At 39.1% G+C, this 263,663-nt stretch overlaps 2 protein-coding genes, 1 long non-coding RNA gene and 2 pseudogenes across 12 annotated transcripts; 2 read left to right on the forward strand and 3 right to left on the reverse strand.

The window, feature by feature from the left end:
• The first annotated feature begins 20,021 nt into the window (after positions 1 to 20,021).
• On the forward strand, positions 20,022 to 20,518 carry LOC129644527 (trafficking protein particle complex subunit 1-like; annotated as a pseudogene).
• A 524-nt stretch (positions 20,519 to 21,042) lies between these two features.
• Positions 21,043 to 27,202, reverse strand: LOC129645005 (uncharacterized). The gene is made up of 2 exons (XR_008711112.1): positions 26,260 to 27,202; positions 21,043 to 21,502 (listed from the first exon to the last, which is right to left on the reverse strand). It is a non-coding gene; the product is annotated as an uncharacterized LOC129645005 (long non-coding RNA).
• Positions 27,203 to 44,236: 17,034 nt separating this feature from the next.
• On the forward strand, positions 44,237 to 224,912 carry PIK3CB (phosphatidylinositol-4,5-bisphosphate 3-kinase catalytic subunit beta). Of its 4 annotated transcripts, XM_055569540.1 has the most exons (25): positions 44,237 to 44,473; positions 63,669 to 63,961; positions 93,672 to 93,777; positions 124,116 to 124,302; positions 127,407 to 127,632; positions 136,107 to 136,330; positions 138,559 to 138,738; positions 140,552 to 140,722; positions 141,647 to 141,724; positions 153,768 to 154,019; positions 155,665 to 155,761; positions 158,551 to 158,681; positions 161,307 to 161,357; positions 179,167 to 179,355; positions 185,769 to 185,890; positions 188,750 to 188,893; positions 191,045 to 191,144; positions 198,281 to 198,459; positions 199,266 to 199,375; positions 200,124 to 200,202; positions 213,138 to 213,305; positions 214,476 to 214,599; positions 221,840 to 221,985; positions 222,940 to 223,072; positions 223,426 to 224,912. In XM_055569540.1, exons 4-25 carry the CDS (start codon positions 124,132 to 124,134, stop codon positions 223,561 to 223,563), a joined length of 3,213 nt encoding a protein of 1,070 aa, XP_055425515.1. In that variant the 5' UTR covers positions 44,237 to 44,473; positions 63,669 to 63,961; positions 93,672 to 93,777; positions 124,116 to 124,131; the 3' UTR covers positions 223,564 to 224,912. The 4 variants fall into 4 exon arrangements, with proteins under 4 accessions (XP_055425515.1, XP_055425514.1, XP_055425517.1 ...); XM_055569539.1 differs by lacking the exon at positions 63,669 to 63,961; XM_055569542.1 differs by lacking the exon at positions 63,669 to 63,961 and having other exon boundaries at positions 153,768 to 154,016.
• LOC129644528 (FAU ubiquitin-like and ribosomal protein S30) lies at positions 71,406 to 72,424 on the reverse strand (annotated as a pseudogene).
• A 16,653-nt stretch (positions 224,913 to 241,565) lies between the features above and the next one.
• On the reverse strand, positions 241,566 to 257,656 carry FAIM (Fas apoptotic inhibitory molecule). Of its 7 annotated transcripts, none has more exons than XM_055569544.1 (6): positions 257,508 to 257,656; positions 253,613 to 253,671; positions 252,161 to 252,293; positions 251,580 to 251,808; positions 246,723 to 246,772; positions 241,566 to 242,003 (listed from the first exon to the last, which is right to left on the reverse strand). In XM_055569544.1, exons 2-6 carry the CDS (start codon positions 253,654 to 253,656, stop codon positions 241,854 to 241,856), a joined length of 606 nt encoding a protein of 201 aa, XP_055425519.1. In that variant the 5' UTR covers positions 253,657 to 253,671; positions 257,508 to 257,656; the 3' UTR covers positions 241,566 to 241,853. The 7 variants fall into 7 exon arrangements, with proteins under 7 accessions (XP_055425519.1, XP_055425520.1, XP_055425521.1 ...); XM_055569545.1 differs by lacking the exon at positions 257,508 to 257,656 and adding an exon at positions 256,314 to 256,839; XM_055569550.1 differs by lacking the exon at positions 241,566 to 242,003 and adding an exon at positions 242,010 to 246,626 and having other exon boundaries at positions 257,508 to 257,641.
• Between the last annotated feature and the right edge of the window lie 6,007 nt (positions 257,657 to 263,663).

Genomic DNA, 263,663 nt, shown 5'->3' on the forward strand with positions numbered 1-263,663 from the left:
AGGCCCCTGGGAAGTAAAGGCATTCCAAGGTGCAGGACGGCTTGGGGATCAGAATACAGAACTGAGGACACCATGGGTGTGGCTAACTTTGATTACCGAAAAGAACTACTCAAAAGACAACAACTGGTGAAAGAAATATCCCCAAGAGAGACTGGGCACCGCTTCTGCCAGGATCAGGACCCCACACAAACTGAACTTTGCTTCCTCTATTCAGGTTGCAAGACGATGAGAACCAGGATAAAGGTGTTGACTGCATCACATGCTCTGGCAGTCTGTGATTCCTTAACACTGAGCCTAATTCGGGGGGGAAAGTGTTTATTTAGACCACAAGGGCAAATCTATATTTCTGATTTAAAAAAGACCCTTGGAAAACACCCTGTTAGACTTAACTACAGGAAGCAGACCAAGCATGGCCAGTCTTAGCCAGAAGGTTAGTCCTTCAGGGTCCCAGCTGCACCTGCCCAGGATTGCATCAGCTGCTGCTGCTACTGCTAAGTCACTTCAGTCGTGTCCCACTCTGTGTGACCCCATAGACGGCAGCCCACCAGGCTCCCCTGTCCCTGGGATTCTCCAGGCAAGAATACTGGAGTGGGTTGCCATTTCCTTCTCCAATGCATGAAAGTGAAAAGTGAGAGTGAAGTTGCTTAGTTGTGTCCGACTCTAGCGACCCCATGGACTGCAGCCTACCAGGCTCCTCCGTCCATGGGATTTTCTAGGCAAAAGTACTGGAGTAGGGTGCCATTGCCTTCTCCGTCGCATCAGCTAGGGATGAGCAAAATCTATGTCCGTGTGAGCCTGTCCCGGCGTCCAGGGAAGGAGTTATGTTAGTATCTGAACTTTATCTAATTGTGATCCTGTACACTGTGGGATAAGAATCCACAGACAGGCCATCCCTCATGGTCCACTGGGTAGGACTTTGTGCTTCTATGCAGCGTGCCCGGGTTTCAACTCTGGTCAGGGAACTAGATGCCACATGCCAAAACGAAGATCGAAGATCCCTCCTGCCTCGACTAAGACCTGGCATAGCCAAATAAATAAATATTAAAATAGAAAAAAAAAAGAAAAGACAGAGTTTGGAGCTCTTAAAAAGAAATCCATGGATAAAGTTATAATCAGAGAAAATTTAGTGTACAAGAGTCAATAAGGAGATGAAAATTACAGATCCAAAAATGAAGGTTATCCAGATTAGGTGTTTCAAATTCACTTAACAGTAATCATTTTGCAATAGCTACATATATCAAATCACTATGTTGTACACCTTAATGTAATATAATGTCAGTTATAGCACAACAAGACTAGGGGAAAAGTAAAAAATAAAATCCTCTTTAGGAATTCCCTGATGGTTCACTGGTTAGGACTCAGCACTTTCACTGCTGAGGGTGCAGGTCCAATCTCTGGTCAGCCTGCAAGCTGCCTGGTGTGGCCAAAAAAAAAAAAAAAAAAAAAATCTAATCTTCTGCTATCCCAATCTAGACCCTAGAAGATTTTAGATGTTCCTTTAGCAAACATACTTCCTGATTTACAAATGAACACTACTGCAGAAATATTGTCTTTGAAATGGGCAAGGTCTTTATGATTAAACTTTGGACCTGCCACCTCTTTACATCCCCTGCTCTTCTACCACAGTGAGAAGCTTCATATTAATAAATGTTTTTGGCTGATGGCAAAGCTGTTGACTTTCTGTATTCAAATCTGATTATTCTCTTAGAGGAGTGGGGAAAAGGCACAAATAATTGACTCTGTGAATATATTTGATTTGGTAGTGTGATAATTTTATGGTAAGTTCACCCTGGTATTCTGAGCACAAATTAATTAGCAGGAAGTGGCAAGTGTCTGGAGAAGATACTTTCAATAGGAAATTCCCCTTACTGTCCCCTTGGGGCATGTGACAGAAGCTCTGCCAATCAAATGCTGTCTCACAGGGCATTGCTATTTGAACAAACAGGAGAGAAGGGGTATAACCTTTGGTCTCAGTGAACTAAGAGAGGGGTAGAGCACTAAAGACCAAAAGGAATTTACTGTCCATATAGTAAACTCAAAAGGGGACACTAGGATTCAATTCCCTCATTAAATTATTCATTTCACAAACATTTACTGAGCATGTGATTGCCACCATGCAGGGACCTGTGAGGTTCCTGGGCACAAGGCTTTTCTGTGCTCCCACCTCCAGTTTTACTACCTTCCCCAAGTTGAGACACGTGGTTTAAAGGTGATAAGCCTGCTGTCTCCCTCTTTGCCTGGCAAAGCATGGTAAAGCGTCTGCCTGCAGTATGGGGGACCCGGGTTCAATCCCTGGGTCGGGGAGATCCCCTGGAGAAGGGAATGGCAACCCACTCCAGTACCCTTGCTTGGAAAATCCCATGGATGGAGGAGCCTGGTATGCTACAGTCCATGGGGCCCCAAAGAGTCGAACACGACTGAGCGACTTCACTTGCCTTTCTTTCCTCTTCCTACAGAGAAGCTGAACTTTTGAGCATCACAGTGTGCACCAGGCACTGTACTAGATGTTTGCACATATTCATTTCATTTAACAGATGGGGACAGATTCAAAAACTTTTAAGACAGTTGTTCAAGATCACATAGGGGGACTTCCCTGGTGGTCCAGTGGCTAAGACTCCAGCCGCCCAATGCAGGGGGCCTGGGTTTGATCCCCGTTCAGGGAACTAGATCCCCTGTGCTGCAACTAAAGATCCCATATGCTTCAACTAACACCTGGCACAACCAAAGAAATAAATAAATATTAAAATATATATATATATCACATAGGGTTCTGGCCCCGAGTTCTGACTCTAGTGCTTTATCTACTATACCACACAGTTTAAGCCAAGGCTTGCCCACACCCAGTTGTAGGGATAAAATGAAAGAAAAACACCAACAGATTATTTTTAAATAAATGAGGGTGACTCAAAAAGTAGAATCAATTTTATTTCAAGTAAATGAGTATTAAAGCTTATGTATAGTCCCTGAAAACACATTGCTGGAAGGGGAAGAGCCTAGAAGGGAGATTTCCCAGGAGAGAACAGTAGGGCCTCATGAACACACACACAGAACAGAATTCTCCCCCATCAGAGAGGATGCACCTCAAACAGTCAATAGAAAGCTGATGGCTGAGGTGTTTGGAATGAGAAAGTAAACAGTCAGCCTCTTGGCTGCAAGTGAAAGAAACCCAGTTCTACTAGCTTAGATAACCACAGAAAGAGCCTCAAGGGCAATGACAACTAAGACTGGCTCTCTCTTTCTCCCCTTCCTTTTCTTGTCTGTGCATCTCTCTGTCTGTCAACCATTCTCTCGCAGACAAGTTACTGCAAGTGAATGTATAATAGCTGTTGGCAGTTTTCAGACTACACCTTCCAGCTACCCCACCCAAGAACATTACTCCTTCCCCTAGTGCCAATTCAAACATCCTGGTGTAGAATTAGAGTGAGTGGGGCAGGTGAGGTTGGCGGTGGGGGGAGCTAGTTCAGTTCAGTTCATATCAGTCACTCAGTTGTTTCCGACCCTTTGCGACTCCATGGACTGTAGCACGCCAGGCCCCCCTGTCCATCACCAAATCCCCGAGTTTACTCAAACTCATGTCCATTGAATCGGTGATGCCATCCAACCATTTTATCCCTTGTTGTCCTCTTCCCTCCCGCCTTCAATCTCTCCCAGAATCAGGGTCTTTTCAAATAGGGGGTGAGTTAGCAGAGGGGAACAGGAGGCAACCAGTGGCAATGATAATACAAAAGAAATGGGGACATATGATTCTGTGATGAAAACATTTAGTGTCCTCAGCATGGAGTTATAATTCTAATCTGCCTCATTTCTTTCTGGTTATAAATGCCTCATTGACTCCACAAATTCAGAAAAGATTTGGCTGAAACAAGAGGTAAATGGGCTCAACTGTTATCCCTCATCTACATTAGCAGCATCATTATTTTTATTTATGGGTATATTCTTTTGATTGCTTTTATGGCTATTGGCTTTGATGGACTGTGACATTTGGAAATTTGAGTGTGTTGATCATCTTTAATAACTATTCTAGACTTTTCTGTAGGTTTTCTTGACTCTTAACTTCTATTTTAGTATTTGGCCCATTAACAAGAATAATTCCAAAGACTTAAATATACATTTCAGAATTAATTAAGCATTTTTAAGTAGGTAGATTCAAACCAATATTTACTTGCAAAAGAATTCATTAGACTGTATAGCACAGGGTACTATATCCAATCTCCTGGGATGAACCATAATGGAAAAGAATATTTTAAGATATATATGTGTGTGTATGGGCTTCCCTTGTGGCTCAGCTGGTAAATAATCCACCTGCAATGCAGGAGACCTGGGTTGGGAAGATCCCCTGGAGAAGGGAAAGGCTAGTCAGTCCAGTATTCTGGCCTAGAGAATTCCATGAACTGTATATATATATATATATATATATATATATATATATATATATAGTCCATGGGGTTGGAAAGACTCAGATACAACTGAGCAACTTTCACTTTCACTTTGATGGATTCCCAGGTGGCGCTAATGGTAAAGAACCCGCCTACTAATACTGGAGGAGACACTGGTTTGATCCCTGGTTTGGGAAGATCCCCCGGAGGAGGGCATGGCAACCCATTCCAGTATTCTTGCCTGGAGAATCCCATGGATAGAGAAGCCTGGTGGACTGCAATCCATAAGGTCACAAAGAGTTAGACACAAGTGAAGCAACTCAGCCGCAGCAGGTGTGTGTATAACTGAGTCTATATGGCAGATATTAGCATGACATTGTAAATCAACCATACTTTAATTTTAAAAAAATACATTAGAGGACTTCCCTGGTAGTTCACTGGTTAAAACTCCACACTTCCTCTGCAGGGGGTGTGGGTAAGATCCCTGGTCAGGGAACTAATATCCCACATACTGCACATTGCTGCCAGAAAGAAAAAAAAAAAAATTAGAGCCCTATGTTTGCATTTCCCACCTCATTTAATATAGAAAAAAATGGGGGGGAGCAAATTGGAGTGGGGGTGTGGGCTGGATTCCCTCCCTGCCTTTTCATGCACCCAGTGACCTAGTTAGGTCCTTTAGTCATTTAAAATTCTATTTCATTCTCTCTGAAATGGTTAACATCACCTACTTAAGGATTAGAAGCAGAAGTAGAGATAACAGATGCTTAATACAGGGTATGGGAAGCTTAATAAGTGGTGCTTATCAATTTTAACTGAAGCCATTCCCCCTCAACACCCTGAGAGATCTTTATCCCAGGTTGGGAGGACTCAGCAGTGCTCCACTACATACTCACCTGCCCAAGGTACAGAGAAAGTCATCAATCACCAGTTTACTGGGATCTTCTCTCTCTGAGCCCAAATTGCCCTGCATGGCTTACAGTCTTATTTGATCTTTCTATTGCTCTGCTGTGCGTCTCTTGCATTGTTAACTCAGACTATTAGCTCTCACATTGTTCAGTGTTTCACTACCAGTTGCCAAACTGACCTCATTTCCTGCCAAGTTAACCTCATTTCCGTTTTTGATAAGGTTACTAAATGAATAGATTCTAAGAATACTGCCGGCATAGTATTATCTGGGTTCTGCAAGGGGGACGATAAGGTCCTGTGGTGTCTCTGTGGCCAAGATGGCCAAAAAATGAAACAGAGTGTAGATAGCAGGAATCATAAATAACTAGACAAATACCTCCAACAGCCCTTTGATCAAACCAAGGAGAGGTTGGTTGTGGGAAGTAGATGGATACAGAGGGGTCAACCTGGGAATAAGAACTGATGTGGTCATAAAAAATATCCTCCAAGATCTAGAGTAGGAAGCCCACTCCCTCATTCCCATACCAAATATTTATTGAGTGCATGGGCAGGGCACTGAGTATGACCCTGGTGATAAAAGAGGGCAAAACAGATCTGACTTCTGCCTTTTTGGAACTTACATTCTAGTGGTAGGGAGAAAGACAACAAACACACATACCATCTGAGAGTTTCTAAAACAGATGTGATACCAAGAAAGCAGCATGACTTGGGGCAGGAGAGGGTTGGTCCTTTAGGCAAGATCATCAAGTGAGCTAGAGAATGAGTAGCCAGCTGTGTGAACTTCTGGGGCCACAGCTAGCTAGGCAGAGGGAAGAGCAAATGCAAAGGTCCTAAAAAGAGAATATGGGACCTCCCTGGTGGTCCAATGATTAAAAATCTGCCTGCTAATGCAGGCGACAAGTGTTTGATCCCTGGTCAGGGAAGATCCCACATGGCGAGGGGCAACTAAGCCTGTGGGCCACAGCTCCTGAGCCCACAAGCCCTAGAGCTGGTGCACTGAAACCAGAGAGTAGACCCCACTTGCTGCAATAAGAGAAAGCGGCTCACAGCAACAAAGACCCAGCTCAGCCACACGCAAAAAAGAAAGAAAGAAAGAAAGAGAATGTGCTTGGTATATTTAGGTCTAGAAACAAAAGCAAATCTGGGGAGCAGAAATGAAGTGAGAAGTGGAGAGAGAAAAGGAGTAGACCTTCTAGTGAGGAGCTTCCCAGATAATGTGCCCCAGTGGGGGTTCACCGTGTCCCAGCTGTGGCTCCCTCAGCCCCCACATCAGAAGTAGGGCCTGGAGTAGCCTGATTTGCTCCCTACCACCGTCATCACCTTGGACTGAAAAAGCTTCATCTACTTACCCAGTGTTCCATCCACATATTATGAATTCCTTTTGATGCTGAAAGCTTAGCTTCTCTGTTGGAGTTCAGTGGGCCAGTTGTGTCCGACTCTTAGTGACCTCATGGCCTGCAGCATGCCAGGACTCCCTGTCCCTCCCATCTCCGTGTTCACTATATTGGTGATACCATCTAGCCATCTCTTCCTCTGATGCCCTCTTCTCCTTCTACCCTCACTATCTTTCCCAGCATCAGGGACTTTTCCAATGAGTTCGCTGTTCTCATCAGGTGACCAAAATACTGGAGCTTCAACTTCATCATCAGTCCTTCCAATGAGTATTCAGGGTTGATTTCCTTTAAGATTGACTGGTTTGGTCTCTAAGGAGTCTCAGGAGTCTTCTCTGACACCACAGTTAGAAGACACCAATACTTTGGCGCTCTGTCTTCTTTAAGGTCCAGCTCTCACAACCATCTGTGACCACTTGGAAGACCATAGCCTTGACTAGCTGGACCTTTGCCAGCAGAGTGATGCCTCTGCTTTTCAACACACCGTCTAGGTTTGTCATAACTTTCCTGCCAAGAAGCAATCGTTTTCTGGTTTTGTGGCTGCAGTCACCATTCACAGTGATTTTAGAGCCCAAGAAGAGGAAATCTGTCACCGCTTCCACCTTTCTCCTTCTATTTGCCATAAAGTAATGGGGCCGGATGCCATGATCTTAGTGTTCTTAATATTTAGTTTTATGCTGACTTTTCCACTCTCCTCCTTCACCCTCATCAAGAGATTCTTCAGTTCCTCTTTGCTTTCTCCCATTAGAGTGGTATCATCCACATATCTGAGGTTGATGTTTCTCCCACCTATCTTGATTCCAACTTATAACTCATCCAGCCCGGCATTTCTCATGATGTGCTTGGCGTATAAATTACATCTATGTCAAATAAAATCTTGGAGACAGACTTTTGGGGAGAGTAGAAAAAGATAGCTTCGTTGCTATGCCAGGCAAAGGGGGACACAGCAGGCTAATGCCTTTAAAACCATGTGTCCCAACTTGGGGAAGATAGTGACAAGTTTTATAGTGAAAGAGGGTGTGATCAGCTCGTGGACATTCTTCTGATGGGTTGGTGGTGAGGTTAGTAGGAATCAACATCGTCAACCTTCAGGTTTAACTGGTCTAGGGTCTACATGCTTGTGGGCAGCATGCCATAACTTCTCCCACCTGGAGGCAGTTTCAGTATCCACAAAATAGCTCAAAACTATTGTGCTAAAAAATAGCTCAAAGCTATTGTGCTAAAAAAAATAGCACAAAATCCACAAAATTGCTGGGTAAAAAAGATGACCATATCTTCTCAGAATTAAACATGTTAAGTGTAGAATAACAAAAACAGTATGGTAAGTGACATGAGGAAAGTTAAAAGAAAAATTGTAGTCCTAAAAATGGCATCACTGCTCTTAAAAGTCCATGATACAAAGCCTAGATTTAATACCTGATTTGATGTCCTTGCCTGTCAGGGCCTGACAAAATGTGGTCCAATAGAGAAGGGAATGGCAAATCACTTCAATATTCTTGCCTTAAGAACCCTATGAACACAATGAAAAGAAAAAGATATGACACTGGAAGATGAGCCGACCATGTTGGTAGGTGTCCAAAATGCTACTGAGGAAGAATGGAGAAACAGCTCCATGAAGAATGAAGGGGCTAGGCTAAAGAGGAAACCTTGCTGAGCTCTGGATGTATCTGGTGCCCAGGTGGCAACAGTGGTAAAGAACCCGCCTGCCAGTGCAGGAGACTGTGAGAGATGTCGGTTCAATCCCTAGGTTGGGAAGATACCTGGAGGAGGGCATGACAACCCAATCCAGTATTCTTACCTAGAGAGCCTGGCAGGCTGCAGTCCATGGGGTCACAAAGAGTCAGACACCACTGAAGCGACTTAGCACGCATGCTGATGGTGAAAGTAGAGTCCGGTGCTGTACAATATTGCATAGGAACCTGGAATGTTAGGTCTATGAGTCCAGGTAAATTAGATATGGTCAAGCAGGAGGTGGCAAGAGTGAACACGGACAGTTTAGGAATCAGTGAACTAAAATGAACAGGAATGGGCAAATTTAATTCAAATGACCAATTATATCCACTACTGTGGGCAAGAATTAGGAATGGAGTAGCCCTCATAGTCAACAAAAGAGTCCAAAATGCGGTATTTGCATGCAATCTCAAAAACGATATAATGATCTTGGTTCATTTCCAAGGCGAACCATTCAGCATCACAGTAATGCAAATCTATCCTCCAACCATTAATGCCAAAGAAGCTGAAGGCGAACAGTTCTATGAAGACCTACAAGACTTGGAACTAAAACCAAAATCAGATGTCATTTTCATCATAGGGTATTAGAATGAAAAAATAGGATGCAAAGAGATACATGGAGTAACAGGCAAATTTGGCTTTGGACTACAAAATGAAACAGGGCAAAGGCTAACAGTTTTGTCAAGAGAACACGCTGGTCATAGCAAACAGCCTCTTCCAACAACACATGAGAGAACTCTACACATGGACATCATCCGATGGTCAATACTGAAATCAGCTTGATTATATTCTTTGTAGCTGAAGATCGAGAAGCACTAAACATTCGGCAAAAAGAAGACCAGGAGCTGATTGTGGCTCAGATGATGAGCTCCTTATTGCCTAATTCAGCCTTAAATTGAAGAAAGTAGGGAAAACCACTAAACCATTCAGGAAGTGAAGTCACTCAGTTATGTCCGACCCTCAGCGATCCCGTGGACTGCAGCCCACCAGGCTCCTCTGTCCATGGGATTCTCCAGGCAAGAGTACTGGAGTGGGGTGCCATGGCCTTCTCCAAATGAAACCAGGAGGGGACTAAACCAAATCCTTTGTGATTATACAGTGGAAGTGACAAATAGATTCAAAGGATTAGATCTGTTAGACAGGCTGCCTGAAGAACTATGGACAGAGGTTCATGACATTGTATAGGAGGTGGTGACCAAAACCATCCCAAAGGAAAAAAAAAATGCAAGAAGGCAAAGTGGTTGTCTGAGGAAGCCTTACAAATAGCTGAGAAAAGTCAAAGGAGAAAGGGAAAGATATACCCAACTGAATGCAGAGTTCCAGAGAATAGCAAGAAGAGATTAAAAAAAAAAAAACCTTCTTAAGTGAACAATGCAAAGAAACAGAGGAAAACAATAGAATAAAAAACACTAGAGATCTCTTTAAGAAAACTAGAGATACCAAGGGAACATTTTGTGCAAAGATAGGCATAGTAAAGGACAGAAACAGCAAGGACCTAACAGAAGCAGAAGAGATTAAGAAGAGGTGGCAAGAATACACAGAAGAACTATACAAAAAAACGATCTTAATGACCTGGATAATCACTGTGGTGTGGTCACTCGCCTAGAGCCAGATATCCTCCAGTGTGAAGTCAAGTGGACCTTAGGAAGTATTACTAGAAACAAAGCTAGTGGAGGTGATGGAATTCCAGCTGAGCTATTTCAAATCCTAAAAGATGATGCTGTGAAAGTGCTGCACTCAATATGCCAGCAAATTTGAAAGACTCTGCAGTGGCCACAGGACTGGAAATGGTCAGTTTTCATTCCAATCCCAAAGAAAGGCAATACCAAAGAATGTTAAAATTACCATACAATTGGACTTATTTCAAATGCTAGAAAGATTATACTCAAAATCCTTCAACTTAGGCTTCAACAGTATGTGAACTGAGAACTTCCAGATATACAAGCTGGGTTTAGAAAAGGCAGAGAAACCAGAGATCAAATTGCCAACATCCATTGGATCATAGAGAAAGCAAGGGAATTCCAGAAAAGCATCTACTTTTGCTTCATTAACTACACTAAAGCCTTTGACTGTGTTGATGACAACAAACTGTGGAAAATTCTTAAAAAGAGATGGAAATACCAGACTACCTTACTTGTCTCCTGAGAAACCTGTATGCAGGACAAGAATTAACAGTTATAACCTTATATGGAACAACAGATTGGTTCAAAATTGGTAAAGGAGTACATCAAGTCTATATATTATCACCCCGTTTATTTAACTTTTATGAAGAGCACATCATGTGAAATGTTGGGCTGAATGACTCACAAGCTGGAATCAAGATTGTCAGGAGAAATATCAATAACCACAGATAAGCAGATAATATACCACTTTAATGGCAGAAAGGGAAGAGGAACTAGAGAGCCTTTTGATGAGGGTGAAAGAAGAGAGTGAAAAAGATGGCTTAAAACTCAGAACACTAAGGTCATGGCATCTGGTCTCGTCACTTCATGCAAATAGCTGGGGGAAAAGTGAAAACAGTGACAGACTCGATTTTCTTGGGCTCCAAAATCACTGCAGATGGTGACTGCAGTCATGAAATTAAAAGACGCTTGCTCCTTGGAAGAAAAGCTATGACAAACCTAGACAGTGTATTAAAAGCAGAGACATCACTTTGCCTACAAAGTTCTGTCTACTTAAAGCTGTGGATTTTTCAGTAGTCATGTGAGGATGTGAGAGTTAGACCATAAAGAAGGCTGTGCGCCAAAGATTTGATGCTTTCAAATTGTGGTGCTGGAAACTCTTGAGAGTCCCTTGGACAGCAAGGAAATCAAACCAGTCAATCCTAAAGGAAATTAATTCTGAATATTCTTTGGAAGGACTGATGATGCTGAAGCTGAAGCTCCAATGCTTTGGCATCTGATGTGAAGAGCCGACTCACTGGATAAAGATCCCAACACTGGCAATGACTGAGAGCAAAAGGAGAAGAGGTCAACAGAGGATGAGATGGTTGTATAGCATCACTGACTCAGTGGACATGAATTTGAGCAAACTCTAGGTGATAGTGAAGGACAGGGAAGCCTGGCTTGATGCAGTTCATTGGGTTGCAAAGAGTTGGATATGTCTTAGTGACTGGACAACAAAAACAAAACTGAAGTTTCACCCTCTTCCAGAAATGTAATCTGAACCAACCAGCCTGGAATTTTCAGATCCAGCACCAGTAAAGTAATCCGTCACATTGGCCCTCTCCCTTTCCACCCCTCTTCCTCCATTCAAGAAGTGCCAGTCTACATGATAAAACCTTTGCCATTCCTTTTCTTCTAAAATAGATGCCCTAGCCTAAAAATAATCCTTTCTTTTCTTTTGCTAATAGCTCTTTCCCCAACATGAGGCTTCCAGGTGGTGCTAGAGGTAGAGAACCTGCCTACCAAAGCAGGAGACTTAAGAGCACAGGGTCTAATCCCTGGGTTGAGAAGTACCCCTGGAGTAGGAAATGGCAACCCACTCCAGTATTCTTGCCTTGAGAATCCATCCCATGGACAGAGGAGTCTGGTGGACTACAGTCCATGGGGTCTCAAAGAGTCGGACAGCACTGAAGTGACTTAGCACTTAACCCTTTCCCCACCCTTCTTTCTATAAAAACCTTCCATTTTGTACAAATCCTTGGAGGTTCTTCTAGTTGCTAGATGAGGTTCTACCAAAATCATGAAGTGCCCAATGAAGCCAATTGTAATTCTTCAAATTTACTTGGTTGAATTTTGCTTTTAAACACTAGGCAGATAGAGTAACGAAACAAAATTAGGAGCCCAGAAACTTATATATGTGAAAATTTGTATATAATATATATATATTTATAGTTTATTATTGAGATGGTATTCTAAAAATGGATTATTCAGGGAATTCCCTGTAGGTCCAGTGATTACCACTTGGCACTTCTAAAACAGGAGGGAAGGGGGCAGGGCACAACCTTAAAAAGAATAACATAGCCTGAGGACATGACATAAACTGATTAGAACAAAGCAAGTCCTGTTGAGGTCCTTTAATGGACCGGAACCTGGTGGTCCGGAGTCGATGATAAGAAAGTAAAGGAGAGAGAAAGAGGCTGATATTCCTTGGTTAACGCAGAAAACCAGTAAAGTCCCTGACATGGGGCTTGCTCTGTTCACGAAGGCCTCAGGCGCCCTCTCGATGGGGTGAAGGCACAGAGCACCTTCTCGAGAGGGTCTTAGAAGCCCGGGCAGGAAAGTGAACCCAGAGGGCCTCTGCGCTCCAAAGAAATAGCCTGAGAGAGAGAGAGAGAAAGCAAGACAAGGGGACCAAAGCTCTGATGGAGCAAAGGTGTTTTAATCAACATGGTGTGGGCATATATACTGTAGTTATTCTCAGCAAAGATAAAGATTAAAATTCCAGACTTACAAAACATAGGCGATCCATATTAAAGACAAAGAGTTGTAAACAATCACTTTTACCATATGGTTCACAAAAAGGAAGAGGGTACTTATCACCGTATTGAAAAACTAAGGAAGCAAATGCCTGAATCCCTCAGCCCCAGGAGAGGCTTGCCTCTCCTCTTAATTCCTGAATATTTAGGAATTAATAAGGAAAAGAGGATTCCTGACAGATCTAAAACAGCACACAGGAAGCCTCCTGTTACATGCTTCCTGACAAAGTCCGAGATGCCAGATAAGTGGACTTCCACTAGACCTTGAGCCTCAGCTTATCCTTATTGTAACACATCAACAAGCTAAATGACACACCTGCATGTGTCAAGACAATTCAAAGGCCAATCAAAAAGTTCAATAAGTAGGCAGTGGTCCAATTCCTGAGCACCTCCCCCAATTAGCTGGAATACTTTCCCCACTCATTAGCCTATGAAATTACCCACTCCAGGAGGAGAAGGGGAAGACAGAGGATGAGATGGCTGGATGGCATCACTGACTCGATGGACGTGAGTCTCAGTGAACTCCGGGAGTTGGTGATGGACAGGGAGGCCTGGCGTGCTGCGATTCATGGGGTCACAAAGAGTTGGACACAACTGAGCGACTGATCTGATCTGATCTGATGAAAACTGACAGGCTTCCCAGGTGGCGAAGTGGTAAAGATTCTGCCTGCCAATGTAGGACACACAAGAGATGTGGGCTTGATCCCGGAGTCAGGAAGATCCTCTGGAGAAGGAAATGGCAATCCACTCCAGTATTTTTGCCTAGAGAATCCCATGGACAGATTCTGGGGGCTACAGTTCATGGGGTTGCCAATAGTCAAACATGACTGAGCACGTCCACACACATAAAAAAGACAACCTCATACCTTGGTGCTGTTCTCACATTCTGACATGGCCCACACTTTGAAGTGTGTTTTTCTATAAATAAATCTACCTATTGCTTTGTCTCTCACTGAATGCCTTTGGTGATGAGACATCAAGAACCTAAGCCTTGGGCTTCCCTGATGGCTCAGTGGTAAAGAATCTCCTGCCAATGCTGGAGATACAGGTTCGAGCCCTGGTCTGGGAAGATCCCACATGCTACAGGGCAACTAAGCCTGTGTGCCACAGCTACTGAGCCTGTGCTCTAGAGCTCACGCTCTGTAACAAGAAAAGTCATAGCAATGAGAAGCCCAAGAACCTCAACTAGAGAGTAGCTTCTGCTCAAAGCAATAAAGGACCAGCACACCCAAAAATAAATAAATAAAATTATTTTTTAAAAAAGAGAGAACCTGAGCTTTTTTTTTTTTCACTTTATTTTTTTTAATTGAAGGATAATTGCTTTACAGAATTTTGTGGTTTTCTGTCATATATCAAGAATCAGTCATAGGTACACTGATGTCCCCACCCTCCTAAGCCTCTCTCCCATCTCCTGCCCTATCCCACCCTTCTAGATTGTCACAGAGCCCTTGTTTGAGTTCCCTAAGTCATATAGCAAATTCCCATTGGCTATCTACTTTATATAGGGGACTGGAATGCAAAAGTAGGAGGTCAAGAGAAACCTGGAGTAACAGGCAAGTTTGGCCTTGGAGTACAAAATGAAGCAGGGCAAAGGCTAACAGAGTTTTGCCAAGAAAACACACTGGTCAGGGCAAATATTCTCTTCCAACAACATATGAGAGAACTCTACACATGGACATCACCAGATGGTCAATACCACAATCGGATTCTTTGCAGCTAGTGATGGAAAAGCTCTATATAGTTAGCAAAAATAAGACCAGGAGCTGACTGTAGCTCAGATCATGAACTCATTATTGCAAAATTCAGACTTAAATTGAAGAAAGTAGGGAAAACCACTAGACCATTCAGGTATGACCTAAATCAAATCCCTTATGATTATACAGTTAAAGTGACAAATAGATTCAAGGGATTAGATCTGATAGAGTACCTGAAGAACTATGGATGGACGTTTGTGACATTGTACAGGAGGCAGTGATCAAGACCACCCCAAGAAAAAGAAATGCAAAAAGGCAAAATGGTTGTCTGAGGAGGCCTTACGAATAGCTGAGAAAAGAAGAGAAGCAAAAGGCAAAGGAGAAAAGGAAAGACGTACCCATCTGAATGCAGAGTTCCAAAGAACACCAAGGAGAGATAAGAATGCCTTCCTAAGAGATTAATGAAAAAAAAATAGAGAAAAATAACAGAATGGGAAAAACTAGAGATTTCTTCAAGAAAATTAGAGATACCAAGGAAACACTTCATGCAAAGATGGGCTCAATAAAGGGCAGAAAGAGTAAGGACCTAACAGAAGCAGATGTTAAGAAGAGGTGGCAGGAATACACAAAAGAACTATACAAAAAAGATCTTAATGACCCAAATAACCATGATGGTGTGATCACTCATGTAGAGCTACACATCCTGGAATGTGAAGTCAAGGGGGCCTTAGGAAGCATGACTACGAACAAAGCGAGTGGAGGTGATGGCATTCCAGCTGAGCTATTTCAAACACTGTGAAAGGGCTGCACTCAATATGCCAGCAAATATGGAAAACTCAGCAGTGGCCACAGGACTGGAAAAGGTCAGTTTTCATTCCAGTCCTAAAGAAAGGCAATGCCTAAGAATGTTCAAACTACCGTACAATTGTACTCATCTCACAGTCTAGCAAAGTAATGATTAAAATTCTCCAAGCCAGGCTTCAACAGTACATGAATTGAGAACAACTTCCAGATGTTCAAGCTGGATTTAGAAAAGGCAGAGGAACCAGAGATCAAATTGCCAACATCTGTTGGATCATAGAAAGAGCAAGAGGGTTTCCAAAAAACATCTACTTCTGCTTTATTGACTATGCCAAAGCCTTTGACTATGTGGATCATGACAAACTGTGGAAAATTCTGAAAGAGATGGGAATACCAGACCACCTGACCTACCTCCTGAGAAGTCTGTATGCAGGTCAAGAAGCAATAGTTAGAACTGGACATGGAACAATGGACTGGTTTCAAAATGGAAAAAGAGTATGTCAAGGCTGTATATTGTCATCCCGTTCATTTAACTTACATGCAGAGTACACCATGCAAAATGCTGGGCTGGATGATATACAAACTGGAATCAAGATTGCCAGGAGAAATATCAATAACCTCTTTTGTGCAGATGATACCCTTATGATACCACCCTTATGGCAGAAAGCGAAAAAGAACTAAAGAGCCTCTTGATGAAAGTGAAAGAGGAGAGTGAAACTCAACATTCAAAAGACTAAGATCATGGCATCCAGTCCCATCACTTCATGGCAAATAGATGGGGGGAAAGTGAAAACAGTGACATACTTTATTTTCTTGGGCTCCAAAATCACTGCAGATGGTGATTGCAGCCATGAAATTAAAAGATGCTTGCTCCTTGGAAGAAAAGCTATGACCAACCTGCTGCTGCTGCTAAGTCACTTCAGTCGTGTCCGACTCTGTGCGACCCCATAGACGGCAGCCTACCAGGCTCCCCCATCCCTAGGATTCTCCAGGCAAGAACACTGGAGTGGGTTGCCATTTCCTTCTCCAATGCATGAAAGTGAAGTCGCTCAGTCATGTCCGACTTTTAGCGACCCCATGGACTGCACCCCACCAGGCTCCTCCGCCCATGGGATTTTCCAGACCAACCTAGACAGTATATTAAAAAAACAGAGACATTACTTTGATGACGAAGATCAGTCTAGTCAAAGCTATGGTTTTTCCAGTAGTCATATATGGATGCGAGAGTTGGAGCATAAAGAAAGCTGAGCGCCAAAGAATTTATGCTTTTGAACTGTGGTGTTGGAGAAGACTCTTGAGAGTCCCTTGGTTGCAAGGAGATCAAACCAGTCAATCTGAAAGGAAATCAGTCCTGAATATTCATTGGAAAGACTGATACTGAAGCCGAAGCTCCAATACTTTGGCCACCTGATTGGAAGAACTGACTCATTGGAAAGGACCCTGAGGCAAGGAAAGATTGAAGGCAGGAGGAGAAGGGAACCACAGAGGATGAGATGGTTAGATGGCATCACTGACTCGATGGACATGAGTTTGAGCAAGCTTTGGGAGTTGGTGATGGACTGGGAGGCCTAGTGTGCTGTAGTCCATGGGGTCACAAAGAGTCGGACACGACTGAGGAACTGAACTAAATGACCCCCTTCCTACTCAGTACTAGAAGAGAATATGGTAGGATTTTTGTATTTTGCTGTGGACAAGCCTTACTCAATATGGTGAAACAAATGCAAAAATAAATAGATAAAAGCAAAACACTATAAAAAATGATAAGAAATTCCAAAGGAGCCTGGCAGGCTACAGTCCATAGGGTCGCAAGGAACCCGACACGATTGAGGGCAAGAGGAACGGGGCAAAAGAGGATTAGATAGTTGGATGGCATTACTGACTCAATGGACATGAGTTTGAGCAAACTCTAAGAGATAATGAAAGACAGGAAGGTACGGCATGCTGCAGTCCATGGGGTGGCAAAGAGTTGGACACAACTTAGCACCTAAAAAACAATACAAAACAGTACATCTATTGAGAGGAACTGGCAATGTCTATCAAAACAACAAGTACATCTGCCCTTTGATCCAGGAATTCTGCTTTTAAATATTTATACAGCAACCTTGCATGAAAAAAAAAAATGTAATGTAGCCAAAGTTGTTCATTGCAGCCTTGTTTCTAATAGCAAAAGGGCAGGAACACCAAAATATTCATAATAAATTGATTTGTTAAATTATGACTTATCTTTAAAATGAAATGCTATGTACCTGTTAGAAGGAATGAAGGAGCTGACTCCAAGTTATAATATGGAATTATTTCTAAGATATGTCATTAAGGGGAAAATAATGTATTTAAGCTGCTAACACTTGTGCCTTTTTTAAAAAAAAAAGAATAACATATATGTTTGGAAAGTACACAGACTATTTCTGGAAGGATGTATGTAAAGATAGTAAGAGTGGCTGCCTCTGTGGATCAGAACTGAGGTGCTAGAGGGAAAGGGATAGAAGAGATTTTGTTTTCACTGTATATTCTTTTTCTGTTTGATTGTTTTTGTCTTTTTCTTTATCAGTTTTTCTTGTTTTTTTTTCTTTTCCTGTTTTCCTTTTTCTAAAATTTTTTTTCATTTTTTTCCTTTGAAAATTTTTTCTTTTTTTTCTTTTTACTGTATTCTTTTATACTCTTTTGGTTTTTATATTGTACATGTTATTTTAAAAATAGATTATAATTGAAAGTATGGGATGGAGTTTTTATATATATGCTTGTGCAAGTATAGAAAATAGCCATTCTCACCATCTGGTAACAAATAGTGGGGGAGGGGATTTGAGCTGAGGCTTTACTTTTTACTGTGATACTCTGCCATATTGTTTCAATGTGCTACATTAAGCATATACAGTTTTTCTAATTAAAAAAATTAATAATAGTTTCCTCACAGAAAAATGTTGGTACAAAGCTGAAAAGACTATCTGCAGAGTCCAGAGTAATTTGTCAGGGGAGTTCCACCTTGGTAGGGAATTTCAGACCAGATGGGTCTTTAGACAGCTTTCAACATAACGCATTCCTTAGATCTATGATCTGTAACTCTTGGTCAGATCAGATCAGATCAGTCGCTCAGTCGTGTCCGACTCTTTGCGACCCCATGAATCGCAGCATGCCAGGCCTCCTTGTCCATCATCAACTCCCAGAGTTCACCCAGACTCACGTCCATCGAGTCAGTGATACCATCCAGCCATCTCATCCTCTGTCATCCCCTTCTCCTCCTGCCCCCAATCCCTCCCAGCATCAGAGTCTTTTCCAATGAGTCAACTCTTCGCATGAGGTGGCCAAAGGACTGGAGTTTCAGCTTTAGCATCATTCCTTCCAAAGAAATCCCAGGGCTGATCTCCTTCAGAATGGACTGGTTGGATCTCCTTGCAGTCCAAGGGACTCTCAAGAGTCTTCTCCAACACCATAGTTCAAAAGCATCAATTCTTCGGTGCTCAGACTGGCCTTAATTTCTCACCTGGATTATAAGCTCCTTAAGGTCAGAGAGTCTTAGTTTTGCTTTAAAACAAACAAACATTTTCCTCATCTTTTAATACAAAGTTACATAAACTTGCCAAATAGTCTCACTTGAATGCTGGGATGTCTATTTTTTCACAGCTGACACAGTGCAGATTCAGTGCCGGGAGCTGTTAAGGTCACATATTGTTGTTCTAACCTTTGCTATTACGAAGAGAAGTATAATACAATTATCCTGGTAAAGAAGGCTTAGTCAGCACATCTTGCTTTGGGTTTGGTAAAACAAGAATTTATTTGTTCAAAGTCAGTGGACCAAGAAGGGTTGGCCAGCACATTGTCATGATCTCAATTTACACAACACCAACAATGGGACTGTAGGTCTGGAGCCTGGGGCTTTTCCCTGGGCACCATTTGGGTCCCTAATTATCATTGATTCTTCTGGTACCAAAGTAAAAAGTTGTAACTTTTTTGGGGCTGTGCTACGTGGCACTCAGGATCTTAGTTCCCAGTTATTATTGTTGGTCAGTCACTAAGTCGTGTCCAACTCTTTGTCACTCCATGGACTGCAGCATGCCAGGCTTCCCTGTCCTCCACTATCTTCTGAAGTTTGTTCAAACTCATGTCCATTGAGTCAGTGATGCGGTCTAACCTCTGCCAACCCCTTCTCGTTTTGCCTTCAATCATTACCCAGCATCAGGCTCTTTTCCAATGAGTTGGCTCTTCACATCAGGTGGCCAAAGTATTGGAGCTTCAGCTTCAGCATCAGTCCTTCCAATGAATATTCAAGGTTGATTTCCTTTAGGATTGACTGGTTTGATCTCCTTGCTGTCCAAGAGACTCTCAAGAATCTTTTCTAGTACCGCAGTTTGAAGGCATCAGTTCTTCAGCACTCAACCTTTTTTATGGTCCAACTCTCACATCGGTAGTTCCCAGACTAAGGATCAAACCCACACTAACTGCAGTGGAAGTGCAGAATTAACCACTGGCCTGCCAGGGAATTCCCACAGAACTTACACTTAATATGTACTGAATGAATGACTGCAGTAGTGTATGAATACATGCTTAAATGAATAGATGGGTAAATAAATGCATAAATACATGCATTAATTAATGAAACACCTTCTCATGGGGGCAGACAGACATACTATGTATGGGTCATGGACACGGACAGACTGAGAAAGTAGAGAGAGGATGTATCAAATGACAGGCATTCAGAACAGTTCTAATGATGGTCCACAACCTGCACCTATTTGACCAGAATGGAGTGTGTCTGCATTACAGCAAGTGGACTGAAGAAACAAGCGGGGATCCCCAAGGAGGCGGCCTACAAGCTGACGTGTGGGATGCTCTTCTTTATCCACTCCTTTGTTTGCAAGATGTCCCCGCTAGACATGAAGGACAGCTTTCTGGACTTCCAAACTAGCCGTTACAAGTTCCACTATTACGAGACACTCACTGTGATCAAGGGTGGTCATGAATACTGATTGGGTGTGGGGCCCAGCTGAGAGGTGCCTCACCACACCCGCAGTGTGCTGTACATTCAGCTGGTGGTGAAGAATCCCCTGTGCCCTCTGGGCCAAACTGTGCCAGCTGATCGCTTCCTCTTCTGACTGGTCTCCCACGTCCATCTGTTCTGTGCCCTTCTTCTCTGCCTGGTTGGGTGAAGGCAGCACTCTATATCACCCTTCAGAAGAATTCCTGTCCATTCCCAGCCCTTTCTAACCTGTTTTGTCTAGGGCCCCCTACTGAAAGCCTGCCCCACCTCAGACCCCTCTAGCCGTCCAGGAAAATAGCCTTAGGCCCTCCCTGGTACCCTCCGGCACAGAAAGGAAGCCTACTGGGGTCCCTACACCTCCAAACCAGGCTCTCTCTCCAGATTTATCCCCTACCTGATGCTGCGCAAAGCACCAAATAAACTTTTCATCACCCTAAAAAAAAATGCAGAGGTAGACACAATGAACACAATGAGCCCAAAACTGGGGCACGTCCTGTTAGGACCAAAAATGGCCCCACTTCCTGGTCAATGCCCAAGACTGTCCCCACATAGCACAGGGTCACAGCCTTAAGTGGGTGCTTACCATGTATGGGTCCCTACAAAGGAAACTTTTATCCTTCCTAAGGGCCAAGGTTCAGCTACTACTTCAAAAAATACCTACCTAAGCCTCCTGATTCCCAAAGAGATAAAATTGATGCTGAAAGTTCAGCTTCTCTGTACACCAGTACCAAATCAAATCTCAGAGACAGAGTTTGGGGGGAAGTAGAAAAGAGTCGCTTTATTGCTTTGCCAGGCAAAAGTGGAGATAGCAGCCTAACACCCTCAAAACCATGTGTCTTAACTTGGGGAAGATAGTGACAGGTTTTATAGTAAAAGAGGGAGTAATCGGCTTGTGGACATTCTTCTGATGGATTTGTGGTGAGGTAAGTAGGAGTCAACAAGGTCAGCCTTCAGGTTTAAATGACCTGGGGTCTTCCTGCTTGCCGGCAGCATACCGTAACTTTTCCCACCTGGAGGGGGTTTCAGTATCCACAAAATAGCTCAAAGATGTTGTGGGTTTCGTTGATGGGGAAATGGCACCTTGTCCCAAGGCTGCTCGTGACTGTTTCTTTCTCCCAGGTCTCCATCCCCTCCAGTCTCTAAATGACAACTGCTTGAATCTGCCCATTGAAACTCACGGAAGGTCCTGGAAGCTGAATGAAGGTTGTTTCCTATAATCAAAAATAGGGTGAAATGAAAGGGCTTTGTGCTCAGGAGCCCCACAGGGCCCTGCAGGGTATGAAATATATTTGCATAACAGTGCAAACAAGTAAAACATTGCATTGAACAGTTGCTTCATTTGTTCAACCAATATTAACTGTGAAACTCTTAGGAACTCCAGGGAAACCAAAATAAATTACACATTCTTTGCCATCTAGGAACTCTACATTTCATTTTCTGGACAGTTTCCCAATTTTAGCATAAAATGATATATTTTAGACCTGTGGTAATCTTTTTATTTTATCTTCATATATTTCCCTTTACCAAATGTATGTAAATATGGGGATGTTAAGGAATTATTTCAGGGCTTTCCTGGATACTCACACAGGAAAGAACTTGCCTGCAATGCGGGAGACCAGGGTTCGATTCCTGGGTTGGGAAAATCCCCTGGAAAAGGGAATGGCTACCCATTGCAGTATTTTTGCTGGAAAATCCCATGGACAGAGGAGCCTGGTGGGCTACAGTCCATGGGGTCACAAAGAGTAGGACACGACTGAGTGACTGACACTTTCTTTAAGGAATTATTTAATTCCAAGGTCTGAATTGACAATAAATTGCCTAATTCTACAGAAAAAAAAATGGTTTTCTCCATATTTGACTCTTTATGATTCAATATTCTATCCCCAATTTTTTTTTTCTCCGCAGCAGGAAACATGTATATATCCAAGTGTCATCATATCCAAAAAGAATGTTAATCTGTTTCATTCTCGCCCTCTCTTTCTCTTCCTCTCCTACAAATGTATACACTCACACACACACACACCATACCAACAGCAAATGGCAATTACAGTCCAAAAGCTTACAAAGTTCAAAATGTGGTCAAGATAAATAATTACATGAAATGCTACTTTGGGCTTCGCTGGTGGTCCCGTGTTAAGAATCCCCCTTGCAATGCAGGGGACACTGGTTTGATCCCTGGTCTGGGAGATCCCTCATGCCATGGAGCAACTACGCCTGTGTGCCACTTCTACCGAGCCCAGGAACTGCAACCACTGAAGTCCCTGTGGCTAGAGCCCAGGCTCCACAACAAGAGAAGCCACCACAATGAGAAGCTTGTGCACCACAAGGAAGAGTAGTCTCCACTCATGGCAACCAGGGAAAGCCCGAGTGCAGCAGCAAAGACCCACGACAGCCAAAAAATAAAAACTAAAATCTTTTTTAAAAAAGAAAAGTTAAACTAAAAAACAAAAAAATGCCTCTTTGACGAAAGGTATCCAAAATCACCTATTAAATTGGCAAAGTTTTCTTTTTTTAATACGAATGCTCAGTGTTACTGTTGTCCAAGATGCTCATTTGGCAAATTCCTACTGATGGCAATATAAATTAGGAAAACTCAGAGTACTGGGCCATCAATCTTGAAACCCTTAACAATATTCCCGCCCTATGTCCTTGTGATCTCACTTCTCACAACAAGGAGGTGATACTAAAGAAATTATCCTTTATTCTTAGAATATAATCCCAAAACATTTTAAAAAATATTTTAAAATAGCAAACCCGTCCCTTCTCCCCATCCTGTAGGCTTTAATCTCTTTTCTTGCTTTTCTCCATATTACATATTATATATTCATGTGTTTGTCTGTGTTTCTTCCCCACTGCTCACAAAGAATCAAAGCAAATGGTGTCCTTAATGCCCTTGAATAATTCCTTACACATACTAGGTACTCATATATATCCATTTAACTAATACATTATTTATAATAGTGAAAATTAAAACAAATGCAAAAACTAGGGTAATAATGATTAAGTACATTTTGGCAGTCCTTTGGTTATTTTACAGTTATTACAAATGTAATTATAAAAACTATATCCTTCCTATCCCCTCAACCTCTTCAGAGCAGTTCCCCAGAGCTGTCTAAAACACTGTCTCCCAGGCTATAGTCCTTGTTTTGCCCCAAATAAAACCTGACTCATAGTACTAAAAAAAAAAAAAAAGAAAGAAAGAAAGAAAGAATTGTATAACTTGGAAAATAGATATATTACTTTTTTTTTTTTTAAAGTTTTTTACTGGAGTATAGTTGATTTACAATATTGTGTTAGTTTCAGGTATACAGCAAAGTGATTCTATTATACATATATCTACTCTTTTTTAGATTGTTTTCCTATATAGGCCTTTATAGAGTATTGAGTTCTTTGTGCTATACAGCAGGTCCTTATCAGTTATCTATTTTATATATAGTAATGTGTATATGTCAAACCCAATCTTCCAATTTATCCCTGCCTCCTTACACCCTGGTAACCATAAGTTTGTTTTCCACATCTGTAACTCTTGAAAATAGATATACTGTTAAGGAGGAAATGAAAATGCATAATAGTATGTAGGTGTGGTAGATTGTTACAGTAATGATCCCAATGAGCCATACCTGCCTATATCTGGATTTTCATTAAATCCCCTCTCACACTGACTCTGGGTTTTCCCATATAACTTGTTTTGGATGATGGGACATCAGCAAAGATGATCCAACAGCAGCTTAAAACCTGTTTGTACACTGGGTCTTGACCTCTCTCTCTTGTTGCTTCTGGAACCCTGCTACCTAGGTAGCATGCTGGAAATAAACTACCCAGCCCATAGCCAGTGCCAGACACTGAATGTCTTATTCATAAAATAAGGTCATATTATATAACATCCAGCTCCAGTTGGGCCACCAGAAGACTTCAGTGGCGTGAATGATCCTAGTTGATAATACCAGAAGAAATGCCCAGTTGAGCTCTGCTCAAACTGATGACTCACACTATTGTATCAGCCAGTGAAAGGGTTGCAGTATTAAGCACTAAGTTTTGAGGTAGTGTAATCAAATACCTGCTTTGTGAAATAGGTATGCATATGTAGGACAAAAGTATCAGTACTGTTTACACAGAAAGAACTCATGGCAACCCTGTGATGAAAGAAACTCAGGTGAGGAGAACTTGACTAGGTGTGACTGACCAGGCAAGACTCTGCCAGTACAGGGATCACCATATTCTAGAGAAAAAAACAGCCACAGAAGCAAGCACACAAAGGAATACAAAGGTTCTGTTTAGAGTGGTGAAAAAGTTTTGGAGGGACTTTTGGTAGTCCAGTGGTTAAGTATTCACCTTGCATTGCAGGGGACATGGATATAAGGTCCAACAGGCCCTGTTGCAACCGAGTCCTTGGCTGCAACTACTGAACCCTTGAATTTTGGAGCCTGCACACCACAACTAGAGAACTAGAGAGTTCACAACTAAAGAGTCTGTGTGCCACAGAGAAATATCTCTCATGCTGCAACTTCCACCTAACACAGCCAAATTTAAAAAAAAGTTTTGGAGTTAGTTAGTAGTGACAGTTCTACAGCATTGTGAATATAATTAATTATTGTATAATTTAAAAATGGTTAGTTAAAATGGCACATTTAGAGGAGTTCCCTGGCAGTCCAGTGGTTAGGATCCCATGATCCCACTGAAGGGGGCACTGGTTCAATCCCTGGTCATTAAACTAAGATCCCACAAGACCCCAGGTTCGGTCAGAAAACCCCACAAAATAGCAAAATAAAAAAAAGTGAAGTGAAAGTCACTCAGTTGTGCCCAACTGTTTGCAGCCCCATGGAATTCTCCAAACCAGAATACTGGAGTGGGTAGTCTTTCCGTTTTCCAGGAGATCTCCCCAACCCAGAGATCAAACCCAGGTCTCCTGCACTGCAGGCAGATTCTTTACCAGGTGAGGCACTAGGGAAGCCCAAGAATACTGGAGTGGATCCCCCTCTCCAGGGGATCGTCCCAACTGTAACAGGAGGGAAAGGGGCAGGGCACAACTTTTGAAAGAATGACATAGCCCAAGGACACAGCATAAAGCAATTAGACCTAGATTCTCAATCAGCAAATGAAATGACACACCCAAAGGTGCCAAGACAATTTCAAGGCACTGTTAAAAGACGAAGGAGTGGGCAATGGCCCAAATCCTGGAAATCTCTGCCCCTTCCCAAAAATAGTTGGAATAATCCTTCCACTCATTAGCATATGAAATTACCCAGCCTATAAAAACTAACCACACCAAATTTCGGGGTTGCACTTCCCTCTGCAACAGCGCACACTCTGTCTGTGGAGTGTGCTTCTCTCTGACTCTGAAGGAATCCATTTACCTATCACTTTGTCTCTCACTGAATTCTTTCTGCAATGAAACATCAAGAACCTGAGCTTCATTAGGTCCTGAAACCAGGTACCATGGGTTTGACTGGGTTTGAGTCCCAGCCACATGGTTCAAGTCCCAAGCAGAGTTTTGGCTGGGTTCGAGTCCCTGCACATAGGTTCAAGTCCCAATATGTGGTAAATGGTTTCACAACCCAGGGATTGAACCCAGGTCTCCCACATTGCAGGCAGATTCTTTACCAGCTGAACTATCAGGGAAGCCCAAGAATACTGGAGTGGGTAGCCTATTCCTTCTCCAATGGATCTTCCCAACCCAGGAATTGAACCAGGTCTCCTGCATTGCAGGTGGATTCTTTGCCAGCTGAGTTACCAGGGAAGTTCCTTAAAAAAAAAAAAAAATCCCACAAAACCATATAAGCAAAGTCACCTATCTCAAACTTCCGCCAAAGATGGCAATCTTTCCTTTACATACAATATAATCATTGGTTCCTTAGCCACTGTGAACCGCTCTCACAGGCTAAGTGCTGAGCTCTCAGGCTGAGTGATGCAACCGGTCCTGCCATCCTTTCAACAATCCTGAATGCTGTGATGGGGTGGTGGAACTTACCTTCTTCAAAGGAACCACATGCCAGTTGGCCAGATCCCCACACCATTAATCAGTCTTCTCCGTGAGGCACCCAGGCACTCTGTGCACTTACAGCCACGCCCGAGGCCAAGAATATTCTTTAGTTTCCAGGTTTCCTTGCCTCCTGCAGCAAGGTGTGATGGTCACAGCCATCAGCTAGTACTCACCCCTTTGCCCTTTGTGCTATGCCAACCTTGGCTTTAGATAGCTTTATGAAACCAATGGGCAACATGTCTGGCTGAAACCTTCTGCAGAGGAAAGAAGGTAATTACCCAGGCACTTCACTCTCATTCTCTTAAAGAAGGAGCTCTTCTGCAGGGTCCAGGGACCCCCTAGTTTCCTGCATAGGGCCAGGGTTTGGGTGATAAGAGAGCCCTCTCACAGGAAATGCGTTTGCCCAGTGCCTTCCAGTGGCTTTTATCCTAAAGTCGGATCTGCTGGCACTGACTCATCCTCCCCTTGAGGCACCGATACTGAGTGTTAGGCCAAGGCAGCCGCCGAGAAATCCTGGCGGGGCTTGGAGCTTTCTCTCTTCCTCTGGGGATCCTGCCCCAGCCCAGACCTGCCTGCCAATCTCAGCTTTCCTCAGTGCCTGTGCAGCTCAGCTCTGGGTTTTTGACCTTTTTGCTTCTGGACACAAATGAATATCTTACTGATTTCCCCATTCCTCATCTTTGTGTGCTGTCTTCAGCCCTTCTTTCTGGGAGCTGCTTCACCTCTGCTCCAGGGTCTGGGTAATTCCCCTTCTAATTCAATTAGATGACCTGATTCTTTCCCACTTCCTCTTTCCTTCCATTGTTATGCAGGCGTGGAGAGCTGGATTAGGTAGCAGGGTGACTCCACAGCTCTCTTCCGGGTTCTGCCTCTGCCCTTGAGGTCTCACTTCCAACAAGCCCCACACCCCCTCCACACTAACTTCCCACCTGCAAAATCTGGAACAAAGGAGCTGGGAGTGTGGGAGGACATGAACAAGGGGGCTTTGGCTGAGGCAGGGGAGAGGAGGAAAAAGTTGCCCTCTTAGGACCCCTGGCTGGGTATGAAAATGAAACTGGCAAAGACAGGTTAACAAGAAAACTGCATACAACTTTTAATACATTTTTATTTAGTTCATCAAGTGAAAGAAGACGTGATCAGAGCAGGAAGCTTTTCCATCTTTTAGGCAAATAATGAATGTGTGAAGAATTGACAAGACAGAGGGTTTGGGCTAGGAGTAGTAAATGGCCAAGAAGTAACTAGGAAGATATGGGTTAGCTTAACACAGTTTGTTTTTATAGCCTCTGCCCCAAATTCACTGTTCATGGCAACAAGAAAGTTCTCCTTCCTCCTGGTTTAGGGAGGGTACTTTCACAAGGGAGTTTTATGACCTGTTTCAGGGAAGAAGGGCAGGGAGGTTAGAATGACCATCCTGCTTCTGCCACTTTTTAGTATTATTTTATTTTAAAAAATTTTATTGTCTTTTAAAATTATTATTATTATTTTTTTAACTTTTGGCTGCATCAAGGAGTATGAGGGCTTTTAGTTCTCTAACCAGGGATCAAACCCAAGCCCCCTACAGTGGAAGCACAGAGTCTTAACCACTGGACGGTCAGGGAAGTTCCACTGCTGCTTTTTAAAATTCCTTCTGATTAAGGTATTTAATATGCCAAGGTGTCATATTTTGGGGTAGCATGTCTTGAACATCATTGGCATCTCATTATCATTTCCTCAGATGAACGGGAGATTCTGACATTACAAAGTAACACACCCCAAGAGATTATATATAGGAAGAAAATAGTAGTGTTGGGAAGAAAAAATAATTCGGTTCAGGAAAATGAATTGGAAGACAATTTATATAAAACATCCATCTTGGACTATGGTCTTAAGTGATTATCCTTCTGGGAGACACACACCCTTTTGAAAATCCAATGAATGATTCAGAATCCTATCTCTAGGAAAACACATATAAACACGGAAACCAAACCTTAGGGGCTCATTGCCTTCTTGAATCCTGGAGGCACAGGATAAGTGGGTTATCAGGCCTTTCCTTTGTAAATCCCATCCAGAGTTCAGTGTAGTTTGGAGAAAGCATTCATTTGTTCATTCATTCAACAAGTAACTCTTTGAGAAACTTCCAAGTGTCAGGCCCCATGCTGGGCCACATTGTGAGGCAGAAAGAGGTGAATCGGACACAGTGCCTGCTCCTGGGACGTTCATGGTCTGGCGGGGGAGACCTACAGAGAGCAGACAATGAGGGTACAGTGATGGAAGAGGCAGCCCAGTTTACGGTGGGAGCAGAGAGGGAGGGGGCAGAACTGCTTCCCACACTTCCCTCTTTCCACAGCAGTCAGTTTCTACACCTCTGACTACAAAGCAAAGCGGTTTTAGAAAGCCCAAGTGTAGCCTGAGGGGTTAACTGAGCTTTTACCCCCACCCCCACCCCTCACCCCAGCCAGCATTCACACCTCCACTGCAATGGACCCCTTTTCCTCTCTCCTCACAGACCCCCTGGGTGCTGTCCATTCACAGCCACCCCACCCCCACCTACCCCATCTGGGGATGTTCTCAGCTCCCCAGGCCAGTTTTTAAGTAAGTAGCCAGCCCCCCATTGCACTTCCTCCTTTCTTTGCTTAAAGCCTATTCATTTTACTAGTTGAACTGCAGGGAAACGAGGAATAACAAAAATAACCTACTTTAAGGAAGTTACAGATTTGCAAGAAACCTGGGGAGTCCTGGTATGAGCTGGTCTTTATTCATATGACTGAGGGCTGGGCAGGGCTGGGCTGGACCTAGCCCAGCTTCCTCTCACGTCTTCCCTTAAGTCTCCATTCTTGGAATCCTAGGGAAAAGCCACTTGCTACAACTTTGGGTGTCAACCATCCTACCTGTCTCGGTTGGATGCTAGGCTGCTCTGCTTATTCCGGTTGCTTCCCTATCACACCTCTGGCTACTGTCCCCCAAGCACCCCTTGGAAGGCTCTGGCTGACCCTCTTCCCTTCCTGCTTTCAGCTCTTGACTCCTGAAGGAGAAGGTCCCCTTCCTCTTTGGTATCTGAAGAGCCTTTGCCAGGGCTTCAGGCCCTCTTGGCTGGAGTAGTTTTTACCACTTGGGGAAGCTCCTCCAACTTGGAGACCTGGAAGTCTTACTGTATTGTGCATTTGTTTCTAGACTATTTGAGTCTATTTTAGAAAAAGAACAAGTTTATAGTTTTGTAAGATGAAGGCAAAACGCTACATAGATTTGTGAAGTAAAGATAGTAAGTTCAGGGACTTCCCTGGTAGTCCAGTAGTTAAGCCTCTGTACCTCCAATGCAGGGGGACACAGGTTTGATACCTAGTGGGGAACAAAGATCCCACATGCTGAGTGGCACGACCTAAAAAACAAAACAAACCGCATGACAAGCCTACACCAATTTTTAAAAAATGATAGCAAGTACAAGATGTGTGAGTTTAAACACAGAGAGGAAAGATGGAGGGACCAAGCGATACTTAGTATTCTATACATGTGTGCTAAGTTGTTTCCGTCGTGTCTGACTCTCTGCAACCCCTATGGACTGTAGCCTGCCAGGCTCCTCTGACCATGGGATTCTCCAGGCAAGAATACTGGAGTAGGTTGCCATGTCCTCCTCCAGAGGATTTTCTTGATTCAGGGATCGAACCTGCGTCTCTTATGTCTCCTGCATTGGCAGGGGGATTCTTTACCACTAGCCTACCTAATAGGAAAGCCTATCTAATATTTTTGAGGTACTAAATATATGTGAGGTACTGGAATTCTAAGTATTCATGATACCCTAAACACACTAAATATTCATGCATGAAATCTTAATGAAGAAGATAGCAACCACTGTGGCTCCATTCTCTCCAAAATATATAAATAAAACTCATAACTGCTCAGCTGACCAATTGGTGAGCAAAATCCATGGCCAAGCGTATTGTTGTGGGCATTTCTTTGGCATTTGTTTATTGATGAGGAAATTTCCATCCATAGGCATAACTTTGCTCAAACCTCAAAACTCTGGTCTGTAACTCACCATTAGCAGGGAAGGCTGACGCAACCAAGGGACAATATACAAGCCCTGTGTTCCCCCAAGATTCAAATTCTCCCATGTTTCTACCTCTTTGCTTCCTATCTTAAATGTGACAACTGACTCTAACTCTTTACCCTTGCCTTTCCCTATGTATTTTTCCTTGGTTCAATAAAGCATGCAATCCAAGCATTTGGTCACATGGCCTCTGAGATAACTGGCCTGATACTGTCCCTTAGAGGTTCCCGTTCAATCATCATGAAGCAGCTACCCTCATACCCCTTGTTTCTCCAAATCCTATGTAGCTAGAAACTCGGCAATTCCACCCTGCACACAGTTTTGCCCCCTCTCTTTTTTCCTTCCCCTCAAACACTGTCCTCTCAATGCCATTCCAAGTCCTTCCGCTGACCCCTACAACAGCCTGGGGAATCTGTAGACTAGGTTACACATCAACACCAGTCCTGTCTTCCAAAGGCAAGGCTAAGGCCCCACATCTGGGACTACAAAGCTCATTCTCTCAACTCCAGGTGAGCCCTTCACTACTCCTGGTTTGGTTTGTTGTTTTTGTTCATTTTTTGTTTCTTTTCTGAATGTTAAGGGCTCCTCTTTTGTAAAATCCTTGAAGGCAAGGACTGCTTTCGTCTCTGCTGTCCTAGCTCTACTACAGGGTCTAAGACATTTCAGCTACTCTGCGACTGTTTAACTTAGCATTTGTTAATTAGCCATTTTATCCATTCATCTGGACAGTTCAGTCCCTTGTATCTAATCCATGACCAAGTCCGAGCAACTCAACCAAAATTGCTCTTAAATTTGCTTCTCTTGATCTCTATTGTTGGCACCACACCTTCATTTAAGCCACATTATCTAGTTATTTTTTTCTAGCTGGGAATATATTGTAGCTTCCCAGCTTTCTCTAAAAACTCCCCTAACATTTCTCCACTCAGCTGATATAATAATGAGAGAGAAAGAAGGAAGGAAGGAAGGAAGGAAGGAAGGGAGAAAATGACCAATCTCATAAATCTGGAAATCTTGAAACTTGGCATATTCCAAGCAAATTTCCCATTCATGGAAGAAGTGTGACTGTGACCCCACAAACATATATCTTCTTTTAAAAAAGACATTAATTGGCTTTCTACCCTTCCTTTCATGCTTGCAGTCGTTTGCAAATAGCTGAGGGCCAACTAAAACCAGTAATAGGGAAAAATAGAGCTATTTAGCTCAAACAATTATGGAGTATTGCTGGTCCTGGCTTGAGGTCAATCTGGACCCACAGGGATTTTGTTGTTTTTGTTTCTGTTTTTTTCTCTTTTGTTGGCCTCATGGCATGTAGAACCTTTGTTCCTAGACCAGGGATTGAACCCATGCCCCCTGCAGTGCACGTGTGGTGTCTTAACCACTGGACCACCAGGCAAGTCCTGGATGCAGAGTTTCAACTGATGTTCTTTCTCCTTCTATTCCTCCTGCTCTTAGCACTCTTTTCCTCTGCATTTGGTTGCATTTTCTAACCTACTCCTTCACACAATGGAAGAGAGCTCTGGCTTTACTTATTTTATAGAGCTCCAGAGGAAAAAAGACCCTTTCCACATACAAATTATAAAGGTGACGTCGGTCCAGTTAAAGTCACCTGCTCTTCCCTGAATGAATCACATTTATCACTGTGGTCAGGGAGGTGCAGAGCTCTGATTGGCTGGGCCCCAACTCGTGCCTGTGAGATAAGAGCAAAGCTCCCCCAAAGCAGTCCCACAAGGCCCTTGTAGAGTAAGGGGCCGGGGTTTCTAAAAGAAAAGTGGGGACAGATCCAGTAGAGGTTCAGGCTTCTTTCTGCAGACTCTGTGTGGGGAGAGATTTCATGTGTGCCAATCTCCTTCTTGCCTCTGTTTGCTGAAACGGGCGCTCTTTCCTCTGCCTTGAATGCTTTCCCACCTCTTTGCCACTCACATCCTACGTGACTAACTTTTTTTTTTTTTTACTTGAAGTATAGTTGATTTACAATGTTGTGCCAATCTCTGCTGTATAGCAAAGGGACTCAATTATACACATGTAGACATTCTTTTTTAAATATTCTTTTTCATAATGGTCTATCACAGGGTATTGAATATAGTTCCCTGTGCTATACATTAGGACCTTTTGTTTATTTGTTTTGTTTTCTGCACTGAAAGGTATGTGGAACTTCCCCAAGCAGGGATCAAACTCCTGCCCCTGCAGTGGAAGCAGGGAGTCTCAACCATTGAACCACCAGGGAAGTCCCAGGACCTTGTTGTTTATCTGTTCTAAAGGTGATAGTTTGCATCTACCAGCTCTAAACTGGAAGGCCATTGCTCCCTCTGCCTCCACCCTTGGCAACCTCAAGTATGTTCTGTATGTCTATGAGTCCGTTTTGTGGATAGGTTCATTTGCTAGACTATACATGTAAGTGATATCATATGGTATTTGTCTTTCTCTTTCTGACTTGCTTCACTTAGTATGATAATCTCTAGCTGCATCTCATGAGGTTAACTTCTATTTGGATGTTAGGTCTCAGCTTAAACGTCTCTCTGAGAGATGCCACCCCTGACCCCATACGTTGTTACATATATCTGCTGACATTCTCATAGCAATTTTGTAATTCAAAAATAGTTTTTTATTTAATTTCATATTGGTTGAAAGTCTGTCTCCCTCAGTAGGCTGTAAACTCCACCAGGGCAAGGATTCCCTCAGCTTTAGCTCTTAGTTTTGCTCCTGGTTGCATACTTAGCTCCTAGTTTGGTTGCCTATGGTAGGTATTCACTCCCTTATTTATCCAGAAGAATAAATAAATAAAAGAAGGTGATAGGTGCTAAAGATTCAGGTAAATAAGATATGTATCCCTGGATTCAGGGCTTCCCAGATGGCTCAGTGGTAAAGAATCTGCCTGACAATGCAGGAGGCACAGGAAACTTGGATTCGATCCATGGTTTGGGAAGATTCCCTGGAGGAGGAAATGGCAACCTACTCCAGTACTCTTGCCTGGGAAATCCTGTGCACAGAGGAGCCTGTCTGGCAGTCCACGGGGTCACAAACAGTGAGATACAACTTAGCGACTGAACACACACATATTCCTGCATTCAAGGAGTGTTGATTGTTGTTTAGTCACCCAGTCATGTTTGACTCTTTGCAACCCCATGGACTGCAGCACACCAGGCCTCCCTGTTCCTCATCATCACTTCTATATTTGCATTAGACCAGTAATTTTCAAACTGCAAGACTCAATGGATAGTAAAATTAACTTGGTGGGTTGCAACTACAATTCTTAAAACATGAACTAGTATAACATAGAAAATAGAAACAGCCTAGAAAACATCAAACATGATGTTGCCTCTCACATGATGTGTGTTATTCCATCACGTTCTTAGTTCATTATATAATATTACAAATACACATATACACACATCCCTCTTTATGTACTTACTGGGTTGGAGTAAAATGCATCTTTTACTGTAGGTTGGGTCAAAAAGTTTTGGAAGTTCTGCATGAAGCTGCTTGGACTAAAGTATGATAAGATACTATTTTTCCAGTTCAGAGCAATCCAGACCTCCAGATATTAAGTTATGTCATCTTTGGAAAATAACACCTGGGAAGCTCATTCTCATTCAAAAATCCAGAGTGGAAGTAGAGACACAATTTCAGGATGCTCTTGCAGGGTGAACTCTGGGTTTCTGTGCTTTGATTGGCTTGTGTTACATCCTCAAGCCATTTAATCATATGTACAATTAAGTGTGTTTTATCTATTCTTTATTTTTCAAATAACAGATGACTTAATGTTTTTCAAAGCTGAATACAAAATTAAAAAAAAACCTTTTTCCCATTGCCATGTATGGTTGAGTCATAAATTGCATATTCCTAGAATTCACCGAATTAATTAAGAACCTGGAGGAATAGAACTCAGGTAGGCTAGAGTGGTGTGAGTATGGTGTGGAAGGAACCGGGGCTATTGTCCTGAACAGATGGGGTTTGAATCCCTGTTTCATGACTTGCTATGTGGATTCAGGTGAAGGGATCTAATACATATTTGCTGAAGACTCACTGAGAGGGAGGCCCTGTGTCAACTGTGGGAAGTATAGAAGTAAACACCTCAGGCTTCCTAGGTGGCTCAGTGGTAAAGAATCCACCTGCCAATGCAGGAGACACAGGTTTGATCCCTGATCTGGGAAGATCCCACGTACCACAGGGCAAGTAAGCCCATGGGCCACAATTATTGAGCCTGTGCTCTGTAGCCCGGGAGCCACAGCTACTGAGCCCATGTACCACAGTTACTGAAACACGTGTGACCTAGAGCCAGTGCTCCACAACAAGAGAAGCCACTGCAAGAAGAAGCCTGCACACGGCAACGAAGGGTAGCTCCCATTCACCGCAACTAGAGAAAGCCTGCATGCATCAACAAAGATCCAGTGCAACCAAAAATAAATAACTCTTAAATAAAACAAAACACTTATACTGAAGCTGAAGCTCCAATACTTTGGCCACCTGATATGAAGAGCTGACTCACTGGAAGACTCTGATTCTGGGAAAGATTGAGGGTAGGAGAAGAAGGGGGCAACAGAGGATGAGATGGTTGGATGGCATCACTGACTCAGTGGACGTGAGTTTGAGCAAACTCCAGGAGATAGTGAAAGACAGGGAAGCCTGGTGTGCTGCAGTCCATGGGATCACAAAGAGTCAGACATGACTTAGTGACTGAACAATAATACCATATCCTGCCTCCAAGGAATTTTATTTTTTTATTTTTTTTTATTTTTAGCCTCCAAGGAATTTACAATCTGGTAGGAGATACAAGTACACTTGAACCTCAGTTTCCTCATCTGGAAAATGAATATAATAATAGGCCTTCATTTCCTCTGTTAGGAACATTAAATGAGTGAATTCAGATACTTAGTTTGGTGCTAATAGTAGAGTGGCACTTGATAAATGTTTTCTATTCAATTTTATAAAATGAAAAAAAAAGACACTCTTCTTCAGTGTTTAAGACTGAAAGTCAGAAGCTGCAAGTCAGATGCAGTTCTGAAAAGCTAGATATGGAAATTTATAACTGAATAAAGGTCTGTGAATGTGGATGAGATGTAGATATAGTTGTAGATGAAAGAAAGTCTGTGTAAATTCTGAATTATTTTAGTGTTTTTCCTTTGGGTTATGTGTTTCCTCTGAGGAGTTTTTCAAATTTGGGATTGTATCAGTAAGGTATAGGTTTGCTAGGTTTACTGCAATTACAAACAACTTCTAAATCACAGTGTCGAACATGGCGAAGGTTCACACCCAGTCTGCTCCTGTCAGCTTTGCAGGGTAGCCATCCTTCAAGTGTTAGCTCCAAGATCCACAGCACTAATCCTTTCTTGTGGTACCTTTACATCTGCATGTGGAAAGGAGAGGATCTGGAGAAAAACACACTCTGTGTCTTAAATGCTTCTACTGATAGGCAGCAGATGCCACTTCTCATATTTCATTGGCCAAAGCAAGCCTCATGTCTCCATTCAGCTGTAAGGATTCCATCTAACTTCAAGGGAGAGAGGAAATATAGTCCTCTCAAGGGCTCTGCAGGAGAAGAGAAATGGAAATATTAGCAAGTGGTGGTAATCTCTACCAAGGGTCTCATATTGTTACCAAGGCTGTTGCCCCAGAATCATACACTTGCCCCTCTCTCAAATGGAAACCAATTGCTCTTATTAAGCTTCAGGGAAAGAAAAAAACAAAACAGCCAAGGCAAGGGTCTTGTGGGAGGAGGGAGCATGGCTATTTGAAAAATCAAAAGGATTGGCAGGAGTGCAGGAAGCATGATATTGTTACCAAATTGGTGGACTAGACCAGTGCCAAGTTCCTAGCCCCTGCTGAGACCCCTTGTCTCAGATAGGGAAGTTCTTTTTCTGATCAGATTCACACATCCAACAAGGAAACCTATGTTGAGAAAGGATAGGTGCTGTGGATCTTGGAGACCAGCATCCAGGCCTCCTCCTTCAGAATCTGGGGATGATAAGTAACTTGTTTTAGGGCTTTGTGTAAGGCTTTTCACCTTTAAGGGCTCAGATTTCTTCCTGTGTAAGATGAGTTGGGTACATAATGTAAGTCTCCAGGCTCCAAGCTCTAATAAAATTCTAAGAGCCACAGAGAGAAAAAAGTAACTGTTTAAGCCTAATATGGTGGAAGAATTGACTTGCAATATATCTTGAGGCTCATTATATGCTCACTAGAATGCATTAGCATGCTCAGTGAAATAGCCATCATGCCTTGACAGTTGACAATCACCATGACAACAACCAGAAAAGCCTCTAGCAGGACTGAAAATGAGGGTTGCATCAATGCTAGGTCCCAACCACACCCCTGTTCTCCAATAACTCATGAATATTCCTCCCACTCTTCCCAAATCCCTCCCTTTTACTTTGACTGTTCAGTATGTATGGTGTCTCCATCAGAATTGGGTTGAGAAGTTGATTTGCCAACTAGAATCCTGCTTCTCCACTCTCCATTGAGAGTAAAGATCCTGCTGTTCTAGTCTCACCATAGGTTTCCTCATTGGATGAATGAATCTGATTGGAAAAAGAACTGCCCTAAGACATGGGGTCTTGGCTGGGGCTAGAACCCCGGAACTCATCTAGTCAACCAATTCAATAACAATATCAGGCTTCCAGCACTCCAGCCCATCTTTTTGGTTTTTTAAATAGCCATGCTCCCTCCTGCCACAGGACCCTTGCCTTGGCTGTTTTTTTCCTCTCCCTAATTGTGACCCTTTGACTTTGCCAGGTCTTAGTTGTGGCACTCAGGATCTTCAGCTGCGGCATCTGGGTATCTAGTTCCCTGACCAGGGATTGAACCCAGCCCCTGACATCGGGAACATGAAGTTTTAGCCACTGGACCACCAGGGAAGTCCCTGATTATGACAATTTTTACTCCCACTCTTTGCTTAGTCTAATTTTCCTTCAGACTGAAGCAAGTTTGCCTTTCCTTAGGGAAAGTTTTGCTTTCTCTTCTCAGTCAATTCCTCTGGTATTGCTTTCAAAGCGTCAGGTGCCCCTACCTTACGGCATTTTGCTGTAATGTGCAGTTAATCATGTGATGATTTCATTAAACACTGTTTCTTTCTCTGCTGCAGATGCTATAAGAATCATGTTGTTTTGTCCACCCCCATATCTCCATCATTTATCCAGTGCCTGGGGCTATTGCTGGTGAATGAAGAAATGAATATTCTCAAGAATCAGAGATTTTATTTACTATTTTCCCCTCCAAAGAGTTGTGTATTATTGGAATTTGACATGACAAATACTTGCTGATCTCATTCTGGAAGTTCTATCCAGATGGAACATCCCTGAACCCTCTGAATGTGTAAGTCTTGATTCTTGTACATTTATCCACCTCTTGACCAATCTGGGGGATTGAGGACTTGAGGAGCCATTTCACATTTTGCTTTGGTCCCCACCCTTTCAGATTGAGCAATCCAGGTTTGTGTTTTCCAGACCCATCCTGTACCTGCTAGCTTCCCCATTCATTTGCATAAGTATTTCCAGACTACTCTAGACCTGTGAGCTGGGCTTGACTGAAGTATCGAAAGTTGCTGCAAAAAGTCAAACCATCTCCTCTACCTACATTTTGAAATAAAGACTTGATTAAGAAGCAGAAAGTAAAGTCAACTCTTTGGTTTGGAGTTTACTTGAAAAAAAGTCTCTGATGAAGCTCATCTTTTTAGCTAAAGTAATTCCCTTTGAAATTTGGGCTTTGTTGTGCAGATACTAGGCCCTGAGTGCTGTTAATGGACCTTAATATAGGTTCTCCAATAAAATTTCAGTAATGGATTTATCAGGGTGAAAATGTAAGCAGGCCCCTAGCCTGTTTGAGGCATTTCTGCTTCTGACTCCTCTTTAATGGGCCAGAAAATTCTGGATTCCAGTTGTTTAAGTTAGCAGATTATTTAAAACATTAATTACATTACATCCTTATTTATAAAAACAGGTTAAACTGCAGTTTCAAGTGGCTTGTCCACAACAAAAAACAGGGTAGAGCCTTTGTTGATAAATAACTCACATTCCACAAGGCAGAGTCACACCCAAACCTCTTGGGAATCAGGGCTACAATCTTTGATCTAGTTAACTCTGCATACCAGAGCTAATTGGTTTTAGAAGTACCTGATTTATTTTTTTTTCAACATTCAACTTATGCTTCTTTAGTGAATGGCACCATTCTAGATTTGCAAGTTAATAGATGATGAAAGTCCCTCTGTCCGACTCTTTGCGACACCCTGGGTTATACAGTCCATGGAATTCTCCAGGCCACAATATTGGAGTGGATAGCCTTTTCCTCCTCCAGGGGATCTTTCCAACCCAGGGATTGAACCCAAGTCTCCTGCATTGCAGGCAGATTCTGTACCAGCTGAGCACAAGGGAAGCAAGTTAATAGAGTTGAAGACAAATTGCACTTAAAATACACTGTGATCAGACTTCTCGATTTGTGAGGCTGGACCCTGAGTCTACTTCCTGTCCTTCTAGTACCCTCATTGCCTCACAGGCTCCCTTGCTAGGGCCCACCCCTTCCTTTCTTGTTTTTTGTCTGTCCTTCCTCAGTGATAATCATATCCCTGGCTAAATTATATCCCTTTTACATTATTTCTTTATCTATATATTTATATGTCTATTTCTAACTATATAATAGGTTATATATGAGCATGATAAAAATTTCAAAGAGCATAAAAGACAATAACCATAAAAACTAATTCTCCCTTCCACTCTGGTTTCCCAATCTCTAGTTCTCCTTTTCCAAGGCAACCACTGTTAGTTTCTTGTGTCTTTCTGATAATAATCTATGCATATACAAATAGTTCAGACTTTACTGTTCTGCATCTTGCCTACTTGATAAAATAGTATTTTAGAGATTGTTCTTGATCAGTTCATATAGAAATGCTCCATTATTTTTGCAGTTGTATACTATCACATAATTCAGTTATGACCTGTGTATGTGTATAAGTGTGCTCACAGGTGTAACTGTTTTATTGAATTTCTGTTCAAAGGCTTATTTAACTCTTACTTTGCTTTCTGGAAGCATGTGGGGTCTGGTTCCCCCTGAGTCCTCTCTGTCTTCCACTGTCACTTTCTGTCCCCTTCCTCCCATGGCTGGTGGCCCTGGTGAGTGTGTGTGTATTTGTGGGGGGGAGATTAGGTCTTTTTGAAGTGGTCTTTGAAGGCAGTTGGGGAAGAGGAGGGGAGAGAGAGGCAGCATGCCAGGCGCTGTGGGCAGGACAGGATGCTTGCGGCTTTGCCGGCTCTCTCTGATATGCGAGACCAGCATCCATGCCTCCTCCTTCAGAATTTGGGGATGATAAGTAACTTATTATAGGGCTTTGTGTAAGTCTTTTCACCTCTAAGGGCTTAGATTTCTCTCTGTGTAAGATGAGTATGGTATACAATGTAATTTCTGAGTCTCCCAAGCTCCAAGCTCTAAAATTCTAAGAAAATTAACTCTCAGATATTCTGCTGGTGGGAGTGTTAAGGGGACATTTCACAGAGAGGGTAATTTAGCAATATCCTTCAAAATTACAAATACCGATACCTATGGACCCAATATTTCTATTTCTAGGGATTTATTCTGTAGTTACACTTGCTTGCGTATGCTCAAAATGATATAGATTCAAGGTTGTTCATTACAGCATTATTTGTACATCAAAAGACTGGAAGTAGTCTAAAAATATCTATCAATAAGGGGCCAGATAAATATAGAGTATATCCTTACAATGGAACATTATATAACAAGAAAATAGAATGCAGATACAATGAAATATTGTATCACAACGAGAATGAGCGAAATACAGTTACATGCAGTAGTGTATGAATATCAAAACAATGTAGAGGAAATGTAGAGCAAAAGAAGCCAAATTTAAAAGAAGTACACACTGTGTGAATCTATTTAATTAAAGTTCAAAAACAGGAAATAGGAATCTCTAGTGATAGAAGCTGGGACTGTAGTTAGCCCGGGAGAAGCGCAGTGACTGAAAAGGATCACAAGTGTGTTCTGAGATATTTTGTCATGTTCTCTATTGATTTGAGAAGTTGTCACACAGGTCTGTTCTTTTTTTTTTTTTTTTCCAGATGTGTTCTCTTTGTGAAAATTTTATGATGTGGGCAGTTTGTTTTGTATTTTATATAGCAGTAAAATTGTAAAAGAATACATAAACTCTATAAGCACTGATAGGAAACAACCTGCTAGATATTACATGAAAAAAAAAAAAAAAAACCAAGCATGAATCAAACACTTCCATAGGTGTGAAAAAATGGGGAATTATACCTGTACTTGGTTATATATTCATACAATATTTTCAGAAAGATGCTCAAGAAACCGACAACTTTGGTTGTGTGTGAAGAGAGATTCATAGCCGAAAGAGACTTCTGTGTGTTCTGTTGTACATTATAAAATGTATAAAGTTCCGTTGTATTATAAAATGAAAAGCACTCAAATTCTAAAAAGAAAAATAAATTTTTGTGAGCCTAAGAAATACTCAGAAGAAAGGCAGTACTCATAAGCAAGAAGAAGGAAAATATGGGTGAAACACCTCCCAAAACACCAAAAGATCATATACTGAACATATAACTCAATACTCAGAAGTGGGGGAGTGGGGGGTCATGTAGAACATTTGAATCTTCTAAAATCTGGAGAGAACCTTTTCTTTAGATTCACAACTTTAATCATGATTTAAAAACTAGTCACAAGTTGCTTTTTTCCTTTAAAGCTCTACTTATTAAAGGAATAAGATAAAACATACAATGGTTTTAACAGTAAGATATCAAATATCTTTAAAGGAAAAGATAACTCCCTCCCACCTAACCCCTCTTCTTCAGTCCTCTGAACTATCCAGTGATCAGCTTAGTCTAAAGTTTTCTACCCCTTTCTCTATGGCCACAGGAATATATCTATAAATGGTCAGCAATATACTAATAGGATCATAGCATTCTTTATCACTCTTCAGTTTGCATTTTCCACTTTAGCAATGTATCATGGGCATCCCTCTGGGTCAATACAGATAGGTGTAACTCATTTTCAATGCTGTAAAATATTGCATAGAAGGGAGACAGTACAATTGGTACTGTGCATTCCACTACCTATGGACAATCACATTGTTCCTAGTTTGTGTTTCTTTTGCACTTCAAGTAACACAATAAGCATCTGTATTAATTTCCTTTGGCAACTTTAACAATTATCACAAACTGGGTGGCTTAAAACAACAGAAATTTATTCTCTCCAGTTTCTGGAGTTCCAAAGTCTGAAGTCAAGGTGTTAGCTCTGAGGATCTGTTCTGTGGTCTTCGCCTAGCTTATGGAAACTGCCAGCAATCCTTGGCATTCTTTAGCTTCTATGTGCATTACTCCAATTCTGCCTCATTCTTTACATCCCCTTTATCTCCCTGTCTCTATCTCAAATCTTTCTCTTTCTCTTGAAAGGATGACTGTCATTGAATTTAGGACCCACCCCCAAATGTGGATGATCTCATTTCGAGATCCTTAACTCCTTAATTGGAGAAGGCAGTGGCACCCCACTCCAGTACTCTTGCCTGGAAAATCCCATGGACAGAGAAGCCTGGTAGGCTGCAGTCCATGGGGTTGCTAAGAGTCGGACACGACTGAGCGACCTCACTTTCACTTTTCACTTTCATGCATTGGAGAAGGAAATGGCAACCCACTCCAGTGTTCTTGCCTGGAGAATCCCAGGACGGGGGAGCCTGGTGGGCTGCCGTCTATGGGGTCGCACAGAGTCAGACACGACTGAAGTGACTTAGCAGCAGCAGCAGCAACTCCTTAATTACATCTGTAAAGATCCTTTCTCCAGAAAGGCTATGTTTCCAGGTTCCTGCAGACAAATCTTTTAGAGGGCCAACATTTAACCTGCCACAGCATCCTTGGATCCATCCTTGCAACTAGTATTTTCTTTAATTTTTCAATAGTGAAGTGAAGTTGCTCAGTTGTGTCTGACTCTTTGCGACCCCACGGACTGTAGCCTACCAGGCTCCTCGGTCCACGGGATTTTCCAGGCCATAGTACTGGAGTGGATTGCCATTTCCTTCTCCAGGGGATTGTCCCAACCAATAGGGCGGAGTTAATGTATTTCTTGGTCCTTGAATAAGTATATGTATTTAAATTTCAATAGATTACTCCTAGAAAGTTTGTGGCAATTTACACTCCCATCAGAGCTTGTTTCCCCAAGTAGTATTGATTGGTCTTGTTAATGTTGGCCAATCTAATGAGTGAAAAATGGATTACTGTTTTGCTTTACCATGAATATTAGTGAAATAAGCATCTTTTTAATGAATCACTTGGATCTTCTCATCCATTAATTGCCTGCTTATACCTGTTGCCTGTATTATAAAAACATTTCCCTGATAGTTCAGTTGGTAAAGAATCTGCCTAAGATGCAGGAGACCCTGGTTTGATCCCTGGGTTGGGAAGATCCCCTGGAGAAGTGAAAGGCTACCCACTCCAGTATTCTGGCCTAGAGAATTCCATGGGCTGTATAGTCCATGGGGTCGCAAAGAGTCGCAAAGACAGGACTGAGCAACTTTCACTTCAAGTGGACTTTTAAAAAGCCAAATTTTCTTTTATTAAAGTCACTCAGTCGTGTCCAACTCTTTGTGACTCCATGGACTATACAGCCCATGGAATTCTCTAGGCCAGAATACTGGAGTGGGTAGCTTTTCCCTTCTCCAGGGGATCTTCCCAATTAAGGGATCGAATCCAGGTCTCCCGCATTGCAGGCAGATTCTTGACCAGCAGAGCCACAAAAGAAGTCCAAGAACACTGAAATGGGTAGCCTATCCACTTAGAGTGACTCACCTATGTTAGAGATAAAGTGTGTTTGCCATGTTTGGTGCAGTTCTATTCCATCTATTTATTTCTTTTATAAAGAACTTGTCTTAGTGTGATGTCATGCAAAACTTGCAAAGTATTTAGGTATTTTTTTGGGGGGGGGATGAGTCTGGGCTTCCTGTCTTAACGTTTCAACTAATTAAAGTTATATTAGTATTCTTTAAAAAAATTTCTTGTCTGTTTTGTATATTTTTATGTCTGTCTCTTCTGGAACCTAATTTTTGAATATGGCATGGCTCTAGATTTGACTACTTATGAAGGAATTAAATCAGGATCACTAATCAAATAAACTATTCTTTTATCACTGGCTTGTATGTCACCTTTGCTTTAATATTAAATTTACTAGAGATTTCATTCCAGACTACTGGACTGTTTACCTGAGCTATTACACAACTTTACAACAGAGTACCTTTACAGTAAGTTAAAATTTTGGTTTTCAGTAAGAGAAATTCAAGTGAACCACTAAGAAAGAGAACCATGAAATTTCCCAGTTGAGGTCAAAAGATAACAGGAGATAAGGTATGCGAACAGAGCTGGGTAAACTGTAAGGCTTTGCAGATAAATGCTGGTTGTTATCGCAAAAAATGAGCACACAGAAAAAGAATCTTGGGCTTTAAAGGCTGAACTTTTGCTTTGATGGCCAATGCAGGGATTGAAGGGTCAGCGGCTGGGAGGCCGACCTAACTAACATCCCCACCCGTAGAACAGGAGTGACAAAGCCGGAGAGGGAAAAGCAAAGTGCGTACCCAGGAACCTAGCAATCGGTTCAAAGTCGCAGAACTGGGGCCAGCGATTGACAAGAGAAAGCCGGCAAGTAAACGTAGGAACAGAGGAATCTCTCGGAGGTAGCTTCGAAGGTCGAGGCAGGTGCTGGGTCTCTCCTGAAAGTAGCTTGCTGGGAATTCCCGATCCCAAGTCCTCCCAGAGCCGCAAAGAGAACTGCCACAGAGCACCACCGCCACAGGGCAGGCAGCCGTGGAGAAAGAGGCGCGGGTTCCGCCTAACTCTCCTCCCAGCTGGGACCGGCGCGGCCCGGCCCGGACCGCAGATCGGGGATTGGCCGGAGCGGCGCACGGGGCGGGGCGAGGGCTGCTGGGAGGTGGGGAGGGAAGGCGAGCGCGCGCGCGCGCGGGCACGGCGGCGGCGCGCGCGTGCTCCGTCGGTCGGTACGGCGGCGGCGGAGCTTGCCATGGCAGTGGGCGGCGGGCTGGTGTAGCGCCGCGCGGGGCAGGCGGTCGGCGATTGAGAGAGACGGGGATGGGGACGCCGTAGCTGGAAGGTTGCGGCGGCCTGGTCTGCTGAACGCGCACCAGGAGCTGAGAGCGGGCGGCGGCGGCGGCGGAGCGCTGAGCAGGTGAGTGCAGCGGCGCGGGACCCGGATGCGGCACGGCTGAGGCGCGGCGCGGTCGCGGCGGGCCTCTGAGGTGCCCCGGCGCGGGCCGCGGGCGCGCTCTTGCCCGCCACAGCCTGCGGCGCCGGCGACTGGGGTGCCCGCGCCACGCTTCCTGCTGGCGCCGAGGACACCCGCCCGCCGGCCCGTGGGGGCGCCTGGTTCGCCTGCGGCCTCCCGGACTTTCCAAGGTGAGCGGCGCTCCCCGGCCTCCAGGCGGCAGGGATGGGGCCGGGCGCCCCGGTCTGCCGGCGGTTTGAGTCGCTTTGATGAGGGGCGTCTGCGGAGAGGCGGCGTCCTCTTTCCCTGCGTCTCTGCGGACACCAGCGAGCTGCCGACTCTCAGATACCTTTTTGCGCAGTGTATTTTAGGGCCGGGGATCCTGGACTGTTGGGATAGGGTCGTGTTTTCAGATCCCAGAGCCTCTGGTGACCAGTCCTCGGGCCCTGAATCTGAGTATCCGGATTTGTTAGTGGGAATAATTACACGTACTTCACCCGGGTTGTTGTGAAGCTAGCACAGGGTGATGTGCGTGGCCGAACAGCGAGTGCTGGATCAGGTGGCTATCAGGAGTAACTCTGCTGAAGCATCTTACCTTGTTAACTGTTCCTGATACCTGGTTGCTGGCGTACTTTTGGGGGGCACGCTTATTTCCGAAGTGCTTTGATGTTGTAGTAACCTCTACTGAAGTTGCTTAATATTAGAGCCTGTTATCTTAACAGTATCCAAGATCGTGGAGTCGCTCTCTTTTATTTTTTTGCGAAGGCTTTCTTGGAATACCTGTCTCGGGTACTGAATGGGAATTGCTGCTGAAATAAAACTGAGCGAATTTACCATTCTCTTCGGATGCAAGACGGTGGGACGCATTAAACTTGAAGTGCTTTGCTGTTTAAAATCTTAAGTGCCACTTAAACTCTGTCACTTGTTACAGAGTATAAACAGAAGAATATGGAAACAGACTCCTTTTTCTGCATTGCTACATGCACGAAGGGAGTGACAAGTGGTTTTGTAAACATCATTGTGGGCAGTGTTACTGTCTGGTGAAGTCATCATAATTAAATTAGATGAGTACTTATTTTGAAGCCCTGAATGGATGTTTGAAAATATGAGTCCTAATAAAATCATCGCCAACGAGTCAGAATTCTCAGCAGTTCATTAATCATTTGGGGATTTTTAGGTTACACTGTTAAGATTTTTATGGTAAAAGCAGAACTGCTTAAGTCATGATAATGTAGAATCGGAGAGGGTGGTCAGGATAAAGATCTTAACTTAGTTTCAGAAGGCAAGTGTGGAACAAAGTTAAAATCTTAAACTTTAGAACTGTATTCACCAAAGCAAAAACGGTTGAAACCGAAAACTTTGTTGTACAATCTCTGATTCCCATTCTGAGGGTCTTCTGCCTTCAGAGAGTTTTTTAGAGGTGGGGAAAATTGAGTTGGGTTTTGATTTATTTCCATTTTGCCCCTCTTGTCTGTATTTCCTACTTTTCTTAGAGACTGTCTGGAATGTTTTTTGATCCAACTTGCTTTGTGACTGTAAACAAAATATATAGAAAAAATTAAAATTAACCTTGTAATCTAAATTATGTACTTCCTTGTAGTCTAATTGTTGTTCTTCCTAAATTAAGACCTTCCCTATTTCACTGGTGAAACGAACAGTAAAAGCACTACTAGTCACTGCGAAAAGGTCGAAAGTCACATCTTGGTTCTTAGAGCTGATTATTGTTTAGTCGCTAAGTTGACTTTTTGTGACCCCTTGGACTGTAGCCGGCCAGACTCCTCTATCCCTGGGATTTTCCAGGTAAAAATACTAGAGTAGGTTGCCATTTCTTTCTCCAGGGTATCTTCCCAACCCAGGGATTGAACCGGTGTCTCCTGCATTGGCAGAGGTTGACAGGTGAATTCTTTATCACTGAGCTACCAGGGAAGACTGGTTTTGGGTTCCAAATAGCTGGGACTTTGGGATGCCACCTGTCTTCTTGGGCCTCAGTTTTTGTTTACAGAATTTGAGAGTCTCTGTGGCCAAAAGTTGGGAGGTTGTGGTTCATTAGAGAATCGTTATATAAAGGAACCTTCCAGGACACTACATTTTTATGGTTTTCTTTCTCTTTATCTCTTCTGTTGACTTTTTCTTCTCTTACTGAATTCTGAACATCCTAATGCCTCAGGGCATCAAAGCCCGTCTCTCTCCTTTTTTCCACCTGTATTCTTTCTGGGTGATCTCATCCTGTCTGGTGGTTTAAATACTATCACTGTGCTGTGGACTCTTCAGATTTTTATCTCCAGCCCTGACCTTCAGATTTCTTCTACCTGCTTATATATCTTCACTCCATTTGTCTATCTTAAACTTGACGTGTTCAAAGTGGCGCTCTTGATTTTCATTCTTCAATCTATTCCTTCTCCAGCAGTCTGGATTTCATAATAGCACCCATCTGCCCCCCTCTTCCATCTACTTAAGTGAAAAATCTGGTGGTTATTCTTTCTTTTCTTTCTTAAATTTTGGCTGCCCTGAGTCTTTGTTGTGGCTCAAAGGCTTCTCTAATTGCAGCTCTCTAGTTGCCGCATACTGATTTAGTTGCCCTGAAACATGTGGAATCTTTGTTCCCTGACCAGGGATTGAACCTGCATCCCCTGATTTGGAAAGCGGATTCTTAACCACTGGACCACCCTGGTGGTCATCCTTTTTTGTGTTTTTAAATTAAAAAAAAATTTTTTTTTTAATTGAATTGTGGTCATCCTTAATTCATCACTTTGCCTTATTGCTCTTCCACCACCCAGAGCAGACCTTGTTGATTTTGCCTCCAAGATATACTTATTTTATTTTTATTTATTAAAAAAAAAATGAAGCCAACTCTATTTTATTTATTTTTATTAATTTATTTTTGGCTGCACTGGATCTTCATTGCTTTGCTTGGGCTTGCTCTAGTTGTGGTGAGCAGGGGCTTGTCTTTGTTGTGGTGCTTGGCCTTATTACGGTGGCTTCTCTCGTTGTGGAGCATGGGCTCTAGGTACATGGGCTTAAGTAGTTGCTGCACGCAGACTCCAGAGCTTGGGCTCAGTAGTTGTAGCTCAGACCCAGTTGCTCCATGGCATATGGAATCCTCCCAGACCAGAAATCGAACCCGTGTCCTCTGTATTGGCAGGCAGAATGTCATCCACTGGGCCACCAGGGAAGTCCATGTTTATTTTTATTGCCACCACTCCAGTTCTTCCTGGTTAGTAGCTTCCTAACAGGTCTCCTTGCCCCTGACCTTGTTCTCCTACAGTCCATTTGCAGACAGCAGTCAGAGTGAACTTTACTTACTCTCCTGCTCCAGTGACTTACTACACTAAAAAGTAAACCCAAACTCTCTTCCTGCGTTATCAACTAATTATCTTGTTTATTTCTTTGTTCATTTGTTTGTGGTCTTTTCTCTCCAACATATTATACGCTGTCTGATGGAAGGAACTTTTTCTTCCCTGAGGTTTTCTCAGTAAGCAGAACAGTATCTGGAAAATTTAACTATTATTGAATGGATGAATGTATGAATGAAATACATTATAAAATCTTCTAATTCCAAGTATAACATGTATTGAACACATGATCTTTTTTTTGTCCCAGGTTTGTGCAAATGAGGAAGTAATCACAGGGCCTGGAATTATTCTATTAGGTATCCTTCCTCTCTCAGTCTTCATTAAGATACTGCACCTCCTGAAAAGACTAAGCATTTAGACGTTAAGCCATTGATAGCAAGAACAAATGTGTATTTTGTCCATTGTATACTGGATCATTAGTATTTTTGTGAATAAGAAACCAAGCAAGCTTTTCAGCCTTGTTTTGTTCTTTAGAAGCATTAAATTTTGGTCCTGACTGGAGGGAACTGGTTCTGTAGAATGTGGTACTTTAATCCAGTATTGCATACCAAATTGTATAGGGTAGCAGTTGAAATTTTTAGAGAACAGGCATTTTTGTTTCAGTTGCATTATATATATATTTTTTTTTTGAATGTGAGATTCCCCCACCCTTCCTGTGTGCATTTATGTGTTTCCTCTGAACCATTTGATTCAGTTGTATCCTAGCATATCTTGGAGATAAATCTCTATCATTTGCCTTCTGTTAACTGCTCACTTGCAAGCTTTGTCATGTTGTAGAAAGAGGCAAATATTAATAATTTAGGATTTTCTCCCTGCCTGAGACTGAAGCCCTTAAAATTGTGTAGCAGGTTTGTGAAGAAAGAAGGGTATGGAAAAATCAAAGTGTAGAATTCCATTGTCAGAGAAGATAATAGGAAAAAGATATGTTGGATAAGGAAATCCTAGACAAGAGGAATAATACTGAACATTGAGTAAAAGAGAAAAAGAAAAGGAAGATAGAGGAGAGCATTATAGATTTTCAGGCTTGGGTGGGACAAATTCTCTTCTTACTTCTTTTACCTTCTCACCTACATCTCCAAACTTTGACACTTTGGATTATTTTTCCCTTTGCCTTCTCTGCATTCCCTGATTTGTATGGGCTATTCTTCTAAGGAATGTCTATGTATCTTTGGTATTCTGGGACACTTTTTGTGAGAGGATACTAATTCTTTCTTGAAGAGGTCTTTCTACTTCTCATAATCAAGATCTGACTCTTGATTTTCCAGCCACTTGGTCCAGCTTTACCTTTTGGAGTGACTCTAAACTGGTGTACTTCCTTTTTTTATTATTTTTTTCCTTTTTTTTTTTTTTTTTTATGAAGCTTGAGTGAAGTACATTTTCAGTATCACAAAACTAATCCTAAAATTATCCCTTGCCAAAAACAAGTGATGCTTTGGCTTAATCTATTTTCCAGATTCACTACATTGAATGAACAAATTAATTTCAGAATAATAGGGTAACTTATTTGATTGCATTTCAGTAATAATAGTCACTTATAACTAACACTATATCTCAATAAGTCATTCAGAATTCTGCATAGAAAGTAAAGTCATTTATTGTTTTATTATATTATTACATAATTCTAGTATTCCCAGATATATACAATCTTTGCAGATTTTTATATTATATAGAAAACTTGCATATGTTTATAGAAATACCAGGGAAGATCAACTCAGGAAATATAAACCTGTCAGTGACTTCATCGTGTGGCAGTTTGTTTTTTCAAATCTTCTATTTATATACAGTTGATTATTTTTAATCTCTCAACTTCCCTTCCAAAACGTCAAAATCGATACTCCCATATGTCATTTGCAAAAGAAGGCACAAAATAAAAACCACTGTAGGCATTTCAAGCAGAAAGGTATTAAGTTTAGGGAAGTAAGTGCTTATAAATTTATTGGAAGGGCTAGAGAATCAGAAATCTCAATGTCTCCATGGTATTTTAGCAGGCAGGAGGCTACTGTTACTAGTAAAGATACTACCTTTCATCCATACCAAATTGAACATTAGATACTGAATGCAAAATCAGGACCCTGTCTTCCTACCTAAGTATTCATAACTCCACTACCTTGCTTGTCAACTGCTACAGCAGCAAAAGTATACCTTTTCTTTCCATTTTTCATTTTTCATATAAATTTAAATAATGACCAGAACCTAATCTGCATTTAGACATCTAACTGCGATATAACATATAAGCTGTCAAATTATTCCAGTCATTGAAGTAAAGAGATAGAAAAAATATATAAATGAGAAGAGAAAGACAGGAGTCTGGGGCTTTAGTGAGAAGAGACCAACAATTTCCAGATTAATAGAGATCAGACATTTTATACAGCAAGAACTAAGCAAGAACAAAGCTTTTGCCTGAAACTATGAAACTATGTTTATCAAATCTAGAAATACCTTAAAGAAAATAGTCATATTTTAGTCTGTTGCTGCTGCTAAGTCACATCAGTCATGTCTGACTCTGTGTGACCCCATAGACGGCAGCCCACCAGGCTCCTCTGTCCCTGGGATTCTCCAGTCAAGAACACTGGAGTGGGTTGCCATTTCCTTCTCCAATGCATGAAAGTGAAAAGTGAAAGTGAAGTCGTTCAGTCGTGTCCGACTCTTAGCGACCCCATGGACTGTAGCCTACCAGGCTGCTCTGTCCATGGGATTCTCCAGGCAAGAGTTCTGGAGTGGGTTGCCATTGCCTTCTCCATTTTTTCCTTTTTTAAAAAAATTAATTATATTTTTATTTGGCTGTGCCGGTTCTTAGTTGTGACATGTGGGGCCTTTAACTGAAGCATGCAAACTTAGTTGAGGCATGTGGGATCTAATTCCCTGACTAGGGATTGAACCCTGGCCCCCTGCGTTGGGAGCACGGAATGTTAGCCACTGGACCAACAGGGAAGTGCCTGTACTTCCTTTTAAAGTTGTTCTCTCATATATCATGGTAACCTTTCTGTTATCATCCCCAGGTTAAATAATCCTGAGTCACAAGCTTCTAGTTGAGAGAGGAAAAATGAAAGGAATTAGATGTATGGTTGGGTATAGTGTGTTACCTACCAGTTGCTCTGATTCTGCAGATTGCATATGTCTAATTTAGACCTTTCTTTTTCTGAGTTACTAGATTTTTTTAAAGTAAGAGAACATTTTTAAAAGGAGAGTGACATTGAACTTTAAAAATTTTGCAAAAACGTTTTCATGTACAGTCCTATGAGTTTTAACACGTACCTAGATTGTTTTTACTTTCTTTACTTTTTTCAATCTTTTTTTTTAAATCTTTTTCTGCCTAGATTTCTGTAACAGTGTACAGAATAATTTCAACACCCCAAAGAATTCTCTCATGTTACCCCTGTGCCGTCAACTCCCCTTCATTAAAAAAAAAATTTATTTTTTGGTTGTGCTGGGTCTTCATTGCTGCACAGGCTTTTCTCTAGTTGCAAGGGAGGGCTACTTTCTAGTTGTGGGCTTCTCATTGCTGTGACTTGTCTTGTTGTGGAGCACAGGCTTGGGGGCATGTAGTTGCAGCATGTGGGCTCAGTGGTCTTGGCTCCTGGTCTCTAGAGCACAGGCTTAACAGTTGTGGCACATGGGCTCAGCTGCACCATGGCATATGAGATCTCCCTCAATTAGGGATCGAATCAGTCTCTCCTGCATCAGCAGGTAGATTCTTTACCTTTGAACCACCAGGGAAGCCCACTGTTTTCCTTTTTAACACTTGGACTTACTGTTCTTTTTTTCTAAACAGAATATTTCCCATGGCAAGAAAAGGTTAGAACTTGGAATAAGTGGATAATTGATCATTGTAACTGTTGGTATTCTTTTAGAAAAAAGTACTAAACCTTGTAGATGGAGGAATGTTCTATTGTTGTTCAGTCTGTAAGTCATGTGTGACTCTGCGACGTCATGAACTGTAGCACGCCAGGCTTCCTTGACCGTCACTGTGTCCCTGAGTTTGCTCAAACTCATGTCCATTAAGTCTGTGATGCCAGCAACCATCTCATCCTCTGTCATCCTCTTCTCTTCCTGCCCTCAATCTTTCTTAGCATCAGGGTCTTCTCCAATTAGCTGGCTCTTTGCATCAGATGGCCAAAGTATTGGAGCTTCAGCTCTAACATCAGTCCTTCCAATGAATGTTCAGGACTGATTTCCTTTAGGATTGACTGGTTTGAACTCCTTGTAGTCCAAGGGACTTTCAAGAGGCTTCTCCAGCACTACAGTTTGAAAGCATCAATTCTTCGGCTCTCAGCCTTCTTTATGGTCCAACTCTCACATCCCTACGTGACTACTGAAAAAACTTAGCTTTGACTATACGGACTTTTGTTGGTAAAGTGATGTCTCCACTTTTTAATATGCTGTCTAGGTTGGTCAGAGCTTTTCTTCCAAGGAGCAAGCATCTTTTCATTTCTGCAGTGATTTTGGAGCCCAAGAAAATAAAATCTGTCACTGTTGCCACTTTTTCACATCTATTTGTCATGAAGCTGTGGGACCGGATACCATGATCTTAGTTTTTTGAATGTTTTAAACCAGTTTTTTCACTCTTTCACCTTCATTAAGAGGCTCTTCAGTTTGTCTTCTCTTCTATCCAAGGTTGTCTATACTTCTGGCAATCTTGATTCCAGCTTGTGCTTCACCCAGCCCGTCATTTCGCATGGTGTACTCTGCATATAAATTAAAGAAGCAGAGTGACAACATACAGCCTTGACGTACTCCTTTCCCAAAAGGCTTTAAATTTTTAAAAAATTATTGTAAAACTTCTGGAACCTGTCAAATGAAGCAAATCCCATAATGTCAAGTTACAATAGGGAACATCTAACAAAGAAATTTGGGGGCTAAGTCTGTGATAATATCATAATGGATGACATCACGTATCTTTTCATCTCCCTTTGATAAATCCAAAATTCCCACTTACTGCAATTGCGGGGTAGGCTAGGGTAAACTAGAGATTAATTTTGCGAAGGGTTATGTTATGAAGTCTCAGCTTTTCTCCCTTTTCTCTAACATTGTCACTTTTTGCTAGCTTATCTATTTTATTCTGCATTTAGTTATTTTAGGTATTCCACTTTTCTAGGATTGGAGGGGAAAGTGTGCTATCTTTATAGCTTTAGTGTTTTGCAAAGGTAGCTTTCTTGTTTCCAGCCTAAAATAGTCAGTAATCTAGAAATTCCCTCATTTCCTCAAAAAAATTTACAAATCCTTCCCCTAAGTCCTGGCTCTAGATCTTTCCCGGACTTCTTCATCAAGAATGTATAGTTCCTCATTTTCTTAAGTATTTAAAGTAGGTCACCTGAGGTTTTTAGCAGTTGCCTCTTTAATTGGGAGTATCTATTGCCAAAACAAAAGATGTTAATCTGGCAGTCCCCTGTGTTGTGGTATTGTTAAAGCCCAGGCCAGCAGTTCACAAGGCCCTGCTGCAAACCCAGGAGGGACTGGCGCATCCTGGACCCTGTAGCTTGTCTTCTGCTGCTCTGGCTGCTTGGGAGACCACCAGACAAATGCTCATTTGCCTTCAGTGGAAATGCGATCCTGATTATCCATGCCTTCAGGAGGAGGATTATGTGGATTAAAAGAAATCCATGGATAATCCAGAAGCTTTATTTAAACTGCAGTTTAACCACATTCCTGACCATAGTTTTTCCTTGCATTTCTAATAACTAATTTATAACATTTACCAATTTCATGTTTATCTTCTTGTACCATTTAGAAGTAATGGTAGTTACAAAGTAAAGAAGATATGGGAGGGGACAAAGGAGTTGGATAATCTATAGGCTTTGCCCCACATGACTCCGTGTTGACTGGATGGTTTAACCACAGTGCTTACTAGACCTTGAAGACCAGAATTCCATGAATTCCTCACCTGCTGAGCCACTGGAAGAAATTTGAGGTGCTTGTCAACAAGAGGCCAAACTCCATTTTGAGACATTTGTACTTTACTAGCTTAAATGATTGAGCTTTTGTGATTTAAATGAGTACTGGAGATTGTCAGAATTATAAATTTACTGCGATTTGAAGTTCTCTTTAATGTTTATTTAATCACTTAAACTGCTAACCATTTTCATAGGAACTAAACTGAAGTTTTGCTATTTGAAATGTAAGTGTTCGTGTTTGTAGCCAGGTAGCTATCCTACTGCCTCTGACATGTTACTTACATGTAGTTACACAGTAGTTAATTTCTATTAAAAAGTTGAAATACAGTTATTTAAAAGTGCTTATCCCTGATGCTGGAAAAGATTGAAGGCAGGAGGAGAAGGGGACGATAGAGGTTGAGATAGTTGGATGGCGTCAACTAGATGGACATGAGTTGGAGTAAGCTCCAGGAGTTGGTGATGGACAGGGAAGCCTGGTGTGCTGCAGTTCATGGAGTCGCAAAGAGTCGGACACCGCTGAGCGACTGGTCTGAACTGAACTGATTCTTGAGGTACTGATTTAGTGTGGGTCTTATATTTAGATACTATGCTGTTAAAATGGGTGTTTTCCTCTGGCTTTATAAATCATTACAAATTTCTGCCTTTATGTTATCTGAACAAAAATTTATTTAAAACTTATTTCTGTACTTGTAATATATTTTCAAAAGTTGTTGTTCAGTCTCTAAGTCGTGTCCGACTCTTTGTGACCCCATGAACTGCAGCACATCAGGCTTCCCTGTCCTTTACTGTCTCTCAGAGTTTGATTAAACTCATGTCCCATGAGTCGGTGATGCCATTCCTTCTCCTCTTGCCCTCAATCTTTCCCAGTATCCGTCTTTTCCAGTGAGTCAGCTCTTTACATCAGGTGGCCAAAGTATTAGAGCTTTAGCTTTAGCGTCAGTCCTTCTAATGAATATTCAGGGCTGATTTCCTTTAGGATTGACTGGTTTGATCTCCTTGCTGTGGAGGGGATTCTCAAGAGTCTTCTCCAGCACCACAGTTTGAAAGCATCAGTTCTTCTGTGCTCAGCCTTCTTTACGGTTCCATATTCATTAGCTGTGTGGATATCATTCCTGCAATTGAGATTCATTGTAGTTAATCGCTGGAGGCATGTCCTGGGGGAAAACCAACTGGAGTTCTCTTAATATGCTTGTTTTTTGCTCTATGAGCCTAAGGAAACATCCACAGAAGAAGGTAGTTGTTGGTTTTGGACAACGTTGTGATCAATTATAATTCTTTAATTTTTGTTCTCTTGATAGCGGTGGAAATTTCACATTTTCATTGGAAATCATTAGTTGTCTGAAAACGATGTACTTCACCTACCATTCCATTATTAAATTATATTAAGTTATTAAAATATCCCCTAACTAACTGAGAGGCTTCTGAGTTTAGATTCACATTCTACCTACAAGAAAGGAATATTTCTGTGTGTATGTGTGTGTTACGAGAACTATATATACCATACCAACCAGCAACAATTATTTTATCTTTAATTTGTGAAGAAGTCACTGTCTTCTCATTGAGGTATAGGCAGTTACTTTTTAGTCAGTGATTTCTGTAAATCCATGTATTCTGTCTATTTTTACTTGTTTTCTTTTATGTTCTTTTGCCATTCAAAACTGTGGCTGTCAATGTAGTATATTAGAGAAACGGATTTACTGTATAGAATTAAACTATAACCATAGTTAACGTTGTAAAATGTGCACCTGTGTGTCAGATTATGCTAAGTGCTCTTTGTGTATTATTCAGTTTATCTTCATAACAAACTTGTAGTGAAGGTACTAATGATATCCTTATTTAAGAGATGAGGAAACTGAAGCTTTGGGAAATTAACATGCCAGGTGGCACACAGATTTTAAGTGGGACACTCAGGTTTCAAATCTGAATCTGTATGACTCTGGAATTTATGTTCTTGTTTATTTTAAAGTTTATTTATTTTTTTATTGAGGAATAGTTCATTTATAATGTTATATAAGTTTCAGGTATACAACATAGTGATGAAAATTTTTTGAAGATTATATGGCATTTATAGTTATTACAGAATATTCCGTCTTGTACAATATACCCTTCTAGATTATTTATCTTATATGTAGTAGTTTGTACCTCTTAATCCCCTCCCCACCTTGCTTCTCCCCATTTCCCACTCCCTACTGGTAACCACTAGTTTGTTCTCTATATCTGTCAGTCTTTTTTCTTTTTTATATTCATTAGTTTAATTTTTATATTCCACGTGTAAGTATTATCATAGAGTATTTTTCTTTCTCTGTCTGACTTATTTCACTTAGCACAATACCCTCTGAATCCATTCATGTTGTTACAAATGGCAAAACTTCATTCTTGTTTTTAACGGCAGAGCAGTCATCCATTGTATGGATACCATTCTTCTTTATCCGTTCATCTGTTGATGGACACTTAGGTTGTGTCCATATCTTAGCTATTGTAAACAATGCTGCAGTGAAAACTGGGATAGAATTTATGCTTATAACTGATCACCTTAATAATTTTTTTATTTTTTGTTTTTTTCAGAGGAAGGTTGAAAGAGACTATAAGTGTGAAGTATTGTTTTTTAGCATGATAATCACCACTTTGATCTGACAGCACCTGTGTATTTGGATACAGGAATCAGTTTTTTAGTTTTAGCCACTAACTTTCTTTCATTCAGTACTCTTTTTTTTTCCTCCTTTGTCTGCACTGAATGGCATATAGGATCTTAGTTCCTCAGACCAGGGATTGAACCTGCGCCCCCTGCATTGGAAGCATGGAGCCTTATCCACTGGCCACACAGAGAGTTCTTCACTCACTACTCTTAAACAAGTTTTTATGTGTATAGTCCTTTTTTATGGATAAGAGTTAAACAATAAATTAGTTATGTGATATGGTATACTTTTGTTTTGAATGTAAGATAAGCTTTCCTTTTCCCTTGGCTTTACAATTGGAGTGTGGTTTTGTGGTTTGTCATATATATGTAGGTAATGAATATACTTAATGTATGATCTCATGTAGTTAGAGGTCCTAGTCTTCTTGTGTAGATAATCTTTACAGAGTTTTAAAATAAGAAAATACAGGGACTTCCTTGGTGGTCCAGTGGTTGGGACTTCGCCTTCCAATGCAGAGGGTGTGGGTTCGATCCCTGATCCAGGAACTAGGATCCCACATACCTCATTGTCAAAAACCAAAACATAAAATGAAAATATTATTATAACAAATTCAATAAAGACTTTAAAAATGTTCTACATTAAAAAAAAAAGATACAAAGTATTTTTTTCCCCCTCTTCTTTTTGGGTTATTTGTTTGGGTGGTTCATTAAAACATATTACTAAGCTTGATCATAAATTAATGGGAATAGAGGAAGGTAGACATAAATTTATTATAAAATAAATGAACCAGTAGACAATTTTTAATCCCTTAACGTAAAAAAAAAATGGTTTGAGAAGAATTAGTACTATTTGGCCTTTTTTTTCCTCTTCATATTCACATGAGAAAGGAATGTAAGCATTAACATTACATTTGCCATTAGCAGTACCTGGACACATGGAAGGAGATGCATAGGACAGAATGGATTTTCTGTCTCACCCTGGAGTCCAGGTAACTTGCTTCAGGCAAGTTTCTGGTTGTGATTCCATTACAAGCTATTATGACAGCATATCAGATCTGCAAATGGGAGATTTGTGGTGATTTTCTTTTTATTTCTTTACTTCTTTTTGGCTACTCTGAGTTGCTGCATGGTGTTTCTCTAGTTGTAGTGAGCAGGGCTACTCTAGCTGTGGACACAGGCTTCTCATTGTGCTGCCTTTTTTTGTTGCTGAGCACAGGCTCTAGGGCTCAATGGCTTCAGTAGTTTCCATGCATGGACTTAGTTGCCATGTGGCATGCAGAATCCTCCGGGACCCGGGATCAAACCCGTGTCCCCTTCATAAGCAGACAAACTGTCATCCACTGTGCTACCAGGGAAATCTGTGTGATTATTTTCTTTACTGCTGAAGAGTTGAGATCTTACTGAATATGCTTCTTCCTGTAGACAAGCTCTGCTGCTGCTGCTGCTGCTAAGTCGCTTCAGTCGTGTCCGACTCTGTGCGACCCCATAGATGGCAGCCCACCAGGCTCCCCCGTCCCTAGGATTCTCCAGGCAAGAATACTGGAGTGGGTTGCCATTTCCTTCTCCAATGCATGAAAGTGAAAAGTCAAAGTGAAGTTGCTCAGTCGTGTCCGACTCTTAGTGACCTCATGGACTGCAGCCCACCAGGCTCCTCCATCCATGGGATTTTCCAGGCAAAAGTACTGGAGCGGGGTGCCATTGCCTTCTCCGTTGCTTTCTCTATGACCCAACAAATGTTGGCAATTTGATCTCTGGTTCCTCAGATGTTTCTAAACCCAGCTTGTACACCTGGAAGTTCTTGGTTCATGTACTGTTAAAGCCTAGTTTGAAGGATTTTGAGCATTATTTTGCTAGCCTGTGAGATGAGCACAATTGTCCAGTAGTTGGAACATTCTATGGCATTGTCCTTCTTTGGGATTGGAATGAAAACTGACCTTTTCCAGTCCTGTGGCCACTGCTGAGCTTTCCAAATTTGATGACATACAGAGTGCAGCACTTGAAAGCATCGTTTTTTCCGATTTGAAATAGCTCACCTGGAATTCCATCATCTCTACTAACTTCATTCATACTAATGCTTCCTGAGGCCCATTTGACTTCACACTGCAGGATGTCTGGCTCTTGGTGAATGACTGCAGCATTGTGGATGATTCAGATCATTAAGACTTTTCTTGTATAGTTCTTCTCTGTACTCTTGCTACCTTCTCTTAATCTCTTCTGCTTCTGTTAGGTCCTTACCATTTCTGTCCATTTTTGTGTTCATGCTCGTATGAAATGTTCCCTTGACATCTCCAGTTTTCTTGACGAGATCCCTAGTCATTCCCATTTTATTGTTTTCCTCTATTTCTTTGCATAGTTCATTTAAGAAGGGCTTCTTATTTCTCCTTGTTACTCTTTGGAACTCTGCATACAGTTGGGTGTATCTTTCCCTTTCTCCTTTGCCTTTTGCTTCTCTTCTTTCCTCAGCTATTTGTGAAGTCTCCTCTTAAAACCACTGTGCCTTCTTGTGTTTCTTTTTGTTTTGGATGGTTTTGGTCACTGCTTCTTGTACAGTGTTATGAACCTCCATCCATAGTTCTTTGAGTACTCTGTCTACAAGATCTAATCTCTTGAATCTCTTCTTCACCTCCCTTGTCTAATCATGAGGAATTTGATTTAGGTCATACCTGAATGGCCTGGTGGTCTTCCCTAGTTGCTTCAATTGAAATCTGAATTTTACAATAAGAAGCTTACGATCTGAGCTACGATCAGCTTCAGGTGTTGTATAGAGCTTGTGTAGAGTCTCCAGCTGATTGTATAGAGCTTCTCCATCTTTGGCTGCCAAGAATATAATCAGTCTGATTTTAATATCGACCCTGGTGATGTCCATGTGTAGAGTCTTTGTCACTTGTGTTGCTGGAAAAGGATGTTTGCTGTGAGCATCGTGTTCTCTTAAGAAAACTCTGTTAGCCTTTGCCCTGCTTCATTTTGTACTCCAAGGTCAAATTCACCTGTTATTCTGGGTATCTCTTCACTTCCTATTTTTGCATTCCAATCTCCTGTGATGAAAAGGACATCTCTTTTTGGTGTTCTAGAACATTTGTAGGTCTTCCTAGAACTGGTCAATTTTAACTTCTTCAGCACCAGTGGTTTGGGTATAGATTTGGATTACTGTAATGTTAAATGGTTTGCCTTGGAGATGAACCGAGATTATTCTGTCATTTTTGAGGTTGCACCCAAGTACTGCATTTCAGACTCTTTTGTTGACTATGAGGGCTACTTCATTTCTTCTAAGGGATTCTTACCCGTGGTGGTAGATAGAATAGTCATCTGAGTTAAATTTGCCCCTTCTTGTCCATTTTAGTTCACTGATTTCTAAATTAGCAGTATTCACTCTTGCCATTTCCTGCTTGACCATATCCAGTTGACCTTGATTCATGGGCCTAAGTTCCAGATTCCTATGTAATACTGTTCTTTACAACACTGGACATTACTTTCACTATCAGACACATCCATAACTGAGCATCATTTCTGCTTTTGCCAAGCAGCTACATTCTTTCTGGAGCTATTTGTAATTGCACTCTGCTCTTCCCCAGTAGCATAATGAACATCTACCAACCTACGAGGGGCTCATTTTCTGGTGTCTTATCTTTTTGCTTTTTCATACAGTCCATGGGGTTCTACAGGCAAGAATACTGGAGTGGGTTGCCATCTCCTCCTCCAGTTCACCACATTTTCTCACAACTCTCCACTATGACCTGTCCATCTTGAGTGGCCCTTCAGGGCATGGCTTATAGCTTCATTGAGCTACACAAGTCCCTTTGCTGGGACAAGGCTGTGAGCCATGATTTTATCCTCTGATTAAATAGAATCACTGAATACAAGTTATGATCTTAAACTTATACTCAGTTAATTAGTCATTTTTTGTGTTAGCATGTTTATCTACCCTATTGATAGACAGTATGCCTTTTACTTTTTACTTCTTGTACATGCGGGCTTAACACTTTATGTATTTTATTTTTTGGCTGTGCTAGTCTTTGTTGCTCCAAGCAGACTTTCTCTAGTGGTGGTGAGTGGGGGCTGTTCTTCATTGTGGTGCACAGTCTTCTCATTGGAGTGGCTTTCCTTGTTGTGGAGTACCTGCTCTTGGTGCTCAGGTTTCTGTGGTTGTGGCCTGTGGCCTCGGTTGTTGAGTCGTGCAGGCCCTTGAGCACATGGGCTGCAGTGGTTGTGGTGCATGGATGGACTTAGTTGTTCTGCACCATGTGGATCTTGCCAGACCAAGGATTGTGCCCATGTCTCCTGCATTGGCAGGTGGATTCCTTACCACTGAGCCACCAGGAAGCCCCCTGCATTGACCTTTTACCTGGGTGTCTATTTTGGTTAAGTAGACTAATGGTTGCCTGCAAAGATTTGTTCATACTCTGTAGCAAAGCTCTTCTCCACCAAGGATACTTTACAATAATACTGAAAATCAGGAAATAGTAACTCTGTGTGGTTGAGATCTTGTTCAGAGGATTATTTTTACTTATTTATATACTTATTTGGCTTCATAATACAGCACATCTTTTGAGATCTTAGTTCTCTGACAAGGGGTTGAACCCAGCCCCTTGGCAGTGAAAGCTTAGAGTCTTAACCACTGGGCCACCAGGGATTTCCCCAGAAGATTAATTTTGTAGAGAACTTTATGTGTACTTAATTCTCTGTAGTAATAACCATGTTTTGGTTGTATACTGGTACATTATCTACTCAGTTCAATTCAGTCCAGTCGCTCAGTCGTATCTGACTCTTGCCGACCCCATGGACTGCAGCAAGCCAGGCCTCCCTATCCATAATCAACTCCCGAAGTTTACTCAAACTCATGTCAGGTAGGGTGAATAAGCTCAGGAATGCTTGGTACTATTTCATGACTCAGTGAAGAAAGGCCCATTGTTACTAAGGAAGTAAATAGTAATCTCCAGGAGACTATCGCCTTCTGGTTTTTAACATTTATTTATTTAATTTTTAAAAAATGAAATATTTTTCTTGAAGGATAGTTGTACAACATTCTAGGTATACAACATAGTGATTCATAAGTTTTAAAGATTATACTCCATTGAGAGTTATTATAAAGTATTGATATATTCCCTGTGTTGTACAATACTTTTTTTTTCTAATTTATTTTTTTATTGACGGGTAATTGTTTTACAGAACCCTGTTGTTTTCTGTCAAACCTCAACATGAATCAGCCATAGGTATACTTATATCCCATCCCTTTCTAACCTTCCTCCCGTCTCCCTCCCCATCCCACCCCTCTTGGTTGATACAGAGCCCTTGTTTGAGTTTCCTGAGCCATACAGCAAATTCCCTTTGGCTATCTATTTTACATATGGTAATGTAAGTTTCCATATTACTCTTTCCATACTCTCACCCTGTCCTCCCGTCTCCCCATGTCCATAAGTCTATTCTCTATGTCTGTTCCTCCATTGCTGCCCTGTAAATCAATTCTTCAGAAACATTTTTCTAGATTCTGTATATATGTGTTAGAATACGATATTTCTCTTTCTGACTCACTTCACTCTGTATCTTAGATTCTAGGTTCATCCACCTCATCAGAACTGACTCAAATGCGTTCCTTTTCATGGCTGAAACCTATATGCAGGTCAGGAAGCAACAGTTAGAACTGGACATGGAACAACAGACTGGTTCCAAATAGGAAAAGGAGTATGTCAAGGCTGTATATTGTCACCCTGCTTATTTAACTTCTATGCAGAGTACATCATGAGAAACCCTGGGCTGGAAGAAGCACAAGCTGGAATCAAGATTGCCGGGAGAAATATCAATAACCTCAGATATGCAGATGACACCACCCTTATGGCAAAAAGTGAAGAGGAACTAAAAAGCTTCTTGATGAAAGCAAAAGTGGAGAGTGAAAAAGTTGGCTTAAAGCTCAACATTCAGAAAACTAAGATCATGGCATCTGGTCTCATCACTTCATGGGAAATAGATGGGGAAACAGCGGAAATAGTGTCAGACTTTATTTTTTGGGGCTCCAAAATCACTGCAGATGGTGATTGCAGCCATGAAATTAAAAGACACTTACTCCTTGGAAGGAAAGTTATGACCAACCTAGATAGCATATTGAAAAGCAGAGACATTACTTTGCCAGCAAAGGTCCGTCTAGTCAAGGCTATGGTTTTTCCAGTGGTCATGTATGGATGTGAGAGTTGGACTGTGAAGAACGCTGAGTGCCAAAGAATTGATGCTTTTGGACTGTGGTGTTGGAGAAGACTCTTGAGAGTCCCTTGGACTGCAAGGAGATCCAACCAGTCCATCCTAAAGGAGATCAGTCCTGGGTGTTCATTGGAAGCACTGATGGTAAAGCTGAAATTCCAATACTTTGGCCACGTTATGTGAAGAGTTGACTCATTGGAAAAGACCCTGATGCTGGGAGGGATTGGGGGCAGGAGGAGAAGGGGACGACAGAGGATGAGATGGCTGGATGGCATCACCGACCTGATGGACTTGAGTTTTAGTAAATTCCAGGAGTTGGTGATGGACAGACAGGGAGGCCTGGCGTGTTGTGATTCATGGGGTTGCAAAGAGTCGGACATGACTGAGAGACTGAACTGAACTGAATATTCCATTGTGTATATGTACCACAACTTCTTTATCCATTCATCTGTTGATGGGCATCTAAGCTGCTTCCATGTTCTAGCTATTATAAATAGTGCTGCAGTGAACAATGGGATACATGTGTCTTTTTCAATTTTGGTTTCCTCAGGGTATATGCCTAGAAGTGGGATTGCTGGGTCATATGGTGGTTTTATTCCTAGTTTTTAAAGGAATCTTCATACTGTCTTCAATAGTGGCTATATCAATTTACATTCCCATTAACAGTCCAAGAGCGTTCCCTTTTCTCCACACCCTCTCCTCTATTGTTGGTAGACTTTTTTATGATGACCATTCTGACCGGTGTGTGGTGATATATCTCATTGTGGTTTTGATTTGCATTTCTCTAATAATAAGCAATGTTGAGCATCTTTTCATGTGTTTGTTAGCCATCTGTATGTCTTCTTTGGAGAAATGTCTTTTTAGGTCTTTTTCCCACTTTTTGATTGGGTTGTTTGTTTTCCTAGTATTGAGTTGTATGAGCTGCTTGTATATTTTGGAAATTAATCCTTTTTCAGTTGTTTCATTTGCTATTATTTTCTCCCATTCTGAGGGTGTTTTCACCTTGCTTAGAGTTTCCTTTGCTGTGCAAAAGCCTTTAAGTTTAATCAGGTCCCAATTGTTTACTTTTGTTTTTATTTATGTTACTCTAGGAGGTGGGTCACGGAGAAGGCAATGGCACCCCACTCCAGTACTCTTCCCTGGAAAATCCCATGGATGGAGGAGCCTGGTAGGCTGCAGTCCATGGGGTCGCCAAGAGTCGGACATGACTGAGCAACCTCACTTTTGACTTTTCACTTTCATGCATTGGAGAAGGAAATGGCAACCCACTCCAGTATTCTTGCCTGGAGAATCCCAGGGACTGGGGAGCCTGGTGGGCTGCCGTCATTGGGGTTGCACAGAGTCGGACACTACTGAAGTGACTTAGCAGCAGCAGCAGCAGGAGGTGGGTCATAGACAATGTTCCTTTAATTTATGTCATCTAATGTGCTGCCTGTGTTTTCCTCTAATAGTTTCTGGTCTTACATTCAGGTCTTTAATCCATTTTGAGTTGATCTTTGTGTATGGTGTTTGGAAGTGTTCTAATTTGCTTATAGCTGTCCAGTTTTCCTGGCACCATTTACTGAAGAGGCTGTTTTTGCCCCATTGTATGTTCTTGGCTCCTTTGTCAAAAATAAGGTACCCATAGGTGCATGGGTTTATTTCTGGGCTTTCTATCTTGTTCCATTCGTCTATATTTCTGTTTTTGTGCCCGTACCATACTGTCTTGATGACTGTAGCTTTGTAGTATAATCTGAAGTCAGGAAGCTTGATTCCTCCAGCTCCATTGTTCTTTCTCAAGACTGCTTTGGCTTTTCGGGACCTTTTGTGTTTCCATATGAATTGTGAAATTTTTTGTTAGTTCTGTAAAAGATGCCATTGGTAATTTTATAGGGATCGCATTGAATCTGTAGATTGCATTTGGTAGTATAGTCATTTTCATGATGTTGATTCTTCCTACTTAGGAACATGGGCTGTCTCTTCATCTGTTTATGTCATCTTTGATTTCTTTCATCATTGTCTTATAATTTTCTGTGGACACTTCTTTTGTCTCCTTAAGTAAGTTTATTCCTATATACTTAATTCTTTTTGTTGCAATGGTGAATGGGATCAATTCCTTAATTGCTCTTTCTGATTTTTCATTGTTAGTTTATAGAAATGCAAGTGATTTCTGTGTATTGATTTTATATCCTGCAACTTTGCTAAATTCACTGATTAGCTCTAGTAATTTTCTGATACTATCTTTAGGGTTTTCTATGTACAGTATCATGTCATCTGCAAACAGTGAGAACTTTAATTTTCTGATCTGGATTCCTTCTATTTCTTTTTCTTTTCTGATTGCTGTAGCTAGGACTTCCAGAAGTTTGTTGAATAATGGTGGTGAAAGTGGACACCCTTGTCTTGTTCCTAATCTTAGGGGGAATGCTTTCAGTTTCCCACCATTGAGAATAATGTTTACTGTAGGCTTATCATATATGTCCTTTACTATGTTGAGGTAGGTTCCTTCTATGCCCATTTTTTGAAGAGTTTTAATCATAAATGGATGCTGAATTTTGTCAAAGGCTTTTTTCTGCATCTATTGAGATGATCATATGGTTTTTATCTTTCAGTTTGTTAATATGGTGTATCATATTGATTGATTTGCTTATATTAGAGAATTCTTGCATTCCTGGAATAAACCCAACTTGATCATGGTGTATGAGCTTTTTGATGTGTTGCTGAATTCTGTTTGCTAAACTTTTTTGAGGATTTTTGCATCTGTGTTCATCAGTGATATTGGCCTGTAGTTTTGTTTTTATGTGTTGTCTTTCTCTGGTTTTGGTATCAGGGTGACAGTGGCCTCGTAGAATGAGTTTGGAAGTGTTCCTTCCTCTGTAATTTTTTGAAAGCATTTTAGAAGGATAGGCATTAGCTCTTCTCTAAGTATTTGATAGAATTCTCCTGTGAAGCCATCTAGTCCTGGGCTTTTGATTTTTTGGGAGATTTTTGACCACAGCTTCAATTTCAGTGCTTGTAATTGGATTGTTCATAATTTCTATTTCTTCCTGGTTCAGTCTTGAAAGATTGAACTTTTCTAAGAATCTGTCCATTTCTTCCAGGTTTTCCATTTTGTTGCCATATAGTTCATAATAGTCTCTTATAATCCTTTGTATTTCTGCATTGTCTGTTGTGACCTCTTTTTCATTTCTAATTTTGTTGATTTGATTCTACAATATACTCTTGTAGCTTATTTTTAACATGGTAGTTTGTACTTCTTAATGCCTTATCCCTGTTTTGCCCCTTCCCTTCCCTTCCCCTCTCACTGGTAACCAGTAGTTTTTTCTCTGTATCTGAATTGTTTCTTTAAAAATTTAATTTTGGCTGCACTAGATCTTTGTTTCTTTGAATGGGCTTTCTCTAGTGGAAAGGGGGCTTATTCTCTGGTTGTAGTGCTTGGGTTTCTCATTGTAGTGGCTTCTCTTGTAGCACACAGGCTCTAAAGGGTGGGCTTCAGTCATTTGGTACATTGCTTTAGTTGCCCCAAGACATGTGAAATCTTCCTGGACTTGGGATGGAACCTGTGTCCCCTGCTGTGGCAGGTGGATTCTTAATCACTCGACCACCAGGGAAGTTCTTAGATATATTTATTTCTAATAGTAGGTACATGCCTATCATTTAAAATTTAAAAAGAATACAGTGAAATGTAAGTCTTGTGCTTCTCCTAATTTTCTGTGAGGAGATAATTATTCTCTTAAGTTTTTTTTGTTCTTTAGATAACCCATGTATTTATTTTATTTTATTAATTTTTTTGGCTGTGCCACTCGGCCTGTGTAGTCTTAGTGCCCCTACTAGAAATTGAACTTGGGCCCTTGGCAGTGAAAGCATGTAGTCCTAACCACTGGACCACCTGGGAGTTCCCAACCTGTGTATTAATGAATATGTTGTTGTTTAGTAGGTAAGTTGTGCCTGACTTTTTTGTGACCCCCATGGACTGTATCCTGCCAGACTTCTCTGTCCATAGGATTTCCCTTGCAAGAATATGGTAGTTGGCTGCCATTTCTTCTCCAGGGGATCTTATGTCTTCTGCATTGGGAGGTGGATTGTTTCCCACTGAACCACCTGGGAAGCCAATATTAATGGATATACACACAGGTAAAAGCCCACCCTCAGAAATGGTAGCTGGCATACGCATTTTTCTTTGTGTCTTTTCTTATTACTTAGCAAGATATTTGATATTATGTATCTATCATCACAGAACTGCTTTATTCTTTTTCATGGTTTCTTAGTATTCTGTTGTGTCAGTGTAACATAAATTTTCTCTATTTGTATATGAATTAACATTTAAATTGTTTCTGATCTTTTGCTATGGTTTTGATGTGGCCAGATTTGAACTGAAGATTTGCAAGCTATGTGTGGGGACTGAGAAAGAGAAAAAGGCCATTCTAATGTTTGAGACAAGGGAGGAGGATAGCAGGAGAAAATCTGGAGAGGTAGGAGAATGAAGGGAGAGAACAAACAATTGAAGGAGGCAGGATTAAAGGATAGGGGTGAAGTAGGCTGGATGTTTCCAAGGCAGGTACTAAAACTGCTGTCTTGGTGGCAGACTGTTCCAAGTTATTAACCATATAATCTTGGGCAAGTTGCCTGTTCTCTCTATGCCTTCATTTCCTCATCTGCAAAATGGGATAATAACACCTCATCGTATGTTGCTGTAGAGCTGTTGGTACAGCGTCCCTCCGCATTGAGAAAACTTACTGTTCCCTGACCCCGCCCCCCCTTTGCTATTTTTCAGCCTTTACAGCTCAAGTGTACTTCTCCCCCAAACCATCTTAATTGCACCAAGAGCCCCACTTCTGTATCCTATACCTTTGTCTTAGATGTCACCTCATTCCTTTGAAATTCCCGTATCTAATTATTTACCCCATCTGATGGTGGAGGAGCATTTTTTGTATTGTTTTGTGTAATTTAGTTTTACCTGCACCCACCACTAAAATACTTGTTAGCACAGTGTCTAGCATATAGTATGGAGAAGGAAGTGGCAGCCCACTCCAGTCTTTCCTGGAGAACTCCATAGACAGAGGACCCTGCTAGGCTACAGTCCATGGGGTCTCAAAAAGTCAGACATGACTGAGTGACCATTACTCACCCACTCACTAGCATATAGTAGGCACTTGATAATATTTGTCTTAAACTGAAGAAAGCCATGGGCCTGAAGAACATTGAACCTAGAGAAATGCTAATCTTTCCACCCTTTCCACAGTCACCCGGTTTTCAATCCTGAAGCAACTAGTGGTTGAAGATGTGTTTTTCCTCAGCTTATATAAACAAATACATATATATGTACATATTTATATATGTCCCCCTCTTTAAAACTAAAACAATATCATACTCTAAACATTGTTAGGCACATTGTAGTCATCCCAAAAAAGAATGATGTTCGATTCTGTGCACACTTGACCCATATAAAATTGTAAACATTGTTAGGTTTTCACTTAAGACTCCTGCTGTAGTATCGGTAGCTGTGATCGGTGAGTCAACCGTCTAATTACAGTAAGATTATAAGAGCATGTTTTTCTGTCCAACAAAGAAGCTTTGTAAATAAAATTTTAACATCTTGAAAAAAATGAGAGGCACCATTTAATTTTCTTTTAAATTTTGATAATTGTAGATTCACATGTAGCTATAAGAATAATGCAGAAGAATCCTGGCTACCCTTTACTCATATTTCCCTAGTAGTAACATCTTGCATAACTATAGAAAATACATCTGAACCAAAAAATTGATACAATCCATCTACCTTATTCAAAAGCCACCAGTTTTTCGTGTAATTTTTGTATTTATTTCTGTACATTTTCATCACATGTATAGATTTGTGTGCTCACTACAGTCAAGATAACAACAGTTACATCACAAACTTACATGCTACCTCTTTCCCTCCCATCCTTTTAACCTCTGACAACTACTCTATATTCTCCTTCTCAATGATTTTTGTCACTTTAAGAGTTTTGCTTTTTTTTTAAATGGGTGACTTTAATTTTAATAAGGGATTACTTTCACTGCATTAAATTCTCAAAGCCTGTAAGGTGAGAACCGTGTTTATATTGTGCGCTCAGTCATTCAGTGGTGTCTGACTTTGCGACCCCATGGACTGTGGCCCATCAGGCTCATCTGACTGTGGAGTTTTCCAGGCAGGAATACTGGAGTGGGTTGCCGTTTCCCACTCCAGGAATGCTGCTTCTTAAAGTGACTTCTGTGGACTTCTGTGGTGATCCAGTGGTTAAGAATCTACCTGCCAGTGTAGGGGACAGGGATTTGAACCCTGGTTGGAGAAGATTCCTCATGCCTTGGGGCAACCAAGCCCCTGTGTCACAACTACTGATTCCAAGCTCTATAGCCCATGCTCTGCAAACAAGAGAAGCCACCGCAGTGAGAAGCCTGAGCAGTACAACTAGAGAGTAAACCTCTGTTTGCCACAACTAGAGAAAGCCTGAGTGCAGCAGCAGAGACCCAGTGCAGCCAAAAATTAAAAATAAGTAAATGTTAAAAAAAGAACACTGTATAGGGAAGTCCCTGGCATCCAGTGGTTAGGACATAGCACTGTCACTGCTGGGAGCCCAATTTAGATTCCTAGTCAGGGAACTAAGATCCCACAAGCTGTGTGACATGCCCCTCCCCGCCCCAAACACACAAAAGAATGCTATGTAAATTCTCTAGTTTGTAACCGTTGAGTTTGGCTTTTTTCATTTAGCATAATTCCTTGAAGATCCATCCAAGGTATTGCACATATCAGTAGACATTCTCTTGCATAGTCATAGTATAGTTATCAGAGTTAGGAATTTAACATTGGTAAAATATTATTATCTATAATCCATATTCCAGTTACACCAGTTGTATTAAGTATATTTTTTCCCTAGTGGCTCAGATGGTAAAGAATCTGCCTGCAATGAGTGAGACCTGGGTTTGGTCCCTGGGTTGGGAAGATCCCCTGGAGAAGGGAATGACTGACTACCTACTCCCAGTATTGTTGCCTAGAGAATTCCGTCGACAGAGGAGCCTGGCAAGCTACTGTCCATGGGGTTGCAAAGATCAGATACGACTAACTGACTGACACGTTCACTTCTTTCACTTTATATTGTCTCTACCGTTGCCAAAGCCACTGTCACATTATGGTTGTCAGGTCTCAGTAGTTCCCTCAAATATGGAGCTTTTTTTTCCTCCTCTAATAACTGATATATTTGGAAAGTATAGGTCAGTTTATATTGTAGAATGTTGCTCATTTGGGTTGGCTGTTCATCATGATTAGATCCATATTATGGATTATGGGTTTTTGGCAGGAGCACCATGTTTGATTACTTGATTAAAGTGATGTTGGCCTGATTTCTCCATTTAAAGTTGTTAATTTTTGCTTTGGTTGTTAATAAATATTTTTGTGGGAGTCTAAGTAACGATTGTGTTTCTTATCAAACTGTCACCAATTTTAGCATCCCTTGAGGGTTTTTTCCCCCCCTGAATTATTATTATCAAGGTTACAAAATGGTGATAAACTTTTAAAGGTCAGTGAAAAGGCAAAGCTGACTTATACTTCAGCATCCAGTTAAGAAGTAGAAAAAACAATTCTTATATATATGTTAATAATATAAAGGCAAGCCTAAAAAGGCAAGGGTTAAATTGTATAGAAAAGGATAATAAATTTAGGCCCTCTCCAAAAGTATAATTTATAAGAGAAAAATGTTGCAGTAAGGAATAATTCTTGAGAAGTTAAGATTTGATGGTGAATTACAAAATTATAAAAGCTTGTTTGAATATCTGAAGGTAGAGGTGGTTTAAAAAAATTTCTTAGGACAGTGTTGCTGCTGCTAAATCGCTTCAGTCGTGTCCGACTCTGTGTGACCCCATAGACGGCAGCCCACCAGGCCCCGCCATCCCTGGGATTCTCCAGGCAAGAACACTGGAGTGGGTTGCCATTTCTTCCTCCAATGCATGAAAGTGAAAAGTGAAAGTGAAGTCGCTCAGTTGTGTCCAACTCTTAGCAACCCCATGGACTGCAGCCTACCAGGCTCCTCCGTCCATGGGATTTTCCAGGCAAGAGTACTGGAGTGGGGTGCCATTGCCTTCTTCTCCAGGACAGTGTTAGATTTCCAAAAATTTACAAAGATTGCCTAGAGTTCCTATATACTCTGCATCCAGTTTCTCTTATTAACATTACCGTGGTACATTTGTTACATTGATAAACCAGTGTTGATAAATTGTTATTAATCGAAGTCCTTGTTTCATTCGGATTTCTTTGGACTTTAATGTATTTTTCTGTTTTTGAATTCCACCCAGAATACCACATTGCATTTAGTTGCTGTATTTCCTGAAAGGTCCTTTTGCTTCCCTGGTGGCTCAGACAGTAAAGTGTCTGCCTGCAACGCGGGAGACCTGGGTTCGATCCCTGGGTCGGGAAGATCCCCTGGAGAAGGAAATGGCACCCCACTCCAGTGCTCTTGCCTGGAAAATCCCATGGACAGAGGAGCCTGGTAGGCTACAGTCCATGGGGGTCGCAAAGAGTCAGACACGACTGAGTGACTTCACTTTCCTTTTCCTTTCCTTTCTTTTAGCTGACAGTTTCTCAGATGTTCTTTATATTTGAAAACGTTGATAGTTCTGAGGAATACGGATCAGGTATTTTTGCCATGGTATCCTTTAATTGGATTTCTCTGATTTTTTTATGATTAGACTAGTGTTATGAAATTTTGGGAGGAAGACTTCAGAGATAAAGTGCCATTTTCATTACATACTGTGAACATGCATTGTTTGGGTGTTTTTTTTTTTTTTTTTTTTGATTGGGCGAAGTGGCTTTATTAGAGAAAGCCAAGATTACAGAGGACTTAAGAGTTGGCACTGGGGCTCTTCTTGCCAAAGGTGGGCACAACTTTGACAAAGCACGGGTTGTACTAAGTACACCTCTTGGCCTGGCCCCATCTTCTTCTTTTTCTCTCATTTGTCCACCTTGGGAGTCTGACCTCCTACTTTCCCAGCACAGTCCAGGGAACCATGGACTTTACCTCCAAGCATGCGGCCAACTACTTCCAGAGTGCTCAGAGCCTCCACCCCACACTGGCCCAGGGTAACCTCATCCTCTAGGGGTGTGCCTGCCAGGAGCAGGACTTGATCTTCTGGAGGGAGCAATGCCCTCCAACGAGGCTACATGAGCCTTGATCTGGGCGACCATCTCCTGGCCGGTCACCTTGAGAGTGTGTAGCTCCTGGCTGTGGGCATGTTGGTGACTAGATTGTGGACAGCACTGCCACTACCCCGAAGATGGAGTCAAGAAAGGAAGGAGAGAGGGCGCGCACGTGCTCTCCGCCTGCTGTGTGCTGTGTCACTCAACATGACTTGTTGATGTGGCTGGTGATCACCTGGCTGAGAAGGTGCTTGTCAGGTTTCTCCCTTGTAAAGTTGTTTTCTTCCTCTTTTCATGTTATACTCTTTGAATGAAAGAGTATACGCTTTGAATGAAGGATTATACGCTTTGAATGAAAGAACTGGGTGCGGCCCACTCTTAAGGACAGGGGAGCTGTGCTCCATCTCTTTGAGGAGTGGGGTGATTGTACATAAATTCTTCCTCATGGTATATATGTCTCCATCCTCACCCCCATTTATTTGTTTATTTGGTCATTTATATGATTATGGATTTGTGGATATTTATTTTATAGTTTAGGTTATAATCTAGTACTACTTGCTTTATTGTGTTGTTCAAAATGTTCCACCTTGGCTACTGGGAATTTTTTGGTTGACTCCTATTTCCTTTTGCCGTTGTTGTTTTAGCACTTTCTTACTTTCTTGTATCACAAGATGCTAAGGGCTTATCTTGTTTATTTTCTGCTACACTCCTAGGATCAGTCATTTCTCCAAGGGACCTTGGTTCCTTTTATTGGAGGCTGGTATTTAGAAACTAAGATGTGTCTATTAAGTGTACTTATTATTACTGGTTATCACTGCCTCTAGGCCTTCTTGGCTGACAAAGCAAGAAAATACTCAAGTATATGAACCTGTGAATAAATAATTTCTAAATAGATATTTCTGTTATTTTGTTCTTGATTTTTAAAAAATTTTGGTTGTGCTGTGAAGCATGCAGGATCTTAGTTTCCCAACTAGGGATCAAACCCTTGCCTCCTGCATTGAAAGTGTGGAGTCTTAACCACTGCACCACCAGGGAAGTCCTGTATTTTTTATATATTTCTTTATTTAAAAATGAAAAAATTTAATAAGTGTTTCTTATTTTAACCATCTCAACCCATTATTAAATTAAACATGAGTTTTTAACTGATGTTTCCAACTCTAAATCATTCTAGCTTCTTGTTGCTTAGCTGCCCCACTGCGGTGGTTAGAAATCTGGCTTTTGGTTTTCTTAGCAGTCTTTCAGTATCATATCTTTTTGCCTTTTTATACTGTCCATGGATTCACATGGCAAGAATACCGAAGTGGTTTGCCATTCCCTTCTCCAGTGGACTGCGTTTCATCAGAGCTCCACTGTGACCCGTCCGTCTTGGGTGGCCCTGCATGGCATGGCACATTGTTTCATTGAGTTAGACAAGGAGGTGATCCATGTGATCAGTTTGGGGAGTTTTCTGTGATTGTGGTTTTCATTCTGTCTGTCCTCTGATAGATAAGGATAAAAGGTTCCGGAAGCTCCTGATGGGAGGGACTGGCTGTGAGGGAATCTGGGTCTTGCTTTGATGGGCAGGGTTCAGTAATCTTTAATCCAATTTTCTGTTAATGGGTGGGGCTGTGTTTCCTCCTTGATAGGGTAGTGGTGACAATGGCTGCCTCCTTCAAAAGGACTTATGCCACATACCACACCTCCCAGGTCTGCTGTAGCCAGAGCCCCTGTCCCCATGGCAGGTCACAGCTGACCCATTCCTCAGGAGACACTCAAACACTCAAAGGCAGATCTGCCTCAGTCTCTTGTGGGGTCCCTCGGTCCTGGTGCAGACAAGGTTTTGTTTGAACCCTCCAAGTGTCTGGTGGGTTTGGGGTTTGATTCTAAACGTGATTTCACCCCTCCTACCATCTTGTTTTGAGCAACTTCACTTTCACTTTTCACTTTCATGCATTGGAGAAGGAAATGGCAACCCATTCCAGGGTTCTTGCCTGGAGAATTCCAGGAACGGGGGAGCCTGGTGGGCTGCCGTCTATGGGGTCGCACAGAGTCGGACACGACTAAAGCGACTTAGCAGCAGCAACCATCTTGTTGGGGCTTCTCCTTTGCCCTTGGACCTGGGGCATCTTTTTTTTTGATGGGATCCAATGTTTTCCTGTAGATGGTTGTTCAGTGGTTAGTTGCAATTTTGGAGTTCTTGCAGAAGATGAGCGCACATCCTTCTGCTCCACCATTTGGTACCTAAATTATGATTATGATTAGACAGTGTAAAGGACAAACAGGTTCAAGGGATTAGATTTGATAGAGTACCTGAAGAACTATGTAACACTGTACAGGAGGCAGTGATCAAAACCATCCCCAATAAAAAGAAATGCAAAAAGGCAAAATGGTTGTCTGAGGAGGTCTTGCAAATAGTTGAGAAAAGAAGAGAAGCGAAAGGCAAAGGAAAGTTTATCCATAAGAAAAGGAGAAATATATCCATCTGAATGCAAAGTTCCAAAGAATAGCAAGGAGAGATAAGAAAGCCTTCTTCAGTGCTCAATGCAAAAAAATAGAGGAAAGCAATAGAAAGGGAAAGACTAGAGATCTCTTCAAGAAAATTAGAGATACCAAGGGAACATTTCATGCAAAAATGGGCACAATAAAGGACAGAAATGGTATGGACCTAACAGAGGCAAAAGATACGAGGAAGAGATGGCAGGAATACAGAGAAGAACTTACAAAAAAGATCTTAATGAAAAAAAAAAAGAAAAAAAAAAAAGATCTTAATGACCCAGATAACCACGATGGTGTGATCACTCTCCTAGAGCCAGGCATCCTGGAGTGTGAATTCAAGGGGGCCTTAGGAAGCATGACTATGAACAAAGCTAGTGGAGGTGATGGAATTCCAGATGAGCTATTTCAAGTCCTAAAAGATGATGCCATTAAAGTGCTGCACTCAATATGCCAGCAATATACAGTGTAATGTATGTAATTGTGTTTTAAAAAACCCTAAAATTCTGAGGAGACAGAAGTCAGTGTGAGCTGGACTAGTAAGGGAAGGCATCCTGGATGTCAGACTTGAATTAAGTCTTGAAGGATTTGGTGATTAAATTTTCTTAATTGAGGGATGGGACAAAATCTAGATTGTTAGGCAGAAAGGGAGCTAGTGCCAGAGACAAGTGGAGATAATCTTATCTGATAAGGGAAGGAGGAAAAGAATTTAAGGAATGCCACCCCACTTCTGCCCCCCCAACCCCTGCCAGTGTACCTCTACTTAATGTAATATGTCAACTCAGTCATTCCTGGGATGCTTCATTCTGCTGACCACATAACATAAGGTATCATGTGACTGACTTAGTGAATGTAATAGTGATGTTTCTTCTGAATGTTTTTTTTCAAGTCTCAAAAGTTACTGAAGATTTTATAAGCAAACCATTAATGTGCTTATAATTGTGTGTTAACATACCTGTCTCTTAGTCTATATAGAAACTATTGCCCTGCCTATGTTAAGGAAATTCTGGTTCTGTTTATAAGGGGAAGAATCCTTTTGAAATGGAAAGTTAACTTCATAATGCTGATTTTAATATTTACTGAGTTTTCTAAAGGCTGATGCTTAAAGTATGCTGGGAAAGAAATTGCAGAACTTAAGAATTCTTAAGGAATTGTATATCATGCATTCAATGACCAGACTTTAGCTGATTTTATAGAGATGTTCTTAAAAGTTGGTGAGAGTAATAAACACTTAAAGACCATATAAGGCTTTTTGAATAGTTGACATAAAAAACAAAAGTGAGAATGTAGTAAAATTTTAGTGAACATCATGGATAATTTTAGTGAACATCTCTACCCTTTAGAAGAAAAGCCTGTTGTTTTGTTTCATTTTGTTTTGTTTTTAATCACAACCCATGGCTTTCAGGATCCTGGTTCCCAGACCAGGGATTGAACCTTGGCCCTGGGAGTGAATATGCTGAGTCCTAACCACTGGACGGCCAGGGAATTCCCAGAAAAGCCTGTTTTTTAAACTATGCCATTAATATAGTTCTGTGAACCTTGTTCTAAGGGTATGCCAAAATGAATGTCTTTGTGTGGTGGCCATATTTACAGGTTGTGGTGCCAATGAAAAATATGTTGTGATTTTAACTACTAAAAGTTTAAGTAATCTGCTTTTATAAAACATAATAGGAACTAGGAAATTATTTTAATGGCTGTTTTCTAAAATATTCACAGGGCTTTTTCTTTTCAAGAGGTCAAATAATTTGTCAGGTTATTTCTGTTATTTCTTTATCTAGAAAATGTGATAACAGTGTTAACCCATTTGTTGTTAAGTGATCTAACAGTAATTGAATGCTTTGCTAATACGATGTGGAATACTAATGAGCTGACTCTGGTTAAAATTCAGACCTTGGGAATGCCAGATTGTTCTTCAGAGAGGTTCAGGATTTCCTAGGCACACAAGTTAGAGATTTCATGAAAACTGTGGCAGAGAACCTCTGCATTTTAGAGCTTTATTTTAGTTGAGTAATAGGGACCTAGAGAAGGAGGCTACCACCTCTAGGGTGTGCAGTCTGCAGTGGATTCCCTAGGGCACATAGGGAAGCTCTTCATTGAATTTACCCTTCTCACGCCTGAGAATTGTTGCAAGAGCTTTTCTAATTATCTTGGTTAGCCTGACATCCACCCTAACCCCGTTCCTGGCTTTACTGCAAAACAATTTCTCTCTGGCACAGGTACTTCTTCAGATATCAGATATTGGAAGCTATTTTACTGTAGATGTATTTTTAAATCTAAGGAGGTTAAAAAGATTGTGTTTTTGATTTTGTGTTGTTCAGTTCAGTTCACTCACTCAATCGTGTCTGACTTTTTGCGACCCCATGAATCGCAGCACGCCAGGCCTCCCTGTCCATCACAATCTCCTGGAGTTTACCCAAACTCATGTCCATCGAGTCAGTGATGCCATCCAGCCATCTCATCTTCTGTCGTCCCCTTCTTTCCTGCCCTCAATACCTCCCAGCATCAGGGTCTTTTCCAATGAGTCAACTCTTCGCATGAGGTGGCCAAAGTATTGGAGTTTTCAGCTTTAGCATCAGTCCTTCCAATGAACACTCAGGACTGATCTCCTTTTGGATGTACTGGTTGGATCTCCTTGCAGTCCAAGGGACTCTCAAGAGTCTTCTCCAACACCACAGCTCAAAAGCATCAATTCTTCGGCGCTCAGCTTTCTTTACAGTCCAACTCTCACATCCATACATGACCACAGGAAAAACCATAGCCTTGACCAGACGGACCTTTGTTGGCAAAGTAATGTCTCTGCTTTTGAATATGCTATCTAGGTTGGTCATAACTTTCCTTCCAAGGAGTAAGCGTCTTTTAATTTCATGGCTGCAGTCACCATCTGCAGTGATTTTGGAGCCCCCAAAAATAAAGTCTGACACTGTTTCCACTGTTTCCCCATCTATTTCCCACGAAGTGATGGGACCAGATGCCATGATCTTAGTTTTCTGAATGTTGAGCTTTAAGCCAACTTTTTCTCTCTCCTCTTTCACTTTCATCAAGAGGCTTTTTAGTTCCTCTTTACTTTCTGCCATAAGGGTGGTGTCATCTACATATCTGAGGTTATTGGTATATCTCTCAGCAATCTTGATTCCAGCTTGTGCTTCTTCCAGCCCAGCGTTTCTCATGATGTACTCTGCATAGAAGTTAAATAAATGACAATATGTAGCCTTGACGTACTCCTTTTCCTATTTGGACCCAGTCTGTTGTTCCATGTCCAGTTCTAACTGTTGCTTCCTGACCTGCATATAGGTTTCCCAAGAGGCAGATCAGGTGGTCTGGTATTCCCATCTCTTTCAGAATTTTCCACAGTTCATTGTGATCCACACAGTCAAAGGCTTTGGCATAGTCAATAAAGCAGAAATAGATGTTTTTCTGGAACTCTCTTGCTTTTTCCATGATCCAGCGGATGTTGGCAATTTGATCTCTGGTTCCTCTGCCTTTTCTAAAACCAACTTGAACATCTGGAATTTCACGTGTCACATATTGCTGAAGCCTGGCTTGGAGAATTTTGAGCATTACTTTACTAGCATGTGAGATGAGTGCAATTGTGCGGTAGTTTGAGCATTCATTGTGTTGTTTTTGAGATTGCATCCAAGTACTGCATTTTGGACTCTTTTGTCGACTATGATGGCTACTCCATTTCTTTTAAGGGATTCCTGCCCACAGTAGTAGATATAATGGTCATCTGAATTAAATTCACCAATTCTCGTCCATCTTAGTTTGTTGATTCCTTGAATGTCGATGTTCACTCTTGTCATTTCCTGTGTGACCACTTCCAATTTGCCTTGATTCATGGACTTAACATTCCAGGTTCCTATGCAATATTGCTCTTTACAGCATCGAACCTTGCTTCTATCACCAGTCTCATCCACAACTGGGTGGTGTTTTTGCTTTGGCTCCATCCCTTCATTCTTTCTGGAATTATTTTTCCACTGATCTCCAGTAGCATATTGGGTACCTACTGACCTAGGGAGTTCCTCTTTCAGTATCCTATCTTTTTGCCTTTTCATACTGTTCATGGGGTTCTCAAGGCAAAAATACTGAAATGATTTGCCATTCCCTTCTCCAGTAGACCACATTCTGTCAGACCTCTCCACCATGACCCATCCATCTTGGGTGGCCCCCCACCCCATGATTTAGCTTCACTGAGTTAGACAAGGCTGTGGTCTGTGTGATCAGATTGGCCTGTTGTCTGTTATTGTAGTTTCAGTCTGTCTGCCCTCTGATGCCCTCTCTCAGTGCCTGCCGTCTTACTTGGGTTTCTCTTACTTTGGACGTGGGGTATCTCTTCATGGCTGCTCCAGCAAAGCAGAATAGCCCATAAATGCTGATAATGGCTTAGACTGAGGCTGGGTCACGGACAGTGGGAGTGTTGGTTGAATTTGGTGTGTTTTGAGCTCAAAGCCCTTTGTTTTTGTTGTCCTTTCCTCTGAGATGTTGTTTGACAGGGGAGCAGACAGGAGGATATCAGTAGTTTACATTGTAAAAATATTGGAAACAATCTGTTGTTTAGTCGCTAAGTCATGTCCAACTGTTTTGTGACCCCATGGACTGAAGCTGGCCAGGCTCTCCTGCCCATGGAATTCTCCAGGCAAGAATACTCAAGTGGATTGCCATTCCTACACCAGGAGATCTCCCGACCCATGGATTAAACCCCTGTCTACTCCATTGGCAGGCAGATTCTTTACCACTGAGCCGCCTAGTATAGTGGTATATCCACAGAATGTTTATACCATTGGTATATCCAGATGTTGAAAAAAAGAATGAGGAATATGCCCATGAACTGATATAATGTGATTTACAGGATCTGTTGCTAAAGGAAAAAAAGCCAAAAAACCAAGTACAGAGGAATTACTATTTTTATGTTAATTTGGTTAACTAAGATGTATTTAAAAGGCATCTTTCAAGTTTGCATTTCTCCTTGTTTCCCAGTTTTTACGTGTTTGATAAAATTTGAAATCCCATCTTGAATTATAAACACTTGTCACACAGTTCTTTGGTGTATGTGAGTAGTTAATTGTTCTCTTCTCTGTCCTTTTTCTTGGGTCACATGGAATAGACCATGTGGGAATGCTTGTATAAGTTAGTGTTTGAGACTCTGGGAGAAATGCTTGGTTCCTATAACCCTCTCTACCTTCTTGCAAAATGTTGTATGTACTTATTTTTTGTTATCATTATATATTATAATTTCTTTAAAATAAGAGAAGAACAAAAGGTTGTGAAAATTTAGCACTGTACCATCAGCTATTTTTTACTTCATTATATTTTTTGCCACTCTGCAGAGCATGTGGGATACTAATAATGATAATAATTATTTTTATTATTTTGGCCATGGGGCATGCAGGATCTTAGTTCTCTGACCAGGAATCAAATGAATACACTCTCCCCTGCCCCCCAGTAATGGAAGCTCAGATTATTAACCACTGGACTGCTGGGGAAGTCTCTTTATTTTTATTTATTTATTTATTTTTTGGGGGAAGTCTCTTTATTACCGTTTAATAGACATACTTAATTTTTACATAGTTTTATGTAACACTTCTGAAGTGAGTGACATGTTTTCTAAATATTTTCGTCAGCTTTATGTCTATAGAAGCCTTATATCTAAGATACTGATAATATTTCAGTAAGAAAAAGTGTTATTGGAGTTGCTGTTTTCTTCAAAACAGGGATGGAATAAAGTAAAATGCCTTCGGAGTGAAGCAGAACATTAAATGGGAGTTTAGCTACATGTGCAGTTTAATTGACTAAGTGAACATTTTTTATTACCTGATGTAATCAGTCATTTTGCAGGTACTTGGATTGTAAATTTGAATGTTACTCTCTACTTGTCCTGCAAGGGATATAAGCAAAGTAGTTATTTATAATGCACTGTGGTAAATGAGATAGAAGCCACAGCAGGATCCCATGGGAGTGAGCCTTGGGGGATCAGAAAGGGCTCTAGAGAGAATGTCACTGACCTGGGGTGGGTGCATAGGATCTGGCCTGATGGACAGGGTGATGAAATGGGCACCATCTGCACCGGCACCAGAGGTTTATACTCCAAACTCTCATACTTAATCTTGTTGTTACCAGAATTTAGTCAAATTATGTCTTGTATTTTAGGTAAATGAGAGATGCACTGTGGAGGACAGTTCAAAATAGGGGTTATCTCATTGTTTTAGTTTAAGTAGGAGATATTATTGGTGTCCCTTAGTTCTGAGATAAGAATACTTACAGCTCAAACAGGCAGGATTTTATTAAGCAGGCAGTTATTGTAACGACAGACTAGTTACAGCTCTGTTACAGCTCAAGCAGGGTGCAGGCAGTGAACCCTGGAAATATGAGCGCAGGCAGACCTCTGAAGGAGTGCCCCAATCCCTCCTGGCTTTCCTTTCTATACTGTCTCCTCCCCCTGGAGCCTGATTGGCTCAGCCCTATGCAAAATAAGGCTTGTACATGCCAACAAAATGGGCATACACTCAAGGCCAGTCAGGGAAGGGGGAATGTTTTCCTGCCAGAGGTTCTCACTCGGGTCGTCAGCCTCCTCTTTCCTGGGCATTTTTTTTTTTTTTTTTTTTTTTCTTTTGTGTGCCCTCTCAGTGGTTCTTCTAGCCATGCCCATCTTGGACTTCTTTTTCTATTCCAGCTACCTAACTTTGGTGTGTTTGTGTGTGTGTGTTCAGTCATGTTTGACTCTGCAACCCCAGGAACTGTATCCCACCAGGCTTCTCTCTCCATGGAATTTTCCAAGCAAGAATACTGGAGTGGATTGCCATTTCTGACTCCAGTGGATCTTCCTGACTCAGGGATTGAACCTGAGTCTCTTGAGTTGACTGCATGGGCAGGTGGATTCTTTACCACTCTGCCACCTGGGAAATAAAACTCTAAATGCTCCCTTTTGTTTGTCCCCTTATTTATTAGACCATGATTTAGTTGTTAGGGTGAATTAGTGGTGAGTAGAAATGACTAGCCCTTGGACCTACAAGTGGGAGTGGAAGAACCTTTCAGTGAGTCTTTTGTTCAGAAGAGTCTTGAGGTTTTATGTAACTAGAGGAGAGGAGGTTGACCCGACTCCGAGAGAAGCAAAGTGGAATTTTGGGAGAAAATGTACTTTCTTAAGGAGGCTAGTGTTAGAGATGATGACAAGCCAGGTAGATGTGCTCACACTACAGGACTTCAGTGAGATGGATACTGCTGTTGCCTCAGTTACAGATACTGTAAAAGAATAGTTTGTGTCATCATATGTGTATGCTGGTAGTATTTGGACCCTAATGTGGTTTATTAATTTACTAATCTGCAGTCCATGGGGTCGCAAAGAGTCGGACACGACTGAGCGACTTCACTTTCACTTTTCACTTTCACGCATTGGAGAAGGAAATGGCAACCCACTCCAGTGCTCTTGCCTGGAGAATCCCAGGGATGGGGGAGCCTGGTGGGCTGCCATCTATGGGGTCGCACGGAGTCGGACATGACTGAAGCAACTTAGTATATATAGTATGTATAATTTATGTATAGACTGGCCCCCCATGTGAAGAATTGCCTGCCAATGCAGGAGATACACGAGACTCAGTTTCTATCACTGAGTCACGAAGATGCCCTGGAGAAGGAAATAGCAACCCACCCCAGTATTCTTGCGTGGAAATTCGCATGGACAGAGGAGCCTGGCGGGCTGTGGTCCATGGGGTCACAGAGTTGGACATAGCTTATTGACCACACCACCACCACCACCACCACCACCACCACCACCAATCTATATATATTGGTTTTCCCATGGTCTTAAAAAACGTTTCCAATATACAAACTATTCCGCCCCTAGCCCTCAGCCACCCTGTTCCTATTTATAACATTCCTCCAAAACTCCCTCTTTTCAGGAAACTGTTTATTAGCCTTTAATGTGGTCTTCTTGGAGAAGCCAGTGGCACCCCACTCCAGTACTCTTGCCTGAAAAATCCCATGGATGGAGGAGCCTGGTAGGCTGCAGTCCATGGGGTTGCTAAGAGTCGGACACGACTGAGCAACTTCCCTTTCGCTTTTCACTTTCACGCATCGGAGAAGGAAATGGCAACCCACTCCAGTGTTCTTGCCTGGAGAATCCCAGGGACGGGGGAGCCTGGTGGGCTTCCGTCTATGGGGTCGCACAGAGTTGGACACGACTGAAGTGACTTAGCAGTTAGCAATGTAGTCTTCTAGAGTTTCTATATATAAATAAAGGCAATAAAAATAGAGACACTTTTTCCTGTCTTTATCCAAAAAGGTCACCGATTCCAAAAGTACGGTGTTACACCTGTTGATCTGCATATTGGTCTTCTTACCCTTTCCTTTGTACATTGTGTTTTTTACTTAACAATCGACCCTTCCCTTTGTATGTTGTGTTTTTTACTTAACAATGGAGATCTTTACAGAAGATCTTCCTGTAGAGTAGTTTTGTTTCATTTTCCAGTATATAGTTTTTGTTTTGTATGACTTCCCTTTGATAATTTATTTAACCAGTTCTCTGTTGACTTGTTTCTGTTTTTTCATTATTGTAACAGTGTTACAATGAAGTACCTTGTACATCTGGCATTTTGCCTGTATGCAAGTAAATAATTATGGAATAAATTCAGATGTGGTATTACTAATAAAAGGCCATATACCTCTGTAATTTTTATAGATATTGCTAGGTTGCCCTTATGTTTGCATCCTGACTCTCCCACCAGTGAAAAGGGTTAATTTGTGTTTCTCTTCTCCTTCCCCAGCTTTATTGAGATTTAATTGACATATAACATGTTTGAATTCAAGGTATGCAGTGTGATAATTTGATACAGGTATATATTGCAAAAGATTAACCACAATAAGGTTCTTTAAAATATCCAATTTATGTGGAATTTAGAAAGATGGTAACAATAACCCTGTGTACGAGACAGCAAAAGAGACACTGATGTATAGAACAGTCTTATGGACTCTGTGGGAGAGGGAGAGGGTGGGAAGATTTGGGAGAATGGCATTGAAACATGTAAAATACCATGTATGAAAGGAGTCATCAGTCCAGGTTCGATGCACGATACTGGATGCTTGGGGCTAGTGCACTGGGACGACCCAGAGGGATGGTATGGGGAGGGAGGAGTGTTCAGGATGGGGAACACATGTATACCTGTGGCGGATTCATTTTGATATTTGGCAAAATTAATACAATTATGTAAAGTTTAAAAATAAAATAAAATTAAAAAAAAAAAATAAAATATCCATCATATAATTTACATACTTGCTGTTCTGTTCTTAAGGTGGGTGATGTGTATTTCCTCACAGCCTTGCCAACAATGTACCATGGCAAAGAGGTTGAAAATTGGGTCTAAGTATAGTCTTAATTTGCATTTTTCTAATGAGTGAGGTTAAGCGTCTGTTCATAGTTTCAAGACTCTTCCCCTTTCCCCCTGCTTTTTTCTGTGAACTTAACTATTTTAGGGGTTTTGAAGCAGAAATTGTTTTATACATTTATACATTTTTTTTTTCCTAATTCAAGTTTAACAGGTACAGCAGAGTGTATAAATCTTAAGCATGTAGTAAGGTTTGGTTTTTATAAGCCTCTGACACTCAACCTGGATTTTTTTGGTGATTTTTTACCAGAAGATGTCAACAAAAGTTTCAGACAACAGCCAAGATGGGTTTTTTCCCTTTCCGGATGGTCTTTCCTTGATTTGTGTACTGAAATGTTAAAGGGTTGTAGTTGTCTCATTGGGCCATCAGGAAGAAGAACCAGGTTCACAGGAGGCATTCCTGCTACCTGGTAGTGACTGTAAGATGCATTCTATGTCAGAGGTGTTCAAATGCAGAAAACACTTCATCTTAAAAATGATGAAATATGTTAGATAATGTCAGATTGTTTTCCTTAGAGTTCATACTAATTTATACTGTCAACAGGAAGGTAAAATGTTTTGGTTGTTTCACATAATCTCAAATAAGTTGATACTGTCAGATCTTTTTTTCAGTCTAACATGTAATATAGTGTGGTTCACTGTTTTTTTCCTCCTTTTAATTTTTTTTTCAGTGAAGTCTAACTCATACAGTAAATGGCAAAAAGTCATCAATGTATAATATCATGATTTTATCTCAAAGTAAATAGATCCATGTAACCACCACCAAGAAGTAGAACATTGCCAAGAGCCCACCTGTGTGCCTGCCCACTTACTTCTGCTTGTTTCTTTCCCAAAGAAGTCACTATTCTGAAAACTAACACACTAGAATCAGTTTTGTCCATTTTTTGAATGTTATGTACATGAATCATGCAGTAGGGGTCCCTTTGTGTCTGATGTCTTTTATTTAACAATATGCTGGTGACACCCGAAACTAATATTGTAAACAAACAAACCAATATGTCCATGCCACCAGAGGAGGGGAAAACGGAAATACTTTACATTTGAGAATAGCATTATTTTCAAAAGGAACCACTTTTTTCATGATCGAGGCCATAATGATGGGGAGGGGAATGGTCAGAAACCAGGAGCCCAAATTAGGATTCTCATACTGCCTTGCCCCAGCTGGATGACTTTGAGATCACATGAATTCAGTGACTATAATGATCCCTACTCCAGTTACATGAGAGGCTTTCTGTGAGGATTCTCTGAAATAGTACATGTGAAAATGCTCAGCATTGAAACAATGGTGATGTTACTTTAATTCCGATTGTGATGGTATTAAAGGTGGGGGCCTTTAGAAGATAATCAGATCATAAGTTAGAGCTCTCATTATGGCATTAAAAGCGTGTGTTAGTCTGTCAATCAGATCTGACTCTCTGTGGACCCCATGGACTATAGCCTGTGAGGCTCCTCTGTCCATGGAATTCTCCAGGCAAGAATACTGGAGTGGGTTGCCATTTCCTTCTCCAGGGGATCTTCCTGATGCAGGGATTGAACCCGGGTCTCCCGTGTTGCAGGCAGATTCGTGACCATCTGAGCTACCGGGAAGCTCCATTATGGCATTAGTGTCCTTATAAAAAGAGAGTTGAGAGAGCTTGCCGCCTCTCTTCTGTTGTGCGCCATATGAAGATACAATGAGAAGATGGTGATCTGTAAACCATGAAGAGGTCCCTCAGCTAGAACCTGACCATGATGGCAGCCTAATTTCAGACTTCCAGCTTCTGGAACTGATATTTTTTGTTTAAGTTGATCTCCCCCTTCAAAAAAAGAGAAAACTCCAATATATTCGTAACATTTATCCTTGTTAAGTGTCATTATGAGTTGTTCCATGTGGCTTAGTAAAATGAACAAAAATATGTTCTCATTCCTACAGTGTGTACGAGTGATTCCCACTATTTGTGTATGTTTGAATCACTTATGATTTTTATTTTATTGAGGAGTTTGCAAATCATTTTTATTGCTGAAATATCTTTTTGTAATTCAGATACTCATATCTGAATAGATTTAAAACATATACATCTGTGGTCTTTGAATCTTTTTTCTGAATTATTTATATTTGTAATATGTAATAGATTGCTGTGGTTCAAAGATCAAAAAGTATAAAAAAAGTAAAGTCTCCCACTTCTACAACTATCCAGTTCATGTCTACCCCAATTGCCTAACATCTGACTCTGCCTAGGAAACTAATATTACTAGTTTCTGTATAATCTTCCAGTGTCTTTTACTGTGGTGGTAGTGTTAATTGCTCAGTCGTGACACTCAGTCATGTCTAACTCTTTGCAGTTCCTTGGAGTTTGGGCTGCCAGGCTCCTCTGTACTGGAGTGGGTTGTCATTCCCTTCTCCAGGGGGTCTTCCTGACCCAGGGATTGAACTCAGGTCTCCTGCACTGCAGGCAGATTCTTCACCATCTGAGCCACCAGGGAAGCCCAAAGAGAATATGAATATAGATTACATCTTTTTCCCTCTGCCCAAAACACATTACAGCAACTATCTGTACATTTTTTTTTTTGCTTAGCATCTTGCATATTTTTAATGTATCAGACCATATTTAATTATCTCTAAGGTACTTAATTCATTTTCATTGCAATATAGTATTATACTATGCTAATATATCATTTATCCGTTCTGTTTTACATTTATACTTTTTGGGTAGTCTGAAATAATGCTGCAGTGAGCATTCTAGTAAATATCTTTTGATGAAATATATACACATTTCTTTTGGATTTATATCTAGGGTGGAATTTCTATGTCATAAGCAATGTAGATTTCCGTTACTGTACATTTTCAACAAGCCTGGGTATTATTATTTTCTTTAATTTTTACCCATTCTGATGGGTACACACATGGTATCTTATTGTGGTTTTAATTTTTATTTTCCAGAGTACTAATAAAATTGCCAATTTCCCCCTTTATATTTACTGCCTGTATTGGTCCTTTCAGAAACTGTATTTTTAAAAAAGCCAGAATATATAATCTCCATCTGTAAAAAGAAAGACTAACAAACTCATACACTAATAGTTTTAATCTGATTATTTCTTGGATAATCAAGAAGTATTCGATTTCATGGTTATCAAAGAAACTTTTTTTGGGAGGAGAGCTGGACCGCTCAGCATGTGGGATACTAGCTCCCACATGATCTCACACTAGAATTGATTCCGTGCCTTCTGCAGTGGAAATGCAGAGTCCTAAGTTCTTGCCTGGAGAATCCCAGGGATGGGGGAGCCTTGTGGGCTGCCGTCTATGGGGTCGCACAGAGAAGTGACTTAGCAGCAGCAGCAACCACTGGACCACCAGGGAATTCCCTCAAAGAATATTCTGAGTTTTCTAATTGCATTTTATAAAAATAAGTGTTAGAATAGAGATTACATTCCTTTGATGTAGGGCTAGGACTTTTTGGTAGTATGTGAGGAATGCTCTTGGTCCAGTAGGGAAAGGAGAGAGATTAGCACTTCCACTATGAAGTGATTTTTAGAATTTAATTTTTAATTATATCATTTTTATGGACTTCCCTGGTGATCTTGTGGTTAAGAATCCCCCTGCTAAAGTGGGGGACACAGGTTTGATCACGGGTCCAGGAAGATTACCCATGTCAAAAAGCAACTAAGCCACAACTACTGAAGCCTGAGTGCCTAGAGCCTCTGCTCCTCAACAAGAGAAGCCAATGCAATGAGGAGCCTGTGCATTGCAGCAAAGAGTAGTCCCAGCTCTCCACAACTAGAGAAAGCCTGCACACAGCAATGAAGATCCAGTGCAGCCAAAAATAAGTATTTTAAGAATTGTTATTTTTATTTTTTTTCCAAAGTTAATAAATTAACTTTATTTATTAAAATTTATTTATTTATTTTTATTTTTTTTTACTTTACAATATTGTATTGGTTTTGCCATACATCAACATGCATCCGCCACGGGTGTACACGTGTTCCCCATCCTGACCCCCCCCCCCCCCCCCAGCTCCCTCCCCAAACCATCCCTCTGGGTCATCCCAGTGCACCAGCCCCAAGCTTCCTGTATCCTGCATTGAACCTGGACTGGCGATTCGTTTCTTATATGATATTATACATGTTTTAATGCCATTCTCTCAAATCACCCTCCCCCCCCCACAGAGTTATTTTTAAAATATCAACATTGTTTATTGGTTTATTTTATTTTATTGAGATAGTCAATCTAAAATATTAGTTTATATTAGTTTGCAGGTATATGTACAACATAATGATTCAAACATTTTATCATTTGTACTCCATTTATAGTTCTTGTAAAATATTGACTAAACTCCCTGTGCTGTACAGTATATCCTTGTAGCTTATTTTATATATAATAGCAACGGTGAAGATCGCTCAGTCGTGTCCGACTCTTTGTGACCCCATGGACTGTAGCCTACCAGGCTCCTCTGTCCGTAGGATTTTCCAGGCAATAGTACTGGAGTGGATTGCCATGTCCTTCTCCAGGGAACTTCCCGACCCAGGGATTGAACCCGGGTCTCCCATATTGTAGACAGACGCTTAGTCTGAGCAACAGGTCAGTTTATTTCTATCCGTGAGTTTTTGTGTCGTCATAACAAAGATTTTGCATCAAAGACTAATTATAATTACTGTAGCTCAAGCAAGCAGGATTTCTCAGCTCTTGTCTTGTAGCAAGATTTTGAAACAACAGACTGGTTACAGCTCAGGCAGACAGCACTTTTATTACGGAGACAGTGGATAGTGAACACCCGAGACTTGGGAGAAGGCAACCCTGAAGGAGAGGCAGCAATCCCTCTTGGCTTTCCTTTTTGTACTTCCTCTTGGTTCTACCCTGTGCAAAATAGGGCTTGTACCCGCCACCAATCAGGAAAGGGAATGCAAATTGGGTGTACGTTCAAGGCCAATCAGGGAAGGGGTTATGTCTGGGACCCTGCCAAATTGGGCTGTTACATGTTCATCTAGGTAGGCGTGAACTGTTTTGATTGACAGTTGCATGTGGCATAACAACAAGCTGTACTATGTGTGTCTTTCCGATAATTCAGTCTGTTATGATCAGTTGTATGTAAGTATAGAATATTTATGAACCCATAATGGGCTCCTGGCTGCGTAAGGTTACTTGAGGACACAGCTTTGCATCAGTGGCTCTTGTGTCGGAGTTGGAGAAGCCCCTATGGCTAGTTTGTATCCACATTGTGCCTAGGGCGCATGGGCAGGACTTGGAATGATCCCTGTGGTTATTTTTTGTAGCATATCTGTGAGCGCTCCTGGGCGTGTCTTAGGTGGGGTTTAGAGATCAGATTGCATCCTTTTCAATAGGCTACTCCTCTATTGCTCATGCCTAACTTCCTGTGTGTGTTCAGTTTAGTTCAGTCGCTCAGTCTTGTCGGACTCTGCGACCCCGTGAATCGCAGCACGCCAGGCCTCCCTGTCCGTCACCATCTCCCGGAGTTCACTCAAACTCACGTCCATCGAGTTGGTGATGCCATCTCATCCTCTGTCGTCTCCTTCTCCTCTTGCCCCCAATCCCTCCTAGCATCAGAGTCTTTTCCAATGAGTCAACTCTTCGCATGAGGTGGCCAAAGTACTGGAGTTTCAGCTTTAGCATCATTCCTCCCAAAGAAATCCCAGGGCTGATCTCCTTCAGAATGGACTGGTTGGATCTCCTTGCAGTCCAAGGGACTCTCAAGAGTCTTCTCCAACACCACAGTTCAAAAGCATCAATTCTTCGGCACTCAGCCTTCTTCACAGTCCAACTCCCGCATCCATACATGACCACTGGCAAAACCACAGCCTTGACGAACCTCCGAAATCAGATTGATTATATTCTTCGCAGCCGTCCATAGTTCATCAGCCACTCTATCTATCAGATCTAGTCCCTTAAATCTATTTCTCACTTCCACTGTATAATCATAAGGGATTTGATTTAGGTCATACGTGAATGGTCTAGTGGTTTTCCCTACTTTCTTCAATTTAAGTCTGAATTTGGCAATAAGGAATTCATGATCGGAGCCACAGTCAGCTCCTGGTCTTGTTTTTGCTGACTGTATAGAGCTTCTCCATCTTTGGCTGCAAAGAATATAATCAATCTGATTTCAGTGTTGACCATCTGGTGATGTCCACGTGTAGAGTCTTCTCTTGTGTTGTTGGAAGAGGGTGTTTGCTATGACCAGTGCATTCTCTTGGCAAAATTCTATTAGCCTTTGCCCTGCTTCATTCCATATTCCAAGGCCAAATTTGCCTGTTACTCCAGGTGTTTCTTGACTTCCTACTTTTGCATTCCAGTCCCTTATAATGAAAAGGACATCTTTTTTGGGTGTTAGTTCTAAAAGGTCTTGTAGGTCTTCATTGAACCGTTCAATTTCAGCTTCTTCAGCATTACTGGTTGGGGCATAGACTTGTATTACTGTGATATTTAATGGTTTGCCTTGGAAACGAACAGAGATCATTCTCTTGTTTTTGAGATTGCATCCAAAGTACTGCATTTTGGACTCTTTTGTTGACCATGATGGCTACTCCGTTTCTTCTGAGGGATTCCAGCCCGCAGTAGTAGATATAATGGTCATCTGAGTTAAATTCACCCATTCCAGTCCATTTTAGTTCGTTGATTCTTAGAATGTCGATGTTCGCTCTTGCCATCTCCTGTTTGACCACTTCCATTTTGCCTTGATTCATGGACTTAACATTCCAGGTTCCTATGCATCGGACCTTGCTTCTATTACCAGTCACATCCACAACTGGGTATTGTTTTTGTTTTGGCTCCATCCCTTCATTCTTTCTGGAGTTATTTCTCCACTGATCTCCAGTTGCATTTTGGGCATTCATTGACCTGGGGAGTTCCTCTTTCAGTATCCTATCATTTTGCCTTTTCATACTGTTCATGGGGTTCTCAAGGCAAGAATACTGAAGTGGTTTGCCATTCCCTTCTCCAGTAGACCACATTCTGTCAGACCTCTCCACCATGACCCACCCGTCTTGGGTGGCCCCACGGGCATGGCTTAGTTTCATTGAGTTAGACAAGGCTGTGGTCCTAGTGTGATTAGATTGACTAGTTTTCTGTGAGTATGGTTTCAGTGTGTCTGCCCTCTGATGCCTTCTTGCAACACCTACCATCTTACTTGGGTTTCTCTTACCTTGGGCGTGGAGTATCTCTTCACGGCTGCTCCAGCAAAGCACAGTCGCTGCTCCTTACCTTGGACGAGGGGTATCTCCTCACTGTCGTCCCGCCTGACCTTGAACGTGGAGTAGCTCCTATCGGTGTGTATTAGATGTTTCCAACTCTTTGCGTGTGTGTGTGTGTGTGTGTGTGTGTGTGTGTGTGTGTGTGTGAATCAGTTGTGTCCGATTCTTTGCAACCCTATGGACTGTAGATCCCCATGCTCCTCTGTTCATGGAATTCTCCACGCAAGAATACGGGGGAGTGGGTTGCCATTACCTTCTCTTGGGGATCTTCCCCCTTCTGGGGATCTTCCACATAATAGTAGTTTGTATTTCTTTATCCCCTTCGGCAGTCACACCCCCGCCCCCCCCCCCCCCCAATTGTTAGTTTGTATATGTGAGTTTGTTTCTTTTTTATGTTGGAATGTGTATATATATATATATATATTTTTTTTTTTTTAATTTTGACTGTGCTGGGTGTCATTGGGTCTTGCAGGTTTCTCTGGTTGTGGTGCTCTGTGTGGGGGTTTTGGTATCATCCTGTGCCATTCTCAGTGCTTTTGGATGAGCTTTTGAAATTCTCTCCCCCACCCCCACCCCTTTAAAATTTAGGGTTAGGGTTACGGTTAGGGTTAGAAGTTCTCTTAGTAAGTTCTGTTTTCTTTTGACAATAAAATTTTGAGTGGATCTTCATGTGTTAGGTTATTAATAACATTGTTTTAATCTAAAGGATACTAGGAACTTTAAAAATTAATTGTATTTAATTCTGTGTTTGAGTAAGTCAGAGTAATTGACTGTTGAACAAGAGTAAACAGTATACTTACATTCATTTATAACCTGTATTAAATTAGTTATTACTTTTTGCTTTCCTTTTCTCTTTTCCCTTTTAAATGGACTTTTTTTTGGTTTGTTTTAAAGAGCAGTTTTAGTTTTACAGTAAAATTGAATGGGAAGTGCATAGTTCCCATATATGCAACCTTCCCCCGCCCCCCTCCCCCTACCCGGCCACATAGCCTCCCTCACTGTCAACATCCTGCACCAGCATGTTGGTAATTTTTGAGTTGACTAATTCCCTTACTTTTGGGAAAGTAAGCAGTTTGATATATGTTGACATTACTCTAAAATTATAACATTCCTTTCCTTTTAGAAAGCATATTATTGACTTTATTTCAAAAGCAAAAAAACCAAGACTGGAATTAAATTATTTGCTTCCTAGCCAAATTTTGTTTTGAAGTTTTCAAATGAAGATTTTCAAGTTTAATAGCAACAGTTATGCTCTCCTGTGATTCCTGCTAACATTCAGAAAACGAAGATCATGGCCTCCGGTCCCATCACTTCATGGCAGATAGATGGGGAAACAGTGGAAACAGTGGCTGACTTTATTTTTCTGGGCTCCAGAATCACTAGATGGTGATTGCAGCCATGAAATTAAAAGACGATTGCTCCTTGGAAGGAAAGTTTTTTATGACCAACCTAGACAGCATATTAAAAAGCAGAGACATTACTTTGTCAACAAAGGTCCGTCTAGTCAAGGCTATGGTTTTTCCAGTGGTCATGTATGGATGTCTGAGTTGGACCGTGAAGAAAGCTGAGTGCCGAAGAATTGATGCTTTTGAAGTGTGGTGTTGGAGAAGACTCTTGAGAGTCCGTTGGACTGCAAGGAGATCCAGCGAGTCCATCCTAATGGAGATCAATCCTGCATGTTCATTGGAAGGACTGATGTTGAAGGTGAAACTCCAATACTTTGGCCACTTGATGCGAAGAGCTGACTCATGCGAAAAGACCCTGATGCTGGGAAAGATTGAGGGCAGGAGGATAAGGGGACAACAGAGGATGAGATGGTTGGATGGTATCACTGACCTGATGGACATGGGTTTGGGTGGACTCTGGGAGTTGGTGATGGACAAGAAGGCGTGACGTGCTGCGGTTTATGGGGTCGCAAAGAGTTGGACACGACTGAGCAACTGAACTGACTGACTGACTGACTGCCACAAATTATAAAATTTGATTTTACCTAGTATTGGAGAATACATATTCATATGCTGCTGGTGAATTGGTAAGGTGATCCAATTGAAGGCACTTGGGCATTTTTGATAGATGAGAATTTGGATGCCCTGTGACCCACCAGTTTCCCACTTTGCATATCCCAAAGACAGTCTTGTAAAAGTATACCTGGCTACTTGAATCGTAATGTTGATAAAAGCAAAAAAGTAAGGCATACAAATGTTTGTCAACAGAACAGATAAATAGATTGTGGCATATTTATATTATGGAATACCATATAAGGCAGTGAAAATGTAACATGGATAAAACAGAGAAAAATATTACGTGAAAAAATTCACATCCCCAAATATTTCATTCAGCGTACCAGTTTATCAAGCTGAAAAAATGATGATGGGTTGGGGGAGGACACATACCTAAACAAAATACTATTTAAGGACATGTGCATATGTGACAGTGTTATATTTTAAAAAATGATGGGATAATACATAATTAGGATGAAGGTTAGGAGGACAGAAGCACTTAGATTATGTTATTGGTGTTCTTATGTGGTGATTTACAATTTACTGTGTTCATTTTATGCTTGCTTACATTCATCTTTCCATATATTTTGTGTGTGTCAAAGATTACATTAAAAAGTAAGGGGAAAGCTACTCATGGTTAGCCACTTATGACGTAGATGGAGGGGTGGCTTGGGAAGTAGAAAGATAACTAGTATATTACAGAAAAGAGGTTTCAAGAAAGAGGAGGTGATCTACATAAGAGATCAGATAGGTGAATAGGATATGAACTTAATTCCCTTTCAGCTCTAACATTTTGTTAAATATTGTGGTTTATGTGTTTTCTGTGTTTTTCCCATATTCAAAATTACCGAGTTATAAGCAATTATGTTATATAAGTGATATAATTATTTTTAATTTAGTCCATTTATGTATTAATATTTTTTATCTTTACCCTTTTTTCTGTAGTGTATCTTCTAATCTGAAAAAGTCTTCCATGAAAACTTCACTTTCAAAAAAACAAGTAATGCCGTCTGTTTTTCTAAAACACTGAAATGGGGGCTCTCATTTCAAGGTAAGTATGAGTTTCACATCTTTATTATATTATTTTTTCAGTAGTTAAATATAGAAGGAAGATCTGAATATTGGTTACATTTTAAATCATTTAGTTCTTCTAGGGTGGACATAGGAAGGAAATCGTAAGCTTTGTTTTAAGATTGATACTTAGGATTATGTTTACCACATATTTTAACACAACTTCATGAAGGAGAGAGGAGCGGTCAGTGATATTTAAAGATTTTTAGAGAGGTTAATTAAAAACTGAGAGCTTTTCGGATTTAGCAGTTAAGAGGTCATTGCTAGACGGTTAGAGGCCATTTTCTGTCTATGTTTGTTGCTAAAAGTAAGTTTGCAGTAAATAGTGAAGAGAAGTTGAAAAAGTGAACATTTTACCTCTTAAGTGATTTATTAAACCAATATATGGTATGTACTTAGTATGTAGCAATCATTTCTCTAAGCACTGTAGTTATAGTGTATAACTATTAACATACATATATTATATATATATATAAACCAATATATATCTTGGTTCAAGCTTCTTATAGAGAATTTAATGCCCAAATATTTCCCCCCAGCTTTATTTAGATATAATTGACATACAACATTGTGTATTTGCTGAACTATTTTTATGCCTTTTTTTTTTTTTTTTTAACTGTTTTGTGTGATAAATTACATGGTCTACCCTAGTTATACCTTTAACAGGGTCCAGATATTCCCTGCCTGGGTATAACTTGTTTGTTATATGGGGCTCGTAGTCTAGCAGGCAAGTTAGGTGTTTAACAGCACTCATCACTGTGATAAGTGCTGCTAAGTCACTTCAGTCGTGTCTGACTCTGTGCGACCCCATAGACGGCAGCCCACCAGGCTCCCCCGTCCCTGGGATTCTCCAGGCAAGAACACTGGAGTGGGTTGCCATTTCCTTCTCCAATGCAAGAAAGTGAAAAGTGAAAGTGAAGTCGCTCAGTCGCGTCTGACTCTTAGCGACTCCATGGACTGCAGCCTACCAGGCTCCTCCATCCATGGGATTTTCCAGGCAAGAACACTGGAGTGGGTTGCTATTGCCTTCTCCGTGATAAGTGCTACAAAAGTGAAATAATGATTACCTGAGTTGGGGGTGGGAGTGGATGTTGGTGGTTTGTGAGTTCATTGAGCAGGATAGATTTAAAAGGCAGGTTTGACAGGGCATCTGGAAGAGAGAAATCATGTATATGAATGTAGGATTTTGCGTGGCTAGAAGTGTGATAGTAGCATAAGAAAAGTAAGGAAACCACAAAGAAAGACTGGTTATTATGGGGCAAGCGGATGGGACTGTAACATGAATTCTGTTAGACCTATTTTGATTTTGGAAGTACAGGTAGAACTTTCAGAGTGTCTCCCTAAATGTGGAAATATGAGACTAAAATTTAGAAAAATGATAATTTAGGGCCCAAAGATACAAACTTTGGAGTAATTCACATGGAGCTTAAGCTGTGGAAGTAGGTAACATTTCTAGTATCCTAGCAGAGAGAAAAAGGTAAAGCACAGAACTTTTAGAAATGCCTATTATAAATATTGGTGTTAAAAAGAATCAATAAAGGAAAAATAAGAAAAGTATGAAGAAGGATGAGATGCTTAGAAAGATTATGGATTTTAATACCCTAGAAGGGCATTAAGATTAATTAAATTCAATAACCTCTTTAAGGTATAAACATAACCTAATAATTAATAATTATTAGGTTAATTATATAATAAAGTAACATAGTAATTAGTATGAGATTCTTAATCTGCGAGAACAGGTTGAATAGACCAAGATGAGTTATAAGAGGTTAAGCAAATGGTTTTACAAAATACAAAGAAGCATGAAGAATAAAATAGAATGTTTTTCAAGAAGTTTGTGCAGGAAATAAGACAGCAATCATTGGGAAAGTTAGCCACGTGGAAAGTATTTTAGCATTTTGTGTGTGTGTGTGTGCGCGCGCGTGTTCAGTCATGTCCGACTCTGGGACCCCATGGACTGTAGCCCAGCAGGCTTCTCTGTCCATGGAATTTTCCAGGTAGAAACACTGGAGTGAGTTGCTATTTTCTACTCCAGGAGATGAATTTAATACAATAAAACAGATTTTTTTAATACCACAGGAAAGAAGGAAGTGTAGAAAAAGGTGAATTGGATACATGGAGGGCTTGTAATTCCTGATGGATAAATTTATTTGGATTTTATTTTATTTTAAAAATATTTATTTATTTGGCTATGTTGAGTCCTAGGTGCGGCACACAAGGCCTTTCGTTGTGGCGCACAGACATTCTCTACTTGGGGAGCGTGGGCCCCAGAGCATGGGGGTGTCAGTAGAGGCACACATGGCTCTCAAGCTGTGGTATGGGCTCTGGAGTGTATAGACGCAGTAGTTGTGGGTCACAGGTTCAGCTGCTCCCTGAACAGGAATTGAACCTGTGTCCCTTGCATTGCAAGATAGATTCTTAACCACTGGACCACCAGGGAAGTCTCTGTTTAAATTGTAAAATGTGCATAACAAAATTGATCATTTGACTATTATTATTTTCATTTGGTATGGTAAGTTAACATTTGCTATATATGAATTAGGTGTGCTTCTTCATGTGTACAAAGCATCTGAATGTTCAGTTTCATCTGTACAGTCATTGCTCGCTTTTCTTTACTTACAGCAGATACAGAGACTGAGAAGTATTGAAAGAATTAATTGTTTCATTTCATATTGTCAAAGGTCCCTTCTTTTGCTGTTGCTTCTATCTATACATTGAGAAAGAGTACTCCCTTTTTAAAAACTTTAATAAAAAGGAGATTTCCAAACCACATTGTGATTGACTAAGAGATGGTGTCATAGTACAGAAGTAACATAAAGGTCTTAAAGACCTTTTCCTGGGAATTTCCTGGCAGTCCAGTGGTTAGGACTCTGAGCTTTCATTTCTATGGGCCCATTTCTAGTTGGAAGTCCTAGTCATAATAATTGGTCTTTCACAAAGGTATGTTCAACTCTTTGTGACTCCATGGACTATAGCCTGTCAGGCTCCTCCGTCCATGGGATTTTCCAGGCAGGAATACTGGAGTGGGTTGCCATTTCCTTCTCCAGGGGAACTTCCTGACACAGGGATTGAACCCAGGCTTCCCACGTTATAGGCAGATGCTTTACTGTCTGAGCCACAAGGGAAGCCCGTTCCCATTTTTACCTTTTTATACTGTTCATGGAGTTCTCAAGGCAAGAATGTTGTAGTGGTTTGCCATTCCCTTCTCCAGTGGGGCACGTTTTCAGATAAATGAGCTTAAATAAATGTTAAGCCATCCACAACTCTACATGACTTTGTTGTTCTTACTTTATCATCATATTTCATCCTATCAACACCTTCCCTCTAAAATGGAAGTTATCCACATTTTATAGATGAAGGGATCCTTAAGTTTGGGATATGTACAAATATGGGCATTTGGAAAGAGCTCAACATGTTCTTCCTAAACATTGGCCATTTTAACTGTTTTTAAGTGTATAATTTCCTGACATAAATATAGTCATGGTGTTGTGCACCCATCAGCGCTATCCATCTCCACAACTTATTGTATCACCCCCAAACCCAGATAACCCTTATTCTGTGAAGTTGTCTGTCTCTGAGAATTTGCCTATTCTGTTTAGGGCTTGTAAGTGCAATCATACAGTGTTTGTCCTTTCATGGTTGGTTTACTTCACTTAGCATAGGTGTCCTCAAGGTTCATCTGTTTAGCATGTATCACAATGTCTCTTTTAAGGCTGAATAAATATTCCATTGTATGTATTAATATGTACCACATTTTGTTTTTCCACCCATCTATTGAGTCAAATTTGACTTATTTCCACCTTTGGCTATTGTTAATAATACTGCTGTAAACATGAGTATACAGATATCCATATGACTGCTTGCATTTCATTCTTTTGGGTTATATTCCAAGAAAAGTAGAACTGCTGGATTATATGGTGAAGTGAGGAGAAGGCAATGGCACCCCACTCCAGTATTCTTGCCTGGAAAATCCCACGGACGGAGGAGCCTGGTGGGCTGCAGTCCATGGGGTCGCTAGGAATCGGACACGACTGAGCGACTTCACTTTCACTTTTCACTTTCATGCATTGAGGAAGGAAATGGCAACCCACTCCATTGTTCTTGCCTGGAGAATCCTAGGGACGGGGGAGCCTGGTGGGCTGCCGTCTATGGGGTCACGCAGAGTCGGACACGACTGAAGCGACTTAGCAGCAGCAGCATGGTGAAGTGAAGTGAAGTGAAGTGAAAGTTGCTCAGTCGTGTTCAACTCTTTGTGACCCCATGGACTATACAGTCCATGGAATTGTCCAGGCCAGAATACTAAGAGTGGGTAGTCTTTCCCTTCTCCAGGGGATTTTCCCAACCCAGGGATCGAACCGAGGTCTCCTGCATTGCGGTCAAATTCTTTACCAGCTGAGCCACAGGGAAGCCCTGGATCATATGGTAATTCTATTTAAATATTTTAGGAACTACCATACTCTTTCAGTGTTTGCACCATTTTTCATTCCCACCAGAAATATACAAGGGTTTACAATTTCTTCACATCTTTGTCTTAATTTGGTTTATAGTGTGTTTTTGATTTTGAGTAGTGGAACATTTTAAGTATATTTTCTTAAAAGGAGGTTTATCATAGATTGTTTTCTAGTAGTCTTAGAAGGAACACAAATCTTCATGCTCTGTTGCCAGGTCAGAACTGGTAAAGAAAGTTATCACCTGCTGCTGCTGCTGCTGAGTCGCTTCAGTCGTGTCAGACTCTGTGCGACCTCATAGATGGCAGCCCACCAGGCTCCCCTGTCCCTGGGATTTGCCAGGCAAAACACCTAGTTATTAATAAATTTTAGTGAGAGATCCTCACAAAAATGAAAATTATGGGGCTTTGAAAAGAATGCATTGCCCAAAACTTATTCTGTGTAATCTGACTGTGATGTTTACTGTAACTAAGGACCTTTACTTGGCTTAAGAGAAAGCTATGTGTGTTAATTTCTGAGTAGGAATAACCATGATTTCCAAGGATTGGACAGGATGATTAAATGAGTTAGAATGCTTCCCCTCCCCCAACAGATGTATTTGGAAATTGGAAATTTTATAAGGAGGTGGAGAGATTTTCATTGTGTTGTTGACTGACACATTGTCTGTTTAATAGTTGGGAAAGACATTCCTTGTTCAGATGGATAGAAGACCAATCAAAGTTATTAATAAGCAAAAAAAAAGTGCTGATGGGATTATAGTTTCTGCAGAGAGGTTTTCAAAACTTTGTACCTTGTTTGCAGTTGTCATTAAGATTTGGAAATATTGAAATAGATCATATTCATTGGCTTCAATATTGTTATAATTTTGCATTTCCTAGGTAAATCTTATGTTTTAACTGCATCATATGGTAATAATAAACTTGAAAAAGTTTATTTTAGAGGCTGCTTATCATGTTTTGTGAACATTATGAATAAACTGAGTGGTTTAAACTTGTATTCTACTTTTTACTAGTTCCTCTTCTCCCAGTTCGTTGCCTCAGGATTCTTTTTGTTTAACATGCACTGGATGTTTATGCATTAGAAAAATGTTCATAAAGATTATATTGTTGAGTGTCTACTGTTTCTGGTTCTTTGATAACATGCTTTTTGCTTTAACTCAGAAAATAACTGTGGTTAGATTGTCATATAGTCTGCCACAGACAGTAAGGATATTGTGATAGAAATTCTGCTGTCTGCGTAGCATGACCTTTCAAAACTGTTTTCTTTGCTGCAAGCATCTCACTTAGCCTTTTGACTGCCACATGACAGAGGAAGTAGTATATATAAGGCGATATAAATGACTGCCTTGTTCTCGTTTATGTTGAGGATGAACTAGTTTTATGCATTATACATAGAGTACATTTTAAGTGTAAGTTTTAAAAAAAATTCTTATTAGCATATACTTGATTTGCAATACAGTGTTGTGTTAGTTTCAGGTGTACAATAAAATGAATCAATTATACATATATCCACTCTTGTTGTTTTTTTTTTTAAACATTCTTTTCCCGTATGGGCCATCACATACTACTGAGTAGATAGGTTCTTATTAGTTACCTATTTTACGTAAAATATTTTATATAGGTATACAGGTAACTAATGAAGTAGTGTGTATATGTCAATCTTAATGTCCCAATTTATCCCTCCCACTTAAGTGTAAGTTTTAAAAGAAAATAATAGTAAATTATAATAGTAAAAATTGAAATGAGAAATCATTTATGTTACTTTGAAGAAAGGTCTAACTTTTATTTTCAGAGTTTTAAGAATTATTCATTAATGGAGGTTATAATATACAGGTGATGACTACAGATCTACTATTTTTTTGTGGCAAAGATTTTAAAGCAACTTTGGAATTGTCTTTCTCTTGTTCCTGAAGATTCTTTTTTAGAATGTGAAAGGGTCTAGGGAACCTGAGAAAGCACCAACTTGATTTTAAACTTTAATCTTATTTTCCACTAGTAGCTTAGCTCTGTAATGTAAGTATTTATTTATTCATCATTTAGGAAATAGTTACTGAGGTCCTGTATCAGATATGGTGGACAAAGAACCGCAAAGATGACAGAACATGTCTCTGTCATTCAGGAATTCACTATTTAGATTTCAGCAAAAGAGTAGAGCTGAGCAGGATCACAACTCCTTGCTGCAGATGCTAATGTCACTTCCCTCCTGGAATCTAGAGATACAGAAAAGCTGGTGAGGAGTAGTAGTTAGGGCCATGAGGATAGTTAGGATTCTTAGGTAGGAATAATGCTGGAAAGGAAGCAACTGCTGATGATAGAAAAAATCTAGGGCTTGGGTTTGATTATCATTAACCCTGAGGTCATAGGCACGGTAAAATGGGGAATGGGTTCCCATCAAATGGATTCTTCAGGGTAGGTGCTGCTGAGGAGCTTTACATCTGTTATTGCTGTTAATCCATTTTAAAAGAGTGTGAAATTTAGCATCTAGGCAGAAGAGCACATGAGAACCTAAATTTATAATTTAAAGAATGATGAAAAGTGAACAACTCTGCATAACAGCCAGATTAATCATAGGTGCTTTCTTCTATCAATCTCCCTTCCTCTCCCCAAGCTCTTCTTTACTGAATTTTTGTTATTTTTTTGCTTTTCTTTATAACCTTACTATTCATCTCTATCTCTGAATGATACAAGGCTTTGAGTAAATGGAATCATATTGTATATATTCTTTTTTATTACTCTGAATATTATTTATACGATTCATTTACGGTACTATGTATAGCTTTAGTAATTTCCTATATTTTAAAATGTATAATTTATTGAACCGTTCTGTTCTTTGAAATCTTAGTTGATTTGGTTGCTCTAGGTGTTTATTGTTGCGCGGGGGCTTTCTCTAGCTGCAGTGAGTGGGGGCAGCTCTTCACTGCAGTGTGAAGGCTTCTCATTGCAGCAGCTTCTCTAGTTGAGGACCACAGGCTGTAGGTGTGCAGGCTTTAGTAGTTGTGGCCCACGGGCTCTAGAGCACATGTTCAGTGGTTGTGGCAAACATGCTTGGTTACTACGAAGCATGTGGAATCTTCCTGGGGCAGGGATCAAACCTGTGTCCCCTGCATTGGCAGGTGGACTCTCATCCACTGTGCCACCAGGGAAGTCCTGATCCATTCTATCAATGCACATTTAGTTTGTGTCTGCTGCTGCTGCTAAGTCACTTCAGTTGTGTCCGACTCTGTGTGACCCCACAGACGGCAGCCCACCAGGCTCCCCCGTCCCTGGGATTCTCCAGGCAAGAACACTGGAGTGGGTTGCCATTTCCTTCTCCAGTGCAGGAAAGTGCAAAGTGAAAGTGAAGTCACTCAGTTGTGTCCGACTCTAGTTTTTGGATATTATGAAAAATTTCGCATTCCACACCCATGTACATGTGACAACTTGGATAAGGAGTTTCCTGGCATGGATGCCTAGTAAAGGAATTTTTGATGCCAAAATTCTTGGAAGAGGTTGAATCAGTTTACTGTCCCTCCAGATCTATGAAATGGTATCTCATTATGGTTTAATTACACTTTTCCTTGGTGACTAATGATATTTATGGTACATACTCCTGATATGCTAATGGGACTTTTGGCTCCTGTGAAAATTTCTGTTTAATTATTTTGCCCAGTTTTCTATTGGGTTTGTGTTCTTTGTATATTCATTTTCTCACTGTGATGTATAAAAATTGTTGATTTGATCAATTTTTATTCACTTGCTTAGCATTCATCATTGATTCTCCTGTTGTTTTTTGCATAAAAAGAGTACCTTAATGTGGCCTATCAGAATGTGGATTTGGCCAGCCCCTCCACTACCATTCTGAGTTTCCCTGGTGGCTCAGATGGTAAAGCGTCTGCCTGCAATGCGGGAGACCGAGGTTTGATCCCTGGGTTGGGAAGATCTCCTGGAGAAGGACATGGCAACCCACTCCAGTATTCTTGACTGGAGAATCCCACGGATGGAGGAGCCTGGTAGGCTACCGTCTATGGGGTCGCAAAAAGTCGGACACAACTGAGCGAGCTTCACTTCCACTACCATTCTACCTGTTTTCCACCTCTCTCGGTTCCAAATGGTAGTCTTGAATTCCTCAGATAATTAAGGTTTCTTAGGCCTTTACATATGTTCTTTTTCATTTTGGCTAGCCAATTTCCTCTCTTCAAGACTGTTCAAATATCCCTTTCTCTTGGAAAGTACTCTTGCCTCTACCTGCCTCAAATTCATGTACTTTGTGTCTGTATACTTAGGAAAAATATGGTCATTTTAATCAGATGATTAGTCAAGAGGAGAAAGAAAGCTGTCAACATGTCCATTTTTACCAGGGGATTAAAAAGTGTATGTGCAGAGTGATAAACAAGGATGAAAGCTAAATGATGAATGATTTTGGAACATCACAGTGGTAGCCTCATCCGTGTCCCCCACTCCTCTTCATAGTTCTGTTTTCTATTTGAATGGAGAAGGGTGATTCAGAAAATACAGTGGTAGAGTACACAACATTGGACTGAATGTAACTGAGAGAGCACATGTGAGTTTTTTTTTTTAATAAATTGAAACAGTTGATGTACAATATTATGTTAGTTTCAGGTGGACTGCATATGATTTGATATATGCATACATTAGGAAAAGGGCTTCCCTGGTGGCTTAGATGGTAAGGAATCCACCTGCTATACAGGAGACTAGGTTTGACCCTTGGCTTGGGAAAGATCCCTGGGAGAAGGGAATGGCTACCCATTCCAGTATTCTTGCTTGGAGAATCACATGAACAGAGGAGCCTGGCAGGCTACAATCCATAGGATTGGACAGAATCGGACATGCCTGAAGCGACTTAGCACACACCCATACATTATGAAATGATCACCACGATTGGTCTAGTACCCATCTACCCCTATACAAAGCTATTACAACTTATTCTTGACCCTATTCCTTATGCTGTGTATTAGATACTTGTGGCTATTTTTTTAAAAATTATATAACTGGAGCTTTGCACGTTTTACTTCCCTTTACCTGTTTTGCTCACTCCTCACTCCTCTTGTGGCAAGAGCCTGTTTGTTCTCTATCTATGAATCTGTTTTCATTTTGTTTATTTAATTTTTACACTCCACATGTGAGTGAGATGATGCATTTGTCTTTTTCTGTCTGACTTATTTTATTTAGCATAATACCCTCTAGATCCATCTGTGTTGTAAAAAAATGGCAAGATCGTCTTCCCCCTTTATGGCTAAGTAATATTCCATTATAGATACAGATATTACATCTTTATCCAGTTGTCTATTGATGGACGCTTAGGTTGTTTCCAAATCTTGACTGTTGTAAGTAATGCTGCAGTGGACATTGGAGTGCATATATGTTTTTGAATTCGAGTTTTGGTTTGTTCCAGGCAAATGCCCAGAAATGAAATTGCTGGCAGTTCTATTTTTAACTTTTTGAGGAACCTCCATATTGTTTTTCGATAATGGCTGCTCCAGTATAGTCCCACCAACAGTGCACAAGGGTTTCCTTTTTTCCCCGTCCTTGCCAACACTTGTAACTTGGTTTTTTGACAGCAGCCATTCTGACAGGTGGAGGTGGTATCTCTTTATTGTTTTGGTTTACATTTCTCTGGTGGTTAGTGATATTGAGCATCTTTTCAGTGTATCTGTTGACCATCAAAATGTCTTTGGAAAAATGTCTATTCAGGTTCTCTGCCCATTTTGTAATTGGGCTGTTTGTTTTTTGATGTTAAGTTGTATGAGTTTATGGTTTGGATGTTAACCCCTTAATAGATATTTTCAGATGTTTTCTGATATTTTGTTTTATAGATAATAGATGTTTTCAGATATTTTTTATGATTCAGTGGGTTGCCTTTTCATTTTGTTGATACTTTGCTTTGCTGTGCAGAACCTTTTTAGTTTGATGTAATCCCACTTGTTTATTTTTGATTTTGCTCCCTTTGTTTGAGGAGACATACCCCGCAAATATTGCTAAGGCCAATGTCAAAGAGTGTGCATCCTGTGTTTTCTTGTACAAGTTTTATGGTTTCAGACCTTTAAGTCTTTAATCAGCATTTTGAATTAATTTTTGTATTCTGTATGAGAAAGTAATTCAGTTTGATTCTTTTTCATGTAGCTGTCCAGTTTTTTGAACACCATTTATTGAAGAGGCTGTCTTTTCTTCATTGTTTGTTCTTACCTCCGCCTCCTTTGTCATAGATTAGTTGACATATAAGTGTGAGTTCATTTCTGAGTTCTCTAGTAGGTTCCTTTGATCGGTGTGTCTGTTTTTGTGCTAGTACCATACTGTTTTGTTTTGTGTTTTGGCCACGCTGCATGGCTAGTGGGATCTTAATTCCCTGACTAGGGTTTGAATCTGGAACCTTGGCAGTAAAAGCACAGAGTCCTAACCACTTTTTAAAAAATACATGTTTATTTGGCTGCACTGGGTCTTAGTTGCAGCATCCAAGATCTTTAGTTGCAGCATGAAGGGGCTATGAAAACTATACACAGAAGCATTTTGTCATTCATTGTTGGATAGGTTATGAGGAAAATTGGTTGACAGGGAAGTTTTATTTATTTTTGTTTGTTTTAATTAAGAACTTCTTTTGGTAGTTTTATTAATTTGTTTTTGGCTTTCCTGGCTCTTTGTTGCTGTGTGGGCTTTTCTCTAGTTGTGATGAGCAGGGGCATCTCTTGTTGCAGTGTGTGGGCTTCTTAATTTGGTGGCTTCCCTTGTTGGAGAGCACAGGCTCTGGGGTGTGCGGGCTTCGGTAGTTGGGGCTCTTGGGCTCTAGAGCACAGGCTTAATAGTTGTGGTGCACAGGCTTAGTTCCTCTGCGGCATGTGCTATCTTCCCGGACCAGGGATCAAACCCATATCTCTTGCACTGGCAGGTGGATTCTTGACCACTGAGCTACCAGGGAAGCCCAAGGAAAAGTTTTAAAACAGACAAATTCTTGCATAGACCAAACTTAGACCAGTGTGGAGAAGGGTAATCCTGAAATGGTTTGGGAGAAATGCTAGCTTTTTAGGATTCTCATTTAATTTTTACATCCTACAATTTAACGTTCAAAATGACAGCAGATGGAAATAACTAAAAGGTTCGGCGCCTGTAACAGCGCTTTTTTCTACAGCTGTAAGCTATTTAAAATTCTTCTCGTGTTACTGTTTGCCATTCAGATGGCTTTCTGGCACTGAATCAGTTCCTAGATGCGAGGGCTGTTGGGTAGTTACTCACTGGCCTCCCTACACACTTGTACACTCTGGTTCATGACTCACCCTCACAGCACTTATATGTGGGTACCCTTTGCTATACAGTAATTTTTGATTGTTTGATGTCACTTGTTATAAACAAGTACCGTACTTGATTATGATTTCTCAAATCAAGATTTGTTGTCATGTAAAAAGAAAAGAAAACCCACCCTAGTTAATCTGTTGGTTCCATTGCTACTGGACTGAAAAACAGAAGCAGTAGTTGTCCAGACTGTGAAACTTTTGTCTAAAGTATGTATCCCATAATAGGTACAAAGTATATCCACTAAGCCAGGATTATAATATTTGCTTCACTTTGCAGTTTGTACTATTATGTAAACTGAGTAAAATGCAAAGAAAGGGTTATCACAGTGTTGTGCTGAGAGATGAGGGAGGCGGTTGCTATTTGGATGGAATATCTAAGGAGTCTCTGGGATGCTGGCAGTGTTCTAATTCTTGATATAGATGGTGTTTTTTTAATAGTAATTTGTAAAGTACTTTTCTGTTTATTATTTTAAGCAAAAAAAATATTTTGAAATAGAAAGTACTTGTACATCATGTTGGAGAATTCTATCAGCTGTATCTTTAATGGTTGGAGAAGATCCCCGTATATTAGCAATTGGTAATGAGTCTTTGTCCAATTGATTTGATATATTTAGAAAAATAATCACATGTACTCTAAATCATGGTAATGGTCCGCCAGTGATTGAAGCAAGGTTTATGGTTAGTTCTTGTGCCACTGGGCTTCCCTGGTGGCTCAGAGGGTAAAGCGTCTGCCTGCAATGCAGGAGACCTGGGTTCGATCCCTGGGTCGCGAAGATCCCCGGGAGAGGGAAATGGCAACCCACTCCAGTATTCTTGCTGGGAGAATCCCATGGACAAAGGAGCCTGGTGGGCTACAGCCCACGGGGTCACAAAGAGTCGGACACAACTGAGCGACTTCACTTTCTTTCACTTTCTTGTGCCCCTAATACTATTCCTTGGAAGTAGAAGAGAAGGTGAGTATAATTGAACATTTAGTATTGGTGAGTAGAAGAGAGCGACTTTCTTTCTTTCACTTTCTTGTGCCCTTAATACTATTCATTGGAAGTAGAAGAGAAGGGACAGGGTGAAGGGAGAACACTGTGAGGATGAAATACACTTCTTGGTAATAAATATGCAATTAAAATAATTTTTTTCTTATTGGTAAGTATGATTGAACATTTAGATTAAAAGCCATGGAGCAGACTGAAAATTAGGAACACTGGAAAAAATAAATAGCATTATTTAATAAAAAATGGAAATATTTTGGGACATCCCCTGCCTGGCAATTTGGGGGAATGCAGGTTTGATTCTTGTTCCAGGAACTGGGATCTTGCATGAGCCCTTGAGCTCTCCACAGCAGAAGAATCTGTGTACCACCAGTAAAGATCCCCAATGCTGTGACTAAGACCCAACACAGCCAAAATAAATTTAAAAGTATTTAAAACAAAACAAAAGATTAAATATTTGAATGAAAAATGTTTAAATAATTTTAAATTGAGTATCTTAAGAAGCTAACGGTTTGCAATATTTTGGAATAATGGAATGATGTGATTTTTATTTTTTTAAATTTTTGTAAGAAGATTAACATTCTTTAGACCTGGTAATGTGCTGAACTAAATTTTTCATTAGCCCATTGAGTGTGAAGAAATAATACCAATAATGCACTGTCCCCACTCCCCATGGGAGTACCATTGTATTGGATTAGGTATCTAAATTTCTGTTGATACTTTTATCTGACAAAGTTATTGGGAATGTGGGAGTTATTTAAAATTTTCTACTGCTTTTTAAATAAAGAGTGCTAATTTATATGGCTTGTTTCAAACCTTATTCAAATGTTCAGAGATTATCAGTGGAAGGAGCAAATAAAAGTTAAGGTGAAAGTATGAATTGTGGAGCTACCCTGTGGTTTGATGATCCCCAGGCCTTTGAGATGCTTTGCATTTCTGTATGTGTATGCTTGGTCTTTGCAACCCATGGACTGTAGCCTGCCAGGCTCCTCTGTCCATGGAGTTTTCCAGGCAAGAATACTGGAGTGGGTTGCCATTTCTTTCTCCAGGGGGATCGTCCCGACCTAGGGATCTAAACTGTGTCTCGTGCATCTCTGACACTGGCAGGTGAATTCTATACCACTATGCTATACCCTGTGTCCTAAAGCATAGAATACTGCTGAGATTCTGCTGCTGTATGTGATCTTCAAGATTGTACTTCTCAGACCTTAGGCCTCTGGGATTAGCTTTGACTATTTCTGATTTTGGAGAGGCCCAAATTCTTACCACATAAAAATTCTCAATAGAGAAAGATACCATACCAGTTAGAAATGAAGAACACTGACACTCCAAAATGGGCAGTGGATGACAACAGTTGGTTTAATTTGATTTATTTTAAAAACAGAACATCTTTTATTTGAATGCTGAATACATTATATTAGTACACAGAGTGTGCTGAAAATAGAATTTTTTAAAAAAACTTATTTTTGGCTGTGTTGGGTCTTAGTCGCAGCACATAGGCTCAACTCAATAGTTGCATTGCACAGGTTTATCTCTAGTTGAGGCGTACAAACTCAGTAGCTCTGCACCACGTGGGATCTTAGTTCTCAGACCAGGGATTGAACCCACGTCTCCTCTTCTGTAAGACAGATTCTTAAATACTGGACCACCAAGGAAGTCCCAAGAATGGAATTTTTTAAAGAAAAATTAACTTCAGTGATTCAATTAAAACAGATAAATATAATTCCTAATAATTTTTAATATAACATGAATGAAAAGTAGATATGTCAGTATTTTGTGAAGTTCGCTTAGAGCGTTACATTATCCGATAAATTGTTGTTGTTCAGCCGTTCTTTGAGACCCTGTAGACTGCAGCATGCCAGATTTCCCTGTGCACCACCATCTCCTAGAGTTTGCTCAAACTCATGTTCGGTGAGTTGGTGATGCCATCCAACCATTTCCTCCTATGGGTCTTAGTTGTGGCATGTGAGATCTTTATCTTCATCGTCACATGTGGCGTCTAGTTCCAGGACAGGGGATCGAATCCTGGTCCATTGTATTGGCAGTGGGAAGTCTTTGCCTCTAGACTACCGTGGAAGTCCCAAATCCTTTCTTGAAAGTACCTTTCTAGTTTGTTTTGCAATATATATAAAGAATCTTAAAGAAGTTTGTAATTAAGATTCTAAATCCTGTCAGAGCCAACCCACCTTTTGGTAGCATGTTTTATTTATTTTAAAAAAATGTATTTGGCTGCATCAGGTCTTGATTGCATCATGCGAGATCTTTCATTGAAGTCCATGGGCTTAGCAGTTGTGGCACTCGGGCCTTCTAGTCATGGCACATGGGCTTATGCTCTGAGGCATGTGGGATCTTAATTCCTCAACAGGGGATCAAAACTGTGTCCCCTGCATTGCAAGGTGAATTCTTAACCATTGAACCATCAGGGAAGTCACTGTGGTATGTTTTATAATACTTATTTTGCTACATTAAAAAAGAAATTTATAGGTAATATCTGCTTACATACATTAAGAAAAATGTGATTTAATTAAAAGAAAGGTCATTTGTGATAAAAAATATTGTGTTATTTATGTGCTAAAAAACAGTGTGCTATTTACATGCTAAAGACACTCAGGTACAATTGTAGTAGACCACAGTGTTAGTTGCTCAGTTTGAGCAACTAACAGCTCTATGCAACCCAACGAACTGTAGCCCACCAGGCTCCTCTGTCCATGGGATTTCCTGGCAAGTATACTGGAGTGGGTAGCGATTCCCTTCTCCAGGGATCTTCCCGAACCGAGGATTGAACCCTGGTCTCCTGCATTGCAGCCAAACTCTTTACTGTCTGAGCCACCAGGGAAGCCCATGTACTAGACCATGCTGCTGCTGCTGCTGCTAAGTTGCTTCAGTCGTGTCTGACTCTGTGTGACCCCATAGACGGCAGCCCACCAGGCTCCTCTGTCCCTGGGATTCTCCAGGCAGGAGTACTGGAGTGGGTTGTTATTTCCTTCTCCAATGCATGCATGCATGCATGCTAAGTCGCTTCAGTCATGTCTGACTCTGTGCGATCCTATGGACAGCAGCCCCCCAGGCTCCTTTGACCGAAGGATTCTCTAGGCAAGAATACTGGAGTGGGTTGCTATTTCCTTCTCCAGTAGTAGACCATGCACGAGTGCTAAGTCACTTTAGTCGTGTCCAACTCTTTCTGACCTTATGGGCTATATAGCCTGATAGTCAGATGTTTATATGGGTAGTTCAATCACTTGTCAATATATTGATGACAAGTAAAGACTGACACTGAGATATTGTGTTGTTAACTTAAATTCCATGAATAGTACATGTAGCTGCTACTTTTGAATCTTTATCATGGATCACAAAATAACAGACCAAAAAGAAAAACCATTACTCTGGTTGCATGGCTTTTCATTTGTAAACAGAGCCAAATGTCACTGAACACTGCTCCCTCAGGAACTGTAACAGACATTTCAGGGGTTTGGGGCTTCATGAAGCACAGTTTCACACAAGGTTGCACAGTGTACACACAAAGTAGGAATTACTCTGTCATGTTGTATGCCACCTGAAAATCTGCAATTTAGAGATACTGATGAACACAGACATTAAGAATAGATAGCCTCTTGCCTGGAAAATCCCATGGACGGAGGAGCCTCGTAGGCTGCAGTCCATGGGGTTGCTAAGAGTCGGACACGACTGAGCGACTTCACTTTCACTTTTAACTTTCATGCACTGGAGAAGGAAATGGCAACCTACTCCAGTGTTCTTGCCTGGAGAATCCCAGGGACGGTAGAGCCTGGTGGGCTGCCCTCTATGGGGTCGCACAGAGTCGAACACGACTGAAGCGACTTAGCAGCAGCAGCCTAGCTCTGACCTGAGTTCTTCCTTTGGAGTATTCTAAGTGTCCTGAATAGTAAAACTTTTTAAAAAGTATATAATCTGTATGTTCTCATTGATAATAGCAAATATTTATTTATAGTTACTTTTGAACCAAATTAATAGATTTCCTTCGAGCCTTAATTTCTTTCTTTAATTTTTGTCTTCTAGTTTTGTTGAGATATAATTGACATACAGCACTGTATAAGTTTAAGGTGTACAACATAATGATTTGAGTTACATACATCATGGAGTGATTACCACAGTAGGGTTAATGAATATCTGTTATCTCATATTGATACAACCTTAAAGAAATAGAAAAAAATGTATTTCTTCCTTACAATGAGAATAGTAGTGTTAGTTATTCGTATCATGTTATACATTACATTTCTAGTACTTATTCATCTTGTAACTGGGCTTTTGGTACCATTTTACAACCTTCATCTTATACCCCTTCCTCTCTCTCCCCCTCCTAGACTCTGGTTTTCCAGCCTAAATTTCCATGCATTAGGTTGTACTCATGATTTTTTCCTTTTTGCAGTTAAACAGAATTGTAATTGTACTTACTGTACTCCTTTATATTTTACTCTATATATCATCCATAAAGATTTCTAATACACACATTTGACAAACCAGTGTAAATAGCTGCTTAATATGCCATCAGATGGGGGTATAATATTGTTTTTCTGTTTCTTCATGATTGGACCATTGGTTTATTTGCAAGTTTGTCATTTGTGTATTTTGCTTTGTGTATGAAAATTTTTCTGAATTCAGGTTTTAAAACAGATAATTAATGAGTTAGTAGGTTTAAAAAATTTTCAAGACTCAATGCATATTTGCAGATATTTTGTAAAAGCTCTTTAGAGTGCCATGTCTTTTTTTCTTCCCCAACCAAATGGAATTCAGGAGCTTGGTTCCCGACCAGGGTGGAACCTGCGTCCTCTGCAGTGGAAGCTCAGATTCTTAGCTGCTGGACCTCTAGGGAAGCCCCCCAACTTCTGTTTTTAGATGATAAATTTGAATATTTTATTTCAGTACAAATGATAAGATTCAGTTCAGTTCAGTTCAGTCGCTCAGTCGTGTCTGACTCTTTGCCAGCCCAGGAATCGCAGCACGCCAGGCCTCCCTGTCCGTCACAAACTCCTGGAGTTCACTCAGACTCTCACGTCCATTGAGTCAGTGATGCCATCCAGCCATCTCATCCTCTGTCGTTCCCTTCTGCTCCTGCCCCCAATCCCTCCCAGCATCAGAGTCTTTTCCAATGAGTCAACTCTTCACATGAGGTGGCCAGAGTACTGGAGTTTCAGCTTTAGCATCATTTATTGAAATAACTGCTAAATGATTTAGCAATTATTCTTTAGTAATTTTTAGAATTACTTTAGAGAGATCTTTTACACGAAATGATAATGATTCAGATAAAATAACCATCTTTAACAAATGGAGTGCTATACTGTTCAGTTTTTCAGTGTTCAGTATAATGGATACTTTATTGTAAATCAGCCAATAAATAAGGCTGATAGACATGGGGGGACAGAAACCCAGATAAATCAAAATCCTGTCACTTGTCTGTGATTAGAACCTGCAGGTTTAGATAGTAAATGTGTTACTATAAGTGCACTGCCACTTCCCGTTTTTTTTTAATGATCATTAAATTAACTTGTCTTCTAGCTATATCCTATAATAGTAAAGAAATAAATATTAAGTAAATGCTATTCCATTTAATATTTTTTAAAATTCCCTTTCAGTCTCTACCAAATTTTTTCCCCATGATTTTCTAAGAAGTTTTTGTCTGAACTTCTTGTTCATCTGTATGAGGTCTTGTTCATCTGTATGTTGGTTTCTGCTTATCACTTTATTGAAAGAAGTAAAATCCAGTAGTTTTGCTGGCACATTGCTAGGGAAACTGAGAATGTTTAAACCCCTTCCTCTCTTTCTGCCAGTGAACAATTGACAGGATATGGGTTTGCAATTATAGTCTAAGGGCTTCAGTTCAGTTCAGTCACTCAGTCGTGTCTGACTCTTTGCCACCCCAGGAATCGCAGCACGCCAGGCCTCCCTGTCCATCACCAACTCCCGGAGTTCACTCAGACTCACGTCCATTGAGTCAGTGATGCCATCCAGCCATCTCATCTTCTGTCGTCCCCTTCTCCTCCTGCCCCCAACCCCTCCCAGCCTCAGAGTCTTTTCCAATGAATCAGCTCTTCACATGAGGTGGAAGTACTGGAGTTTCAGCTTTAGCATCATTCCTTCCAAAGAAATCCCAGGGCTGATCTCCTTCAGAATGGACTGGTTGGATCTCCTTGCAGTCCAAGGGACTCTAAAGAGTCTTCTCCAGCACCACAGTTCAAAGGCATCAATTCTTCGGCGCTCAGCTTTTTTCACAGTCCAACTCTCACATCCATACATGACCATAGGAAAAACCATAGCCTTGACTAGACAGACCTTTGTTGGCAAAGTAATGTCTCTGCTTTTGAATATGCTATCTAGGTTGGTCATAACTTTCCTTCCAAGGAGTAAGCGTCTTTTAATTTCATGGCTGCAGTCACCATCTGCAGTGATTTTGGAGCCCCCCAAAATAGTCTGAGTTGAGCTAATTGTCACTGCTGAAGTTCCTTTGCTCTCTGATAGCTTCCTTGAAAAGTTGTTTTCATAAGTAGTTTCATGCTTGTCTTCAGCCTTTGATCATTTGCTTAATGCTCAAACTAAAGAGCCATACCTGCCTGAGGTAGGGTCTTGTGCTTGCTGTGCCAGCGTAAGCCTGTGCTGGAGTAATCCTGTGCAGGGTTGTGCTAGAGCAACCCTGTGAAAAACATTTCCTTTAAGGAAGGAGAGGGAATAAGGGTAAACGTAAAGAAAAAATCATTATAAAGTATGTTAATTGCTTGGGAAAAAAAATCTGACTTTGGTCTTGGCTGTGTCTCTGTGTCGCCTAGGTAACTTAATGTAATTTCTCTGGGCCTTAGCTTCCTAATTTTTAAAACAGGAAGGGCCTGCTGCTCCTAAGGTACCGCCCAACCTGAAACCATGAGTTACTTCTCAGGTTGGACTCTTGCGTGTGATGCTCCATATAAGATAAGGGTGCCTTATTGGAATAGGAACCAGAACACATTTATTTTTATACAATTATGTAGCAGTAATTTTCTTCAGAATATCTTTATAAAAGATTTATCTGATACCAGTTGGTTTGTTACCTTATTTGTTTTAGGTCAGATAAAGGACATACTATTTTTAATTTCAGCACAGCACATTTTGAGAGTATACGCCCTCTCTCAGTACTTAGCTTAAAAGTGTTGTGAAAGAAGCTCCTAAGTGCTGCAAGTTACCCTGTGATTTTAGGTAGACTACCCCATCAGTATGTTTACTAAGGGTCTTGAAAACTAAGAGCCACTTATACTCACCTTACATTCCTCTCATCAAATAAGGGGCTAAAGTCTTCTTGACTTAAGAGCTTCTTTGCCCTTCAAGAATTAGCTGAAAACAAAATAAGCAAGTATAAGATACACTATTGATTGACAAGTAGAAATGTATGAGAAATTTTGTTCATTACTGTTCATTCAGTTCAGTTCAGTTCAATCACTCAAGTCGTGTCCGACTCTTTGTGACCCCATGGACCACAGCATGCCAGGCCTCCCTGTCCATCACCAACTCCTGGAGTTTACTCAAACTCATGTCCATCGGGTTGGTGATGCCATCCAACCATCTCATCCTTTGTTGTCCCCTTTTTCTCCTGCCCTCAATCTTTCCCAGCATCAGAGGTGTTTTAAATGAGTCAGGTCTTCGCATCAGGTGGCCAAAGTATTGGAGTTTCAGCTTCAGCATCAGTCCTTCCAAATGAGCACCTGGGACTGATCCCCTTTAGGATGGACTGGTTGGATCTCCTTGCAGTACAAGGGACCCTCAAGAGTCTTCTCCAGTACCACACGTCAAAAGCATCAATTCTTTGGTGTTCAGCTTTCTTTATAGTTCAACTCTCACATCCATACATGACTACTGGAAAAACCATATCCTTGACTAGATGGAGCTTTGCTGACAAAGTAATGTCTCTGCTTTTTAATATGCTGTCTAGGATGGTCATAACTTTCCTTCCAAGGGGTAAGCATCTTTTAATTTCATAGCTGCAATCACCATCTGCAGTGATTTTGGAGCCCAAAAAAGTAAAGTCAGCCTCGGTGTCCACTGTTTCTGCATCTATTTGCCATGAAGTGATGGAACCACATGCCGTGATCTTAGTTTTCTTTTCTTTTTTTTTTTTAATATTTATTTACGTGGCTGCACTGGGTCTTAGCAGCAGCATATGGGATCTAGTTCCCTGACCAGGAAATGAACCTGGAACCCCTGCACTGAGAGCACGGAGTCCTAGCCACTGTACCACCAGGGAAGTCCCTGATCTTAGTTTTCTGAATGTTGAGCTTTAAGCCAACTTTTTCACTCTCCTCTTTCACTTTCATCAAGAGACTTTTTAGTTCCTCTTCACTTTCTGCCATAAGGGTGGTGTCATCTGCATATCTGAGGTTATTGATATTTCTCCCGGCAAACTTGATTCCAGCTTGTGCTTCTTCCAGCCCAGGGTTTCTCATGATGTACTCTGCATATAAGTTAAATAAGCAGGGCGACAATATACAGCCTTGACGTACTCCTTTTCCTATTTGGAACCAGTCTGTTGTTCCATGTCCAGTTCTTACTGTTGCTTCCTGACCTACATACAGGTTTCTCAAGAGGCAGGTCAGGTGGTTTGGTATTCCCATCTCTTTCAGAATTTTCCACGGTTTATTGTGATCCACACAGTCAAAGGTTTTGGCATAGTCAATAAAGTAGAAATAGATTGTTTTCTGGAACTCTATTGCTTTTTCGGCAATCCAGCGGATGTTGGCAATTTGACCTCTGGTTCCTCTGGCTTTTTAAAAACCAGCTTGAACATCTGGAAGTTCACAGTTCATGTATTCCTGAAGGCTGGCTCGGAGAATTTTGAGCATTACTTTACTAGTGTGTGTGATGAGTGCAATTGTGCGGTAGTTTGAGCATTCTTTGGCATTGCCTTTCTTTGGGATTGGAATGAAAACTGACCTTCTCCAGTCCTGTGGCCAGTTTTGAGTTTTCCAAATTTGCTGACATTTTGAGTGTAGCACTTCACAACATCTTCTTTTAGGATTTGAAGTAGCTCAACTGGGATTCCATCATCTCCACCAGCTTTGTTTGTAGTGATGCTTCCTAAGGCCCACTTGGCTTCACATTCCAGGATGTCTGGCTCTAGGTGAGTGATCGCAGCATCGTGATTTACTGGGTCGTGAAGATCTTTTTTGTATAGTTCTTTTGTACAGACTAGATAAATTGTGGAGATCCCATTAATCCTTTGAGAAATAGTAGGAATTATGGTAGAGCAGTGATTCTCAAACTGGGCAGTGTGAAGTGCCTCCTATAAGATGCTTCTGAAATTTGTGGATGTTGATTTTGTTGTTTTAGTGATTGGGGGAGGTACTACTATTACTTAATGGTTAAAAGTCTTATTATTATCTGATCCTAGATCTGAACTTTATTTACATAAAGAAATAATACTAAGTATTTTTGCATGATTTTAGTACATTAATTTTGGAAGATAGAGATTTTTAAAATCTCTGGCATCAGTGGCTTTTGTGGCATTTTATCAGTCTGCATTTGTAGTTGTCACATCCATGGTGATTGTATGTAGAGATTCAAACCTCTGACTACTCTATTGTGCACATAATGGTTATATCCAGTTTTCACATACTGAAATATACATTTTTATTTTGTTTTATTTATTCTTTGTATTATAATTAGAAGATTAAATGGGTTTATTTTGAAATCAAGTATATATACAGCCATGAAATTAAAAGACATTTACTCCTTGGAAGGAAAGTTATGACCAACCTAGATAGCATATTCAAAAGCAGAGACATTACTTTGCCAAAAAAGGTCCGTCTAGTCAAGGCTGTGGTTTTTCCAGTGGTCATATATGGATGTGAGAGTTGGACTGTGAAGAAGGCTGAGCGCCGAGGAATTGATGCTTTTGAACTGTGAGGTTGGAGAAGACTCTTTGGAGTCGCTTGGACTGCAAGGAGATCCAACCAGTCCATTCTGAAGGAGATCAGCCCTGGGATTTCTTTGGAAGGACTGATGCTGAAGCTGAAAACTCCAGTCCTTTGGCCACCTCATGTGAAGAGTTGACTCATTGGAAAAGACTCTGATGCTGGGAGGGATTGGGGGCAAGAGGAGAAGGGGACGACAGAGGATGAGATGGCTGGATGGTATCACTGACTTGATGGACGCGAGTCTGAGTGAACTCCGGGAGTTGGTGATGGACAAGGAGACCTGGCGTGCTGCGATTCCTGGGGTCGCAAATAGTTGGACACGACTGAGCGACTGAACTGAAATTATATTAAAAATTTCATTTCAGGTTTTTTAAGTATTTGTAAATTATTTAAAAAGTACTGAACATGAGGACTGAAAACCATTCTCTTAGGTAGTATTCAGCTTAAAGTACTTTGAAAACCTTGAGAACTGGTTTAATAAAAGTACTTTTATTAAAGTGACACACAAGTACAGTGTTAGGCTGTAATTACATAGTGTATGTTTATCTGGAATATTTACAAAGCATGACAAGCATTCTAGCTCAGTTATTAGTAAATGATTAATATGAAAATAACAAGGTAGGAATTTATATACCTGAATGTAACTTTTCATTGGGGTTCACCTTCAGTGTCTGCAGAGGTTTGATTCTAGGAGCCTCACAAGTATCAAAATCTGCCAATGTTCAAGGCCCTCATACTGTATTCAATATTGTATGATAAACCATAAAGGCAAAGCATATGCAAAAGAATGTGTGTGTATATATATGTATAACTGAATTATTTTGTTGAATGGTAGAATTTTGTACAACACTATAAATCAACTATACTTCAATAAGATATATTTTTAGAGTAAGAAATTCAAGATAGGGGAATTGATTTTGGAGACTGGTGTGATGTTGCTTTAGTAAGCAAGGACCATGGTGAACTGTAAAGCTAAAGGATTAAACTTTATAATGCATTTTGAGATGGCAGGAAAAAATATTTCATCATTGCAATTTATAATATTTTGCCAGTTTTTAAATATTTAAGGCATTATGATTGTTAAATATAGCATATTCTGAAGTAAAATTCTACTTTCTTTTCCTTTATATTAAAAGTAGTGGTTGTCAGTTGACACCAGGTTGGGGGTTCCCCAATCTAAATTTAATAGAAGATGCCATTTTATGGAATAAGTAGGTCTATAGTCAAACATTAGTTGAAAATACATCATTTTTGGTAATGGCTGTAACATTATTGGAAGTGTGGCACAGAGGGAATACAGTATTTGGTAAGACCTATTTCATGTTTCTCTTCACACAACAGGCATTTATGGATTGGAGACAAGATGGTATTAAACAATCGGAATTCTGTATGTTGGGACTTCCCAGGTGGTCTGGTGGTTGAGAATCTACCTTGTAATGCATGACACCCAGGTTCGATTTCTGGTTGGGGAACTAAGATCTCACATGTGGTAGAGCAAATAAGCCCACAGGCCACAAGTTACTGAGCCCATGTGCTCTAGAGCCTGTGCTCTACAACAAGAGAAGCCTGTGTGCCTCAACAAAGAGCATATGTATTGCATGAAGCACCCAGGAAATACCTGCCCCCCTGGCCTGGTGAAAAAAGTTATATCTATTTGGAAGCTGTTTTTGATATTCATTATACTAGGCACTGAAAGACCACACTGATGACCACATAGTTCCTTTTTTCCTGTCAAGCATGATATAAATCACATTTTTAACGGGACTTCCCTGGCAGTTCACTGAGTAAGATTCAGTGTTTCCACTGCAGGGGGAGCAGGTTCCATCCCTGCTCAGGGAACTAAGTTTCTGTATCCTGTGCTTTGGGGCAAAGAAAAACCAAAAAATATCACATTTTTAATGATAAAATATAATTGGTCTAGTAGTGATTTCCATAGAATTTGAATTCATTAATTCATTCAGCCAGAAGTAAGTGTTTATTGAACTGGAAATAGCAAGAGACTGGGAAACTATCCCATAGCAATGAATTTTAGTATAGTGTACTCCTTCGTTGACATGTATATGCCCTGGTACTTGGGTGCACAGAGGAGTATTAGGGACAGATTCTAATTCACAGTCTAGAAGTGTGAGAGTCGGTCAGGATGACATGCTAGGGAGAGGAATGACAGATTTAAGGTAGAAGGCAGGAAAGAGTGAGACATGATGATAAGTGTCAGCAGTTCCGCAGGGCAGGATTAAGGATAGTACGTATGGGAGTGTTGAATGACAAATCTAGAAGGAAGGGAAGGCAGGGGCCCATGAATTCATTCCTATAATTCATTTTAGATATGACTACTTCATCAAGAAATTCTTAAATCTACCATGGTGATTTTCCCTTTAATACCTGAGAAGTTTAGAATTTTGAATCTGGGGACTTGATGCTATTGGGTAGTGAGGTATGGTTTCTTTGAAAAGATTACTACTCTAGACTCCAGAGGCTCAGGAATCCTCATCATTTCTAGTTGCTGGTAAGGGTGAGGTTTCAGAGTTTTTATTTTTATAGTTTTATGCTCTTATATTACTGTTGATATTCATCAGGTGATTTGGTTTCAATTGTGAGAATCTTGCCAAAAATCTATGCTAAAGCAATCAGGGGACTGTACAGGTTTATCTTGATTATAATTCTGATGTTTCATAAACCCATCTCAATTTTAAATGCTAACTTGAGTTTGTCCTCTCAGTTTTTGTTGACAGCTCCTGACTCTCATATGTCTCCTGACTCTTGGTGTTCAGGAGACAGCTTTTTCCTGTTTGTCTTTGCATGGTGTTATTTGAATATAAGCAAAGCATGGTCTTTAAAATTTGATGTAGAATGTTTTCATGATGCAGATGTTTCTTGAATATCTAATACTTACAAAGTTGAGAAGCTCCTCCACTGAAAATAGTTTCTAAGGCTGTTCTGCAGTGATTTGTGTAAAGCATTTCCAGGATCAGTGTCTGTTAATGACATATTGTAGTAACTTTGTGTGGTTTTGTTCTTATCTGTGAAAGTTATCAGTTTAAAATTACTAAATATAGTGATTTCACTATATGCTGTGGTGAGAGACAAGTCTTTTAAAAAGCTTGGCACAAGATTTCAAGGAGCTTACAGTCAGGTAATGTGGTTTAATATGGTGAAATGTCTCACACTTTCTGGTGCTTTAGCAGTTATTATGGTATATTATAGTATCATAGCTCAGTCGGTGAAGAGTCTGCCTGCAATGCAGGAGACCCAGGTTCGATTCCTGAGTCAGGAAGATCTCCTGGAGAAGGAAACGACATCCCACTCAGTATTCTTTACCTGGAGAATGCCTTGGACAGAGGAGCTTGGCAGGCCTGGAGAATCCCATAGACAGAGGAGCCTGGCAGGCTGCAGTCATTCCTTGGGGTCACTAAGGGTCGGACACGACTGAGCAACTTCACTTTCACTTTTCACTTTCATGCATTGGAGAAGGAAATGGCAACCCACTCCAGTGTTCTTGCCTGGAGAATCCCAGGGACGGAGCCCGGTTGGCTGCCGTCTATGGGGTCGCACAGAGTCAGACACGACTGAAGTGACTTAGCAGCCGCAGCAGTTATTATGTAGAATGTAGAGTTGGGCTCACTCTCCAGAGTTAGACCCAAGTTGATATCCCAAGACTCTTTATCCATGAATGAGATCTCAAATTATCTAAGTCTCAGGTATTTCCTTAAGGAGTAGTAGTATTACCACAGGGTAGTAGTCAGGATAAGATATAGTAATGTATGTAAAGATTTTAGTAGATTCCTAATACATCAGATCAGTCGCTCAGTCGTGTCCGACTCTTTGCGACCCCATGAATCGCAGCACGCCAGGTCTCCCTGTCCGTCACCAACTCCCGGAGTTCACTCAGACTCACGTCCATCGAGTCAATGATGCCATCCAGCCGTCTCATCCTCTGTCATCCCCTTCTCCTCCTGCCCCAAATCCCTCCCAGCATCAGAATCTTTTCCAATGAGTCAACTCTTCACATGAGGTAGCCAAAGTACTGGAGTTTCAGCTTTAGCATCAGTCCTTCCAAAGAAATCCCAGGGCTGATCTCCTTCAGAATGGACTGGTTGGATCTCCTTGCAGTCCAAGGGACTCTCAAGAGTCTTCTCCAACACCACAGTTCAAAAGCATCAATTCCTTGGCGCTCAGCCTTCTTCACAATCCAACTCTCACATCCATACATGACCACAGGAAAAACCATAGGCTCCTGATACATAGTAAATACTTATCTTTAGTGTTATAAATTCCATTATCCCTTGAGCTTTTTAAAAAATTATTGTAGGAGTAGCAACAATACTGTTTGGTCCTGAGTTCATTAAACAATTGCAAATGGCTACTATGTGTAATCACTTTTGGAGAAACAAAGTAGTGGAATATATATAACTCACAGCTCAAAAGAACTTTTGGTTTTTGAATAAAAATAAAAAATTGTAAGTAGCAACAAACCTTGGGCTTATTATGATTAGGCATTCTTTACTCAGTTTTCATAACCATGATAGGATGTAGTTACTGTTGTTTTCATCATTTCACAGGTAAGGGAACTTAATGAGGAAGAAGATAATGTGATTTGCCCAAGACATCTTCATTAGTGAGTGATGGAGCCAGGTTTACAACTCAGGTGTTAGACTCTGAGAACACAATCTTTAATCATTATTCTGTCTACAGAAATAAGGTTGCATGTCTGAAAGACTCAAAAGCTTTATCACAATGGCAGTGTGCTGGATCTAAGGCTATGAGGTGTAAGAGTGAAGAAGGAGGCATCAGCAATGACCAGGATGTTGAGGGGAGGCAGAAAGCTGTCATTGCAGTGTGTTAGCCACTCCATTTTAGCTCCTTCATTGTCACAGTGTTCCCAGGAGAAATATTTTAGTATGATTTTAAGTTATTGAAGCCTCAGGAAGTTTAAGTGACTTATAAAATATCACATAACTGATAAATGGTGTAGGTGGAATTTAACAAAACCTTTTTGTTGTGAAAAATAGCAAACATACACAAAATCAGAGAAGTAGTGCAGTGTACTCCTCATGTCCCAACCTCAGTCAGTACCAATGTTTTGCCTCTCATTTTATCTATTTCTCTCATTTTTAAAAACGTGTTTATTGAGGTATGGGCTTCCCTGGTGGCTCAGATGATAAAGAATCTGCCTGCACAATTCAGGAGACCCGGGTTCGATCCCTGTGTCAGGAAGATCCTTTAGAGGATGAAATTTGAACCCACTCCAGTATTCTTGCCTGGAGAATTCCATGGACAGAGGATCCTGGTGAACTACAGTCCATGAGAGCACAGAGTTGGACATAGGACTAACACTTACTGAGGGATAATTGACTTAAACTACACATATTGACAATGTGTAATTTGATATATTTTGACATATGTACATATCCCTGAAACCATCATCTGACAAGATAATGAACATATCCATTACTCCCAAGAGTTTCCTTGTGTTCCTTGGTAGTCCTCTTTTACCTCTTCCTGCTTCCTGCCACCTCATGCAAATAGTTGACTCATTGGAAAAGACCCTGATGCTGGGAGGGATTGGGGGCAGGAGGAGAAGGGGACAACAGAGGATGAGATGGCTGGATGGCATCACTGACTCGATGGACGTGAGTCTGAGTGAACTCCGGGAGTTGGTGATGGACAGGGAGGCCTGGCGTGCTGCGATTCATGGGGTTGCAATGAATCGGACACGGCTGAGCCACTGAACTGAACTGAACTGATACCTTCATATCATTTAGGTGTATATTTAGAAGTGGGATGACTGGATCATATGGTAAATATATGTTAAGAAACTGCCAAACTATTTTCCAAAGTAGCTCTGTTGTTTAACATTCCCATCAGCAGCGTATAAAGTTGCGGCTCCTCTCCCTGTCTGCACTTGGCATGGTTGGTGCTTTTAATTTTACCCCTGTAAGAGGTGTGTATCGCATTGTAATTTTAGTTTATATAACTAATGTTATTAAGCCTTTTTGCCATCAGTCTATCTTCTTTGGTAGTTTCTGTTCAAATCTTTTGCCAATTCAAGTAAGCTGAGTTTTTTTCTTATGATTGTATATGGAGAGTTCTTTATGTATTCTGGATACCAGATCTTTATATGGTTTGCAAGCATTGTCTCCCTTCTGTGGCTCATCTTTTTATATTATAAACAGTATCATACTTAAGGGCAGAAGGTTTTAGTTTTGGTGATGTGCATTTTATCATTTTTTTATTTTGTGAATTGCCTATGGTGTCATATTTAAGAACTGTTTGCCTAATCCAAGAGCACAATATTTTCTCTATGTTTTCTTCTAGAGGTTTTACAGTTTCAGTTTTTACATAACTAAAATCCATTATTAGTGGTATGAGGTATGAATTGAGCTTCATTTTCTTAGCTTATGGATATCTAAGTATTCCAAACTAGAATAACTAGTTGAAGCACCATTTGTTCAAGTGACTATCCTTTTTCTCATGAAATTACCTTTATGTCTTTGTTGAAATCAGCTACCCTTTCACTTTTTAAAAAATGGACTAACCTAAAGCACATGCCAAGGATAATTTCATTTTATCCCGATGTATATTTATTATGCATCTGACTGATAAAGACTGATTTTTAGAAACATAACAAACATTCTATTATTATACCTCACACAATGAAGGTTCTTTAAAATCCTCTAATATTTAATTCATATTTTAATTTCCCAGATTGTTTCAAAGCAGCCTTTAAAGTTGACCAGTAAAGGGCCTTTCTCTATTATTATCGTCTCATATTTGATGTGTTTCAATCCACGGATGTCATTATTGTTTTTGATGCCCCAAATGCTTTAAATTTGCTCTTACCTCTTTTGACACAAGATTTGGATTTTTTGAATAAATGAGATTTGAGACTTTTTCTTTCTTTTTTAACTTTATTGCCCATGTTCTTCTTGGGATTATTGTTGTGCTTTCTTGAAGAAAGCGCTTAAAACAGATGAGACTTAAATGGCCCACTTGGAGGGTGCATTTGTTGGAAAACTGGTTTGGTAAGGGGAGTGTCAACATATCTGTGAACATAAGTCTAGCAGCAGGAGGCAAAACTTGTGGCATAAGAGCCTGGACTGTGAAATTGTTGGAGAAGCAAAGAAAAACAGGCCAGAGTCATAGGGCAAAAGGCCTTGCCAGCTGGTTTGTGGGATTTGATTTTTTTAATACTTTGATGATGGGTCATGGATTGAAGTTCATGACATTTTCTTTCTCACATCGATTGATAGAAAATTATTTTTGAAAGAAAGCTCTCTTGATTCCCACTTTTCATGGAGTTTGCCAAGAAAAACTTGGCTGAAGAATCCAATATTAATCCTCTAGGATTCTCTGGAGAGAATCTTTTTTTTTTTTTCCCTCTGGAGAGAATCCTGTGTTGAGTGGTCATTAACTGAATTTCTCAGAACCCTGTACTTCTTAAACCTTTCATCTTTTACATGTCATATAATTATGTTGAATTTGAGTCAGTATGGTGTATATACATAATTCATGTAGTGATATCCAAAAGTATTTTAAGTAATGTGGCTTAGTCTTGCTTAATTTAATTGGCCTCCTGTTACATGGTTGGCTGTTTTGAAATCCAAGGACTAATTATGGATTGGTGGGCTTCATCACGTTTTAGTATAAAATCTGGCTTATTAATTCATTGACTTTTACCTACTGATTTCTAGAGCCCCGTGGTTATGAATGTGCTTCTACTTCATGATGCCTCCTGCTATGGCAGACGTCCTTGACATCTGGGCAGTGGACTCACAGATAGCATCTGATGGCTCCATACCCGTGGATTTTCTTTTGCCCACTGGGATTTATATCCAGTTGGAGGTGCCTCGTGAAGCTACCATTTCCTGTATTAAGCAGGTATGTTACTAGGTGAGCTTTCTATAAACCTACCTTACTTACTTTATCACTTGGAGGATATATTCTTCCATTTTAGATTGGTATTAATGTAAATCATATGGCGAATTTAAGAGAAGTTTATAAGTTATATTTTACAGATTTCAATTCATATTTTGTCTTGGATCTTCTTTTTGGTTTATATGTGTATAGACACACACACACACACACACACACGGCTTCTCTGATAGCTCAGTTGGTAAAAAATGCAATGTAGGAGACCCTGGTTTGATTCCTGGGTTGGGAACATCCACTGGAGAAGGGATAGGCTACCCACTCCAGTATTCTTGGGCTTTCTTTGTGGCTTAGTGAGTAAAGAATCCACCTGCAATGCGGAAGGGTTCAATCCCTAGGTTGGGAAGATTGCTTGGAGAAAGGAAAGGCTTCACACTCCAGTATTCTGGCCTAGAGAATTCCATGGGCAGTATAGTCCATGGGGTCTCAAAGAGTCGGACACAGCTGAGCCACTTTCAATTTCATGTGTGTGTGTGTGTGTGTGTATGTGTATGTGTATGTGTGTGTATGTATATATATATATACACACACATATTCATTCTCACTCCTACTCACTTTTAATTTAAAAAAAAAAAAATCCATGTGTGATACCTGAATTAAGACACACTAACTTATGTCAGCTAGTTTGAAAGATTTGTTCAGGTTATCAAAAGGAATTTAACATTGTCAGAGAAAGTTTTAAGGTAAGGTCTTTGTACTTATTGTCTTTGAATTTGTCACTTTTTTTGTTTATAAATATGACTTTTGGTTTGTCGTTTCTTTTCTCCTTTTCCTTCCCTTTCTGTTCCCCTTCTTCTGTCCCCATCCCCACTAGTTTTCATGGTCACTCTGGGGGAAGAAAAGGTTTTCTGCTGTTTACTAGATTCTGCCTCCCCACCCCCATAATGAATGGTATGTCCTCACTTGAAAGCAAATTCTTTCATATAATAAGGCTTGCCTGTTTGTTCGCTGATTTTTTTCAAGTGAACTGATGAGTGCTGTTTGATTTGTAAAGACTGTGACTTATAAATGAAATTATTTTTCTAGAACCCAATATGGAACCCCAGTATAGAATTGTGATCTTTTTAAGAAATAAATGTTTATGACAAAGTACTAGAGTTGGAACAGCCTCTCAACTGTTTTCCAAGCTTCTTCATTGGGGAGCCATAAAAATTCTAGAACTGCATGATCCCTGAAGTGAAAAAAAAAAAAAAAAATTGTTTTAGGCACCTTACAGGTGCAGAGAGTACATTTATTTTTCTAGTCACCAGTGACAGGTACGGATGACTGTGGCTATAGCTGAAGCTTAATTAACTATTGAAACCCATTTTAAAAAATTTAAAAAATGTATTGTTGTAAAATAAAATTAAAATTCATCAGAGTCATTTTTAGGCACATAATTTCTTGGTATTAAGTATATTCACAGTGTTGTCCAATGCATTACCACTATCCATTTCTAATACTTCTCATCATCCTAAACACAGACTGTGTACTTACTAAATAATAAACTTCTGCTCCCCTAACCCCTGGTAATCTCCATTGTAGTATTTATTCTGGCTACCTCGTGTAAGTGGAATCACACAACAGTCAGCCTTGTGTCTTGCTTTTTTCACTTGGCCATAGTATTTTTCATTTCATTCATGTTGTCATATGTATTCAAGTTTCTTTCCTTTTTAAGACTGAATATCATTGTTTTGTATGGATGTACCACATTTTGTTTATTCATTCATCTTTTGTTGCACATTTTTGGTTATAATCAACTTTTAGCTGTTGAGAATAATGCTGTTCTGAACATTGATGTTTAAGTTTCAGTGTGAATCCTTGTTCTCCATATGTTGGATCATATGGTAATTCTGTTTTAACTTTTTAAGAAACTGCCAAACTTTTTTTTATAGTGGCTGTACCATTTTACATTCCCATCAGCAATGCACAAGGGTTCCAGTTTCTCAAAATGCTGGCCAGAACTTGTTATTTTCCTTTTTTAAAAAATAATAACCATTCTTCTGGTTGTGAAGTGGTACCTCATTTTTATTTTTATTTGCATTTCTTTGATGGCTAATAATGTCACGTTCTCTTCATGTTCTTGTGGACTTTTTTTAGAATTTTTTGTTCAAGACCATTGCCCATTTTCTAATTCAGTTGTTTTTTTTTGTTGTTGAGTCATAAGAGTTCTTTATGTATTCTGGATGGTAATCTCTTGTGAAATATATATTTGAAAATATTTTCTCTATTCTGTGGGTTGCCTTTCTACTCTCAAAATAGTGTCCTTTGATACAGAAAAGTTTTAAATTTTGATGAAATCCAATTTACCTATTTTTTCTTTCTTTCTTTTTTGCCTAGCATTGATTTTTTCTGTTTTATGTAACTGAATTTGAGGTTTGGCCATGATTTTCATTTTTCAGCTGTAGGCTTTTGTCCTGGTTGCAATTAAAATATGTAATCCACCTTGTATTTGTATAGTGACCTTCTTTTATAGTATCTCATTTAGGAGAATTCAGGGGAGATGATGAGAGATTGATTGTGCTTGTCCAGACAGGGCAGTCCTAGTTAATGGAGATAACTCTGGTGAATAGAAAAGAATTCAGGACAGAAACAGTGTAAATTTTGTGTGAAGGTGATAGATGATACATGCTTTAAATGTTCTTTTTTTATTAGAAGTTATTTATGTTTACAAGAATGCTAAATATGAAAGTCTTCATTGATTCTTGCTCTTCATAGATACTTACTTTTAATACTTTCGTTTTTATAAATGTATTTTTAAAATTATACCATTCTGTTACTTTACAAGAGGTGGTTAATACTATTCGTATTCTCTTCCAATTTGCTGTTTTAAAAGAAACCAACTGTGATATACCTTGTACACTTTGTGCATTACCATGTTTGTCTATCTTATTTTCATAGTTCTGTAATATTCTGTAATTCATTTAACCAAACCCGTATTGCTAAACATTTGGCTTGTCCTCAATTTTTAAGTTTTCCAACAAGTGCTACAGTGAGCATCCTTGTAGATATGTCTTTATACATTTGAGCAAGTATTTCCATTTCATAAAATGTCTTATTGTTTTTTTCTGCAGATGTTATGGAAACAAGTTACCAATTACCCAATGTTTAACCTCCTTATGGAAATTGACTCCTATATGTTTGCATGTGTGAATCAAACTGCTGTATATGAGGAGCTCGAAGATGAAACAAGAAGACTTTGTGATGTCAGACCTTTTCTTCCAGTTCTCAAATTAGTGACAAGAAGTTGTGACCCAGGGGAAAAATTAGACTCAAAAATTGGAGTCCTTATAGGAAGAGGTAATTTAAACAATTCTTAGTATGAATTTAACGTTTGTTGCCAGGTATATCTATAAACATGTAGTAAGTGCGCTCTATAACATTGCTTTGCAAGGAATGGTCTGTGGTGTCTGTGTTACCAGTTTTAGATAAAGTAAAAACAGAAATCAAAAATAAATCTTTGTAAACTTCTCTAACAATGTGATATTGCCACAACAAGGGCTTATAAATTTTTTATCTTTTTCTTTTCCAGTGACGTATTTTTTTAATTTATTTTATTGAAGTAAAGTTGATTTACAATGTTGCATTAATTTCTGCTATACAAAGAATGATTCAGTTTTATATACACATATATATAATACATACATTCATTTGCATATTCTTTTCCATTATGATTTATCATAGGATATTTTATATAGTTCCCTGTGCTTCACAGTAAGTAGGCTTTGTTGTGTATTCATTCTGTATATAATAGTTTGCATTTGCTAACCCCAACCTTCAAATTCATCTGTCCTCCACCCCAATCCTCCTTGGCAACCATAAGTGTCTTCTCTATGAATCTATTTCTTTTTTGTATATAAGTTCATTTGTGTCATATTTTAGATTCCACATATAAATGATAACATATGGTATTTGTCTTTTTCTTTCTACTTCACTTAGTATGATAGCCTTTAGGTCCATCCATGTTCTTGCAAATGGCATTATTCTTTTTTATGGCTGAGTGTTCCACTGTGTATATATACCTCATTTTCTTTATCCATTTATTGTTGATGGGCATTTACGCTGTTTCTGTGTGAATAGTGCTGCTCTGAATATATAGGGAACCATCTATATTTTTGAACTACAGCTTTGTCTGGGTATATGCCCAGGTGTGGGATTGCTGCATCATGTGGCAACTCTGTTTTTATTGTTCTGAGGAACGTCTATACTATTTTTTTCACGGTAGCTACACCAGTTTACATTGCTGCCAACAATGTAGGAGGGGTCCATTTTCTCCACATCTTCTCCAGCATTTATTATTTGTAGACTTTTTAATGAAGGCCGTTCTGACTGGTGTGAGGTGATACCTCATTGTACTTTTCATTTGTTTTTCTCTAATAATTAGAGATGTTGAGCATCTTTTCATGTGCCTTTTGACCATCTGTATGTCTTTGATTTCTTTTTATTTTATAAAAGTATTGGTTTTTGTCAGATTGGAAATCAAAAAGTTGTTCCTTTGCCTCAGTTAGTTTGAGAAGCCCTTTTCTAAGAGATGCATCCTCAGTTTCTTGTGAACTACCCCTGAAGTATGAACACAATTTATACACAACTCTCTGTGATAATAGAGACTTTAAGGTAATTGATAAGTTTCCATAAATTTGACTTCATAAGTAAAATTCTCTTTTAAGTAGAACTTATTTTTATAGCAAGTCAAGTCCATATTCTTTGCGTATTAATTCCAGGGAAAATTGTGAATAACGCAATTAATGTGGAGCAGTCACTCTTGCTTTAGTAATCTTAGGTGTTTACTGGACCAGTGGTATTCTGCCTTAGACAAGATATTAACTTGAATTACATACTACCAGGGATTACTGAGGTGATTTTGTTGGATAATCCAATTTGTAACTGAGGTAATCCAATTTGTTGGATCTGGATTGGCTACCTATATTGATCAAATTCAGGGTTAGTTCAATTCAGTCGCTCAGTCGTTTCCAACTCTTTGCAACCCCATGGACCGCAGCACACCAGGCCTCCCTGTCCGTCACAAACTCCCGGAGTTCACCCAAACTCATGTGCATCGAGTCAGTGATGCCATCCAGCCATCTCATCCTTTGTTGTCTCCTTGCCCTCCTGCCCCCAATCCCTCCCAGCATCAGGGTCTTTTCCAATGAGTCAACTCTTCGCATCAGGTGGCCAAAGTATTGGAGTTTCAGCTTTAGCATCAGTCCTTCCAATGAACACCCAGGACTGGTCTCCTTTAGGATGGACTGGTTGGATCTCCTTGCAGTCCAAGAGACTCTCAAGAGTCTTCTCCAACACCACAATTCAAAAGCATCAATTCTTTGGTGCTCAGCATTCTTCACAGTCCAACTCTCACATCCATACATGACCACTGGAAAAACCATAGCCTTGACTAGACGAACCTTTGTTGGCAAAGTAATGTCTCTGCTTTTGAATATGCTATCTAGGTTGGTCATAACTTTCCTTCCAAGAAGTAAGCGTCTTTTAATTTCATGGCTGCAGTCACCATCTGCAGTGATTTTGGAGCCCAAGAAAATAAAGTCTGACACTGTTTCCACTGTTTCCCTATCTATTTCCCATGAAGTGATGGGACCAGATGCCGTGATCTTAGTCCAAATTCAGTATACTATAGTACAGTTCTCTGTAAGATACTTTTCTTTGATCTTACCCTGTAGTTAAAATTCTAATGATTACATTGGGGGGACTAAATTCTCTGAGTGCTTAGAACAGAAGCTTATTGATTTATATGTGACACTCTGGTATTTAAAAACATTTGATTATTTCAGATGATAACTAGTTTGCTTTGGCAGTAACTTTTTCCCCCATTAAGTAGCTTTGTAATTGTATACCTTACAGATCTTTTAAAAATATATTAATAGCTTCAGTAGAAAGCATTCCTATTTTCTAGAGCTTCAAAGATTTTTTAAAAACTGTAGTCTCCATTAGTAGAAGTTTTTCCTTTGTTTGAGTTGAAGAGTATGTATAAAAGTAGAAAGAATAAAAAATCGCTTACCGTCGTATCCAGAATAAGAATATCCCCTGATAATATTTTGATAACAGTTTTTACAGGTTTTATAGTTGTTTATGAAAATACTGTTTTTCTGTATTTTTCTGCTGATTTTTAGACAAGCTGAAATATTTGATAATTCAAAAGGTTCACGTCACAGATAGAGTTAACATTTATCAGTTAACGTATAGGTGTCTTTTTGAGACTGACCATCTTTTCAAAACTTAGATCATTGTGTTCTCTTTGGATTTTGATCTCCAAGGCATATGGATTCATGAGCCACCATTATGTTGATCTTTGCTTGTCAGATTTACCGTATAAAAATACAGGAGATTCATGTTATACTCTTATTGCTAAAAAGTCATTCACTATCAAAAATTCAAATAGAATGGACATACTTTTTTTTTTAATTTGACAATTCTAACTTTAGCACAGGGATCTAATATATATTAGAATTGAATTTTTCTTTCTTTAAACAATGCACCGTATTTTATCTGGTGTAAAGCTTATTGTACAAAGGTTTTATTCAGTGCGTTCTGCAATTTGAATGACTAAGAAAATGTCAGGAGTGTTTTGTTGCAATTAGTAGTTTATAAGCTTTTAAATTTTATAAATTTTATATACTTTAGATCCTCAGTATAGGATAGCTAGCATTATGATCGTATACACAAATTCAAATATTAATGTTCATTTACGAAGTTGAGTAAGTCTGTTTTGATGTTTTAGAGTGAATTTCCACATTAAATACCCAATAAGTAAAGTTTTGCAGTTGCTGATTTGTATGTGATGACCACAACCGGGACTTGGTGAGGTCATGCCTCCTGGGAAAACAATAAACAATTATTTCAGTTTAACTTGAGGAACAAGAGTTTGCTGCCTCCTCCTCCTCAAAGAAAAGAATAGACCCTTTACAGACATAACTGCCCTGATGGGTCTAAAAATACCTTTTCCTGAAAAATGATATGACTAATCATTTTATTTTCTCTGTATTCTAAATAATTATTTATAGCGTTGCTGCTGGGGCTGCTTTGATTATTCTCTATAGTGAAGGTACTTGTCACTCTTTCCTTAATTTCTTCAAACACCCAGCAATAAATCTTGATCAGAGAATTTTGTCAGCATTCTGATAAAAGTCTTTGAACACTTCCTTTTTCCCCTTAATATTCCTTAAAATGATGGAAATATATAGTCCAGGGATTTTAAAGGTATCTGTAGTATGTAGAAATTGTTCATTCTATACTTTTAATATAAAAAATTCTATTTGATTGTAAACTATACAGTACTCTTTAGATTTAACCTTTGCTGTCAAATTTTCATACACAAGACACATAGGGAATTAACTAGGTTTGAAATTACTCAGCCTAACTTTTTTATTTTTGTCAAAGATTCTATTTTTAAGAAATCTTTGTAGGAGTTCCAAAATTCAGGCTTCTACAGTTTCTTCTTTTTTAAAAAAAGTTTATTAGAGCATAGTTGATTTATAATGTTGTGTTAGTTTCAGGTGTATGGTAAAGTGACTCAATTATACATCCACATATAGCCACTCTGTTTTAGATTCTTTTCCCATATAGGCCATTACACATTACTGAGTAGTGTTTCCTGTGTTATATAGCAGGTTCTAGTTACTTATATATTTTATATGTAGCAGTGTGTATATGTCAATCTTAACCTCTCAATTCCTACCCCCTGCCCATCCCCTGGTGACCATTACCATAAGCTTGTTTTCTACATCTCTAATTTTATTCCTTTACATACAGCTGTCCAGCTTTCCCACTTATTAAAGAGTCTGTCTTTTCTCCATTGAATATTCTCATCTCCTTTGTCATAGATTAGGTGACCAGTCATCAGTTTCTTAAAATACGAATTCTCAAGAGATTGGGATTTAGTGAGTCTGAAATAAATGAAAGAAATGTGAACTTTTCAGTTGACTCTCATTATAGTTTTATGAAAACAGTCCTGTATTTGTAATGAATGAAAAAAATGACCAAAATGATAGCAATTACCATTCAGCAGTTTATTTTGAGTGTTTTTACTTGAGAACCATAGCAGTGAACTTAGGTGATGTGGTCTTTCCTGCTCTGAGTCAAGGAGGGTCACTTCTCTCAGCTAGGTAAGACAGGAAGATCCTCTTAACCTGACATTTCAGTGCTCATTAGGATTTGAGCAGGTGAATGGGGTTGGAAGAAGGAAAAGCAAATGAGAATGGCATATGTGAAAGATAGTCTATTCAAGGAATAAAAGAAATTGACTATGATTTGTTGACAGGGACAGCCAGAATAAGCAGGAAGTTCCGAAAGGCAACCAGCTTCAGAGTATGCAGGCCTATACAAGTCATATAAAAAGTAGAGAACTCATTAGAGCAGTTGGGAAGCTATTGAAGGGATTTAAATAGGGGCATAACAGCATTACATTTTCAGTTTAGAAAAATTATTCACATTGGGGAATGGAAATGGATTGTGAGAAGATCTGACAAAAATCAAATGATCTACCCTTTATCTACTAAAAAAAAAAACTCATGTCAAATCTACTTTATAAATGTCTCTACCTACTTCTTGTACGTCCTGTAACCATTAACTTAAATTATGGTTCCTTCATATCTGATTTAGAGTAATTTGTTTTATTCCAGATCTAACGTATCCACGAAACTACATTTTACCCTCAGGATTTTACCTTTGTTGTATTATGCAACTTAAAACATTTTTTATATTTAATATAACAAATCAGTGCTAATATTTTAAAAATGATAACTTTTAATGTAAGTAGACAATGCTGATAAGTCTGCTATCGAGGTAATACTCATTGACATATGTATATTCAAATGATACAATATCTTTTTTAATATAATATTGGTTGTGTCTTGTGGAATCAAAAGTAACAACTTGCTTCACTGTGCTTCCCTCTCCAAAACTATAAAATGCTATTAATATTATCTCAAGTTTCTTTCCAAGGCAAAAATGTATACATATTCTATATTCTTTCTTTTGAATTTGCATAAAAGGAATCTTGTGAGACCCATTTTGTCCCTGCTTTGTAAATTTAATATATCTGTGACCTTTCCCCCGAATAACAGAGAACATTTTATTCATTTTATCACTTGTACCATTCTGGCATGCTGTATGGGTATCAGTTCAGTTCAGTTCAGTTGCTCATTCATGTCCGACTCTTTGCGACCCTATGAATCGCAGCACACCAGGCCTCCCTGTCCATCACCATCTCCCGGAGTTCACTCAAACTCACATCCATCGAGTCGGTTATGCCATCCAGCCATCTCATCCTCTGTCGTCCCCTTCTCCTCCTGCCCCCAATCCCTCCCACCATCAGAGTCTTTTCCAATGAGTCAATTCTTCGCATGAGGCGGCCAAAGTACTGGAGTTTCAGCATTAGCATCATTCCTTCCAAAGAACACCCAGGGCTGATCTCCTTTAGTATGGACTGGTTGGATCTCCTTGCAGTCCAAGAGACTCTCAAGAGTCTTCTCCAACACCACAGGTCAAAAGCATCAATTCTTCGGCGCTCAGCTTTTTTCACAGTCCAACTCTCACATCCATACATGACCACTGGAAAAACCATAGCCTTGACTAAACGGACCTTTTTTGGCAAAGTAATGTATCTGCTTTTGAATATGCTATCTAGCTTGGTCATAACTTTTCTTCCAAGGAGTAAGCGTCTTTTAATTTCATGGCTGCAATCACCATCTGCAGTGATTTTGGAGCCCCCAAAAATAAAGTCTGACACTATTTCCCCATCTATTTCCCATGAAGTGATGGAACCAGATGCCATAATCTTTGTTTTCTGAATGTTGAGGTTTAAGCCAACTTTTTCACTCTCCTCTTTCATTTTCATCAAGAGGCTTTTTAGTTCCTCTTCACTTTCTGCAATAAGGGTGGTGTCATCTGCATATCTGAGGTTATTGATATTTCTCCCGGCAGTCTTGATTCCAGCTTGTGCTTCTTCCAGCTCAGCGTTTCTCATGATGTACTCTGCATAGAAGTTAAATAAGCAGGGTGACAATATACAGCCTTGACGTACTCCTTTTCCTATTTGGAACCAATCTGTTGTTCCATGTCCAGTTCTAACTGTTGCTTCCTGACCTGCATACAGATTTCTCAAGAGGCAGGTCAGGTGGTCTGGTAACTTTTTAAACCGCGTCTTAATGATTATCTTTAGGTTATTTCCAATTTTTTATAATAAAGCAACAGTGAACATTCTTGTACTTCTATCATGTTATTTGTACAATTATTTCCTTCAGTTCAGTTCAGTTGCTCAGTCGTGTCCAAGTCTTGGCTACCCCGTGGACTGCAGCACACCAGGCTTCCCTGTCCATCACTAAGTTCCAGAGCTTGCTCAAACTCATGTCCATCAAGTTGGTGATGCCGTCCAACCATCTCATTCTCTGTCATCCCCTTCTCCTCCCACCTTTGATCTTTCCCAGCATCAGGGTCTTTTTAAGCGAGTCAGTTCTTCACATCAGGTGGCCAAAGTATTGGGGTTTCAGCTTCAGCATCAGTCCTTCCAATGAATATTTAGGATTGATTTCCTTTAGGATGGACTGGTTGGATCTCCTTGCAGTCCATGTGACTCTCAAGAGTCTTCTCCAACACCACAGTTCAAAAACATCAATTCTTCGACGCTTAGCTTTCTTTAAAGTCCAACTCTCACATCCATACATGACTGCTGGAAAAACCATACATGACTATGGAAAAATTATTTCCATAGGTGTGTGGAAAGTAACCACTCAAATTTGAGAACATAATGTTTAATCACAGCTTGCCAAAATAAAGAAACTGTGTTTGGCAGTAACTCAAAGTCAGGCAGTGGAGTCATTAAGTTTCATTCTGGAGAAAGTGGTTGACTTTCTTTTTTGCCTGATTAGAAGTTGTTGGCAGGCGGAAGCTGGAGGTAGGCCCAGAAGAAGCTGGGCATCTTCCGTGATTGGTTTTGGGAGCATATTTGACTTTCAGTGGTTTGTCCTAAGTCTCCTGTTGGAATTCCAGGGTCAAAATGTGTGTTTGTATGTGTGTAATTTTTAATAAATTATTAAATATGCTAATTTCTTTTCTACCCCTTTATAGCTCAAGGTTTTATCAAAGTGTTTGCCATTCTGATGTAAAAATTAATGTACATATAAAAATGCGTACATGTTCAATTTATTTTAAATTTCTAGAATTATTTATTAGAATAAGTATAAGCTTATGAAAAAGCTGTTATATGTCACTTCATGGCAGAAGTGAATCATAATTAAGTACAACAAAGAATAATTTCGTATTTATGAGATTATTGACTAATTTATATATACTGTAACCATTGTTGGAAAATCACAGTAAACTAAAAGTTTATAAAATTTAAGTTTACTGAGTTTTCAGTAATAGCTTTAGGCTTATTTGTAACATTTTCAGATTCTTAGCCTTTGTTAGATATTTTAAATGTATTTTGATTTGTAAAGAAAACATGCAGCTCTTTCAGGTGTAGTTTTAAAATGGTAGTGTGAGTTTCAGTGATTATCTTTTTTTATTGGTAACCAACTATATTTCTTTAAGTGGTTTCCAGTTTGTACTCTTTTGAAATCTAATTGTATGTTCATCTTCTATACCAGAAATTCATTATTTTATCTTGAGTATTCTTTTTTATCTTTCATAATATTTTCCTGCCCAGTTTTTTTTTTTTTATTTCATAAAAATCAAGCATCCAATTTAGCTTTCCTTAAGTATATTTTGTATTCTGTTTATTATTAGGTACTCAAAATGACAGCTTTAAAATTTTTGTTTAGGTCTGCATGAATTTGATGCCTTGAAGGATCCTGAAGTGAATGAATTCCGAATAAAAATGCGCAGATTCAGTGAGGAAAAGATTCAGTCGCTTGTGGGATTATCTTGGATGGATTGGCTAAAGCATACCTATCCACCTGAGCTTGAACCATCCATCCCTGAAAATTTAGAAGATAAACTTTATGGAGGAAAGCTCATTGTGGCTGTTCATTTTGAAAATTGTCAGGTAGTATTATATTAAGAAATGCTTTATAATAAACTTGTGAATTTTCCCAGAATGTAGCACCAATCTTAGAGGAGGCTGTTGCTTACCTAGTAAACACTGACTAAGATCATTTTAGATTCAAGATGGAAATATATTTTAGGATTAGGTATGACATCTAAAGTGACATATCCTTTGCACGCATACAGTTTTTTGATGCATTTTTGTCTATATCAGGGTCCAAAAACTGCAGTGTTTTTGAATGGTTTTTGTATTTTTAAGGTTATGTAAAAAACTCAAACAATTTTGAAGGGATGTTAAAAAGAAAGGAAAGGAAGAATATGCAATAGAGACTCATTTTTTGTCAGTTCTTTAGAGAAAAAGTTTGCCAAACCTGGTTATAAATAATGTAGATATAATTTATTTTCTCATGTTGTTTTTCTCTTGTTTATAAAATGAAAGATTTGATCAAAAGAGCTCTTTTTTTCTATTTTCTTAATTTTGCATTCTATGAATATGTGATCTAAGTACTGATATGGAATTGGGCATTATAACAGAGAGTATATACAGTTAATCTGTATCTGAATGTTCATAGAATTTTACAAGCTAAATTCTGCTTCTCCTTTTGTTTCAAGTATACTCATTTTATCATTTAGGCTCTGGCCTTAGAATTAGGGTATGAAAGTAGGGATACTTTGTTTTGTCCTTCAGTTACTATGATAAAAATGAGGAAACCTTTATCAGTAACCATTCTATATTGAGGTTTTAAATTTTTTAAATACAATATTTAAATGTGTTCTTGCTCCCCATGTGACTCAGTGGTAAAGAATCGTGCATTGTTGAAAGAGCTGAAATAGGAATTTCACTGTTAAAAGGTGATTAGAATCCAGCTTTAAAATACTGACTGTGGGCAGTTTGTGAAATCTCGATCAGTCTGAATTTCATCACATATGGGTCAAATCTCTACTAGATATATAAATTTGAATGTGATAGTTATTATGCATGTGTGTGTTAGTCACTCAGTGGTGTCTGACTGCGATGCCATGAACTAACTGTAGCCTTCCAGGCTCCTCTGTCTGTGGAATTCTCCAGGCAAGATTACTGGAGTGGGTAGCCATTGCATTCTCCAGGGGAATCTTCCTAAGCCAGGGGTCGAATCTCCTACATTGCAGGCAGATTCTTTACTGTCTGAGGTACCAGGGAAACCCTGTGATCCATCATTGTAACAGATTACATGTGAAAAGAAGTGTTTTAAAGTCAGAAAAAAATATTGACATTGTGAAATGTTACTGGATTCCAAGCAGTCATAGAACTTAATGGTAAAAGGAGTTTAGAGATCATCTTGGCAGGCTCTTTATATAATATAATAATTCTTTCACCATTCTTTATAGCCTGTGTCCCTAACCCAATATATCCATTAGCTATGGGGAGTGTTCTGCTTACTAAAATATTGATAGCATATTTTCATTGGGAGCAAGAACACATTTAAATATTGTATTTAAAAAATTAAAAAAAATTCAAACTGGCTTTCTGTGATTTCTGGTGTTCTGGTTATACTTTCTTATTTGAATAAGTATCCATTCAGTCTCCCTTTATTCTACATGCCATGTATTCAGCTAATTGAAATATATTTATATCTCTCCTTAGTCTCCTTTTCTTCTGGCTACCTGTTTCCCAGAGATTAAACCAAAAGAGTTTTGGATCATATAGAATAGTAAATTTTAAAGTTATTAAATCAATTTGGCAGGTCACATAGAGTTTATAGCTTTTTATTTAGGCTGTTATTCCTTTAAAAATACCCTATACCATGGTTTATTATCAACACTATTTCATAATTGAATAAACATTTCATGTTACCATCAAAAAATAGGAATGGCAAAATTTCAGAGTAAGGTATGTTTGGTAACCATCACACGTGTATTCCCCCCCTGCCCAGTTCTGTAAAATCCTTATTTGGCCATTTCAGCATCACTGCTGGTGACCAGCATTGGGAAGCAGCATGTGGGGACACTATAGTAAACATGAGATGAATTGTAACAAAGTCTTCATTTAGGTTAAAAAATGATTTTCCAAGATTGGTAGGAGTGAAGAAAATGTACTGAAACATTAAATGTAAAGAATGTATATGTGTAAGCATTGTGTCTCCTTGGATACAATGTGGTATAAATAATACTACTAATAGGTACAAATGTAAAGAGTGATATTTTCACTGTAAATATAAAATTGCTTTCTTGTTTTACCCTCCTTTTTAGGATGTGTTTAGTTTTCAGGTATCTCCTATTATGAATCCTATCAAAATAAATGAATTGGCAATCCAAAAACGTCTGACTATTCATGGGAAAGAAGATGAAGTTAGCCCTTATGACTATGTGTTGCAAGTCAGTGGGAGAGTAGAATATGTGTTTGGTGATCACTCACTAATTCAGTTCCAGGTATGTGTTTTAACTGTCAATTTACCATTTATGAATTCTTTGAGTAGATGTCTTATGCAGAGTATTCAATTGCCTCAGATTATTTTTGGAGTATAGTGGAGTTTAAGATACATGTAGTGAGACATCCCTCCCCCATCCATAAGGTACGCTATTTAAAGAGGAGAATCCTGATTTTGCTTTCAAGGAACTTGAAGATATTCTTGTTGAAATTACATTTGGAGACTGAAAATAGTTGTTGCATAAAGAATAATAGACTAAGTGACAAGTTAGAGGTAAATAGTAATTGAATTTTAGAAAAGTATTTGATTACTCTTATTTGTGATTTTTGGTGTTTGTATGAAGAAAGAGAGATAATGGCCTGCTAATTATGAAGGGATGTCTCCTTTGAGAAGGAGCTCTGATTTATTAGCCAGGTAACAGGGGATTTTATATCTCCCTTCTCTTTTTTTCAGATATTTAGTGTAGCCTTTAGTTCTTGGTTTAGTAGGTATAACCTTTACGCACAGCTTTGGGATCTGTGGCATTCTGACAGTTTGAACTCGAACCCTGAGAGGAAGAAGATGAAAAGTGCTTGGTGGTAACATAAAAGTATTGACTTCTTCCCTTCGTGTTCTGCCATCTTTGAAGTAGCCTTCTGCTTCTTTAATACTTTTAAAAAAAAATCCTTAGCAAGGGGAAAGTATATTGTTTTGCCCAAACTGGAATTTGTCATTACAAAGAAAACTAAATGCATGTATGCGTTTTGTGTGTGTGTGTGTGTGTGTGTGTGTGTGCGCGCGCGCGCGTGTGCGCAAGTTTGTGTGAGAAAGAAAATATAGAATGTAGGTAAAGGACTTTGAAAGAAATGGAATGATACATCTTTCATAGTGAAAAGTTTTTGAATGAATATATTTATCATAGTATCATGTTAACTCCCACTTGTAGGCCATTCTTGACATTTTTTTTTTTAATATCAGAAATGTATTTTCAGTGATTCTGAATTGAATGCAGTATACTGTATACCTTATACTATCTAAAGTGAATCACACTTTATATCTGTATAGGAAATTTATTCTGGTGAGGAATGCATTGTATTTTTATTCATTTTGTTAGAATCATTGGTATTGTAAACAATCACCCTTTTCCTTATATGCCTCTGGAGAGTTATTTTGGTTTCATGGAAATAAAACAGAGCATCACACTTGGATAGCCAGTAGGTTTTTGATATAAAGACAGTAATGGTTGCCTTGAGGCCTGTGCTAATAAGGTGCCATGATCTACCTCAGGACTTTAAAAAAATGGCTACTCATGTACTGCATATTCAGCTTTTTGGACTTACTGGCCAGAGCTTGCACTGTAGCATCACAGTCTATGATCAAGTTCTACCCTTGGAAAAGTGTGCCAGTTGGTCATCCTGTCAAGTATGGAGTGCAGAAAAGAGGGAAAAAAACAAAACAACATATATACTGTGACACATATTTCTCTAAGGTTTAGCAAACAAAAAAATTCAGTCAGGTGGATTTAAATCCAGGTCTTAGAGATACTAGATGTATAACTTAGCCTTTGGGTTTTCAGTTCTATTAAAGCGGGAAAATCTGTCTTCTAGAGTTAAGAAGATTAGCTCTGACATTGAAGAAGTATCTATTTCTTAGATACTTAGGTGTTCACTTAATGATAGCTATTTTATGTTCTGATTTTAATTTCTCATATTTTTGACATTGAATTGTTAATATAGACTTTCAATATTGTTTTAATGTTGTTTAGCTTAATTTTATTTTTCTCTTGATTTAAGTTTTGTTTGAAATCCTTGCCTTACTCTCTCTTGCCACTGTAGTATATCCGGAACTGTGTAATGAACAGAACATTGCCCCATTTTATACTTGTGGAATGTTGCAAGATCAAGAAGCTGTATGAACAGGAAATGGTTGCCATAGAGGCTGCCATAAATCGAAATTCATCTAACCTTCCTCTTCCTTTACCACCAAAGAAAACTCGAATTATTTCTGTAAGTTTCACATATGAACTTTTGGTGACCTTAAAAGCCATGTGATTTTTTTGTTGTTGCTATTGTTAGGTTGTATGCTTAAGCCTCCCACACATATTCTTTGCTCAGTTCTCCTGTGGAAGCTAATTCATGTTTTGCTAAAGATCCATCACCATTTATTAATAGTAACCTTTTAAGTTACTATTATTTTTCCATACCCAAGCTACATATGATTCTAAATAGGTCATTTATGTTTTTGATTATCTTTAGGTGCTAAAGAAAAATGCCCTCAAATTGAGTATATTTTGAAATTAGAGCTAAATGTGAGGCTTCAGAGAGCAAGTTGAGGCATTCCAGTAGAAAAGTTAGGTGTGCTGAGATAGTTGATTTTCTGGTATATCTCATTTGTATTAGCTTATAATAGTGTTTTGGTGTAATTTGTCTGTTTTCTTCTTACTGAACTTTTAGACTTTAAATGTAACAAAGACATTTCTTCTAGCATATAATACTTTTATAGAGCAGACCTTTAAATTTCGGTTCATTGGAGTACTTAACAGTTTTTAAATAGTTCTTCCGTCTTAAGAAAAACCATGCCTTGGTAATTAAGATATTACCTGTATATTAACTTATATAGTCAATTTTTTATTTATCCAAAGCTTTTAATACCATTTGTTTATGGTGTCTAGTGAATTTTGTAGCAGTATTGTTTTGCCTTGAGAACTAAGGGCTAGTGGTTGTGATGCTTAATTTAATATATGTGGTTTTCAGTTGTTAGTTCAGAGTTGTATTTTCATTATTTTACCAATGCACATGCAAACTGATAAGACAGTTTCATTGTTGGCCTCAAATATTCATTTCTTAATTAAATATTAAAAAATGAGTAATTAAATGAATTCTTAATTAAAATTAAACATTAATACCCTGTATTTTTAAATTTTTTACCAGCATGTTTGGGAAAATAACAATCCTTTCCAAATTGTCTTGGTTAAAGGAAATAAACTTAACACAGAAGAAACTGTAAAAGTGAGTACTTGTTTAGATTTGAATTTGTCTTCTGCTCTGTTATTTGAATTCACTAATATGCTCAGTTAATGACAGATTGGAGACTACGTTTTATCCATTTTGGTCAGTTACAGGCTGTAGAATATGGCAGTTATTATAGAACAATTATAAATTCTTGTTTTAAAATATTCTTTGCATAGTTGAAGATGTACTGGATAGATTGACATTTCCCCAGTGTATGTTATGGAAAAGAAATTGGTTTAGATCAAGAATTCAGCAAGTGAAATTTAAGCCAAAACTGTAGGTCACATGTTTCTGTGCAGGCTTATTCTTTCTCAGCTTTGATCAGAGCTTCCCTCAGCCTCTTTTAGGCGCCGCCCCCTCCTTTTTTTTCCCCCTTTTAAACTTGCTGAACAGACAGAAAATGTAATACCATTCCTGAAATAAAATAGATGACTACATTGTAGACCACAACTTGTTAACACATGGGGATTTATTGCACCACCCCTACAATTAAGTAAAGACTTAACAAGGCATTTTGCTTCAAAGCGTAAAGCATGCTTTTTCCTCTATTTTGCTTGGCAGGAAATGAAGTGAATAGTTTTGTGATCCAAGAAAGAGATTCAGTTAGTTTGAGATGTTTGCTGGCATGAGGATATATTCAGGAGTACCTTGCCAAAGATTACCAATGGCTTGTTTTTCTAAGTGGACGTTAAAGATTCTTTGGGTAGCTGTCATTAAAATAAGGGTGTTTTCTCTTATATTTTTAGCTAGATTTTAATTTTTAATGAGTATGCTTAAGACCAACTAGCCTTGTTTTCTATTTTAATGGTAATTTAATTTTTCCCTTGAATTTAAATTTTCTTTCTTAATCTTTTCCAGTTGTAAAAGTATAACATGATTGTTGCAGCAGTTAAAAAAAGTCCAAATATGATTTAAGAAAGAAGTTGCTGATCTCTCCTCCTCATCTCTTTACCATCAATGGGATTCAAGGTCAATAAGCCTTGAGTGACCTCCATGTTTATACAAATATATATAAACTTATGGTTGTGTTTATTTTATTGATCGGTTGGTTTGTTAAAAGGGATGATATATATATTAATCTATAATTTGATTTGTTCATTTTATATCTTGGATGATTCTCTGGATTATTAAATATTCAGTAGAGTTCCTTGGATATTACGTTTCTAAGGGCAGAAGTCATATATTGGCAAATATACCCTCAATATACCTACCTATACATATGGAGTGTTTTTTTTAAACATATATGTATCATTTTGCTCAGTAGTTTGTATGAATCCATGGATAATTTGCATTCTAAAAATGGAAATTACTGTTCTTCCCATTTGTTAGGTTATTGTTACTAGCTATTTAATTCTTTTGTAGCTATTGTTTCTCTGAAGCCTTTCATCCTTACTCAGTTTCTTCCTAAAGAAGACCAAAGAAGCATTTACTATATGCCTTTATTTTTCTTGAGCATTATGCTTCATTTTTATCTTTGACAGATTACTTGTGAGTAACATTTTATTTCTATAGGTTTTACCAACTTCATCAGCTATTCCAAGCTGGATTGATTTTATTGTTTGTGGTCATATATTTTTAGGACGAGTGGGCTTAATATAGTATTTAAAGTACCCTCTCCCTCCCCACTCCATCTGCTTCTCCGGTTCTCCCTCCTCTACCCTTTTTCTCTTTTCAGAGAGGTTACATAGATGAATTGAAGTACGTTAATGCAATTATGGCATCACTTTCTTCTATGTACATCTCATTTTTTTTTTTTTTTTTTTTTAATTGCTGTTCAGATTAGGAGTTCCAGTATAATGTTGAAGAGAAATCTGGAGGGGGAAAAAAAGATTAGGGATAGATGGGGAGCAGGGAACCTTACTTCTTTCTTTCCAAACTTTTCTTTTCTTGATGTACTGACTAGGACCTTTGGTGTGATACTGAATAAAAATGATGAGAGCAAACATATCACTCAGGTTTCTCCCAAGAAAAATAATAATAGGGTGTTTGTGTATGTGTGTGTGTGTATATATGCATACACACAGAGATTTATTTATTTTTAATTTTTGTCTGTGCTTGGTCTTTTTTGCTGCATGGGCTTTCTCTAGTTGCTTCGAGCAGGGACTGTTCTCTAGTTATGCTTTGCAGGCTTCTTTTGTTGCAGTGCACAGATTCTAGGGCCTGCGGGCTTCTGTAATAGTGGCACATGTGGAATCTTCCTGGGCCACGGATAGAACCCATGTCCCCTGAATTTGCAGGCAGATTCTTAACCACTGAACCACCAAGAAAGTCCACCACACATAGATTTATTTAAGGAATCAGCTCTTATATAATTACGGAGTTGTTTAAGTTCCACAGTCTGTGAAGTTTGTTTGCAAACTGGGAAACCAGAAGACCTGATAGTTTAGATCCAGTCTGAGTCTGTTTGTATTTAGTCGCTCAGTTGTGTCTGACTCTATAGCCTGCCAGGCTCTTCTGTCAATGGGATTTCCCAAGCCACAGTACTGGAGCACGTTGGCATTTCCTACTCTAGTGGATCTTCCAGGCCAAGGGATTGAACTGGCATTTCTTGCATCCCCTCATTCTTTACCACTAGTGCCACCTGGAATGCCTGAGAAACAGGAGGCACCTATGGTGTCGTTCCTGTGGAAGTTCTATATGCTCAAGACCCAGGAAGAGCGGATGTTAGTCAGGCAAGAATTCTGTCTTACTCTCAGGAGGGCCAATCTTTTTTTTCTGTTCATTTCTTCCACTGAGTTGATTAGAGCCACCTACTCTAAGGAAGGTAATCTGCTTTATTCAGTCTACCATTTAAATGTTAATCTTATCAAAAAGAAAACTGTCACAGAAATAACCAGAATATCTGGACACCCCAAGATCCAGTCAATGGATTAATGAAATTAACCATCACTGTAGATGTTTCTGTTTTGTTCTTTATTGTAAAGAAAAGCATTTAGTCTTTCAGCTTTAAGTATAATATTACCTGTAGGTTTCACACATGCCCATTATTCAAGAATTTTTCTTCTCTTTTTACTTAGCTGAGAGTTTTTATACTAAAAGGGATAGAAAAAGTTTCACTTTGTCCAGTGCTTTTTCTGTATTTATTGAGATGATTTTGTAGCTTTTATATTTTAGTCTGTTAATTGGATTTCCTTTTCTTTTTTTTTTAAATTACTTTTTTTGACTGTGTGCAGTCTTCGTTGCTGCATGGGCTTTTCTTTAATTGTGAGCGGGGGCTTCCAATTGCGGTGTGCTGGCTTCTCATTGCCTTGACTTCTCTTGTTGCAGAGCACTGGCTCTAGGGCACGCAGGCTTCTGTAGTAGCGGCATGTGGACTCAGTAGTGGCTCTCCGGCTCTAGAGTACAGGCTGAATAGTTGTGGCACAAGGGCTTTGTTGCTCCCTGGCAAGTGGGATCTTTTCAGATCATGGAGCAAACCTGCGTCTCCTGCATTGGCAGGCAGATTCTTTACCACTGAGCCACCCGGGAAGCCCCAATTTGATTGATTTTCAAAAGTTTTATGCACTACACATTGAGGATGTACTAGCCTTTTTATATATTGCTGATATTGACTTATTAATATTTTGGTATGCATTTTTATGTCTGTGCTCATGGGGAATACTGGTCTGTATTTTCCATATAATATCTTTCTCTGATTTTAGAATTGGGATAATGTTGACCTTATAAATTGAGGTAAGAAGCCTTTCTCTCCTCAGTTTTCTGAACAAGTTTAAGTAGGATTGGTATTGTTTCTTCCGTAAATATTTGGTAGAATTTACTCCCAGCACCTGAACGTAGGGTTTTTTTAGTGGGAATGTTTTTAATTAGAAATTTAATTTCTTTATTGGATAGATAGATAGTCATAATTTCTATTTCTTTTGTGTCAGCTTTTTGTCTTTTGAAGAATTTAAAATTTATTTAAATTTATTGGCATTAAGTTCATTACAGCCCCTTAAATTAGTTTTTTTCTTGCTGTGTAACAAATGAACACAAACCTAGCAGCTTCAAACAACACATATTTGTTAGTTCATATTTCTGTTGTTCAGAAGTCTGGGCATGGTGTGGCTGGGTTTTCTGCTTATAATCTTACAGGGATGAAATCCAGATGTTAATTGGGCTACGTTACTTACTGAAGCTCTTGGGAAGAATCGGCTTCCAAGATGATTCAAGTTATTGGCCAAACTCAGTTCCTTGCAGTTATAGGACTAAAGTTCTCATTTCCTAGATGGCTTTTGCCTGAGAATTGCTCTCAGAATCTTTCAGGTTCTTGTTCTTGGCTCTATTTTCAATTCTTGAAACAGAGTATTTCTCAAGCATTAAATCCTTTTCTGGCTTTGAATCTCCTGCCAGAAGAAGCTGGTCCCTTTAAGGGCTCACCAATGGGTCAGGCCCATGAGGGATAATTTCCCTCCATTTTGTTTTATTTGGGCATGCTATGTGGCATGCGCAGCCTTGGTTCCCCATCCAGGGATTGAATCTGCACTCCTTGCATTGGAAGCACAGACCTTAACCATAGGATTGCCAGAGAAGCCCCTCCCTTTCTTAAAGTCACCTGTGTTTTATAGTAAAACCTAATCATGGGAGTAAAATCCATTGTAATCACAGTCCCAGAGATCTTACTAGAGTAAGATCACATGATTCTATGGAGTCTATAATGAAATCCTAGGTGTTCAGTGAAGATTCATTACTCTGCCTGTTTGGCACTTGAATGGCTTTCACTGTGAAAGCGCTTAGAATTCTGTAGCATAGAGCTTTTCTGGTGGATCTTGTACCAGCCTTGTGGCATTTCCCTTTTCATGTCCATCTTGATATTCAGCAGAATCCTGAAATCAATGCTGCTTAAAATCTAGAAGATGGTATTTGTGTAGACAGAGAGCTCAGATTGCCTTCTAGTTATACCACTATTTGAAATGGTTTCTTCTGACTCTTAGAAAAGACAGTGGGGATCTCCCCATTTTTGGCCTCTCTAATTTGTTTTCTATTCTCATTTGCCCCAGTCTCCCTAGAAGTCCTGAGGCAGCAGTAGCAGAGCGCTAGTGGTAGCGGAACAGCAGTGGTTGCTAAAAATGCAGAGTTGAACATCCCTGTTTGATTCGTCCTAAGGGAAATGTGAATATCCTGATACCCACTCGGCCCGGCCCCCCCCCACCCCACCCCACCCCACCCCCCCCCCCCCCCCCCGCCTTCTCTGTTCAGCATTGTTGTAGGAAATATGGGTGAATAAAGCCTTAGTTTTCTCGCTGGGTGACAATAAAAGGGGGGCCCTAGGCAGCCACAAAATATACTTGGATGATTTCAGAGTGGGATGAGCTCAGAAAACTTCTAGGTTTATTCCTGAGCTGTACGTATATGGATCAGAATCACAAATGCCTATATACTTTGAGAACTGTGGCATAAACCATCACCAGCATCTCAGACTAGTCACTGTATTTTGGTGCACACACTGGACAGATCCAAATAGCCCTACAAAGAATTTGAAAACTGAACTGGTATTGGAACCACAACTCACAAAAGGTTTGTTGAAACTTGCAGTTTGAAACTATTATCTCCTAAAACAGATCATCAGCAGTCTCTATAGAATATAAATAAAACCCAGAGACTTATAATAGTCCAAATGTATAGGATAGGACTTCCTATGTGGTGCAATGGATAAGAATTTGCCTGCCAAAGCAGGGACATGGGTTCAGTCCCTAGTCTGGGAAAATTCCACAGGCAGCTAAGCCAGTACACCAGAACTACTGAGCCCAGCCCGCTAGAGCCTGTGCGCCACAACGAGAGAAGCCACCATAATGAGAAGCTCCTGTGCCACAGCTACAAAAAGTCCCTGAGCAGCAACAAAGACCCAGTGCTGCCAAAAGTAAATAAATTTTAAAAATTTGCAGGGTACGATTCAGAATTAATTGGCATAAAAAGAACCAGGAAAATCTCAAGCCCTATGGACTATGAGAATCAACAGACAGCAATGCTGAGATGACATGAATGTTGAAAGTCTTCACAGAGATGTTAAAGAAATTGTTATAAAAATGCTCCAGCAACTAAGGGCAAAACAAACACAGTGGAAAATAATGGGAAAAAATGAGAAAGTCTTGGCCACAATACACAGTTGTACTTTAGTATCTGCAGGGGTTTGCTTCCGGGATTCTCAGAGGAAGTTCAAATTACTATATAAAATGATATAGTAGTTTTATAAAACCTATGCACAACCTATACTTTAAATCATGCTTTAATTACTTATTGCAACCCCATGGACTGTAGCCTAATAGGCTCCTCCGTCCATGGAATTTTCCAGGCAAGAATACTGGAGTGGGTTGCCATGTCCTTCTCCAGGAGATCTTCCCAACCCAGGGATTGAACCCGGGTCTCCCGCATTGTAGGCAGACGCTTTACCATCTGAGCCACCAGGGAAGTCTTGATTACTTATAATACCTAATAAAATATAAATGCTATATAAATTATTACTGGAATGCAGCAAATTCAAATGTGCTAATTATAACTTTTTGGAATTTTTTTTCCAAAATACTTTTCATATTTGATAGGTTTAATCTGAGGATGTAGTACCTGTGGATATGGAGGGAGAATAAAGGACGAATTAAGTGAAAAACAAATAATGAAGTAAAAAACTCTGAATGGCCTCAATAATGGAAATAGTGTGAAAAGAAAGAGTGAACTTGAAGATTAATCAGTAAAATTTTCCATTTTGAAAAACAATTTGAAAGAAAATGGAGAAAAAACTCTACAGAGCCTCAGATACCTGAGTAACAATATCAAAAGGTCTAACACTTGTCTAATCTGAGTCTCTGAAAGAAAAGAGAAAGAGTGTGGCTGAGAAAAACTAAAGTAATTATTACTGGGAACTTTCTAAAGTTGGCAAAAGACATAAATATAACAGATTTAAGAAACTCAGTGAACCCTAAACATGATAAACTCAGACAATTCCAAGCCCAGATACTTTCTCTTTCAAAATCATAATTTGATTCTTATTAGTCAAAAATCTTAACACCTTATAAGCCTAATTTTGTGGCTGTTAGCACTCCTATCATGTTAAAATACATACAAGCTCAGGAAAGAAAAAACTATCTTAATCCTTCTGTCTTCTTATTTCAGTACCTGTATCACTAGATAAATATTTGTGCAATGAATTAATACATTTTAATGTAACTGCCTCTGACATCTGTAAATCCTTAGTTAAGTGTAAGACAGGGCTTCTCCCACTAAGTCAGAGCAAACATGCCTTTTTATTAAGTGGTTCTGCAGTGGCTAAGTGGTAAAGAATCCTCTGCATTGTAGGAGATGAGGGTTTGATCCTTGAGTTGGGATGATCCCTTGGAGGAGGAAATGGCAACCCACTCCAGAATTCTTGCCTGGAAAATTCCATGGACAGAGGAGCCTGGCAGTCTACAAGTCCATGGGGTCACAAAGAGCTGGACACGACTAAAGTGACTGAACACACACCCATACTTCTTGAAGATTTCCCAGCTGCCTTAGTGGTAAAAAATCCACCAGACAATGCAAGAGACACAGGAGATGTGGGTTCGACTCCTGGGTCAGAAAGATGCACTGGAGAAGGAAATGACAACCCATTCCAGTATTCTTGCCTAGAAAACCATGGACACAGGAACCTGGAGGGCAACAGTCCATGGGGTCGCAAAGAGTCAGACGCAACTGCGCGTGCATGCGCACTGTCGTCTTTCATGAAACCGTGGGAATTTCAACCTGTTTGGACTCAGTTCAGTTCAGTTCACTTCAGTCGCTCAGTCGTGTCCGACACTTAGCGACTCCATGGACTGCAGTGTGCCAGGCCTCCCTGTCCATCACCAACTCCCAGAGTCCACCCAAACCCATGTCCATCCAGTCGGTAATGCCATCCAACCATCTCATCCTCCATCGTCCCCTTCTCCTCCTGCCCTCAATCTTTCCCAGCATCAGGGTCTTTTCAAATGAGTCAGCTCTTCACATCAGGTGGCCTAAGTATTGGAGTTTCAGCTTCAACATCAGTCCTTCCAATGAACACCCAGGACTGATTTCCTTTAGGATGAACTGGTTGGATCTCCTTGCAGTCCAAGAGACTCTCAAGAGTCTTCTCCAACACCACAATTCAAAAGCATCAATTCTTCTCTGCTCAGCTTTCTTTATAGTCCAGCTTTCACATCCATACATGACCATGGGAAGAACCATAGCCTTGACTAGACGGACATTTTTTGGCAAAGTAATGTCTCTGCTTTTTAATATGCTGTCTAGGTTGGTCATAACTTTCTTCCAAGGAGTAAGTGTCTTTTAATTTCATGGCTGCAATCACCATCTGCAGTGATTTTGGAGCCCCCCAAAATCACTGCAGATAGTGATTCCCTATCTATTGATTCCCCAGCTATTTGCATGAAGTGATGGGACCAGATGCCATGATCTTAGTTTTCTGAATGTTGAGCTTTTAGCCAACTTTTTCACTCTCCTCTTTCACTTTCATCAAGAGGCTCCTTAGTTCTTCTTCACTTTCTGCCATAAGGGTGGTGTCATCTGCATATCTGAGGTTATTGATATTTCTCCCTGCAATCTTGATTCCAGCTTGTGGTTCTTCCAGCCCAGCGTTTTCTCTTGATGTACTCTGCATATAAGTTAAATAAGCAGAGTGACAATATACAGCCTTGATGTACTGCTTTTCCTATTTGGAACCAGTCTGTTGTTCCATGTCCAGTTTTAACTATTGCTTCCTGACCTGCATACAGGTTTCTCAAGAGGCAGGTCAGGTGGTCTGGTATTCTTATCTCTCAGAATTTTCCACAGTTAATTGTGATCCACACAGTCAAACGCTTTGGCTGTGTTCAGACTGCTGATCGTTTTTTAGTTGTCTTATATAAAAAGGGAATATATAGTGGAACAAAAACGAAGTTAGGTGTTGATATTGGGGAAAAGTTTCATTTCTTGCCCAACACAGTATTCTTAATTGGTGAGTTCGGGAATGTAGGCTATGTGCAGGCTTGACACATCCTGGCTGTAGCACAGTGGAAAGTCATTTCCATGACCAGGCCTGCCTTCTCTTGATCTCCAGATATTCTGGGATTTGTGAAAATGTGTCTAGAAGTTTACTGAGTTGGCCAATAAAATGTGTGATTGTAATTAAACAAGATGGTGCTTTAAAATCCTCAACTTTTCAGAGCCTGTTGGTGATTCAGACAAAGCATCAGGAAATGTGGCGATTTTGACAAAATTTCACATGATGTAAACTTAGAGAATTATTTTTAACTTTTTTCTGAAAACAAAAACCATCAGGAGATTCTAAGTTCAGAAAGCACAAAGTTTTTCATTTCAAATGTAGATAAGTTTTTCTCCTCTTGTTTATTTTTAACCATGTATGAACTTCAGTTATATTAGTGGATTACGTGGAGATTTCTCAGTCAGACTTAGTTCTAATGATTTGGTCTTAAATGATCACAGTTTGACTATTAGACAATGATTGGTATTTCAGCAGATTTCTTCAGAATGTGCTGGGTCTCTTTTTGTTTATTGTTACCACACCCAAGTTAGAGTCATTCTTTATAGTTACTCTTTTATACACAGCAGACTTGGCTGTTGCTGTTTACAGCTAGGGTAACTGAATGAACTTTTCTAGTTCATTCTACTTGAATTCTTTTTTGAGTTTTATATTCAACTGACCCAGGCATTCCTCTCCAGTATTCTATCCTGTATTCTCTGAATTCCATGGACAGAGGAGCCCATGGAGCTACAGTCCACAGGGTTGCAAAGAGTTGGACTCGACTGAGAGACTAACACTTTCACTTTTTCCATATATCTGCATTTTGCCAATAGTTGGTTGATTCAATGATAGCCACATTTTTTTTTTTTTAAGTATTAACTAACATTTATTGAGTACTTTTTATATAGTGGGCTAATTTATTTTTATTTCTCAAAAATTGTCAAAAACCAAGAGATGCAAATGTTTTTAAGCGTAGCAGTTTATTTTTAGTATCTTGTCTTTATCACAAAAACATTGAAGAATATTTACTGTTAAACTTGTGATTTTTCTGAATAAACTATATATTCTGTGTACAAAAGGTGATAGCTTCATAAGCTTTTAGTGTCACTGAGAGTAAGAACTGAATATCATTTTTTTTCTGAAATTCCTATCTTCCATTCTATCATACAAAAGATGCAAAATATGGTTTATTTATATTTTGTTTTATTTGTAATTTCCCTAATCTCATTTCACAAATGGCTTGACGTAAGCATGCCTCCCCCCACCCAAACATGCACTTGCACTCACACACAGTCTCATATATACACAAAGAATATATAAAATATGACTTCTTAAAAAATAATTGAGATGTTTAATAGTATAAAAAGCCAGGAGCAAGATTTGCTGTAGATATTTATATAGTAAGATCCTATATAACTACTTGATGTGTACTACAGGATTTGCTCTCTCCTGGCAATATAGACAGCGTCCAAAGGAAGGCAAACATGCTCAGTTATAATACCCAGAATCTCTTAAGGTAAAAACAGTCTTATTAGTCATGTGGTTGTAGTTCATCCTTTTATTTTAACGGAGAGATGTTTAGCAGTTTCTTATGGAGGAGACACAGCGGGGGATGCACACCAAAACCCCTGCCACCATCTTTGTAGTAGGTAAAATAATGTTACACATATATATTCTTTATCATGTCTTTCATTGGATAGACTTACAGTGTTGACAGTGCAATTCAGAAAAAGTCATTCTGTATATTTCAGTCTGTACTGTACTTGGCCATGTGAGTATTTAATTGAATAGTAATATTTGGACTTTCCAAAGTCAAAGACGTTCTGGAAGTTCCATATGTGTATTTTTACTCAAAGCTGAGTTTTGTATAAATTCTTCTTTTGGCCGTGCTGTGTGACATATTGGATCTTAGTTCCCCAACCAGGAATTGAACCCTTATTCCCTACAGTAGAGGTAAAGAATGCTAATCACTAGACCATCAGGAAAGTCCCAGGCTCTGTGTTTTAGTACTCATTCTACTTTTACCACTCACTTTTAAATTGGAGATAATCATGTCATCAGATCAGATCAGATCAGTCGCTCAGTCGTGTCCGACTCTTTGCGACCCCATAAATCGCAGCACGCCAGGCCTCCCTGTCTGTCACCAACTCCCGGAGTTCACTCAGACTCATGTCCATTGAGTCAGTGATGCCATCCAGCCATCTCATCCTCTGTCGTCCCCTTCTCCTCCTGCCCCCAATCCCTCCCAGCATCGGAGTCTTTTCCAACCAATCAACTCTTCGCATGAGGTGGCCAAAGTACTGGAGTTTCAGCTTTAGCATCATTCCTTCCAAAGAAATCCCAGGGCTGATCTCCTTTAGAACGGACTGGTTGGTTCTCCTTGCAGTCCAAGGGACTCTCAAGAGTCTTCTCCAACACCACAGTTGAAAAGCATCAATTCTTCGGCGCTCAGACTTCTTCACAGTCCAACTCTCACATCCATACATGACCACAGGAAAAAACCATAGCCTTGACTAGACGAACCTTTGTTGGCAAATCATGTCATGTTGTTTTATAAAACAATGTAAATGACTAAATAAAATTTCCTGGGACATGTTGCACATTTCCTACATCACTCTGAACCTGAGTCTTTCACAAATGAAAGATAGTGGTGTGTAGGATAATCGTAAATATGGATAGAATATCTTTAAGTTGACTTTTATAATGACTGATTCATAAATTATTTGTAAGTAGAGATTTTGGAGACATTTTATCCACCCTTTCCTTCCCAGCTGTACAGAAGACTAAGATAAGGTCCTTAGTAAATGAATTGATTGGAAATAAGCATACAGTAGTAGTTTTTATACTTATGGTCTTGGTTTCTTTAGATCCATTTACACCATTGAGACATTTTTTAGCTCGTCTGCTTAGTACGTGAAAAATAGGTTTTAACTAACAGTTTTGTGAATCACATGTGGTTCTGTGGACTAATAGACTTTCCTAGAGTGTGTCTGCTTCTTCTGCCAGTATGCGTTTTTCCATTCTTGAAAACAAAGCTGTTTTACTGGTGCAGTATTCATGACTCTCTGTTTGTTTTTGTCTCCGTCATTATAGGTTCATGTCAGGGCCGGCCTTTTTCATGGTACCGAACTCCTGTGTAAAACTGTTGTAAGCTCAGAGATATCAGGGAAGAATGATCATATTTGGAATGAACCACTGGAATTTGATATCAACACTTGTGACCTGCCACGAATGACTCGATTATGTTTTGCTGTTTATGCAGTTTTGGATAAAGTGAAAACTAAGAAATCAACTAAAACCATGAATCCCTCTAAGTATCAGACCATCAGGAAATCTGGAAAAGTGGTAGTTATATATTAATTTCTGAAAAAGTTTTATAATGGAATAATAATAACATAATGGAATAATTTTAAACTTTAAAATAATGGATTAATATAAATGAAATTATATCATATAATTTTTGTCCCTAAGAATTGATTTTTGAAAAGACAGTAAGTCTCCCTTATGTCGTTTTCATTTTTGTTTTGGCTAATTTAGTAAATATCATAAATATAAGTGTTCTATTATAAATGTTTGCTTTTTATAAAATATAGTTAAGAATGAAAAGAGTTAAAATATTACAGGTGAACTAAAACTTCAGGTGTCAGATATATTTAAGAATTTAAAATTTTATGTATTTTAGAAATATCGTAGATCACTCAACACCCCATGTAGGGTCTGGGACAACTCAGTAATCAAACACATCAGTTTCTAGAAGTGAAATATATGAATATTCACACTAAATGAGACAAATGAAGGCTGTCAGTTAGCTTCATGTCATTTCTGGTCATGTTTTATTGTCAAATGAGTTATAAATGAACCTTTGCTTTTTAAGAGTTTCTTAGACTTTGAAATTGTGGATAAAGGATGGTGAACCTGATCTTATCTTCCATTTCACATTTTTCAAGTCTTTTTTGTTTTCTTCTTACTTTATGGAAAGGGTTTTTTTTTTTTTGAAGATGGGTATATGAATTTTATATATTAAAAAATGTGGTTACTATATTTATCTACAAGAATTTGTATCCTTTTATTCTTAACATGAAAATGTAATCATTTCCTCTAGTTATTATCATATAGTTTTTTTTGTTTCTTTTTTTTTCCAAGTTTTTTGTTGATATTCTTTTTTTTTTTTTTAATTTTATTTTGTTTCTTAACTTTACAATATTGTATTGGTTTTGCCATGTATCAACATGAATCCGCCACAGGTATACACGTGTTTCCCATCCTAAACCCTCCTCCCTCCTCCCTTATCATATAGTTTTTAAAAATGAATATTATTGTTTAAAAGTCAGATAAGAGTTATTTCCTTAGTATTTTTTTCCTCAACAGATACATATTTTTTGTCAAAGTGTTCAAGCTTTTATAGCCTTTTCTGTTCTGTACTGTGCTGCACTGTATGTGCTTAGTCGTGTCCGACTCTTGCGACCCCATAGACTGTGGCCCGCCAGGCTTCTCTGTCCAAGCAAGAGTACTGCAGTGGGTAGCCGTTTACTGGGACTAGGTTAATTAGTCTGATTGTCTACATAAAAGTTCTGTTAGCTTGGTGTTTCCTTTTTAGAAATGTAAATAAATTCTACAATACCTAGAGACATTTCCTTTTGCTAAATTAAGATTTATGTAGACTGAAAGCTCTTAAGACACATAATCTGACATTATATCAGGGATATTTTCTTGAATTATTAAAAATTCCTCATCATTTGCAACGTATGCAGAATAAATGTTCTATTTTTTGCATATTCCTCTGTGAGAGACATTAATTAGCTTTTAGAATTTTCGTAAACCATTATAAAGATGTTGAGCATCTTTCCATGTACATCTTGTTTTTATATTGGGTGATTTGGGGGGAAATCATCTAGAACTCTAGAAGCAATATTGAAGCAAAAGGCATGTGCCTGTTCATACCTTAAAGTTCATTCTTAGCATATTTATGCAATGGTATCTTTCTCAACAGCATTATCCTGTAGCCTGGGTAAATACAATGGTTTTTGACTTTAAAGGACAGTTGAGATCTGGAGATATAATATTACACAGCTGGTCTTCATTTCCTGGTAAGATTTACATTCTAATCCTTAGTGTTAAAGAGTAATTTTTGGCATGTGGGGACTAGTTAACATGTTTTCATGACTCACTCTTTTTTCAGTCCAGTAAAGAAACCATCTTTTCATATTTTTATTGTTTATTCTAAAACAGATTTTCCCAAAGATTATATTAATATATTTACAAGTGGTTTGTATCTCAATACATTTACTTGGATGAGTATTTTCTCACATTAACTGTTTTATTTTTTATAGGTTTCTGAGAAATTCTCATGAACAATGTCTTTTTATAACAACCTCTGTTGTTGCTAGTTGTTCTAAACTTCTACACTAGAAGAAGCATTAACTAACATTGGAAGGATAGTAAAAACACTTATTCCTTAGTTAGCTTTAGCCTGAAACTTGAGCTAGGAGAGGAGCATCTTCCATACGCCTGTATTTCTTAAATAGTACTCCTGTGAGATGGCTTAAATAGTACTCCTAAAATTACCTATCAGTGGAGGAAAAAAAATACTAAGGAAATAACTCTTATCTGACTTTTAAACAATAATATTCATTTTTAAAAACTATATGATAATAACTAGAGGAAATGCTTACATTCTCATGTTAAGAGATGAGATGGCTTTTTATGGATGAAAAAGGGAAGTCAGTCAGTCTTACGTAATTGGTTCAAACCTAGGATTTTTGCAAAAGATTACTTGACTCTTTCCATTCTTCTTATAGCTTTCCCAAATGTTGGAGATTTTATTTTGTGTTAAAATACTGTCTTTTTTCCCCCCTGTCTTCATCATTGGTTAATCTGTTTCATAAAATTGTGAACCTTCTTGCTTTTAAAAATTATTTTGTGGGTGACAAACATTTTTAAATGCTCTATCTTAGTAGTTGCTACCCTTGAAACTGTATTTGGATAATCAGTTACCCACAGACATATTTATAAACTGCTCATATTCTAGTATTTTATTTGTGTATGTTCTTTTATTCCTATTTTTCCCATTAATTTTCACTTACCACGTTATTCCCTAAATATAGGCGAGTGGTGTGCATTTACACATTTCTTAAGAGGAGCTGTAGTTTCAGAGTAAATATTATTCCGTTCAGCAGTATACTTTTCTGAAAATTTTAATTTAGACTCACACACGTTCTCCAAAATCAGTAAGTAACTTGACTGATATTTTTAGAAAAATTGACAAGTTTTGCAATTAACTTGTCATCCCATGGACCTGAATTTATCTCTAACAAAATGTTAGAGATATTTGTTCTGCTTGTTGTGTTTCTAGAATTCACATTTATCCTAGTAGGTACAAGCTAGAAACACAGGAACTATAAATACTCTAATATCTAGAGTTCATAGCTTCTCATTAGAAGGTTTATAATCACATTAATTCCTTATGTATATAGCAGGAAATACAAACACCAATTTCTAGTTTTCTCCCTATTTTAAAGCAAAATAGCATATTTTGTGCAGTGTTCTCTTCATATGTTAGGGGCTGATAATACTGAAATGCTACCCTGGACTTTAGATAGGTTGCAATTGATAGGACAAAATAACACTACTATGTAGATAACACAAATAGAGGATATTATTAATTTGCTGAGAAGTCAGCTTTAGAAGTGTGGAAATTATGAGAATTCCTTCAATCTAGGTCAAAATGGAATCTGTGAGATTTGAGAGTATTAAACTTGATAAGCAAAGGACTGATTAAAGAGCTGAAACTTTTTAAGTATTTTGGAAAGATTTTCTAGCTTTGAGAGACAATTCTGGGTTTTCATACTACCTGGACATCAGGTCTGGACAGAATATAGTTTTATCTTTTATTTCCTTACTAAAGTACAAAAGAAGGTGAGAAAAATCTGTTATGAGAGAAATAGTTTGGAGAGGGGAGACTTTAGTTTGTACTGCTAACCCTGTTTCCTCAGAGTTTAATGTCTCTTCAACAGTTTACTTCTCTGTGAAGTGAGAAAGTTATATGATCTCCAGAGTTTAAGATAATATTGACTTTTGATTACCATGCATTATCTGTGAATGGACTATACTTAGAGTGATAGAGAAGATGAAAGAGTGTCTTGAAGAAGAACCACTTGGATGGAATGTTTCAGAAGCTACCAAAGAAGGTGTTTATATCAGCAGCTTTGAGATCACAGAGAAATATTACCAACATTAGGTTTGTCAAAAGGAATGTCATTGATGACACTCAAAATGCTAGTTTGGGACTGTGAGGACTATGAAAATCAGAACATATGTGACTAAGAAATTAATGTTGTTGAAATAATAAAAATTCCTATGGACCACCTAATTTTGAGCAAGTGAAAGTAGTTCCACCTTTTTTTATTTGTAGATTGAGCATACTGGAACAAATTTGAAGAAAGTTGTGAGGTAGCTACTAGTTTTTATTAATTTTTTTTTCATTTTAAAGATGCTATGTAAACTACATTCAAATTTTGTGCCAAGTATGAAGAAGATTAGAGGCTTAGTGATATTGTCTATCAAACTTCCATAGGTGACACAGTTGTTGTCCTCCAGCCCCCACCCCCCCAACCCCGCCAAATATTTATTTATTTGACTGTGCTGGTTCTTAGTTGTGGCATGAAGGATCTTTAGTTGCAGCATGCGGGATCTAGTTCCCTGACCAGGGGTCAGACTGGGGCCCTCTGCACTGGGAGCGGGGAGTCTTAGCTACTGGACCACCAGAGTGGTCTTGATGACACACTTTTAAGGTAATTTTCATGATAGGAATCCATTAAGGTTTTGTTATAGTTTTAAAAACATTTTCCTAAGAATCAAAATTATTTGCATGTTTTAGATGAACTTGAAGAAATGTTGAATCCAATGGGAACTGTTCAAACAAATCCATATACAGAAAATGCAACAGCTTTGCACATAAAATTCCCAGAGAATAAAAAACAACCGTATTACTATCCTCCCTTCGATAAGGTAAGCTAATTATTTAAAGTGGCACTGTGTATGAATAATTCAGTTATTAGTTCTCAGCTCTGTATCTTTATCACTTAAGCTAGATATGTTTGCTTCTCTTTGAAGATGTTATATACATTTATAACTTGGTTCAGTGGAAAGACCACTGAGCCGGAAGCCAGCTCTGTTTAGTACTGGCTTTATCAGTGAGCAAGTGAGACATGGCATCTCTGGAGTTCAGATTCCTTATTTATAAAATGAGGAAATCATAATTGTTCTCTGAGATTCTTTCCAATTTAAAAGGGCTATGAGTGCATTCATGTATAGCTCTACACATGTGAAATATTCAGTGAAACGTGCCAGTGTGTCAGTTCAGTTTAAAAATAATCACTAGTGTGATTAGAGTTGGTATGCAAAGAACAGATTATTTTTGTTGAATATGGTGTTAGTAGGACTTATTTTTGTAAAAGCTACAGCAAGGGCTTCTGTTTCTTAACATAACTTTTTAGTGTATAAGCTGCATGTCTTCAGGATATGGAGAGTGTCTGATGGAGGTTGAAAATTAGGCTGTGATCATTTACATGCTAAGAGAGTTAAGCTGTCATATGTTTTATCTTCAGGTTTGGCATCTTTGTTTCAGGTATGATTGATGCTGATCTTTGTGAGGAAATCTTTGAGCAAATTCTCAGATAATAAATAAGAAGTTTCGTTTATTTACTTAAGTTATTTGAGTCCAAGCTGCCTTTAAACATTTATGCTATAGTACAATTTCAATTAATATATTGTACACTTAATTGTATTTTAACATTCTGTACCAACAGATATTTCTTCCTTTACTTTCATTTTAATTCAATTTTATCCACATAGACATAATTTTTCATTTTCTTCTTGAATCTTTTTCTGTTCAGTAATATACAACCAAATTAAAATTTGTGATTATTACAGTAGAAATCTCAAATATGTCAAGAACCATATACTTTAGTGTACACTGGGTAGAAGGTATGTTTTGATGCATCCATTACATTTATTTTGTGGCTTTATTCTTTAGATTAGGAATTTATACATAAACTATAGCTACTTGATACAGTTAATAGTCCAAGCTCAGACTTTTTTTTGTCTTCAGTTACTGTATGTGTCGGAGAAGGCAATGGCACCCCACTCCAGTACCTCTTGCTTGGAAAATCCCATGGACGGAGGAGCCTCTTAGGCTGCAGTCCATGGGGTCGCTAAGAGTCCGACACGACTGAGCGACTTCACTTTCACTTTTCACTTTCATGCATTGGAGAAGGAAATGGCAGCCCACTCCAGTGTTCTTGCCTGGAGAATCCCAGGGACGGGGGCAGCCTGGTGGGCTGCCGTCTATGGGGTCGCACAGAGTCGGAAATGACTGACGTGACTTAGCATAGCATTGTATGTGTTCAGCAGTCACTTATAATTTCTTTTGGATCAGAAGAAATGCTTTTTGAAGTGGTTTTACAAATCTAACATCTTGTGCAATTTTAAGTATTTTTAATCTAATATTTTAAGAGAAGTCCAGTTTTTTGAAATGTTCTATTTCAGCATTGTTGTCAACAGAATCATCTACACCTGATTATTAAACTTTACTTTTACCTTTTTGATCCCTTGGAGAGTCTGTCTTTGAAGATCTACGTAGGACGGAATGTTTAGTCTTTAAATGTGTATAATATATTTATAGTTTTTATTTTTCTTTTAATTGTACAATTGCATATATGATCATTTAAAAAACATAATGCAGATATAAAAAGTGAAAATTTCTTATGTTTTTATTTAGTGTTTTCTGCTTTACCCACTTGTATACATTTTATGTTTCAAATTACTTTTATGATTATTGCTTAATATTAATTATGATATAACTTTATCACATAACAACCTTATGAAATAGGATGAAATTACCAGTGTAGTTTATACATATGGATGCAATTAAGTTATTTGCAGAGAATTAGTTAACTCAGTAACTGGTTATGGGTCTTCAGGTTTTTTTACCTGCTGAGCCTTTCCAGTAGAACAGTGGGTTCCCCATCTTTTCAAGAATCAGAGCCTCTTTTGAACTTACTAAATTCAGAAAATATTTTTATGTTTTCTCTTGACATTACTTCTGCTTTTGTTATCTACTAATTCAGAAGAAAACGAGAGAAATGATAAAAACTTAATCTGTGTTTGGTAAATATTACATTGTTTAGTTGGTAAATCGTGCCCAACTCTTTGAGACACCATGGACTGTAGCCCACCAGGGTCCTACATTCATGGAAATCTCCAGGCAAGAATACTGGAGTGGGTTGCCATTTCCCTACTATTACATACTTTTGCATTTTGTTAACCAGAAAATATTTACTTATATTAAAAATTTGTTCATATATACTAGACACTGCTTATTTTATCTATAGAGAATCCTAGTATACTCTGGGAGTCAATAGTCCTTTATAGTAAAGAGTTTTGTCGAGTGTTTGAAGATAATACAACTTTGCATTTAAAATTCACGCTTACGTTATAAACCATAGAAATTCCATATCATATGTAGCCTGTGTACATGTGGATGTATAAGTCTATGTACAAGTCTAGACATTTACACTTATAATTTTACAAATACAAGAGCCAAATTTTAATTTTTTCAATTTTTTTTGACAGATTATTGAAAAAGCAGCTGAGATTGCAAGCAGTGATAGTGCTAATGTATCAGTAAGTATCAAGGTTTTAAAGTAGCCTTATGTTACAAAGTTGTGCTTACTATTATTCACTTTCATGTCATTTATGGTAATGTACTTATGGAAGACCATACTCATATGGAAGAATAGTCTGAGTGTGCATGAGTATGTACATGCTAATATTTTGTTAAATGGCTGCTGTTTCAGGTTGGTCTGTGTTTAGTTAGTAAGCACTTTGCTGGTTCAAGCACAGGTTCAGCAGCTGGTCTGTGATGGATGCTCTGACACTTCGTAAATGAACGATACCATCTTTTGAATGTTATTCCGTTGAATGAGGAGGTGATATTTTCTTAACTTCAATACAGCATGTATATTTAAGGCAGGTTTTGCACTGCTGGAGACCCAGGTTTCTTGCATCTTGGTAATCTTTTATGTTAATATGTAGTTTTTATCTCGTTTATTATTGGTGCTTCAACTTTCTACATTACTACCTTCTGGACCACAGAAACAGGAAGAGTTAGACTAGAGGCCATACCTAACGATAAGTGAAACTGAGAAATGTAGTCCTTGGCCGGCAGTCATGTACTTTGTTAAGAGTAAGAGATTATAGTTAATAAAGCTAGAAGGGGACAGTGCATATTGACATAAATAGCAGTCTCTGCTACGCACAACATTCCCATTGTTTCTGCCCAAAGACTTCAAAATAGATTACTTTGTTTATTTTGTTTACAATATGTGTAATATTTCTACCATCTATATTTTTTAATAATAATTTTTTCTGCTTTAACTTTAAGAGTTTTCTGAGTTTTAATCTGATATTTTCTTTTCATGTCATCAGTTTATAGTTTTCAAGTGACTACAGTAATGCCACTTTATATAGAATGGTCATTAGTTAGAAGCCAGGATGCCGGGGTCCAGCCCCGGCTGATCCAGGGTATTCGAAGCGGGGACGGCGTCGGCGACCTATTTAATTATTTATTCATCAAAGATATAAAGAGTAATAGAATGAGGATAGCTCAGTAGGAAAATTCAGTGGAGAAAAGAGGCTGAGTAGCTTGGTTTACGCGGGAGACCAATAAAACTTCAAGACAAGAAGTTTGCACCACTTAGGTAGGCCGCAGGCGTCCTTCCGTTCTCCCGAAGGAGAGGAGACACTGAGGCCTCCCTGGTCGGATCTTAGAAGCCCAGGCATAATTAGCAAGCATGGTGGGTTCCGCGCTCCAGATGGAGACTCAGCCAGAATTTGAAAGAGAGAGCGACATGGGGAGACCAAGTTTCAGTGAACAAGGCCCGCACTTTATTTTTCAAAGTAGTTTTTATACCTTAAGTTATGCATAGAGGATAATGGGGGAAGGGGTAGAGTCATGCAGCAAGCCAGACTTTCTTCCTGCAAACTTATCATATGCAAAAGCTTAGGTGATTTGCATCATCTTCTGGCCCGGAGGCCTGTTAACATTTTAAGACCCTTTCTTCAGAAAACTTACTTTTCTCTAAAGGTGATTGGTCAGGAGCCACCCTCCAAAAGCATTAGATAAAGTTGCATTCCTACAGAGCAAAGGTGTGGTGGGCTATAACAAGAAAAAGAGTTAACTCAAGGGCCCCAGGTTACAAACATTAAAGCTACTACTTACACCAATTATATTAATCTATACACTGCCAGGGACACAGCAGGTAAGGGATATGGAGACTTAGCAGCAAACATTGGCCCAACAAGTGAAAATCCCTTCACCAATACAATTTCTAATCAATCTTTTAACTGCTCAAAGGAATCTGTGTTTAGACAGTTTAGAACATCTCATGCCTCTCACAGTTGGGAGGCTCTGAGCAATCACATGTGGCCGGAAAAACCTATTCAGGCAGGCTAGAGGATTTCCAAAGGAGTTTGTAGGTTGAAACACTGTCACACCCAGGAATTGTTAACTGGAGCTGTAAGTTAACTCTTTTTTCAGAGAGAGGTAGTGGGGGACAGCCCCCGTAAAGTCAGAGGTGTAGGTGAAAGCACAAAGCAGAAAGTAGGCAGACTCTGGTTTTGGGGGTAGATGCTCGAGAATTCCCAGGGGGACTTCTGAGGCTCGATCCCGCCTTTGCGTATGCCGAGCCTCCTTCCTCATGACCTTTGCCACGGGAGGAGTTCCTCACCCTGGCTCCTGGCAGTGATAGACTTCCAGTTGAGCTATTCCAGATCCTGAAAGATGATGCTGTGGAAAGTGCTGCACTCAACATGCAATATGCACTCAATATGCAATATGCCGGCTCCCAGCACCAGGAGGCCAATGGAGATAATGTATATGCTTTTATTATTTGTACAGAATGAATGCAATATTTAATGTTGTAGTTAGAGAAACGTCTGGCCCAGGCTGTCTTCTTCATTTCTTTTTCTTCTTCTTTTTTTCTTTAATTAAAAAATTTTTTTTAATTGTTTTTAAAATTTTGGTTGCCCTGGTCTTCCTTGCTGTGCACCGCCTTTCTCTAGTTGCAATTAGCAGGGTCTACTCTGTACTTGCAGCACGTGCGTTTCTCATTGTTGCAGAACAGGGGCTATAGGGCATATGGGTTTCAATAGTTCTACTTGTGGGCTCTAGAGCCTGGGCTCAGTAGTGGTGATGCATGGGCTTAGTTGCTCCGTGCCATGTGGAATCTACCTAGACCAGGGATTGGAACCCGTATTGCCTGTATGGGCAGGCATATTCTTAACCACTGGACTACCAAGGAAGCCCTTTTTAAATTGAGGTACAATTGCTTTACAGTGTTTCAGGTGTCAGCAGAGTGATTCAGTTTTATATATATGTTTCAGATTTTTTTCCATTATTGATTATTACAAGCTACTGCATATAGTTCCCTTTGCTATACAATAGATCTTTATTATCTGTTTTATATATAGTTGTGTGTATCTGTTAATTCCAAACTCCCAATTTATTCCCCTTAACTTTCTTCTTTGGTAACTGTAAAGTTTGTTTTTTGGTGTTTGTATCTATTTCTGTTTTGTAGATAAAACTTCACTTAGTGTGATAATCTAAGTGAATTATACTTCAGTTAGTGTGATAATCTCTAGGTTCATTCCTTCTCCTGTAAGTGGCAATGTTTCATTCTGTTTTTAAATGTTATTTTATTGAAGTATAGTTATAATTTTGTGGTAATTTCTACTGTATAGCAAAGTGATTCAGTTACACATATGTGTACATATTCTTTTGCATTATGTTTTATCACAGGATATTGAATATAGTTCCATGTGCTATACAGTAGGAAATACTTCATTCTTTTATGACTAATATTCCATTGTAAGATGTGTATATATGTGTGTATACATACCACATCTTCTTTATCCATTCATCAGTCAGTGAACATTTACATTGCTTCCATGTCTTGGCTATTGTAAATAGTGCTGCTGTGAACATTGGTGTGCAGGGATCTTTTTAAGTTAGAGTTTTCATCTCGTCTGGATATATGTCCAGGGGTGGAATAGTTGGATCATATAGCCACTCTATTTTTAGGTCTTTTAAGGAACCTCCATACTGTCTTTTATAGTGGTTGCAGCAGTTTACATTCCCACCAACAGTGTAGTAGGGTTCTTTTTTCCTTACACCCTTTCCAGCATTTATGAATTATAGGCTTTTTGATGATTACCATTTTGACTGGTGTGAAGTGGTACCTCATTTTTGTCTTGATTTGTATTTCTCTAATAATCAGAAATGTTGAGAATCTTTTCCTGTGCCTATTGGCTATCTGTATGTCTTCTTTGGAGAAACAGCTATTAATATTTAGATGTTCTACACATTTAATATTTTTTTGTTTGTATTTTTTTATTGAGCTGTATAAGCTGTTTGTATATTTTGGAAATTAATCTCTTGTTGGTTGCATTGTTTGTAAATATTTTCTCCCATTCTGTAAATTGTCTTTTCATTTTGTTTATGATTTCCTTTACTGTGCATAAGCTGTTAAGTTTAACTGGCTCCCATTTGTTTACTTTGGCTTCTGTTTCCATTACTGTAGGAGACAGATAAAAAAATGTTGCTGCAATTTATGTCAGAGTATTTTGCTTATGTTTCCCTCTAGGAGTTTTATAGTACCATTTTGAGTTTATTTTTGTGTGTAGTGTTAGAGAATGTTCTGATTTCATTCTTTTACATGTAGCTGTCCATGTTTTCTCAAAGCTACTTATTGAAGAGACTGTCTTTTCTCTATTGTATATTCTTGCCTCCTTTCTTGTAGATTAGTTGACAATAAGTATGGATATATTCCTGGGCTTTCTGTTCATTTCCATTGATCTGTGTGTCTTGTTTTTGTGCCAGTCCCATACTGTTTGATTACTGTAGCTTTGTAATATAGTCTGAAGTCAGGGAGTGTGATTGCTCCAGTTTTGTTCTTCTTTCTTAAGATTGTTTTGGATATTTCCCAGGCTGTCTTATGCTTTTTATAGAGTTCTCCAAAATGTCCATAGCCCTGCAGTGCAAGTAACTCCTACTACAAATACTTTCAAAGTACAGTTGACCCTTGAAGAACACAGTTACTGCATAGGTCCTTTTACACACAGATTTCTCATTAAATACATACTACAGTACTGCATGATCTGCAAGTTGATTCAATTTGTGGATACAGAACCTCAGATACAGAGTATCAACTGTAAAATTATATATGGTTTTTGACTGTGCCAAGAGTCTGCAACCCTAATCCTCATGTTGTTTAATGGTCAACTGTAGTTCTCTTTAATGAAATAAAATAATTTTATTACAAGTATACACTTTTCAGCTTGTCTGGAAATTATGGAAGCATACAATTGCAGTCTGAGAGATAACATGTATATACTCCTGTCTTCATTCTCATGCCTATTTTTAGTTACCCTTTATTAGTCTTAATATTGCTCTTTGAATATCAGAAGCCTAAATTAATTTGTGTTTTGTCTCCTATGATCTGCTGCTATCTTACATAAATCAGAGGTTCTTTCCTTAATGAGGATGCAATAGTCTTGTCCAGGTTTGCTGTATTTTTTGTTTTTAGTGGGCACATAGTTGTTGTTCAGTCACTCAGTCACATTGACTCTCTGCGACCTCATGGACGGTAGCACGACAGGCTTCCCTGTCCTTCACCATCCCTTGGAGTTTGCTCAAAACTCATGTCCATCGAGTCAGTGATGCCATCCAACCATCTCATCCTCTGTCGTCCCCTTCTCCTCCTGCCTTCAGTTGTTCCCAGCATTAGGGTCTTTTTCAGTGAGTCAGCTCTTCACATTAGGTGGCCAAAGTAGTGGAACTTCAGCTTCAGCATCAGTCCTTCCAATGAATATTCAAGGTCAATTTCCTTTAGGATTGACTGGTTTGATCACCTTGGTGTTCAAGAGACGTTCGTAAGTCTTCTCCAGCACCACAGTTCAAAGGCATCAATTCTTTAGCGCTCAGCCCTTTTTATTGTTTAGCTCTCACATCCATAACATGACTATTGGAAAAACCAGAGCTTTGACTGTACGGACCATTGTAGGCAAAGTAATGTCTCTGCTTTTTAATACACTGTCTAGGTTAGTCATAGTACAATGAATAAACTATATGGAACCAAAAATAAGTTTTTTTACTAACTGCTACTTACCTTTCTCTCCTAGAGATAAGTGTATAAACAGTTTAGCTTTGTGTGTACATATCTGTATATTTTTTTTAAAGTTCGAGATCTTTTTACTTTCTTCCTTTTCATGCAGTGCATTTTATGGATTTTGTAATGTTTGTAGGAAGAGTTCCACTTCTCTCTTTATGAAAGCCTTGTTAATATTTCATGACATTAATTACTGATACCATTAGTTATTAAATATTCATACCTCCACTGATGTATGTTTGCTTATTTCCACTTATTCTCTACTAAAGCTTTGTTGCAGTGAATGTTTCATATGTCTTTATACATGTTTGTGTTTTGTAGGATAAATTCATATAAATAAAATTATAGGTTGTAAGGTTTGTCTCCTTTTAGTAAGAATTCTATCAAGTTGCATACCCTAAAAGAGTTAAAACACACTGTGGGAGCGTTTCTATCCTTTTGCATTTCTGCCAACCCTTTTAATTTATTGATTCAGTGAACATAAACTGATGTCACATTATTTTAACTTGCAGTTTCTTATGATTAGTCAGGTAGGAGTTTATTTATCTTTTAAAAGATTTCTATCTTTTAAAAGATTTGTTTATTCCTTTTTCATGGCTCTTCTGTCACATTAATTCTCTCTGAGGAATAAAACAATCTTATCTTTAAAGTGGTCTTGCTTCTTCTTTTGGCATCTGTCTTTTCTTCTTATTTTGGCTTTTCTCAGTGTTTGGTGATTCTTAGTTTAGCTCTTTTGTACTTGTGGCCCCCTGGTTGTTTGCTTATTCACTGTAACCTGCATTCAGTGTCTGTAGGATTTGGGGTAGGCTGTGCTGAAAATAAGTTTCCTGTATGTGAAGATTTCCTCCTGTCTGAGATCAAGTGTCTCCCAAGTACTCAGTATCCTGCTCCTCACCTCAGTTTTGGGCTGATCCCATTGCTGTTTCAGCTCAGCACAAACAGAGCAAGGGGCATATGTGACCATAGCAGCCGCTCCACCTGCAGATTGGTTACTACTAACTTCCCTGATGATTCCCCATGGCCACCTCTCATTCCTTGAATCCTCTGATTCTAAGCTGGAATGTATCCTGGAACTGTGTTTCTCACTACCGCTTGAATCTTAGTGGATCTGATCCCTGGTCCTATCTGCTTTCTCTCAGTAAAGGATTCCTATGTTAGGCACTTTCTTTTATATCCCAGAACTGTTACTGCTGAGTATTTTTAAATACTTAAAATACTTCATCTTTTTGAATGAAAGGAATAGAGAGAACTATGTTCTCGTTCCACTGTTTTAATCCTCTCTTCATGTATACGTCAAGAGCATGTTACATTCTTTAATAAGATCATGGTAAGTTCACTTGTTGAATTGTGTGTGTGTGTGTGTATATGTATGTGTGTATATTCAGTCACTCCATCATGTCTGACTCTTAGTGACCCCATGGATTGCAGCCCGCCAGGCTCCTCTGCCCATGGAATTTTCCAGGCAAGAGCACTGGAGTAGGGTGCCATTTCCTCCTCCACGGGATCTTCCCATCCAGGGATCCAGCCCATGTCTCTTGCATTGGCAAGGAGATTCTTTACCACTAGCGCCCCTAATACCCAGTTTATGTACTACATTTTGTTTATCCAGTTGTTTGCTCCCACATTTTAGCTATTGTGAATAACACTGCTATGAACATGAGTGTGCAAATATATTTTTGAGATGTTGCTGTCAGTTCTTTTGGCTATGTACCCATAAGTAGAATTACTAGATCATATGGTAATTTTGTTTTTTATCTTTTGAGGAACTACCATTGTTTTCTAAAATAACTGTTTCATATTACATTCCCACCTGCAAAATCCAACTGCAAAAGGATTCTAGATTTTTCATATCCTTCTCAACAGCACTTCTGTTCTTTTGAAAGTGTTAAGCCTACTAGCTATTGGCATTTTTAAAAACATGTAGTTGCCAAAGATTGTGGGATATCTGTAGAATAGAAAAAAAATGGGATCTTTGTGAATTATGATTCTTGAATTGGCAGCTTTTGATCTTCGTAGCCAGTAGTTCCCAACCTGTGGCTTTTTTTTTTTTACCTCAAGTGGGGCATTTAGTATGTCTAGAAGTTTTATTTGTCTCAGCTCACTGGAGGTTGTTTCTGACAGGTAGTGAATGGAGTTCAGGTGCTACTCAACTTCCTACAATGCACAGGACCATCCTCCTATGAGACAGCATGGGGATGAGAAACCCTGCTCTAATCTAAAACATGTGTGTTAAAAAGTTTTATTTTCTTATTGCTGAATCTCAGGCACAAAATCTTAACGACTGGCTTCTGTGAATGCAGATAGTGACTCAGCCTTTAGTTCAGAGGTTCTGGGGATCTACCTAGAATGCTTTCTTAATAGAATGATTTGGAATCTTTAATGCCCTCCATTTGATGGAAGAAAGGAGCAAACATTTAAAAAAAAAATCTCAGACTTTCTGAAAACCTGAGAGAAGAGTATGAAGAATTCCTGTACAGCTTTCTCCAACTTCCCCAACTGTTAACACTTTGCCATATTTGTTCTATCATTCCATGTGTGTGTAATGCATTTCTTTCAGAATCATTTGAGATAAAGTGGCATGCATTATGCCATTTATCCTTTAATTCTTCAGTGTATATTTCCTAAAAATGAGAACATTCTCATAGTTAACCAGAATCAATTCATGAAAATCAAGAAAATAATGTTGATACAGTTCTGTTGTCTGTTCCCCACATTTCATTCGTATTTAGCCAGTTGTCTCAGTAGTGTTCTTTAGGCCCAGGATTCAACCCAGGATTACTCGTTGTATTTCTTTGACATGTGTCTTTAGTTTCCTTCATTCTAGAACAGTTCCTCAGTCTTTCCTTATCTTTAATGACTGATTTTTTTAAGGATACAGATCAGTTACTTTGTAGAATGTCACTCAGTTTGGATTTGCCTAATGTTTTGTCATGATTGGATTCTAGCGATGCATTTTTAGCATGAATACATTGAAGTGGTGGGGGCTTCCCTGATGACTCAGTGGTAAAGAATCTGCTGCCCATGCAGGAGACGCACAAGAGGACGGTTTGATCCCTGCGTTGGGAAGATCCTCTGGAGGAGGAAATGGCAACCCGATCCAGTATTCTTGTTGGGATAATCCTACGGACAGAGGAGCCTGGCGGGCTGCAGTCCATGGGGTTGCAAAGAGTCGGACACAACTGAGCAAATTTAAGTGGTGATGTGTCCTTACTGCGTTTTACTCACAGGCAAACAATGTCAGTTTGTCATTTTGGCTCTTTTTTTTTTTTTTTTTTGGTTGTTGCTGTTCTGTTACAGTTGATATTAATTATTATTGCTTGGTTAGGATAGTGTCCATTAGGTTTTTCTACTACGAAGTTAATAAAGTGAGTAATTTGTGGACTTATTTTGCAACTTAGGAAACATACTGTTTCACAGCTAACTTTCACCCACTTGTTTTAGTATTTATTAATACAGATTGTCTGAACCAGTATTAATTACAGTGGTGTCCAAAGTGTGATTTTCAAATTTATTTTCCTTTTGGGCTTGTTAGTTGATGTATACTGTAGGGTAGATGTTTTTCTCACACCCCCAACCCCCATTTATTTACTTAAAAAAATTATAGTAGTTTGAATTTGTGATTTCTTTTTTATTTAATGACATATTTAATTTTAATGTGCAGATTTGACCCAGATTTTGCCTGTGGCAACTCAAGTTCTATCTTGTGTCTGTTTGATCTGTCGACATCATTCTTTGAGCATCTACTTCTTTCTGGTACAAGAAAGTCTTCCAGCCTCATCTGGTGATTTCTTTACCCCCACTTTGGTTTCTCTGACAGAATGTAGTCCACTGGAGAAGGGAATGGCAAACCACTTCAGTATTCTTGCCTTGAGAACCCCATGAACAGTATGAAAAGGCAAAATGATAGGATACTGAAAGAGGAACTCCCCAGGTCAGTAGGTGCCCAGTATGCTACTGGAGATCAGTGGAGAAATAATTCCAGAAAGAATGAAGGGATGGAGCCAAAGCAAAAACAATACCCAGCTGTGGATGTGATGGGTGATAGAAGCATCTGATGCTGTAAAGAGCAATATTGAATAGGAACCTGGAGTGTTAGGTCCATGAATCAAGGCAAATTGGAAGTGGTCAAACAGGAGATGGCAAGAGTGAACATCAACATTCTGGGAATCAGCGAACTAAAATGGACTGGAACAGGCTAATTTAACTCAGATGACCATTATATCTACTACTGTGGGCAGGAATCCCTTAGAAGAAATGGAGTAGCCATCATTTTCAACAAAAGAGTCCGAAATGCAGTACTTGGATGCAATCTCAAAAATGACAGAATGATCTCTGTTTGTTTCCAAGGCAAACCATTCAATATCACAGTAATCCAAGTCTATGCCCCACCAGTAATGCTGAAGAACCTGAGGTTGAACAGTTCTATGAAGACCTCCAAGACCTTTTAGAACGAACACCCAAAAAAGATGTCCTTTTCATTATAGGGGATTGGAATGCAGAAGTAGGAAGTCAAGAAACACCTGGAGTAACAGGCAAATTTGGCCTTGGAATATAGAAAGCAGAAGGGCAAAGGCCAGGAGACTTTTGCCAAGAGAATGCAGTGGTCATAGCAAACACCCTCTTCCAACAACACAAGAGAAGAAAGACTCTACTCATGGACATCACCAGATGGTCAACACCAAAATCAGATTGATTATATTCTTTGCAGCCAAGATAGAGAAGCTCTATACAGTCAGCAAAAACAAGACCAGGAGCTGACTGTGGCTCCGATCATGAACTCCTTATTGCCAAATTCAGACTTAAATTGAAGAAAGTAGGGAAAACCACTAGACCATTCAGGTATGACCTAAATCAAATCCCTTATGATTATACAGTGGAAGTAAGAAATAGATTTAAGGAACTAGATCTGATAGAGTGCCTGATGAACTATGGACGGAAGTTCATGACATTGTACAGGAGACAGGGATCAAGACCATCCTCATGGAAAAGAAATGCAGAAAAGCAAAATGGCTGTCTGGGAAGGGTTTACAAATAGCTGTGAAAAGAAGAGAAGCCAAAAGCAAAGGAGAAAAGGAAAGATATAAGCATCTGAATGCAGAGTTCCAAAGAATAGCAAGAAGAGATAAGAAAGCCTTCCTCAGCTATCAGTGCAAAGAAATAGAGGCAAACAACAGAATGGGAAAGACTAGAGATCTCTTCAAGAGAATTAGAGATACCAAGGGAACATTTCATGCAAAGATGGGCTCGATAAAGCACAGAAATGGTATGGACCTAACAGAAGCAGAAGATATTAAGAAGAGGTGGCAAGAATACACAGAAGAACTGTACAAAAAAGATCTTCAGGACCAAGATAATCACGATGGTGTGATCACTGACCTAGAGCCAGACATCATGGAATGTGAAGTCAAGTGGGCCTTAGAAAGCATCACTACGAATAAAGCTAGTGGAGGTGATGGAATTCCAGTGGAGCTATTTCAAATCCTGGAAGATGATGCTGTGAAAGTGCTGCACTCAATATGCCAGCAAATGTGGAAAACTCAGCAGTGGCCACAGGACTGGAAAAGGTCAGTTTTCATTCCAATCCCAAAGAAAGGCAATGCCAAAGAATGCTCAAACTACCACACAATTGTACTCATCTCACACGCTAGTAAAGCAATGCTCAAAATTCTCCAAGCCAGGCTTCAGCAATATGTGAACCATGAACTTCCAGATGTTCAAGCTGGTTTTAGAAAAGGCAGAGGAACCAGAGATCAAATTGCCAACATCTGCTGGATCATGGAAAAAGCAAGAGAGTTCCAGAAAAGCATCTATTTCTGCTTTATTGACTATGCCAAAGCCTTTGATTGTGTGGATCACAATAAACTGTGGAAAATTCTGAAAGAGTTCGGAATACCAGACCACCAGACTTGTCTCTTGAGAAACCTATATGCAGGTCAGGAAGCAACAGTTAGAACTGGACATGCAACAACAGACTGGTTCCAAATAGGAAAAGGAGTACGTCAAGGCTGTATATTGTCACCGTGCTTATTTAACTTATATGCAGAATACATCATGAGAAATGCTGAGCTGGAGGAAACACAAGCTGGAATCAAGATTACCGGGAGAAATATCAATAACCTCACATATGCAGATGATACCACCCTTATGGCAGAAAGTAAAGAGGAACTAAAAAGCCTCTTGATGAAAGTAAAAGTGGAGAGTGAAAAAGTTGGCCTAAAGCTCAACATTCAGAAAACAAAGATCATGGCATCTTAACATGGTCCCATCACTTCATGGGAAATAGATGGGGAAACAATGGCAGTGTCAGACTTTATTTTGGGGGGCTCCAAAATCACTACAGATGGTGATTACAACCATGAAATTAAAAGATGCTTCCTCCTTGGAAGGAAAGTTATGACCAATCTAGATAGCATATTAAAAAACAGAGACATTACTTTGCCAAAAAAGGTCCATCTAGTCAAGGTTATGGTTTTTCCAGTGTTCATGTATGGATGTGAGAGTTGGACTGTGAAGAAGGCTGAGCCCTGAGGAATTGATGCTTTTGAACTGTGGTGTTGGAGAAGACTCTTGAGAGTCCCTTGGACTGCAAGGACATCCAACCAGTCCATTCTAAAGGAGATCAGTCCTGGGTGTTCTTTGGAAGGAATGATGCTAAAGCTGAAACTCCAGTCCTTTGGCCACCTCCTGCGAAGAGTTGACTCATTGGAAAAGACTCTGATGCTGGGAGGGATTGGGGGTAGGAGGAAAAATGGACGACAGAGGATGAGATGGCTGGATGGTATCGCCAACTCAATGGACGTGAGTTTGAGTGAACTCCGCGGGTTGGTGATGGACAGGGAGCCTGGCGTGCTGTGATTCATGAGGTCACAAAGAGTCGGACATGACTGAGTGACTGAACTGAACTGAACTGATCTGAACTGAACTTTGATTTCAGTCATTCCTCCTGGGAATCCTGATTCCTTTTGTTTGTCAAAAGTATTTAGATTCCAAATTCTGGGCACTCAGTATTTTCATTGTCCTTGGCATGCAATTGCATTAGGTCGTTTCATGAAACAAAGCTAGGTAGTATGTGTTTGGCTGCATATTTGAACATTCCTGGTGACTCAGTGGTGAAGAACTCACCTGCCAATATAGGAGATGCAAGTTTTATTCCTGGGTCAGGAAGATCCCCTGGGGAACTAAATGACAGTCCACTCTAGTATTCTTGCCTGGGAAATCCCGTGGACAAAGAAGCGTGATAGGCTACACTCCATGTGGTCGCAAAAGAATCAGACATGACTTAGTGACTAAGCAACAACAAAAAGCACCGAGACATGGTTTTTTTGCTTTATCTATCTACTGAAAACCTCAAGTTCTTATCACTGCCTCTTATTTGGATTCACTACCACAGGATTTCTTTTTAGTCTGTGCCTTTCATTGGAAAAGACCCTGATGCTGGGAGGGATTGGGGGCAGGAGGAGAAGGGGATGACAGAGTCTGAGATGGCTGGATGGCATCACTGATTCGATGGACGTGAGTCTGAGTGAACTCCGGGAGTTGGTGATGGACAGGGAGGCCTGGCGTGCTGCGATTCATGGGGTCGCAAAGAGTCGGACACGACTGAGCAACTGATCTGATCTGATCTAACATATTTTAATTTACCTTTTCTGACAGTGAGTAATCTTGATTCCTGTCAACCTTAACATACTTATTTGCTCAATCCTCTGTTTGTAATTAATCTCCCAATCATTTAACTGTCTTGTTACTCTCTTTCCCACCAGCCATGACTGCATGGGCTGTCTCATCCTCAGCTGTGTGTTTGTCAGGTCCCCAGTCTGGCCATTGTATAGTTAATTCTGTCCTTTAATAGCATATTGCTAACACATTTTGAGTTTCTAGCCTCTCTGAATATGACAGATGAATTTTCCTGGCCCCTGACCCCCTACCTCCAGTGAGCAAGGGCAAAGAGCCATAGTCTTTTTTCATATGCTCATGGCAGGATACATATGATGTGTTTTATTTTCGTCAATAATTCATAATATGTATATGAGTTGAAAAATATATACATAAAAACAAAGAGAATATGGGTGTTAATTTTCATTTTTTTCCCATCATTACTTAAATTCAAGCATCTTAACATGAGTAAAAGTTCTTCAGTTGCACTGCAGTATAATTTTTCATTGCTGATTGTTTTGTAAAAGAATGTAAGGTTCTTAGTTTTTTTGCTTCCTGCAACATTTCTGGTAGTTGTTTGTTTTTACCTTGGACTTACTCAGTACTGTGCTTTTCATTGCTCAGTAAACAATCACAGTACAATTACACAGCTAACTCATTGCTCTTCCCTCTTCCTTTACTACTGTGTCTTCAGGATATTTACTTGTAGCAGGTCTGCAAAGTCTTATTTTGATCCATGAGATTATAGTAGGTCTACTAGCTTTTTTCACTATTTAACTCAACAGCAGTCTGCCTTTCTCTCGCATGAACAATTTATATTCTTCGTTGTTTCAAATATCAGCTTTCATTTTATAGGTAAGTGTAGGAGTTTCATTTTCAAATTCTGATTACTTATCATGATCATTTTTCAAAGAAACTCAGTCACGTTCGTGAAATAAAGTATACCTTTTTTAGATTGAGGCTCTGAATATAACCCACTGTAATTCATACATGGGAGGAGATAGGGAGTTTGTGTGTGTATGGATACATGTGTATAAAAAGAGGTTATTTTTGCTAAGAGCAGTTTTAGACTAGAAACAGATTTAGGAGGACTGTACAGAGATTTTCCATATATCTCTGCCCCTGCACATATCACATATATAGGCCTCCTGTTTATCAGCATCACTCACCAGAATGGTACATTATTACTAGGGAAGAATCTACATTAATATATCATAATCACTCAACGGCCATAGTTTCCCTTAAATTTCCTTCCTGCTGTTGTGTATTCTGTGTGTTTGGACAAATGTATAATGAGTTCCAAGGTAGTGCAGTCATAAACAAAACACCTGCCAATGCAAGAGACTCAGGAGACGTGGGTTGCATCCCTGGGACAGGAAGATTCCCTGGAGGAGGAAATGGCAACCCAATCCAGTATTCTTGCTAAGAAAATTCCGTGGACAGAGCCTGGTGGCTACAATCTATGTGGTAGCAGAGTCAGACACACTGAGCATGCATGCACACATGCATAATGACATATCTATCCCTGGCAACCACTGATCTTTTTAATGTCTCCATAGTTTTGCTTTTTTTCAGAATGTTGTAGTTGGAACCATTTCACATATAGCCTTTTCCGATTGTCTTCTTTCTGTTAGTCATATGCATTTAAGGTTTCTCTGTGTCTTTTTTGTGATATGATAGCTAAATTCTTTCAGTGCTAAATAGTTTTCCTTTCTGTGTATTCCAGTTTATCCATTCAGTTACCCATTCACCTACTGAAAAACGTCTTGGTTGCTTCCAAAGTTTTGGCAACTTTAAATAAAGACATAAGCTTTTGACTCCTTTTGGTGAATATAAATAACCAAGGAGCGTGATACTGGATTGCTAAGAGTGTTTAGTTTTGTAGGAAATTGCCAAACTGTCTTCCTAGGTGATTGTAGTATTTTGCATTCCCATCAGCATTGAGTAAGAGTAGCTCCACATTCTTAGCAGCTTTTGATATGGTCAGTGTTTTGGATTTGGGCCATTCTAATAGGAGAAGGCAATGGCAACCCACTCCAGTACTCTTGCCTGGAAAATCCCATGGACAGAGGAGCCTGGTAGGCTGCAGTCCATGAGGTCACTAAGAGTCGGACACGACTGAGCGACTTCACTTTCAATTTTCACTTTCATGCATTGGAGAAGGAAGTGGCAGCCCACTCCAGTGTTCTTGCCTGGAGAATCCCAGGGACGGGGGAGCGTGGTGGGCTGCCATCTTTAGGGTCGCACAGAGTTGGACACGACTGAAGTGACTTAGCAGTAGCAGTAGCAATAGGTATGTAGTCATATTTCATTTTTGATTTAATTTTCATTTCCATGTTGACATGTGATGTTAAACATCTTTCATATATCAGTTTGTTGCCTTCGCTCAGTCGTGTCTGACTCTTCGTGACCCCATGGACTGCAGCACACCGGGCTTCCTGGTCCATCATCAACTCCCGGAGCTTGCTCAAACTGATATCTATAGAGTCGGTGATGCCATCCAACCATTCTCTTTCGTCCCCTTCTCCTGCCTTCAGTCTTTCCCAGCATCAGGGTTTTTTCCAGTGAGTCAGTTCTTTGCATCAGGTGGCCAGAGTATTGGAGTTTCAGCTTCAGCATCAGTCCTTCCAATAAATATTCAGGACTGATTTCCTTATATATATATATGTATATATTTTACCATTTGCATTTATTATTTGATGAGGTATTTGTTCAGGTCTTTGATCTGTATTCTTGTCTATTGTTTGTTTTCTTGCTGTTGAGTTTTAAGAGTTCTTTGTATACTTTGGATACCAGTCCTTTATTATAAGATATGTGCACATATTTTCCCCCAGTCTGTGGATTGTGTTTTCATTCCATTGACAGCTTCTTCTGGAGAGCAGATAATTTAAAATTTCATGGAAGTTTAGCTTATCAATTCTTTCAGTGATGGATCATGCATTTCGTGTTATATGTTAAAAGTTATCACCAAACCCAAGGTCATTTAGATTTTCTCCTGTTTTCTTCTAGGAGTTTTATAGTTTTGCATTTCACATTTATTTTTACCTAAGTCTTATTGACCCTAAGGGTCATGTTGACCTTAACCTTGTTCTTTCTTCTTTGATAATGTGTTGACTCTTCTGAGTCTTTTGCCTTTCCATATAAACTTTAGAATCAGTTTTTTGATAGCCACATAATAGCTTACTGAGATTTTAATTGAGTTTGAATTGAATGTATTGATATTAAGTTGAGGAAAACTGACAGTATTGAGTCTTCTTATCCATGAACATAGAATATAACTCCATTTATTTAATTCTTTGATTGCTTTCATCAGAGTTCTATAGTTTTCCATATATAGATCTTGTATTTATTTTGTTAACTTTATACCTGTTTCCTTATTTTGGGGTAATAATGTAAATGATATTGTGCTGTTTAATTTCAAATTCCACTTGTGTATTGCTAATACATAAGAAGATGATTTACTTTTATATATTAACCTGGTATCCCACACTTGGTGTAATTGCTTATTGGTTCCAATGGTGGTTTCGTTGACTGTTTCAGATTTTCTCTATGGGCAATTATGTTATCCTAATTCTTTTTAACGTATGCATATACTTTTTGAATCTCAGTACTTTAGAAAGTTAGTGGTTTGATTTATTCAGTTTAATGTTGATATGAAATCCCAGCTAAAGTAATTTCAGGTACCAAATAGCATAGTAATAGAATATATTAATAACTCCTTACACAGTCTTATCAGATAGTTCTGTAGATTTTTTGAGGGGGTGGGGTAATGGAGATACATTTTTGCCTAAATCTATAGTTTTTCTTTATATTTGGGAAAATTTGTATCTCTTTCTTTCATGTTAGTCTTAATTCAGAGTTTGGATTGAATAAACAATATGGTCCATTTTCTTTATTTTAATATATTCTTAAAAGGATTGGGAAAGAAAATGGGATAACTAATTTTTTTTTAATGTTTGATTTTAGCCAAGATTCAATTCTTAATCTAAATGGTTTAGTGCCTCAGAGCTAAGAAGGCACCTGTTACTTTTTTCTAAAAAAACTTCATATATTTGGTTTATCTTTGATTTTGTTTTTTTCTTTATAGCAATTAAAAATTTCAAAAGATGAGAAACTCAGTTCAAATATGACTTCTTTTTAATCCAAATTGCAATTCTGCCACCTAGTGTTTGTACATGGACTTTAAAAGAGGATTCTTTTTATTCTTTCTTTTAAAAAACTACAAATAATTTTTCCTTCATCTTTAGTTTACAAATTTAATACTCAGCTTAATAAAACTTTTAAAGGAAGTTCCAAGTTTTTAATGAATTAGATTGTTAGTATCTCACATTTTAAAGTTCATTAATTATTTTAAAAATTCCTGGTATAATTAACCCTTGAACATCACGGGTTTGAGCTGTGCAGATCAAGTGAATGTTTTTTAATATACACATTCTGCAGTACCATATTATTCGTGGTTTGGTTAAATGCACGGATTTAGGGATTTTCTACTGCTTGGGAGTTGGTGCTCCGAACCCCTTTGTTCAAGGTTTCAGTTCAGTTCAGTTCAGTTCAGTCGCTCAGTCGTGTCCGACTCTTTTTTAGTTTTGTAACGAGTAATTTTGCTCTCTTAGAGTCGAGGTGGAAAGAAGTTTCTTGCTGTACTGAAAGAAATCTTGGACAGGGATCCTTTGTCTCAACTATGTGAGAATGAAATGGATCTTATTTGGACTTTGCGACAAGACTGCAGAGAGAATTTCCCACATGCATTGCCAAAATTGCTGCTGTCGATCAAGTGGAATAAACTTGAGGATGTTGCTCAGGTAACAAGAGATCATTTTTGTAACTCCATTTGGTGGTTGTATTACTTTATTGATTTCATGTAAATTGTCCTTTCCTACAAAGGTATGTTTCCATAGGTTGTATAATTTTCTGTAGAAGTTTTCAGGTTTTAAACTTAGACCTTCTGATCTAAATGGCAGTCCAGAAAGTTTTAAGATTTCAAAATCCCAAATTCTGAGTAGGTTTTCTATGTCCTTTACTAAAGATAATTAAAACTTAGGTCTTGGAATAGTCATCCATAATTTCTACCAGCATATGGTAGATCCTGGGTTACTTTTACCAGCTTTATCAATGAACTCGTAGGTTTTCATCTTAAGACCCTGTGCAATGAATGTCTAAAATGCATATGTTTTGTTTGAAATTAACCTCTATTTTTAGAAGTTAACATTTTAGATCATAAATGATCTAAAACATCACTTTTACTATTTATTTAAAGTTGGGCAGTGTTGATGACATTTGCCTTTAGGCAGTATAGAGAAAAGGGCAAAAAAATTCGGATACAGAAGAAGCCACCAAATTTTAGCTACTTGATTTTCTTTTCAAGAACGTATGAAAAAACAGTGGCATTACGAAATTCATTTGGTTATCAATGTTCTCCAGAAAGATTCTTGAAATGATTTTTTAATCAGAATGAATACATTTGGTATATTAAGAGAACTGCGTTTATTCACCTTAGTTACTTAAATTCAGTTGGTCTTTAAAATTTTTTCTTGTTTTGTTGAATCTATAATGAGTTAAATTTAGTTGAGAAATACATATTTCTTTTAATCTTGTATTTTTAAAATCTTTGCTTTATTGTTTTATTTCTCAAATTAAGTTTAGAAAGGATTTCTTTTGAGTTTATTCCTAGTGTCTAACAGTTTTTTTTGGAATCATGTTACAAAATTATATGATGTGCCTTATTTGAACTGTTTATACAGTTAGGCCACATGACCATTACTTACTTTGAAAAGGAGCTATTTTTGTCAGGATATCTTTTTTTTAAAGCTAGATTTTAATTGTTCTGATATAGTTGTCATCTAACCAGTTATTTCTTTAAATTCAAGGTTAGTTTTCTGTGAACCCCCATAATGGTTGAATGTAACATATAAGAATTTTTTAGCTGGCACATTTGCCTACTTCTCATGAATAGCATTCATTTTAAGTGCCTATCCAAGAAATGCATCATTTTATTATTTTGTATAGATTAGAATAGAAAAAAAGATCTTACTATACTGTTTAAGATATCTGAAAAAGAGGTTTTGTATTTTATCTGTCAGAAAATAGAGTAAGAGAGTTCAAAGTATTTTTTTATTTGAAACCCAGGGACACAGATTTTTATACTGATGAGTTTAGTATACTTGTCTCATTTCCATGAGTGAATCTGAAATCTGTTGTTTTCAGATACAAGTTAATTTCCTCCGTTGTGTAGAAAAAGTCAGTAGTGTAACTTAATACTCTAATAGAAAAACCTAAACGTGTATAAGCAAGTACAGGAAGACATGAATTTCATGATCCTAAGCCACTCTTTTAGTAGTCTAGAAAGGAAGAGCAACAGAATAAAAAGTAGTGTGTTTTGGCATCTCCCCAGTCCTATACCATTGCCAGTTACACTGAACTGGTAGAAGAGAATATAAACCATATTTTCAATAAATTGATTACTAAACTTCCCTAGTGTTCAAGTGGTTAAGAATCTGCCTGATGATGTAGGGGACATGGGTTTGATACCTGGGCCGGCAAGATTCTACATGCCATGGGTCAGCTGAGCCCATTCACAGCTACTGAGCCTGTGCTCTCTAGTGCCTGCGAGTCGTTAAGTACTGAAGCTCACGTGCCCTAGAGCCCATGCCCTACAACTAGAGAGTAGCCCCTGCTTGCCAAAACTAGAGAAAGCACTTGTGCAGCAACTAAGACCCAATGCAGTCAAAAATAAATAAATGAATAAATAAAATTTTTTGAAAAATGGATTGCCTAAGAGAAGTGGAGAGTCAGTACCTGGTGCAAATCTGTACTATGATTCTGAAGGTATAAGCCATGGGTGAAAATTCTAGAAAAGATTAGCCTCCCATTAATCCACAGGAAAGTATTCTTTTAGCATACTGCAGAAGGGATTTCAATAGCGATATAAATAGTGAAATTAATTCAGTCATCTCTGCAGGAGCAGAGCAATTAATTACATGTTAATTGCACTATTTATAGTGAAAAATAGTGAAAATAATGAAACTAATTTCACTATTTATTTGGCTGAGTCAGATTTGCCTTGCCTATTTGCTTCAGTAGCTTTCATCAAACTGAAGTGATGAGTGTTTGTAATTTAATGTTTTATTTCAATTTAATAATTATAAATAACATACTAAAAGAATTACTTTTTAGTAGTAGGGCTATTTTCAATACCAGTTGAACCTCTGGTATTATATAACATTATCTATCCCAGTATGGTTTTTGTGGAGCAGTGTATTCCATGTGTTAACTGGGGATGCTAGAAGTTTTTTTAAACTATTGTGTCAGTTGCTTAGAACATGGTCCCCCTTACCTATATAAGGAGTACTGGTCCATTAGAGTTTTGGAGGAATTGTGTGATAAGACCTGGGATGAGGTAGGCGTTTCATATCATTAAACCAATATTCCTCAATCTTTTTTCATGATTACACTCCTGAGGAGCATTTTTACATAATTTTCCCCTAATAGCCCTGTCCCCATGGGATTTTGATACCACAGGTAAGTGTATGTAAGTCTGCCTATGTACTGTATACATGCAAGTACTGTATACATTAAAAGAACAAGTATAAGAGGTAATCATTTTCTTCAGTAGTTTAAGAATAATTGAATCAAGATTTAAGGTAAAAGTTAAAATGTAAAAATTAACATTTCACTGTATTTGTTGAATAACTTTGATATAATTTATTATGTAAATTGCAGAGTATCACATTTCACATCCAAGTTAGTAATTTATGTAAATGTGTATTAATAGTAATGTAATCAACCTCTAAAAATTACTCAAAAGGGTTATTTTTTCTAATGTAAAGCAATTTAAAGTTAATTTTTTATAAATTATCATTCAGTTCAGTTCATTTCAGTCGCTCAGTTGTGTCCGACTCTTTGCGACCCCATGAATCGCAGCACGCCAGGCCTCCCTGTCCATCACCAACTCCCAGAGTTCACTCAAACTCACGTCCATCGAGTCAGTGATGCCATCCAGCCATCTCATCCTCTGTCGTCCCCTTCTCCTCCTGCCCCCAATCCCTCCCAGCATCAGAGTCTTTTCCAATGAGTCAACTCTTTGCATGAGGTGGCCAAAGGACTGGAGTTTCAGCTTTAGCATCATTCCTTCCAAAGAACTCCCAGGGCTGATCTCCTTCAGAATGGACTGGTTGGATGTCCTTGCAGTCCAAGGGACTCTCAAGAGTCTTCTCCAACACCACAGTTCAGAAGTATCATTTCTTCGGTGCTCAGCCTTCTTCACAGTCCAACTCTCACATCCATACATGACCACAGGAAAAACCATAGCCTTGACTAGACGGGCCTTTGTTGGCAAAGTAATGTCTCTGCTTTTGAATATGCTATCTAGCTTGGTCATAACTTTCCTTCCAAGGAGTCAGCATCTTTTAATTTCATGGCTGCAGTCACCATCTGCAGTGATTTTGGAGCCCAAAAAAATAAAGTCTGACACTGTTTCCCAATCTATTTCCTATGAAGTGTGGGACCGGATGCCATGATCTTCGTTTTCTGAATGTTGAGGTTTAAGCCAACTTTTTCACTCTCCACTTTGACTTTCATCAAGAGGCTTTTGAGTTCCTCTTCACTTTCTGCCATAAGGGTGCTGTCATCTGCATATCTGAGGTTATTGTTATTTCTCCCGGCAATCTTGATTCCAGCTTGTGCTTCTTCCAGCCCAGTGTTTCTCATGATGTACTCTGCATATGAGTTAAATAAGCACAGTGACAATATACAGCCTTGACGTACTCCTTTTCCTATTTGGAACCAGTCTATTGTTCCATGTCCAGTTCTAACTGTTGCTTCCTGACCTGCATACAAATTTCTCAAGAGGCAGATCAGGTGGTCTGGTATTCCCATCTCTTTCAGAATTTTCCACAGTTTATTGTGATCCACACAGTCAAAGGCTTTGGCATAGTCAATAAAGCAGAAATAGATGTTTTTCTGGAACTCTCTTGCTTTTTCCATGATCCAGCTGATGTTGGCAATTTGATCTCTGGTTCCTCTGCCTTTTCTAAAACCAGCTTGAACATCTGGAAGTTCACGGTTCACGTATTGCTGAAGCCTGGCTTGGAGAATTTTGAGCATTACTTTACTAGCGTGTGAGATGAGAGCAATTGTGTGGTACTTTGAGCATTCTTTGGCATTGCCTTTCTTTGGGATTGGAATGAAAACTGACCTTTTCCAGTCCTGTGGCCACTGCTGAGTTTTCCACATTTGCTGGCATATTGAGTGCAGCACTTTCACAGCATCATCTTTCAGGATTTGAAAGAGCTCAACTGGAATTCCATCACCTCCACTAGCTTTGTTCGTAGTGATGCTTTCTAAGGCCCACTTGACTTCACATTCCAGGATGTCTGACTCTAGGTCAGTGATCACACCATCGTGATTATCTGGGTCGTGAAGATCTTTTTTGTACAGTTCTTCTGTGTATTCTTGCCATCTCTTCTTAATATCTTCTGCTTCTGTTAGGTCCATCCCATTTCTGTCCTTTATCGAGCCCATCTTTGCATGAAATGTTCCCTTGGTATCTTTAATTTTCTTGAAGAGATCTCTAGTCTTTCCCATTCTGTTGTTTTCCTCTATTTCTTTGCATTGATATCTGAGGAAGGCTTTCTTATCTCTTCTTGTTATTCTTTGGAACTCTGTATTCAGATGCTTATATCTTTCCTTTGCTCCTTTGCTTTAACTTAAATTTTAAATTTGTTTTGTATGAGGAAATACCTTAACTGCTAGTTACTCATTTAGATGTTGACTTTTTGGGGGCACTTGAGAAATTAATGAGAAGTTTTATAATTTTCATAATTAAAACAATAAATTTAAATTATTTTTATGTAATTGTCAAAGCCCAAGTTTCTTACAAATGCTCAAATGACAAGGCAGGCAGCAGGTTCCACAGGCCACCTCCTGCAACACGACTTTGAGGTTGAACATGCAATTGAGAGAAGCCTTCAGCCATTGCCATGTATTTGCCATATTTGTATCTCTGGTCTTGCTTACATTTTGTGCTTCTTCCTTGGTCTTGATGTCAGTGCTGTTTAAGTAATACCCAAGAAAACCCAGCGACATAAATTAGAAATTAAGGAATAAGACTTTGTCAGATAGGGTTGAGCTTTGGACAGCCACAACTCATAATTATCAAAAAAGTGTTTCACTCTCTTCCATAACCACTTTTCTTCCCACTTCCCTTCTGTAATAAGAATGTAAGCTATAAAGATATCAAAATCATGAAGAGGAAGGGACTCTTTCCAATATCAACCCTTCATAAAAGGAAATCAACTCTGATGAGTCTCACTCATTCTCATGGGAGGCAGATGAAATCCTTTCTAGAAATTTGGGTTTTCTGGAACTTAGGTTTCCATGTCCATCTGAACCCAACCTTCATGGGTAATCCCGAGTCATCCCCCCATGGATGCTTTTTTATCCTATGTATTGATAATTTCTAAGTGGCATCTGTAAGTGGGAAACTGGCTGTATTTAATAAACTAGGTACTGTTTATTTCCTGTGGGTAACTTACTATGATTTAAAGGATTTAAATGTATTCTAGTCAATAAAGTTTTATAAAGTGATAGATATAAATTCTCTTAAACTCTCTCAAGATAATTTTATGTTGATTTATTAATGTACTTTTTCAGCTTATATTTGTACTTTGAATTTTACCTTTAAGTATTTCTTTTTATTTTTTAAGTATTTCTTTTTTAAAAAATTTTATTTTTAATTGGAGGATATTCGCTTTACAGTGTTGTGTTGATTTCTGTACAACAAGGTGAATCAGCTATAGGTATACATATATCCCTCCCTCTTTAGTCTCCCTCAAAGGCCTTTAAGTATTTTTTAGTCATTTCTCTCTCCTCCCCTTCCTCTCACCTTCTCCTCTCCTCTTGCCCCACCTTTATTTCCTTTAAAAAAAAAAATTTAATGGTTAATGATTGTAGAATTCATATATTCAGTGTATCATTCTACTTCCAGCTAAGTATATAATCGCTTTTTTGCCTGCTTACCTATAGAATACCTCAGCAGAGACCATCTTTTATTAACCTATATTAGCAATAATGGATTTTTGAGGCCTTAGTAATTGCACGTATACTTCTCCTTTCTTTTGATCATCTCTGTTCATGTGTACCGAGAAAAAACGGATAAGTGGTTCAGAAGTTATAGGAGAGAAAAGTAATCTTTTTTTTCCTTTCAATTTTTAAACAGCTTCAAGCACTGCTTCAGATTTGGCCTAAACTGCCCCCCCGGGAGGCCCTTGAGCTTCTAGATTTCAACTATCCAGATCAGTATGTGCGAGAATATGCTGTGGGCTGCCTGCAACAGATGAGGTATCTCCTGCAGGAGGCTTTTTGGGGTCAAGGAATAACTTGTGGGTGAGAAGAGAAGTTGAGATCTGCTTGAATGTTCTGTAAGAAAGGAACAAGCTAGGAATGATTCAGTTCAAAGCATTTGTTCTCTTCCTGCCTATTATTCTCTCATACTCTCAAGTCTTCTCCTATCCAACACACACACACACACGATACAGATGTTCTTTTTTTTGGCCATACCACCTGGAGTACAGTATCTTAGATCCCTGACCAAGGATTAAACCCACACCCCTGCAGTGGAAACATGGTATCTTAACCACTGAACCATTAGGGAAGTCCCCTCTCTATAACAAAAAAACAATCAAAAACTGCTTCTGGTGGTCCCCAAGATCACTCTCCAGTTCCATGACTCTTGGCTAAGATTTATTATAGCAAAAGAATACAGAGCAGAATTGGCAAAGGAAAAATTCATGGGGCAGAATCCAGAGGAAACCAGAGAGATGCTTCTAAGAGTTCTTTCCAAAAGGAGTCACACTGACTACACTTAATTCCCCCAGCAACAATTCGTGACAGCATGCCTGAATACTAGCTACCAGAAAGCTTGTTAGAGAGCTGGTTGTAGTTTGTTTGTTCGTTAGTTTGATTTTTATTAAGACCTAGTCATTTAAGTACCTCTGTTTAGCATATTCCCACATCCTAGACTCCCAGAATGAAAAAGGGTGTTGGGCATAAGCAGTACTGTTTGCAGAACAGTTTAAGCAGTGACCTAGTCTTATTTGTTAGGGTGGTGAGAAGCCTTCCCTGTCCACATTCCCAGATGCCAGCCAAGGGCTAACCTTGTATGCTTACTTTTTCAAAGGATAGCAATCTGGCTTGCTGTTCTATTAACTCTTTTCTGTCCACTACCCAGAACTAAGAAATATTAATTTCTTAATTTGTATTTTTAAAGTTTTTACTTTTAAGTTTGTATTTTTAAAGAATTAACATTACAGTTAGAGTCTTCATAGTTTGCTTATTCAGTCCTGATTACTTTCACTTCCCAGAGACAACTGTTACCACAAATTTGGTGTGTATTCTTCTATACATCATTTTTCTGTTTTTATCAGTTTTATGTATCTATACAGTATAGATATGAGATAATATTGTACATTTAAAAATTACATAAATGTGTCTTGTCACATATATATTGTTTTACATAGTTTTTTTTTCCTTTATCAAACATTATGTTTTTGAGGGTAGTCTTCTCCTGTTATGTATAAATGTAGTTTATTCCTTCCACTAGTGTGTAATATTCTGTCATAGAGATTTATTATATTTCTCCATTTCTCTATTGAAGAACATTTTAGATTTCTCAAAATTTCCCATTATTAACAATGCAGTGAATATGTTTTTATAGTCTCTTTAGGGTAATACATGTGTGAGAATCTGTGGGATTTATTTGATAAAATATCATTATGGAGACAATCTCAGACAATGAGCATTTAAAATTTTTTCCATTTCCCTTCTAGCCTCAAAAGGAGGGGTTATACTGTATGGTTTTTGTTTTTTTTTTCTTTTGGCTGTGACGCACAGCATGTGGGATCTTAGTTCTCAGACCAAGGGTCAGACCTGCACCCCCTGCATTGGCAGTCCAGAATCTTAACCATTGGACCACCAGGGAAGTCTCTGTATGATTATTTAAAAAGCAAAACTCAGAAAATTAAGGATGCAGTGATTTTTTTTTTCTTTTTAAAATAAATCATTTATGTTTTAAATTGTGTGATATTCAAAGCAAATTATACAAAATATTTTTTCAGGTATGTTTGTGAGACGTCTTTTTAAGTATTAGGAAAGAGGAAGCCTCTTCTCTACTTCTATCACACTATTTATAGATTTTATAATGGGCATGGATTTTACAGTAAGCTTAAAATTGTATAGATAGTTTTTAAAAATGAGGCTCCCCATTGTTCCTCAGCCTCCCTAAGTTTGCATTGGATACCTGAGGGGCAGGCTACCTGCCACCTCTTTGGAATGAGCCAATTGTTTTTTTCAAATATTTTGACCCCTAGGCAGAGATTGCTGTGATCTCATGTTCCATATAGGTAATTCTAATGTGTCTTCCTCTGTTAAATTTTCTGCTTGTGAGGTTTTTTTTTTTTTTCCTCAGATGAATAATGTTCTAGATTTAGGCTCCACATCTGATTTAGACTACATTCTTAACCGTTTATTGTCCAAGACTAGTCACCAAGTAGAGGACTTGAGATAATGTATCTTAACCTGACTACAGGAATTGCCTCTAATGAGATGGTTTACATGTGAATGGTTTGGAGATAGATACAAAATAGAGAGCCACAATCTTAATTAATTCAGCTCATTTAATTATAGTGTTTTGTTAATTCCTTGAGTCCTTCGAATTTATAAATGTACTCTTTATTCTTCAAAGTATTTGAAAATTTTAATTGTTCATTCATTATCTGGGAGCAAAAATTACTTAACCCTTTGATAGGAAAGGAAAATTAAGTTGCTGAAGTACTGATGGAATTTGTATTTAAAAAAACTGATTGAGTGAGTATGTAAACTTCTTCAGCATGATCAGAAAACTATTTTTATTATAATTCTGGGCTGATTGTAAATACAGTCATCAGTTGTATCAACCTCGTTAACTTACTGAAAGTGCCCCATATAGCTGTTCTTTGCTCCTTTTCATACACTCTTCTGTCCACCAGAAATCCTCAGCTTATTTTGTGTTATTGTAGTCATGAAACTGAATATAAGCATGCAACAGGCTTGACCCAAAAGAACCACTGTTTCAAAGTTAGTATTTGAAGTTTTGTAAGTAAGAGGGGGTCTTTTTCTAGCTCTGATTGTTGAGTGACTTACTCTGTGTTTTGTTTCTTTCAGTGATGAAGAACTCTCTCAGTATCTTTTACAGTTGGTGCAAGTTTTAAAATATGAGCCTTTTCTTGATTGTGCCTTGTCTAGATTCCTACTCGAAAGAGCACTTGCTAATCGGAGGATAGGGCAGTTTTTATTTTGGCACCTCAGGTAAGTCTTTTGTATTTCAAATTGAGTCCACTATATGCTTTTGTGAGTATTAATCAACATAATATAGGACATTTAGCAGAACAGTCCAGCTGCTTTGTTTCTGAGTCATCCATAATATTTATGCTTTCCTGGGGTCTTCTCCTATTTCTCAATACCCAGATTCTCAATTTTCATGATTTGGCAATGTAACTCTGATAAATGTCCCTCTATGCCTCCTTGATTTTTAACTGTAATTAATAACTTTTCATCATAGTAATTTTTATTACTACTACTGATGGTTATAAGTATTGCTGTTTTCCAGTAAAGTATACTTATTGGGTTAACATATTTGGATTAAGAAATAGACTTACTTTTTCCTCCAAAAGGTTGTGGATAGTTGTGTCATCATTGCTACTATTGCGTAAGTAAAGATTTTAGGAATGCCCTGGTGGCTCAGAGGTAAAGAATCCACCTGCCAACGAAAGAGACACAGGTTCAGTCCCTGATAGAAGAAGATCCGACACACCGTGGAGCAACTAAACCCGTGCACTACAGTTATTGAGCCTGTGCCGTAGAGCCTGGGAGTAGCAGCTACTGAAGTGCGTGTACCCTAGAACTCGGGGTCTGAAACAAAAGAAGCCACCACAATGAGAAACCAGTGCACCACAACTGGAGAAAAGCCCACCCAACAACATAGACCCAAGGCAGCCAAAAAATAAATAAATAAAATTATGTATGTATACACACACACACACACACACATATAAAAGATTTTAGGTTTTCCTATAACAGCAACTTTATTTTTAGCTTCTTTATTGACAAGGTGATTTTCAGAAATATATCAGTCTTAGTAAACCAAGTTTATATGGGAGTAAAATTGAGAAAGAGAACTAAAGATCTTTTGTTTCCTAGGAAAATTGTCAGTTCTTTGTTTCTGACTCTACTCAGACATTTGTGATTTTTTTCCACCTGGACTTTGTGTTTTTGAAGCTAATCGGTAACAGAGAAAGATAACTTTTCTCCTCTTTGGCTTAGCTTCTTAAAGAAAATAAGCTTAAAGAAAAATACTATCAAAAATAGTATTTTGATGTAATTTTAGGGGTTATAGTTATAAATCTTGATTTCTTTATTATTAACGTTTTAACTTATCTTCTTTCTCATCTAGTTCAATCTTCTTATTTTTAAATCCTCAAATGAATAACAGAATAAGATATTCCTTCCTTTCAAATGTGTTTACCATTCTTTAAATGAGAAAAAAAATCAAATAGAAGTCAATTGAGAGATTTGTTAGTTATGTTATATGAGTCAGATCTATTTCATCTTCAGTTCAGTTCAATTCAGTCGCTCAGTTGTGTCCGACTCTTTGCAACCCCATGAATCGCAGCACTCCAGGCCTCCCTGTCCATCACCAACTCCCAGAGTTCACTCAGACTCACGTCCATCGAGTCGGTGATGCCATCCAGCCATCTCATCCTCTGTCGTCCCCTTTTCCTCCTGACCCCAATCCCTCCCAGCATCAGTCTTTTCCAGTGAGTCAACTCTTCTCATGAGGTGGCCAAAGTACTGAGTTTCAGCTTCAGTGTCATTCCTTCCAAAGATATCCCAGGACTGATCTCCTTCAGAATGGACTGGTTGGATCTCCTTGCAGTCCATGGGACTCTCAGGAGTCTTCTCCAACACCACAGTTCAAAAGCATCAATTCTTCAGCGCTCAGCTTTCTTCACAGTCCAACTCTCACATCCATACATGACTACTGGAAAAACCATAGCCTTGACTAGATGGACCTTTTTTGGCAAAGTAATGTCTCTGCTTTTTAATATGCTATCTAGGCAGGTCATAACTTTCCTTCCAAGGAGCAAGTGTCTTTTAATTTCATGGCTGCAATCACCATCATCTTAATTGTCTATAAATTGGTAATATCATTTCACTCCAAAAAACAAGATGTAAAAACTTCAGATTTCATGGAATAAACCATTAACTAATGTTAATATCACATTTCTTTTCGAACTACAGTGTTTAAAGAATTAAAAGTTTAGCATCCAACCAGTGACTGTATATGTGATAGGATCTTCCTTTCTTTGATAAGCATCATCAGTTAATTTCATTAAAAAGTATTTTCATTTGGGGACCTGAAGTGTTTGATAAATCTTCTTTACTGTTACCTTTTTGCAGATCTGAAGTACACATTCCTGCTGTTTCAGTACAATTTGGTGTTATCCTTGAAGCGTACTGCCGGGGAAGCGTAGGTCACATGAAGGCGCTTTCTAAGCAGGTATCAGCTTGCTATAATCTTCATGTTCACTTTGCCACATGATATATGATAAATTGTGTCATATGCTATTTCTCCTATCACATTGTTTCATAAGGGATTTCCATAACTAAATTCAATTAATACATTTTTTAATAAAAAATGTAAGCTTAGAAATGAAGTTTTGGCGAATTTAACAGAATGTTATTGAATGCTATTTGAAAAATTAGGATTCCTCATAGTATTAGTACCATGACTTAAATTTTAGTAGCAAATACCTATTTAGACATGCTTAACAATGGGTTTGATGGTAACTGTTGTGAAATATTTAGACTCTGTTTTTTCATACCACTGAGATACTCTTTCCAATAAGAATAGTATATATGATTCATATGCTCTGTCATTTGTTTTAGATTGACATATTTTGACACCTTAGTTCGTAGGTGTTATAACTTCTAGAATTCAATATACTCAAGCTGCTTTTTCAAACTGTGTATACATGCCTGAAACTGTGATATTTCAGGCATGAAATATCTCTCTCATATTCTGTCATTTTCTTCCTAGGTCTTCATTGCAGATAATGAGGTATTAGTCATTTTTAATAGATCAGATATTAAATGCTTACTATATGCCAGGAACCATAATAAGTGTTTTAAGTATGCTATTTTACTCTCCTAATAATGTGCCACAGTAGTTACTGATACTGCCTGGATTTGACAAGGTGAAAAATAAGGTTTCAAGAGATTAAGTAAGTTGCCTAAAAGTTCACAGTTATTAAGTAAAAGAATAAGTTTCAGACTTAGTTCTGTCCAACTATAAAACTAAATCTTTTTTTATCATTATTATTATACTGGGAGTTTTCACACTTTTTAGCAACAGTCCTCTTTTTTAAATCAAAATAGACAACAATTTAATTTTTTCAGTATAAATGTATCTTTGAAGCTAAAGTAAAATATAAGCCAATGAACAGATGCTGTTTTACTGAACACAGAATTCCATCAAGGGTTATTGTTGACAATTGTCTCAGTATCCAGTTATTTGTGTATTTTTGTTTTGGAGATAGTCTTGACTCATACAGCTAAGTAATTGCAAATAGCAATGGTTTTTCAAGAGCTTTCGTCCAAATGAGATGCATAACCATGGCCCAGGCTTGATTGTTGGTGGCTTCTTGGTGCCCTAAAGGATGAAATGAGAGCATTTCTGCCATCAAGGAAAGCAGCCCTGTATTAGCTTCTTCATGCTGAAATTCTTCATTGACAGATGGCAATGACATGCTCTTGTTCTTTAGCAATAATTTTTCCTGAATTGAATGTTATCTAACCTACCACTAGAAGTTTTTAAAAAATGACTTAATATATACTTATTCAGAACCTGCTATATGCCAGGGTGTGTTAGGTATTGGTGATCTGAAGCCACATTAGCTATGTTGCTGCCATCAAGTATTTTATATTCCATAGAATAGGTAGGAAGCATCACTATGAACAAAGCTAATGCATGTGATAGAATTCCAGCTGAGCTATTTCAAATGATAAAAGATGATGCTGTGAAAGTGCTGCACTCAGTATGCCAGCAAATTTGGAAATTTGGTCACAGCTCATGAATTGGTATATAATTGCACACATGGCCATTTCACCTTCAAAATAAAATGAACAGCCAGGTACACTTTTCAAAGTTCTGCACACTGGGAGTATTTCCCTTCACTGCTGTCCTTTAGATATATTCCTGAAAGTGGCTGTCATACCACAGTTGTATCCTGCCTACGTATTGTAATCCAGTCATCTAAACCATGATTAAGTCTTCTCTTTCTGTATCTATTCATCATAAAGAACTTCCCATGAGGCCATGGTGTAGGCTAGGAGAAAGAAGATAGTGTAATAGGAGTGGGAAGTCATGGATATGTGGGCTATTCCTTCATGTAACTTGAGCCTTCAGGGACTGATTGGGCACAGATCAGATCAGTCGCTCAGTTGTGTCCGACTCTTTGTGACCCCATGAATTGCAGCATGCCAGGCCTCCCTGTCCATCACCAACTCCCAGAGTTCACTCAGACTCACGTCCATCGAGTCAGTGATGCCATCCAGCCATCTCATCCTCTGTCGTCCCCTCCTCCTCCTGCCCCCAATCCCTCCTAGCATTAGAGTCTTTTCCAGTGAGTCAACTCTTCTCATGAGGTGGCCAAAGGACTGGAGTTTCAGCTTTAGCATCATTCCTTCCAAAGAAATCCCAGGGCTGATCTCCTTCAGAATGGACTGGTTGGATCTCCTTGCAGTCCAAGGGACTCGCAAGAGTCTTCTCCAACACCACAGTTCAAAAGCATCAATTCTTCGGCGCTCAGCCTTCTTCACAGTCCAACTCTCACATCCCTACATGACCACAGTCTTATATATAACCACTTTCACTTGATCATGAAGTGCCACCGTGCTTGCCCATCTTTATGTATGCTGGGTTAGATAAAACCTGGTTCTTGATAGGCAGCTCAGGTTGCATGATTACGTTCACTCTCCTCTAAAACCTAGAAGCAAACTCGAAGAACTATTTCTCAAAAAGAGAGTAGCTGTCAGCAGGGGATGGTAGGTTTTTTGTTTCTCTGCCAAATCCTAAGGACTTGTGCTATAGTTCAGCTCTATGAGCCTGCCAAAGGCCGTTCAAGCTCCATTAGGTCTGTTGGATCATGTGGCTACAACATGTGTGGCAATTTGGGCCTGCTGCAGAGCCTTCTCCTGTTCTGGACTTCATTCAAAACCTGCACCTTTTCTGGTGCTGGATCACTCAGTACATAGGCCAAGGTACAAGAGGAATATGTTATCTCTAAAATCCAAAGAGGTTCACTAGGTTGTGCCTTATTTTGCTTGTAAAGAGGGTCCTGAGCACCAAATTATTTTTTACCTTAGAAGGGACATCTTGACATGCTCTACAGTCCTTGAGCTCTAGAAATTTCACTGAGTTTGAAGGCCTCAAATTTTTTGCTGAATTTATTTCCCACTTTCTGAAATACAAATATAAGTCCAGAGAAGTTGCTGTATGTTACTCACTGGGTTCAGTCAGCATAATGTTATCACTGTAATGGACCAGCATGATATCATATTGAAGGGAAAGTCGATCAGGATTCCTTCAAATGAACTGTGACATAGAGCTGGAGAATTCATATACTCCTGAGTTAGGACAATGGAAGTGTATTGTTGGCATTGCTAACTTAAGCAGATTGCTTATGGTGGTCCTTATTGACACGTATGGAAAATAAAACATTTGTCTAATCAGTAGTTGCATACCAGATACCAGGAGATAAGTTACTTTATTTATGCAGTGAAACTGCCTCTGGTATATACCACCTGGTTAAGGCGGTAACAATCCCCTGTAATTCTCTAAGAGTCATCTATCTTTTGCATAGGCCAAGTAGGCAGGATGAATGAGGATGTGATGGGAATCGCCACCTTGCATCTTTCAAGTCCTTGATGATAACACTAATCTGTCCAGTTATTCCAGGAATGTATTTACTATTTTCTTAGGTAGAAATGGGCTTCCCTTGTAGCTCAGTTGGTAAAGAATCTGCCTGCAGTGCAGGAGACCCGGGTTCAATCCCTAGGTTGGGATGATCCCCTGGAGAAGGAAATAGCAAGCCACTCCAGTATCCTTGCCTGGAAAATCTCATGGACAGAGGAGCCTGGTGGGCTGCAGTCCATGGGCTTGCAAAGAGTCGGTCATGACTGAGCGACTAACACTAGGTAGAAAGAGTTGTAATAACTTCCACCCAGCCTTTCCGACCATAGTAGCCCTCACTCCAGAGATCAGGGAACCAACATGGGAATTCTGCCAGCTTCTGAGTATTATCTGTTTCAGTTATACATTCTCGAACTACAGAAATAACCACAAGATGTATTTGGAACCAACTGTGCCCTTTGCAAGAAAGATCTATGCTAAAACTCTTTTGTTAACTTGACCTCCATAAGCCCCCCCTTGGTTTGGTGAACGTCAGTGACGTTTTGAGTCACTTTGCATTAGTGCCATTTTAGAGACAGCGTCCAAAAATCCCTGAAAAGCCTGATTATTTCTTCTCCCAGTGTGGAGTTACTGTGGCAAAAGGCCACAGTCTCTTTGGAGTAGCCAGGGTAAAGTCAGTTTCAGTCTGGTTGATACTGTAGAGTTCACAGGCGTCATTTGATGTTGATGAAAGTATCGGGGGATTTATCAACTTTTCAGTTTTTCTACGTATATGAGTCCATGTTAGAAAAATGAGTCCTGAAGGTTTACTACTTAATGCTGTTGTATAAATTTAGACCATAAGCTGTATGTGATTGTAATTATTACAGTATGTAAGCTGTAAATATTAGCAGGGTAGTTTCATCTCAGTTCAGTTCAGTCACTCAGTTGTGTCCTACTCTTTGCGACCCCATGAACCGCAGCATTCCAGTACAGCATGCCTCCCTGTACATCACCAGCGCCCAGAGTTTACTCAAACTCATGTCCATTGAGTTGGTGATGCCATCCAACCATTTCATCCTCTGTCGTCCCCTTCTCCTCCTGCCGTCAATCTTTCCCAGCATCAGGGTCTTTTCCAATGAGTCAGCTCTTCGCATCAGGTGGCCAAAGTATTGGAGTTTCAGCTTCAACATCAGTCCTTCCAATGAACACTCAAGACTGTCCAATGAACACTCAAGACCTGTCCATCCTAAAGGATGGACAGGTTGGATCTCCTTGCAGTCCAAGTTTCATCTAGGTAATGTAAACTGAAAGTAGTATATTCACCTCACGTAACTGACATTTTATGTAGTATTAAATATGCTCTCCCAGACTATGTTTTTTGATACTACATTGTATTTTCCTTGTGGCAAAGACTCCTCTCCCTTTTTACCTTTTCTAAAATCTCTCACTTGAACGCCATTTGTTTCCCAACTCCTAACCTTCTGTTCAGGGTTTCCCTGCTGGCTCAGAGGTATAGAATCCATGTATCAGAACAGGAGATATGGGTTCAATCCCTGGGTGCAGAAGATCCCCTGGAGAAGGAAATGGCAACCCATTCCCGTATTGTTGCCTGGGATATCCCATGGACAGAGGAGTCCGGCACGCTATACTCCATGGGGTTACTAAAGAGTTGAACATGACTTAGCGACTAAACAACAATAATTCTCTTTTCAAAATCCCTGCAGTAATTTTCATTGCATGAATAATAAAATTCAGCTTTTCACAAAGTCGATTAAGACACCACCATTCCCCCGCACCTTGATAAAGTCCCTACTTCTTTGGACTCATTTATATGATCAAACTACACTGGGCATTTTCTTGTTTCTCTGAGAACCCCAGTTTGATTTTTATAACACCAAAAATATGGCATATGTCAGATCACATTATTCTTACTCTTTCTTACTAATGAACAGTCAGGGGAAGATTGTACCCTTTACATGGCAATTCTTGTTATCACTGTAAACTTACAGTGTGACAAGGTGTTGAAACACTTAAAAGTATTTGGTTAATGGCCATGTGGCTATTCAGAACACTGTTCCAGGAAATGTATATCAACATAATTATGGATAGGCCCTGAACATTTGCAACTGTACAAATGTGGAAGAAATTAAAATTTGAAATACTACAAAAAGTTCTAATTTGCATAGTCCACTTTTCAGCTAGTTCCCTTCTCACAAGTGTATGTACAGCTCCTGAAATTGTTGAGAAATGGGCTGTCTGTGGTTTTGACAGATGGCTAACTTGGCAAGCTTCAGCAATCTTGATTTTATCTTCCAACTACATAGAACCTTTCCAGTTTCCTGTGAGCAAGCCCTCAGCCTGTCTGTAGAAACAGCATGCTGAATTCACTTCCCTGTAGAGTCTTAGTGGTTTCTTCGTATAGAAGCAAAATTCAGAAATGAAAACATGGTGTAAAATAAATCTGTTCATGGAAATGCAAACCATAGTGTTCATGTTTGTTGCATACATATTCTATATGCTTGTTATATGCAGTTTACATGTTGATGTTTGTATTTAATATTTGTCAGTTGTTTCCAGTTTTAATGACATAATAATAGAATGAAATATTCCTTTCTATGTTTTATGCCTGGCCAAGGCTAGGTCTTATAGAATTTGACTAATATGACCTGGACAGTTCTTAAGTTAGTAAAAATAAGATTGACTTTTAGACACATGATTTTGATTCAGTTGGCCCTTGTTGATTCCCCTTGTACTACTTGCGTAAGTTTTTTTTTATTTGCATAAGTTTTGATAGAGGCTTCTCTGGTACCTCAGCTGGCAAAGAATTCACCTGCAATGCAAGAGATTCGACCCAGTTCAATTCCTGGGTCAGGAAGATCCGCTGGAGAAAGGATAGGCTACCCACTCCAGTATTGTTGGGCTTCCCTTATGGCTCAGCCGGTAAAGAATCAACCTGCAATGTGGGAGACCTGGGTTCGATCCCTGGGTTGTGAAGATCCCCTGGAGAAGGGAAAGGCTACCCACTCCAGTATTCTGGCCTGGAGAATTCTAGGACTGTATAGTCCATCACGTTGCAAAGAGCTGGACACGTCTGAGCAACTTTCACTTTCAAGTTTTGATAGCTAGAGTTTACCTCATTATAAAAACCAGTAATTTAGACTTGAACAACAGCTATTGTTGTCTGTATTCATATTTATTTTATTGAACAGTCATTTACGTTATACCCTTAGTGGAAAGAGAATATACTGAGAAGATGTTGAACAAGAGTGTTAAACAAAATGTTAAACAAAGATAGTAATGTCAATCCCAGGGTTACTTGTAAATACAGATTTTCCTTTCATACTATAGAGTTGCCCAGTTAGAGTGTGGTTCAGATTCGTTGTGTTTCAAATTCTATTTGAACTCAGTTAGCTACAGAGTTCTGAGTAAAGTTTCATACTTACTGTCTCACCTGCAATCTAGGTCTTTTTACTTTTCTCTACTTTATAAGATTTTATTTAAGAAAAGGATTTGTGAACATTTGAAAAATGACACTTTAAGTGACAAGTGTTCACAATAAATTTATTTCCTTGTATGTAATATATTTGTCATAAAGCGAGTACTATTTTTACTTTAGCTGATTACCCTGCCTGTATGTTGTGGCGAGGAGAGTTAATAGGGAATGGTTATTGATTAATAGTACCACATGATATTATTTTTAACAGAAATGAATTTTGTTTGTGTGGAAACTTATTTTTCAGGTTGAAGCACTCAATAAACTAAAAACTTTAAATAGTTTAATCAAACTGAATGCAATGAAGCTAAATAGAGCCAAAGGGAAAGAAGCAATGCACACTTGTTTAAAACAGAATGCTTATCGTGAAGCCCTCTCTGACCTGCAGTCACCTCTCAACCCATGTGTTATCCTCTCAGAACTCTAGTAAGTGACCTTCTGTACTCTGCTTGGTGAACTTCCCTTTAAATAACATTGTAGGAGGGATTTCCGAGTGACTGCTTTAGGGGAGCAGTGAAGATAGCTGTTGGTAATTGGAACAAAATTAAAGAAGGAAAATCTTAAAGTTCTCAAAAGTTATTATGTTAATAGGATGTTTGCCTTCTAGCTAAATTTACCAATGGGGTAAGTGGAAGTTAATTTCCTTTCAATTATATGCAATTAAATTTGTTTTCTGTATTATTGGTTTCTTAGAGTTGAAAGTCTTATGTAAGCAAAATGTTTGCAGCCATCATAGATTATTTACTAATTAAACTTGCCTTCAAAATGAAATTTTTGAATGAACTTAGAAAATGATTTCTTATTTTTACTTTGCCTGTAAAAGTAACAATGGGAAAGTAATTATTATGTTCAGTATATCAGGATTCAGAGTTGATCCCTCTTTAGGAAATCACGAATAAACTCACAATCCAGTGTTATATTCTGATTGTTATTGTCCATGTATGATAACAAAAGTTAAAGAAGAATAAGGAAAGAAAAGGAGGAGTTTTAAATATAGCGGTGAGAAGGGCACATCTGGATTTTCAGTTCAGTTCATCTGTCATCACTGCATGCTGACCAAGGCTAGTGTCACAGTTGCTTTTCTGCCAAGAAGTAATGTTATAGTTTTGACTTCTGTAGACCTGAATGGAACAGGTGAGGGACTTTCCCAGGCCTAGTATGTCATAGCAACATTACAGTCTTGCCATATGTTTTGACTGAAGTGGGCTAATTTTTCCCTTTCTTCCTTTCAGTGTTGAGAAGTGTAAATACATGGATTCCAAAATGAAGCCTTTGTGGCTTGTGTACAACAACAAGGTGTTTGGTGAGGATTCAGTTGGAGTGATTTTTAAAAATGGTGATGGTATGTATTGAGTTCTTCACAGTGCCAAATTCCTTAGTATTTTTCGTTTATTGTCTCTTTGCTTTCTCTGAAAGGTGATGTGAAAATGTAGAACAAACAGATGGCAGCCAATAGGTAGCTGTTAATGGTCATTAAGTTGAATTTGACCTACCATAAACCCTCTTTTTTTCTCCTTTTGGAAAGTGATTTGTAAGGCTTACTTACATGCATTGTTCTAATAAACCTTCCCTTTTTCCCTACAAAATACAATGCTGTGTATTCCTTTGGTTAAAAGCTTATAAAGTATAAGAGAGTATTTTCAATATGTTCATAACGTTGTTTCAATGATAGCAATTTTTACATTGCTGCCATAGTTTTATATTTTAATTAAAACATTTTACCCATATTTTATAAAAGAAATGCCTCTGAAGTAATCACACCAACCAGAAGGTAGTCATGATTGCTACCATTCATTACTTATGTGATTGCAGGCAAATCATGTAAAATTCATAGAGCTTCAGGTTCTTCTGTACATGAAGATTATATCATCTCTGTGTTGGGTCTGTTAAATGGAATTAAGTGAACCTAAGTGTATGTGCTTACAACTATTTTTAAAAGAAATTTAAAATTCCGGGAAAAAAATTAACAGAGGAGTTATTTTTCAGTGTTTATTTTCCAGCCAGTTAATTCTGGCTGAATTAGTTAATCTTAAATTAATGTTATTAAGCATAAAGTATAAAGCACTTACATAAGGGCTTTTCCTGCTTAGATTTACGGCAGGATATGTTGACACTCCAAATGCTGCGCTTGATGGATTTACTCTGGAAAGAAGCTGGTCTGGACCTTCGGTAAGATTTCTAGTGAATTTCTTTTTATCTCATGTTGTATTCCTTCCACAATAGAGTTTTAAAAACTTCTTGTTGATTTCTTCCTGATATTATTCTTGGTTGTTGTTCATAATCATGTCCATATAATACTTTTAGTTCACAACAATCTCTCAATACATTATCTTACTGAGACCTCATCAAGTGTAAAACTACACTTGTGACAGCAAGAGCCACATCCCAGTCTGGGGTTTGGAGCTGGTCTCAGGGAAGATGCACTGGTGGTCGTGAGAGTGATAAGCCAGAGAACGGCCTGCGCCTCTTCTTTTTCAGCCTCGTAACCCTGATTCTTTTAACCTTCCTGAAAGGGAAGTCTTTAGGTGGACTTCCAGGGTTTTTTGCTTGCCACCATTGTTAGGGGTAGACAGTGAGAAGAACAGATGTATGGTAACAAAGAAAAAGGAAACATAATGGATTTTTAAAGTTTATTATAAATAATTATTATAAACAATATTAATTATAATATAAATAATATAATTATTTATATATAATTATTTATAATATAAACAGTAATGTTTAATTATTATAAATAAATAATTATAAATCTTTTAAGATAAAGAGCAATAATTGGAAACACTGTTGATATATTTAATTATATAAAAATATAAGGTTCAAGTGTCAACAAACCAAAGTCAAGCCTCACACCAGGTGTTACATTCATAATGAACAGGACAAGGGGATAAAAATTCTAAATATTAAGAGTTCATAGAAATAAATATATAGGGAGAAGATGTGAAAAGGCCATTCAAGTTATAAAATAAATAAGCTAATAATTATGCAAATACCATTTGTTCTAAGGTAGAAGTTCAAATTAAAAGAACAATTAGATACCATTGATGTCTTACCAAAAATTTTGTTAAATGAAATACAGTCTGGAGCACTCACTGTTGCAGGAACAGAAACACAGATACTATCATATACCATTATAAATTAATATAAACCTCTCTGTATCATTTATTTATACTCTATATCCAATATTTCCATAATTTAATTTAAAATTTAAAATGTGAAGAGATTTATGCACAAAGGTACTCATTCTTGCTTTATTTACAGTAAAAAAAAAAAAAAATTGGCCACGCTTTTCAACGTTTGATCAATAGTATAATGGTTAAAAAATTATGAGCTTTCACATATGACGAAACATCTCAGGTATTTAATAAAAGTATTGTTTATAGAGAATTGGTATCAGTTTGGAGATGCAAACCAGTGAGATGCAAAAAATATTTTAATAGAATGCTTTCAACCATTTAAAAAACTTGCTGAAAAATGGCACACATTTTAAAATGTTTATAGAAACTAAAATGGTATAATAGACATTACTTATGGGTGGTAGGATTAAAGATGATACAGTCCCCTCTGCCCTTGGTATACCTGGTTCTCTAGTTTTCTACAGTGTACTCCTTTTAAGGAGAGAAAAACATTAAACATATTTCATGATATAGGGCCATACAGTTAAAAACATTTCTCCATGCTAGTTATTAATAACTTCATCTTTTACTTAATTCTTTGTTTTTTCAAACTGTGAAATATTTTAAACATGAAATATAGATGATAATTTACAATATTTTTGTGCTCATAAACCCAGATTTGTGTAGATATTTAATAGTTTAATGACAGATGTTAACATGTTTTCATATTTACTTTTTTAAAAGAGGAATTAAATATGCAGATAAAATTAATGCATTCTTATGATCTTCTCCTTTCTCACAACTCAGGATTTACCATCATTCTAAACTGTAATACCTGTATGTTTGTGCTTAAACTATATATTATATATCCATTGAATGTTTTGAACTTCCAATAAATAACTGTCGTATCACATGTAATTTTTTGAAGTTTACTTTTATTACGTGTTTCGAGATTTATCAAGATGAATATGTGAAGTTCTAATTTGTTATTTTCACTTCTGTATTAATGTTTTGAGTAAATGCACAAGTTTATCCATTCCCCTATTAGTAGCTATTTGTGTTTGTTTGTTTGTACACTTCTCTTTACTTACGTTTGGAAGAGTTCTTTAGTTTATATAGCCAGAAGTGGAATTGCTGGGTCATAAAGCATGTATACTTTCAACCTTACCACTGTTGCCCAAGTGGCTTCCAGAATGTTTATACCAGTGTTATGTTTCTCCCCAGAAATATCTCCTTACCAATCAGACTTGTTAGTTCTTTGCAAATCTAGTGGATATAACATGGTATCTCATAGAGTTTTAATTGGCATTTCTTTGGTTGAATAATTTTTCAGTGTTTATAATTAGTGTGTCTTCTTTCTGCTGTGAATTACCTAGGTTTCTTTAAGGTTTATGCTTTTTGTATTATTTTTAAAAAAATCCTTTGCTGTACAGTTATCTTAAAGATGCTGTCTTTTATTTTCCGAATTTTAAAATTAACTTCTTTTCTCTCTGTGAAAGTTTAGTCCTAGTATTGACTCTTTTGGGATTTAGGTTTTTTTGACTACTCTTCTTGAGTCCCTTTTGAGGCTAAAAATTGTCTATTTCTTCATTGTTTTTTAATGTATTACCATACTGTTTATAATATCTTCTTGTAATTTTACAACTTCTGCTATGTTTAATTTTTTTCTCCTTTTACATTTGTAAAATTATTTTGTATGCAGTATTTTTTCCATATTAGTCTTCTCTAGATTAGTCTTAGAGGTTTGCATCTTAGTATTTTTAAAAGAATGGGCTTCTAATTTTTCTGTTTTTATCATTGATTTCATCTTTATAGTTTCCTTCCTTTTATTTGTGTTAATTCTGTTTCTGATTTTTTGAAACAGAACATTGTATGTGTATGTGTGTTAGTTGCTCAGTCATGTCTGACTCTTTGTGACCTCATGGACTTCAGCCCGCCAGGCTTCTCTGTCTATGGAATTCTCCAGGCAAGAATACTGGAGTGGATTGCCATTCCCTTCTCCAGAGGATCTTCCCGACCCAGGGATCGAACCCTAGTCTCCTGCATCACCAGCGATTCTTTACCATTTGAGCTATAGGGACATTAATTTCCATTTTTTAAAACCATACATATATTTCTTCTAGCTACATTAACTGCTTTCCATAAATTTTTTTGCCTTAAGTTTTAAAATGTACTTGTTTGTCCTTTTTTATAATACATCACACTATATAGAATTTACTTCTAAATGTTTTATTATTTCCATTTTTATTTCTTCAAGTCCTGAACTAGTTTAGATTATTTTGACTCCCAAATAACATTGAACTTTTTTGTTGGTGGTGTCTCTATGATGTCTTAATTTTATTGTATCTGACTACTGTCAGATTTTGTGGTCTGTGTAAGATCAATGTCATGTTTATTAAGATTTTTTATGTATTACCATATGCCCAGTTTTTCTATCACATTGATTGTGATGTTCGTTGATTGAAAATATTTCAGATGCTGTAGTTAATAACTGTAAGGTCATATACTGGTCTGTTATATCAAATTTGTTGATTATTCCCAGATCTCTCTTCTCATTAAAGTTTTACTTGTTGCTTCAGAGTTATGTTAAAACCTCCTATTATAATTGGTATTTGTCAGTTTCTACCTTGCAGTTTTGTTGATCTTCTCATTGTGATTTTAATTTGCATTTTCCTAATGACTAATAATGTCAGCCAGATTGTCATGTGCTTGATAGTCATTTGTATATCTTATTTGGAGAAATACCTATTCAAGTTTTTTGCTAATTTTTGAATTGGGTTATTATATTTGTCTTTTGAGTTATGAGTTCCTTATATATTTTGGATACTAGACTCCTAGTGAATACATTATTGGCAAATATTTTCTCCCATTCTGTGGGTTTGTTCACTTTCATGATAGTGTCCTTAGATGCACAAAATATTTCCTTTGATGAAGTTCAGTTTATCTATTTTTCCCTCTAGCTTCTTGTGTTTTTGGTGTCAGGTCTGAGAAACCATTATCTAATCCACTGTCATGAAGATTTACACTATGCTTTCTTCTGAAAGTTTTAGTTTAGCCCTTATCTAGGAGGTCATTAATGCACTTTTAGTTAATATTTTTGTATGGTACGTGGTAGGAGTCCAGTTTCGTTTTTTAGTGTGTTGGTATCCAGTTGTCGCAGCACCATTGTTGAAAAGATTGTTCTTTCTTCATTGAATTATCTTGGTGCTTGTGTCAAACATGAATTGACTATAAATGTGAGGGAATTTTCCTAGAGTCTAAATTCTGTTTCATTGACCTATATATTTTATTTCTATGCATAGTCTTGATTAATTTGTAGTAAGTTTTGAATTTGGGAATTGTCTTCCTCTATTGCCTTGTAGGAGTTCTGTGGTTTCAGGTCTTACATTTAGATCTTTAATCCATTTTGAGTTTATTTTTGTATATGATGTTAGAAGATACTGTTTACATTCTTTATATGTAGCCATCCAGTTTTCCCAGTGACACTTATTGACGGGACTGTCCTTTCTCAGTTGTATAGTTTTGCTTCCCTTGTTGTAGACTCGTTGATCCATTGAATGAATTTACTCTTGGACTCTGTTCTGTACCATTGATTTATGTGCCTGTTTTTGTGCTGGTTACATGTTGTTTTGATTATTGTAGCGCATTCTGAAATCTTGGTATGTGATAAGATTTAGGATTATTCTTGTTCTTTGAAAAATGTCATGGTATTTGGTTCATTTAAATGATTTCTATTTAAATATAGTCTCTGGTGATTCATCGTATCTTCCCCCTAACTTTTAAAATTTATTTTTGGCTATGCTAAGTCTTAGTTGCTGCATGTGGGCTTTCTCCAGTTGTGGCGAGTGTGAGCCACTCTCCAGTTGTGATGCATGGGCTTCTCATTGTGGTGGTTTCTCGCTGTGGAGCATGGGCTCCAGGGTACACAGCCTTCAGTAGGGCTCTAAAGCCAAGGTACATGGGCTTAGTTGGCCTGCGGCATGTGGAATCTTCCCAGACCAGGGATTGAACCCATGTCCTTTGCATTGACAGGTGGATTATTAACCATTGGACCACTCACAAAATCTGATTCGTCATTCTTATACTTCTCTTTTGTTCTTTAGACATGGCTCCTTTTATTTCTTTGAACATACTTAATATAGGATTTTAATCTTGTGAACCTTGAAAATCAGGTTCTCTCCCTTGTTCAGGATTTTTTTGTTATTGCTGTTTGTTGTTTATTTCATGACTTCTCAACTAATTTTGTAAAGTTTGTGTTCTTTGTCATGCATGGTCACTGATTTCTCTGCTTGGTTAGTTTATTGGTCAGCTAATGATTAACCACAGATTTCCTTAAATGCCTGGAAATCTTAAGTCTTCCAATCTTTACTGAGGTTTCTTTGTGCATGTTGGGACATATCTTGAGTCAGCCAGGTAATTTAGAGCTGTGACCCCTAATTTGTGTAAACCTCAAAGTTAGTAAGAAGTGAGTGCTAGGGCCTTCTCGATTCTTTTCTATCCCTTTGCACAACCCCAGAAATGCATACAACCATGCAGCTTCTAGATTCCTTTGGATGTATTGCAGTCTTTCATATCCTTTATGAACATCTCATTCCACAGGTTTTCCTTTAAGTTTTTTGTTAAAGTTTTTCTTTATTGTTTGATCCAACTCTTATTTACCCTTAAGACAGCCTCAGTGTTAAACACCTTATTCCTGGTTATTTTTGAGAAACACCCTTAGCTAAAAGGCAGCTCACAGTAGGCAAGGTCTCAGTCAGGTCAAAGAAACAGAATTGTTAGTGGGATCTTCTTAGAAATTGCAAGAGTTCAAAGAATGACAGTTATGTAGAAATGAGGCTTTGAAGGTGCTCCAATCCCTTTTTTGTCCCCTCTAGAGGCTACCAGATTTCTGTAATCACAGTGATTATGGGACATTTGTTGCCATGTCTACTGAAGAACTGGAAAGTAGATGGGATTAGAATAAGTAACAGTAAAACACAACTGAGATTGAGCCAGAAAATACTCCCCAGATCAGTGCAAACCATTTTTATATTTCCGTATTACTGAAATAGTTGATTCTTGACAGTTTTTTTGCCAGTGTTTTTGTTGTTGTTCTAGAAGAGGGGATTTTCAGAGGTCCTTAACTTCCTGGTTTTGCTTATATTACCTGGTTATAGAATTTGGAAATAGAGATTGACAGCTGCTTTCCTTAGAAATCTTGAAGATTTTATTCCATAGTATCCTGACCTCTGTTGTCATTTTCTAAAGTCTGCTGTCAATCTAAATAAGCTGTCTTTTTAAATTCCCATTGCAGGAAAAAAGTTTTCTTTGCCTTTTGTTTCTACAGTTTTACTATAATTTGTCTGTGTTTGGATTTCTTTTGATTTATTTTTACTTGCCTGTTTTCTTTGTATCTTTTTAAGAAAATCACATCTTTTATTTTCTACAGAATGAATCCATATTTTTCATCATTGCGGTTTTCTTCATTTTCTCTTGAAACTTTAATAGATGTATTTTGGTCTTTCCTGTTTTGTCCTACATGTCTTCTTAATATCTTTGCTATTTCTCTCCTTTTAATCTTTATTGTAGTTTCTTTCATTCTGTCTTCCAGTTCATTATCTCTTCAGTATTGTCTAATCTCTTGTGTATCAATGTAGTGTGTTTGTTTTGGTAATTGTTTATTTAGCTCTTGTATTTGATTTGATTTTTGTATACCTCTTCTCCTGTTAATACTGTACTTTTCTCTTTTTATACTTGCTGTTCCTTTTCATGTCTTTATCATCTTAGCATCTCTTTCATACTGTTCTCTCTTAGGGTATCACCTTTTCAATTATATGCTTAATATTATTCATTTCCTTGTATAGTTACTAATATTTAGTTTTGAATTCATTATTGGTGAATATTGTGTTTTCTGTGATGGTCCTTTGCCCCCTAGGGTGTGAAAGTTCCTCCCAAAATGAGTTTTGGTTTAGTTTGTGCTTTTGCCCAAGATCTTTATGCATGAGCAACCAGTTTTTATGTAACTCTTTGCCTTCAGGCTCGCATATTTCAGATTATATTTGAGTCTCATAAGCATATGGGAAGGCTTGAGTTTTTTGCACTTTCATGAATCTCTCCTTTTTTATTGCCCACCCCAGGCCCAGGTTAGATCTAAGGCAAACTCTCATGGTATATCCTGTTATTAATGAGCAGACGTTTTCTAGTTCTCTTCATACATTTGATAGCCCTTTTGTAGCCCCAGCTTTGTGTAGGATTTCAAGTCCAGATCCTGGTTCTCGTGGGCTCGATACCATGTCTCTTTGCTCATGCAGATTAAAATGTCAGCCAAGTCAGTAACTTCCTGAGCCACTACTATGAATAATCTATATATCTGGAATATAGACATCTCCTTTTCTTTCTTACTAATTGTAACTTTTAAAAGCTTTTTTCCTTTATTATTTTTTATGCGTTTTAGTATCTACAGCAACTTTGTCCACAAGGTAGCTAGCAACAGTTACACTTGTGCTTTATCCCTGCAAGATTAGGAGTATTTCTTTATTTCTTTTTAACTTTAATTTATTAAAAACTTAAAACAGTTGATATTTATTGATTGAACAAGGTATTGTATTAGGTTCTTCACATGTATACTGTCATGTAATTTATAAGAAAATGAGAAAATTCCTTTTCAGCAGATGAGAAAATTAAAGTTTAAGGGATTATAAACAGTTTGTCAAAAATTACAGAAAGAGTAAGTGGTGGAGCTAGATCCAAATTTAGGTCTGTCAGACTCTAAATTTGATTTCAGTTGTTTTGTTATTTGGCAGTTAGGAAAAATTATGGTAAGACTTACCTAGTAACTCTTTGTTTATAAAAGTATTCTGGTGGCCCAAGTATGTAACTGTCCATTGTTTTTTTTTTTTTTTTTTTTAAGTTTTCTGGTCTTTGAATTTTTCCATTGGAAACTTTTCCAGTACTGTTGAGGTAGAGTGAACAATTTGCCATAGGTTTTGATCCATAAATATGACTTGTAGGTGTGATTGGAATACAGAAGTAAGTTATAGTACATCTAAAAAGGACCTTTGAGTACTGTCATATTAAAAGATGTTTGCTTTTCAATTAGCAGAAATTTCTAATACATATGTGTAAAAATAGAACAGGTAGTTTTGAATAGGTAGCAAACTTTTGGTCTATAACTTAGTCATAAGAAATAATATGTAGATAAGAGGGGAATGGCTGACTGTAAGAAATTATTCCTGAGGAACACAAACTCAGAGGGGTCTGACCTACCTTTTTTTTTCCCCTTCTTTTTTTTTATGGCCGCTTTTGTGCTGTAGGTACAAAATGATTTAATTACCTACAGCACCTAAAATATTTACTATCTGGCTCAGTTCAGTAAAAGTTTATTAATTATTCTTATAGTAAACCCCAGTGAAAATGATTTTATTTGATTTATTCCATAAAAAATGGGGAAAACTTTTCAAGCTTTGGCTGGTAACTTTTCACTTGTTTCCATGGTCAGCACATAAAGCTCCACAGTGGGCTACTATACTAAAGTTGAGAAGATTCTAGCCATATGATGAGTCTTTTTAATTACAAAAGGCTGAGCTAAAGACTATCCTTAGTTTAATCAGACTAATTGAAAGCTCCAACTAAATTCTTTTCTCCTAGTTTTTTGTTTTGGTCATTCTGTTCAGCTGTAAAGCACAGTTAGCATCAAATGAAGTTCATTGTGACCTCAGGCAAAGGGAGGCAGCCGCATGTGGGAGTGCTAGAAATAAACTTGGTGTCTGTCTCAGGGGAAACAGTGTGTGTCTAACAAGAAAAGGAACTTGTCTGTTCAGTGAGCTCTTTGCTGACTTTTTGTACTCTGACCCCATGTTTTAAAAAATATGCAGGATTTTAATTCTTTTGAGTTCATTTTCAAACCAATAGCTGTTTTTTTCAGCAAACATTTTTTTTTACTGTTTCTATAAATATACATGCCCCAGTGTTGGTGTTATGTTTGTTTTTCTTTTGGCCAGCTGTTCAGCTTAAACTGGTTCATGTAGCACACACTATTTTTTTAAATAATTTTATTTATTAATTAATTTTGGCTCTGTTGAGTCTTCATGCTGTGCTGGCTTTTCTTTTCTTTTCTTTTTTCCCCGGCTTTTCTTTAGTTGCGATGAAAGGTGGCTACTCTCTAGTTGTGGTAGAATGGGCTTCTCATTCCAGTGGCTTCTCTTGTTGTGGAGCATGGTCTCTAGGGTGCACGGACTTCAGTAGTTATAGCACATGGGCTCAGTAGTTTCGGCTCCCAGGCTCTCTAGAGCAAGGGCTCAATAGTTGTGGCCCACGGGCTTAGTTGCTCCATGGTATATGGGATCTTCCTAGAACACGGATAGAACCCGTGTTTCCTGCAAAATTGGCAGGCAGATTCTTTACCACTGAGCCTCTAGTGAAGTTAGAGGCATTTAAGTTCAATGTCAAATCTTCAGATACCTTCTACACATTACTATTTTGATCAGAATATTTTAGCTCCTGCAAAAGTGCTACATTAGCATGAATTAAAGTACATATTTTTCTCTGATGTCTCAAAATACTCTTGATAGCTTCCCTGCCAAATTAGAACTTTTGTAAGCCATCAGTATTAGAACACTCTGACCACTGGTCGTCAAATAGGTACTGAATTTTGGAGAGTTGTCTTCATTGTGACTTTGTATCTGAGTTGTACTAATGGGGGTTTACTTCCCTTTAAGAGAGCTACACAGCAGTTCTAGTGACGCTGGTATCAGTAGTTAGGATATAGGAAGAAGATGGAAGCAGTGCAAGCCTTGGGTAAAAGAATTATCCTTGCCTCCTTTTGAGGCAATGGGCTAAAGTACCACCAAGACTTGGGTCCGTGTGTCAGAGTCAAGGCCAGAGAAAACTTTCTACATATGCATTCAGAGTAGGGTGATGGGGCTGCCATCCCTGCTGCTTTGGAATTTATCTTATTTTACAATTCTTGCTTTAATGGAAAGATAACAAATTACGCCTTGAGTCAGAGAGTCTGAGAAAGGAAGATAAACTTTACTAAGTATTGTCATAGCCTGAATGAGAAGTTTAGTGCTCAGGGGGCCCCTGTAAGGTGGTCAGAGCTCCAAGAGTTTGTCCCCAGCATGACTTCTGTCAAACTGTCTTTATGACAAGGATGTTTTTTCCTACCCATTGTGAGCGTTTTATCCTCAAGACACTAAATGCTTTCATCAGTGTCTGCTTTTGAAGAGGAAGTTGTTGGAGTTTTGCCCAGTTTGGCTACAAGTAGGGTATGAAGAGATGTCGGAAAGTGAGCCAAAGTGCACTTGACCGGACCGTGTTTACCTCACATGTGCTGTGTCATGATAAGGATGGGGGGATTGGTAAAAACTGTCATGCTCCATGGCTGCCTTTTCTAGTGAAGGGTAAACTTTAAAAAAGAGAAATCGATCAATAATGCAGATGCAAAGGCAGGCTATTTGTATATCATCAGGCTGTCAGCATGTAGTTTCACAATTTTGCTCCCAACCATATTTTGTTGGAACCAGGAAATAGCTTAAAGAGCCATAAAATTGAATTGTTGGTTAGAAGGAAATTTAAAAACTTTTAAATGAAACTCTCTTTTATCTGATTATTACTCACACTAACACACTCATTCATTCCCCCAACACACACACACATATTTTTTTCTCTTTGGTAAAGTCCTTACATGACAGATAAAGCTCCACCTGGTCTTCCAACACTGACCATTTCCTCTCCTCATCTGGCATTTATCCTCTACCTTGTACTTGCCTCTGTCCCTCGTGTCCTTCCTCCGCACAGAGCTCTTTCTTAGTCCTTGACATGTTCTCGTGGCACTTCTCATTCATCCAACAGTCACATTCATCCAACAGACATATAGCTGCACTTGTATGTATTGAATCAGTGAATTCTATATACTTTGCATTTTCTGTAGACACCAGCCTTATATTTGAAATTTACAAGGTATCTTATTCCATTTTATATTTGTTCTAGTGATAATACAGTTTTTAGAAAACCAAAGAAAACGTTGACAACCAAAATGAGAGGATAATACTAATATATAAAGAATTCACATAAATCTCTAAGAATAATGTTTAAAACTGTAATAAATAGACCAAATATCTGATTAACTAATTCACAAAAGAAACTCTACTTGAAATGTCTAAAAGAGACCTGAGAAAATGTTGATTTTTATTAGGGATCATATAAATGCAAATATAAGCAAAATTCTATGTATGAATTTAGCTAAAATTATTTTGTACAGGAAGCAGCCTGAGAGATCTTTTATATAGTCAGTGATGTAGACTGTATCAGTTAAAAAGATTGCTTTAGAGCTACTCAGACCTAGTTTTAAGTCTTGGATCTTCTACTTAAATGGATGACTTTTTCGCAAATTGAAGTTTACATTGTGCTTGTAAAATTGTCAAGTAAGGAACTCACCTTACTTATAGGAATTTTGTTGTTAACTTTGTTTAATTCATTCAGAAATACTGAGTGCCTGCTTTGTACACAGTCTCAGGTACTGAAGATGCACAGTGAACAAATTATCCCTGTCTGATGAAATTTACATCCTAGTGGTAGAGACAGACAATAAACAAACACATAAAAAAATGTACAGGATTTTGGAGTGTTGAGGGCTATCGAGGAAAATAAAGCAGGGACGAGACAGCAGGTAGTTTGTTGGCATATAAGATGATTTGGGAATTCTTTACTGAGACGGAGCCATTTCAGGAAAGATTTCAAAGTGGTAAGGGAATAAGCCATGTAGATGTCTTGGGGAAGAATGGTCCAGGCAGAGAAAATAACACAGATAAAGGGATGAAAGAGTGTTGTACCTGATATGTATGAGGAGTAGCAAGGGAGCCAGTGTAGTAAAAACAAGTGAGCAAGGGAAAGATACTAAGAGAGGGGAAGCAGGACTAGATTGAAGGTCTTGGGAGTTCCAACAAGCATGTTGGCTTACGCTCAGGTGGGAAGCAATCACCGAAAATTGCAGTCAGGGGAATGACATGAATAGCTGTTTGTTTTTTTAAAATCTTTTGGCCACAAAGTGCAGCATGTGGGATCTTGGTTCCCCGACCAGGGATCAAACCCACACCCCCTGCATTAGCAGCGTGGAGTCTTAACCACTGGACTGCCAGAGAAGTCCTGTGAATGTATTTTAAATGGAGGCTCAGTGGTAAAGAATTTCTCCTGCCAATGCAGGGAGATGCAAGTGACGTGGGTTCAATCCCTGGGTCAGGAAGATCCCCTGTGGAAGGCAATAGCAACCCACTCCAGTATTCTTGCCTTGACAGAGGAGACTGGTGGGCTCCAGTCCATGGGGTTGCAAAGAGTTGGACACGACTGAGCATACAGCACATATTGCTGTTGCATTTAGAACAGACTATACTATGGAAGCAGGGAGACTAGTTAGGAAATTTGAGTAATTGAATAGGGGTGGTGGTGACATGAACTAGGGTGGTAGGTTAAAGAAGGGTGGAGACAAAGAACTTCTTAGACTGTATGCATTTTCAAGATAGGTAAATATTGGGAATGGGAGGAAGAATCATAGATTACCTTAAGTTTGTGGGCTTGAACAGTGGAACGATAGGTTGCTGTTAACCAAGGTAATGTGTAAAGTGCTTAGCCTGCAGTGTGGCACCTAGATGCTCTGTAAAGGGTGATTCTCTTCTCCAAAATTTAGGGTAAAAATGAAAGACTTTTCTTTTCTCTAATATGCTTCTGTCTACTTGCATAAATGAGTAGAATATTGCACCAAATAATCAGGTAATAAATTACACATTTAGCTGGCACTTTGGAGTTCTATCAAGTACTCTATTTGTTAGCCAAGATATTTATACTCTAACTGGAAGTGGAACTAATATTTTTTTTATATGACCGATACAGTAGTGACAAGGGTATCAATGGTAATAAAACTTTTTTAAAAATTCAAAGAAAAAAATAATTCTGTCAATCTTTCATTTAATGGATGCATAGACCTGTGACTCTCTGTATCCGTTTTCTTCTTTTCAGGATGCTACCTTACGGCTGCTTAGCAACAGGAGACCGCTCTGGCCTCATTGAAGTTGTGAGCACCTCTGAAACAATTGCTGACATTCAGCTGAACAGTAGCAATGTTGCTGCAGCAGCAGCCTTCAACAAAGATGCCCTTCTGAACTGGCTTAAAGAATACAATTCTGGGTTCGTGTGTTTTTGTTTGTCTTCTGAACAAACTGTCAAACAAATAAGTATTCTCTCAGGTAGACTCATCGGTGTCCTAGAGGAAATATTAATATTATCTATTGCTTCATTTCTGGTTAGATCAAAATGATAAACAGGCCTTCCTAGAGTCTAACAGATTAGCATTGAATTCTACTTCATCTAGATAAAATTTCAGAGCCAAGCAGTAGTTTAACAAACCTAAGAGTTTAAGTATTTAACAAGTAACATATAACTTTTTAAGTGCATGAACTTCTGTAATTATGGGAATGTATGAACTTAAGTAAATTTTCAGTAGATTTTTACAGTAGAAGTAAATGAGTTTGTCAAGTGGTCTCTCCAAACTAAAAACTACAGTGCTAGGAATTGTGTTGTGCTGTGTGTTCTTAGTCGTTCAGTCTGGTCCAACTCTTTGTAACCCCAGAGAACTGCCGGGCTCCTCTGTTCATGAGATTCTCCAGGCAAGAATACTGGAGTGAGTTGCCATTCCCTCCTCCAGGGGATCTTCCCAGCCCAGGGATCAAACCCAGGTCTCCCGCATTGCAGGCATATGCTTTTTACCACCCGAGCCACCAGGGAAGCCGAGGAATTGTGTTATTTGTATTATTGTGTTGGACAGTCCCTAATACATAGGAAATTAAAGAATTTTCAATGAGAAGGAAACACTAAAAGTATTACTGGCTTAAGACTTTGAAGTCAGACTTAAATGTTTATCATTGGCAAAATCCAGGAACTTGTATATGAGAATCAGTGTTCAGATTCTGATTTAGGGCCTTGTCCCTAAAGGGTCTATATTAGTTGCTTTTGATTTAAATCAGTGACTTAAATGATTGGAACCTCAATACTTAACTCTTAAATATGGATTTTAGTCTTTGTTCAAAACTACAAAAGTATTCCAAAGCCCAGTATCACCCAGCAAAGCTGATGGTCTCCTCTCATTATTATTCATATGAAACCAGCCCCCGTCCCAACTGAAACATGAGCCCCAGGACACAGCAGTTTGAATAGTTGATTTCTAGTTATCTGGTATCTGAGCCAGCCTGCTGATTCCTCTCTGCCTTGCTCCTCTGAAAGGAAACAGAAATGTGGATTGGCTCCATCCCATACCTTTGGAGACTAAAATCTTTTCTTCTGTTTTTTCCTCTTGTTTAGGGATGACCTGGACCGAGCCATTGAGGAGTTTACCCTATCCTGTGCCGGCTACTGTGTAGCTTCTTATGTCCTTGGGATTGGTGACAGACATAGTGATAACATCATGGTCAAAAAAACTGGCCAGGTAAGTAGCCAGAGTCTGCAAGGACCTCAGTGATGCTGTTATATGCAGCACAGTCTCTTAATGAAACTCAGATTGTTTATGATTCTCTGAGTCATGTCTTTGGCTTTTCTTTTATTTCCCACCCCTTGTTTCATATACCATCTGCTTCATTTATATTGGTTGGTTTGCTTAAAGTTACGTGATAAACATTTATTTAAATGCTTAAAAATTATTGAGGTTATTTATAAGTGACCTAGTCCTTCAATATAAGAAATTGTATTTGGGGAACACATGTACCTGCAAATAGAAGAAGCAGGTATTATGTAGGGTGTAAAGAAAGAAAAGATTAAGAAAAGAAAAAGTTGAGACAAATCCCACTTTATTTTTTCTTTTAGAATATCCCATATAATCATCTGTGGGAGTAATGAGAAAGGGAGTGTGAGTAATATCATTTTGGGGTAGCTTAGGAACTATACCAGGTTATTTATTATAAAGAAACTCTTAGTTTTGAAATAAAAGATTTCTAAATGTTCAGAGTGACTTTTATTTGTAAATCTTATATTTTAAGCAAAGACAGATAAAATAACTTGAGATATTTTTCAGTTTAGCCATAATTCCCTGACACTAGAGGAATTCCAGAATAAAAATCTCTGGGTCACTATGTGAACTCTGACTCTCAGAGGGACCCAGAGTTTTATACCTCTTTGGGGATCTGAGTAGATCTGGTTTTGGCTTTGAGAGATGAACCTTGTGTTCACACTTAAAAAAATCCCCTCAGAATACTGGTTAATCAGATTGAAACACAGGTTTTTCTCCATTCTTTCTTGACTCCCTTCTAATAAAATATTGAAGAATAAGAAATATGTAGGGTCACAAATCAAACCTCAGTAAATTTCAGAAAATTGAAATCGTATTGAATATCTTCTCCAACCACAACGCTATGAGACTAGATATCAATTACAAGAAAAAACCTGTAAGAAACACAAACACATAGAGATTAAACAACACATTTCTAAATTAACAACAGGTTACTGAAGAGGTCAAAAGGGAAATAAGAAAATTTCTAGAAACAAATGACAAGGAAACCATGACAACTCAAAGCAGCAAAAGGAGTTCTAAGAGGGAAGTTTATAGCAATACAATCCTACCTCAAGAAACAAGGAAAACATCAGAGAGAAACCTAACTTGACACCTAAAACAACTGGGAAAAGAAAAAGAAAAAAACTCCAAAATTAGTAGAAGGAAAGAAATCATAAAGATCCAAGCAGAAATAAATGAAATTGAAATGAAAGAAATAATAGTAAAGATTAATAAAACTAAAAGCAGGTTCTTTGAGAAGATAAACAATATTAACAAACCCTTAGCCAGACTCATCAATAAAAAAGAAGAATAAAATAAAAAACAGAAGAATCAAATCAACAAACTTAGAAATGAAAAAGGAGAGGTTATAACAGACAATGCAGAAATACAAAGGATTATAAGAGACTATTATGAATAACTATAAGCAATAAAGTACATAACCTGGAAGAAATGGACAGGTTCTTAGAAAGTTCAATTTTCCATGACTGAACCAGGAAGAAATAGAAATTATGAACAACCAAGTTACAAGCCCTGAAATTAAAGCTGTGATAAAAAAATCTCCCAAAACAGAAAAGCTGAGGACACGATGGCTTCACAGGAGAATTCTATCAAACATTTAGAGAAGAGCTAATGCCTGTCCTTCTAAAACTCTCTCAAAAAATTGCAGAGGAAGGAACACTTCCAAACTCATTCCAGGAGGACACCATCACCCTGATACCAAAAGCAGACAAAGACAAAACAGAAAAGGAAAACTACAGGCCAATATCACTGATGAACACAGATGTAAAAATCCTCAACAAAAGTTTAGCAAACAGAATTCAGCAACACATCAAAAAGCTCATACACCGTGATCAAGTTGGGTTTACTCCAGGGATGCAAGGATTCTTCAACATACGAAAATCAATCAATATGATACACCATGTTAACAAATTGAGAGATAAAAACCATATGATCATCTCAGTAGATGCAGGAAAAGCCTTTGACAAAATTCAGCACCCATTTATGATTAGAACTCTTCAAAAAATGGGCATAGAAGGAACCTGCCTCAACATAGTAAAAGGCCATATATGATAAGCCTACAGCAAACATTATTCTTAGTGGTGAAAAACTGAAAGCATTCCCCCATGATCAGGAACAGGACAAGGTGTCCACTTTCACCACTATTATTCAACATAGTTCTGGAAGTCCTAGCTACAGCAATCAGAGAAGAGAAAGAAATAAAAGGAATCCATATTGGAAAAGAAAATGTAAAGCTCTCACTGTTTACTGATGACATGATACTGTACATAGAACCCTAAAGATAGTATAAGAAAATTACTAGAGCTAATCAGTGAATTTAGCAAAATTGCAGGATACAAAATCAGTACACAGAAGTCACTTGTATTTCTATATATTAAGAATGAAAAATCCAAAATAGAAATTAAGGATTCAATCCCATTCACCATTACAACAAAAAGAATGAAATATCTAGGAATAAGCTTACCTAAGGAGACAAAATAACTGTATATAGAAATGAGAATTAATTTCCAAAATATACAAGCAGTTCAAACAACTCAATACCAGAAAAACAAACAACCCAATCAAAAAGTGGGAAAAAGACCTAAACAGACATTTCTCCAAAGAAGACATACAGATGGCTAACAAACACATGAAAAGATGCTCAACATAGCTCATTATTAGAGAAATGCAAATCAAAACTACAATGAGATATCTCCTAACACCAGTCAGAATGGCCCTCATCCAGAAGTCTACAAACAATAAATACTAGAGAGGCTGTGGAGAAAAGGAATACTCGTGCACTGTTGGTGGGAATGTAAATTGATACAGCCACTATGGAAGTTGGTATGGAGATTCCTTAAAAGGACTAGGAATAAAACCACCATATGACCTAGCAATTCCACTCCTAAGCATATACACTGAGGAAACCAAAATTGAAAGAGACACATGTATACCATTGTTCATTGCAGCACTATTTACAACAGCTAGAACATGGAAACAACCTAGATGTCCATCGACAGATGAATGGATAAAGTTGTGGTACATATACACAATGGAATGTTACTCAGCCATAAAAAGGTACACATTTGAGTCAGTTCTAATGAGGTGGATGAACCTAGAACCTATTATGGAGGGTGAAATGAGTCAGAAAGACAAAGATAAATACCATATTCTAACACATATATACAGAATTTAGAAAAATGGTACTGAAGAATTTATTTACAGGTCAGCGGTGCAGAAGCAGACAAAGAGAATAGACTTCTGGACATGGGGAGAGGGGAGGAGAGGGTGAGATGTGTGGAAAGAGTAACATAGAAACTTCATTACCATATGTAAAATAGATAGCCAATGGGAATTTGCTGTTTGGCTCAGGAAAGGGCCCTGTATCAACCTAGAGGGGTGGGATGGGGAGGGAGTTTCAATATGGAGGGGATATAGGTATACCTATGGCTGATTCGGAGAAGGCAATGGCACCCCATTCCAGTACTCTTGCCTGGAAAATCCCATGGATGGAGTAGCCTGGTGGGCTGCAGTCCACGGGGTCGCTAAGAGTCGGGCATGACTGAGCGACTTCACTTTCACTTTTCACTTTCATGCATTGGAGAAGGAAATGCAGTCCATGAGGTCACTAAGAGTCGGACACGACTGAGCGACTTCACTTTCAATTTTCACTTTCATGCATTGGAGAAGGAAATTGCAACCCACTCCAGTGTTCTTGCCTGGAGAATCCCAGGGGCGGGGGAGCCTGGTGGGCTCTCGTCTATGGGGTCACACAGAGTCAGACACGACTGAAGTGACTTAGCAGCAGCATGGCTGATTCAAGTTGAGGATTGACAGAAAACAGCAAAATTTATAAAGCAATTATCCTTCAATAAAAAATAAATTGAAAAATATGTAAATCCAAGATATCAAAGATAATAGAGGCCACAAAGGGTGAAAGACATCAGCAGATTTGGGGATGAGCAAAAGCAAAATGGAGAAATAGCAGTGACTTAGCATAGCTGAGAAAATGGCTACTTGTAGGTGGATGTGTCACCCTAAGGAATTAGAGGCAGTGGGTGCTGCTGGAGATGGGGAGAGGAGAAGAAGCTAAAAACAGGACTGACTGGTAGTGTATATATGGAGCAGTTAGGTACTCATGTCTCCTTCCTAACTCTAAGAAGGGCTAAACGGTTCTCCAAAGAAACCAGTTCCTCTGACTCAAGGACACACAGGTTCTACAGAAGCTTAAGAGTAAGTTGCCATATTAAAAATGGGGATGAAGTGATTATGTTGTCATGAAAAACAGTGTGACTCCCAGCCACTTCTGCTTGCTTTGCTCCAGGAACATAGCAACCAGGTGTATATTCCCACTCTCCCAAGAGACTAGATGGTTCATCTCAAGAGAATCTGGTCTGTTCCAGTGAAGCTCACAAGTCCTGACTGTTGAGGTCTCTCCCCAGTCATTCTTCAAGGAAGCCCACTGATCAGGAATCCTACCACATCCTTAGATTTTTCATTCGTCTTTTTAGTGACTCATTCTTAAACATGAATGGTGAGCCAAAGATTATTAGACATTTGTAGAAACAGATGGAGATAGAGACCAAAAAGAAGCAAAATGGGGGGAAAAGAACTCTGGGAAAACAGAGTAACTACAGTAAACAGAAGATGATTTAAAAAGTGAAAAAAGACACTGTGTCTATGAAGTAATAAGATTCTATTTTTAAAAATCAGAAAATAGAATTTTTGGAAGTTAAGAACAAATAAAATTAGAATAATATAGATTAAAGATCAACTAAGATTTTTTGAAGTCTTTTACTTATAGAAAGCATAGTTCTTTAAATTCTTTATATGTTAACTCCTTGAATCATCATTATGACAACTTTACAGATTAAGTGGTATTATCCTCATTTACAGATGAGAAGATGGATAAACGGAGAATGACTACCAGGATTTAAATCCTGGCAGTTTGGCCCTGATTCTGCTTTTGAGGCACCATGGTATATATTGTCCTTTAATGTCCCCAAAAGGAACAAAATGCCTAATATGTAGAATAAAGATTTTGATGACAGAGAATTAGTCCAGGGAGGTTTACTGTCTATGCTAAAGTTACAGAAGGAAGTAGCTCATAAGAGGAAGGGAAGGAACTTAGCCAGAAAATAAAGATGGTTCCTAAAGCTGATGTTCATGAATATTCAACCAAAAGGCCACAAAAGATCCTTTATAGTGGATGAAAAGACCCTTACTAAGGCCATCCACCCTCATATTGCAGTGCATCAGGCATAAAGTGAAGGTCTTAAACCTTCCCAGAGACACACCAGGCAGCATACTAGGGTTCATAAGTCAGAAAGATTTGACTTCTCAATAGCAATGTTGGAAACTATAAGACAGTGGAAATTATCCTTCATAATTTTGAGTGAAAATGATTTCTAACCTAGAATTCTATACCAGACTTTCAGTATAAAAGTAGAAAAATTGTTCTAAAAGCTGTATCACCTCTGTGCCTTTTTTTCAGGAGGATGTCAGAACAAAGGTCTAAACCAGTAGTTCTCGACTGGGGGTGCTTTTGCCTCCAGGGAACGTTTGTCAGTGTCTGAAGACGTTTCTGGTTGTCGTGATGGAAATAGGGGTATTCTTCAGGCATCTCTCAGTAGAGGCTAGAGATGCTGCCAGATGTCTTATAGTGTATATGATAGAACCTCACAACCAAGAATTACAGGGCCCAGATGTCACTGGTGCCAATATTGAGAAAGTCTGGTGTATACCAAAAGAGACAGTGATGTGGGACCTGGGAATCAGGGACTCTAAATAGGACAAGAGTGAAGGGTGAGCACAGGGTGACAGTTCTGTGGCAGGCCAGGAGAACAGCCAAGCAGAGACAGGAACTGACAGACTACCTGACCAGGTGGACAACTGTTTTACAATGATTTTTAGAATTTTAAGATTTTGTGAAAAATTAATGACCACATCTTATAAAACTAAGAAAACAACAAAAGTTTTGTCAAGGAAAAAGATGAGCAGAAAAGGAAATGTACAGCTTCCCTGGTGGCTCAGTGGTAAAGAATCTGCCTGCCAGTGCAGGAGAGACGGGCTTGACCTGATCCGGGAAGATCATACATGCTGTGGAGCAGCGAAGCCCATGAACGACAACTATTGAGCCCATACTCTAGAGCTCAGAAGCTGCAGCTACTGAGCCCACATGCTATAACCACTGAAGCCGGCATGCCCCAGAGACCGTTCTCTGCAACAAGAGAATCCACTGCAGTGAGAAAGAAGCCCACCACTGCAACTGGAGAAAAGCCTGTGCATCAAAGACCCGGCACAGCCAAAAATAAATAAAATTGTAAAAAAAAAAAAAAGGAAATGTAATCATAGTATATACCATTACCACATGACTAAACTTTGAAATATATTTACATTTTGAACAATATAAAGACTAGATAGATAATGGAGCACAGAGGAGCCTTGTGTGCAACAGTCCATGGGGTCAAAAAGAGTCACACACGACTTAACAATGGAACATCAACATTGATTTAACCATAAATTATGATATAGTTGTGCTGCCTTGTGAGGCATCACATCATCACAAGACTACTAAATCTTTACCTTTCACAGTAATCTAAAATTAGGAAGTAAAAATAAGTATAAACATATTAATACTATCACATCATCATAACAAACATCATCACAAGACTACTAAATCTTTACCTTTCACGGTAATCTAAAATTAGGAAGTAAAAAGTAAGTATAAACATATTAATACTATTTAGGAAAATGGAAGCAAATATCAGGAAAACATGTGAAAGTGTGGGAAGAAGTTACCTCTAAGTAGTAGCACTTAAGGTGGTGAAGGAACTGGTGGGGCAAGGATGTACTCTCTTTTGGTTTGGTTCTGTATATAAAACTATTTGACTTTTAAGAATCAGACATGTTTATAATTTGCATGTATTTTTCTTTTTAAAGATTCATCTTTCCCACTGGGTATATGCAGTTTAATATCAGGGTTATTGTTAAATATAAAAGACCTATGAATATCAGAAGCACTGTTTTCTTAAATTATCCAAGAGTCTATGAAAAGTGAGAAGGGGTCTCATGACTTTGGATGTAGTACTTCAGGGTCTAAGACTGCTGAGACCTTGCCTTTTTATTCAGAACCCACCAGAAAAAAAGGGGGGGTGGAAATTAAATCCCATTTGTTTTCCAGCTCTTCCACATTGACTTTGGACATATTCTTGGAAATTTCAAGTCTAAATTTGGCATTAAAAGGGAGCGAGTGCCTTTTATTCTTACTTATGATTTCATTCATGTGATTCAACAAGGAAAAACAGGAAACACAGAAAAATTTGGCCGGTGAGTATCGCCCTTGTGTCAAAGTAAACACATCTACTGTTTTCTCATATGACCAGTTAGGCTAGCATTTCTTAGCTGAGAGATATTTAATTGGGGAGATAGTCAGTCTGCCAACAGGGGATTTCGGGGAATTTGCCTGTGAGATCCATGTTTTGATTCAGAGAATGAAAAATAATGCTAGGAATTTGAGATAAATTACTGTTTTATTCCAATACAGTGCTGCCTTTTACTTGCATTGTAAAATTCTCTGAAACTGGTAAGACATTTGATAGACATTTGAAATGCTGAAAGGGACTTGCATTTTGCTGTCATTCAATGTGAAGTATGATAAGAGAGTCAGGGTTCACAGAAGGACTTTGTAATCTCATATCTAGTCTTTGCTGTTTGATGTTTCCAAACACATTACTTATCATCTCATCTTTGTTTCTTCATTTTCAATGGTGACAAGAATAACTAAGCTTCAAGGGTATTTTGATAATAAGCGATATGTTATATGATGTGACCAACTCATATGATAGGCTTAACAAATGATTTCTAGTATTATTTCCAGATCTTTCTGGGCTTCTGCAGAATATATTCGGGGGATATTAAAGAAATTAAGTCTCTGGAGTCAGACCACAAATCTAGAATCTAGAAATGTGGTTAGAAATCCTTATGGAGTATAATTGCCACTTTTTTACAATTAATTGTTTATGTCTCACAGAATAAAAAAGTGTAGTTTTAAGTATGACATTGTGTTTTATATATTTCTGTTTAGTTTTGTTTCTGGAAAAGATATATGTAGTTTTCGAGAGCTTGATTTATTTTATGTAAATTTTCATCCTCGGACAATTTTCAAAGAAGTAAAAATTCCAGCTTGTATGGAAAGTCTCTCTATATGTCTCATTTTCATTTATGAAATATTTTGTTTTCGTTCTGATATAATACTCCTGTGATTTGCTTGATCAACTGAAGGTTCCGCCAGTGTTGTGAGGATGCGTATCTGATTTTACGCCGGCATGGGAATCTCTTCATCACGCTCTTTGCACTGATGTTGACTGCAGGGCTTCCTGAGCTCACCTCAGTCAAGGATATACAGTATCTTAAGGTATAAACCTCTTTCCTTTGTAATTTGGGCCTTGTAAACATAGAGCTCAGTTTTATCTACCTGTTTCATCCAGATGTTCACAGCAAATAGAGTAATATCATTTATCCTTGAGTGGTGGTAGTAAGAAACTAAATAGTTGTCTTGCAGTAATTGTAAATTCATTTCATCTACGAAAACCCTTTGGCAGAGGTCATATTGTCACCATAACTTGGTGTTCATTCTCTTTCCTGTAAATGGTATTTAAATAAGAACATGGAGTGCACTGTATGGCCGAGCCAGCCTTCTACAGACTTTGAGGTTTGCGCCTCACTACGGAGACTATATAAAATCACATTTTTTTCTTTCATTGTCAGGACTCTCTTGCCTTAGGGAAGACTGAAGAAGAAGCACTCAAGCAATTCAAGCAAAAATTTGATGAGGCACTCAGGGAAAGTTGGACTACTAAAGTCAATTGGATGGCCCACACAGTTCGGAAAGACTACAGATCTTAACAATCAGCCTTTGTTCCTAATGTGTTTGTTGGTTTCGTTTAGTTTTCATTTTGCACTTGCACTAAATTGAACATGACCCTGCCAGAGATGTTATAAAGGGAACGAAATCCTGGAACCGAGAGATAAATTAAGAATGGGGCATCCCACAGTAACCTAATCTGAATAATCCCTGACAACACCCTCTGCTTTTTGAATGCTTCCAAGATTCATCGTGAAAACTCAACATTATGGATAATCATTTCCTGCTGACTTTGCACGCCAAGGAATGCTACTAGAGATTATTTTTTGTCTTTTTTTTTTTAAGTATTTGGTACTTTTCTGGAAAGATGTAAATACTTCTTTTTCATATTGTGACCAAGTGTTATCACTCAGCCAACTTATCCATACCTGGGGACTAGTAGCTGTTCTTACTTTCCAAATGAGGCTTAAAGAAAGCTTTCTTTCCTCCCTTTTTAAATTGTGTAAACTACAAATTATAATATAATTTGAAATTATGATTGTTTTTCAAGAGAAATCTTTTAAACCTATGGAAACATTAATTCTTTTGTTGATATTTATCTACCATGATAGCATCATCCCAGCCAGAATTGCTGAAAATCTGCTTGGTGAGGCAAATATAATTTATGCTGCATATATATTTATAAAATTTCTAGTGGGAGTTCTATATAAAAAGATATTATTTTGATTTTCTTCAGCCTGTGTTTTAAAGTTTTACAAAAGCAGAGCTTTTTCCTAAGTTACTTTTTACTTAATATGTGATCCAGTTCTTCCAGCTGCTTCTATAATGAGGCACATATTAATACAGTTTTTACATGGTATCTATGAAAGAGTTCACTTCATAGAGCATAATACTTGAGCAAATGTATCCCAGACAGAAAGCAAATGAACAGGAAACTATTTATGGAATAAACTCCAGACCTAAAATTCAGTGTTTTAGTAAAATGCCAGCTGTTCTTACTGTATTTATTAAAACTTGTAATAATGTGATTTTTCAAGAATATTAGTTCAAATTGAAATGTTTCATGCCACATGGAACTCTTTAATTTATTTGTTGAGGTACCATATATTTAGGGTGCTAGATTGCAGATAATGTTAATATGTGCAATAGGAACTACTGGTTTGAATGTGTAAATGGAGGCTCTTTCTGAGTACTGGCAACATCCAGCAAAACTACTGCTTATTCTCCAAAGACTCTTGGGAGCTCTCAGTCCTCAATGACATGGAAAAGAGAACTGAATGTTTGCCCTGAGACTGAGTTTTCTATAGGAATTTTATTAAAAATTGTTTAATTTTGTTGTCTTCCTTAATGTTCTCAGTCAAATAAATGGGTGAGCTGGTTTTGGTTGCTCTTGGGATGTGTGGACCTCTTCTTTATGGGCAGCATAGGCCTTTGAACTTTGGTGCTAGGACCGTCAGAAATGGTCAAGTCAGCAGACAAAGCAGCCTCAGGAGTAAGCTGAGGATCATGGTCTCTTTGGTGACTGCTCTCCTTGTTTCCCAGCCCATCAGGCAGTATGGGAGGCCTCTTGGACTTTGGGAGCCTGAAACATGAGGGTGTCCTCACTGAGTTCCCATGCCTTTGGGAATGTTCCTGAGGTCTGCAAAAATGTCCTTTCAGTTAAATTTGGTACCCAAGGCCAGGTTAGTCACTCTATAGCTCTCTTCCATTAGGCAGATGATCAGAGCACAGTTTCTCAGAAATAACTCAGCTGATGGTGGGGGTGGAGCTCTGAACTGTCTGACCATTCAGTTCAGCGCTCGAACAGGGACTGTTCTAGCTTAATGAGAGTGCCAGGAGTAGGACTGAAGAAGGACAGGTTTGTTTGGGGAGTCTCTGTCCTATAGCAGTCCACCGTTATATACACCAGGATACGGGTCAGGGGTTTAGAAAGTTGTGAGCATTGCCATGCAGAATTGGGTACCACTGTTTCCAAAGACATCTTAGTGCATGGGTTCCTTGGTAAACATATGTTTAATCAGTGAATGTCTTCATGAGTAAGAAATGGAAATGAAGTTGCCCAGACAGTGCTGGACCTGAGCTCAGCACTCCGAGCAGCTACTCCGTAGACACGTGCTGACTTGCATGTCTGATTCTCAGGGGCTTCTCCTGAGTCAGAAAGATGAATGATAGCCAACATCCACGGTGCGCTAGGGGTCTGGGTTGCAGGAACAGTTCCCTGCCTGGGGGCTGATTACTCATTGCCTTGGCTCCCTGCCTTTAGTTCTTTCCCAAAACAAGGTCTTAGAAACCCTATACATTTCCATACTTGAGTACAGCATCTGTGTCTACCCAGGTCTGGGATGACAAAGGATGACTTTGTTATTTCCTGAGTATTCTCCTCATGTCTATAGTCAGACTGTGAGCTACAGAGGCTAGTATTTGCAATCCAGCTCTGTCTCTCTGACCTTGGAATAAGGTGTTTATTTTCTTTCTCAGGGTCTGATCTTCCTGTTTGTAGTGTGGGATTGGTAATAACTGCTGTACTCAACTCTGTGGTACAGGCTAGTTTAAGAGTGAATGGAAACATGTGCTGAGTCCCAACTCAGAGGCAGTCTCATTTATTTCTCTGCTTCCCCCTCCTGAAGGCCACCAAAGGGAGGAATCTCATGGAAGGGTCCAGAGCTCTGTGCCCATCTTCAGTCTTCCAGTGTTTTCTCAGTTCTGCCTTGTCCAGCCTATAGCCCTGACCGTCAGCACCAGATCTTAGCCTGAAATGCAGGGATCACTTGTCTGTAGAGGTGAAAGATTGGTTTACAAGGTGAAGAGCAGAGAGGTACTGTGCCATGTGACCATGACTGTTGGGGGCAAGCAGCTCTTAGGAGGGAGGGGCCAGGGGCTGCAGTTTCCTGGAGAAGTGAGCCTCTGAGCTCAGTTCTTAGAAGCTAGGTGAAGGGGTAGTAGGAAGAGCATAGTAGGCAGGGAGGTACAATATATCTAAAGCATGATTCATGGTCAATAACCGGATCAACAATTGCTTATTTCTACCTGCCTCTTCCCCTTCCTGCACACCAGAATGCTGCATCTCTTCCGTAGGATCATGTCATCCTGGAGCCTCGTTCTCTTCAGTATCAGTAATGGTTTTATTCCCTGCCAGGGTCCAGCCCTGGTGGATCCAGGGAAATTTGAAGGAGAGACAGCGTCGGTGAATACACTGGCTTTAATTAAATATTAATTAGAGATATAAAGAGTAATAGAATGAGGATAGCTCAGCAGGAAAATTGAGTGGAGAAAAGAGGGTGAGTAGCTTGGTTTACTCGGAAAACCAGTAAAACTTCAAGCCAAGAAGTTTGCACCACTTATGTAGGCCACAGGCGTCCTTCCGTTCTCCCGTGGGAGAGGAGACACTGAGTCCTCCCTGGTCGAATCTTAGAAACCCAGGGAAAATTAGTAAGCTTGGCAGGCCTCCGCACTCCAGATGGAAACTCAGCCAGAGGCTGAGAGAGAGAGTGACATGAGGAGACCAGTATTTCGAGGAACTGATCCCATTTTTTATTTTTCCAGGGTCTGTCTTTATACACTGAGATGTTATACAAAAGTCACACGGGGTCAGCAGTCCTGACTTTTATTAAAGTCAGGTGCTTCATACAAATGTATACAGAGGTCTTAGGAGTGTTACATCATCTTCTGGCCAGAGGGCCTGCTGAAAATTTATGACCCTCTCCTTGTAACAGTGGTCAGTCAACCAGAACACTTATTTCTCCAGGGGTGATTATTCTTAAAACAGACGCCACCTTTCAAAGGTACCAGATAAAGTTACATTCCTGTAGGGTGAGGGTGTAGTGGGTTTTAATTAAGGAAAGAATTTGTTTAGCCTAAGGTCTAATGTGATTAATATCTAACATGATTAATATTAACACCTTGATATAAATTAAGTATTAAAAATTAATACTTAATTTTTCTATATATTCATCAATGTGTATAAGGGCAGGGGATGTGGAGACTTAGCAGTAAACATTGGCTCAACAAATGAAAAACCCTTCACCAATACAATTTCTAATCAGCCCACTATACTATACTAATAGTTTAATAACTTCTCTAAAGAACCTGTTTTTAGAAGGTTTAAAACATCTCGTGCCTCTCACAGTTGGGAGGCTGTGAACAATCACATGTGGCTGGACAAGCCTTGTCAGGCAGGCTAGAGAACCTTCAGAGGAGTTTGTAGGTTGAAACACTCCTATAACGCCCAGGAATTATTATTAACTGGAGCTCTAAGTTAACTCCTTCTCCAAAAGAGGTGGTGGGGGACAGCCCCCTGTAAAGTCAGAGGTGTAGGTGAGAGCACAAAGTAGTAAAGTAGGCAGACTCTGGTTTTGGGAGTAGATGTTCGAGAATTTCCAGGGGGACTCTTGAGGCTCGATCCCGCCTTTGTGTATGCCAAGCCTCCTTCCTCATGACCTTTACCACGGGCGGAGTTCCTCACGCTGGCTCCCGGCAATTCCCTTTTCCAATGAAGAAGGAAATGTGTGACGTCACTTTCTGGGTTATTACTACATGAAAATATATAACGTATTTTTGGAACTCCTGATTCCCCTTTACTTTTAACAAAACCCAGGTTTAATACTTACAAGTCTGGCCTTTCAGATATTCTCCACCTTCTCTTCTACCATTTTTATTGCAGAAAAGGCACATACTGAAAATAACGTAAAACAATAATATATATAAATTATATTACCATATAGAGCAAATATCCAGGTCACCACCACACAGATCAAGAAACAACATTGTCATAATCTGAGAAAGCGTTTAAGTTCCCCTTCCTTGTAAAGGCTCTGCCAAGATAATCGTCATATCTTCTTTTATGGCAATCATCAGGATTCTTTCTGTCAGCACTGTCTTTTTAAGATTCAGCCATTTAATTGCATGTATCTCCATCCTTTATCATCACTGTATAGTATTCCATGTTATGGATACCCTATAATTTATATATCCTGTCTACTCTTGGGCACATACAGGTTGTTTCTAGTTTGAGGCTATTACAAATGATGCTGCTGTGATTATTAGAATTTATCTCCTATTTCACATGTGTATGTATTTCTTTGGATGTATATACTTAAGGTTAAAATTGATGGGTCGCAGAATTATATACATCTTTATTTTTACCAAGTAATGCTAAAATGAGTGGTTATGACAATTTATTAAACAATTTATTAAACTATCTGGCTTCCCTGGTGGATCAGACGGTAAAGCGCCTGTCTACAATGTGGGAGACCCGGGTTTGATCCCTGGGTCCGGAAGATCCCCTGGAGAAGGAAATGGCAATCTACTCCAGTACTATTGCCTGGAAAATCCCATGGACAGAGGAGCCTGGTAGGCTATAGTCCATGGGTCGCAAAAAGAGATGACTGAGCGACTTCACTTTCACTTTCATTTGGAAATATAATCCTCTTTCCCCACTATTCTATATCCCCCTTGGTCATAAACTATCTGTCCACATATGCATGAGTCTGCATCTGAACTCTAGAAGATATCCAGTAGATTTCATTTTCCTATTTTTATTTTATTTTACTTAGTCATTAAACTCATGCATAGTACTTAATGTGTGCTGGGCATACATCTAAACTATATATATTTAATCTTTTTAACAATCATGTGATAGATCTTTCCTGTTTTACAAGTGACAGAATGCACAGACACTAAGTAGGAGGCAGTATTCAAATTCAGGGAGTCTGTCTGAAGTGCCCATGCCCTTTACTCAACGGTTATCTGTGATGCCTCAGTATACATTTCAGAATCTACTTGTTGAGATGCCCCAAATATGAAAATTTTAAATGGAGTTGCACTAACTTAGGTTGAGGTAAATTGACATCTTCAGAATGTTGACTCTTACAATCCATGACAATGGAGTATCTATCCACAGTGATTTGACTAGAGGTAATATCATCACCTTGGAACTGAGCAGAATGCAAATTCTTGACCCCCACCCCAAAACTTAATGAGAAATTTGAGAGTTGGAATCCAGCAACCTGTGTTTTAATAGTTTTAACTGAAGTTTCAGAGCAATCAGTAGATATTGATGTTTCTATTTAGCAGACATAAACATTCTTATTAACCATTTATAGAAATCATTTTGATTTTGCATATGTCATGTGCAATGATTAGTCCCTTTGTTTCTTCTTTTCCATTCCCTTCAGCATTTTATTTCTTTTTCTTGCCCTTCTGCACTGGTTAGGAATTCCAACAAAAGATGAATAGAAGCAGTATTTAACCTTTTGCAGATCTCAAAGGGAAAATCTTCAGTAGATATGGTGTTTACTTTGGAATCTGGATCTATTATCAGGTTAAGGAAGCATGTTTCAGTTCCCACAAGACTTGTTTCAAAAATCATGAAGAATGCTGTATATTATTATTTTTCTACATTTTACCAAAATCATCAAACAATTGTTCTCATTTGGTGAGTTATATCACTGTGTGCCAGCTAGTTGCTCAGTTGTGTCCAACTCTTTGAAACCCCAAGAACTTTAGCCCGCCAGGTTCTTCTGAATAATGGAGTGAGTTGCCATTTCCTCCTCCAGAGGATTTTCCCAACAGAGATCAAACCCACATCTCCTACTTTTAAAACTGAGCCACTTGAGAAACACTGAGTTATATTGATTGATATTCATATATTTAACCAAATACTTATATTTCTGGAATGAGCCCGAATTGATTGTGATGTATAATTTTTTAAATTATATTCCTGGATTTTATTTGCTAACAATTCATTTGAGATTTCTGTATCTATTTTCATCAGTTGGATTGATCCATAAATTTTTTTTAAGGTCTGTTTCAGCTTTTGTCATTAACTTTTTGGTGACCTTACAACACGGGTAAAGTTTGCATTATTTCTTAAATGTTTAATAGAACCTTGGTAGTGACCTTATGTCTGATGTTTTTTTGAGGTATGGATTTAGTTTCTTTAATAGCTACAGGAATATTCAGATTATAAAAATATGCTTTGAAGAGTTGTGATTTTCTAGGTATGTGTCCATTTCACCTACCATTTCAAACTTAACTTTTATAAAATAATCCATATGTTAAGAGTGTATTAATGTTGCAGGATTGATAGTGATATCCTCTTTTAATTCTTGGTTTTGGTTAGTGCCTTCTCTGTTTTGTCAGTTACTGTCACTAGAAGTTTTTCAGTTATGTCAGTTTTTGGCTTTTTTTGATCCTCTGTTGTACATTTGTTTTCTACTCTCCTTTTATCCTTATTATTTCCTTCTTTGTACTTTATTTAGATTTATTTTGCTATTATTCCTCTCCTACATCTTTATAAGAAGGTTGCTTAGCTGATCATTTTTAGCTTTTATGATAACAATCTTTATCTGCATCCTATAAATTTTGATGATAAGACTTTTCATCACAATTCAATAGAAAATATTTCCAAAATTATCATTTTGGTGTCTTTGTGACCTGCAGGTTACTTTGAAGTATATTTATTTCCAAAAACACATGGATTTTATTATTATCATTTTGTTACTGATATCTAGATTGGATGGCATTCATAGAACATGAGTTTAAATTCTTTCAAAATTATGGAACCTACTTTTTATGACACAATATTGTCTTTATGACATGTTAAGTTTCATAAATGTTTAGTGTGCACATGAAAAAAATCCCTATTTAAGTTATTAGATCAACATTTTTACATATGTTCATTAGATTAAGTTGCTAGATCAACGTTTTACATATCTTCATTAGAACTATTCTGCTATTAAATTATTTAAATTTATTTATTTTTACTGAATTTTTGCCTGGCATTTATAAAAGTGGTAAGTTAAAATATCCTACTATAATTTTGAATTTGCCTATACTGGTTACAATAAACTGTGGAAAATTCTGAAAGAGATGGGAATACCAGACCACCTGACCTGCCTCTTGAGAAATTAGTATGCAGGTCAGGAAGCAACAGTTAGAACTGGACATGGAATAACAGACTGGTTCCAGATAGGAAAAGGAGTACGTCAAGGCTGTATATTGTCACCCTGCTTATTTAACTTATATGCAGAGTATATCATGAGAAACGCTGGACTGGAAGAAACACAGGCTGGAATCAAGATTGCCAAGAGAAATATCAGTAACCTCAGATATGCAGATGACACCACCCTTATGGCAGAAAGTGAAGAGGAACTAAAGAACCTCTTGATGAAAGTGAAAGTGGAGAGTGAAAAAGTTGGCTTAAAGCTCAACATTCAGAAAATGAAGATCATGGCATCTGGTCCCATCACTTCATGGGAAACACATGGGGAAACAGTGGAAACAGTGTCAGACTTTATTTTTTGAGGCTCCAAAATCAGTGCAGATGGTGACTGCACCCATGAAATGAAATCCTTGGAAGGAAAGTTATGACCAACCTAGATAGCATATTCAAAAGCAGAGACATTACTTTGCCAACAAAGGTCCGTCTAGTCAAGGCTATGGTTTTTCCTGTGGTCGTGTATGGATGTGAGAGTTGGACTCTGAAGAAAGCTGAGCGCCAAAGAATTGATGCTTTTGAGCTGTGGTGTTGGAGAAGACTCTTGAGAGTCCCTTGGACTGCAAGGAGATCCAACCAGTCCATTCTGAAAGAGATCAGCCCTGGGATTTCTTTGGAAGGAATGATGCTAAAGCTGAAACTCCAGTCCTTTGGCCACCTCATGCAAAGAGTTGACTCATTGGAAAAGACTCTGATGCTGGGAGGGATTGGGGGCAAGAGGAGAAGGGGACGACAGAGGACGAGATGGCTGGATGGCATGACGGACTCGATGGACGTGAATCTGAGTGAACTTTGGGAGTTGGTGATGGACAGGGAGGCCTGGCGTGCTGCAATTCATGGGGTTGCAAAATGTCGGACATGACTGAGCGACTGACTGATCTGATCTGATCTGAGACAACACAAGAACCTCTTTAAATCTGTTTAAGTTTCTACCAACGTATATGCTGCTGTTACTGAATTTTAATCATATATCAGTCTTAAATCCCACAAGAAAGTATTATTTTATACAGCCATTCATTAAATATACAATTAACCCTTGAACAACATGGAGTCTGTGGGGGGCAATATCCCACACAATCAGAAATCTGAATGTAACTTTAGTCACCCCTCCCTCTATGTAGTTCTATATCCACAGATGCAGTTAACTGTGGATCATTTAGTATACTTTAGTCCAAGGGCAGAATGGCACAACTGGTAAAGAATCTGCCTGCAATGCAAGAGACCTGGGTTCAGTCTGTGGGTCAGGAAGATCCTCTGGAGAAGGGAATGGCAACCCACTCCAGTATTCTTGCCTGGAGAATTCCATGGACAGAGGAGCCTGGCAGGCTATAGTCCATGGGCTTGCCAAGAATTGGACATGATTGAGTGACTAACACTTTCACTTTCCCTATATATGGTTCTATATCCACAGATTCAGTCAACTGTGGATCATTAGTATAGTTTAGTATGTATTTACTGGGGAAAAGAAAGTTTTTTGTAAGTGGACCTGTGTAAGTCCAACCCATTTTGTTCAAGGGTCAACTGTATATTTTTACTATTACTTTTTATCTTTTTTTCCCCTGTATTTTCAAGTTTTCACCTGGGATGATTTTTCTCTTAGACCAAAGAATACCCTTTCATAATTCTTAAACTTTTTCTACTCTTTTTTTTTTTTTTTTTTTAATTTATTTTATTTTCTGCTGCACTGGGTCTTCATTGCTTTGCATGGGCTTTCTCTAGTTGTGGTGAGTAGGCACTACTCTTCCTTGTGGTATGAGGGCTTCTCATTGTGGTGGCTTCTCTTTTTTGAGGAGCACGGGCTCTAGGTGCTTGGGCTTCAGTAGTTGCAGCAAGTGGGTTCAGTAGTTGTGACTAGCAGGCTTTAGGGTGTGGGCTCAGTAGCTGTGGCACATGGGCCTAGTTGCTCTGTGACATGTGAAATCTTCCTGGACCAGGGATCAAACCCATGTGCCCTGCATTGGCAGGAGGATTCTTATTTACTGCACTACCAGGGAAATCCTAAGTTGTTCTCCACTTGATTAATTTGTTCATCTTTTATTTGCCTTATTAGTAAATGGTACTTTTGCTGGGTACAGAAATTTAGCTTGGTGGTTACTTATTTCAGCACTTTGGAGGAATTTTTCCAGTGTTCTCTTATTTCTATCATTTCTGTTAAGAAATTAACTATATTTTAATATGCATTTTTTTTCCACTAGGCAATGGCACCCCACTCCAGCACTCTTGCCTGGAAAATCCCATGGACAGAGGAGCCTGGTGGGCTGCAGTCCATGGGGTCGCTGGGAGTCAGACGCGACTGGGCGACTTCACTTTCACTTTTCGCTTTCATGCATTGGAGAAGGAAATGGCAACCCACTCCAGTGTTCTTGCCTGGAGAGTCCCGGGGATGGGGGAGCCTGGTGGGCTGCCGTCTATGAGGTCACACAGAGTCCGACATGACTGAATCGACTTAGCAGCAGCAACAGACACTTTAAAAATTTTTTATGTTTTTCTTTGGTTCTTAGCAGTTTTCCTATAATATACTTAGGGCTGGTTTTCTTCCTACTTGGTGTCTGCAGATCTTCCTCAGTCTATTGCTTGCTACCTTTTTTCATTTGGAAAATTCTCTTCAAATCTACTTTTTTATCATTCTCTGTCTTTTTAGAACTCTTTTTACATGTATTTGACCTTTAACTGTGTAGTCTATATTTTAATTACTCTTCTCTATAATCTCTTTGTATTTTTCTCCTAGATGTTTTCTTCTCACCTATTTCCCAATTTATTATTTTTCTCATCCTGAGTTATTAATGTCATAATTATACTTTTCAGTTCTACAGTTTCTATATGGTTCTTTTCAAATTTTCCTCTGCCTTTTAATATTTTTTTGTTCTCTGTGAAAGTTTCAGAGTTGTCTTTGTATTACCTTGAACATTTTAAACATAATCATTTTGAGCTTTATATCTAATGAATTCTTAATCTACAGATCATATGGGTCTCTTTCTATTGTTGGTTATTTCTGTTAATGCCCATTCATATATTTTGACCAATTTTTCAGTTATTAGCAAGAGATTTGTCAGCATTACCCTTTCCACTTTTATTCCATCCTCTACTAATTATTTCTCCATTTTCATATGGCTTCTGCCTCATTTCATTGAGGCTTATTTTATTAATTTTGTCACCAAAGTGTGAGGAGGTACCCTTTCTTCCACATTTCAGTCATTGCTCTTTTCAAATATCTTTTCCTGTTTTCATTATTAAAATAATACTCCTAAACATAAATTAATTTGAGCATTAAAAAATATATTTATTTGCTATTTGGATTTCCTTTTCTGTGAATAGGCTATTAATATCCTTTATCCACTTTACAGTTAGCCCAACTTTTCTTATCAGTTTTTAAGAGCTTTTACTTATATCTTGACACTTGTCATCTCCATTATAAGTTTCTTCCCCTAGTCTACTGTTTGTATATTGGCTTTGCTTATGGTATCCTTTACTATGCAACATTTAGATTTCTAGATAATCAAAGTTTGTCTTTTGCTTGATAGCTTTAGAATTTCCTTCCTCATTGAAGATCTCCCTTGCCTAAATGCTATAGCCCTTCAGAATTTAATCTTCCTTTTTCATTTCTCTACAACCTTCCTAGTTGATGTTACGTGTTTCCATTGCATTAAATCTCTTCTATATGCTAATGATGCTCATTATATATCTCCATTCCAGATCTCTCCTCTCAGCTGGCTACTTTAATACAAATCTCACTGCCCTTCATCTCTGAGGGCTGTGCTAGATCCTAGGGGATACAGAGTACATGATCCCTGCCTTCAGAGCTCTTTAGAGGATATAAATAGCGTGAAGTGGAAGGCATGACTGGGAGACTGCGCTGCACAAAATGTGCTGATCTGTTGCAGATTTTGTACGGCTATCAGGGAAGGACTACAGTCACGGGATTACATATCAACAGAAAAATAGGCAAAAGAAATGAAAAAGGTAATTCTTGAGAAAGGACACCTGAATGGCCAATAAACATGTAAGACACCCAATTAGTGACCAGAGAAAATTAAAACGACATACAATTTTTTAAAAAGATTAGCATAATACTGAGATCCTGATGGTATCAAATTTTGAGGATTTGAGGTAAAAAACTCTGCTGGTCAAAGTTTATAGTGGCACAACCACCCTTAAGAGTATTTTGATAAATCTCTGATAAGATCTGAACTCCTTTTTCATTCAGCAATTCTACTTTGTGGCTTACCTACAGCAGTGCCTCTCAATCCTTGATGTACAAACAGATCACCACAGGATCTAGTTAAAACCAGATTCTGATTTGTTAGGCTGGAAAGGTCTGAGATTCTGTTTGTTTGTTTGTTTGTTTTCTTTTCCTTTTTAATTAGAGTATAGTTGCTTTACTTTGCTGGGTCAGTTTCTGCTGTACAGCCAGCCAAGTGAATCAGCCATACATCTATTCCCACTGTTTTTGGATTTCTTTCCCATTTACGTCACCACAGAGCATCGAGTAGAGTTCCATGCACTATACAGTAGGGGTTCATTCAGTTCAGTTCAGTCGCTCAGTCGTGTCTGACTCTTTGTGACCCCAAGAATTGCAGCACACCAGGCCTCCCTGTCCATCACCAACTCCCGGAGTTCACTCAATCTCGCATCCATCGAGTTGGTGATGCCATCCAGCCATCTCGTCCTCTGTCATCCCCTTCTCCTCCTGCCCCCAATCCCTCCCAGCATCAGAGTCTTTTCCAATGAGTCAACTCTTTGCATGAGGTGGCCAAAGGACTGGAGTTTCAGCTTTAGCATCATTCCTTCCAAAGAAATCCCAGGGCTGATCTCATTTAGAATGGACTGGTTGGATCTCCTTGCAGTCCAAGGGACTCTCAAGAGTCTTCTCCAACACCACAGTTCAAATGCATCAATTCTTCGGCGCTCAGCTTTCCTCAGAATCCAACTCTCACATCCATACATGACTACTGGAAAAACCATAGCCTTGACTAGAGGGACCTTTGTTGGCAAAGTAATGTCGCCGAGTAATGTCTCTGCTTTTGAATATGCTATCTAGGTTAGTCATAATTTTCTTTCCAAGGAGTAAGCATCTTTTAATTTCATGGCTGCAATCACCAGCTGTAGTGATTTTGGAGCCCAAAAAAATAAAGTCTGCCACTGTTTCCACTGTTTCCCCATCTATTTCCCATGAAGTGATGGGACCAGATGCCATGATCTTCGTTTTCTGAATGTTGAGCTCTAAGCCAACTTTTTCACTCTCCTCTTTCACTTTCATCCAGAGGCTTTTTAGTTCCTCTTCACTTTCTGCCATAACGGTGGTGTCATCTGCATATCTGAGGTTATTGATGTTTCTCCCGGCAATCTTGATTCCAGCTTGTGCTTCTTCCAGCCCAGCGTTTCTCATGATATATTCTGCATATAAGTTAAATAAGTAGGGTGACAATATACAGCCTTGACGTACTCCTTTTCCTATTTGGAACCAGTCTGTTGTTCCATGTTCAGTTCTAACTGTTGCTTCCTGACCTGCATATAGGTTTCTCAAGAGGCAGTTTCAGGTGGTCTGGTATTCCCACCTCTTTCAGAATTTTCCACAGTTGTGATCCACACAGTCAAAGGCTTTGGCATAGTCAATAAAGCAGAAATAGATGTTTTTCTGGAACTCTCTTGCTTTTTCCATGATCCAGCGGATATTGGCAATTTGATCTCTGGTTCCTCTGCCTTTTCTAAAACCAGCTTGAACATCTGGAAGTTCATGGTTCACGTACTGCTGACGCCTGGCTTGGAGAATTTTGAGCATTACTTTACTAGCGTGTGAGATGAGTGCAATTATGCGGTAGTTTGAGCATTCTTTGGCATTGCCTTTCTTTGGGATTAGAATGAAATCTGATCATTTCCAGTCCTGTGGCCACTGCTGAGTTTTCCAAATTTGCTGGCATATTGAGTGCAGCACGTTCACAGCATCATCATCTTTCAGGATTTGAAAGAGCTCAACTGGAATTCCATCACCTCCACTAGCTTTGTTCATAGTGATGCTTTCTAAGGCCCACTTGACTTCACATTCCAGGATATTTGGCTCTAGGTAAGTGATCATACCATCATGATTATCTTGGTCGTGAAGATCTTTTTTGTACAGTTCTTCTGTGTATTCTTGCCATCTCTTCTGCTTCTGTTAGGTCCATACCATTTCTGTCCTTTATCGAGCCTATCTTTGCATGAAATGTTCCCTTGGTATCTCTAATTTTCTTGAAGAGATCTCTAGTCTTTCCCATTCTGTTGTTTGCCTCTATTTCTTTGTATTGATCACTGAGGAAGGCTTTCTTATCTCTTCTTGCTATTCTTTGGAACTCTGCATTCAGATGTTTATATCTTTCCTTTGCTCCTTTGCTTTTCACTTCTCTTCTTTTCGCAGCTATTTGTAAGGCCTCCCTAGACAGCCATTTTTTATAAATAGTAGTGTATATATGTCAGTCCCAATCTCCCAATTCATGAGATTCTTAATTTCTGGCAAGTTCCTAGGTGATGTCATTGTCACTGGTCCAGGGACACAGTTTAAATAGCTAAGCCCAAGAGAAACTCTAGCATATCCTCAAGGGACATACACAGAGACACAAAGATGTTTGTTAGAGCTCTGATGGTATAGTGATCATTTGATTGAGCCAAGTGGATGGCAAATTCATATGGCTGAATGCAGGGGTTAAAAGGAACTGAAGTTACATGTACCACCCCAGATCTGTCTTAAAATCAGTAGTGAATGGGAAAAAAGCAAGTTGCAGGAAGAATCTATATAATCTAACATTTAAAATTGTAAGTAATACTGAATATTTTTAGGGCTGTACACCTATACAGATAAAGAATACAGACTTGCATGGGAATAATAATCATCAAGTTCATGATAGTGATTACTTGGGCAAGGAAGAAGTATAGGTATAGCAAAGGCGTGTGGCTCTTCAGTTGTATTTTAATGCTTTAATTTCTAAACTAGATGATACATGCACCCGCAAAATAATACGAGGGTTTGTCATATTACTTTCTGGTTTTTGTACATTTAAACTATCTCATTACATTAAACAAAACAAATAACTTTATTTGTTGGGATGGAGAAATTGAGGCTCAAGAACTTAAAAATAGAAGATACAAATTATCTCATAAAGAATTTGTATTCTGATTGCATGTTGGAATTAAATTTTGTGTACCAGTTAAATAAAATATAGTATTAAAACAAAAGGAGAACTTAACCTTTTGTGCTGAAGTTCAAACACAGGCTGTACCCCTTCCTCATTAACATGCTGCTTTAAATTTACAAAACTAACCAAAACACAGGAGTTCACCAAGTCAAAGGCAAACTACATTCACAAGGTTTGATCTTCAGAAGACTCAATCAGAGTTTAAAACAAAGTTACTAAAAATAACTGGTTTACTTTTGGATATGGCACAAAACATTTTTTGTACCAGATAAAATATGGCCATTAAGACTCCCTTTATTCAAGGGAAATGAAAACCACCACACCGGAACACTTAAAAGCAAATGCAAAATGAGTTTAAAAAGCCTCAGAAGGGTCCCTCTTAGTTCATCTGGTCTTTCAGTGGCAGTGAAGGAAAGCATGGGTTGGCATGGGAAAAGCAGGAGGATGGTTTTTGTAAAGCTGGTGTGCTGATCTGCCAGTCATAAGGCTTCAAATAAAACAAATGTCAGAGTTGGCAATGCGTGAAGCCAGGCAGGCCACCTTCCCTCACTGTTCTCACTTTCTCTGCCTTATGTTAGAGCATGGTTGTACCTCTGTTCCACCACACATCTGTTAGAAATAACGAGTGGCAGGGAGACAGTAATAAAGATAATGGGGTTTAGCATTCGAAAAACCTGGACTTAAACCCTGATTGTGCTAGTACAAAACAGCTCACTAAACTTGAGAAAAATGTCTCTAGGCCAGTGCTGTTCAGTTGAACTTGGTGTGATGATCGAAGTGTTCTGTTTGTCCAGGGAGGTAGCTGCTAGCTTTGTGTGACTGCTGAGGACCTGAAATGTGGTCAGTGTGATAGAGGAATTGAGTTTTTGATTATATTTCAATTAATTTAACTTGAACAGTTCATGACTAATGGCTACTATAGTGGGCAGAACAAGTCTAGAAAATGGAGTATTCTCCCTCTCACGGAGGACACCCATTTGATAATAGACATGAAATACCCTAATAAAAGGCTCTACTATTAAACTATCCTGCCTTGAAAGGACTTCAGAGATGAGTAGGCTGTGTGAGTCTGCCTGGGTGGTCCTGTTTCTTTCACAAAATGCCAACACTGGTGCTACCTCCACACAGGCATTCAACTCTGACTTTCTACTGCCTGATGATGCAACTGATGCTGTCTCCTGTAAAGAAGCTTTGCTTCTTCCTCTTTTTGCTTTTTTTTGGCCTCGTGGTGATGAAACAAAAACAATTACATTTTCAGAAACCTAAAAGGCCCTGAAGCTGAGAAAGATTGAGGGCAGGAGGAGAAGGGGATGACAGAGGATGAGATGGTTGGATGGCATCACGGACTCGATGGACATGGGTTTGGGTGGACTCCGGGAGTTGGTGATGGACAGGGAGGCCTGGCATGCTGTGGTTCATGGGGTCGCAAAGACTCAGACATGACTGAGCGACTGAACTGAACGGATTCTTAATTAAATTTTTATGTTACTCTATTTGACATTTCCTTAAATTTCTGGAAATTTCTCATTGTCTCCAATTAAGTTAATATCATTGAACAACAACTGCTTTAAACTAGACAATCTATCTACACAGGTTAAAAACATACAAAGAAGAGTTCCCTGGTCGTTCAATGGTTACGAATCTACTTGCCAAGGCATGGGACATGGATTTGATCCCTGGTCGGGGAAGATCCCACATGCCATGGAGCTACAAAGCTCTAGCACCACAACTACTGAGCCTGATCTCGGAGGGAGAGCAGTGAATGGTCCTGAGGAGAGATCTTAGTTCCCTGCCCAGGAATTAAACCCAAGTAGCCTGAAAGAAGACCAAGAGTCTACCCATTAGACCACCAGGGACTCAGGGCTAGAAGCAAGGTGACCCTGGTTTTTGCCCCTATTAGAAAGCAAGAATGTTTCAAGGAGGCAAAAACTGTAAAAACAGGTACAAAGTTTATTATTAGAGGCACAGCACAATGTATGGGAGAGCACACAGGAAACCAGTTTGTTTATCCAACTCAGAAGCAGGGCAGAGATACACACCCAAGAGAAAGGATATGGGCAGCCTCTCTAACGGGGAGTGCAGTGCACCAGACACTAGGCAGAGACACACCCAGAGGGGAGTGTGGGCATCCTGAGTGAGGAGGAGTGCAGTACATCAGACACTAGGCAGAGACACACCTGGAGAGAAATGTGGGTGTCCTGAGTGAGGAGGAGCAGCACAGTGCTGAGGTGACGTCATTCACTTATTAGGACAGTCCTTCTGGGTCTTTGCTTACTCTTGGCCAATTGTTTCTCTTTTCACACCTGAGTGGTCCATAGATCCTCCCCAAGATGTATGCATAACTTTTTGCTAAGATGGATCCCACTGTAGAAGCCTATGGCTGCATATCTACACTGATTGTGGAGTGGGGTCCCCTTACTTTTCGACTCTCAAGAAGACTTCCTGCACATGTAGAGACAGGGAAGTCTTCCCTGACCTCAGGAGTGGGCACCTTATCTCTTTGCTTTAGCAGAACTCAGCTTCTACCACTAGCTTTGTCCTTGGAGTATCTGGGTGAGAACAAAGGCTCAGTTTTACTCCACTTGACAAACACCAGGTGTCTGGCCCAGAGACCCACTGTCTCCTGCCTCAAACCCTTGCTCTAGAGTCTGTGCTCCACGAGAGAAGCCACTGCAATGAGAAGCCTGTGCACCGCAATGAAGAGTAGCCCCTGCTCATCACAACTAGAGAAAGCCCACACACAGCAATGAAGACACAGGGCGGCCCAAAAATAAAAACAACCAAAAAAGTTTAAAGTGAATGCATTGGTCAGAAATCCATTTTTAAAAATATATACAAAGACATCCATTTCAAGAAAGACAAATCAAGCAGCACTGATGTTACTTTATAGTGTTTATTATACTAAAAGTTGCTCCTATGAAACAGTAGTGATTTTTTGGTCCATATCTTATTTTCCATTTGACTTTAAAACATTTTACATTATTTACAAAATAAATTGCAATTTTCATGATACATATTTTTTTCCTGATGCTTAAAACACTACTTTCAAGTAACTAAAAAACAGGGTGACTAGATGTACTGAAAAGTACATGCTGAACATATTTAATTACCACAGTTATTTTAAAGCCCTGATCCTTACTTCTTAAGATTAAAATTCATTAACATGAAGTCATTCAACAATCTCCGGGATTTCTCTGTTATCCACAATGAGACTATGAATAATCCCTTCTTTCCGCTTGCCGCTACTGACAGCCTTTATGTAACAGTCATGATTCCCAATATTGAAGTGAGTTTCAGTCCCATCATCTACAAACTCACCCTAGGCAAACAAAAGTAGGAGGAATTAGTGTTCCAGAAACATTTATCTTTGTCTAGAGCATTAACATCACCGAGAAAGGGAGGCATGATGAAGTACATGTTAGCTCAATGGTAAGCTTTGCAAAATTAAAATTATAAGCTTATTTTTAGGTGTTTTAAGGTCTAAGTTATAAATTGAAAGTCTTTTATTTGTACCACTATAGTCTTTAAGAATCTTGTTTCAGAGGAAAAAAAAGTATATCTCAGGGCTATGTGTCTATAACATATACTATGCATATAATATAGACTTTTCAAAAGTAAAAATGATAGGAAATTTGTGATTCCTTCTATACAAAGAATGGTTTACATGCATTGCTTTATGGCATCCTCACAATAACCTGATTGGAGTATAATTATTATCAACATTTTATACATGAGGAAACAGGCACACAGTCATTAAATAACTTGCTGAAGACCCCAGTCAGTAAGGGATGGAGTGTTCCTCGCCACTCTAAAAATCAGATTCCTCAGGCTATAGGTGGCTTACAATAAATACATAACATAAATAACATAAAACCTAACACTACTGTAAGAAGAAGGTGCAGGAATACACAGAAGAACTATACAAAAAGATCTTTGTGACCCAGATAACCACGATGGTGTGATCACGCACCTAGAGCCAGACATCCTGGAATGCAAAGTCAAGTGGGCCTTACGAAGCATTACTACAAACAAAGCTAGTGGAGGTGATGGAATTCCAGTTGAGCTATTTCAATCCTAAGGGTGATGCTATGAAAATGATGCACTCAATATGCCAGCAAATTTGGAAAACTCAGCAGTGGCAACAGGACTGGAAAAGGTCAGTTTTCATTCCAATCCCAAAGAAAGGCAATGCCAAAGAATGCTCAAACTACCACATAAATTTCTCTCATCTTGCACACTAGCAAAGTAATGCTCAAAATTTTCCAAGTCAGGCTTCAACAGTATGTGAACCATGAACTTCCAGATGTTCAAGCTGGATTTAGAAAAGCCAGAGGAACCAGAGATCAAATTGCCGACATCCACTGGATCATTGAAAAAGCAAGAGAGTTCCAGAAAAACATCTGCTTTACTGACTACGCCAAAGGCCTTGACTGTGTGGATCACAACAAACTGTGGAAAATTCTGAAAGAGATGAGAATATCAGACCACCTGACCTGGTTCCTGAGAAATCTGCATGCAGGTCAAGAAGCAACAGTTAGAACTGGACATGGAACAACAGACTGGTTCCAAATAGGGAAAGCAGTACGTCAAGGCTGTATATTGTCACCCTGCTTATTTAACACATATGAGGGTAGGTCATGTGAAATGCTGGGCTAGATGAAGCACAAGCTGGAATCAAGATTGCTGGGAGAAATATCAATAACCTCAGATATGCAGATGACACCACACTTACAACAGAAAGTGAAGAACTAAAGAGCCTCTTGATGAAAGTGAAAGAGGAGTATGAAAAAGTTGGCTTAAAACTCAACATTCAGAAAAGTAAGGTCATGGCATCCAGTTTCATTACTTCATGGCAAATAGATGGGGAAACAATGGAAACAGTGACAGACTTTATTTTCTTGGGTTCCAAAATAATCACTGCAGATGGTGACTGCAGCCATGAAATTAAAAGACACTTGCTCCTTGGAAGAAAAGCTATGACCAAGCTAGACAACATATTAAAAAGTCGAAACATTACTTTGCCAACAAAGGTCCGTCCACTCAAAGCTATCGTTTTTCCAGTAGTCATGTATGGATGTGAGAGTTGGACTAGAAAGAAAGCTGAGTGGTGAAGAATTGATGCTTTTGAACTGTGGTGTTGGAGAAGACTCTTGAGAGTCCCTTGGACTGCAAGGAGATCAAAGAAGTCAATCCTAAAGGAAATCCGTCCTAAATATTCATTGGAAGGACTGATGCTAAAGCTGAAACTCCAATACTTTGGCCACCTGATGCGAAGAACTGAGTCATTGGAAAAGACCCTGATGCTAGGAGAGATTGAAGGCAGGAGAAGGGGATGACAGAGGATGAGATGGTTGGATGGCATCACCGACTCGATGGACATGAGTTTGAGTAAGCTCTGGGAGTTGGTGATGGACAGGGAAGCCTGGCGTGCTGCAGTCCATGGGGTCACAAAAAGTTGGACACGACTGAACAACTGAACTGAACTGAGTCTAGACTTGGTGTATATGGTAAAACAGCCCCTGGCCACAGGTGGCAATCACGCATGGAATGTGGTGAGTCTGAAATGAGATACACTATTATAGGGGAAAATATACAGTGGATTTGGAAGACTTAGTATGAAACAAAGAATGGTTAAAAAAAACTCATTGGAAAATTTATATATTTATTACATTTTAAATAATAATATTTTTGATACAGTGACTTAAATGTTTATTAAGAAGAACTTCACCATAAGACTTTTGAAATGTGGTTATTAGAAAAGTTATATATGAAGCTCATATCTGTGGCTCATACTATATTTCTGTTGAACAGCACTGATTTAGAGTAAAAAGATAGGGGCCAAGGAGCACAGAAAAGTAAGGAAGAGCATGAGGCTAAGAGGATAAAAATGAATTAATGAATTATGCCAAGAAGCAAAAGAAGCACTATCAGACGTACAACTTGGCTATGAGCTTCCTGGCAGCCAAAGCAGACAGAGCAAGGCCCCGTCCGGTTGCTAACATTATCTAACCAAAGAAAGCACAGGAGGCATCGGAGAGGGAATCTTTTTCTTTTTCTCTGGGAAGAATCTGGCCAACACGGATGTGTACCGAGCACAAGGACTAGGGGTGGGGTGCTGATCCTGGAGTCCAGTGTATTCTTTTAGCCCTTTTCACATTGAGCTTTGAAAAAAGCCTTTAGGGCATACTTCTGTCAAAATCAATTTAGAGAGGAGAGCAAGGGTTGAGTGATACAATCCTTGTAAGTTGCTTCTTGGCAATTTGACAGATACATAATCTGGTCATGATGCTTTGAGATGAAAAGGAAATGGAGAAAAAAAGCTGCAGCTCACAGGCAGTGAGAGCAGGTGTGCATAGTGCTGGGGAGGCTGCCCGACACAGGGCTGCCAAAACTACCTCGCCAACTAGGCTGCAGCTACAAGGAGGAGACAACTGGGTGAGAGAGAGGCATTGTCCAAACACTTGTGGCTTCTTGTCAGTCAGGAACAAAGACATTGTGGATGGACATTATTTCAACTTCTTGCTTATTTACAACCACATTCTTGAAACAATGCTACTTTTGCACGGGAGAATTCCTGGAGGGTTGGAGGGAATGTGACCCCAAACTGCTGACTCTCCATCTAGAAATTTCCATGGTAGGACAGAAAGAACAGAAAGGGCCACCAGGTATGGCATCGGGCACCCAATCCATGTTAATGGTAACTGAATCTGGTCCAAAACAGGCCGTAAAATACTGAAGAGCTCACTAAGCCTCTCTGCATAAAAGTCTCAATGGGTAGATGGAACTGGAGGGTGGCTCAAATGCTGATGTTCAATTTTGAGTGAACCCTGGTTGCATTTCCCTTCAAGAATTAATATCAGGATTAAGAAACAGAAACACATTAATCTTTGTAACTTTTGATTTCTGGCTTGTGCACTTCCTTAGAAGCAGTTGCAAGGCCCAGCAGATTCTAGCTTGTCTACTGAATAAATTCATTCCAGGCCTTCCCTCCAAGGACATCTCCTCACCCTCCGAGACCTACAACAGATAAAGAAGGTAATAGCAGCAACCACAATGGGTAGCTAGCTACAGTATGCCGGCAGAGAGAGCTCGTGCTTTTCATCATCTCTAGCCCTGGTGTCACAACTGAAGTCAGCATGAAAGGGGACACCCAGGATGGTATGCCCTACTTGCCAGCTGATCCCATAACACGTGGCTATTTCCCCCCAGTGATTCCAGTTCCTAGGCCCACACTGCCTGGTGTCCAGGACCATCTCCTCTGCTTCACTTCCTCCTTGTGCTGTGCACACCATGATTATATCCTACCTACTTGAAATTCACGTCTATACTCATCCCACCACAGCCATAACAGTGCAAGGCAGCAAAAGTCCAACACACTAGGGTTTTCTCGGCTACAACGAGTGGGGCAGCCTCTCAGCACTGCTAGTCTACAAATTCCACTTGTCTTCTGGGGTTTGTTACAGTGCCCTTTCCTGTTTGCCTTTGTCTCATCTGACATGTGTGCTTCGTTTCTTTTTCATAACCTTTGCTTTTAAAAAGTACCATCTGTTTTGAGTGTATGGTGTAAAGCGTTCCTATTCAGATGAATAGTATGACCATGGGCCAGCAACTTGGGCATCACCTGAGGACATGTTAGAATATGATTTTAGCAAGATCTGAGATGATTCTGTGCATGCAAATTTGAGAAACAGTAGTATAAAGCACCACTTTAACCAGGATAAACACAGGAGGATGCAGCCTTTGGGAAGGAATTTTTAAAATGTGGGCTAGATCTTTTTAGGATAGAGGATGGTCCAGGAGAGGACATGCAGGGTCCGAGGCTGGTGCCAATCACAAGATGAGTTGTTTCCAAACTCTCACTACCCCAGGCACTGCGCAGGAAAGGGCTTCAGATTCTGGAGTCAGGATTACTTCATCTCTTTTTGTTTTTCACCAAAAGGACCTTCATTAATTATAAATATCTGCATCGTTAGGAAACACAGCAACGTTTCACTGGTCACCCATGTACATGGTGACAGTGATCAAATGGTCAACTTACCGCTGTCTCCATTTTTTTACCATTGCACCACACGTCCAGAGTGTCTTTCTCTGTAAAAGTAACCAATTACAAAAAATTATAACCTGGGATTTAAAGATAAAGTTAACTCTTTATTATTTTAAGAAAACTTTGATACACTGGATTTTGAAAACTCCACTAACTTTTCATGGCTTTGAAATTTGTCCAAATTTGAAGAAATTGTGTTTTTTTGTTCAGAGACAAAATCAAAATGAAACCACTCTTTTAAGACAAAATTATGATATATACTGATGAAGATTTGTTACAGAAAATCTATAAAGGAGGATGCGGACAAATGAATGTAACAAGAGACCTTTCCATATGAGAATGTCCTTTTTTTTAAACATCACCTGAAGTGTCTTAATTAAATTTCTAAGGTCTGGTATTAAATCAAAGAAGGGTTTACACACTCCTTGGAAGAAAAGTTATGACCAACCTAGATAGCATACTGAAAAGCAGAGACATTACTTTGCCAACAAAGGTTCGTTTAGTCAAGGCTATGGTTTTTCCTGTGGTCATGTATGGATGCGAGAGTTGGATTGTGAAGAAAGCTGAGCGCCGAAGAATTGATACTTTTGAACTGTGGTGTTGGAGAAGATTCTTGAGAGTCCCTTGGACTGCAAGGAGATCCAACCAGTCCATTCTAAAGGAGATCAGCCCTGGGTGTTCATTGGAGGAATGATGCTAAAGCTGAAACTCCAATACTTTGGCCACCTTATGCGAAGAGTTGACTCATTGGAAAAGACTCTGATGCTGGGAGGGATTGGGGGCAGGAGGAGAAGTGGACAACAGAGGATGAGATGGCTGGATGGCATCACCGACTCGATGGACATGAGTTTGAGTGAACTCCGGGAGTTGGTGATGGACATGGAGGCCTGGCATGCTGCGATTCATGGGGTCACAAAGAGTCGGACACGACTGAGCGACTGAACTGAACTGAACTGACTGAGGATTACAATATGTTTCCATTTAGGGTATCAATATATTTTAGCAAATTAAAGAGTGCCATGGACTTTTTCAAAACTTACATATTTCAAGTAATATAATATTTGACCTTATCCCTTTAATTTTTCATTTTTATTTCTTGGATTGTAGCCAATATTGTTTTCCTTTTTCAGGGTCTTTTCCCTTATAGATTATTACAAAATACTGAATAGAGTTCCTTGATCTATACAATAGGCCCTTGTTGGTGATGTGTTTTATATATGTAGTGGTTGTCTGTTAATCCCAAACTCCTAATTTGTCCTTCCCCAAATTTTCTTTAACATCAAGAGACTAGATGATTCTCCCTGCCTGTCATACTGACCCACCTGGACGATGGCACAAAGAGACCACAGAAAAGGCTGCATAGCATTCATATAGACAGACAGCAATTTAGCCTTAAATTTCATACTGCTGCTGCTGCTAAGTCGCTTTAGTCGTGTCTGACTCTGTGTGATCCCATAGATGGCAGCCCACCAGGCTCCGCCATCCTGGGGATTCTCCAGGCAAGAACACTGGAGTGGGTTGCCATTTCCTTCTCCAATGCATGAAAGTGAAAAGTGAAAGTGTCGTCGCTCAGTCGTGTCCAACTCTTAGTGACCCCATGGACTACAGCCTACCAGGCTCCTCCATTCATAGGATTTTCCAGGCAAGAGTACTGGAGTGGGGTGCCATTGCCTTCTCCGTAAATTTCATACTGAAGAGTACAATAATCTCTATTCATTTTGTTATGATTTCACTTTGGGGAAAAGTTATAGAATCATAATAAAAAAATATAGTATTTGAGGGACTGTGCTGAGTACAGTGCTGACACAGTAGAGGAGATGCTGCCGTGATACACTTGGGCATTAGCTAAGTGGCCACAGCTCACTCCAGGCAAAGTGAAAGTCACTCAGTCCTGTCTCTTTGTGACCCCATGGAGTATACCATGGAATTCTTAGGCCAGAATACTGGAGTGGGTAGCCTTTCCCTTCTCCAGAGGATCTTCCCAACCCAGGGATTGAACCCAGTTCTCCTGCATTGCTGGCAGATTCTTTACCAGCTGAGCCATAAGGGAAGCCCAAGAACGCTGGAGTGGGTAGCCTACCCCTTCTCCAGCGGATCTTCCTGACCCAGGAATCAAACTGGGGTCTCCTGCATCGCAGGTGGATTCTTTACCAACTGAGTTATATGCATGCCATGTGCACAGACAGACATACGTGCATTTTGGGAGGATCCCCAGAACCACTTGTGAATGTCAGGGTCCCCAGGAGTGTCAGGAGAGAAGACTATAGTCATCAAGCAGCCAGAAGACAAGCTTTGGATGTTATAACAAAGACTAGAGAGAAGCAGGACCTGTGTGTTTACAAGGAGTCTGGGGGTCAAAGGCTGCCTGGGGGTCAAGGATGAGGTGTCATCTGACAAGCCATCTACTCCAGGAACAGAGTCTCTTCTCCCTGCATGTTGAGACAGAAGCCTCACTTGGAGAGTGGAGAAAGGACTTTGAGCTGGGCTAGAGGCACGGAGACAAAGGCAGAGGGTCCAGGAGATATGGGAGTGGCCACCCAATGGCAGCCTGGCATAGTATATAACAGCTGTATGTTCTGACAATGTAGACACAGTATAGTTGGAAAATGATATGCAAAAAGTTGTTTTAAATTGTGGGCAAGGGTACTTGCTAAGTCGCTTCAGTCGTGTCTGACTCTTAGTGACCCTGTGGACTGTAGTCTGCCAGGCTCTTCTGTCCATGGGATTCTCCAGGCAAGAATACTGGAGTGGGATGTCACGCCCTCCTCCAGGAGATCTTACCAACCCAGGGATCAAACCTGTGTCTCCAGTGGCTCTGCATTGCAGGCAGATTTTTTACCACTGAGCCACCAAGGAAGACAAATTTTGGGCAGTCACTGTATTAACGGTGGTAGAGTATTTCTGTTGTTAACTGAGATTAGTATGTATATAATTATGGCACAAAGGAAATAAGTAATTATATTCTATTTGCATCATCCTCTGTGTCCCTGAGAAGAAGGATTCTCAGTGTGGAAGAAGGAACATAAAGATATTAGAGGAGATTAAATTAAAAAAACTGGTATCCTGGAATTTGAATTACAAGCATCAGTATGAACTCATAAGCTATTTTATTTTTTGATAAAGTCTCTCTCTCTTCCCCGTTCCTCCCTATATCTATCTACCTATGCATGTACACAGTTCCCTTGACTCAGGAGCCGATCTTTAGAGCACCACAATGGCCAAAAATGGGACAATTTGAGCATCAGTAAGGATAATAATTGCAGTGTACTGAAACACCACAATTTGTTTAAATCCACAAGTTATTTGGGAAGCCCAATGATTAAAAAAAAAAACAAAACCTAAATGATCACCTTTAGGAAAGAAAAAGGAATCAATTTAATATCTTGAAAACTGGTAGTTAAGGGAAAACAAGCTGTGATCCTACATTTGTTATACAAAATGTACCTCTGTGTAACTAAACAGTAGACAACAGGAAGTTTCTCACTGTATGAGCATTCCAGCTAACGAACAAGAAATGATGGAATCAGAATATATCCATCTGCCAATGAATTAATGAATCCATCTGCCAATGAATTAATGGATATAGACACTTAGGTATTAGTGGTGCCAATATCAAAAAATTAGACAAAGCAAAACCATGTGCCTCTTGATAGAATAAATATAATGTCTTACCTGAAAAATAAAAAAACCTTAAATTTGATCAATTCTTCAAATACCAATTTGTAGGAAATACTAATAGAAGAATATCACAGGAATGGAATCCACAAAATTCAGACCATATCCTATCCTCTTCAAGAAAAATCTGACCCAATTTCTTTAATAAATAAACCATACAGGAGGGTTTTTTTTGGTTTCTTTTTTTCAACCATGTGCATTTATTACTTGATAAGTATTTTTCATTCTTAAAAAATTTTTCTAGCATTCAATTAAACTATACTCTCTTAAAAGACATGGAAAGTCTCTTCATTTACGTGTCCTCAAGGCCTGGTACATAAGCTGCCATTTATGAGGTTCTCAGTATTATCTAAATCAATCAATAAATCAATGAGGTGATCTACATAATGTTGGATTCCCTGGTAACTCTTAGTGATAGGAGGCTAGTTCATACGGTAAAGAATCCACCTGCAATGCTGGAGACCTGCGTTCAATCCCTGGACTGGGGAGATCCCCTGGAGAAGGGAATGGCAACCCATTCCAGGATTCTTGCCTGGAGAATTCCATGGACAGAGAAGCCTGGTAGGTTTGCAAATAGTTGGACACCACTGAGTGACTAACACTTTCACTTTCAGTGATATGAGAAGCAGAAAATACTAGGAGTAACCAGTAATAAACAAAGGTAGCAAATGCTTGTCTTTCAATTTTGTAGGCCCAACGAAATCAAGAACACAGATGGCAATCTGTAACAGTAGAACTCAGCTTAAGGATCAATGGCTTACTTTTTATTTTTTAATCTACTTTACCTGGACGTTGATTATTTTGATCTGCTGTAGTCCTAAACCTAGAAAAAAATTCCCTTCTTTCTGATAAACCTTAAATTTCCAACTGTCTTTAGACATTCATTTGAAGAGAAATATCAAATAATGACAAATTAAATGTCTACATCAATATTTCTCTTTTTAAACCCAAGTTTATAATTTTCAAATCTACCACTATAAAATCTGGCTCTCACATTTTCCATATAAATCAGTCAATTCAACAAATACTTCATTCCCAGAGGACACATGAGAAACACACCTGCACGTAACACTCTCCTATTCAAAGCTCCCATAAAAGGTCTGGAGAGTTAGAGGAACTAAAGTAAATAGCTATCATAAAAAGCCAATAAATTCTGCAGAAATGGCTTTCACTTACCTAACACAACTCTAAAGTCCTCACTATCCAAATGTAATACCCAAGTATTGGTGGTTTTTGATCTGTTCTCCATATACTTCTTGAGACTTTTCCCATTAATTTCCAGAGTATATTCATAAGCAAAACCACTGACAGCATCAATATTTATGGTTGCTTTTGTCTTTGAAGCTCCAACGCAGAAGGTTTCTTTGCCCACCAATTTGAACATCCATTCTTTTCTTATCACTTCCTAAGTAATAAAATACTAAAGTTAAAAACATACAAATGGGAGAAAATTTAATGTTTCACTTTGGAAATAATATAATTAAAGAGAATAAATGGCAGTGCTATTTAGATGTGATTTTATTACTTCATGATACAAAGATTTTAGAAAATAAAGGCATTTTAAAGTTAAATATTAGATGTTATAATCTATGAATTCCACAACTGTTATTAGTCTGCTTTGTATGGCAAAATGATACAAGCCAATATACATATAACCACTGTAAGGGAAAAGCATTGAATCCACATTGGATGAATATACATTAGCAAAATCGAGCTTCTCTGTACACTATATTTCACAAAGTAACATTTTTTCCTACCTTCCCATCTACATACACCACTCGTTTGCCTGATGTGGTCCCATGTTCAAATTCAATTTTATGGATTCCATCACTTAAAGCAACTTCCCAAACAGCTACAAGATCTGTCATTTTTTCCAGGCTGTAAGGAGGGCTAAGGGAATAAAATTAAGCAATTATAATAGGCAAAAACAGTAACAGAATAACCAGTTAATCCTTCCAAGATGAAAATATCAGATCTTAAAAAGCCCTAAAATTGCAAAATATTAAAGTGATATAAGCTAAGAAAGCCTACTTACAATCCATGTAACTATTTTCACCCTGTTATGCATTCTTCTTTTAAGATGAAATTACTATCTATGGGTATACAGTCAGATAATTCCAAAGTCACCTTAATAGTAATAGGATTAAGAATCAATCAGTTTATCCAGGACAGTATTCTAAGCTTGGCCACAGAAAGGTCAGTAAAAAGTTTCTACTCCTCCCTCCTGTCATTTAAAAGCACAGTATTTAATTTTGGTTTTATCATTTCAGATCCTATCAATCTAAAGCAAGAACTCTTAAAACCTTTTATATTTGAACCAATAACTAGGGATTCATTTTAACAAAAAAGACTCTAATTAAAAATACTAAGACTGAGGAAAAAAAGTCATAGAAGAAATGTTCCATAATAGATATAAAAATGTTATGGAACACAGTAATCTTGTCATTATTTCAGGAAATCTTATTAAAAATATAAAGGATTCTGTCTTGTGATGTTTCTGGCACAACTTAAACATGTATTTTATATTAATGTCAATATAAAATATACATTATATATAATGCATATATAACATATAAGTAATATTTTTATACTGATACAGATTTTTAGCTTTGAGAGAAGTAACATTACAGCAGTAATGTTCATAGCTAACAGTTATTCAGTACTTACTGTGTGCCAATCACTGTTCTAAGAGCTTTACACACATTAACTCAAAGAATCCTCACCATGAGGTGGGTACTATTATTCTCTATTTACAGATGAGGAAACTGAGACTCAGAGAGGCTAAAGGCTTGTCTAAGGTCACAATGACAGTAAGTGGCAGACGGGGTATAATTTTAGGAGTCTGGTCCCAGAGTCTAGTCTCTTAACCACATCCTCCTCTTCATTCACTCTGATCTCCTTTGTAGGCTCTAAACCAGAAACAGTAAACAGGTTTTATATAATTTTGGAAGTGACTGCCAAGAATTTTGTGCTGAGAGGGATGTGCAGACCTCACATCCAGGTTTTATGGGAAAGGATGCCTCGTTAGTGGTGACCACCTCCACGCCAGGTGTTCACCACCCTTGCTGGAAATTACAGAGAAGCAACTATGCATTCTGCTGTATTACAAAATGTATTCTCCAAAAAAGTAGCCTGGATACTCTCCTGAATGATTAAAGCCCATCCTTAAAGCTTCATAATCCAGTTTTATCACAATGCAAGACATTTACCTTTCGTCATCTTCAAAGATAGGACTGTCATCTCCAGATGCCATGGTTGGCAAAACAGTCTTTAATCCAATTAGGAGCCAGGAAAGAAAAAAGCAGAAGTGCAGCAAAGAAAGATTGAGAGCAACAAAGATGACATGTGCAAAGAGTTTTTCTAACTTTGCAATCCATTTCTTAAAATGCATGCAGTTTCTGATGAAACAGCTTTTACATACAATAGAATTGCAATCTCTAATTGTCAGGGAAATAAATTAAATCATGCAAATCAGCCAGTCATATTTTTCCCTGTTATGGATTTATAATTTCCTAAAACTAAGAGAATAAACTCTAGTTTATTTCAAGTATCATACCACGTCAGAGTTGCAAGAGACATAGAGGTCCTCTGGGTCCCTTGCTTCTCAAATTGAGAAGTCCCAAGAGTAAGAGGCAATAGGTCAGGGAATACAGAAAACCCCACGATAAACAGAATGCGCCCTCTGGAGGCATCCATGTTACATGGTAGTAACAAATTTAAAATTCAATCTTCATATTAAAATTTAGAAAGTTGTATTATGGTACAATACATAATTTAAAAATTTCTTAAAAGATAACTTCAAAGAAATGTTAAGCTTGCAGGAAGGAGCAAGGGATGTACTAGTTTGCTTTCTAAGAGCAAACTTAATTTGCCCACTTACTCAAACCCACTTAATTTACTAGTGCCAATAATGAATTTTACAAAAGTTATATGGTTGCTCAGGTCACCAGAAGAGTCCAAGCCAAATCCAGAGTCCAGAACACCTGTGTAATTATCTGGGCTACAATGCTAAAAATCAGAAGCACATGTAATACTCACATGCATAGGAAGCCATCCACATTTGAAGATTTAGGATTAACAATTGTATCCCTGTCAAACCTACTGAATAATAAATTCAACTGTTTTTTTGCTTCCAAGACCTACTCTAGTCTAGTCTTTTCCATATAGATGTCCAAGGGTGCTTTCTCCTTGTAAAAATGGGAGATTGCCAATCTTTTTTTGTCTGGAAATAACCAAACGTGACAAATTGCTTTTTAAAAGATATTAAAGAAGAGCTTAGCACCCATAAAAGCAACCCAACAGGCAAAGAAAAGCTAAACATTTTAGAATAAAAACTAAAGATTCAAAATGCATTGTACCTAAAATAAATCCCTTTTTAAAAATTAGCACTTTATATATTTGTGGATTTTTCTAGTCTTAAAAATACCTCTTAGGATACCTTCTATGAAAGTGGAGGGTAAAAAAAAAGAAAAAAGAAAGTGGAGGGTATCCTGCAACTATCAAAGCAAAAAGAACACAGAGCAATAGAGTAAGCTAAATAGCATAATATAACCTAGGGTACGTGTATTTTGTAAATTAGAGTAGAGTTTGGGATGTCACTCAGATTTTGCTCTACAACTTTTAGAGACTCTAGAATGTTCAGTAATTCAACAAACTTGAAAGAACTGCCCAGTTTTTCACTTTAAGGAATTTCAAATATTACCACACTAAGATAAGGCTTAGTACCCTCTTAATTATATTTCATATAAAGCATAAAAGACAACACAAATTAGAAGAGAGGTTAGAAATCAAGGTCACATAAAATATACTTCTCTCTACTATCAACATTCATTCATACATTCAACATTTATTTAGGAAGTATCAGTTGAAGGTGTTGAAAATGTTTTGGAAATAGTGGTGATGGCTGTACATCATAAATGAACTTTATGTTCATTTATGTCACTGAACTGGACAGTTTTAAATGGCAATTTTTATGTCATATATTGATCACAACTTTTAAAAATTAATACTGTAATACACAAAAAACCCCATTGAATTGTATCCTTTAGATGGGTGAATTGTATGGTATATGAATTATATCTCAACAAATCTATTAAAAAAAAAACAACAACCGAGTGTCTTGCCAGTAGTTTCTTGGAATACGATTTCGCTTATGACCAAGAGATGATCACAGCTGTCCATGTCCCGGGTTTCTACCTTACTCATTTGAATAATAAATTTACCTGTCACACAAATCTCTACGCTACTGTCATATTCTAAATTCATCCGCCATGCTAGCAGTCGTCAGTCACTCATACGCCAGGCACTAAGCTCAGAGTGAGAGACTGGAGAGACAAAAGATGATTACAGCACAGCCATGGCACTGTCCTTGGAAAGGGAAGCAGGAAAGAACAGAACAGGGCTACCCAGGTGCTCAGAGGTAAAGAATCTGCCAACGCAGGAGATGGGGGTGTGGGGGGGTGTGGGGGGATGTGGGTTGGGGTGTGGGGGTGGGGTCGGGGTGGTCCTGTTCGATAAATCCCCGGGTCAGGAAGATCACCTGGAGAAGGAAACGGCAACCCACTCCAGTATTCTTGCCTGGAAAATCCTTGGACAGAGAAGCCTGGCGCGCTAAGTCTCAAAACTGAGTCAGACAGGACTTAGGGGCTCAACAACAAAGAGCCAGAAAAAGTCCCCAGAGAAAGGATCCTAGCCCTGCGAAATGGATGGGAACTTGAGAGAAAGGAATTCATCCATTGTCATTTAAAACTTATACATACATTTAATTATCAGGACCATGAGACCAAACTGGAAAATGATCATTACAAAGAAAAATTCCCTCTATTTCAGCACACAGGTTTTAAAATGTAAGTAAAACGGATGGAAAAACAAATTCCATTTATTTTCACTGATAAGGGCAATGTCACTTACTTGAAAGCTCACAAGTCTTCACGGAAAGTTTCTTGAGGCTCTAGTGACACATTCCTCAGCATAATCATTGAAAATCCCTGTCCTAGCAACTCAACATCCATGTTTCAGAGTAGGACTTTACAACGTTTCCACTATTTATCTAATCCCAGCTTGAATTTTGCTTTAACTTAGGTTTAATCGTACTGGGGACTGTAATGGTTTATCCAAGCTAAACCTAAGTCGGTTTTAAAAATTACTAAGGTATTGTTTCTTTTCAGCAAAGCTCTAGGTAAGGCCAGCTATTGAACAAACTTAACAAAGAGGGGTTGACGGTGTCCGCAGGATCAGCACTGGGACCTCCAGCATTATCTGTCAGTTAGCTCTCTGAGCCAGGTGTTCCCAAATGTGAGGCACAAAAAACGTGAATAACTTTTCCAAGGAGCATTTTAATGAGTCCCTCAAGCTAATGAGTACCGCAAGCCTCTCTACACAATCAAAAAAACCAGACGGAACAGGGCTCAACGAATCGTTTTTTGTAATAGCTAAGAACTGAAAACCACCTGTTTGTTCACCATCGTGAAGATAATCCGTAGAGTGAATCACAGTCCTGTCACTCAACAAGCATGGAGCTCTGGTCAGGCGCGGAAAACCTGGCACCAAAGCACCGGTTCGCAGCCAATAAAAAGGATGGAGACAAACATCAGCCGCGCGCAGACGCGTGGGATATATTGGTAAGACAAAGAAGCCAAGCTGCAGCACTTTGTGATCCGGGTTCTGCAAAAATACAGCCGGCTCATTTTTGCAGGGAAAAGGGGACTGGAAGGTAAGACACTTTAATGCGAACCCGGTGCTCCCCGGGAGCGAAGCTTCGGCTCCTGCGCTTCCTTCCCTGTGACGTCTGCTCCACTTTTCCGACTGCGACAAATAATGAATTTATAGTCGGGCAGAGGCCGGAGCCGCGGGTTCCAGGGCCTGGCCGGGCAGGAGCAAACCGCCGCCCGGCCGGGTCTCTGGGAGACGCCCGGAGTCCCCTACCCGCCTCCCGCGCGGGCCTAGGCCTCACCGCGGGGTCGCACCGCCGCCAGGACACCGCCCAGCACGCCCGCCGCCGCCGTCGCCGCAGCCCGGAGATGGCGGCTGCTCGCACCGCGGCGGGGGCGCCCGGCGCTGCGCGCAGGGGCTTCCGGGCCGCCCCACATGGGCCGCGAGGCTCACCTGGGCGCTGTGGGCCTCTGGGGACTCTGGGCCCAGAGACCGGTGGGTTCCGCCTACTGGACCTCCTAGGCCCTTCGCCGAGAACCAGACGCAGCCTCCGCGGAAGCGAGAGCTCCGAGCGCGCCGACTCTTTGTCGCGCTTCAGGTCCCCGAGGTGCCCAGCGCCGACCGCCGCCCGCCCCTCCCCCGCGCGGCGACCCAACTCCGCCCGCGGTCCGCGCGGCCGGCTTTGCACTCTTACTCCCCGAGACTCCTCCGTAAGAACCAGCTGACAGCGGGCGCTGTCTGGATGCTGGAGCGAACCGGGTGGGCAAAACCAGACCTTGCCTGCTCTGAAGCCACGGGGCAGGTAAAAACGATCATAGTATTGTCTCCTTGAAACTCTGTAAAGCTTCTGATTACTCCTAGAAAGATCAAAACTCGTTAGGATGGGCATGAGGCCCCATGTATGATGTTGCCCCCGTCTCCCCTGGCTTCGTTGAGATAGATCCTCAAATGATGAGAAGTCCTTCACCCCAGGGCCTCTGCAGATGCTCTTCCCTTTGCCTGGACGCTCCTCCTTGCCTCTTCCCTTAGTTAACTTCCATTGAGATTGAGATTGTTCGTCAAATGGCATTTCCTAAGAAAAACTATCCTAAGACTTGCAACACCTGGAATTCTCCTCAGTTCTGTTCAAGTTGTGCAAGTATTCATGTAATCTTTGTTGAATGTACAGCATAATAGGGTTTCCGCGGTGGTTCAGCTGTAAAGAATCTGCCAGCAATGAGGTTGGGAACCTGGGTTGGGAAGATCCCCTGGAGGAAGCACCACAACCCACTCCAATATTCTTTCCTGGAGAATCCCATGGACAGAGGAGCCTGGTGGGCTACAGCCCATGAGGTCGCAGAGTCGCACAGGGCTGAAGCGACAGAGCACGGCTCCCTCGAAGCTTAATAGTAGGCTGAGGTTTGTGAAGTCAAGGACCATGGACGCTTGGTTCTCACTATAGCAGCTCCCACGTCTGCACAGTGCAGGCTCCTACTGTGCTCTGATAAGTGTTGTTGAATGAATGAAGAGTAGACCTGAGTAATGTTTCAGGTGGCCTTGATTTTCATTAAGAAGAGACAGCAATCACTGTAGAGGAGAGGATGGTTGAGTGGACCATCTGAAAAGAGCAGTGAGTGGTCCCTGTGGAAAATGGGTTCAGCAGCAAAACAAACGTGTGAAAGGGTTCTCTGGGGGCTCTGAAGATTTGAGGGCAAAGGGACATGCAGGTCCCAATGTATAGTTTCTTCCCTCAGCTTGGTGTTAATGTAAAGAAGGGTTGTTTCACCTCTGGGATTGGTAGTGAGGATGCTGAGCAAGTATGTGAGAGAACAGCAGTTGAAAAACAATGAAGAATCTATTGATTAGGTTAACTAGTCTTTGAAGTAATGGACTGAATTCCTAGGGAAATTATGTTACAGGGATTCTGCTTAGAGAGCACTGATTTCCTGTTTGCTACCCTGTATTGAATGCTCCCTGGAGTCAAAGACTTTTCATATTTGCATTTTCTTCTGCACCGGTGTCTTAAATAGAGACTTTTCAATAAATGATGATTGAAAGAATGAACCAGGGAGATAGGGGAGAAGGCAAAAGGCCCCAGGGTGGAAATTTCCAGAAATAGATGAAGATGCGTCCCTAATTCCTTTTTCTTGTCCTTAGATCTTCTGAGAAACACTTGTGAATTGTTGGGTTAGGGCTAGGAAACCCTGGTTGGGCAGCAGCTCAAAAATATTGTTTAATGAAGGATCATATTTTCTTGTAAAACTTTGGGAATCCGAATATCTTTTACAAGACCAATAAGGTATAATTTATTGAATGCTTGCTTTGTGCCTTGTATATTATTGCCTGTAGTTCTCACAACAGTCCAGTAGTTATTCCCATTTTACAGAGACTCAAAGCCCTATAGAAGTTGCAGGACCAGCACATGAAGCCAGCCTGTAGAATTTTAAAAGGTCATATTATCAGAATCTGCTGTTAGAAAAGTATTGTACATGAATATAGATCCTGTCTTGGGGGTCTGGGCAGCCCCTCTGCCTCAGGGCCCCAGAATGCAGAGGGGTTCAGCCCACTCATGAAGTGCATTCAAGTCTGTCCCCTGCATAGGTGAGGCAGTCTGATACCACCGCTGGCTTATTCTGTGCGAATGTTTCCTTCTTGGGTATAGATTCTGGGATATCTGGAATTAAGGAACATACCAGTTTAGGCTGTATTTTCTACCTACTTATTCCCTGGGCCCAGCACACTGGAAGTAGGCATGGCCAGTTGTTATCAAAGAGGACTGTTAACAAAAAGAAAGTGTGAACAAAACACCGTGAAAGGTATTGACCTGAGTGTGAAACATACTCACCTGGTGATCCTGCTTTTGACTTTATTTCCACTCTCAGATTGTTTTCTTGTTTCCTAAGAAGTGCCTGGATATTTCTTGCTCTAGCCCCTCAAACTACTTCTCACCAGCCCACCCATAGACATCACTGATTTATTTTAAGAGAGTGCTTTCATTCACAAGAGTCCATGTTTTCATTGGGCCTACTTTGGAAAAGGGAATTGTTAATGAATTGATGGATTTTCTGAAATTACTTCTTAAACAGAAAGAATGGACATCAAAATTAAAGGGAAAAGTTACATCACCTGATAGCTACAGGTTTAAAACTTTCCACGTGCCCTTCCAGTATTGGTCCAGCATGACTACTAGCTATGTGTGAATGGAAGCTGCACAGAGACGTTCAAATGAGCCCAGAGCCCAGGATTCTGGACAGAGGATTGTGTGTCAGCACCAGTCCAGTAACCAGTCTCCTGCTCCAGCCAGGCTGCCGCTGCTTGGGCCTCCCTCCTTCAGCACAAAGAGCCTCTGGCTCTACAGGCACAAAACACGGAAAGTGGAGAAGGATCAGACCAAGACGAATTTATAAACTTCAAACCAGAAACATGTGACAGTTTTAGGAGAAAATAGATTTTGGTCTGAGTCATCTGGAGAGTGGGGTTTGTAGATTCACCCTTACTTAGACCAAAGAACCAAAGGAAGGCACCTTTAAAGTGTTTAAGGAGCATTCCGAGGCTTGTGTTTCAATTGGTTAAGACAAAAATCTGCATCTAGTTTACTTTGAAAATTTCCAGTAGTCATGTATGGATGTGAGAGTTGGACTGTGAAGAAGGCTGAGTGCCGAAGAATTGATGCTTTTGAACTGTGGTTTTGGAGAAGACTCTTGAGAGTCCCTTGGACTGCAAGGAGATCAGCCCTGGGATTTCTTTGGAAGGAATGATGCTAAAGCTGAAACTCCAGTCCTTTGGCCACCTCATGCGAAGAGTTGACTCATTGGAAAAGACTCTGATGCTGGGAGGGATTGGGAGCAGGAGGAGAAGGGGACGACAGAGGATGAAATGGCTGGATGGCATCACCGACTCAATGGACATGAGTTTGAGTGAACTCTGGGAGTTGGTGATGGACAGGGAGGCCTGGCGTGCTGTTCATGGGGTCGCAGAGAGTTGGGCACGACTGAGCGACTGAACCAAACCAACAGAGAAAAATGCTTATATTCCCACCACCAGAATTGACCATTCTTAAATACTGGCTCAATAAAAAATCCCAATGAAACTATGCAACTCAGATTGGATCTTGAGCCCATGGCTTTTTAATTTAGATCACACACTGGATCTCAGAATGTAATGAAGCTCAGGTTCTCAGTGCAGAAAGATTAAAGTGAGAGGCAAAGAGATAGATAAGAAGTGAATTTATTTGCACAGAAACACTCCACAGACAGAGTGTGGGCCATCTCAGAAGATGAAAGTTTCCCAAATATGGTGTGATTAGTTTTTATTATCTGGGTAATTTCATAGGCTAATGAGTGGGAGGATTATTTCAACTATTTCAGGGAAGGAGTGAAGATTTCCAGGAATTGGGCACTGCCTACTTTTTGGCGTTTTATGATTAGCTTGAACGCATGGTGCTGTTGAGTGTGTCATTTAGCTAATGAGTAGAATCAGTGTTTAGTGAGGCTTAAGGTATATTGGAAGTTGAATCTTCCACCATCTTGGAGCTAGTTGGTCCTAGCCAGTTTTTATCATGTCCTATAGCTATGTCATTTTTTAAATGTTGAACCCTTCCCCCTTCCCTCCTGTTTCACTAGTAGAAGGAAATACTGAAAATAAATTGGTATTTGACTTTCAACCCTAATACCTTTACTTTCTTCTCCTCCCCTAAGACCAACATTTTCATGAATTTGCTATGTTTGCTTCCAACTCCTCCTTCTATAGTTATATATAGAAATTATTGTTGTCGTTCAGTTGCTGAATCAAGTTCAACTCTTTGCAACCCCATAGACTGTAGCATGCCAGGCTCCTCTTGAATCCATTTTCCTCAGATGGGGACTTGAATCTACGTGTTGGGACTCATTCCCAGCCAAAACGTAGTTTGTAAACTGAACCCATGAAGCCAGGACTTGAATCCATCCAAAGCCCAGTCTGGGACTCTAACCCATGATGCCAGGACTCAAACCCAGCCAAAACCCAGTTTGGGACCCTAACCCATGTGACTGGGACTCAAACAGCACTAAAACCCAACTTGGGACTTGAACCCATAATCTTTTAATTAGAATCACTCACCTGGTACCTGGACTTCCTAAGGCTCAAGTTCTTTGTGTCTCAGTGCAATAATTCAGCGAGAGGCAAAGTGATAGGCAAGAAGTAGATTTATTAATATAGGATGCTTATAAGTGATGCAAGCGGACAGGCAAAGGAGCTCTGCCCCAAGGATTGAGTGAGCTACAGTTTTATATTGAAAAAAAGGGGGGAGGGGAAAAGACCATCTTCAAGTAGACAGATGCAGATGTAAGGCATACATCATGAGCTCCTCCTTCACTAGCTCCTCCTTCTTAATAGGTAGAGAAGTGTCTGATGCTATGAGGTCAAATTGGATTATCGAATTACTAGAAGGGTGGTAACATTTTTCTTCCATCTAATGGCCTGGGGCATATCTTGTGGTTTTGTTTATGGTTTCATAGTTCACTTCAGGCGCTAAGTCCTGCTGACTCTTTTCGACCCCATGGACTGCAGCACGCCAGGCCTCCCTGTCCATCACTGTCAGAGTTCACTCAGACTCGTGTCCATTGAGTTGGTGATGCCATCCAACCATCTCATTTTCTGTCGTCCCCTTCTCCTGCCCTCGATCTTTCCCAGCATCAGGATCCTTTCAAATGAGTCACTTTTTCACTTCAGGTGGCCAAAGTTTTGGAGTTTCAGCTTCAGCATCAGTCTTTCCAATGAATATTCAGGACTGATTTCCTTTAGGATTGACTGGTTGGATCTCCTTGCAGTCCAAGGGACTCTCAAGAGTCATCTCCAACACTTTAGTTAAAAAGCATCAATTCTTCAGCGCTCACCTTTCTTCACAGTCCAACTCTCACATCCATACATGACTACTGGAAAAACCATACCTTTGACTAGCTGGACCTTTGTCGGCAAAGTAATGTCTCTGCTCTTTAATATGCTATCTAGGTTGGTCATACCTTTTCTTCCAAGGAGCAAGCGTCTTTTAATTTCATGGCTTCAGTCACCATCTGCAGTGATTCTGGAGCCCCCAAAAATAAAGTCTGCCACTGTTTCCACTGTTTCCCCATCTATTTCCCATGAAGTGATGGGACCAGATGCCATGATCTTCGTTTTCTGAATGTTGAGCTTTAAGCCAACTTTTTCACTCTCTTCTTTCACTTTAATCAAGAGGCTCTTTAGTTCTTCTTCACTTTCTGCCATAAGGGTGGTGTCATCTGCATATCTGAGGTTATTGATATTTCTCCCAGCAATCTTGATTCCAGCTTCTGCTTCATCCAGCCCAGCATTTCTCATGATGTACTCTGCATATAAGTTAAATAAGCAGGGTGACAGTATACAGTCTTAACGTACTCCTTTCCCTATTTGGAACCAGTCTGTTGTTCCATGTCCAGTTCTAACTGTTGCTTCCTGACCTGCATACACATTTCTCAGGAGCAGGTCAGTTGGTCTGGTATTCCCATCTCTTTAAGAATTTTCCACAGTTTGTTGTGATCCACACAGTCAAAAGCTTGGGTATAGTCAATAAAGTAAAAGTAGATGTTTTTCTGGAACTCTCTTGCTTTTTCAATGATCCAGCGGATGTTGGCA

Source organism: Bubalus kerabau, chromosome 2 (genome assembly GCF_029407905.1).
Source record: "Bubalus kerabau isolate K-KA32 ecotype Philippines breed swamp buffalo chromosome 2, PCC_UOA_SB_1v2, whole genome shotgun sequence".
NCBI lineage: Eukaryota > Metazoa > Chordata > Mammalia > Artiodactyla > Bovidae > Bubalus > Bubalus kerabau.

Excerpts from the sequence above, each read along its gene's own strand:
- PIK3CB (XM_055569540.1), top strand. The coding sequence starts at position 124,132 with ATGTGCTTCTACTTCATGATGCCTCCTGCTATGGCAGACGTCCTTGAC. Across the intron at positions 138,739-140,551 it reads ACTCACTAATTCAGTTCCAG|TATATCCGGAACTGTGTAAT; the intron begins GTATGTGTTTTA and ends TTGCCACTGTAG. Across the intron at positions 213,306-214,475 it reads CTTAAAGAATACAATTCTGG|GGATGACCTGGACCGAGCCA; the intron begins GTTCGTGTGTTT and ends CCTCTTGTTTAG.
- FAIM (XM_055569544.1), bottom strand. The coding sequence starts at position 253,656 with ATGGCATCTGGAGATGACAGTCCTATCTTTGAAGATGACGAAAG. Across the intron at positions 251,809-252,160 it reads TGGTGTATGTAGATGGGAAG|GAAGTGATAAGAAAAGAATG; the intron begins GTAGGAAAAAAT and ends TTTATTACTTAG. Across the intron at positions 246,773-251,579 it reads GGACTTTAGAGTTGTGTTAG|AGAAAGACACTCTGGACGTG; the intron begins GTAAGTGAAAGC and ends TTACTTTTACAG.